Source organism: Sorex araneus, chromosome 6, assembly GCF_027595985.1.
Source record: "Sorex araneus isolate mSorAra2 chromosome 6, mSorAra2.pri, whole genome shotgun sequence".
Taxonomy (NCBI): domain Eukaryota; kingdom Metazoa; phylum Chordata; class Mammalia; order Eulipotyphla; family Soricidae; genus Sorex; species Sorex araneus.
In genome coordinates, this window is record NC_073307.1 from 23,265,820 (window position 1) to 23,554,177 (window position 288,358).

A 288,358-nucleotide genomic window follows, 5' to 3' on the forward strand; every position below is an offset into this window, starting at 1 on the left:
GCCAGTCTCACAATAAACCCTGCTTGCTGTTTGCAGTCTCTGGACTCTTTGTCGGTAAGGGAGATCTCGATCCGCGCCCTAACAATATGACTATAGCACTGTAGTACTGTCATCCCATTGCTCATCAGTTTGCTCAAATGGGCACCAGTAATGTCTCCATTGTGAGATTTGTTGTTACTGTTTTTGGCATATTGAATACACCACAGGTAGCTTGCCAGGCTCTATCATGCAGACAGGATACTCTTGAGAGCTTGTCGGACTCTCCAAGAGGGACAGAGGAATCGAATCCGGGTCGGCTGCATGCAAGGCAAATGCTCTATATATGACTATATATTATATAAATATATAAAAATACATACACACTGCAACTTCTTAATTCACTAATCTGTATTTGGGTTGTTTCATATCTTGGCTATTATACTAAGTGCTATAATGAACATAGGTGTGGAGGTGAGTGGTCTTAACAGGGAAGCAGAACTTGCATGGGAATAGCATGCACAAGAAATTGTCAACTGGATTAGCTGGTGCTAAGGAAGCAGGGGATAAAAATGGAAAAGGAAATTAGTAACCCAGTGGCTCGGTGAGGAAAGGGAACAAAGGTGATTTTTCACTTTTTGGTCTTTTTTCTATATTTACTTGACTTGTTATAGAGCAATACATAAGTTCATAGTAATGTTACCAGATTTAAGTTTCGGTTGCTCACAACTTGAAAGCCAGTACTCAAGAGAGAAGCGCTCAGGGTCAGAGTGTAAGGACCAAAAGGCGGGCCTTTGCCTTGCACGTGGCCCACTCAGGTTTGATCCCTGAATCCCCTAACACCACCAGGAGCGATTCCTGAGTGCAGAGCATGGAGTAACTCCTGAGCATTGCTGGGTGTGGTGAAAAAAATGAGAGAGAGAGAAGAGAGAGTGAGGGAGGGGGAGGGGGAGAGAGAGAGAGAGAGAGAGAGAGAGAGAGAGAGAGAGAGAGAGAGAGAGAGAGAGAGAGAGAGAGAGGTGTTATTGTGAGAAACGCATTTATTCAGATGCTAGCAACCTAATATGGCAGACTATCTTCCAAAACCCTTCCTCTCAGGTTGGGATTTCCTAACAGAGAAAGAAGTAGTGGGAAATGGGGAGCTGGAGCGATAGCACAGCGGGTAGGGCGTTTGCCTTGCATGTGGCCAACCCAGATTTGATCCCAGCATCCCATATGGTCCCCCGAGCATCGCCAGGAGTAATTCCTGAGTGCATGTAACCCCTGTGCATTGCTGGGTATGACCCAAAAACAAACAAACAAAGAAAGAAGTAGTGGGAAATGGGTAGCAAGGAGACGGTCTGATCACGCAGCTCTTCAGCGGGTGTCACTGTTTGGAGGATGATGGTCTGCTTCAGATAAAAGCTTTGAAGAAATAATCCCTGCTTCCAGGAACATACCAATCTCAGGGAACTCATTCAGAGAACCTGGTGCTTGTTCTTTCCCATGCCTGGGTGCCTGGCTCCTAGTTTAACAGTAGACATGCGGTGTGTAGAGCTGGAGCAATAGTAAAGCGGAAGGGGGGTTTGCTTTGCAGGCTGCTGACATGGTTTGATCGCCTGAACCCCATATACCCCCCTTCCTGAGCCTGCTAGGAGTGATCACGGAGCATTGCTAGATATGCCCCCTCACACACAAAAAAATATAAAGATGTACAATGTGTGAAAACACTCCCTTTGTATTATTAAGAAACAGACATCATAAGAAGTTTGTATGTGGAGGGGCTGGAGCGATAGCACAGCAGGTAGACCGTTTGCCTTGCACATGGTCAACCCGGGTTCGATTCCCAGCATCCCATATGGTCTCCCGAGCACCGCCAGGAGTAATTCCTGAGTGCAGAGCCAGGAGTAATCCCTGAACACCACTGGGTGTGACCCAAAATGCCAAAAAAAAGGAAAAAAAAGAAGAAGTTTGTATGTGAAAAACAAGATGGAGGCTCTGGTGCTCACTTAGAGATAGACCCAGAACCCTATGAGTGATCCCTGAGCACCTCTGGGTGGACACCCCCACCAAAGCCAAATAAAACCCCAAAAATTATAGAGTAGGATAAGATCAATTTTAGGAGTCTTGAAATGTGAGATTAAAGAATTGAGATTTTATTCTTCAGGATAGTGTTTTTCTTTAAAAGGAAAAAAAATGGGGCTGGAGCAATAGCACAGGGGTAGGGCGTTTGCCTTGCACGTGGCTGACCTGGGTTCAAATCCCAGCATCCCATATGGTCCCCTGAGCACTGCCAGGAGTAATTCCTGAGTGCAAAGCCAGGAGTAACCCCTGTGCATCGCCAGGTGTGACCCAAAAAGCATAAATAAATAAATAAATAAATGAAAAAAATTGTGTGTGAGGAGAGCACACGTGGAGGTGGACACTCAGGACTTCTGGCTCTGCTCTGGGATCGTGTCTGGAGGCGCTCAGGATACTTCAGGACACCCTATCAAGGACACTGTTTGCGTTTCTTTTTTTTTTTTCCTTTTGGGCCACACCCAGCGATGCTCAGGGGTTACTCCTGGTTCTGCACTCAGGAATTATTCCTGGTGGTGCTTGGGGGGGACCATATGAGATGCCAGGGATCGTACCTGGGTCAGCTGTGTGTGTGCAAGGCAAATGCCCTACCTGCTGTACTATCTCTCCGGCCACTAGGACAGTGTTTTCAACCTGTTTCCAAACCCTTTTGACCTCGTTTCTTTCTTTTATTTTTTCCTTTTTTGGGTCACACCTGGCAATGCACAGAGGCTACCTCCTGGCTTTGCACTCAGGAATTAAGACTCCTGTCGGTGCTAGGGGACCATATGGGATGCTGGGAATCGAACCCGGGTCAACCACATGCAAGGCAAACACCCTACCTGCTGTGCTATCGCTCCAGCCCACCTCTTTCTTTCTTTCTTTCTTTCTTTCTTTCTTTCTTTCTTTCTTTCTTTCTTTCTTTCTTTCTTTCTTTCTTTCTTTCTTTCTTTCTTTCTTTCTTTCTTTCTTTCTTTCCTTCCTTCCTTCTTGTCCCTCTATGCTACTGGTTGAACCCCTAGTCTCTTATTATGGCCCCACAATTATGAGGTTTGCATCTGTGAACCCCCAAAATATCCTGGGCTCTTAGGGATGAGGATGCCATGTAGTCCCCAACTGAGAAATACTGCTTTAGAACGTTATCAGTCTTTCTAAAACTTGATGAATTATTGATGAATTGCTTTCATGGATCAGTGATATAAGTATAGTAACAATATATTGGGCTGGAACGATAGCACAGCAGGTAAGGTTTTCACCTTACACTCGGCCGATCCGGGTTTGATTCCTCCACCCCTCTCAGGGAGCCTGGCAAGCTATGGAGAGTATCTCACCCTCACGGCAGAGCCTGGCAAGCTGCCCAGTGGCATATTCAATATGCCAAAAACCAGTAACAACGAGGGGCTGGAGCAATAGCACAGCGGGTAGGGCGTTTGCCTTGCACGTGGCCAACCCAGATTCGATTCCCAGCATCCCATATGGTCCCCTAGCACTGCCAGGAGTAATTCCTGAGTGCAAAGCCAGGAGTAACCCCTGTGCATCGCTGGGTGTGACCCCCCCAAAAAAAACCCAGTAACAACGAGTCTCACAATGGAGACTCGTTACGGTGCCCGCTCGAGCAAATCGATGAGCAACGGGATGACAGTGATACAGTGAACAATATATTAGATAGGGCATTGAGAGGCAAAATTCACACACACACACACACACACACACACACACACACACACACACACACACACACACACACACACACCCAAAGAGAAGGAAGAGAAAGAAGAGAAAGAAGTACCAGTCATGGAGGGATGGGTGTTGAAATCCTGTATGACTGAATGACTGAAACCTAATTATGAACAGCTTTGTAAGGGTCTATCTCACAATGATTCAATTAAAATATTTTTTTAGTGGCCAGAACCATAGCACAGTGGGTAGGGCATTTGCCTTGCACAAGGCCAACCTGGGTTCGATCCCTGGCTCCCAGCTCGATCCCGGGCACTCCATATGGTCCCCCAGGCACCGCCAGGAGTAATTCCTGAGTGCAGAGCCAGGAGTAACCCCTGAGCATCGCTGAGTATGACCCAAAAAGGAAAAAAAATTAAAAACCCAGTCATTTCAAGTTTCACTGGGCTGATGGAAACAGATTAGAGAAAACTGCCACTCAGAGAAAGTGAGTGGCCAGTAAAATTCTAGAGCCACACACTAGAGCTTGCAGAGAGATGGGGCTTCAGGAATTCTATACAGAGAAATAAAACTGGCATTTCACTTTTTTGTGGGGAGGGTGTGTGCACCCAGCAGGGCTGGGGTCTTTCTGCTGGCTCTGCGCCAGGGATTGAACCTGTGTTGGTCATGTGCAAGGCAAGCGCCTTACCTGCTGCCTTATCTTCCTGACCCAAAACTTGTATCTTAGAAGAGGTGAATTCTCCTCAGGGGAGATGGGAGGAAGAGGCAGCTGGGCTGAGGGAGCAGAGGTTTCTAAGTGAACTGAGGTCCAGCCCCTTGACACTTTAAAAAAATATCATACTGAAAAAAATATATATATATCATACTGTGGAATGATATGTGGAATGATAGCACAGCAGGTAGGGCACTTGCCTTGCACACGGCCAACTGGGGTTCAACCCCTGGTGCCCTATATGGTCCCCTGAGCCTCACCAGGAGTGATCTGTGCAGAGCCCTGAGCACTGTCTGGGATGGGCCCACTCCCCAACCCAAGCCAACCCCCCAAAAAAAGCAGAAATAAAAACTTGATCTCTTATTAAGTAGATGAGCAAAGACTGAATTGGTGTTTTACAGACTGTAAGAAGCTCCTGCTGAAGAAATAACCAGGAACCAAGTCTCATCGTCAGTTTTTCAAGGACTGGGGGGACAGCATCTCATGACTCTAGTTCCTGAAAAGCTGAGTTTGTGGGAGCAAAATTGGACACCTGGTGTACTGTCAGGTCTCTCCCTCCCTCCCACCCCACCCACACCCCCGCATCCCTTCTTGCTTACCCGCTCTGGGGTCTCATTCTCAAGCTTTTCTTTGCCTGCCCTCCCCGCCCCATCCTTTCCCCTTTCCTCTCCTCGGGCGGAGTGTGAGGGCCTGCAGGAGTCGTGCAGTCGCTAAGTCTCCGGCTACCTCACTGGCCCGAGAAACCAGGCTGGAGCCTCAACTCTGAGCTCAGCCCGTGCTCAGCCCGAGCTAGGGAAGGCAGCAGGATTAGGGGATTTGGGCGGCAGCCCTGTCAGAGGTCCTTAACCTCTCTCAAGCCTTTTTTTTTTTTTTCTTTTTGGGTCACACCTGGCGATGCACAGGGGTTACTCCTGGCTCTGCACTCAGGAATTACCCCTGGCCGTGCTCAGGGGACCATATGGGATGCTGGGATTTGAACCCAGGTCAGCCACGTGCAAGGCAAACTCCCTACCCGCTGTGCTATCTCTCCAGCCCCAAGCCTTTTTTTTTTTTTTTGGTGGAGGTGGGAGCACACCAGGCGAGGCTCAGTGCCTATGTACTCAGGAGACCCTTCTTGCAGGCTCAGAAAACCATAAGGACTGAACCAGGTCATCCGGTGCAAGGCAAGCGCTTCTCACAACTGTGCTAGAACTGAAACATCATCTTCTATGATCACGATTCTTTTTTCTTTCTCTTTTCTCGTTTTTTGTTTTTTTTTTTTTCTGACACAGCCACCTGGCTGTGCTCAGGGCTTACTGCTAGGTGTGCATTCAGCATCGCTCCTGGCAGTGCTCACGGGTCCACATGGGGTGCCAGGGACCAAACCCCGTCAGCCAGGTGCAAGGCAGACACACTGCCTGCTGCATTATGGCTCTGGTCCCCTTCACGATGATGATTCTGAGTAGCTAGAAACTTGTCTTTTTCTCCGGCTCTTGTTTCTCCTTCGGTGCTTAAAATAAACACCCCGACTTAACCATTCCCTGTGAAATGTTGACCTCTCAGATAGACCCCAACAGGTAGGACTTTTCTTTGAGTGGCCCCAGGAGAGGCGGGGATCGCCCTCCCTTGCCAGCAGGGGCCGGCTCGCTGCTTTATCATTCTAAGGAAGCCTTTGCAAGTCAAAAGTAGGTTTCTTCCTCCCAGAGGAAAGCTGAGAAATGGGGCTCTCCTCCGGGCAGCAGAGTGAGAAAGAACAAGCCTTGCTCTGCATTTGAATGACCCTCCTTCCACAAAGCAGTCAGCCCCGGGGGATGAATGTCCCCGAGGGAAAAAGGAGTCTTTCCTAGAGCCTCAACCATTTCCCCCCAGCCCCCCAACTTTGAGGAAATATGCGTCTGTCTTGTTAAAGCCGCGCCACCCCCCACCCCGCCCCGGCCCCCAAGAGATGGCCAGACTCCCGGAGTGTAAGTGGTGTGTGAGAAAGTGGCACTCATCTTTTTTTCTTTTTTAGCAGGGGTGGAGTTAGGGGCCACATGCAGTGATGCTCAGGAGTTACTCTGCTCCGCGCTCAAGAAGCATTCCTGGCAGGGCTTGGAAGAACTATTATTGGATGTTCCAGATCAAATATGGGTCAGCAGGGTGCAGCGCAAGTGCTCTACCCAGGGTACTATTGCTTCAGCCCCAGAAAGCGGAATCTGGACGGGAGCAAGCCTGAATTCCAACCTCTTTCTCTCCACTCCACTTAAAGTAGGGGTGTTGGGGCCGGAGCGATAGCACAGCGGGTAGGGCGTTTGCCTTGCACGCAGCCGACCCGGGTTCAAATCCCAGCATCCCATATGGTCCCCTGAGCACCGCCAGGGGTAATTCCTGAGTGCAGAGCCAGGAGTGACCCAAAAAAGCCAAAAAAAAAAAAAAATAAAGTAGGGGTGTTTAGCCTTGTAAGCCACAGTTTCTTCAGTGGGAAAACTGGAAAATTTGTAACACTTAATTGGATTGTTGGATGGGAGGAGTTAATAAGTACCACACACCTGGCCCCAAGGTGAGGTGCGTGAAGTCTTCCTTTCCACTCTGAGTTTGCAGACAAATCTGCAGGCACCTGTCTCTGGTAGGAGCAGAAATGATCCATCAGGAAGAGGCTGAGAACAGGCCTGGGTGCCAGGCGTTTCTTGGGAGTCCCTCATTCTACCCATGGCCAAGGTAACCTGCGGGGGAGAATGAGGTGGAAAACGAGGAGGTTGTTGCGGGAGACTAGAAAGCATGTGTCTAAGTTGAGAAAAGTCTCATCCTGTGGGCCTGGCGAAGCAGTGCCTGGGCCCTGAAAAAATCTGCTGGGGGCTCCTGGGAGAGGAGAGCCCCTCCTTTTCCAGCCGGTTTTCAGGATCCCCAGTCAGATTGTGGCGAGTCTGCCACTGTCTTGGGCCTCTGAACCTGCGGAACACAGGTTTTATTGTTCTGTCACCTTCACGGTAAGCCAGCTTGTTAAGGATGCGCAAAGTCGCCCAAGTCACTCGCATCTGAATGCCTTGTCAGGAATCCCTGACAGGAAGGTGATGGATATTGAAATCCAAATTCCTGAGGTTTCTGGCCCTGGGCCTGGAGGGAAGATGGGGGGTGAGGGTGGGGGGGGGGGAGTGTGATTGATTGCCCCCAGGCTAAGATGAATGATGAATGAGGCTAGAAGCAGCTCTCCAGGAGTGGGACTGGAAGGATTGGGGCAGAGTAGGGAACTATTCCTGACTTCCTCAGCTGTTCTGGGTTTTATTAGTGAAAACCTAAAGCAGAAACCCACAAGAAATTCAAGGTATATTCTCTTTGAACCCAGGGTTCCCAGGCATAGTTTCACTTTTTAAAATTCCCAAGACAGGGATCTGAGCAATAGTACTGCAGGTGAGGCATTTGCCTTGCATGCGGCTGCCCCAGATTTGCTCCCACACACCCCATATGGTGCCCAGAACCCTGTCTGGAGTGACTCCTATATGCAAAGCCAGGAGTAAGCCCTGAGCATTGCTCAGTGTGACCCCTCCAAACAAAAACAACAACAACAACAAAATTCCCAAGATGACTTGGTGATGTCTCCAGCATCAGCAGCTGTGTTTTATTTTGTTCTGAGTGTCAGGGCCAGCCTATTCCCTGGTACATGTACGGCACATCCTCTGCTATCCCACTACATCATCAGCCCCTCATAGATTTTCAGCTAAGGAATTAAAGGAAAGCATTGAGTTAGTTCATTTCCCTAGTACAGTAGTACAAGTTAAGTTTCACGATGATCTTGTCCTTTGGCATCTGTACTTGTTGTTTTGCATTACCCGACAATGCTGAGGAGTTACTCCTGGCTCTGCATTTAGGGATTATTCCTGGTGGTGCTGAGGGGACCATCTGGGATGTGGAGATCAAACCTGGGTGGGCTACATACAGGGCAATTGCCCTACCTGCTATACTATCTCTCTGGCCGCATCCTTTGGCATTTGTATTTACTGGGGGTTTAATTGCAAGTTCAGATCATTGTGTGTGTTTTCTATCTCACCTCTAAGCCTCAGGAAAATAATTTCTTTTGGTTACCTGTTTCATTGAAAAAAAATTTTTGAGGGGCTGGAGCAATAGCACAGCGGGTAGGGCGTTTGCCTTGCATGCGGCTGACCCGGGTTCTAATCCCAGCATCCCATATGGTCCCCTGAGCACCGTCAGGGGTAATTCCTGAGTGAAGAGCCAGGAGTAACTCCTGTGCATCCCCTGGTGTGACCCAAACCGCCCCCCCCAAAAAAAAAAGAAAAAAATTTTGAGAGGGGGGCAGAGGACCCACACCCTCTGTTCTCAGGGATTACTCCTGACTGCTGAGGTATTATTCCTGGTGGGTTTGGGGGAACATATGAGATGCTGAGGATTGAACCCATGTGTGTGCAAGGCAAGCATCTTACTTGCTGTATTATCAATTCAGAATCCCACCCCGCCCCCAACACACACCTTTTTTGCTTTTGGAATGTTTGCCTATTTTTAGAAGCATAATTGGGTTCATCCTGAACATGCTTTCATTACATATCAATATTTCTTTCAAATATACTGTTAATGGTAAGTACTCCACTGTAGGGTCATGGCATGGAATCACAGCTGACCCTGCTGTTGAGCACTTACATTGTTTTCTAACATAAAACATCAAGTGAAGCATGTTTTCTCACTCTTTTTCTCATTCTCACTCACCATCAGGCTTTCTTGTTTGTTTTGGGGCCACACCCAGTGATGCTTAGGGGTTACTCTTGGAACTGCACTCAGGAATCTCTCCTGGTAGTGCTTGGGGACCATAAAGGAAGCCGGGGATCGAACCCAGGTCAACAGCATTCGAGGCAAGCGCCCTACTCACTATCACCCAGGTCCCAGCCTTCAGTCATTTTACTCAACAGTCTTTTACTTCAGTCATTTTTTTTTTTTTTTTTACTTTTCATCTTTGAAATACCTCCCCCCTTGCAGGGGTATGGCCTCCGTATTCAATTTAAACATTTAGAAGTGGAGGGACTGAGCCCAGGACTTTTAATGGCAAACCAGTCTTCCCCCAAAGATTATCACAGAATTCGTAGAAGTGTAAATGAAGCCGGCAGAATCCACAACTTTCCCAGTCACTGCCCGGAGCCCTGGGTCTCTGGCGTCCAGACACCCTGGGAGGCCCAAGTTAAGAGAGCAAATCCCCTTTTAATCTGGTTCAAGTTCAAAGCTTCCTTTCTTCTTCCCCAGTTACTTACCAGCTGCATTAAAATAGCACTAGGCAAATTCAGGAGTCTGCATTGTTTTCCTGTCAGCCAGCTTCTGGGTTTTAACTTTACCTGTCCAATAGTGACATCAAGGGGCTTGTGCATTGGCAGCTGGTCCCTTAACCTTGTGTGAATAAAGCTGAACTATAGAAGTGGGGGTCTCTGGAGCCTTTCCTAGTCCTAATGTTTCCAAACAGAGAAATAAAGCTACACACACACACACACATACATTTTCTCCCCTAAAACATTTATTGCCACATGAAGTGGAGTTCCCAATCTGGGAAAAAAATAACAAGACAGAGTTGCTTTACAGCTCTTTGGAGGGAGTCCCCGCAGGGGTGGTGTCTGCAGAAGCTGTAGTCACCTGCTATCACCTTCCTTTTTCCTTGTCTTCAGTAGAGTTTAAGAGTTGGCAAAGTTCTCAGGTGATGCTGAGTTCCTGTTTCCTCTGCTTTTGGTGGGGCAAACTCTTTTTGTTGTTGGTCTGGGGGCCACACCTGGTGGTGGTCAGGGCTTATCCCTGGCTTTGTGCTTAGGGGTCACTCCTGAAAGTGCTCTGGGGACCGTATGTAGCTCTGGGGATCGAACCAGGGTCAGCTAAATGCAGGGCAAGTGCCTTATTGCTTTACTACCTCTCTGGCCTGTGATTGATACAATTTTTTTAAAGTGCACTATCAGTTGAAAATCACAACACACCTGGGCCAAAGAGAAAGTGCAAAGGGGAAGGTGCTTGCTTTGCCGGTAACCAACCTGGGTTTAATCCCGGCACCCCATATGGTTCCCCAAGTCTTTCCAGGAGTGATCCCTGAGCTCAGAGCCAGGAAGGAGTAAGCCCTGAGCACTACTGGGCATGGACCCAGAATCAAAACAAAAAAAAAGAGGAGAGAGAGAGAGAGAAAGAAAGAGAGAAAGAGAGAGAGGGAAGGAGGAGGGAGGAAGGAAGAAAGGGAGGGAGGGAGGGAGAGAGAGAGGCCAGGGGGAGGGAAAGAAAGAAAGAAAGAAAGAAAGAAAGAAAGAAAGAAAGAAAGAAAGAAAGAAAGAAAGAAAGAAAGAAAGAAAGAAAGAAAGAAAGAAAGAAAGAAAGAAAGAAAGAAAGAAAGAAAGAAAGAAAGAAAGAGAGAAAGAGAGAAAGGGAGGGAGGGAGGGAGGAAGGAAGGAAGGAAGGAAGGAAGGAAGGAAGGAAGGAAGGAAGGAAGGAAGGAAGGAAGGAAGGAAGGAAGGAAGGAAGGAAGGAAGGAAGGAAGGAAGGAAAAGAGAGAGAAAGAAAGAAAAGTAAGGAAAAGAAAAGAGAGACTAGCCAGGGGAGATCAGCATGGGAAGAGATGCTTTCAGTTTTTGCTTCCGTTTCCTGATTCTGACCTTGAACTGGACATGGTCAAAAAAAAAAAAAACCTTACAATTACTTTGAGGTGCCCTCTTCCTAAGCACCCCCAAACCCAACATTAGCAAGCTCAGTACATCCAGGCACAAAGGTTCCCCAGGACCTCCATTCCTCATCGCTGGCTGAAATCAAAAGGTTGACAGAAGGGCCCTGTGATTTTTCCAAGTGTTTTCTGATGGGCTGTCTTCAAGAGGGGAGCTGTGTCCCCTTCCAGGGCACACACTGGAGCGAGGGAATCCTCGGCCGTGTGGGCTCCAGGGCGTTCCCCTGTGCGGGCTGTGGAGGGACGGGGTTGGGGGGGTCTTGTGGGTGTGTGTCAAGCTCTGCGTGGGTGCTCGCAGTTGTACCTGTTCACCACATGCCGGCACTTCTCACACTTGACTGTGCAGCACCACTGGAATTTGCAGTTACAGCTGCTGACAGCCTCGGCTATCCTCTCTTCCACATGCAGGCCACACTCTGTGCACAGGCGCCCGCAGCTGTCCCGGCCCCTCTGCAAGGTGTGGCGGCCGCTCTTCACACACTCTCGGCCCCCTGTGCCAAGGATGCCCAGGCTGGAATTGCGGGTACAGTAATCTGGGGAATCCTCTAGAAAGACCAATTCAGCCTCCGCGCTTGGCAGGAAGGCCTTGGTGGGTGCCCAGTGACCCTCGGCGCTGTTACCGGCCTTTAACCACTGCTTGTCTATCTCGATTTTCAGGGCCTGGTCGTACTTGGTCTTCAGATAGTCGCCCAGCTCCCGGAAGTCAGCCAGCTGGAGCCAGCACGTCTGGATACTGCAGCTCCCAGAGATGCCATGGCACTTGCAGGTCCTTTGCCTGGTGGCTCTCACTGCCTTCAAGAGAGAGAAGGAGTAGGGGAGAGAGAAAAGAAGGGGGTAGGGAAGACCAAAGGCTAGCAATGACATGGAATTGCTTCCTAACTTTAAGGAAATATCAGAATTGCCAGAAGTTTGTCAAAAGGATCTTTCAGGATTTTTTTTTTTTTTGCTTTTTGGGTCACACCCAGTGATGCTCAGGGGTTACTCCTGGCTTTGCACTCAGGAATTACTCCTGGCAGTGCTTGGGGGACCATATGGGATGCCGGGGATCGAACCCGGGTCGGCCACGAGCAAGGCAAACGCCCTACCCGCTGTGCTATCGCTCCGGCCCCAGGATCTTTCAGGATTTATTTATTGGGCCTGACCTCAGATCTTCTCAATTACATGTTCCAGTCCTTAAAGATCTCAGCATTGGGCTGTGTGCATGTAGGTGTATGTGTGTGTATGTTGTTGGTTTGTGCACCAGCTGGAGCTCATGCATGTAAGGAAAGTGTCTACCTCTAAGCCACATCCCCTGTGGAAAGCCAGCTCTTGTGAGAAATGTTCCCAGAGTCAGGAAACTGAAGCACCAGGCCCAGTTCCATTTCCTATGGAGCTTGTCTCTCTGCCTGCCCAGTTGAAATAAGAATGATGAAGGAAAGACTTCGGAAATGATAGAGACAAGTAAGATCTCTGCTGCTGCTGCTGCTGCTGCTGCTGCTGTCCTCTGGGAGTTGGGGGATGGGCCATTTGCAGAGGGAGGGGTCTGTGTCTGAGACCCTCTCCCAGAGGAAAACCCCTTGGGTCTGATTCTCTACCCCAAACAGACTCCCCATGGTTGTGACTGCCTTGAAAGCCCCTTGCCTTGCCTTGGGGATCCAAGACATCTAGGTACAGGCTCAAGGCCCTGAGCTCTGAATTCCAAGAAACGCCCCAGCTGAAGTCTTCTGAAGGCTACACCTTCCAGAGAGGTCTCCAGATGGTCTAAAGCAGGATCTAAGCCAGACAGACATGTGGACACAGGTTGGATGGTAAAGGCCCTGTCAACTTCCTATAACAGGCAGTTCAACCACTTGAGATGTGTAGTCATGAAAGGCAAATCCATCCCTATGAAGTGAGTGTAGGACCACTACACTTGGGGCAGGAGGGAGAACACAGTGGGGAGGGCGCTTGCCTGCACGCAGCCAGGAGCACCGCCAGGACTGAGTACTGAGCACAGAGCCAGGAGTAAGCCCAGAATACTGCCTGGTGTGTCCCAAAGACAAAAGGAAAGCAACCAAACAGGACTGAACTGGAAGGTCTGAGGCCACTGCTGGCTCTTGAGCTCACTGGCTCTGTCCCCCCCGGCCGGGTCACCGGGACTTGGCCTTCCCTGTCTCTTCTGAGCAGAGAATGGGGTAAACTGTCCCCACCCTGCAGGGGGAGAGAGGAGAGTGAAACGGGGTACAGGACAGCTCTGCACAGCCATGAGAATGCTGCACAGACTCAGCCTGATGGCCCGTGGGCCCCCTTTACCCACCAGCCGGCCCGCCCTGTTGTTGTGAAGGTTCATCAGGGCGCGGGCATCCCTCCCCTTCTCCAGGCTGTCCACAAAGAGCTTGGAGATCCTCTCTCCAAAGTCCACGTTGTCGCTGCAGCCTCCCCAGATCCAGCCATGGCCTCCTAGACAGAAGGAGAGAATCAGTGTCCTAGTCTCTGTGGCCAAAGCAGCCCCAAGAGACACGGAGAGGCCCAGACCAGGAGAGATAGGGCCCCGATCACCGAAGGTGGGATGGGCGAGGGGAATGAAGGTGCTGGCACAGGACCTTCAGCAGTTGGCAGTACTGTCCCTCATGCCAAATGCCACCTGTCTGCACTTCACTTCCCAACTCAAGGCTTTTCATCTCTATGCCCACAGGAAGTGTCGAGTGTCTGGTCATGAAGCTCTAACGTCCTGACAAGATGTTCTAAGCCTGAAATCAGATTAACTTGAAACACTCTCTTGGCCTCCCCGTTCCTAGATAACTTTGCACAGTTTCCCTAGCAAGTGGCTGACCGACCCGGGTTCAATCCTTGGCACCCCCCATCCCCGAGCCCACCAGCAGTGATCCCTGAGCACGTTGCCACGGCACTTGCCCTGCACGTAAGACCCAGGTTCCATGCCTGGCATTGCATAAGGTTCTCCTGCATAGAACCAGAAGTGATCCCAGCGCCAGAGCCTAGAGTAAGCCCTGAGCAGAGCTGGGTGTGATCCCACCCCCTGGGGCTCTGCTCCCCCAATATATCGCTGCTGCTCCCTGGAGCCGTGGACCCTGCCCCAGCGTTTAGGACACCTAAGACCAGGGATCGGCCCCAGCGAAGCTGCTATTATAGATGAGGGGTCGGAAAGAACCGTGTCCCTCCTCCTCTCCCTGGGAGACTTCAGTCTGTGCCGTCTCTCCACGCGCTCATTGCCCAGCTTACCTGTCTTTCCCTTCTTTGACTCATCACAGCCGCAGTTTTCAAAGTCACCCATGCTGCAGTTCTTGGTGATGGTGTACATGACTCCGGCAGAGCTGATAGCATGGAGGAAGGACGTCTCCCTGGTGGCTTGGGAGGGAAGGAATGGGCTAGTAACTGGCCTCTGATGACCCAAAGCAGAGGCACCTGACCCCTTTCAGGCTTAGCAGGATGCTCCTCTATTTGAGAGAATACTGGCCCTCTTCCCAGCACCCTTCATCTGGCAGGAATGAGGAGCTGGGAGACAGTGAGGAGATTCAGGCCGCTCGCCGCCCCATCCTGGTGTTGGGACAAGAACCCGGGTTCCCTCATGTCCAGCCTGCACCTGTGTCCTTTAGCCACTCTTTCTGGTCCTTTGGGACTTGGCCCCATGAGCCTGGCTTTGCAACAAGGGGCCCTTTCCTTCTGTCTGACAGGAAGCCAGAGTCGCAGAGTGGTCAGATAGTGGTCACAAATACCGTGAGTGAGCTCACATCTGACCCAGTCAGTCAAAAACCTGTTGTGCTTCATTCCCACATAGTTTCCATTTTTTTTTCTTTATTGTTGCTGTTGTTGCTGTTTCTGGGCCACACCCAGCAATATTCGGTGGGTAACTTTGGCTCTATACTCAGGAACTACTTCTGGTTGTGCTCTGGGGACCATATGGGATGCCACAGATCAAACCCAGGTTGGCCACATGCAAGGCAAGCAGTCTACCCATTATTCTCCATTTTATCACACCCCATGGGAAAACATCTTAATTTTTCCTAATTTTCTTTTTTTTCTTCTTCTTTGGGCCACACCTGGCTCTGTGCTCAGGGATCACTCCTGGAGGTGCTAGAAGGACCATTATGGGATGCTGGGATTGACAGTCAGTCACATGCCAAGCAAGCATGTTATGTCCTGTGCTATCTCTCTAGCCCTTTCCCTAATTTTCTTGAATCCCCTCCCACCCAACTTTCCTTCAGGCAACTCTGTTGTTCCTATGTAAATAATTTTTAGGCAAAGTACTGTGCACAGTTAGATGCATTACATAGATGCATGTGTGTGTACATAAATAAACCCTGCCTGAGCTGACAGTGTTCTCCTCATGTTCCTGTGTTTGGGATTTATGACAGCGGAGCAGAGGGGAAGCTCCCTCCCTCAGCGGATGCACTCAGCGCTTTCCCCGTCTTTACGCCAGGTAAGCCAGAGTAAGTGTGCAACAAACACTCAGAGATAGGCTGCATTTTTTTTATTTAAGTGAAGCGCTTGGGGTCAAAGCGGTGGTGCAATAGGCAGGGTACCAGGGTTCGGTCCTTGGTATTGCATATGGTCCCCCAAACACCGCCAGGAATGTTCTCTGAGCACAGAGTCAGGAATGAGCCCTGAGCACTGCCTGTGTGACTCAAAAACAAGCAAGCAAACAAAAAGGAGTCATTTAGGAAGCTGGGAGGTACAGCACTGGCCCTGCAGGTTTCATCCCTGGCACTGCTCACACTGCTGGGTGCACCCCAGGGACCCTCGTGTTTGTGTCTGGTGAGCACTGTGACCAAAGTGTGCATGTGGCAAGCACCAAAGTGGGCCTGAGCACCACAGCTAAGTGTGTGGCCCTTGGTCACTGCGACAACAGCAACAAGGAGGGAAGGGGAGCATCTTGAAATCACATGCTGAGAAAAAGGAGAACAAAAATAGGCTCATTCATCACATTTGTCCAGAGATAGCTTTGTGTACGCGCCGGTCACCCTTACTCCCGGAGAGATCCACAGAACCAGCTCTACTGACCAGGGTGACAGGACTGGGGTTCCGCGGCAGAACCCCTCTCCCAGAAGGTCTCACAGCAGCGTGAGGTCAGCAGGTTACTGAGAACTCTGTCATTTCACTGCGCACATATCCATTAAATAGACACACCTATTCCTTGGCCAGGGGAACTTGGGGTCTATGCCCACTGATGCTCGGGGTCACTCCCAGCGGTACTTGGGCACCATGTAGTGCTGGGGATGGAACAGAGGTCAGTGGCATGTCAGGCAGGCGCCTCTGCCCCTGAGCTGTCGGAATCTAAGCCCCCCAGGCACCCAGACCCGTCCAGCCGACTTACCGCTTCTCAGCCTGTGAGTGGATAGCTGCAGCGCGTTCTCTGGACAGTTCCAACGCTCCCAAGCGAACTGGAACTTGCACTCCTCAATGCCATTCTGGGCGCCCAGGGCCACGCTGGTTGTGTAGGTCAGATAGGCCTGGCAGAGGGAGCGGGGCAGGGAGCTTCAGCCCCAGGTCCCGGGGAGACTACTCCCCACCGGGACAGTCATGGGGTCACCAGGGTGAGAGACTCCTGGCTCTGTCTCCCCTCCCCCAAAGCATTTCTTTGGGTAAACTGATGGGCCAAACAGGAGCCAGAGACCAGCCTACCTTGGGACCTGTTAGCAGGAAATTGTTCACTGACCTACGGAAAAGGAAAAAGTGAGGCAAGGGTGAACAGGGACCCGCTCATGGGGACTTCTGCTGGGAGCCAGGGAGGGGAGAAGGCTTACCAGGCAGAAGCACTGAGGGTGGCGGAGCATAGGACCACCGTCATCCTAAGCAGATTCAGGCCCCCCATGGCCCTGCCAGGCTCGGCTCCAGGCCAGGGCCAAGTGCAGAGAAGTGGGGAGAGGGGCAGGGTGTTGCTCAGTATTTATGTGGGGGGATTTTGAATGCCCCGAGGGGGCGGGAATCAAAAGCTCCTCTCATTTGTCCCTCAGGGGCAAGACTGCAGGAGCCACTGACCCAATAGGAGACCAGGAGGAGGGCCTCAGCCCAAAGTCTTCAAGAGAGCCCCGCCCCGAGCCCCGCCCTGCCCGTGTGGCCACGCCCACCCGCTGCCGGCCACCCCCCCTCCCTCAGGCGGGATGAGCCTAAAGCCTTTGGCTGTGCAGGGGCTTCGCTGGTTTACAAGCCAGGCTGGAGACTCTGGCCCTGGTTTCATTTGTCAGGGTCTGGTCGCCCCGGAAAGCTAACACCCACGGCCTAAAGAGACTCCCTGGTCCCCGGAGATCTGATGTCCACAGCTGTCGAGAAGCCCCCTCTCTCCTGGCCCTGCCTTCTCCCCAAAGTGTTAACAATCACAGAGAAACTTGATTGGTAGCCCCTCCAGCTGGTTTTTACCCTAGTAAACAAGCATGACACGCGTTCCCACCTCCTCCTACCTCCTCGGTGGCGGGAAAGCCCTGGGCTTGCCTCACTGGGCACCTCTCTGATAGTTCTGCCTACAGCATCCGACCAAAGCAAGTTCTAGTAAATGTACTAGATCTGTCACTGGGGAAGACAGCTCCAAACGCTGGCCCACAAGTCTGCCCTGTGCAGGCCCCCCCATCTGGCACCACTCGCTCCCCCAGCGCTGGTGGAACCCCAACCCCACGCTACTGGGAAGTCTTTGAACAGTCAAAACTCGAAACGAAAGGTTGTTGGTCTATCCTGAAGCTACAGCTCTAATTAGTTAACTGCTTGTACCGCAAGACTCACATAGGGGTTTTAGGAGTTGGAACTCTTTCCAACCCCACCTCATTGCAAGGCCACGTGCTCCTCAGACAGCAGTTTGTCTTTCATATTGACTGTGTATCAAATTGGTGCTTAAGAAGATGCCTGAGTGAATGAACACATCAGTGGATGAAAGATCTTGCAGCCCTTCCTGGGCCTGGAGGCTCCATTTGGTGGAAACTGGGACTCTGGAGAGGTGAGGGGAGGGTGGGGGGTGGGGGGGGTGGAGAGGGTTTCCCAGCCTGGTATAGCTCCGACCTAGGACTGGGGCTGGGCAGAGGAGTCTCCTCTGTACCAACAGGAAGTCTAGACACATTAGCCCTTGACCGTTGGTCACACCACCTCCTGGCACCCTGGACTGGACTTAGAAGAGGACAGGATTCAGTCATTACCCCCACCCCAGCAGGCCAGGGGCAAAGAGCTCCAGACGTTTTTGTTTAGGACAGGGTACCCAAAGGATGGGCTGCTCTTGGCCTATGTTGGTCTGCAAACAGCTCCCTTCCTGCCCTCCTTCCCTGCGATCACTGAGAGTCATACTGTACTGTTTATACTTTTAGTTGTGGTGCTGAGGCGCTGGGGGGGAGGGGGGCTTTGAGGAAGGGGGGTACAGCTTTTATTGCTGGTACCCACAGCCTTGTCCGCCTTAAGCTTGCAAGATTGGCACTTCACCGCATAGCCTGCTACAGGTCCCAACTGTTCTTTTCTTGTGACAGGAATTAATTTTTTTTTCTTTTTGGGTTACACCCGGCAATGCACAGGGGTTATTCCTGGCTCATGCACTCAGGAATCACTCCTGGCAGTGCTCGGGGGACCATATGGGATGCTGGGAATCAAACCCTGGTCGGCCGCATGCAAAGCATGCAAGCCCTACCCGCTGTGCTATTGCTCCAGCTCCCAACAGGAATGAAATTTTGATGGCAATTTGGTAAGAGTCCTTTTTAGGGGCCGGTGAGATGGTACAGCAGGTCAGGTGCTTGCCTTGCATGCGGCTAACCTGGTACCATACGTGGACCTCTGAGCCCTGCCCAGAGTGATCCCTGGGAACAGAGCTAGGAGTAAGCCCTGAGTGCTGCAGGCGTGACTCAAAACCAAACAAACAAAAAAAAGAATCATTGTTCGGTATTTTGAAATCAGAAATTTGGAGCCGGGGCAGATAGTACAGAGCGTTCAGGTGTCGGGGCATATTCCTGAATCCACCTGACCCACGTATCTGCCCAGCACCGAGGTCCCAAGCCTCACCTCTAGCACTGCGGGGCCTGGGCGGCAGAGACAGCAACAGGCCACAGCCTAGCTCGCACCCTGCAGGGAACCAGCCCCGCCGACCTGACGGAGAGGCATGAGAATTACCAGGAGCGGCAGACTGAAGACCCGCCTGGGCTCCAGCAAGCACGGAAGGGGCGAGGCTGCTTGGGAGAGTGTGTTGGGGCAGAGAGAAGGATCCCAGATTTGAGGGATCCCAGACCTAGGGACACTGACAGAGTTTGTCTCTGTGGCCTTTTCTGTTCCCCAGTTAATAATCTCATGTTTGGGGGCTGGAGCAAGAGCACAGCGGGTAGGGCGTTTGCCTTGCACGCAGCCAACCCGGGTTCGATTCCCAGCATCCAATATGGTCCCCTGAGCACCACCAGGGGTAATTCCTGAGTGCATGAGCCAGGAGTGACCCCTGTGCATTGCCTGGTGTGACTCAAAAAGCAAAATCATCATCATCATCATCATCATCATCATCATCATCATCATCATCTCATAATAATCTCATATTTATTTATTTATCTTACAAAGCTGTTCATGATTGGGTTTCAGTCATACAATGTTCCAACACCCACCCCTCCACCAGTGTCATTTCTCAGCACCAGTGTCCCCAGTTTCCTTTCAAGCCCCCACCTGCACCCCCACCTGCCTCTATGGTAGGCATCTCTCCTCTCTCTCCCTCTCTCTCTCTTTCTCTCTCTCTCTCTGTCTCTCTCTCTCATTTTATTTTTATTTTTGAAGTAAGTATTTTATTCAGAGGTTTCTGAGGGAAGGAGGAAGGGATAAGTGGGAGAGAGAAAAAGTGAAAATAACACGCTCAAGAGAGAACGCAGGCTTCTTCAAGGGTGGAGGAAGCCCCTACACATAACCGAGCTTTAGACACAAAAGTGTGAAAGCATGAAAGTACACATCTCAAGAGGGGAGATGCGGGTGACACATGTGCTCGGGCGACACATGTGCTCGGCCACGTGGGCACAAGCAGCACATGGGCTCAGGCAGCATATGCGCCTCTCTCTCTCATTTTAGGCATTATGGTTTGCAATACAGGTACTGAAAGGTTATCATGAATATCTCTTTACCTACTTTCAACACAGTTCTGGTCCAGAGTGTTCATTTTCAACTAATAATAATCTCATGTTTAAGTCTCACTTCAGTCCGAGTTGGATTCCCAGCACCAGCCCAGCCTGGAGGCTGCCCCACTGCCTGGGAAGTTGTAGGAGCTACTCCACTTTTCTCCCCATATCCCTGTAACTGCACGCATGGAGAAGGTGCTCTACCAAAATGAGCCTTCATTTTCCAGGAAGGGGAGAGCACTGAGCTTGTGTGACTGTGTTTTGCGCTTGTTTCTACCCAGATTCTCTAACAACCAAACAGCTTTGCTAAAAGGTGGCCCGGCCAATGTTTCAGGGATTCGAAGCCCTGGGTTTGAGCCGCTAACTTCTGTGGACTTCTGTGGCCGTGGTCAAGTTCTTTTTTTTTTTTTTTTTTTTTTCTTTTTGGGTCACACCCGGCGATGCACAGGGGTCACTCCTGGCTCTGCACTCAGGAATCAGCCCTGGCAGCGCTCAGGGGACCATATGGGATGCTGGGATTCGAACCCAGGTCGGCCGCGTGCAAGGCAAACGCCCTACTCGCTGTGCTATCGCTCCAGCCCCGGTCAAGTTCTTTTCTACCTGCAGAACTCTGTCTCTGGGTCGGGGAAATGGGGGAGCGGGAACATGGTGAAGGACCTCTGCACTACTGTGTTCATGGTTTTTTTGGTTTGTTTTGGTTATTTTTTGCTTTTTGGGTCGCACCCAGCGATGCACAGGGGTTACTCCTGGCTCTGCACTCAGGAATTACCCCAGCGGTGCTCAGGGGACCATATGGGATGCTGGGAATCGAACTGGGGTTGGCCACGTGCAAGGCAAACGCCCTACCGACTGTGCTATTGCTCCAGCCCCTGTGTTCATGTTTTTTAATTTTGGCTAGTGTCCCCTGGCCTAATCAAAGAGTGTCAGTACGTGTCAATCATAGAATCCATATATGTGTTCCTGGTCCATTGTATAATAACTGTTGTAGAATTATCATGATAGATACATTTTACCTATTTGCAATATTTAGAAAAAGAACTTGCAGTTCCATTGTCTTACCAGGAAAAGTTGTTTATGTTCCATTGTATAAGGTAAATTATTTTGCTGGTTTGGAGAAACTAGGATGTGGGGGCAGAGAGATAGTCCGGGGGTTAAGGTGCTTGTCTTGCATGCAGCCACCCCATTTCAATCCCCGGCACCACACGGTCCCCTGAGCAGAGCACTTCTGGGGGTTAAACCCCTGCACCCCTGTGCGAAACAAAGAAAGAGTATGATACATATGGTTTTCTCAGGTTTTTGTTTTATTTCTCTATTTTATAGCATTGCTTTTACTATACTCTTGCAGATTTGAATTTTTGCTAGATTTGAATTTCTTTCTTTCCCTCCTTCATAACATTAGTGGTTTTGTTTTGTTTTAAATTTTTTCCCCTCATGTAACATTGGTGAAGGGTCAGGAATATGACAGAGGTTTGTAGAAAACATTAAATATATGCTGTTGGGCCACAGCAATAGTACAGTGGGTGGGTGTTTGCCTTGCATGCAGCCAACCTGGGCTCCATCCATGTCATGTCATTTGGTCCTCCAACCCCGGCCAGAAGTGACTCCTTTTTATTTATTCATTTCTTTGGCTATCAAAAGCCGAGTTTCATGACCAGATCAGCCCAGAGGCAGGATAAGCTGCAAGTTCGGGTGCCCAGCATCTGCTGTGCGAGTGTGACCGTCTCATGTCAGTGTGGCAGAGCAGGGCCCCCTCCTGCCAGGTGTAAATGGCTTTGATGGGAGGTGCAGCTGAAAAGGAGTTGGGTACGTGACTGCTGCCCCTTCAGGCTCCCCCCCCCCCCCCCCCCCGCCAGTTCCTCTAGGGCCCAGCTGTCAGGTCCAGCTGAGCTGGTCCCTCTGAGGACACCCGGCTCCTTCACAAACTGTTTCTGAAATAAAGCATTCCCTAGAAAAGCATGGCTGGGTGCTGCTGCCACGTGTGGCTGTGTCAGTAGCTCTCAGGGTCAGGTCGACTGGTGCCAACCACAGAGATGCGGACACTGGGAACCATCTTCCGGAGTGTGGGGTGGCCAGGACAGCCCAGCTGTCAGCAGCCTGGGGTTGGAGCCCCCTTGTGGGACCCAGTGGGGCGGGACCTTGGCCTGTTCTACCAGGACACCTGTTTCGAGATGCACGCCCTGGCAATGACGTAGAAGATTCCATGCCAGTTCCAGAATGTTCTTTCCAGGAGTAATTTCTGAGTGCAGAGCCAGGAGTAACCCCTGAGCATCGCTGGATGTGGCCCCCAAACAAACAAAGAAATTATGCTGTCTTTTTTTTTTTTTTTGCTTTTGTATCTCTGTAACCATAACAACTTTGCACATATCTATGCATTTCACTTAAATCACTGATCTATGTTTGTCTAACTTCCTAAACCTAATGGTGGATTACAAAGAAAAACAGAAGCATCATAATTATATTCCCAGTTAGAATGAGCAGTGTTTGTATTTTTATGCTATATTTTACTTACTTATTTATTTTCTAATAATTTGAGGTTCCCAGGAGTGAGAGAAGAGCCAGAGACAGACTCTCCCCCGTTGGCTGCCAGCCTGCGCTCCGGCCCCTGTAGCTGATAGCTGATCATTATTATTATTATTATTTTAAATAGGGCAAAACCGAGTGGTGCTGAGGATCACTTGAGCCATGGCTCCAGGGACCGATTCATTTGTCTTTCTTGGTTGTTGAGTCACTCCTGGCCATGCTTTGGGCTATTCCCAACTTGGTGCTTGGGGAATCCTGCTGCCGTCTGGGAGGAGACGCACAGTAGCGGTCACTAAGCCTCCCATCACAGAGGCCCTGCATGACAGTAGGAGGACAGGTCACAGAAAACAAGAGGAGGCGAGGGCTTGGGTGCTTGTTGTCTCTGTAAAGAGTAGTTACCCTTCCCCCCCTCTTCCTTTTGTTGTGATGAAGCTGCAAATGCTTGGCTGTGGCGCTTGCAAACTTGTCAGTGACGGGTGGGTGCGCGCCAAGGCTTTACTCAAGAACCTTCGTGCAGCTCTCTCTCTCTCTCTCTCTCTCTCTCTCTCTCTCTCTCTCTCTCTCTCTCTCTCTCTCTCTCCCTCTCTCTGCTCTCTCTCCTCTTTCTTCTCTCTCCTCTCCTTCTCTCCTCTCTCTCCTCTACTTTTTCCTCTCTCCTCTCTTCTCTTTCTCTCCCCTCTCTTTCTCTCTCAATTTTTCTTTTCTTTCTCCTATCTCTCTCTCCTTTCTCTCTCTCCTCTCTTCTCTCTCTCCCTCTCTCCTCTCTCTCCTCTTTCTTCTCTCTCCTCTCCTTCTCTCCCCTCTCTCCTCTCCTTTTTTTCCTTTCTCCCCTCTCTCCTCTCTTCTTTCTCTCCTCTTTCTCTCTTTCTCTCCCTCCTCTCTCCCCTCTCTCTCTCAATTTCTCTTTTCTTTCTCCTCTCTCTCTCCTTTCTCTCTCCTCTCTCTTCTCTCTCTCTCCCCTCTCTCTGCTCTCTCTCCTCTTTCTTCTCTCTCCTCTCCTTCTCTCCTCTCTCTCCTCTACTTTTTCCTCTCTCCTCTCTTCTCTTTCTCTCCTCTCCCCTCTCTTTCTCTCTCAATTTTTCTTTTCTTTCTCCTATCTCTCTCTCCTTTCTCTCTCTCCTCTCTTCTCTCTCTCCCTCTCTCCTCTCTCTCCTCTTTCTTCTCTCTCCTCTCCTCTCCCCTCTCTCCTCTCCTTTTTTCCTCTCTCCCCACTCTCCTCTCTTCTTTCTCTCCTCTCTTTCTTTCTTTCTCTCCCTCCTCTCTCCCCTCTCTCTCTCAATTTCTCTTTTCTTTCTCCTCTCTCCTTTCTCTCTCCTCTCCTCTCTTCTCTCTCTCTCTCTCTCTCTCTCTCTCTCTCTCTCTCTCTCTCTCTCTCTCTCTCTCTCTCTCTCTCTTTCATGCATATGTGCCAGAAACAGCCGGCTGTGCTGTGGCAGCCCAGGGAGGGTGGGGAGAGTGGGACACAAGCAGCAGAGCTGGGGGACACCCTCTTAGTACATGTGGGTGCTGCTGGGGATTGATTGAGTTCGAGGTTTCACACTTGCAAGGCAGGTGCGGAGTACTGCTTTTTATTTGTTTTTTATTTGTATTTTACTTGATTCCCCGCCCCCACCCTCACACACACCTGGCTTTGCTCAGGGATCACTCCTGGCCAGGCTCAGGGGACCATGTGGTCCCTGAGATTGAACCCAGGTTAGCCACATCAAGGCCAGCGCCTTACCGGCCGTACCATGGCTCTAACCCTTGTTAACTGTTTCTAATAGGATGAATGGGAAGTGTCTTAGATCTCATCTTCAATCACTGCCTGCATTTAGCTTCCAAGTTTGCTGAAGTTGCTGTAGATTCTTTGAGAACCCAGAACTCAGCTCTCGGGAATGAGGCCCTGGCTGAGCCGCGCCATCGGAGCACCGTGTCCTCGCTGGAGGTCACTGGGAGGGAAAAGGCAAAAGCCTCTCTTGCAGAATTTAGCCCACGAGTGTTTGTTGCGGTTCTGGGCGAAGTTTGGCCTCTTGCTAGGTCTTGCAACCGACTTCACGGAAGTTTAGGATCCCAGAAAAAAGAAACAGCTGTGTTTGTGCAGTGTGGGGCAGGAAGTGCCAGTGGGATGCAAAGAATAAATGCATGGGCCGCAGGACAGGTATTCCCAGAGCCTGCGAGTGCAGAGGGCCAATAATCCTGAAGGATCATTCCTTTCACTTCTGTGGGGGACTTTGGGGGAACACCTGGCGATACTAGGGAGCTATAACCTGCCTCCAACTCTGTGGTCAACTGCATTCAAGGCAAGCGCCTCTACCCCTGCACTGTCTCCCTGGGTCTGGGTCTAGCAGTGAGAGCTCCTAGGAAGAAGTATTGACCCAGGAAGCACGCCATGGGCATCGGGAGGCACGCCATGGGCATTAGGCACAGCCAATTTTGTCTACAACCATCTTACTTTATGCATGCATGGCAAAGTACTATGGCCAGTCCCTGGCTGACCTCAGTTCATTCCTGGGCATGGCATCATGACACAGTCTTCGCTGGGTGCAACCCCTGAGCCCAGAGCCGGGTATGGCCCAAACCCATCCCCAGTCCCCTCAAAACCCCAGGCAGCACCCAAGGCCCAACATCCAACACCCAAGGGTTCTTGCAGTTCTAGCCCAGGCTCCCTCCAGCACTCGGAGCCTCCAGGATGACTTGATTGCTTGACTTCGCTTGACCATAGAGCAAGTTAGGGGGATGATGGGCGGGGGTGGGGTGCTGGTGGGCGGGTGCAGAGGGTGGAGGTGGCTAGAGAGTGTCAGGGGAGAGAGAGGATTTCTGGCTTTTGACACCCCTCTGCTAATGAGATAAAGGGGTGGGGAAGGGGGAGGAGTCCCCATGCATATTCTCTGAGGGTGACACTGAGCAGAGCTCAGGAATTTTTCTAGTTTCCACTCCTCCTCCCTCCTGGGAACCCTGCATCTTGCCACCCCAGGGGTGGGGGTAGGGGGGGGTGGGGGGTGGGGTGGTGGGGGGGTGGGGGGGGCGGAGATGGTACTTGACTGCCAGTCCAAATGCCACCTCTTCATGAGGCCTCTTGTTCCTCTGGTGTTAAGACTCTCAACAATATGCTGTAATAAGAGGGATCACTCTCAGTTTTCCCTCCCAAGGAGGGGGAAAGGGACTAGGAGGCCCTTCCGGCGGCCACTGGAAGTGAGGGGGATCTGTGGAAAAGGGGGGTCCTAGGAGGCTGCAGGACACTGGAGGGCTGCTGGGTGGGGGATGGGCAGGGTGTTGAGACACATTTGACGGTGCTCAGGGGCTATTCCCAGCTCAGTGCTCAGGAGTGACCCTTGGCAGGGCCTGGGGGACCTTATGTGGTGCTGCAGATTCTCACCTGGCATGGTGGGATGCAAGGCAATGCATCCTTGCCCGGTCTGGCCTGTCAGTTGCCACACCTGTGCGCAGCTGCTCTTCCCGCACAGAGAGCACGGTGCCGGGACGGCGGAAGCTTTGGACTTGGAGGGGCTCATTGAAACGGACAGTTTAGCTGTTCACGTTGCTCTTGTTGGGGTTTTCTTTGGTGGGGGGAGGGCAAGGGGATGGTGTCTGGGCTACCCCTGGCTGAACTCAGGGATCACTCTGGGAACTGTTACTGCACTGCCAGGGTTTGAGTCAGGGTCAGGCTACAGGCACGAGCCTTGACCCGTGTACTATTTCTTGGCCCTAAAGTTATACTTTTCATTCTCTTTCTCCGTCTTTGGAGACTGGATAGACACAGAAGTTACAGAAGTTACTAGTCAATATTTGTTTAGGTTTTGATTTGGGAGCTCCACCCAGTGGTATTTAGAGCTTACTTGCTGGCTCTGTGCTCAGGGACCACTCCTGGCGGGCTCAGGGACCATGCGGGGTGCTGGGGATTGAATCCGGATTGGCCGGTTGCAAGGCAAAAGCCCTACCCACTGTACTATCTCTCCAGCCCCAGTCAACAGTTTTTTTTTTCTTTTTGGGTCACACCTGGCGATGCACAGGGGATACTCCTGTCTCTGCACTCAGGAATTACTCCTGGCGGTGCTCAGGGGACCATATGGGATGCTGGGAATTGAACCCAGGTCGCCCGCGTGCAAGGCAAATGCCCTACCCGCTGTGCTATTGCTCCAGCCCCACCAGTGAAGAATATTTTTTGATGGCTGTTGGAGAAGAAAGTATAGAGATGCCTGCAGGATTTTATGTTTTCAGGGAAGTATGCATGTACCCATACTTTCCCTCTAAAAGTATTCACCTATAGGTTTAAGGTCAACTCTTAAAGGCCTAAGATGAATCAGGAAGTTTTTATTCCGGAGGAATTCATTCTGATTTTCATTATGGGTTAAGAGGCTTAAATAGGGCTGGGGAGTTAGCTCAACGGGCTCGAGTACAGGGAGTACATGCTCTGTGTATGGAGGGCACTGTATGGTCCCCTAAGCCCAACTGCCGCACCCCACCCTCCAAAAGAAGAGAATCTTAGAGGCTGGGGATGTATCTCAGTGGTACAACACACCACATATAATACCTGGCATGTCTGGTATGGAGGGAGAGAGATGGGGAGAGAGAGGAGGGAGGAGAGAGAGAGAAAGAGGAGGCCAGAGAGAAGGAAAGTGCCTGCCATAGATATACAGGCTAAGGGAAGGGTGAGGTTGGCCGGAGGGAAACTGGGGACACTGGTGGTAGGAAATGTACACTGGTAGAGGGATGGGTGTTGGAATACTGTCTATGACTGTAACCTGACCATGATCAGCTTTGTAACTCTCTCACGGTGATTCAATTAAAAAAAAAAAAAAGAGCAGGATTGAAGGGGGCATAGAATTTAGGAGGAAATGCTCTATAGGACTTCTGATAGAGTGCTGACACCTAGTGGCTGTGAGTGGCATAAAACATGGGAGTCAGGGGGTCACTTCCCGCAGGGCTGGGGATTGAATCACAGGTAAGGTCAGTCACACAAAAGGCAAAAGCCTGTACTCTCAAGCCCTCAACTTTTTTTTCTTTATTAAATTATTTTATTTCTGGAGTCATACCAGAAGTAAGCCTTGAGCACTACTGGGTGTAATCCAACCGACCCCCATCCCAAGAAAAAGAACAAGGATTGTGTCTTGGTACTTAATTTACCTTCCTCCCTTGCCCCCGCCCCCACCCCAATCCCAGCACCACTGAGCCTGTGAGATTGGGGAGGGAAGGGATGGTGTTATCACTGAAACTGTGAGAGGCATGGGAAGGAGAAGTGGGAGAAAAGAATAGAGGGGAACAGTGAGGCGTCTGGGGATAATACTCCCTAAACACAGCTTTTCCAGAGTGAACAAGGGGGAGGAGAGGGGGTGAAAGAAGGGATAGGACGATACAGTCTTAAACACTTGCTGGGAGGGGATGCAGACATGTAGCATCCAAAAACCAAAAAAGAAAAATGAAATCACTTTTTTGCTACCCCATCTGTTTTTTTGTTTTTTTTTTTTTGCTTTTTGGGTCACACCCAGCGATGCACAGGGTTATTCCTGGCTCATGCACTCAGGAATTACTCCTGGCGGTGCTCGGGGGACCATATGGGATGCTGGGAATCGAACCTAGGTCATCTGCATGCAAGGCAAATGCCCTACACGCTGTGCTATTGCTCCAGCCCCCCCATCTGTTTTTTCTTTTTTTGATTTATTTGGTTTTGGGGCTGTACCTGGCAGTGCTCAGGCTTGACTCCTGGCTCTGTGTTCAGGGATCACTCCTCAGGGGACCATATGTGGTGTTGGGGATTGTACCGAGGCCAGCTGTGTACAAGGCAAGCGCCATGCCTGCTGTACTATCTCTCCGCTCATTCTGGCTATCCTGGATTTTCCCATGCTAACACTAAGTGTCCCAGATCCTGGGACAGTGGATCACACACCAGGAGGCCTTGGCGCTAGCTCTGTACCTGCCATTAACTCTTTCCATCTCAAGGCTTTGGTTCCTTTTCACTTGTCAAGAGCCTCCCAGCCCTTGATGGAATAATGGACGTTTGGGCACTCTGTAGCTTGGGCAGAACTCATCTCACCACCAGAGGGCGCACCGAAAGGTTCTTAGGGCAAGCTGACCTGCTTTGATTTCAGACAGCTAAGCAAGGTTTTGGTTTGTTTGGGGGTCTCAAGTAGCAGTGCACAGATACTCCCTTTGGCTTCATGCTTGGGGGATGCTCTTGGCAGTGCTCAAGGGACCATGCGGTGCTAGGGATTGAACTCAGGCCTGCTGCATGTGAAGGGGCACTCAGTCCATTGAGGTTACTCCTGACCTGTAAGAATTATTATTAGTAGTGTATTGATTATTACTTGTCATCTGCAAAATAAAGTGAAGATCATTATTGCTAGTGGTCAGATTTTTTCCAAGGAATATATAAACCAATAACGAGAAACTTAAGAAATATCTTTTACCAAAAAAGGAAGGAAGGAAGGAAGGAAGGAAATCTCTCAAAGCTCCCAGCTGGGTTATTCATTTTAATCAAAGCCTAAAGCCTCATATTGAGATGGTGTGTGTTTATTTTTCTGTTTAGACCTTGACTTGGCTACTAAAAGGTTGATACATGTCTTTCAATTTTCACATCAAATAGAAAACGTTTCTCTGTTACAAATCTTCCAGCACACGTTGCCCTAAGAGTGCCTTTCATGCCAGCTTGACAAGGTCCTTCTCTTCTGGCAACAGTTTCAAAGCTGATTCGGCAGAGGGCACTTTTCCTCCAGCTTTTTTGTGGAGGAGCTGAGACCCTGAAGGCCGAGGGCTGGGTCCAGTGTCACATGACCACCCGAACCCCCACCCACCTTCGTCCAGAAATTGCACCCTCTGAGACCCCTCTAGGGTCAGGCAGGATGGACATCTGAAGTGCTCACCTCTGCCTGGTGTGAGGGAAGACATGTGGGTGTCCTAAAGGCATGTCATGGCATTTCTGCCGGTTTTGTTCACTTCATTGCACGGAGTGCCTAGAAGAGGGCTCTGCTCATGGCAGCTGTCCAGCACTGGTTTGCTTACCGGAGCTCTAGGACTCGGGAATAGATGTTCACTTTGGTTATCTGCTTATTCCTGAAGGCGATTTTATTTTTGCAGTGCCAGGGATCAAACCCAGGGCCTCAAATATGCAAGGCAAATGCTCTACTATTTCTGTTGTTTTAAGCTCATGGGCTTTCTGGTTTGGGGTGGGGGAGGGGGGCGTGACAGGGCATTCCTGGCTGTACTCAGGGACCAAATGTGGTGCCAGGGGTTCGAATCAGGACACAGTCATTGCCTGCCTCATCCAAGGCAAGTGTCTGATCTCCTGTACTATCTTCCCAGCCATTTTGAGGATTGATTTCTTTTCTTTTTTTGGGGGGGGGGTCACACCCTGCAATGAACAGGGGTTACTCCTGGCTCATGCACTCAGGAATTACTCCTGGCGGTGCTCAGGGGACCATATGGGATGTTGGGAATCGAACCCGGGTTGGCCGCGTGCAAGGCAAACGCCCTACCTGCTGTGCTATTGCTCTAGCCCCCATTTTGAGGACTGATTTCTAATATATAATTCTATTCTGAGCCAAACAACCAAATCAAATATGAGGATTCAATAGTGACATGTTGGGGCCAGAGAGGCAGTTCAGTGAGCTAAGAGCACGCTTTGCATGTGGAGGCCTGGGTTCCATCCCCAGCACCACATGGTCCCCTGAGGACAACAGTGCTCAGAGGCTCGGAGGGGGTGGGGAGGGCGGAATGTCAGATTTCTAGTTCAGCAATGAGATGCCCTGCAACTTGAGCTAGCTTCTCTCTCTGGAGGGTGGGGTGGGGGGTCTGGGTCACTTCTGTCAGTGCTCAGGGACAACGTGGTCCTGGGGATCAAACTTGGCCTCCAGTGTGCAAAGCATGTGCTCAGCCCTTTGAACTCTCCCCCGCAGATGACCAGGCCCTGCAGGGCTGTCGTTTAGTCTGACCCTTTATCCTCATACTCTTTCAGCTACAAGAACTTAGGCTAAATTCTGAGATGAGAAAAGAAGCCAGCCAAGCTTAGGACAAATATACCCTACAAAGCTTGTCACCTGGCCACTACAGGAACTCACCGCGGTTCATTCTTGGCCCTCTTTGGCTGGGAGCAAAAATTGGCTGAGTCCAGCCAAGAGGAAAAATTCTTTTTTTTTTTTTTTTTTTTGGCTTTTCGGGTCACACCTGGTGATCCTCAAGGGTTACTCCTGGCTCTGCACTCAGGAATTACTCCTGGCGGTGCTCAGGTGATCATATGAGATACCAGGATCGAACCTGGGTTGGCTGAATGCAAGGCAAACACCCTACCCTGGTGTGCTATTGCTCCGGCCCTGGGGCTTCTTTTGAGCCATCTCAATTTTTTTTTGTCACTGCCTTTTATTCTGCCTAGCTCTGACCTGGGAATTTTGTTTCCTGCAGAATCATGGCTGGTATTGAGCTTTCTCTGAAAGAACTTAGTGAAATTTGGGCTCTGCTTTTCATAACACTTGAAACTTTCTGGACACTGAAGAGATTGTGCAATGGGCAGCGCACTTGCCCTGTAAGTGGACAACCTGGGTTTCATCGCCAGCACCACATATGGTCTCCTGAGCACCTCCAAGAGTGATTCCTGAGTGCTGAGCCAGAAAAACCACTGGTTTAGCTCAAAAATCCCCAAACAAAATCTAAGCTTCCTGAGAAAAAGGAAAGACACATTTGATGCCAGGCTGTGTGCGAATAGGGCAGCTGAGGCTGGAAGGCTAAAGTAATTGAGGGTGAGATAATCAGGGTAATCCTTCTGAGCAATCTCCCGTCTCTTTTCACACACTTAAGAATTAGAGGAGTGCCAGGGGCCATAGTACACTGGGTAAGGTGTTTGCTTTGCACTCGGCTGACCCAGGTTTGATCCCATATGGTCCCCCAGCACTATAGGGAGCAAAACACCAAGCTACTGAGTTGGGAGTAGCCCCAAAGCACCACTGGATTATGGCATCCCTCCTCACAAGTAAATAAATTCTTTTTTCTTTCTTTTTGGGTCACACCCGGCGATGCACAGGGGTTACTCCTGGCTCATGCACTCAGGAATTACCCCTGGCGGTGATTGGGGGACCATATGAGATGCTGGGAAATGAACCCAGGTTGGCCGCGTGCAAGGCAAATGCCCTACCCACTGTGCTATCACTCCAGCCTCCAAGTAAATAAATTCTTTTAGCAGCATGAGCATCACCATGGGAGACCTTGGAAGGAGGTCTTCAGGGCTAACTTCTTAAGAAGAGAACGTTTGTACAATAAACAGGACTCTACAACCACATGGGGGAAATTACTAGGCAGAATCTCTCAAGGGATGGGGGATATAGCTCAGTGGCAGAACACTTGACTGGCACATGTGAGGCTCTGGGTTTGATCCCCAATACTGAAACAGAAAGAAAAAGCAAAGACTTGGAGCAGGACATGTTCCGTGACTGAGGGAGAACGTGGCAGAGGTCAGGGGGGAGGGGTGCCTCCACAGTGCTCTGGAGCAGGTGATGGTTCTGATTCGGTGGTAAGCCCCAGTCCATTGCCCTTTGTGGCTGAATCTTCAGTAGGAGACCCCAGGAGCTGTAAGGATGAAATTTTACTCCGTTTTTGCCAACTAACCCTGGGAAAGTGGTTCTTTTTCAGTGACCCAGTTTAACTGTCATGAAATAGGAGAACTCCCTTCCCCCCCTTGATTCAAAAGAAGATTTTGTGAGTCAGAGGCTTACCCCAAGTGTTTCAAAGGGTGGAGAGATGGTATTTTAAGATTCTGACACCATTGTCCTAAAACATCCTGAAACCAACCCCACCCGGGTGTCCAGCCATGGGATAAAGGGCTTGTGATTCTGGTTCCGCTCACCCCACCCTCTCTCTGCCAACCTGTGGGAGATTTGACCCTCCCTAGATTATATTTATCACAGAAAACAAAGATCAGCAGAAAAGGAAGAATAAAAAGTGGGAGGCTCCCAGGTTGAATTTTGTAATCCTAATAGGATGAAGCAATAAAGACAGATGAAAGTGCTTTGGAACATGATAACCAAGGGATTATTGCTTCTCAGAAGACAGGAACTAGGATCTGTTCAGGACTGTGCTTCCGGTGCCTGACCCGACACTGGCACATGGGTCTTAACAGAAACTTTATGTTATTGAAAAATTTAGTCACACCACGGTAGCAAGAATAGTTTAAGGCTGGGGATATGGCTTAGTGGTAGAGCACTTGCCTTGGGTATGTGAGGCTCTAGGTTTGATTTCTGGCATTGGCAAAATAGGAAAAAAGAAAAATAAAAAGTTACTGAAACTCACATGCTGGTCCCAGACTACAGAGCTGGGAGTAGCCCTTTGAGCACCACTGGATTGTGACCCTTCTGTAAGTTGATTAACTTTTTTTTTCTTTTTGGGTCACACCTGGCTCTGTACTCAGGAACCACTCCTGGCAGTGCTCAGGGGACTATATGGAATGCTGGGAACCGAACCTGGGTCGGCTGTGTGCAAGGCAAACGCCCTACCCGCTGTGCTATCACTCCAGCCCCCCTTCTGTAGGTTAATTGAGCAGCATGAACATACAGGAATGAAGCTGTTCATTCCAAAGGCATTTCATTACTGTCTTTGGAAGGAAGGAAAGGAGCTTGGCAGCTCCTTAGACTGTTTACCCCATACTCCTTTCTATAGATTATTATCAACAAGAACAATAAAGCCAGAAAACTCTCATTTCCAACCCTCCTAATTAGGCAAACATGCTCAAGAAAAGCCAAAGTGAGACGCCTAGCAACACCTTTTCACTCTGGGTTATCTGGAAGGATTACAAAGTAAACATTCCTACTTCATAACGAGCACAGCCTCAAACTCGCTCTTTGCTGTGCACGCCTGTGATTAATATTTCATCGAGTGTAGTTAAAACAGTGTTTGATCCCGGCCATGGGTGCTGGGTGGTGGCCGGTGAGCGCACGGGTCTCTGGGTGCTGGGGATGCAAAGGGGCCAAGGTCTCCATGTTTCTTGGTGTTTCCATTTTATTTTATCTTCGACCCTTGTCCTGCCAGTTGGTACTTTATCTCTAAAGAAGCAGATAATTGGCAGCTGGTCTGATATGAGCGATCTCTGGTGGCTGCAGCCTTGCCTTCCGGGGAGTCGGGATTGGAGAGCAGCTCAACACTGGCCGATGGAGGCTTGAGTGTCTGGGTGAGTCATTTCCCCCCCGGGTTTGCATATTTGGGTAAGGGAAGGCTTTCTGGGGCCAGAGTGAGACCATAGTGGGTGGGGCGCTTGCCCTGCACATGGCCGGCCTGTGCCCCATACGGTCCCCGGAGCCCACTAGGAGTGATTTTAGAGTGCAGAGCCAGCAATTAGCCCTGAGCACCAATTGGATGTGGCCCTGAAGACAAAACCCAAAACAAAGTTGAGAGAGAGAGAGAGAGAGAGAGAGAGAGAGAGAGAGAGAGAGAGGAGAGGAGAGGAAAGAGAGATAGAGGAGAGGAAAGAGAGAGAGAGAGGGAGGAGAGGAAAGAGAGAGAGAGAGGAGAGGAAAGAGAGAGAGAGGAAAGGAAAGAGAGAGAGAGGAGAGGAAAGAGAAAGAGGGAGGAGAGGAAAGAGAGAGGAGAGGAAAGAGAGAGAGAGAGAGAGAGAGAGAGAGAGAGAGAGAGAGAGAGGAAGGGGGGGACTTTCTGGATAGTGAGAAAGTGGGAAAAGAGCCATTATAGGGTAAGACTGAGACCAGAATCTCAGAAAAATGGGTGGTGTTAAGAAAAAAAAGTGTATTTGGGGCTGGAGCAATAACACAGCGGGTAGGGCGTTTGCCTTGCACGGGGCCAACCCGGGTTCGAGTCCCAGCATCCCATATGGGCCCCCGAGCACCGCCAGGAATAATTCCTGAGTGCAGGAGCCAGGAGTAACCCCTGTGCATCGCTGGGGTGACCCAAAAAGAAAAAAAAAAAGAGTATTTTATGAAACTGAAAGATGCTCAACAGGTGGCGCAAATGCTTTGCTTGCTGGAGGCTGGTTCATTCCTGACACCACAGGCTTCCCCGGCTTCCCCCACACTTCCAGGAGCAACCCCCAAGCAACAAACTGCAGTAGCTCCTGAGCACTGCCGGGTGTGACACTTTCAAGAGCATTTATTTTAAAGCGCCAGTGACTCAGCCAGGTTCTCAATGAACAGCAGCTTACTGATGATCAAATGAGGAAGTTGCGAGTAGAAAAATAGGCAATGGAAAGTGATAGGTAATTTAATGAGAAGGAAAAAGAATCGACCAGGAAGTTTATACTCAATTTGTCTTGTAGTTAGGGAAGTAAGTACAAGTAAGTGCACTGATTGCCACAAAATGGCAAAAATAAATAACACGCACACAATCCATTGTTGGTGAAAGTTTAAGCAAATCTGCACTCCCTATCCTATTTAGCAGCCTCTTCTGAGATAGGTTCAGCAGTATCTATCAAATTGAAAATTATTTGGTTTGTGGTTTGGAGAGATTGTACAAAGAGTAAAGGTGCTTGCTTTACATGTGACTGACCTGGGTTTGAACCCCAGCACCAACAGGAGTGACCCCCAAACTAAGAATGGTAAATAAATAAATTCCCTCCATTTCGTTTTAGCCCCTCTAATAAATAAATTGTGATTTTTTTTGTATTATAGTGATTACAGAAATTTGGACATGCATATTTTTTTTTTAAGTAACCATTTATTCTTTATTTTTTTTGGCTTTTTGGGTCACACCTGGCGATGCACAGGGGTCACTCCTGGCTTTTCACTCAGGAATTACCCCTTGCGGTGCTCAGGGGACCATATGGGATGCTGGGAATCGAACCCGGGTCAGCCATGTGCAAGGCAAACGCCCTACTCGCTGTGCTATCGCTCCAGCCCCAGGACATGCATATTTAACTCAAATTATAAAGTGTAATTAACCTTCTCTCCAATGATACCAAGCCTTGGATCAGGGTATGAGATCTAACAGGCTGAGTGAATGCTTTGCATGCAGGAGGCTGGTTTTGATCTCTGTCATTGCATGGTCCCCTGAGTACAGTCAGGAGTATCCAGAGAGCCATCAACTGTGGCCCTCAGGAATCAAAACCAAAACTAAGTCCACAAACCATACCCAATACAAAGTGTAAACTGTTTTTTATTACATTCACCTGTTACCTATTCCTTACATGAAGGTTAGCGTAGGAATTTAGACATTATTACTATTATTATTATATTGTGTGAGGTTTTTTTTTCTTGCTTTTTGGGTCATACCCGGCAATGCACAGGGGTCACTCCTGGCTTTGCACTCAGGAATTACCCCTGGCGGTGCTCAGGGGACCATATGGGATGCTGGGAATCGAACCCGGGTCAGCCGCGTGCAAGACAAATGCCCTACCTGCTGTGCTATTGCTCCAGCCCCTATGTGTGTTTCTTGGGACCATACCCAGGGCCTCACACACACAAGGCAAGCACTCTGGTGATGAATTACATCCTGGCCCCCACTGATATTATTCTGACAGCGTTTGTTTAGATTTACAGCATGTTTACAGCATGTTGACAGTTTTCTTTGATTATCTTTCGCTTTGAATCTTCCTCTGGCATTACTTTTCTTTTTCCATATGAAAATCCTCTCATGTTTTCTTTAATGAGCTTCTATTAGTAGTAAATTCTCTCTTTTCAAACTCTGAATTTTATCTGATTTTTCAAATCTCATACTCTGGGGGGTTTTATTGTTGTTTTGAGGCCACACCCCAAAACAGTGTTCAGGACTTACTCCTGGCTGTGAACTTAGGGATCACTCCTGGCAGGTTCAGAGGACCATATGGGGTACCAGGGATTGAATCTGGGTCAAATGCATACAAGATAAATGCCCTACCCATTGTACTATGGCCCAAATTTCATATTATTATCTGAAATAATTTGTTTTTTTCTCATTCTTAAAATATAACTTCACTGGAGATAGACTTAGGAGTTGATGGCAATTTTTCAACTTTTTTTTGTGAAGATAAATTTGTGTCTTCTTGTTTCCATTGAAATATAGTTGTCAGTTACACTGCTGATTCTTTGAAAGTTATCTTTTTTTTTTTCTTTTCGGGTCACACCCAGCGATGCACAGGGGATACTCCTGGCTCTACACTCAGGAATTACTCCTGGCGGTGCTGGGGAACCATATGGGATGCTGGGAATCGAACCCGGGTCGGCTGCGTGCAAGGCAAACGCCCTACCCGCTGTGCTATCACTCCAGCCCCAAAAGTTATTATCTTTTCTTTCTGCCTACTTTTGAGATTTCTTTGCCACTGTTTTCTGAATTTTCACTGTAAAATGACTGGATTTCATTTAACTTTTTGACTATGGCAATTTTTGGTGGGTGCAGGTTTGCACCATACCTTGTAGTGCTTGGAGTTTATTCTTGGCTCTGTGCTCAGGGATCAATCCTGGCGGGGCTTAGGGGACCAAGTGGGGTGCCAGGTCCCTCCCTTGGGGGGTTGACTAGGATCGAACCTGGGTTGGCCATGTACAAGGCAAGCAACTAATCTGCTGTACTATCTCTGTGGTCCCAGCATGGCAAGGTTTTTGTCTTCCATAGTTTGAATGTCATCAGTCCTGGAAAATTACTGTTGTTTCTTTGAATATTGCTGTTCATTCATTATCTCTACTATCTCCTTCACTGTATCACTGTCATCCTGTTGTTTGTCGATTTACTTGAGCGGTCTCCAGTAACGTCTCTATTACACTCAGTCCTGAGATTTTTATTTATTATTATTATTTTTTGCTTTTTTTGGGTCACACCTGGCGATGCACAGGGGATACTCCTGTCTCTGCACTCAGGAATTACTCCTGGCGGTGCTCAGGGGACCATATGGGATGCTGAGAATCGAACCCAGGTCGGCCACGTGCAAGGCAAACGCCCTACCCTCTGTGCTATCGCTCCAGCCCCCAGTCTTGAGATTTTTAAATTATCTTCTTAAAAAAATTTTTTTGAGGGGTGTTGGGTTTACACCTGACAGTGCTCTGGGGCTATTCCTGGCTCTGGGCGTAGGAGTGATCCCTGGTGGTACTCAGGAGACCTTATGTGGTGAAGAGGAATTGAATGGGGGTTGGTGGAATGCAAACCGAGCCCTTGACCTCGGTCTATCTCTTTGGCCCTTTATCTCCTTGAATTCTAATACTTGTTGAATGTTTTCCCTTTATCTTCCTTGCATCTCAATCTCATATTTTCAATTTCTGTGTCTATTTAAGAAAACACAGGCTGCTTTCTTTCTCACTGCAAAATGCTAAAATAGGATTGTGAGTCTTCACGCCTTAGTTTTTCTATTGATGACCTTGGAGAGTGGATGAAAAAAATGCTTCTGGGGGCTGGAGCGATAGCACAGCGGGTAGGGCATTTGCCTTGCACTTGGCCGACTCGGGTTCGATTCCCAGCATCCCATATGGTCCCCTGAGCACCACCAGGAGTAATTCCTGAGTGCAGAGCCAGGAGTAACCCCTGTGCATCGCCAGGTGTGACCCCCAAAAAAAAGCAAAACAAAAAAAGCAAAAAATGCTTCTGCAAATCATTATATTCCTGGTTTTGGTGAAAAAAAAAAAGAAGCAGGTATACTAGGCAAAATTTGGGTGCAGTTAAATTGCACTGTAGCACTGTAGCACTGTTGTCCTGTTGTTCATCGATTTGCTCGAGCGGGCAACAGTATCGTCTCCATTGTGAGACTTGTTGTTAACTGTTTTTGGCATATCAAATACGCCATGGGTAGCTTGCCAGGTTCTGCTGTGCGGATGGGATATTCTTGGTAGCTTGCCGGGCTCTCCGAAAGGGACGGAGGAATTAAACCCAGGTCAGCCGCTTGCAAGGCAAATGCCTTACCCGCTGTGCTATTTATCCAGTCTCAGTTAGATTGCATTTTGCAATTATTTTATTTTATTTTATTTTATTTTTTTCTTTTTGGGTCACACCCCGCAATGCTCAGGGGTTACTCCTGGCTCTGCACTCAGGAATTACCCCTGGCGGTGCTCAGGGGACCATATGGGATGCTGGGAATCGAACCTGGGTCAGGCGCGTGCAAGGCAAACGCCCTACCCACTGTGCTATCGCTCCAGCCCCGCATTCTGCAATTATTTTAGATGAGTTTGTCATAGGTGTGGTCCTAAAGAAATGAACTGGGAAAGGAACTTGGCTGGTCAATTGGTAGAAAGGTCCCAAGACTAGTGTCTCTACAAAGGAGGGAAGGTATATGGCTGCATTTCTGGTGAAAGAGGAAACAGCCATGGTTTTGTGGAGGTCACAATTTCACTGAATTTCTAAGCACTCCCATGCTCCCCACCCACCCACCCACACGGATAGGGCACAGATAAGAAAGGGATATTCTTTTATTTTATTATAATTAAAATTTTTTTCCATGACAAGTGTTATTCTTTTAAAACATATTTTAAAGATTTCATTAAACCACCATGATATACAAAGGTTTTCATTGCTGGGTTTTAGACACACTATGTTCCAGCCCCAATCCCACCACCTGTTTTTTCCTTCCCTCCACCGGGGTTCCAGATTCCCAGCCTATCACCTTGACAGGCATTTTTTAAAGTTTTGTTGTTGAAGTTTGGATCCCTTGTCTTCAGTGTTGTTCACTCTGTGGGTAGTTAGCTGTACCACTCCATTACACCACCAATGTACTTGGAAGGGATAGCCTTTTTTTAAAAAAAAGGAAAGAGAAGGAAAGAAATTGATGGGGGAAGTAAAAAGGGACAGATGGGAAGGAACGGGGCTGGGATCAAGGGGCCTTGGGGTACACTGTGAGTATAGAGGAGTGGTGTAGCTATATATCCAAACCACACAGTCAACAACATGAAATCATTAGATTCAAACTTCAACAGTCAGTTTTAAAAATATGCCTGCCGGGGCTGGAGCAATAACACAGCGGGTAGGGCGTTTGCCTTGCACGCAGCTGACCCAGGTTCGATTCCCAGCATCCCATATGGTCCTCTCAGCACCGCCAGGGGTAATTCCTGAGTGCAAAACCAGGAGTAACCCCTGTGCATAGCTGGTGTGACCCCAAAAAGCAAAAGAAAAAAAATGTGCCTGCCAAGGTGGTAGGCTGGGGGTGGGTGGGAGGGAACATGAGCACAATGGTGGAGGAAAATTAACACTGGTGGTGGGATCAGTGCTGTACCATTGTACGCCTGATATTCGACCATGAATACCTCCTTGACAGTGCTTTAGTGAAATAAAAATATGGTAAAAGAAGTTCTTGTTGGGGCTGGAGAGATAGTACAGCGGGTAGGGTGCTTGCTTTGCACTTGGCTGATCTAGGTTTAATCCCTGGTTCCCCATACAGTGCCCCAAGCTCCACCAGGAGTGATCCCTGAGCACAGAATCAGGAGTAAGCCTTGAACACTGCCAATGTGGCCCCCCAAACAAAACAAAACAACAAAAAGTTATTATAAAAAAACAGATCCTAGTTGACCATAGGAATTCAATCAGGAAGCCAAAATAGCTTGGTGTTATAATTGGTGATCTCTCTGACTTTTATTATTGTCATCCATTGAATTGTGAGTTATCAGGCCAAAACTGTGGGATTGGCAGACATAAGAGTTATTGTCAATTGTTCCAGCTCCCCCCAACTGGATATCAGTAGCTGTATGAGTACAGAAACTGAAATCAACATTGTGTTAACTTCAGTTGCTTCAAAAATATTCTATTCCAGATATGCAAAATGAGGGTATTTTTTTGCCCCAAGGTTAGAGATCATGATTCTCTTCTCTAATATAGTGACTGATAATTGCTGAAGAAACATATATCTAGTAAATTAATGGCACAAAGGTTACTTTGGGTTGCTGAGATCAGAACAGTATTTGCCATTATTTTAGATTTTGGCGTGGGCTTTGTACACCCTGGAACAGTTTCTTCTCTCTGCAGCTAGCACTATTTTTTTGTTGGTGAAGAACACACATTCTTGTACATAGGCATCGTGGTCCCGGGAAGAGTGGCACAGGCAGATTTCTGTTGCATTTCTCAGAGGACTCAACAAAACTACTTTCAAATGGTGAGTTGTTTCCTTAAGAGAAGATTTTTAAGTTTTCTAGGTTTTAGTTCTTTCTTTTTTTTCCCCAGAAGAGCCAAATAATTTCAGAAGCAGAAAATCAATTTATTTGCTGAATTTGACAACTTTTTTTTGAGGGGTGGGTACACCAGGTGATGCTAAAGAGACCTGTATATGGTGCCAGGGATTGAACCAGGTTTGCAATCAAAATGGTTGTATGCAAAGCAAATACCTTACCTCCTGTACTCTCTCTCCAGTACCTTGAGAGCATTTTGTAGCTCCATATTAAATTGGTTTTCCTATTCACAAAATTGCATTTATTTTCCCATCTGAAGTACATGTCTTATTGTATGAATGGGTAGTGTATATATGCCTCTAATTAGGGAGGAGATATACTTGCATTTATTATAATTCACAAGGTATAGAATATCTATATAGCACCAGGGTTTGAGATTTCTTGCTTTTCATCTGAAAATAATTGGTCAAGAAGTTAGCAACCGTGGGTCCAAAGTGGGTAGGGTGCTTACCGTGCATGCTCAGTGCCACACGGTCCCCTAAGTCTACCAGGAGTGGTCCAGAACCTTGAATACAGAGTCTGGAGTAAACCCTGAGCGCTGCTGGGTGTGACCCAGAAACAAACAAACAAAAAAATTTAGCAACTTTGACCAACACAGACTTCTACATGGGGCCTCATGCTTTGGAGAAATAAACATTTTTAGAAGCTTCTTTAGGTACCTAAGGACAGTATATGAGAAGAATAAAAAAAACTGTAGTATATAGCTTATAAAGTTGTGTGCATACTAAATTCCCCCCTTGTTTTTTTGGGGGGAATACCCGGTGATGCTCAGGCTCTGCTGAAGAATTACTCCTGGCTCTGTGCTCAGGAATTACTCTTGGTGGTGCTTGGGGAACCAAATGAGATGCTGGGGATCAAACACGGGTTGGTTGCACGGAAGGCAGCATCTTACCTGCTGTACTATCGCTCTGACCTTCTCTTTCTTTCCTTCTCTCTCTTTCCTTCCCTCTTTTATCCTCCCTCCCTCCCACCTTCCTTCCCCCCATTTCTTCCTTCTGATATTGTTAGTGACTACTCTGTTCTTAGAGTTGCTCCCAGTGGTGTTGGGGGGGACCGTGTGATGGTGGGGATCAAATCCAGGTCTCCCTCACTCAAAGCATGTGCTCAGCTCACTGAATTATCTCTCCAGCTCTTCAGTGTTATTTTTCTAATTTTATCAATGGGTGTGCTTGGGGTAACTTGACCAGGCCACTTGGCTAGTAGGTAACAAGACTAGAATTCAAATACAGGTGTGTCTATGAGTTTAATATTATTCCAAATATATAACACTGGAATATTCATAAGTACTGATTATTTTTTTATGCTTTTGTTTTTGGCCACACCCAGTGATGCTCAGGAATAACTCCTGGCTCAGGAATTATTAGGAATAACTCAGGAATAATTTCTGATGGTGCTGGAGGGATTATAGGGATGCAGAGGACCAAACCCAGTTCAGCCGATGCAAGGCAAGTATCCTACCCACTGCAGTATCTGCCCAGTTGCTCTTATTTTAAAATGATAGCCTTGGTGGGAATGGCATATGTCTTTTTTCCTTTTGCTGCCTCCCTGTGTGCTTTAATGTCTTAGGAATATTGAATGAAAAATAAAATCAGGGTTGGAGAGATGGCCCAGCGGGTAAGGCGCTTGCCCTGCATGTGGCTGATACTGGTTCAATCCCTGGCACCATATTTGGTCCCCCCAGCACTTCCAGGAAGAAGTCCTGAGTAGAGTCAGGTGTGTCTCCAAAACAAATATATAATTTGACCTCTCCTTCCCTTCTCATTTTTGCTGTCATTTCTGCAATAATCAGCAGCCACTGAGTTGTGACACTGGGATCCCAAATAGTAGAGCTGATGGGGTCGCCCTGACACACGGAGCAATGCTGGCCACCAAACCTGTGGCCTCACTGACTTCATTCAGGTACTCTGCAGCTGAGCTATGCCTGACCCCCGTCATTGCATTGCTTTTATTTTTTTTAAGAGTAACATCCAGTGATGCTGTGGCCCAGGGGCCACTTCTGGCCATGGTGGCTCAGGATAGGCATTGTAGTGTGAGGGGTCCCACTTAGGGTCTACCACATGCCTGGCCTCTGCTTCCTCCGTGTGCTGTCTCCCCAGCTCCTATAACTCCACTCTTGACTAAACAGAAACAAATCTACCTGCTAGTCCTGAATCTTGGTCAAAGATGCGATAGTGAGAGAAGGAGGAGGACACTTGAATAATGCAAATTCCCTTACTGATAGCTCGAGGTGAGTCCAGCATCCCGTGAGACTGGGAGGCGTGTCCGTGTGTGGTCTCTATGAATGACAAGAGCGTGCTTCGGAAAGCAGCTCCCTGCTCTCACAGACCGTGTGGATGCATCTGTAGCCTGCTCTGGGGCTGCAGCAGAAAGATCATCCTCCCAGGGGGATTTTACTCAGCACTTTTCTCCTGAGAGGCTTAGCGCCTCCACTCAGGGAAATGGGGTACAAATGTCTGTTTCTCTGGCTCATAAAAGCACTCTTGCTGGGACTGGAGAGAGAGTACAGGACTTCAGGGGCATTCCTTGCATACAGCTGACCCTAGTTTGACCCCCAGGTCCACAGGGTGTCTGGGCAGTACCTGGTACAGCCTGGAGGCCCTTGAGTACAGCTGATGTGGTCTGGTTAACTCCCAGCACTACCACCTTGCGCAGAACTGCTGGCCCAGAAGGTTGAGGTTGAGAATCTCAGGGATAGGCACAGGGATACACCCCAGGTCTTCCAAGTAGAGTAACCCACCCCCTGCCCCTGCAATATATAGAGCACAGCGGTAGGGCGTTTGCCTTTCACGCAGCCGACCCATGTTCGATTCCTCCGCCCCTCTCAGAGAGCCCAGCAAGCTACCGAGAGTATCACGCCCGCACGGCAGAGTCTGGCAAGCTACCTGTGGCGTATTGGATATGCCAAAAACAGTAACAATAAGTCTCACAATGAGAGACGTTACTGGTGCCTGCTTGAACAAATTGATGAGCAACGGGATGACAGTGACAGTGATATATATATATATATATATATATATATATATATATATATGAAATTTTATTATTATTATTATTTTTTTAAGAAATATTTTATTGAACCACCGTGAAAAAAAGAAAAAATATGGAACACTTCACGAATTTGCGTGTCATCCTTGCGCAGGGACCATGCTAATCTTCTCTGTATCGTTCCAATTTTAGTATATGTGCTGCCGAAGCGAGCACTATATAAAATTTTATTATAGAAAATAAATTACTAAAATAACCTTGGGGTGGAGAGATAGCCCAGTGGGCTAAGTCAGTATGCTTTGTATGCAGGAGACCCAGGATTTCGGTTGTACTCAGGTGGTAACTCCTGGCTCAAGGATCACTGCTGGAGGGACTCAGGGAACCATACAGAGTTGCGGGGAGGAAACCCGGGTTGGCCTTGAGCAAGGCAAGTGCCCTACCTCCTGTATTATCGTTTCAGGCCCCAGGAGGCCCAGGTGTGATCCCTGGCACGACACCACAGAGCCAGGAGGGAATGCCAAGCACAGAGTAGCCCCAGCCACACCCAATATGGCTCCCAAACCAAACAAAACCAACCAACCAAACAAAAAAATCTACCTCAAGTAATTATTTAGTTAATAAATAATTTTAATAGAATCACATGAGATACACAGTTACAGAGTTGTTCACGATTGGATTTCATCATTTCATGTTCCAACACCATGCTTGCACCAGTGTATACACCTACCATCAATGTCCCCATTCTCCCTCCCGCCATCCCCGCCCATGGCAGACACTTTTTATTTATTTTTTTTCTTTTTGGGTCACACCCGGCGATGCACAGGGGTTACTCCTGGCTCTGCACTCAGGAATTACTCCTGGCGGTGCTCAGGGGACCATATGGGATGCTGGGATTCGAACCTGGGTCGGCCGCGTGCAAGGTAAACGCCCTACCCGCTGTACTATCACTCCAGCCCCCAGACACTTTTATTTTTGCTTTTTGGGTCACACCCAGCACTGCCTGGCACATGTACTCAGGAATTACTCCTGGCGGTGCTGGGGGGGGGACAATATGGGTGCTGGGAATCGAACCCTCATGCAAGGCAAAGGCCCTACCTACTGTGCTATTGCTCCAGCCCCGCAGGCAGGCAGGCACTTTTCTCTCTCTCCTTCTCCCTCCCTCCTTTCCTCCCTTTCTCTCCCTCTCTCCCTCCTCCCTCCCTCCCTCCAAACCCCAACCCCTCTCTTTCCCCTTTTCTTTCCTTTTAGGCATTACCTCAAGTAATTCTTTTCTTGCCAGGCTGCATCTTAGAAAGGTCATTTCTCATTCTCATTCTGGCAAAACAGCTACTGAAATGCCCCTTTTGACACAAAGTGTATATTAAAGTAGGTTCTCCACATTGACATGTAAAGTATACAGAAAAGGGCTGAAAAAGTGATGCAATCACTTAAAGCCTATCAAGTGAAGACACTGCTACAAGATTTTGCCTTAGAGGTAACACAGGAGATAGTGTGTGTGTGTGTGTGTGTGTGTGTGTGTGTGTGTGTGTGTGTGTGTGTGTGTGTGTAGGAGTTAGCAACCTTGACCTCTACCTACTAGATAACAACAGCACTTCTCCACTTCTGGCAATTAAGAAATGTCTCCAGCGGGTAAGGCGTTTGCCTTGCACGCAGCCGACCCGGGTTTGAATCCCAGCATCCCATATGGTCCCCTGAGCACTGCCAGGGGTAATTCCTGAGTGCATGAGCCAGGAATGACCCCTGTGCATTGCCGGGTGTGACCCAAAAAGCAAAAAAAAAAAAAAAAAGAAAAAAAAGAAATGTCTCCAGAGGCTGGAGCCATAGTTCAGTGGGTAACATGCTTGCCTTGCACAGGGATGAACCAGGTTTGATCCTCAACATCCCTTATGGTCTCCTGAGCACCAGCAGGAGTGATTCCTGGGTGCAGAGCCAGGAGTAACCCCTGAGCATCACTGCATGTGGCCCAGAAATCAAGAAGAAAGAAATGTTCCGAGATATGGCCAAAAAAACTCACTCCCAGTTGAGACTTGCTATTGTAACTAAGCACCAAGATTTAAGAGCCCCAAACTAACCCCCCCCCCAACCTCTCTGCGACATTCTCTCTCCAGAAACACACTTAAGTGAGTTCTAAAATGGGTTCCCAGAAATAAGAGTTTAGATAAAATCAGGTAATTCTAAATACTCACATTAAGTTACAAAAAGTCAAATGAGAATGAGTGAAGTATATTTCTTTGGCGATTGTTGCCGTTATGCTGTCTGTGGTTCTTGTCTTTTTGGGGTTCTATCCGGTGGTGCTCAGGGCTTATGCTGGTTCTCTGTTTGGGGATCACCCCTAGATGTCCTGAGGGACCATATGTGGCATTGGGGATCAAACCTGGGTTAGCTGTGTGCAAGGCAAGCGCCTCACCTCCTGTACTAGCTCTCTGGCCTCAGACTCTGCCTGATCACTGAGAGGGGCATTCCACAGATCTACTCAGAGCCAAATGCCGAGTCTCTTGCAGATGGTGGGTGCACTTGTCTCATGCCTGACTAGAAACAGGCTAAGAAAAGCACTAGCAGAGGCTGAGCTGCCTTGGGAGGGCCTGCATGCCTCAGTTTATCTGAACAAAAAGGGCAATAACTGAGGCAGAGGCTGGAGTAAGCCCTGAGCACCTCTGGGTGTGGCCTCAAAACAAAGACACCACAATCCAAAACAAACAAGCAGCCAGTTGAAACCTCAATACACATACACAAAAAACCAAACACAACAACATAAAAAACAGTGCTTGCAGGAAAATGAGGAACTAACTAGAGTGGTGTACAGTGGGCAGGGCATTTTGCATGTGGCAGATGCGGGTTCAATCCTCAGCATCCCATAAGGTCCCTGAGCAGTGCCAGGATTAGTTCCTGAGTAGAGTGAAGAGTATCTCCTCAGCATCCCTGGGTGTGGCCCAAATACCAAAATCCACCCCTCACCCCTACCCCCCTACCCCCAGGGGCTGGACAGATGGTTTAGCCAGTAGGCACTTGCCTTGCACATGCTGACCCAGGTTTGATCCCTGGCCCCTGAGACTGCCGGGAGGGACCCTTAAGTGCAAAGTCAGGAATAAGCCTAGCACGGTGTCCTGTGTGGCCCCTAAAAACCAGAGAAAAATTCACAACCAAATTAATTGGGATCAGATACTATACTGCCACCTGCTGGCAAACTCTCAAAATAAACATGCCAATCTGCAAGGATGAAGAGAACGGCACTAGGGTGGCACTGGGGCATGGTACCCACCACTTGCACAATATGGGTATCCTTTGGGTGACCTGTAAGCGGGCCAGACTGACAGCTATCTTAGATTTTAGCTGATAGGTCCCTAAAAGATGCTTAGAGAGAGAGGTTTTTGTTTTATTTTTTATTTGGTCATACCCAGGGCATTTCCTTCCACAAGCAAAGCATGTGTTCCAGCCCGTTGAGCTATCTCTCTGGCCCCTAGAGAGAACAGAGACAAAGAGTTGGAGGTGGAGGTGGGCCACTAGATTCCTGGTGGCGGAGAGAGGAATGGACAACTGACTTGAAGTAGACAGACTTGAAGGACAGCTCCGGGGAAGTCTAGGTGGAAAACTAGCTGACAATTGGGGATGGTGGTGGTTTCTGAAATAATTATAACTGTATCCATCATAAAAAGGCAGCTTTAAACACTGACTGATCCCAGAGTGTTAACATCAGAAGTCAAAGAAACTTTTCTGAAAGTTCCCCGATCTCTTTCACTCTTCCTTTGGTCTGGCTGCTGACCTGGGAAGCCCAGATTGTGCCAGAATGATGAGGGCCCCTCTCCACAGGGAGCACTGAGCCCGCTGTCCCCAGGTGGAAATGAGGGCCAGTTTATATTTTGTGACTCAATGATCATAGAACTTCCTATTCCTAAGGGGTACCACAGAACCCATGGAACCTGTCTGAATCAGACATGCAGACTGCATAGGTTTTAAGGGATGGTCACTGTCACTGTCATCCCGTTGCTCACTGATTTGCTCCAGTGGGCACCAGTAACGTCTCCATAGTGAGATTTATTGTTACTGTTTTTGGCATATCGAATACACCACGGGTAGCTTGCCAGGCTCTGCCGTGCAGGGGGGAAACTCTCGGGAGCTTGCCAGGCTCTCCGAGAGGGACAGACACGCGGCTTGTGTTGGCTGTGTGCAAGGCAAATGCCCTACCTGCTGTGCTATCGCTCTAGCTCTTAAGGGATGGTAAAAGATAAAATAAAAATTTTGTTTTGTTTGAAATTATACCCCTGGGCCAAAGAGATTAGACAGAAGGGAAGGACTTGCTTTGCATATGGCTATACCAGCTGAGACTCTGGTTCAAATCCCCAGGACATCTAATCCCCCAACTATCCCCCTGCACAAGTGGGGTCCTTCCCCAATATACCTCTGAAGCCTGCATGTTGAGCTACTGGTTATTTATAAAGTAGGGTCTATAAAAGGATCAAGGACATGCACTTAGTTTTTGGGCTAAACCTGGTGTTGCTCAGGGCTTGCTCCTGGCTCTGTGCTCAGGGATCGCCCTGGCTGGGCTCTCGGGATCAAACCCCAGTCAGCCGCATACAAGGCAAGAGTCCTACCCACGCACCATCGCTCCGGCTTCAGCACTTGAGTTTTACAGAAAAATGGACAAATGGGGACTGAATTCATTTGTCTTCCAAGAGCTCATGCCTGGGGAGTAGCGCACATAAAGGCAAGGAAGCCCAGGTCTTTTGGGAGCTGAGTCTTGGGTATCACAATCAGTGATGTCACCAAGAGCCTGTATTACATAGGCAGGTTGGGTTCAGGGTTCTCAGTGATTTGCTTTCACTTGCTAGTGAAAGAAGCAAGTTTTAGAAGCAATCATGCTGCTCGTGTTCTTCAAGCACAGAATCACAGGTAAAGCTTCCATGTAAGATGTTGATAGAAGGGGGCTGGAGCGACAGCACAGCGGGTAAGGCTGCCTTACACGCAGACGACCCGGGTTCAATTCCCAGAATCCCATATGGTCCCCTGAGCACCACCAGGGGTAATTCCTGAGTGAAGAGCCAGGAGTAACCCCTGTGCAGTGCCGGGTGTGACTCAAAAAGAAAAAAAGAAAAAGATGTTGACAGAAGGACAGGAGGCTGAGTGCAGCAGGAGCTTCTCTTAGGCTGTTAAGAAAACAGAGTTTGTCTGGTCCCTGTTTGGCAGATTCAGAAACTCACTTTACTTCACTTAAGCTTAACCAGGCTTTGAGACAACAATTTGGAGCAAACAACTTTATCATTCAGCTTAAAGAACAAAAGCTGATTTATAAACCATGATGTGAATGTGCTAATTGAGAAAGGCTTTGTAGATGGTATGACTAGTACCAGCCTTGTGCCTTGGACAAGGGCTTCTTAACTGGGTTTGCTTATTCATACCAGCCAGACCCCTTGTGTGATGGGAAGACTACTTCAGAGTCTTTGGATGTTCCTTTTTGTGTGTGTGTGCTTTTTGGGTCACACCTGGTGATGCACAGGGGTCACTCCTTGCTCTACACTTAGGAATTAATTACTCCTGGCAGTGCTCGGGGGACCATACGGGATGCTGGAAACTGAACCTGATTGGCCGTGTGCAAGGCAAACGCCCTACCCACTGTGGTATCAGTCCAGCCCTGCCTTTGGATGTTCTTACAGAGTACCCAGAATTTAAATCTGCATTTAAATTATACTCAATATAATTTTATGCCCAAATTATACCCAATATAAAATTATACCCAGGACTGGAGCAATAGCACAGTGGGTAGGGCGTTTGTCTTGCATGCGGCCGACACGGGTTCGATTCCTCCGCCCCTCTTGGAGAGCCTGGCAAGCTACAGAGAGTATCCCATCCGCATGGCAGAGCCTGGCAAGCTACCTGTGATGTATTTGATATGCCAAAAACAGTAACAACAAATCTCACAATGGAGAAGTTACTGGTGTCCGCTCGAGCAAATCGGTGAGCAACGGGATGACAGTGACAGTGACAACTGATTTTACTGGTCGGTTGTCAGGTATCCTGATTAAGAAGCAATCCTGATTAAGGGTATAAATTCAATAAAGGCGAGATCTTATTTGTTGATGTGGGTAGGACATAGTTAGCACTTGAAGCTGGAGTGATAGTACAGAGAGTACGGTGTTTGCCTTGCATGCTGTGGACTTGGGTTTGATCCCTGGCATCCCATATGGTTCCCTGAGCACCGCCAGGAGTAATTTCTGAGTACAGAGTCAGGAGTAATCCCTGAGCATTTCTGGGAGTGACCCAAAAAGAAAAAAACAAAAGAACAAACAAACAAACACAAAAACACAGTAAACACTTAATAACTGCTTGGTGAGTGAGTGACAATCTCAATAAAAAATCCAAACTATCCTGGTGGACACCGTTTTTTTTTTTTAGAATCTATATTCCCTGTCCTGTAAAGGGTGGGCGCCCATAACATAATCGTGTTCGATGATGTGTGTTCTAGACTCTATGGACCCCTCCCTTCTTCTATGACACCATCAACAGGGCAGGGGACACAGGTTGCAGATGATTTATTTGACTCTCTGATGAAATTTGGGATCCATCCTGGCCTCTGTAACACATTTACAGATCATCTCATAGGGTGACTTTGTTTTTCCTTTTCTTTCCTTTTTTTGCTTGTTTTTAAAATTTGGGGTTACACTGGGTAGTACTCAGGGCTTACTCCTGGTTCTGTGCTCAGGGATTGCTCCTGGCAGTGTTCAGGAGACCATATGCGGTACCCCGGGATCAACTGGCATTGGTCGGTGATGTGCGAGGCAAGCGGCTTAACCCCTGTAATACCCTTCTGACTTTCCTTTCTAAAAATTCTTGTTCTATTTTTCTTTTTTTGGTTTTTGGGCCACACCCAGCGGTGCTCAGGACTTACAGCTGCCTCTGAGCTCAAGAAACTATTCCTGGCGGTACACAGGGGACCGGATGGGACCTGGTTCATCGGCGTGCAAGCCAAGCGCCCTAGTCACTGGACTGTCTCCCTAGCCTCGTCCTGTCCTATTTTTTTTTTTTTTTGAGGGCTTTTATTTGTACATTTTCCTGGTAACTGACCCCAGCGCTGGTAAGGTAGTGGGACACCGAATTGCTTGCTGGCTTATATCTTTACAGCCGCCCAGAGTTCTTTGTGCAGGTGTGGATTTACCTGCTTCGAAGGAGTCCAGAAGCAGGGATATCTCAAATCTAGTTAACAGACTAACAAGCAAGGCGAAGGCTGAATACCGCACCTCTGTGAGCGCAGCTGGGGTGTGGGGGGGAGCTGCAGGGTGGGTCTGGGGGGCTTCGAGAGCAAGTACAAAGTCTCTAGGTTCAGCCAACACCTCCTCCTTTCTGCCTTTAGCTGTGTCTGAAGTGCTAGTTATTATGAAGCTCCCTTGGAGCTTGCATCCCTAGAGGGCTTTTGAGCCCCCTCCTCCCCCGGAGGCTTCCCCTCCCGCCCGTAGTGAGGTCCTCAGGCGAAGAGCAAGGCTGGGGGGCGGGTAGGGTCCACCCAGAAGCTTAATGGGAACCTGAGTCATCCCCTGCTGGATGCCTGTCCAGTGATGGCTTTTTTTTTTGGGGGGGGGGGTTAAGGTTTCTGTGCTCAACTGGATACAAGCACCGCGGGGGTCACCCTGTCCTTCTGCAGAGGGTGGGGGGAGGCGCACGGCCCCCTCCCGGGAGACCGAGGGCGACCTCGATCTTTCAGAATCGCCCTTTCCTAACTCTGTCATCCCCTCGCCCGTTTTCCTCTCGGTCCTTTCCGATTGTGCCGGAGGATCCCTACCCGACACCTCCCTCGCACCCCCAGAGACCCAGGTGTGGGGGCAGAGGGGAGAAGCGCCGCCAATTCTCAACCGCCAATTCCACGGACCCCAGCCAGGCCCGCGGCCGCCAGAGACCGCTGGGGGCGGGGGCTGGGGGCGGGGCGGGGCCCCCGACCCCCAGCCACGCGCAGGCCCCGCCCCCGCCCCAGGGCCTGCCCCGCCCCTCCCACGCGCGTCACGTCCGGCCCCGCCCCCGCCCGCCGCCCTCCGCTCTCCTCCCGCTCGCCGTTAGGGAGGCTCTGCGTCTCCGCCGCCGCCGCCGCCGCCTCGCCAGCCGCCGCCGCCGCCTCGCCCGCCTCCTCTCTCCTCAGCCTCGCCGCCTCCACCACCGGGGGCACCCGGGGGGGGTCGCTTTCCGGGCTGGCCCCGCGCCACAGCCGTCGCTTCAGCCACCCGCCGGCGGCCGCCTCAGGAAGACGCTCGCCCGCCGCGGCGCCACCTGGGGCCTCCGTTCTCGCCCACTCGCCGTCGCTGCGGATCCTGGAGAAGCGGCCGCGGCCGGGGAGCGGGGCGTCGCGGTTCCAACGGTGGGTAAACGGGCGGCCGCCGGCGTCTGCGCATGCGCCGGCCGCCGCGGACCTTCCCGCCCCCCACCCTCCTCCCTCCCCCCCGCCGCCCCCCACCCCCGGGTCCCACCACCCACCCCCGCGTGGGCCTCAAGGGCGTTGTATGTCAGGGCGCTGGGCGGGGGGCGGGGGGAGCGGGGGCGGTGCACTGCAGATGGGGCATTCGTCGGGAGAGCTTCCCCGCCACCCCCTTTAAAAAAATTTTTTTTTTTTCCTCCTATGCTGGAGCCTGAGGAGATGGCAGCCGCAGCCTGGCTGCCGTGGGGGTGTGGGGGTGTGGGGGTGTGGCAGGCTCCGATTTTGCAGGCGCCGATTTTGCCGGCGGTCCAGTGCGCGCGAGCTGCCGCGCCTTCTCGCCGCCGCGCCCCTCCGAAGTGCAGGGCCCGGCCACCCGCGATTGTTCGGCCACCCCGGCCCGCGCCACGGACCCTGCGGCCGCCACCCTGACCCGCTTCCTTCGGGGCTGGGCGGGGAAAGCGGATGGAGGCAAAGAAAAAAGGGGGCGACGATCGCTGCCGGGCTCGGCGGCACCCCCCGGTTTTTTCAGGTCACGTGGGGCGAGTGGTTGCTGACTTCCTCAAATCGCTCCGCGAATATGGCCAAATTGGGCTGTCGTCGCGCAGGGGACTCGGCGAGAAGGCACCCCGCCCAAGGCTGCGGCCGGCCGGCGGGGGCCGCATCAAGTTTCGCTCGGGGCTCCGGGTTTCGGGCATAGGGTGATAGAAGGACTGCGTCTGCACAGCTAGCGAGCGTTTGTGATCAACCAGAAACACACAGAAAACCCGACCCCCTACCCCCCCCTCGACCCCCGACTTTTAAGAAGGCAGTTGCAGAGTTTCACTGGGTTCCGTTATACCTGGGAGATAAAAAGTACGTGGAAAGTTAGCCGTTACCTTCGTAATATCTAAAAATCGAAGAAAAATAAATGCGGTACCCAGGAGCTTCTGTAATGTAACTTAGGACCTTAAGTAGGTGAGGTGCGCTTACTTTCATAGGCAGACAATTTAAATAGCTTTGAATTACTCATTTTCTGGGCTTACCCGAGGCTATGTCTGTCTTTAACTTTCCTTCTTGGTAGCTTGCAGTACCTGGGTACTTGCTGAATGGAATTGAATGAATTGGATGTTACTTTGCACATGCTCTGCAGCCCCTCTGCATTTCTTAAATTGTCCTGCTTGTAAGATTGGGGAAGTACTTTTTCCAATTTAATTGTGCCAGCAGTTAGGGATCTGTGACACAGCTTAAATCCTCACTGAAAGGCCCGCTGCAATGTCACATGACATTGGGTGAAATAGCTGTTACCGTGTTTTTTTTTTTTATTAGATGCCATTGTTTTAGGACAGAAAATGGCTGAAATGAATATAGTATTTTACTTTTTTTTGGGGGGTCACACCCGGCGATGCACAGGGGTTACTCCTGGCTCATGCACTTAGGAATTACTCCTGGCGGTGCTTGGGGAACCATATGGGATGCTGGGAATGGAACCCAGGTCTTCCCGTGCAAGGAAAATGCCCTACCCGCTGTGCTATTGCTCCAGCCCCTGAAATGAATATAGTACATTGTAACCTGTCACCTCCTACCCCCCAGTAAAAAGCTACTTAAAAAAAAAAAATCATGAGCAACATTCTGTGCATGCTTCTATTCACTAATATTGATGTTGGTCAATGTAAGAGTATAAAATATTGTTATGCTTTCAAAAAAATTAAATTGGTAACTTGTGTACAACAAAACTTTAATTGTAGAAGGCCAGATATATGTGGCTCAGCAACAGAGGATGTGCGGTGCATCTGTGAGGGTGGTGGGTTGGATTCCTGGCACCATCACCACCATCACACAGAGTCTGTGGTTTTAAGCCTGTTACAGTGGCATTAAGGTGTATTGGTGGTGCTGTGGACCTATCACTACTATTTCTAGAACTTTGCAAACTCTGTAGACAATAACTCCCATTTCTTTATTTTTGATTTTTGGGCCACACCCCAGGGTGCTTAGGGCAGACTTGTGACTGGGCACTCAGGGATCACTCCTGGTGGTGCTTCAGGACCATGTGGAGTTCCAGGGATTGAACCTGGTCAGCTGTATGTAAGGCTAATTGCTCTACCTGCTTTACTATTTCTCTGGCCCCAATAACTCCCATTTCTTTTCACCCCAGTGACCTCTACTCTATACTTTTTTTTTGTATTTTTGTATTCTGTGCACTTCATATAGGTTGAATCATTCATTTGTCCTTTTGGCTCTGCCTTGTTTCGTTTAGCATGTTTTCAGGGTTCATCCATATTGGACTACAGGCGAACTCCATAAGTACAGTAATCAACCTTAAATTTTTTTTTTTTTTTTTGCTTTTTGGGTCATATCCGGCAATGCACAGGGGTTACTCCTCCTGGTTCTACACTCAGGAATTACTCCTGGCGGTGCTCAGGGGACCATATGGGATGCTGGGATTCGAACCCGGGCCGGCCGCGTGCAAGGCAAACGCCCTACCCGCTGTGCTATCGCTCCAGCCCCTGTTTTTCGTTTTTAAGCCTGATTAATACATTCCATCGTATGTATTTACTTTTTTTTTTTTTCTTTTTTTTGTCACACCTGGCAATACACAGGTGTGACTCCTGCTCTGCACTCAGGAATTACCCCTGGCAGTGCTCAGGGGACCATATGGGATGCTGGGAATCGAACCCGGGTCGGCCGCGAGCAAGGCAAACGCCCTGCCCGCTATGCTATCACTCCAGCCCCATGTGTGTATTTACATTATGCTTGGACATTTCATCTATTGGTAGTCATTGGGACTCTTTCCAGCACCACTAGCTTTGTTTATTTCTGGGCCACACCTAGTGATGCTCAGGGAGTACTCCCTGCTTCAGTGCTGGGGAGTTGCTCCAGGCGGTGTTTGGGGAACATTTAGTGCTGTGGATGGAATTTGGGTTTCCTATATGCAAAACATGTGCTCAACCTGTTGTGTTATCTCCCATTTCCCTGTTTTCACCACCTTTTGGTTTTTTTGTTTTTGTGAATGATACACTGCTATGAACAATAGAGTGCAGATGTCTCACTTGATATGTAGGGGTTATATTCCTAAGAATGGAATTGTTGGATTGTGTACTAAATCTGTAGATTTTTGTTTGCTTATTTTTACTCCACACCCAGTGGTGCTCAGGGTTTATTCCTGGCTCCCTGCTTAGGTATCACTCCTGGCCAGGCCAGGTAATCATATGGAGTGTCTGGGATTGAACCTGGGTTGGCTGTGTGCAAGGCACATGCCCTGGCCTCTATACTAGCACTCTGGCCCCTGCTAGTATTCCTTTTAAAATTGTTTGGAAATTGTAATCTATTTGCGTGAATTGCTATTTCTTTTGTGCTTTTGATTTTCATTTCACTGAGATAGTGGTGTTTGACATGAATTCATTTGCCTTTTTATTTTTGTTTTTTTTTTTTTTTTTTGCTTTTTGGGTCACACCCGGCGATGCACAGGGGTCACTCCTGGCTCATGCACTCAGGAATCACCCCTGGCGGTGCTCAGGGGACCATATGGGATGCTGGGATTCGAACCCGGGTCGGCCGCATGCAAGGCAAACGCCCTACCCGCTGTGCTATCACTCCAGCCCCTCATTTGCCTTTTTAGAGCTTTTTTTTTTTTTTGCTTTTTGGGTCACACCTGGCAATGCACAGGGGTTACTCCTGGCTCTCAGGAATCACCCCTGGTGGTGCTCAGGGGACCATATGGGATGCTAGGAATTGAACCTGGATCAGCCGCAGGCAAGGCAAACGCCCTATCCACTGTGCCGTTGCTCCAGTCCCGGATTTTTTTTGTTTTTGTAAAATCACACTCAGTGGTGATCAAACTTAGTGCCTACTGCATGCAAATCATTTGCTTCAGTCCATGCCATCTCCCTGCCCTGATTATTGGCTTTTAATTTGTTTATCTCTTTGGAAAATTGTTTGCCTGTTTTAGAACTGATTTTTGTTTTTTTGTTATTTTGTTGTAGTTCTTGTTTTGGGGTCACACTCAGTGCTGGTGGTGGTAGAGAGAACATGCAGTGCTCTCTGGAGGATACCTGCACATGTCAGGGGCATGTGTTTTCCACCATGTGAGCCAATTCCAGACCTGGGTTTTTGAGTGGAGGGGTGACAACACCCCGTGGGGTTGCTTCTGATATTGCTCAGTACCAGGTCGTACAGGGCATTAAACCTATACCTCTTCCATGCAGAGTATATGCTTCCTTCAAACTGTTGAAGTATCTTTGGTCCTAGTTTTCTTTCTTTGCCTTTCTTTCTTTCTTTTTTTTTGCTTTTTGGGTCACACCTGGCGATGCACAGGGGTTACTCCTTGCTCATGCACTCAGGAATCTCTCCTGGTGGTGCTTAGGGGACCATGTGGGATGCTGGGAATCGAACCTGGGTCTGCCGTGTGCAAGGCAGATGCCCTACCCGCAAGGCAGATGCCCTACCCGCTTTGCTATCACTCCAGCCCCCTTTCTTTGTCTTTTTTAAATAGAAAAGTTTATTGGAAAGTAGAAGGGAAAGAAACTTCCCATCTGTTGAGAAACTTAGTATGGGGATTTTATTTTTTAGTTTTTGGGTTACACCCAGCGGCGCACAGGGGTTACTCCTGGTTCCTGCACTCAGGAATTACTCCTGGTGGTGCTCGGGGGACCATATGGGATGCTGGGAATCGAACCCGGGTCAGCCACATGCAAAGCAAACGCCCTGCTCGCTGTGCTGTGGCTCCAGCCCCGAGATTACTGCTTCTGAACTTCTTGTCTATAGTGCTTTGTGAATGTGACAAGTAACAGAGGAGGAATTTACTCTTGACAGTCCAGGGAAAGTGTAGGTTGTAGGTTCCATGTGAAATGGACCAAAGTCCCTGTTCAGTGGTATAGAAGAGCCTGTTTTCTCTTTTTTTCTGTGGGGGATCCCCCAGCAGTGCCTCAGGGCCATGTGTCATCCTAATGGTTTGGTGCTCAGACCTGTGAACCACAGGTCATATGGTGCTGAGGATGGAACGCATGGCCTCAAGCATGCTAGGTATGTGTCCACACATTTGAGCCTGTCTCCCTAACCCAAGCTTTACAGTGGTTGGGCGTTTTCTGCTTGTGTGCAGTAGACTAACCTGAGTACTGCACTTTGGGGCTAACTTTGAAATGGGAAATAATGAGGGCTATTTGGAAAGGAATGTAGTAGACCAACTTATGTTAAATCATGTGGTAAACTAAGATATTAATTGTAATGGGATTACAAGAATAACTCAAATTTATTCACTAATCAGATATTTATCTCTTCAATGCAGAGGCATCAAGGAACACAATCTAAACAATCACTTGGTGATAGTGATGTAGCTATACTAAATTATAATAAATTTACTATATATCACTGAGTAATACCCTTGTAACTAGTGTTTATTATGATATGTAAATTATACATAATCAGACTTAAAAACTTGAAATTTATTATTAAAATGTTTTTCTTGAAGCTGGAGTTACAGTATAGAAGGTAGGGCACTTGCCTTGCATGTGGTCAACTTGTGTTCCATCCCTGGAAAATATATGGTCCCTGAGTACTTAAAACTCCCTGAGCATAAAGCCCGGAGTAAGCCCAGAAAGCTGCCTGGTGTGGCTCAAAAACATTAAATGTTTTCCTTTTCTTGTTTGTTTTTTGGCTATACCCAGTGGTGCTGAGGGGCTGCTTGCATGCAGCTCAGTCCCTGGAGGTTTGCTTCCATTTCAGTTTGGGAACTGTGTGGTGCCAGGGATTCAACCAGGGGTCCTGTATGCAAGCATGTGCTGCAGCCCTTTAAGCCATCTCCCAGCTTAAAAAATAATAACTTATCAGCTAACAAACTTTTTTAAAATATTTTTTTTTATTGAGGTCCTGTAGTTTACAAAGTTATTCATAGCACCCAACTTTACAATCTGCCATGATCAAATTCCATGTGTACAGTTTCCAACCTCAACTCTGTCAGGCCAGTATCAGAGATAACTTCTGCCTGGCCTCTGGGGCCACATGGGGTGCCAGGGACCGAACCTGGATCAGCCACATTGCAAGGCTAACGCTGTAACGGCTGTCCTATCACTCTAGCTCCTCAGCTAATTAACTTTAAGGAGCTTATTCTCTCTTGTGAGAAACAAGTTAAACAGAGAGGAATATATTGTAAAACTCATGATGAATGTTTTAGAGTCAAGGAATAATATGTCCTGAGAGAAATTGACAGATTGAATGGGTTGGAGAAGGAGATAACTGAAAATGGAAAGCGAAGTAGGGGAGAGTGTCATGGGTTGATGGACCAGCATGCTAAAAGCATTAGTTAGAAGAAATAAAAAAAATGCATTGGGTTTGAGATATAATGAAATTTAATAGATTTCTACTAAAAAGGAAAAACTCAAAGTATTTTCTATTAGGTTATTACTCAGTTATAGTTAATGTTTTCTTTTAATTGTGTGTATGATGTATAATGATTTTTATCTCTTTGATTTTAAACAGTTTTTATAGGCTAGCTCAAAATTATATTATTGGCGTTTCAGAAATAGAAAGCAGAACAAGTTGTTTACTTATTCACAAAATAATTATTTTTTGTTCTGCATATCAAGCTATTTCATACAATTATAAAGGAAAGGAAAAAGTAAAAACTGAAAACTACTTGTTGATTGATATAGTAAATTCATATTTGGCAAGGAGGGATACTTTGTAGTTCTTACTTGGACCAGACACCAGGTTTTTTCTTTTTTTTTTTGCTTTTTGTGTCACACTCGGCGATGGCATAGGCCATCTGACTTGCATGTGGTCAACTTGTGTTCCATCCTGACTTTGCACTCAGGAATTATTCCTGGCGGTGCTCAGGGGACCATATGGGATGCTGGGAATCAAACCCAGGTTGGCCGCATGCAAGGCAAATACCCTACCTGCTGCGCTGTCGCTCCAGTCCCCCAGACACTAGTCTTAATGGATTAAAAAATTGTAAAGTTTGGGACAAGAGACATAATTCAGGGATTAAGGCACTTACTGATACTGGTAATTCTGAACATTGCTAAGTGTTACCTGAAAACCCAAATATATCCCCAAATTGAACAATACCATGTGGTTGTTTATAGATCACTTTTAAAACTTTTAGCTTTTTTTTTCCCCCAGTGCTGGGGATTGAACCTAGAATATCGGTATGTGAAGCATATGTTGTATCATTGAATTACATCCATGACCCTTGAAACTTAATTTCAAAAGACACTCATTTTTATTTTAAAGGGTTACGATCTTTGAAAAATGACTTCATTTTTTTTTTTTTTTTTTTTTTGCTTTTTGGGTCACACCCGGCGATGCGCAGGGGTTACCTCCTGGCTTTGCACTCAGAAATTACTCCTGGCGGTGCTCAGGGGACCATATGGGATGCTGGGAATCGAACCCAGGTCGGCTGCATGCAAGGCAAACGCCCTACCCGCTGTGCTATTGCTCTAGCCCCTGACAAGCAAATTCTTTTCTTTTTTTCTCCGCTTTTTGGGTCACACCTGGTGATGCTCAGGGCTTACTCCTGGCTCTGCACTCAGGAATCATCTCTGGCGGTACTCAGGGGACCATATGGGATGCTGGGAATTGAACCTGAGTTGGCCGAGTGCAAGGCAAACGCCCTATCCGCTGTGCTATTGCTCCAGCCCCTATGACTTCATTTTTTGATTGGGGCTCTGAAAAGCACTTTTAGCAGTGCTTTACCCTGCAGTGCTGACCTGATAGCCTGATAACTTGGGCACAGTGGTTCGGTGTTGTGCAGAACCAGTGATGCTGGGGCTACCAGTGCCAAAGCTGGCAGAACTTACAGTGCTAGGGATCAAACTTGGGGTTGAGTGTATACATGTATTCCAAACCCTTGACCTACTTTCCCCCTGTCACTAAATATTTTTTGTAACTTACAAGTAAAAATGAGTGTTTTGTGAATTACCTTCTGAATGTCAATGAAAATGTAAAATGTGCTGCATAAAGTCCCACTATGTGCAGCAATGTGAATTGCATATTGAGTTTAATTTAATTGAAAATTGAAATTTTTAATGAAAATTTCAGTGATAATTATCGTTATTGTTGCCTAGAATGTCCTCCAAAAGGTAGGTTAGTATTCTTGTCACTAGTTCAATAACTTTGAAACTTTTTCTTTCTTTTTTTTTTTTTTTGCTTTTTGGGTTACACCTGGCGATGCACAGGGGTTACTCCTGGCTCTGCACTCAGTAATTACTCCTGGCGGTGCTCAGGGGACCATATGGGATGCTGGGATTTGAACCCGGGTCGGCCGCGTACAAGGCAAATGCCCTACCCGCTGTGCTATTACTCCAGCCCCCTGAAACTTTTTCTATTCAAAAAAAATTTTGTGTTTGAAAAGTGGAAAAGTTTATTGGAATGTAGTAAACAAAGGAAAAGGAACTTCCCATGTGAACTAAGTTCTGAACCTTTTTCTTGAATTCTTAGAATTGTTTCTCTTCTGAGAAAGAAAGATTATTTGTCCTATCAAAGGGATGCTTTGAGGATTCAGTTGGGATAGTGGTCTAGAAGTACATTAGAAATGATACCATCAGTTAAGATTTTGGGATTCTGCTCTTTAGTTTTCACATGTGGAGGAACAAAGATGAAGTCATAAATGTACATAAGCATATATATATAATTTCATTGTTGGTTTTTTTTTTTTCTTTTTGGGTCGCACCCCGAGGTGCTCAGGGGTTACTCCTGGCTCTGTACTCAGGAATTAACCCTAGCGGCTCTCAGGGGACCACATGGGATGCTGGGAATCGAACCCGGGTTGGCTGCGTGCAAGGCAAGCACCCTACTCACTGTGCTATTGCTCCAGCCCCTCATTGTTGGTTTTTGAGCCATACCCAGTGATGCTCTGGGTTTGCTCCTGGTTCTGCTCAGGGATCACTCTTGGCAGTGCTCCTGGCAGTGCTCAGGAGGAGACTGACAGTATGTGGTATTGGGGATCCATGTGTGGTGCTGGGAATTAAATCTGAATTGGCTGCATGCAAAGCAAGTGCTTGTACTATTTTTCCATTCTGAAATCACTTTTTTAAAAAAAAAGTGGTAGGGAGGACATATAAACATGGGCCATGCTTGGTGGTACTCAGGGCTTACTTCTGGCTCTGTGCTCATGAATCACTTCTGCAGGACTCTGTGGACTGTCTGTGATGCAAGGGATTGAACCCAGGTTGGCTGTGTGCACAGCAAGCTCTTTGTTGCTGTGCTCTCTGGTTCCTATTAAACATAATAAAAATGAATTTGTATTTCATATATTTTATTTTTTTTCTTTTTGGGTTACACCCAGTGGTGCTCAGGGGTTGCTCCTGGCTCTGTACTCAGGAATTACTCCTGGTGGTGCTCAGGGACTGTATGGGATGCTGGGGATCGAATCCGGGTCAGCCGTGTGCAAGACAAACACATAACCCTCTTTATTATTGCTCCTGCCACTATATTTTAAGTTTTTTTTTTTTTTTTTTGCTTTTATTTGGGTCACACCCAGCAATGCTCAGGGGTTACTCCTGGTTTTGCACTCAGGAATTGCTCCTGGCAGTGCTTGGGGGACCATATGGGACACCGGGGATAGAACCCGGGTCGGCCGCGTGCAAGGCAAATGCCCTACCCGCTGTGCTATCGCTCCGGCCCCTATTTTAAGTTTTAATAATATAGTTAGTAATGTGGCTAACATCACAATATATTGATGTGTCATTACTTAAGTTTATTTTGTAAAAAAGAAAACATGAATTTAAAGTATTAGGGTTGAGCCAGAGCAATAGTACAGCAAATTGGGTTTTTTTTTTTTTTTTTTTGCTTTTTGGGTCACACCTGGCAATGCACAGGGGTTACTCCTGGCTCTGCACTCAGGAATTACCCCTGGCCGTGCTCAGGGGACCATATGGGATGCTGGGATTTGAACCCGGGTCGGCCGCGTGCAAGGCAAACGCCCTACCCGCTGTGCTATCTCTCCAGCCCCGCAAATTGGGTTTTTGCCTGACACTTGGGCAATCTGGGTTTGATCCTTGGCACCACATAAGGTCCCCTGAGCTCAGCCAGGAGTTATGCCTAAGGGCAGAGCCAGGAGTAAATCCTGAAAAACACCAGGTGTGGCACAAAAATGAAAAGAGTTATTAGGCTGGAGCGATAGTGTAGGAATTAAGGTGCTTGCCCGGGTTCAGTCCCCGACAATGCGTATGGCTCTTAAACACTGCCAGGAGTGATCCCGGTGTAGAGTCAGAAATAAGCCCTGAACCTAAGTTGGGTGTGGTCCTCAAAACAACAAAAAAATGTATTGGTACTGTACAGTAAGTGTCTTTTTCTCTTATGATTTGCTTGTTTTTCTTTCCTTTCCTTTTTTTTTTTTTAGCTTTTTGGGTCACACCTGGCAATGCTCAGGGGTTATTCCTGGCTCTGCACTCAGGAATTACTCCTGGCGGTGCTCGGGGGACCATACGGGATGCTGGGAATTGAACCTGGGTCGGCATGTGCAAGGCAAACGCCCTACCTGCTGTGCTATCGCTCCAGCCCGTTTTTCTTTTCTTTTTAAAAATTTAATGTTCAGCAGTTACATCTGGCTTTTTGCTCAGGAATTACTCCTGGTGGTGCTCAGGGATCAAACCCAGGTCGGCTACATGCAAAGCAAGTGCTTTCCCTGTTGTGCTATTGCTCTGGCCTATGTTTTCCTTTATTTGTTTTTATTTTTGGGCCATACCTGGCCATACTCAGAGCTTAGTGTATTGGGGGTTGCTCTGCTTGGTGCTTTGCGGGTTGTTTGAGGGACAGTGGTACAAGGGACTGAACCTGTGCCTCTGCAGAGCATATGCTTAAGCCCTTGAGATACCTCCCCGGGCCTGCTGATTATTTCTTTCTACTTTTACTTTATTGTATGAATGTAGTGTATACTACTTGCATCAGATGTGTTAATTGTTATCACAGGACTTGAAGATCAGTAGTAATTAGAAAATTTTGGAGGGTGCCAGGGAGCTAGTACAGGAGTTAAGGTTTTTGCATGGCGCCATTTTGGTTGACATATTTGGTCCCCTGTGCACTGCTAGGGGTCACTCCTCAGCAGAGAGCCAGGAATCGCCCCCTCTGCACTGCTAGTTATGGTCTGCACTCAAAAAATCCCCCCCCCCCCAAACACTTTGGGGAAGTCAGAAGTTGTGTGGATGACCACAACTCAGTTGTCTAAAGATCATACATAGCATGTGGGGTAGGGGCCAGAGGTGGGTGTGGGACTCGGTTGGGTTCTTCTGAATACAAAGCTGGCAGCATCAAGAGGCTGTCAGGTGTGTGGTCCCTCAAAATAACAGCCACCTGTAATATTTGGTTTTGTTTTGGGGCTGCAGCGGACTTACTCCGGCTTTGCACTCAGGAATCATTTCTGGTGGTGCTAAGGTGACCCTGTGGGGTGGTGGGGATACTTGTGCAAGGCAAGCACCTTACCCTAGTTGCTGTGCTATTTGTGGATTTTTTCCTCTGTGTGTGTGTGTGTGTGTGTGTGTGTGTGTGTGTGTGTGTGTGTGTGTGTGTGTGTGTTTGGTGTAGCGGGGAGGTGTGCAATGCTCATTCATTGTTCAGGGGTCAACTATGATTAAGTACTGCTAAGAGAGTGGGTGAAGATAAGGAGTGGCTCCTTAGGAGACAAGTTTGTGCTTGTCTCCTTAGGAGACAAGTTTGGATCATGTGAAGTTTGAGTTTATCCTGTACGCTGCAGAGACTTAAAACTTGGTATACGTTATAATTGTTTGGAGAGCTTATTAAATTAGATGTCTAGACCTCGTATGTTGAACTGCATCTAGACTCTGTATGTTGAATAAAGCCCCACTTCTAGGATAAAGGTGGAGAACTGAAATTCTAGGTCTCTGCTCTGCAGCTGCATAGTCTGTGAAATGGTGCTGGTCAAACAAACTTCCTTAGTTGTGCAGTAGCTAAGTAGCAGTAGATGTCACACTACCAAAAATTAATTTTATAACATTGGGTTTATAAATAAAATATTATCTTCATTGTTTTTTGTTCTGTCTAAAATGTCAGCTGGTTTGTGAAATCTTTCTCCTATATGTCCTCTGTTCACAGGTGTTAAGAGATTGAAGGAGGGACTGGAGTGATAGCACAGTGGATAGGACGTTTGCCTTGCATGCAGCTGACCCGGGTTCGATTCCCAGCATCCCATGTGGTCCCCCGAGCACTTCCAGGAGTAATTTCTGAGTTATGAGCCAGGAGTAACCCCTGTTAGCAGTGCACAAGGGACCAAATATGTCAACCAAAATGGCGCCATGCAAAAACCTTAATTCCCTGTGCATCGCCGGGTGTGACCCAAAAAGAAAAAAAAAAGAGATTGAAGGACAGGGCCAGAATGGTAGTATAGCAATAGCAGGTAGGCTGCTTACTTTGCATGCAGCCCAGCTGAATTTGATCCCTGGCACTCCATATGGCTTTCTCAGCCCCTCCAGGAATGATCTTTTGAGAGCAGAGCCAAAAGTATTCGTGAGCACCATACCCCACCCTTAACCCTCAACCCCCACCTAAAAAAAATGAGGTTGAAGAAGCCTACTTTAGGTCACTGGTCTGAAAGGTGAACAAAAAAAGGAGTCCAGAGTTCTAGGCAGTGGAAGACAACTGAGATATTTTTTGCAAGTTTGATTTTAGTATTAAGGAGATTGGGGCGAATAGATGATGAGAGGAAATTTGGCCACAGGAGATTTTGTCCTCCCTCTGGCTTTATTACTTTTGTTTTGGTTTGAATAGCTTGAAATCCTGGCTGGAGGTTATAAAGTAATTGACTGTGGACATGCAACCCTTTTGAGAGTTTCTCAAAAATAGCCAGGCTGTTTACTAATAGGTTACTTCTAGGGGCAGCCAGTTTTGCCTATGTATTTTGAATAAGAGGAATAATGAGCTGTCTCAAGGTGAGGTGTTTTGCATTTAGTGGTTTGCAGTCTGTGAGAAATGCTTGTGCTGTATCTGGTATCACAGACTGTCATCCTATGGAATATGCATGTGCTGCCTCTTTGTGGAATCAACAAAGGGTTATCCCCCAAGTAGTGCCTTAGTACCCATAGACGGGCAAACCTCAGATATAAAGGTAATAATTGTTGCAGAAATACTTTTATTTTTTTTCGGGGGTGGGGGTTTAGGGAGGGTTTGGGTCACACCTGGCTGTATTCAGTAACTACTACCACCTATTCCTGGGGATCATGCCATGTGGGGCATTGAACCAGGGACAAAGCATATGCTGCAGCCTTTCAGCTCTTTTCCTGAGCCTCCACTTCTTTTTAAAGGCAAACTTTTGAGATTAGAGTGTTCTTTAATTTACAAAGCTTTGTAGTCTTGAATTCTCTTTTAGTTATGCTTAATTACACTAAATGACTTAACTGCAAAGCCAGTATGAATTTAATAGTAGACTTAAATATGACTTGGTGTTTTCCTGATTTAAGTAGTGCCTATGAACTTTTGACAGGTGAGCTTGTGTTGTAGAGACTTTTGTCTAACCTTTGTGTTGGCTTGGTTGAATACTGCTAAGCATCTTAGTTTAATTCCTTGTCAATCTCTCAGGCTAGAAGGGAACACTTATAGAGCATATTGGCAGCTTTTCCAGTACTTTCATGTTGAACTGGAAGAGAGGTGCCTCTTTTCTTTTGATTTGGTAAATTTAGAGTTTGTGCTAAGGAGGGATACATTTGTTCACCTTAACCTTTCTCTGACTTAGACACCACAGCACTTGTCTGCAGGCTTAAATTTTGTTCCCTTTTTGCTTTTTGGGCCATACTCAGTCATGCTGAGGTAGGAATGGGGTGCTGTGCTCTAAATGGGTACTGAATCTAGGGTTCCCCTGTGCAGAGTATATTTCAAGATTTGAGCCATCTCTCCATTACTGCCTGCTTAAATATTTTGTTTTTGTTTGGGGGCCACAACTGGCAGTGTTTCGGGGCTGCTGCTGGCTCAGTATTTGTGGGTGCTCATGGCTGTGTGGGGGGGATCCATATGGTGCCAGGGATTGAATGCAGGGCCTCACATGGAAGGCAAGTGTACTATTGCTGAGCCACAACCTTGGCTAACTTAATTTTTTTTTCTTTTTGGTTCACACCCGGCGATGCACAGGGGTTACTCCTGGCTCATGCACTCAGGAATTACTCCTGATGGTGCTCAGGGGACCATATGGGATGCTGGGAATCAAATCTGGGTCGGCCATGTGCAAGGCAAATGCCCTACCCGCTGTGCTGTTGCTCCAGCCCCAATTTTTTTTTTTTTTTGCTTTTTGGGTCACACCCAGCGATGCTCAGGGGTTACTCCTGGCTTTGCAAGGCAAACGCCCTACCCGCTGTGCTATCGCTCCGGCCCCCCAATTTTTTTTTTGTTTCCACAGTTTACCATCTGTATTGAGACTCAGCCTCATTGTGGGTACATTTCCTCTTTGTGGGGTAGTGATAGGATTTTTGGTTCTGAGTTTAGTAATTATTGAGATAGTTTTTAAAAAATTTTCTATGTGGGCTGGGGGCACTGTACAGCAGGTAGGAAGCTTGCCTTGCACTTGACTGACGTGGGTTCCACCCCTGGCATCCCATATAGTTTCCCAAGCATGACCAGGAGTAATTCATCAATGCAGGCCCAGGAGAAACCCCTGAGCATTGCCTGGTGTGGCCCAAAAATCAGAAAAAAAAGTTTTCCTCTGTGATTTGTATCCTATTTTGTCAAAAACATTTTCTCATATACTGAATAGTTTGAAGGTAGTTTGAATATCTTCCTCATGAAAATGGCATTTTAGTGGATGGTGTTCTATCTACAGTGTATCTTATTTGTAAAGTCATAAAACTTTTAAATTAGTATATTACCTGCTTTGTTTGCATTTACTGAATCCTATCTGAAGATATTTCTTCAGACCTCTTTGGAAAACATTTTTCTGTTGCACCTCTATTTTTCTTTTAGAATTGTAGTTTAGATTTTATGTTTGTTTCTAGGGTTTCCACGAAAAGTTAGTACAATGAGGAATGAGGTAATCTTTTTTAATTTTTAAAAATTGTTTATGCTTTTTGGGTCACAACCAGTGATGCTCAGGGGTTACTCCTGGCTTTGCACTCAGGAATTACTCCTGGAGGTGCTCAGGGAACCATATGGGATGCTGAGAATTGAACTCGGGTCGGCCACGTGCAAGGCAAATGCCCTCCCCGCTGTGTTATTTATTGCTCCAGCCCTCCAATGAAGTAATCTTAAAACTAAAAATTCCCTCTCACAGATCAAAAGGCCAAAGGTTAACATTAAAGTTCTAGATCTGGAGAGGTACTTCACTGGGCAGGACACTTGCCTTGCCCAAATTCCATCCTGGGCATCCCATATGGTCCTGAGCACCACCAGGAGTAATTCTGGAGTGCAGAGCCAGAAGTAACCCCTTAGCATCACTGGGTGTGGTCAACTCCCTCCCCGACAAATTAAGGGGCAGGTCCCCTCTTCATCCGTAGATCTTGGGAGAGAATTCTTTTTTTTTGTCTCCCAGTTTTTGTTAGTTGCTGATCCTTGTCTTGTGACAGCAAAGCAGAGGTTTCTGCCTCCCTCTTCATGCAACCTTGTTGCTCTGTGCTGCTCTTACAAGGACACCAGAAAATAGACATCACTCCAAGTCTAGGGTGATTTCATCAGATTGTATTATGCAGATACCCTATTTCTGAATAAGTTCACATTTTTGGTGGATATGAATTTGGGGGTAATATTTCAACCCACTACAGGTATAAGGGGAATATTTAAACAACTGAAGACCTGAAAAAGGGCAGGAAACAGTACTAAATGTCAAAAGTTATTTTGCTATTTACAGGAATTTTATTTTAAGCCACTCTCTTCTGAATGCTCTCAGCAGTGTGCTCTAGATAGAGGCCTCCTGTGAATAATTCTTGCTCGTCAGGCCCAAAGCATAGGCTGACCTGACCTCATTAAATATCTCTTAGCAAGTTAGACAAAGTAGCTCCTTAATTTCAAATAACACTGTAACCCAGAGATTTCAAACAATTTGAGTGCTAAAATATAAGATTCTGTGGTACTTTAAATTGTGAGATTTTCACATAGATCAGTAGTATAGTATGGGATTAAGAACAAGGACTTTAGGGGGGCAGAGAGATGTTACAGTGGTAGGGACATTGCTGTGTGCATGGCCAACCCCAGTTCAATCCCTGGCACCCTATAGGGTCCCCTGAGCCTCGCCAGCAGTGATTCCTGAGCACAGAGCCAGAGTAGGCCCTGAGTACACCAGGTATGGGTTCCGTCTCCCCACCCCGAAAATAAAAAAAGAACAACGACATTAGGAGCTACATTCTTCTGAGTCATAGTCTTCAGATTCTGCCTCTGCTTGTGGGACTCTGGGTAAATTGGTGAATCTTAATGCACTTGTGAATCTTTAAAAGTAAGGGTTATAATAATAATAATATCAATACGTATAAAATGTACAGAATGGACTAGCATATAATTACTGTTCACTTAATGTTAGGTGCTAATGATTTCTTCATCATATTTGTCATCATACTCTTTACCCCTTCATCTGTGCTCTTCAGGCGAGAGTGAGACTGAGAGAATGAACCTGAAAGGTTTATTATGTCTTTGTTTTTAGTAGTAAGGATACATTTGTACTTTTAGATTCCTACTGTACATCCTAAGCTTTAGGAAAGAGAAGATTGTTTAGTAGTTGTAGAGATAACTGGTTCCTGGTTTTATTAATGAGATACTTGTTTCTGGGTAGCTAGTGATGTATAGAACTTGCCTCTAAATCTCAGCTAATGATGGAGCTGGGGATGCGACTTAGTGGTAGAGCACATATGTGAGGCCCTGAATTTGATTCCCAGTATCACATGTTCCCCTAAGCAATGCCAGGAGAGACCCCTGAGCACCAGGTCAGGAGGAGTTCCTGAATACCTGTGGGTGTTGCCTTCAGACAAACAAAAAAAGCTTCATTAGAGAATCTTCCTTGTATATCAGCTAGATCTTTCTTTTTGTTATGACATGAAACATCTTCCTGGTTATCCTTGGTAAAGGAAATTTCATAACAATTTTATTTAAAAAATGTTTTGGATTTGGGGACTGGAGCAATAGCACAGCAGGTAGGGCGTTTACCTTGCACACAGTCGACCCGGATTCGATTCCCAGCATCTCATATGGTCCCCTGAGCACTGCCAGGAGTAATTTCTGAGTGCAAAACCAGGAGTAACCCCTGTGCATTGCTGGGTGTGACCCAAAAAGCAACAACAACAAAAAAAACTGGGGGGTCTTACTTTGGCAGTGCTCATGGCTCTTGGGTCTCTGCTCAGGGATAATTTGGATGGTACCTTATGGGATGCTGGGAATTGAGTCTGCTTTGGCTGTGTATATAGCAAGTACCTTACTTGCTATTCTGTCTCTCCAACCTAATGTATAACGTTGAAGTTGTCTTTCAGGTAGGTAACTACATGCTTTAGCAGACATTTCAGGATATTTCACTTGCTAAAGATTGTGGCAATATGTTGTGGGTATATGGCTTTCCTACCCTATGGGTTCTTTTTATTTTTACATTTTTTTTTTTATAAGTTGGCTTAGTGTATTTAGATTTTTTTTGTTTGTTTTGTTTTGTTTTTTGCTTTTTGGGTCACACCCGGCACTGCACAGGGGTCACTCCTGCCTCTGCACTCAGTAATTACTCCTAGTAATGCTCAGGGGACCATATGAGATGCTGGGATTCGAACCCGGGTTGGTCACGTGCAAGGCAAACACTCTACCCGCTGTGCTATCGCTCCAGCCCCTTCTTTTTATTTTTGACCACACCTAGTGATGCTCAGGGCTTACTCCTGGCTCTCCATCTCAGGGATTACTTCTGATAGTGCTTAGGGGACCCCAAATGATGCCAGGGATTGAACGTGGGTTGGCCATGTGCAAGGCAAGCCTCTACTCACTGTTCTGTCTCTCTGGTGTCTGGGTTCTTGTTTTTGGGTCACATTTGCAGGACTTAGATGCTGTTCCTGGCAGTGCTCTGCTTTGTGTCAAACCCTGACCTTCCACATGCAAGTAAGCCTTTTGAACTATCTTCCTAGCTCTGCATGGTTTTTCATGTTCCCCCTGCATGTAGCTAGAAAGATTTCTTTGCAAACCACACTAAATGATAATACTCTCTCAGTTCCCTGCATCCTGTTCAGGAGAATGCTGCAGTGTAGTTTACTGAGCTTACGAAAAGTTAGTGGATAACTAGAATTCCTAGCAGATGATGTTAATAAATACAAACCACTTTGCCAGATTGGTTTTTCCCTCTCTCCCCAGCCTATTTGCTTTTCTTCCTCCCTTCTCCCTTGCTTTCTCTTTATTGTTGCCATGATGGAGGTTTCCGCACACACTCTTGGCCGTGGTGCTTGCACATTTCAGTTGTGCTTACTTGCCCACCATGCTGAGGGTTGCACTCCTTCCACTCTTTTTTGGGCCCGTGCCTGCTGCTGGCAGCTGCACTCTTCAGTTGTGCTTGAGTACATTCTGGTCATGTAGTGTTTGCTGAAGGCTACTGTGGTGCTCACATGCAGGTGCTTGCCAGGGCTTGTACTTCCTGGCTGAGATGCTCATATTTTGTGTGAGTGTGTGTGGGGGGGTTGGGGGGGAATGGGAATGGGTTGCTTACCAGGGGTAGCAGAACAGCCAGATTCATTCTTGGCCATGTGGGGATTGAACTCACCACCTTATGCTTGTAGGGAGATGTTCTAAGTCACCGAGTCCATTTGCTAATCTTTTACCATTCATTAGGCTGGGGAAGGAGACTGATTTTCTTTCTACCACCATCTTGTATTTGTTTAATTTAACAGCTGTATAGGTTTTTATTTTTATATAAGCTATTTCTAGCTCAGAAATATGGAAGTTGTTCAGATAATATCTATAGAAAAGTGGAGGTGATACTGAATGTCAGCCTCTTTTCTTTTCTTTTCTTTTCTTTTCTTTTCTTTTCTTTTCTTTTCTTTTCTTTTCTTTTCTTTTCTTTTCTTTTCTTTTCTTTTCTTTTCTTTTCTTTTGTGACACCCAGTGATGCTGGGTTATTCCCGGCCCTGTACTCAGGAATTACTCCTGGCTCAGGGAGTTGGGGATTGAATCTGGGTCGGCCAGGTGCAAGGCAAAAGCCCTACTTGCTGTACTATCACTCTGGCCCAGTCTTTCTGGTTGTTAACTGCTCTTTTCCAGCACGTGCTCTTACCTGTCCAAATCAGACAACTAACATGACAGAGTAAAGTGCAGTCCTAAGCTCAGAGTATGTGTTTGATATTTTCAGCTGTAAACGGTTTTATGTTTCTGAATATGAGGACGAAATGGAGCTGAGTGTGCTATTTGTGTGCTTGCATACTTGTACAGGAAATCTGTTGAGGAGATTGGGTTGTTTGCATAGCACAATACCTGAAGACCCTTCATTGCTTCCCATGTTAGTAGTCACAGTTCTTTTCCAGGTTAGACTTCATAATTTGAAACCTTGTTCTCTAAGTAGGTCACAGACAGATTTTCTACAGGTACCTTTCAAAATATACTTCAATCTTTAGTCTTCTTTCATGATTAAAGGTGTGGGGAACTAAAATAATTTTCTTTTTCTTTTTGGGTCACACCCAGCGATGCTCAGGGGTTACTCCTGGCTCTGTACTCAGGAATCACCCCTGGCCGCGCTCAGGGGACCATATGGGATGCTGGGAATCGAACCCCTACCCGCTATGCTATCCAGCCCCTAAAATAATTTTTTTGGGGGTGGTTTTGGACCACCCCTGGCTTTGCTCAGGACTTAATATTGGTTATTTTGCTCAGGGCTTGCTACTGGAAGTGCTTGAGGGACCTATTTGTGATCAAACTAGGATTGGCTGTGTGTAAGGCAAGCACTTTAACCCTTGTGCTATCTCTCCATCATTAACATATATATTTTTTTGTCCTAGATTAACTGCTGAAGTACTGATCGAGTTCTGCGTTTCTTCAATGAGGAACTACAGGCTGATCTTCTGCCATAATCTCAAACAGCCATAAATGACAAAAGAATGCTTGCTCAGTGAGGGTAGCTGGTGCACAAGCCGTTTTTTAAACTTAGGTGTTTAAGTACTCAAAGGTAAGTTTTTTTCAAATGGATAATTAACCCTTATTGTATGTATACAGAGATTCTGGGTTTATCTCATTGCTATTTATTGAAGTTTTGTAGTTATTAGCAGGCACATTGTGTGCAGAGTGGATGAAGAATGTCTAAAAATAATGTAAATTTATGAGATTTTGCTGCCCTTAGGTTAATTTCCATTTTTTTTCTTAAGTTAGATGAATTGCTTCTCAGTCATAGCATGACATGCTTTTGATTCAGTGGCTATTATATATGTGGACTTAATTTTTGTAAAGCTTAGAATCTTGAGTAGATTTATCTATTTGCTATTATGTTTCTCTTGAGTAATGTTAAAAAGCCAGTTTTGTTCATTATCATCAGCTCAGTGGCTAATTATAGTACTTTGTTGGGGGTTGTTATTGGTGTGCTCTGGGGATCATTCTGTGCCAGGAGTCAAATCTGGGTCTCCCACATGTACTGTTCTTTTAAAAATACTTTTTATATATATATTTTTTTAAATTTATTTATTTTTAATTAGAGAATCACCGTGAGGGTACAGTTACAGATTTATACACTTTTGTGCTTATACTTCCCTCATACAAAGTTTGGAACCCATCCCTTCACCAGTGCCCATTCTCCACCACCCGTAAACCCAGTGTCCCTCCCACCCTCCCCAATCCCATCTCCCCCCCACCCCACCCTGCCACTGTGGCAAGGCATTCCCTTCTGTTTTCTCTCTCTAATTAGCTATTGTGGTTTGCAATAAAGGTGTTGAGTGGCCGCTGTGCTCAGTCTCTAGCCCTCATTCAGCCCGCAACTCCCTTCCCCCACATGGCCTTCGACTACAATGTAGTTGGTGATCGCTTCTCTGAGTTGACCTTTCCCCGGAACGTGAGGCCAGCCTCGAAGCCATGGAGTCAACCTCCTGGTACTTATTTCTACAGTTCTTGAGTGTTAGTCTCCCACTCTGTTATTCTATATACCATAGATGAGTGCAATCTTTCTATGTCTGTCTCTCTCTTTCTGACTCAAAAAATACTTTTTATATTTTTAAAGAAAGATAGGTTTTGTTTATTTTTAGGGGTACATCTGGGGAAGCTCAGGGGTTACTGATGGCTCTGCATTCAGGAATTACTCCTGGTGGTGCTCCTGGTACCACATGGGATGCTGGGGATTAAACCTGAGTTAGCCATATGCAAGGCAAGCGCTCTACCCACTATAGTATTATTCTAGCTCCAATAAAATAGTTTTTTTTTTTTTTTTCTTTTTGGGTCACACCCAGCGATGCACAGGACTTACTCCTGGCTCTACACTCAGGAATTACTCCTGGTGGTGCTGGGGGACCATATGGGATGCTGGGAATCGAACCCGAGTCGGCCGCTTGCAAGGCAAACGCCCTGCTGGCTGTGCTATCGCTCCAGCCCCCAATAAGATAGTTTTTATTGAACAAAATTAAAGGGAGAACATGGACTTGAGAGAGCAAACCTAAAAACAGTACTTTCTAATATGAATGGGTAGAAAATGAACTTGTTTTAATTTTTTTTGATCACAGTTTCTCAATGACAACTTAATTCTTCTGACTACATTGGAAACTTTTTTGGGAATAATTTTGAAGCACATTAAAAATTCTTATTGAAATTGATACCTAATTTCCTATGTAGATAAGTGTTAAGACTGCTTTGTCATGTAGAAATAAGAACTGGTTCTTTGTATCATTTATGAAAAATGATTATTATTTGCCTCTTTCTTACTTTTTCCCCTCTTGGATACTTAGAAATTGAGGGTTTAGGTGAATTTTATATAGCAGAGTTTATAGATTGGGTTTGGCTTTTTAAATTTCATTAATAAGCCTAATAAAGATCCCGTTGTTTTGGTTTTGGAGCCCACACCTAGTGTTGCTCAGGGGGCTACTCCTAGCTTGGGAGTTGTACTCCTTTGTGGTGTTGGACACTGGACCTGGTCTGCTGTTTGCTGGGCAAGCACATTCAAGTTCTTCTTGGAGCCGTATTTGCTCGGGACATTCATGTCATTTGCTAAGTTTAATAATCAGTTTTGCCATTGGTTGACTGGTTGATAAATATTTAAATACTGGGGGACCACTCAAAAGTAATTACATATTAGAGAAACTAAATTGGTGATGGTATTGAGTGTTATTGGTGGGAAATGCCATGGGCCAGGTAACAGACATATTTACATATTTAATAGATAAAAACATTTAGATGCTAAACATTTTTTTAATGTATTTAGTCTATTGCCACCTGTTAATCATTACAGCATTTTCCTTTTTTTCTTATTTTTTTGTTTATCTTTCATTTGGCAGAAAAGACAGCTTTGATTTCTGGCTGCAAAAAAGATATGAGGAAGAGCTCCTCCCCTTCCTTGAGTAACTGCAACTCCGTTCTTGCTAACAAAATATTTGGAATTCCACTTGATGAGCTGCAGCAGGGAGGACATCCAGACAATGAGGTTCCGTTCATAGTCCGCCACGTCGTGGACTATATTGAGGAACATGGTATACATTTCCTTACTTTCAGTGCTAGCCTTTGTTTTATAAAATCAACTTTTTGTTTCCCCTTTTGCCTTGAATTTTTTTCTCTATGGAAAGTCCAATGTCATGAGGAAAGACTGAAATTATTAACATTTTATTATGTTTTTTATTTTAAAATCATTGGAAACATTCAGACTAGAACATTTTTAAATGGGCACTGGGCGGGCAATAATATTTTTAATGGGTACTATAAAATAGAGTATTCCTCAAGAAGTGCTGCATTTCTAGATGTATGATATGAAGGTATTTAGTGCAGTTGCTAAAGAGTGGCTTTCCAGAAGTATGGCTCTTCCAAGTTAGTTGCGGGATGAGCATATGTGACTAGTTAGAGTTGCAGCTTGTTTAATTTTTGCGTTGAATTAATGCAGGAGGTCTGGAGCAACAAGGACTTTTTCAAGTCAATGGAAATGCTGAGACAGTGGAGTGGCTTCGGCAGAGATACGACAGCGGAGAAGAGGTGGATTTGGTTAAGGAAGCAGATGTTCCCTCAGCTATTAGTCTTCTTAGGTTTTTTCTTCAAGAACTTCCTGAACCTGTTATCCCAGGCAGTTTTCATATTCACTTGATGCAGCTTTCTCAAGGTAACATGATTTGATTCTTATCAGTCTTTTTTTTTTTTTTTTTTGCTTTTTGGGTCACACCTGGCGATGCACAGGGGTTACTCCTGGCTCTGCACTCAGGAATTACCCCTGGCTGTGCTCAGGGGACCATATGGGATGCTGGGATTTGAACCCGGGTCGGCCGCGTGCAAGGCAAACGCCCTACCCGCTGTGCTATCTCTCCAGCCCCAGATTCTTATCAGTCTTTTAACATTAACTTCAAAGCTCTTAATTTTAAGAAACCTGGATGTGTAACTAATAATTACAGAAATTTTATATTCTCATTTGTGGACATAAACTCGGAACTGTATGGTCTGGTTCAATTTCTTGAACTGTGACACTATTTGTTGTTGTTAATGGTCTTAGTCTAAGATATAAGAGGAGAGGACACAAGAGAAAAGAAAAACATGAGTGGAAAGTAAGAAGAAAGAAAAAGATAAAATGACAAATGTGGCAGAGTATTTGTTATAACCAGTGGTGTTGCTTAGGATGTTCTTTTTATTATTTTAAAGGCAGGTGAAAGGGTTGTTTTGTATTAATTATATTTTGATTTGGGGCCATACTGGCAGTGCTCAGGGACAAAGCCATGCTTCCTTCATACAAAGCATGTGCTCCAGTTTGTGCTCTCTCTTCAGCTCATATTTACTTAACTTCTTAGAGAGGCCATACCCAGCACTTCTGGGGGGCGGAATCCTGCAAGATGGGAGAGGTGTGTAGTGAATGCAGGACCCTGTACTTGCTAGGCTGGTACTTTGTACTTGAGCTACCTCCCTAGTCCTGGCTGAGGATTTTATACCTGTTCTGATAGAAATTCTGAGCAGAGGGATTGGAGCAGTAGTACAGTGGATAAGGCATATGCCTTGCACGCCACTGACCCAGGTTCTACTCCTGGCAACCTATACGGTCCCCCAAGCACTGCCATGAGTAATTGCTGAGCATAGAGCCAGGAGTAACACCTGAGTATCGCTAGGTGTGGTCCCCCCCAAAAAAAAACAAACCCAAGTTTTTGTAGAAATCAGAAAAAATTCTATTGAGGTTTGGAATATATCTTGTTTTTGGACATCTGACTGAAGAAAATAAAATATTAAATTTGGCATCAGATTCTAAGTCAAATAAAGGAAAAAATGTTGGTTTGTCCTTTTTAATTTTTTTAGTGGTGACAAAAGATAGAGTTAAGCTGAAATGGAACAGGAAAAATGATGGTAGGCAGAAAAGACTTATGTTCCCAAAACCAAATGGTGTTGATGCCTGTGTAATGGATATACGTTTTATTATATAAGGTTATAAAGTTTAGCATATAATGCTTTAAAAAAAATTATTTCCTTTTTGGGTCACAACCAATGATGCTTAGGAGTTACTTCTGGCTCTGTGCTCAGGAATCACTCCTGACAGTGCTGGGGGACTATATGGGATGCCAGGGATCAAATCCAGGTCAACTGCATACAAGGCAGATGCCCTACTTGCTGTATTACCTCTCTGGTCCCTGATTTTTTTTTTTTTTTAAATTCCTCTGTCCCTCTCGGAGAGCCTGGCAAGTTACTGAGAGTATCGAGCCCGCGCGGCAGAGCCTGGCAAGCTATCCGTGCGTATTGTATATGCCAAAAACAGTAAGAATAAGTCTCTCAATGAGAGACGTTCCTGGTGCCCGCTCGAACAAATCGATGAGCAACGGGATGACAGCGATTTGCTTTTTTGGGTCACACCCAGTGATGCTCAGGGATTACTCCTGGCTCTGCACTCAGAAATTACTCCTGGAGGTGCTTGGGGATCCTATGGGATGCTGATATTGAACTTTGGTCTGCCAAGTGCGTGACAATCACCCTGCCTGCTGTACTGTCGTCGCTCTGGCCCCAGCCTAAATTTTTTTTCACTTGATCACTTGACATCCTGTTACTCATCCATTTGCTCTAGTGGGTGCCAGTAACGTCTCCATTCATCCCTGTTGCGTGCTAGTGTAGCCCAAAGGTATCTGCTCGCTCCAGGAACACGAAAACACGAAGAGCCTCAAACCGTTCGTTTAGGGTCTTTTTTTTTTTTTTTTTTTTTGCTTTTTGGGTCACATCTGGCGATGCACAGGGGTTACTCCTGGCTCTGCACTCAGAAATTACTCCTGGCGGTGCTCAGTGAACCCTATGGGATGCTGGAATTGAACCCGGGTCAGCCGCATGCAAGGCAAATGCCCTACCCGCTGTGCTATTGCTCCAGCACCTCGTTTAGGGTCTTGACGAAGAAGTCTGACCATCTTGTAGGTGGGCGGCCACGTGTTCTTTTGACATCTCATGGAATCCAGTCGGTAACGGCTCTAGTTCAGCGGTCGTCTTCAGATCGCATTACGTGTCCGGCCCATCTGATTTTCAACTCCTTGGCAAATGAGACAGCATCCCTAATTGATTCTAGATTGTCAAAGGAGGTTGGCACTCCTTTTCTCACTTCAGTGAAGTGTAGCATAGCTCTTTCGATTCTTCTTTGGGAGACCCAAATAGCGTTCTCATTTTTTTAACCAACTTTTTTCTCCCCTTCCTTTAAAAAATATTTTAAGAGGGGGCTGGAGTGATAGCACAGTGGGTAGGACGTTTGCCTTGCACGCGGCCGACCTGGGTTCAAATCCCAGCATCCCATATGGTCCCCCGAGCACCGCCAGGGGTGATTCCTGAGTGCATGAGCCAGGAGTGACCCCTGTGCATTGCTGGGTGTGACCCAAAAAGCAAAAAAAAAAAATTTTTTTTAAGAGGGTGAAGTGATAGTACAGTGGATAGGGTGTTTGCCTTGCAAGCTTGCCTAGGCCAACGAGGACTCAATCCCCAGCATCCCATAGGGCTCCCTGAGCACTGCCAGGAGAGATTCCTGAATGCAAAGCAGGAGTAACCCCTGAGCACTGCTGTGTGGAAACACACCCCCCTAAATATTTTAAGCACAGTGTTTTTTTAAAAATTTTTTATTAGTGAGGGCTGGAGCAATAGCACAGCGGGGAGGGCGTTTGCCTTGCACGCGGCCGACCCGGGTTCGATTCCCAGCATCCCATATAGTCCCGAGCACCGCCAGGGGTAATTCCTGAGTGCAAAGCCAGGAGTGACCCCTGTGCATCGCCAGGTGTGACCCAAAAACCAAAAAAAAAAATTTTTTTTTTTATTAGTGAATCACCGTGAGGTACAATTACAGTTACAATTACAACTTTCGTGCTTGCATTCCAGTCACACAATGATCGAGTACCCATCCCTCCACCAGTGCCCATTCTTTACCAATGATCCCAGTATCCCTCTCACTACCCCCACCCCATCCTCCCCACACTGCCCCGCCTCGGTGGCAGGGCATTCCCTTATGTTCTCTCTCTCCTTTTGGAAGGCACAGTGTTTTATAGTACTGTTAATGGTAGGGTCTTGTTTCCAGGACCACACCCTCCACCAGAGTGTCTGCTTCTCTCTACCACTGTTCCACTATCTTCACCCCCACCCCCAACACACCTCCACAACCCCAAGCTTTCTACTGAAGTTTCTGTTGCCTTTGGGTATTCGTTATTCCCTCCCTGGTTTCTTTTTTTTTTTTTGCTTTTTGGGTCACACCTGGCGATGCACAGGGGTTGCTCCTGGCTCTGCACTCAGGAATTACTCCTGGCGGTGCTCAGGGGACCATATGGGATGCTGGGAATCGAACCCAGGTCGACCGTGTGCAAGGCAAACGCCCTCCCCGCTGTGCTATTGCTCCAGCCCCCAGCTCCCTGGTTTCTTTATACCCCACATATGAGAAAGATCATTCCCTATCTGACCCCCTCATTCTGATTAACTTCACTTAGAATGATTCTTTCCAAATTTATCCACTTAGCAAGCAGCAGATTGCATGATTTAGTCTTTTCTTTTGGCAGAGTAGCATTTCATTGTTTCTTTATCCTGTCTGTTCTTGGATACATGATATATATTTTGAAATAAAAAAAATTTTTTTAGCCATGCCTTACACTACTTGGACTCATCCCATCTCAGTGCTTGGGGAACCATCTATTGCTGGAGATCAGCCTGAGCCCTCTTGCATGCAGAGCATGTTCTCTGCTTCTTCGAGCTGTCTCTCTGGCCCAAAATTACTTACTTTTTTGGGGGGGAGTTGGGGTGCACACTCAGCGATGCTGAGGGCTTCTGGCTCTGCCCTCAAGAATAACTCCTGGTGGTGCTCAGATGACCATGTGGGATGCTTGGAATCAGACCTGGGTCGGCCTCATGCAAGGCAAGCTCCCTGCCTGCTGAACTGTCACTCTGGTTCCCCCAAATAACTTTTGTTGTTGTTTTGTTTTGGGGCACACCTAGTGGTGCTTAGGGATCACTCCTGGCAGTGCTCAGCAGACCATAGCAGTGCCAGGGATCAAACTGGGGGTTTGCTATGTGCATGACATGCGCTTTCACCCCTGTTCACTCTCTCTCTGGACCACAAATAAATCTTTTTTGATTATTTTTTGGTTCCATTTTTGAAAAAAAGTTACTTCATCAACTTATTTTGTGGAAATTCAGGAGATGCTCTATTCATTTATATATCTATAGGTTTTACCACTTTTACAAATTTTAAAAATCTGTATTTTTAAATTCTCATATGTAAAATAGAAAATATTAAGGAAACAACAAGTAATTAAAGGAGTTGTCATAGTTGCTCTAGTCACCATATTGATAGCTTTAATTGCTTGTATAAATTGTTTTGCTGATATGTGTGATTTACTTCTCTGAAAAAGAGATAAATTATTAAAATAGCCATCATTTATTGTCATGGTCAATTACTTATTGACAATAGTCCTTTACCTTTAAACTCAAAATTACTGGTTCCTTTGAGTGTACAGTTGGTAGTATTTCAAAATTAAGGACAGTTGTTATTCAGATTTTAAATAATTATTTTGTTTTTTGATCAGGCCAGGCCTCTGAGTGCAATGCATGTGTTTCAGCTCTTTGGGCTCTCATTACATTTTAAATGCTAATGAAGAATCATGACCAGAGCTTACAAATATGTTAGATTTGTATTATTTTGCAGAGATGGTCAAACTCATGACCATAGTCTTATTTATTTTTTTGTTTTTGGGCCATCCCTGGCTGTGCTCAGGGCTCTCTCCTGGCTTTGCACTTAGAGATTACTCTTGGCACATTCGGGGGACCAATGGGGATGGAGGGATAGCGCAGCGGGTAGGGAGTTCGCCTTGCACGCGGCCGACCCGGGTTCGATTCCTCTGCCCCTCTCAGAGAGCCCGGCAAGCTACCGAGAGTATCAGGCCTGCACCGCAGAGCCTGGCAAGCTACCCGTTGCGTATTTGATAAGCCAGAAACAGTAACAAGTCTCACAGCGGAGATGTTACTGGTGCCCACCCGAGCAAATCGATGAGCAATGGGATGACAGTGACAGTGACAGTGATATGAGATAATGGGGGTTGAACCTTGGTTCAGCCGCATGCGAGACAAGTGACTTACCCTCTGCAATGTCTTTCTCTGGCCCCATGACAATAATCCTTTACAAGGATTTTTTTTGTAAATTAATTTTAAAAACTTGAAAAAAAAAGTTGATTTTTCACTTGAGGCAGTAAATTAATTTTGAGGTTGCCTCTGAGAAATTTATCTCATCAGAATGACACCATGAAATCAATGGTCCTGATATATACAGGCCTACTTTGTGTAATGAAAACACTGTAAACATTGGGATTCACCATGTTAAAAAAAAAAAAATCAACTCAGGAGAACCAAATGAGAAGTGGAATTCTTTTTTATTTAGTTGTACTGATTATGCTGAAATTAATTGTTCTTTTCAGGATGTTGGAGGAAGAAGAAAGTCTCTCACTTTGTTCATTCCTTGTTTTCCTTTCATTCAAATGAAAACGTGTCAATGATACTAGTTAATTAAGCTTCTCTTCCTTGCTCATTACTAGTAGTTGTTGACAGGCATCGGCCAGTGAGTGCATTTTTACTTATAATCAGCACTAATTTGGAAACACAGAAACTGTCATGCAATATACTGTGATGAGAATTAAAAAAAATGAGAATTGGGGCCAATGAGAAAAACATCCTCCAGCAATTGAGGGCTTGAGTTCTTCTCTCCAACTTTTCTCTTCCACTTAAGTGAAATGTAAATCCCTAAGGCATTTGGCCTCTGGTAGAGGAAGTGAAGAGGTTTGGAATTGTTACAGTAAAAAAGATAATGTGGGTGGAGTAATGTGAACCTGGCAAAATATCTGAGCTTTGCTTTTACTTCATTAAAAAAAACCCTGTTATTATGTTTTATAGATGATAATAACGAAGATGAATTTGGAAGAAAGTTGAGGTTCCTCTTGCAACAGCTTCCACCTGTTAATTACAGTTTGTTAAAGTTTCTGTGTAGATTTTTAGCCAATGTAGCATCACATCATGAAGAAATTTGGTCTGCAAACTCTTTGGCTGCTGTTTTTGGTCCAGATGTCTTCCAGTAAGATGTTTTCCATAATTTTTTTGTTTACTTAAAAAAATTGAATTTGTGAAGTAGAATCATAGCATTCTCTTGCAGTGGTCATAGGTTGCTTTGTGAGCCATTATTTTTTTATAGTATGATTAATCCCTTCAGCATTTCTTGAACAGGGTACAAATTAGGGATAGGCTTTACAGATGGGAAAACTAAGGCACGGAATGATGACATAAATTGCTCAGGTTTATAAAGTGACTCATTGGTATCCTCTTAAGATTACCATGATTGATTTAAGCACACTGAATTCAATTTAGACCTTTATTCTTAGCATTTACACAGATGTGGAAGATCTGAAAGAACAAGAAATAGTGAGCAGGATCATGGCTGGACTTCTGGAAAATTATTTTGAATTTTTTGAGAATGAAGAGGAAGAGTTTTCATCTAATGATTTGAGTTCAATTACTGAACAGGTGAGAATAAAGTATTCTACTTGGAGGGATTACTTTTTTTAAAAAAATGCACTTTAAAAAGCTTGGCACAAATGTGGAATTCCAAATTGCTGAGTTGGAAGCAGTTCTTTTGGTTTAATTTATGTAGTCAAAAGAGATAGGTAGATACATCTGTATTATTTTTCCTAAATTGTTTTTTGTCTTCAGTTTGAAAATAAGGAAGAGACATTGAAGTTAGAATATATAGTACTATGGTGTCTTTTTTTACCCTGTTAACTCAAGCATTGTTTTATTTGGTAATAATAGTGATTTTTTTATTTTTGCAAAGAAATTGCAATATAAAGTTGACACAAACTTAATGGAAATAATAGGAAATTAGTAGTATAGGTAGTAAATAGTATTTTAACACTGATTCCTGAATATTAAAATCCATTTTTCAGGTTTCATTATATTTTTCTGGTATATGCTTTGAAGTAAGGGATTCAGAAACTTGCTTCTTTTTACAGCATGAGACTGTTGATGTTGAGTGACTATAATTTATTATAAAGCCACATAATCCCTGGTTTCTCAGGCTTAGAATTTGTGATTTTTAGTTTTATGTGGAGGTTTTCCTTTTGTATTTAAGTGCAGTTTTCCAGGCAAATGCTTTCTTGGTTAAAGCTTATGAAATTAGTTATATTTGGGGTGTGGGATACAGCACTACTTTCCTTCTGTTTTTTTTTTTTTAAATAGTAATTCATGTACAAAGGACAACTTTGTCGTACTGTTATCTATACCTGTCCACTTCCATTGGCTTTTTTTAAACCTGTTTTTCCAGGTTTTTTGGTTGATGATGTTGTTGTTATTAGGCAGTGCTTAGGGCTTACTCCTGGCTCTGCCCTCAGGGATCAGTCCTGGCAAGACTCAGGGGACCCTGTGGAATGCCAGGGTTGGCCGTGCGCAAGGCAAGTGCCCTGTTCAGTGTTTTCATTTAAGCAAATGAAAGTAATATTTTCCTTACAGCCTTTTCCTTTTTTTTAGCCACACCTGGCAATGCTCAGGTCTTACTGTTAGCTCTGCACTCAGAGATTACTCCGGGAGAGACTGGGGGGACCATATATGGTACCAGGGATCAAACCCAGGTCAGACATATGCAAGGCAAGCACCATACCCACTCTAAAAGTTTTGAAGACCTAATCTTGCTGAATAATTAGCATAAATAATATATTACAGGGCAAGCTCCCTATCCACTGCTATCTTTCTGGCCCCTCTCACAGCTTTTTTAACAGAAAAGTGGCACACCATACATAGTTTTGCCTCTTATTCTGTGTTTGTCCATATCTGGCAGTTCAGGCTTACTCTTATCTCAGTGCTCAGTGATCACTCCTGGCAGGGCTTTGGGAACCATAAAGGGTGCTGGGGATTGAATCTGAATTGGCTGTGCAAGGTAAACACGTTACCTGCTGTATTATCTCTCCGGCTCTTTCCCCCGCCCTCTTTTTTTCTTTTTAATAAATTAACAATATTTCTTGGAGTTCTTTTCTTACTGAAATATAGAGTATACTCTCTCTTTTTTTTTAATCTTCTTAATTCCCCATTGTATGGTTGTAATCTTCTAATATGATTCATAATGCAGTCTCCACTTGAAAAGTGATAGAATCCATCCAGTTTTTTTCAGTCTTGTCCTTTTTAGTGCCATGGTTAGGATTCAGGGCCTCAATCATAGTTAATCCCTAATCTTGTTCAGTTCTATTTTCCTCTCTGATTTCTGGTATAATTAGTAACTCCCCTTTTCACTCTTAAATATATCTAGGTATAAATAGGTTTAGGTAAATTTTATTATATTATTTTTTGGTTAACATCTGTTTTGTTTTTTTTTTTTTTGCTTTTTGGGTCACACCCAGCAATGCACAGGGGTTACTCCTGGCTTTGCACTCAGGAATTGCTCCTGGCAGTGCTGGGGGGACCAAATGGGATGCCGGGGATCGAACCCGTGTCAGCCACGTGCAAGGCAAATGCCCTACCCGCTGTGCTATTGCTCCGGCCCCGACATCTGTTTCTTTTTGTTATTATAAATAGCATCTCATGAAAAGTGGTTTGTCATAGAAATTTTTTTATCCTTAAGATTTGACAAGTACTATATAAATAGGATTTTAATTTTCTATGTAGCTTAACTTTTTTTTCTTTTTATTTTTTATGTTGCTAGGGATCAAATTCAGGGCTCATACATGCAAGGCAAGAGCTTTGCCAATGGATAGCTTAACCTTGATGTAAAAGAATTTCTGTATTGCTGTGAACTTTATGAGTATATGTGTGTATGTATATATGTGTATAAATTGCATATAAAATGTATGTGTGTATATATATACATATATATATAAAAGTGTGTAATATAGTTTGTTTTGGGGCCATATCAGACAGTGCTTAGGGCTGGCTTTCTCATGGCATTGTGCTCAAGGATCGCTCCTGGCAGGGCTTAGTGGACAGTATGCTGTGCCGTCTGTGGAACCTGGTCAGTAGTTAAGCACCTTACTTGCTGTAGGTCCCTATGAATACATGTTTTTTAAAATGTGGAGTTAAGGGCCACAGAGATAATAAAGCAGGTTGGGCACTTCCCTTAGACATGGGTGATGTGGGTTCCATCTCCGGCACTCCACAGTCACTTAATCCCTGAAGGAATGATCCCTGAACATCACTGGGTATGGCACAAAAACAAAAAATGGGCTGGAGAGGTAATTCAGCGGGTAATTATTATTGCCTTGAATGCAACCACCTGGGTTTGATACCCCCACACCCCACATGGTCCCATGAACACCGTCAGGAGTAATTTCTCAGTGCAGAGCCAGGAGTGTGGCTTGGGTGTGACCAAAAACAAAAAATAAAAACAAAAAAACCCCAAATACTTCCCCAAATAAAGTGTGGTTGATACAAAGTAGTTAAATTTTTTTTTTTTTCATGTAAGCTTTTTGCTTTTTGGATGACACCCAGCGATGCACAGGGTTTAATCCTGGCTCTACACTCAGGCAGTGCTTGGGGACCCAGTATGGAATGCTGGGAATCAAACCCAGGTTGGCCTTATGCAAGGCAAATGCCCTACCTGCTGTGCTGTCACTCCAGCCCCTTCATGTAAACATTTTTGTCTTTTTTTTTTTTTTTTTTAAAGTGGTGGTGGTGGTGTGGCACACTCAGCATTGCTCAAGGATATCCTGGCTCTGCACTCAGGAATTTTTTTTTTTTTTCCTTCTTGGGTCATACCCAGCAATGCTCAGGGGTTACTCCTGGCTCTGCACTCAGGAATTACTCCTGGAGGTGCTTGGGGGAAACTCCTGGAGGTGCTTGGGGAACCATACGGGATTCCAGGAATCAAATGTGGGTCAGCTGCATGCAAGGCAAATGGCCTTCTCTCTGTGCCTTCACTCCGGTCCCTCAGGAATTATTCTTGGTGGTATTCGGGGGACCATATGGGATGCTGGGCTGAAAAATCCAGGTTGACTATGTGCAAGGTCAAAGCCCTATCATCTATACTCTCTGCCCTAAGATTTTTTATCTGTCTCATTTCCCCCTACTTTCCTTCCATTATTTTTCAAGTGTCTGGAACTTTAAGAAAATAATCAGATTGCAGTTCATAATAGTAAACTCAGGATGGAGATAGAGGGGGAAGTTATAGGAGGAGGATTTGTGGATGTCTTTGATTATAGCCTGAACTGGTAATCTCTGGAACTTACAGTGTATTGTTTTTTAAATTTTCCAACTCTCTTAACATTGTACCTGGCTTAAAGACTTGGTTAAAATAGTGACCTGTGATGTAGCTCAGTGGTAGAATATATGCTTTGCGGATGTGAAGCCCTGGGTTTGATTGCCAACACAAAAGAAACAAAAACTTGATTAAAGTGAAAAATTGGCACATCTCTTTAAAATTACTCTTTTGTTTTTTTTTGCTTTTGGGTCACACCTGGTGGCACTCAGGAGCTACTCCCTGTTCTGTGCGGGGGTGGGGCGGGTTGCTCCTGGCATTGGTTGGGAGATTGTATGCTGAGGATTGAACCCAGGTGTCTCACAAGAAGATGGCAAGTAGATGACAGCTATTCCTTAAATATTTAGTGACTTTTTTTTGTTTGTTTTTATGTTGAAACTATACTTGGCTGTGCTCAGGACTTTCTCCTGGTTCTATGCTCAGTGTTCATTCTTGGTGGTGCTTAGCAGGGGACCATATGTGGTTCTTTGGGTTGAACTCCGGTCAGCCACATGCAAGGCTTTACCTACTGTACTATTTCTCCAGCCCTTTACTGACATTTTTGTTTGTTTTTTTGTTTTTGGGCCACACTCAGTGATGCTCAGGACTTACTCCTGGCTCTGCACTCAGAAATTACTCCTGGCAGTGCTCATGGAACCATATGGGATGCGGGGGATCGAACCCGGGTCAGCCACGTGCAACGCAAGAGCCCTACCCACTGTATTATCACTCCTTTAGTGACTTTGATGCTTGTAAGCAATCTTATCTTTTGAAAATTTTTTGTGCCACCTTTCTCAAGTTATGATTGGTGTTTTTGTTTTTGGGCTGCACCTGACTGTGCTGAGGGATCACTCCTAGCGGAGCATGGGAGGACCATTTGTGGTGCTGGGATTGAACCTGGGTTGGCTGTGTGAAAGACAAGGACCTTACCTGCTGTACTACCTCTTCAGCCCCCAGTTGGTTATTTTTAAAATTAACAAAGGACTAGGGAGACCAGAGATTGAGTTTATGCTTTGTATGTGGCTGCCCCATGTACATTCCTGGCACCACATGGTCCTCTGAGCACTGAGCCAGCTCAGTTTTTGGTCCCCACCTACCCAAAACAAGACCCGAGGAGTAATGCAAGAGCTTCTAGCACCTGATATACAAACGTAATGGACACACGTTCAAATCCCTGGTGTCCTGAGCAGTCTGGCCCACCCCATAGTATTAGGTGTGGGCTCCCCACTGTGATTACTCAATAATACACATTTTACTTATTTTCCATGTTTCAAGATAATTTTAACATAACAGATGGTGCCAGTTTGCTCTGATAAATTATTCCTTTAAAGTCTGTACGATTGACCTTGACCCTTGTGGTTTGTTTTGCCTTTTTTTTTAACCATACCCACTTGTGCTCATGGATTACTCCTGGTCTATGCTCAGTGAACACTCCTGACTTGCTTGGGAGACTATAGGGGTTCCGGGGATTGAACCTAGGTCTGCCTCGTGCAAGGCAAATGCCCTACCAGCTGTACTACTCTCTCTCTCTCTCTCTCTCTCTCTCTCTCTCTCTCTCTCTCTCTCTCTCACACTCTCTCATCCTAATGTGTATTGTTTTGTTTGTTTGTTTTTGGGCCACACCCTGCTATGCTCAGGGGTTACTTCTGAATGCACTCAGAAATACTTCTGACAGTGCTTGGGGGACCATATGGGAGGCTGGATTGAACCTGGCTTGGGCGCTGGCCGCATGCAAGGCAAGTGTCCTACCTGCTGTGCTATCTCTCTAGTCCCTCTTACGTACTTATTTGTAGTTTTGTAAACAGTAGAAAATAGAATCTTAGGTTCTATAGTATGGTGGATAAATAATAGCAGGAGATAATGTTAAATTCTAAAGATTTGCCTTTGGATAGAAAGGAGACTTATAGCGTATTTAACAGAGTGCTTATTAAATGGGGTACTGAACAAGTCTTGAGAGTAACGTATATTTTATTGTCTTGGCCCATATTGCTAATTGTTAGAATCCTTTTCTCTCAACCCTTTTATTATGTTTCTGAATTTATAAGTAACAGTGGAGCAGATTTCTAAATGTGTTTTCAGAATTTATTTGATCATTTCCATTTGACTTGTGAGGTTTAATCAATAAGGTATTGAGTGAATATAAAAAAATCCTGGTGTTACACTCTTTGGTTGTATTTTTAAATTGGCTTGGCTTAAATCTGCTAATTTCTTACCTAGACATTCACAGATGTGAGTAGACCTACCTACTTACTCTGACTATGTTTTAATTTTTCTCATGAATTTGGTATTTGAAGGAAGAAATGTTTCCATAACACTTGTTTTCTACTTTGTTTCATCCCAATAATCTTTGACTTGAGAATCTTTTTTATGTAGTAGAGGTTTTTATTGATAAGCATGTGAGAGATAGCTGTTGATGGTGATGAAGGGAGTGTTTGAGAAATGCCTAGTCAGTGGCCATGTTCTTTGTATGGTATCCTTAAATGAATGGAATCCAGTAGAGTGGTTTGAAGATGTAGGTGATAATTATGTTTCTTTATACGTTTGAGAAGGCAGGTAGCAGCGTTCTCCACAAGCTGGAGTCTGGAGAGCAGGCATTTCACGAGGCCCTAGAGAAGGGAATTACAGCAGTCAAAGAAAGAAGAGATGTAAGTATGGATGAGGGTTTATAATAAGTGGAGTTGAAGCGGCTGCTGCGTACACAGGGCAGGTTCATAGTAATTGATGAACCAGAATCTTGTGTTGATAGGTAGATGGTCTAGTCATGAAAGAGAGAATTTAGTAGTTTTCCCGCTCAATTCTTTGGGGGCCACCTCTGGTGGTGCTGGGAGGTTGGGGTGGGGTGGGGGCTATGTCATGCCATGCCAGGGATCTAACCCAGGGACCTTGCATATTTAAAGCACATGATCTACCACTTGAGCCGCATGCCCAGTCAAGGACTTTTGAGAACATCTGTGGGGTGATCTAAGTTTTTAATGTGTCATTCTTCCTGACTTAATTCAGTCTTTTTTTACTATTGGAAGTTATAATAGGAAACCTTGGAGTGGTATGTGGAAGGAAAAAAATGCAGACATTATATTGTGCATACCATATTTTTGTTGATGATTATTGTTGAAAATACCAAAGAATATCAGTTAATTTACATGAGGCATTCTGGATTTTATATGTATATGTGTATATATATGTGTGTGTGTATAAATGTAATATTAAATGTAATTATATCGATTATAATATATTGTATGTATATATTATATATATTGTATGTATATATATTATGTTGTATAATATATGTATTATAGTTAATATAATTACATTTAAGTTTCGTAGTTTCTAAGAACTTTTGACCATAGTTAAAACTGATTTTTAAATGCATTGTGAAATGCACAATACAATGGCACCTCTGTACCAAAAATTTGTTGATTGTAAATACTCCCATTTTCTTCTTAAGGACTTTTTTTAAAAAAATTGTTTTTTGTTTCTGTTTTTGGACACACACATATTGCATTTGGGACTCTCGCCTGGAAAGCATGCTGTAATCTCCAGCACTTTGAAGCCATTTTCCGGGCCCTTCCACTTTAAGGATTTTTGTGTTTTGTTTTTATTTTTAGTCCACATTCAGGAATACATAGAGATTATCTTAACTCTGGGCTCGGTTTGCTCCTGACAGTGTTTGGGTCCATATGGTACTGAGTACTGACCCAGGAATTTCTGCATGCAAGGCATGTGCTCAGCCTATTGATTTGCTTACTGGCCTTAAAAGAGTTTTTTTCCCTGTTTCATTTGGTTTTGTCCAAGGGTGACTACTCTCTCTGAGTTTGAGGTTGCTCCTGGCAGTGCTTGGGGCCCAGGCTGTGCTAGGGATAAACCTGTGTCTCCTGCATTGGAAAGCATACGATCAGCCCACTGAGCAATTTCTCTGACCCAAGATTTTTTAAAAAATTCCTATAGTTGTGTCCAAATCTCTCTGACTCAGCCATAGCATTTTTTGGCCATTTTTTTTTTCTTGCTTGAGTTACTGTTTATTGAAAGTTTGTTGATCCAGTTGTGACTTGAAAGTGCGTGCTTTAGGTAGTTATGGATGACAGACTCCTCATTCTTGAAAAAGTGATACTATGTATTGAAAATGAGGCCTACACTATATTGAAATGAGATCGGAATTCTGGTTATAATGTCACTGTCACCCTGTTGCTCATTGATTTGTTCGAGTGGGCACCAGTAACGTCTCTCATTGTGAGACTTATTGTTACTGTTTTTGGCATATCCAATACGCCACGGGTAGCTTGCCAGGCTCTGCCATGCGGGCACGATACTCTCGGTAGCTTGCCGGGCTCTCCGAGAGGGGCGGAGGAATTGAACACGGGTCGGCCGCGTGAAAGGCGAATGCCCTACCACTGTGCTATCGCTCCAGCCCCTGCTTATAATGATAGCTGTTATTTTATGTAGATGCTCAATCAAAAGGTTCAGTATTTTATTTAATCTTTTCAGTTAACTTTGTGAGGTAGGTAGTACAGGATGTCCATTAACAGTTTAGAACTGGAGAAGTTAAGTTGCTTGCGGTAGTTAAGGGCATAGTAGGAATGTGAATAGATCTTTCTGCATTGAGTACTTATTTTTTTCCAGAGCACTTACTTAAGTACTTAATGTGTTATATTTGAAGGCAGGCATTCTGTACTTGTTGTTTAGGAATGTGGTAAAATACCGCAATGTGATTTTCGTTCTTTCATTGAAGTTTTACTTTCTGAAACTATTGTAGCCAACTATATTTGTCCATCATGAAAAACACCACTTTTACATATAGAGGTAAATTGATTCATGTTGCTGCTCTTGTAATGATTGCAAAATTTAAAAAGATGTTAAGACCATTTATGGCTTATTCTTTGATAACTTAAAAGTATTTCTTAAAAACACTTTATCAGTTTCCTTCTCTAATATTTCATTGACTTTGTACTGGAGGGATTATCTCCTTATGTAGCCAAATTGATAATGGAAAACATACATAGCCTCTGCCAAAAAAAGAGAATTATTATCTTGAGTTGTGCATGAAGGTCAGAACGAGTTCTTTATTTTTTTTTTTCTTTAATTAAGGTACCATGTCTTCTTCAGAAATTCAGCCTGACTCATTTAGAAGTTAACATTTTCTAATACATAGTTAACACCTCATGACAAAACTTGTATACCCTTCTTTTTTCGCAACTGCTCTATTAAAAGCACTTGTTTTTAAAAACACCTGGAAATTAAAGTGATTAACTGGAAGTCTTTAACTATTAGATGTTCAAAATGGTTTGGAAACAATGCTGTTTAATGTGCAGATTCCTGCATAATTTATAGTCCTACTCATGCGTTTCTAATGGTAAAATAATTACTGCCTTAAAATGTTATCATTTTCTACTTCCTAAGAGAATCTAGGGCCAGGGATGTGGCTCAGTGGTAGAGCACTTGCTTAGCATGTATGAGACCCTGAGTTTGATTCCCAGTGCTGCCAAAAAGAGGAGCGGGGGATGAGGAGTGAAGAAGACTGATTTTAAGAAATGAAGAAGTAAAATCAGTTGTTTCTGTTTAAAAGTTTTAGAATAGTATCTCTCACAACTATGTTTTATCAATCTTAATTTTTATTTACTTTCATTATATAGCTTAATGAAATTTCGGAGGAGGAAGAGGAAGATGAAAAGCTGGAACATATAGAAGAACTTCCGGAAGAAGGTGCGGAGAAATCAAAATCAAATGACATGCCAGAGGTGGTACAATTGAGGATGACAGAAAAAATCTTGGAACCAAATAGTGTTACAGCATCAACAAGGTAGTATTTTCATTTGAAAGAACTTTTCTTAATATTTCTTTTAGGTATAGATTCACAAACACTTTAAAATTGTCATGAGTGGCAAATTTGTATTTGTATTTGTATTTGCCACTCATGACTATGCTCAGGACTGACTCTCTGCTCAGGAATCATTCCTGGTAGTGCTTCAGGGACTGTATGCAGTGTCAAGGATTGAACCCAGGATGGCCATGTGAAAAGACAAGCACCGTACCTGCTTTAAAAACAAGATCCATTTTAAAACCCATTCTTGCTAAGGAATTTTCACTTATTAGTGTAAATATGCCTTCTTGGAAAAGTTTGGGGCTGGAGAACTAGTATTAGGGGTTAGGTACTTGTCTTACATGCAGCCAATCCTGTTTTGATCCCCAGAGCCATGTACAGTCTCAGCTCATAGAGCCAAGACCCGACCTGAACATAGCCAGATGCTATTCAAAACAGCATTTTACGTATGATTCTTCTTAAAATTAATTTTTTTATTATTAGCGTGTTATGTTTGGGTAAAATTTTGGAGCCTTGGACTAGGGAGTCTGACCCCAATTTTATGCCTTTGCTTAGCTAGCCCTCTCAGTATTGCTGGATGTATAGCTCTGGCGGTCCCTGGGATCTGTTAGGTGCGGCCCTGATGGTCCCTGCCACTCAGGGCCCAAGCGAGAACACATACTTGGTCCTCACAATGAACCGTAGGATAGGTATCCCTGAAAGTGATCCCTTGACCCCTTAAACATTTCTAAAGAGTCCTGCTTCGCAAATATTTTTTTGGGGGGGACTTTTGAAGGTAATATTGATAAGTGGTTCAAGTGATACAATTGATTTCTATTCCCAGTTTCTACGCTAGAACTTGTTTGCAGTTTGTAAGTGGGCCTCCATGACCCATTTTAAGATAGGGTTTTGCAGTTCTTTTTTTGTATAAAGTTATTTATATAGCTTACTGGGTTAATTCAGTGACGGTGCTAGTTTGGAGGCTCTGTCCCAGCTCGTAGTTGGGACTATTAGTGTAGAAATTTATTGAATAGAAGTTCCCATATTAAGTTCTAGGATTGTTAAATTCTGTGTTAGTAAAACTCCATGATTCACTAACCTTTCCTTTCTTTCTTTTTTTTTTTTACTTTTTGGGGTTACACTTGGCAATGCACAGGGGTTACTCCTGGCTCTGCACTCAGAAATCACCCCTGGCGGTGCTCTGGGGACCATATGGGATGCTGGGAATCGAACCTAGGTCGGATACATGCAAGGCAAATGCCCAACCCGCTGTACTATCACTCCAGCCCTCACTAACCTTTTCTAATTAGAGAATTTAGCTACATACTTAATCTATCCAGCATTTTTTTTTTTTTTTTTTTTACTTTTTGGGGTCACACCTGGCAATGCACAGGATTACTCCTGGCTCATGCACTCAGGAATTACTCCTGGCAGTGCTTGAGGAACCATATGGAATGCTGGGAATTGAATCCGGGTCGGCTGTGTGCAAGGCAAACACCCTACCCAATGTGCTATCGCTTCAGCCCCTATCCAGGTATTTTTTAATTAAAGTTGTGTTCAGTAGAATGGTTACAAAAGAAGAGGAAATAATAGTTTAAGGATCAGAAAAGAGAATGCCATTTAAGAATAATTGGTAGGATCAGAGAGAGTACAAAGATAATAAGGCTCGTACTGGTCTGAATCCTGACATCTCATATGGTCCCATGAGCACAGAACCAGGTGGCTCTTGAGCACTGTCAGGTGTGGCCCTAAAACAAATATTGGTAATATGTCAGGAGCTATCAGGTATCATCTAGAAAAATTTACACAGTAGTTTAAAATTATAATATAAAATGATTACATTTCTGGGCATTAGATCTTTGAGTTTTGTGAAGTTTATTAAATAAAGTATTTCAATTACGGGCTGGAGCTATAGTACAGCAGGTAGGGCATTTGCCTTCTACGAGGCTGACCCGGTTTTGATTCTCAGCATCCCATATGGTCCCTCGAGTACTGCCAGGAGTAATTTCTGAGTGCAGAGCCAGGAGTAATCCCCGTGCATCACCGGGTGTGACCCAAAAAGCAAAGAAAAAAGTATTTCAGTTATTTTTGCGTTTTGGGCCATACCTGATAGTACTCAGGCCTGAATGCTAAGCCCCACCAGGAGTGTTCCTGTGATTCCTGAGTGCTGTTAGGTGTGGCCTAAATCCTCCCAATACCCATAATGGGTCACTTAGCCAAAGTAAGGGTTAGGGTTTTCAGGAAGAAAAAACACCTGTATCTGTAGAAGTGGTTTTACATATTTAGCAGTGATATTTGTAAATTTCAATTAATATTTATCCTTTTACTTAACTTGGATTGCATAAATGTAGCACTGTAGCACTGTCATCCTGTTCATAGATTTGCTCCAGCAGGCACCAGTAACGTCTCCATTGTGAGACTTGTTACTGTTTTTGCATATTGAACACGCCACGGGTACCTTGCCAGGCTTTGCTGTGCGGGCGGGATACTCTCAGTAGCTTGCCGGGCTCTCCGAGAGGGGCGGAGGAATCAAACCCGGGTCAGCCACATGCAAGGCAAATGCCCTGCCCGCTGTACTATTGCTCTAGCCCGAATAAATATAAAAAACTTTTTTTTTTCTTGGTCACACCCAGTGATGCTCAGGGGTTACTCCTGGCTCTGCACTCAGGAATTACTCCTGGTAGTGCTCGGGGTATCATGGGATGCTGGGGATTGAACCTGGGTCAACCATGTACAAGGCAAACCCCTACCCTCTGTACTTTGCTCCAGCCCAAAATCAGATCTTTCTTTAGAAGTTTTAGAACTTTTGCTCTTTCTAGTTCCTTTGAATAACTGGAAAATGTAATCAAGATTTGTTTTTTTGTGGGGCTAGATAGTGCTTCTTAACTTACTTAACCCGTAAATTGGGAGTGTGGGTGTAATAATATCTAACATTATAGTATGTTAACAGTAAAATATACGTATTAATTTTTCTGTTAACCTTGTTGTGGCTTGAGAATGTCAAGCTTGGTAGGAGTAGCCGTGGACCATTAAAGTTGGGCAGTGTTCAGTTGCTTTCTCTTCAGTCTAATAAGTCTGTATTTTTTCGTGTGAGTACCAGCAAAAATAGTTGTACACTGTATATGTATACGTCTTTGTGTGGGGAATATTTTTAGAATCTTAGGCACATACTCTACTAGAGCCAAATATATTATTTTATACTTTTCGTGGATGTGTCAAATTAGTGGTGCAAATGTGGCAGTTTTCAGCACATTTGATAGTCATTTAGTATTGAAATATTTTATAGCTAATTTCTTTTCTCTGATTACAGTGCCCACATATCTGCCATCAACATCTTACCAGCCTCTGCAGAGTAAGTGTGTACTGATAGAAGCCTTTTATGAAGAGGGTTGGAGAGGGGAAGGAATATGGTATCACCTGATGGTTCTGATTTTGTGCTAAGGAGTAACCCTTGGTGGTACTCAGGAAACCCTTTGTGGTTCTGGGGATTCAAACCACAGTCAAAGGAATCGTTGCATGCAACGTAGATACCTTCCCTCTTGTGCTGTATCTTTAGACCAGAAGTCGTGTTTAAAAAAATTTAAAAATATCCCTTAACTGTTCTTGGAGAAATTAAAATCATTTTACTACTTTTGCTTACTTTAGAGGAAGGATTATACTGAAGGCAGTAAACCTAGTTAGAACATGTACTGCAGAAGGAACAAATAAAGAATCACGTTACATAATACAAAATAAGATATCCTTGGGGCTGGAGGGATAGCACAGCGGGTAGGGCGTTTGCCTTGCACGAGGCCGACCCGGGTTCTAATCCCAGCATCCCATATGGTCCCCTGAGCACCACCAGGGGTAATTCCTGAGTGAAGAGCCAGGAGTAACCCCTGTGCATCGCCGGTTGTGACCCCCCCCCCCAAAAAAAATCCTTTTTTGAAGGGTGGTTGGACCACCCCTGGCTGTGCTCAGAGATCACTCCCGGCAGTGCTCGGGATTGTATGCAGTGCTGGGGAATGCCCCTGGACTGGCCTTGTGCAAGGCAGGTGCTTTACCCCTGTACTATTTTTCCAGCCCCCTGAGCATATACTTTAATTAGATGAATTTTAATTGTTTTTGATCCACAACCAGTAGTTCTTGGGGCTACTTCTAGTTTGGTGCTCAGGGATATGCTCAGTGATGTTTGGGAAACCAGGTGGTGCCAGGGATTGTAAGCAAAGGCATAGTACTCCAGCTTTTTTTTTTTTTTTTCTTTTTTGGGTCATACCTGGCGATGCACAGGGGTTACTCCTGGCTCTGCACTCAGGAATTACTCCTGGTGGTGCTCAGGGGACCATATGGGATGCTGAGAATCGAACCGGGGTCGGCCGCAAGCAAGGCAAACGCCCTACCCACTGTGCTGTCATTCCAGCCCCAGTACTGCAGCTTTTTGAATTATTGCCCTAGCCAAGATGAATTTTCTGAAGAAATTATACTCCTGACTTTGTGCAGAGATCACTCTTAGCAAGGTTCAGAACCCTGTATGGTTCTGGAGATTGAACCCGGGTCAGCCACATGCCAGGCAAAGGCTCTACTTACCATACTATCTCTCTGTCCTCTGGTTTTCATTTTCTCTAAATGTAGGAACACTATTTTTAATCTTCTTTTATTTAACTGAATGATGGTAAATTTTTGTGGGTGTGTATGATGTCAGAGCCTCACAGTCATGAGGCATGCTCTCTACTTTGGAGCCACTTATCTGGCTCCAGTAATTGTTATTTTATCGATATAGCTTTGAAGTCTGTTTACGTGGGTGTCTATATAGTAGCAAGAAATTATTTAGTCAGATTATCCTTCACATCTCAGTAACAGTGACATTGATTTTTGTAATACTGTGAGCAATTTTTCTTAATTTTAAATTATCAATAATTCATGTTTTTTATATATACATATTTTTTTTGTTGGGGCCAGGGCCACACCGAGCTGTGTCTCAAAGCTTACTCCTGGTTCTATGCTTAGGGAATCATTCATGATGGTGCATCCCCGTATATGTTGCTGGGGATTGAACTGGGTTGGCCACATGCAAAGCAAACATCTTAACTGCTCTATTATCTCTCTGGCCCAGTATTATTATTTTTTTTAATATACACCAGCTCACTCATTTAATTGCTTTTATTTGGGGGTTGGGAGCTTAGTGGTGCTCAAAGTTGGTGCTCAGGGGGGCATACTGTTCCACGGATCAAACTTGGAGCTCCTGCATGGAAAGCATGTTTTTTGAGCCTTCCTCTCCTCCTGTCTAATTTAGCTATTTAAAAAACAATACTATATGTCTTTGGGTTTTTCGTTTTGTTTTTTTCTTTAATTTGGGCTACACTGGGCAGTGCTATAGTGTAGAGGCATGTGATGACAGGGCTCTGGTTCAGGGCCTCCACATGTTGGACAAATGTTCTGTATCACTTAAGATACCTCCCCAAAGACTGTGGTCCTAATTTTTTTTTTTTTCTTTTTGGGTCACACCTAGCGATGCTCGGGTTACTCCTGGCGGTGCTCAGGAATTACCCCCTGGTGTTGCTCAGGGGACCATATGGGATGCTGGGAATCGTTCGGCTGTGTACAAGGCAAACACCCTACCCCCTGTGCTATTGCTCCAGCCCTCTGGTCCTAATTTTTAACACTCATGTTTATGTGGCCAAGTAGCAAGTTAGGGTATCTGAGTGCTTCTCACTAAAATATGTTCTATTTTGTAGCGTTTTAGAAAGAACAATTAGAGGAGCTGTGGAACAGTACCTTTTTGATCTGCAGAGCAGCATAGATCATGATCTTAAGAATTTACAACAGGAAAGTCTGGTGTGTGATAATGAAGCAGGAAGTATTAATTGTGATGGGGAACGATCTAAGAACCAGTAAGAAATTTTTAAAACTCTTCAGTGTTACTTACTAAAAGTTACTGTTTCATTATAAAGACCCTTAAGAAAACACACACAGACACAAAAAAATCTTAGGTTCTGAAGGTCACTGTGAAAGCTGTGTGTATTTATACATACATTTCCTATACTTAACGTTGAAAATTTCATAAGTCTTCTATTTAGCTTGTATATATTAAGTGGAACAAAGTCGAGCTTTCTTCCCAGAACGCTATGGAGTAGCCTACTTAGGAACTGTGTTGTTTGAAAAGTAACTTTAAAAACTAAATCCAGTGGCTGGAATGATAGTACAACAGGTAGGGCACTTGCCTTGCAGGCAGGACCTGGGTTTGATTCCCAGCATTACATATGGTCCCCCAAACCCTGCTACAAATGATTTCTGAATGCAGAGTCAGGAATAAGCCCTGAGCACCGGCAGGTGGGGTTCTAATACAAAAAGCAAACCCCAAACTTAGACCTATACTCTTTGCAAAAGTGGACTGTACCGTGAGAATTAGGCAGTGATCCATACAGAGATACCAGATTGACCTGTAGATACTGAATGGTGGGCAGAAGCAGCCTTTCTGTTTAAATTGTTATCTTCTGCCCTCCCCACAGACTTTAGATGCCCCATTGATAATTAAATTTGATAGCATAGCGGGTAGGGGCAAACTTTTGCCTTGCACGTGGCCGATCCGGGTTCGATTGCTCCGCCCCTCTCGGAGAGCCCAGCAAGCTACCGAGAGTATCCTGCCCGCACGGCAAAGCCTGGCAAGCTACCCGTGGCATATTTGATATGTCAAAAACAGTAACAACAGCTCTCACAGTGGAGTGGTGCCCTCTCGAGCAAATTAATTAGCAACGGGATGACAGTGATACAGTGATACATATAATTGAAAGTACCTTTTGTGTATTTTGATGTGTAATATTATTCTGTACTTCATCTTTTTTAAATTTTGTTTTGTGCCATACTCAACAGTGCTCAGGAGTTACTCAGAGTGTATTGCTCAGGGATTGATAGGGTGCTGGGATTGTACTTGGGGTATGCAAAGCTTGCACTCCAGCTCTGAGCTATTCCCTCGTCCCTTACCTTTAAATCCTGAATATTACCCCAGCCACTGTACCCAACATCATATAGATGTCTTCCTTTGGGATCACAATACAAAGATTTCATAGTTTGCTTTCATTAGTTTTCATTTTTTGGGCAGATAAAAATGTGCTAAAATTTGAGAATTCCTAGGAGGGTAAAAGGATGATTGGTAGGGGCCAGGAGATGATTGTACAGCAGACTGACCTGGATTTGATCCTTGGTACCTCATGGTTCCTCAAACATCATGGGGTGCAGTTCCCCTGGAGTGGTTTGCATAATTCTCAGTACCACAGGGTCTGAGCAGCATTGAGATCTCAGACCCTTGTGTTGAACCACCTGTCCAGTTGGTTGAGAGTCACTAGTGCGGTCCCATGTGTCTCTTGAACACTGCTTGGGAGGCCCCCCATACTCCTTAAAAAAGATGACTGGGTAGAGTGTCTTTTTTTTTTTTAAGAGATCAAAGTATGTCTAGTCCACTAAAATAGCTAATAAATATAAAAGGAAACTTAAAAATGAAGGGATGTGAAAACCAATGGTGGGAATATATTAATTGAATAATTGTGAGATACACAGTTATAAAGTTTTCATGATTTGGTTTCAGCCAAACAATATTCCAACAGCCAGCCCTTCACTAGTGTACATTTCCACCACCAATGTCCCCAGGGTACCTCCTCCCTCTCCCCTCCCCCACTCCCCCTCCTCTCTTTTTCTCTCTCTGCTCTGCATTAATAGTAGAACAGACTCTGTAGTTTGCAATACAGGTACTGAAAGGTTATCATGTATATCACTCAGTTCCTATGCAGAGTGATCATTTCCAATATCATTGTCATAGTGGTTTCTTCTCTATCCTAGCTACCCTCCCCGCTACTTGTGGAAAACTTAAAAGGACATGGACCTGTCCTTCTGGCCCTTGGCCCCTCTACTGTCCTTGGTGTTAGTCTCATACTATATGTATGAGATATGTATTTTTATATCCACAAATGAGTGCCGTCATTCTATTTGTTCCTCTCCCTCTGGCTCATTTCACTCAGCATCACATCATACTCTCCATGTCCATCCGTATATAAGAAAATTTCATGACTTCATTTTTCCTGGTGATTGTGTAGATGTACCATGGTTTCTTTGTCCAGTCTTTTCTTGAGCACTTGGGTTGTTTCCAGATTCTGGCTGTTGTGAATAGTGCCACAATTAACTTAAGTGCAGATGGCTTTTCTGTGTGTTTTTGCACCCCTAAGAAATATTCCCAGAAGTTTTATTTCTGGGTCATATGGAAGCTCAGTTTCTGTTTTTTTGAGGAATGCTCATCTTGTTTTCTAAAAAGACTGGACCAGTCGGCATTCTGGAAATATTTTTAGCAGTAGGATATTTTAGAACCATAGTTGGGCCACATGAAGTGCATGGACATGGCCATTAGCCTGTGCATCTCTGTGTGATGATTGTTTACTTTGAATAATTAGTACTGACATGCTTGAATCTAAAGGTTCAATGGAACTGAATTTGAATTCAAAGAGATAAAAGCAGTATCAGGAAGTTAGGAAACAGCTGGGAAATGTTTCAAAAGATAAAATATCAGTAGATTCTTTGTGATTTGTCCTTTTCTCTTTTTTGGGGGGAGGGGGGTTGTGGTGGAGCACACCTGGCAGTGCTCAGGGCTTACTCCTGGCTCTTTGCTCAGGCATCATTTCTGGAAGTGCTTGGGGGACTATATATGATGCAAGGCCTTACCCACTGTACTATCTCACCAGCCCCATGTCTGTTTCTCTCAAAAATTTTCTTATTATACGTTAGGAAATGGGGTTATAGTAGTGTTTTTAGTATTGATGTACAAACTTAACAGCACACACATTACCCCCGCACCTGTCCCTATGTAATCTCTGGTCTGATCTTTCTTCCCTTATCCAGTCTCGAATTATTTGCTGATCAACATTCATAGTTTTTTTTTTTTTGGTCACCTGGTGATATACAGGGGTTACTCCTGGCTCTGCACTCAGGAATTACTCTTGGTGGTGTTCAGGGGACCATATGGGATGCTAGGAATTGAACCTGGGTGCAAGGCAAACGCCCTACCCACTGTACTATTGCTCCAGCCCCAACATTCATAGTCTTCATGCACACTGTTACCTCTCTCTGCACAACCCATGTGCTCCAGACCATTTACCTCATCTTCCTATGTTAATTCCAGTCATTGTAACCCCCACTTTCTCCCTGGGATTTTTCCTTTTCTTAACCAAAGATTATGGAAACGTTTGCCCAGGCTCAAACAGTACTATTTTTCCACTCAAATAATCTTACCAGTATAACCTGTAGGAAGGATTTTGCTTATTTAAGTTACCTATATGTAAACTTTGTATGGAAGCTATTCCTGTTGTTCTTAATAATTTTTTGAAATATCTAACTAGTTTTATATTTTCATTAGAACAAATAAATTATTGTTGTAGTTGAAGTATGCTTTTATAAGGAAAATCATGTTGTTATATTGAATTATTTAAGCAATTATGTAAATTTTAAAAACATTTGCTTATGAAAATACTCAATAAGATAGCAAAAAATCACTTTTATAGCATCTTGTGGAGACAGAAATGAACTTAAATTTAATATTTAACTTGGCAAGATAAAATGTGGATTCTATGAAAAAATATTTTCTTAAGTAAATAAAAATTTCAATTTGTAATTTTTTTTGAAAGACATTAAATAGTCAACATATTTGTCCTGATTTGATATTTTAAATGTTTATTACTAGGGTTGATATTGCTGATATTAATGCCAGTGAAAGGAACAGAGATTGTTCAGAACCTGTGGCTGGCACCAATTTAGGAACTGAAGTTATGCAACAAGATTTTGTATTTGAGGATGAAGAAAATAACCAGGTAAGAAATGCAAAGACAAAAAAAGTAACTGGCACTGTCAGAGATGCTTTATGACAGTGATAGTTTTATGTATTCTTTTGATACCTGAAGTCATGGTTTAGTATCTTTGCTGATGTACCTATTTGCTTAATTAAAATTCCAAGGGGCCAGAGAGATTGTACAATGTGTTGAGAGCATCCATTTTACCCAGCATAGCTGAGTGTGATTCTGATCTTTTCCTCACAAACCTCCCCTCAACTGTTGACGTGGTTCGTAGTATTATAACTTAGTTGTACCCCTTTTTAAAGCTTTCCTGTATTTCCTGTTGAAAATTTTTTAGGGGAGGATCCCTCCTGATGGGGCTCAGGGGACCATAAGCAGTGCTGGGGATTGATCCAGGCGTGGGTGCATGCGCAGCAATAGCCTTATTTCTGGCCCTGGTAATGTTTTGAAAGAATTATTAAGAGGCATTTCCACCTCTAGTTGTCCACACCCTTTTAATATTTTCCCATCGGATTATTTTTCTTTCCTTTGACTTTGTAGTCAGTTGTAATTTACTGAATAGGGGCCCCGTTCAGTGCGGTGTTTGGGGGCCATGGTGGTGCTGATGGTACTGGGGGCCACCACGGAGATACCTGGCAGTGCTCAGAGGGCTGTTTAGTCTAAAGATTGCCTCCTGTGTGCTAAGCATGTGCTCTATAATTTGTCTGTCTTTCCAGCCCAGTAATTTCTTTTTTATTAAAAGCTCCTCACTTTTGTGAACAGTTGCAAATATTTTTTTCTAATCTAGTAGTAATTTTTCTCTTTTAATACTAGCATCTTCACTGGGTTGGAAAAGTCATATGGGGGTTGCTTTGCGTGTGGTAAATGATGGGGGTCGCTCCTGAGCACAGAGCCAGGAATAGTGTGGCACAAAACAGCTCGACCTCTCAAACCCATAGCGGTCATCTTCAGCAGCGCTCAGAGAGCCTGAGGACTCAGCCACTTCTAGTGATGCTTGGTCTGTGGATGTTAACTGAGTGTTAGGTGCTTGAATCTGGTGGTATAGGTTGGGCAGAGGGCACCAGGACTAATGTGACAGTGAATCGAGTGGGGGCGTGGTGTGTAGAATATAGAACTTGGGGCTTTGCGCCTGGTAAGTATGTCTTCCATCACTTCATATTTAAGTACTCAGTTCATATTTAAATACCAGTGTAGGGGCTAGAGCAATAGCACAGCGGGTAGGGCATTTGCTTTGCATGTGGCCATGCAAAATGTTTGAATCCCAGTATCCCATATGGTCCCCCAAGCACTGCCAGGAGTAATTCCTGAGTGCAGAGCCAGGAATAACCCCAGTGCATCGCTGGGTGTGACCCAAAAAGGAAAAAAAAAATACCAGTGTGTAAAAGTTATGAAGACTTTTACTAGCTTTTCCCTTAGATGTTTGCATAATTATTTCAACATAGGAATTAGTTGAATAATCTGTTTCTTCATTGATTTGAAATGCCATCTTTATGATAAAATGCCTACATAAATTTTGATGATATTCTCATTAATTTACCAGCATTGAATGAAAATTTCTGTTCCACACTCTTAGCAATTGGTGTCATTGGTGTTTTGGATTTTTAGTGTGAAGAGGAGATACCTCATTGCTTAAATTGCTGATTTTTGTTTATTTTGTTTTGGGGACATCCCTGGCGGTACTCAGTGTTTATGCTTGGTTCTGTGCTTAAAGATCACTCCTGGTGATACTTGGAACTGTATGGGATTCTGGGGATCGAACCCAGGTTGGCTATTTGCAAGGCAAGCACCTTATCTGCTGTACTAACCCTCTAGGTCAGAATTTATTGGTTTTTAGTGATAATTGTAATGTGTAGGTATTTGATTGGAATTCAAGTCTCTGGTTCATGTTCTTTTATTTTATTTTTTGCTATTTGGATCACACCCGGCAATGCACAGGGGTTACTCCTGGCTCTGCACTCAAGAATTACCCTTGGCATTGCTCAGGGGACCATATGGGATGCTGGGATTCGAACCTGGGTTGGCTGCGTGCAAGGCAAACTCCCTACCCGCTGTGCTATCGCTCCAGCCCCTCTGGTTCATGTTCTGTCACTACCTTGCTTAGACTTTGTCTAGAGTTTAATGTTGACATCATGCAAATAAAAAATTACAGGGAGCTCTTCATTTTTGAATGATGTGATTTTATACAAAATTGTGTTCCAGAAATCAAGGGAATAAGTACCAGAAAAGAACTAAAAGCAAAATACTTTTTATAATCTATGTTAAATATATACTTTTCAATTAATTCAGAGTGGAGTAGGAATAAGAAGCTAGAGAGAAGGCAGGAGGGATTAGGACAGTGGCTCAGGCTCTTGCCCTGCACACTGCTGATACCAGTTTGAATACCCTGCTCTGCTTATGGTTCCCCAGCACCTCCAGAAATGACTCCTGAGCACACTTGGTATTTTCCAAACCCTGGCAACCCCTCACCCCCCAATTTTTTTTTAAGATAAACTGCTTAAGCAAGTGGGTGGAGCTATGAAGATACAAAACTAAGCAGTTGGGAAGTTCTAATTATGGATGGCTAAAGAAAGGGCAGAGACCTGAGAAATTCCTGAATACAATGCTGGTCAGGTTTTAATTTGCTCCTAGTCGCCCAGCCCCTACATACTATGGCAATATGGTTGTGCTATAGGGGGATGGAGAGCTAATATAGCAGGTAGGGCACTTGTCTTGCACCTGGCCAACCTGGCTTTAATCCCTAGCACCCATAAGGGCCCTGATCTCTGCTAGGAGTGATCCCTCAGCACAGAGCTTCCACCAAGTTTTGCCCAAAAAGCATATTAACAAAATATTATGCCATAGCTGCTGTACCTTCTGCTGTTGTAACTAACTTCAATCATTACCACCAAAGTTCTCCAGTTACCTGAATTAAGGTTGTAGTACCACAGAAGACCTTTAGAGGGCCCTGTTGTTTGTGGAGAAGGGAGAAAGTGTGGTACTCAGATGCTTTGAAAAATCAAGGTTGCGGGCTGCAGTGATAGCACAGTGGGTAGGGCTTTTGCCTTACACACGGCCGACCCAGGTTCGATTCCCAGCATCCCGTATGGTCCCCTGAGCACTGTCAGGAGTAATTTCTGAGTGCATGAGCCAGGAGTAATCCCTGTGCATCGCTGAGTGTGACCCCCCAAAAAAAAAGAAAAATCAAGGTTGCCTCTGCACAGGTACAAAGAAATGAATATTTTATCTAGAGTGAATTCTGAGGAAGTGAATTTTTTTTTAAATGATGGAAAGTAGATTTTGGTTAAAGTATTTCGCTTTACGTTAAATTGAACGAGCCTCATGCATGGGGGAACCGGCGGAGGAACCCAGGTGTGCGGGACTCGGGGCTGAGATCTCCAAGGCTGCTGGGATCAGGACTGGGCCTCTTCCACCCAGATCTCCCATTTTCCAGTAGCTAGGCAGTCACACCTAGAGATTGCCCCCAGTGCCTCGTAATCCCATCAACGGCCCACATTCAGAGACTATAAGACCAAGCTCCCAGAAGTGCATGGCCACAAAGTGGCCGAGAGGCATCTAATAACCTAGTTTTCCCTCTTGGAGAACCTGACAAGCTGCCAAGAGTCTGTTGCCCGCTTGGGAGAGCCCGGCAAACTCCCAGTGGCATATTCATATCCAAAATACAGTAACAGATATATACATACTGCTTGGAGAGCCCAGCAAGCTACCCGTGGCGTATTTGATATGCCAAAAAAAGTAACAATAGGGCTCATTCCCTTGACCCTGAAAGAGCCTCCAATTGTTCGGAAAGATGAGTAAGGAGAGGCTGCTAAAATCTCAGGGCTGAGTGTAATAGAGACGTTACAGGTGCCTGCTTGAGTAAATCAGTGAACAATGGGATGACAGTGATATGTTAAATTGGATTCTGGCCATGTTCTAGCCTATCTGCCCTAGGGCATAATATAGCACCAAGCATCATAAATTGAGTTTTAGCCTCACAGGTGGTTGTGTAACTGATGGGGTCACAATTAAAATAAATTTATAAATTTTAAGTAAATGTAGAAATATTAGTCTTTACATATTTTAATTATTACGTATTTGGGTCACATCCCAAGATGCTTCAGGGATTACTCTTGGCTCTGCATTCAGGAATCACTCCTGGCCATTCTGAGGATCATATGGGATGCCAGGCTTGAACCAAGGTTGGGTGAGTGCAAAGCAAGCACTCTGTACTACTGTTTCAGCCCCTTTATATTTTATTTAAACCATTTTATAGTTAAGTGTAGGTTGAGTAAGGATTGCAGAGAAATGTTTAAGCTTCTTTCTCAGACACACAGTTCAAATTTTTTATTTTTTCAGGCCTCACAAAAAAATTAAGTTTAAAATGGGTTAAGGACTTTGTATGTCCCGAAGCCATAAAATATATAGAAGAAACCATGTAGTTCAAATTTTGAGGAAGACAAATTAATACCCATAGCCACTAAAATGATAGAGGGCCATATGAGTAATCTGATACCCTAATTTAGATCGGAAACTTTGCTGCTTTTGTTTTCCCCAGATTTTATTTTTTTAATTTTTTAATTTTTTTTTGCTTTTTTCGGTCACACCTGGCGATGCACAGGGGTTACTCCTGGCTCTGCACTCAGGAATCACTCTTGTCAGTGCTCAGGGGACCATATGGGATGCTGGGAATTGAACCCGGGTCGACCGCGTGCAAGGCAAACGCTCTACCTGCTGTGCTATCGCTCTAGCCCCTTCCCCAGATTAAAAAAAAAAATTATTTTATTGAATCACCATGAGATACAGTTACAAAGCTTTTTCATGTTTGAGTTTCAGTCATACAGTAGTCAAATACTCATCCCTCCCACCAGTGCATATTTTCCACCACCAATTTCCCCAAGTGTCCTCCCAAACCCACCCTTCCCCTTATCTCTATGGCAGACAGTTTCCCCCATACTCTCTCTTACTTTTGGGCATTATGGTTTACAGTACAGATATTGAGAAACTATTGTGTTTGGTCCTTTATCTACTTTCAGCACAAATCTCCCATCTGGAACTATCCCTCCAACCATCATTGAGTTATTGATCCCTTCTCTAGTCCAGCTGCTTCTCCCCCAGCTCATTAGGCAGGCTTCGAAACATGGAGCAATATTCCTGGCCCTGTCTCTACTGTTTTTGGGTGTCAGTTTCATATTATGTTATTTTATATTCTACAAATGAGTGGGGTCATTCTATGTCTGTCCCTCTCTTTCTGACTCATTTTACTTAGTTTGATACTCTCCATGACTATCCACTTAGAAGCAAATTTCATGACTCCATCTTTCCTAACAGCTGCATAGTATTCCATTGTGTAGATGTACCAAAGTTTTTTTAACCAGTTGTCTGTTCTCGGGTACTCAGGTTATTTCCAGATTCTGGCTATTGTGGAAAACTTCGCCTTAAGGAAGTTTAAGAGGACTGCATTAATGTGTTGTGCTCTTTTTATCAGTCCTTAGGTATATTGTTAGAGCCATGCAGTGCCCATGGAACTAATGAAGATGGCTGTCTTGAGAGGTAAGTATTTACTCTTGTTTGATAAATTATTTTAAGAGTTGAAGCTCTTCATACATTTTTGGGTAAAATCTTAAGATGTGTTTATCTAGTATACATTTAATAGCATATACTTTGTACTCTAAGACAAGTTTTTATTATAATGGTAGGCATAAAAGATAACAGATGTCCACATATTTATAGTGTGGACAGTAGTAATAATAACTTAGAAAACTTGCAATTAGAACTTGGAAAGCATTGAATTGGAAGAATACAGCCTCCTTAGATATACAACTTATAATTGATTCATTGAACAACTGGGAAGTGAGTAGGTTATCTTTCAGAGTGTATCTTTCACCACTTCATAATCCTAGAGCTATGGGTAGCTAACTAAAAGAGGATATTCACTTTTTAAAATGTGCAGAATATTTCTGTTCCCTTTTGAACTCTTAATTGGTGTGTCCCAAACAGTATAATACAGGTTGATGCTTATTTTTCTCCTTGATCTCCTTGGTTAGTGTGGAGCAGGAGTAATTACCTGAGGCTGTGAATAGTACAGCCATATTAAATCTCCACTATGAGAATCCCTTTGAACCAGAGCTTTCCAACATATTTTGAGTCACAGGGTAGATTTTTGGGTCTTATTACCATTTTCGTAGTTCTTTCAATATGTTGCCAAGAAGTAGTATAACATAGGAAAATGATAATTCTGAAAAAGAACCAGCATGAAGTTGCAGAGTAGATGGCAAATACTGAGAAATGCTAAGTTTAGCATTACTAATTTAGTGACAGCCTGTTGTCAGCAAGGGTAAATTTTTGTTATTGCCATTGTCTTTTTTTAACTGAGAGTAGGAAAAACGCGATCTTTGAGGGTAAGTAGATTCTTTGGAGCCATGTCTCTGGAGTGTCCCCATACTCTGAAGGTCCACAGATTTCCTGCTTACAGCAGTTCCTTGTGCTTCCTTTCAGGAGGCAGGAATGATCCTCTTCCAGCCCAGGGAGTATTGGAGCTATGGGCTGAAGATATAAGATTAACAGGCATCCCCAGAATGATGACATCTGGATTTGATAGAACAATAAGGATCCATTTAGTGAGGACTGAATCTTTTTGGAAAAAGTTCTTTCCTGTTCAACTTGTGTATAGGTTAGCAAACTTGTTTTTTAGATCCAAAAAGTTCCTTACTTAGGTGGATTGCATTTTGCATGTTTAACACTCATATTTCTTGGATGTAGATTATTTATGTCTTTTACTCTCTTAGGGAAGAATATAGTTCATTCTATCATTTGCTCCAACCCTAAACCAAAGAAGGTCTTTGAGCTTACTAGGGAATTTAGTTCATTTCTCTTGCTCAGCAAGAATAGGATAATTACAAGATGATTTGCCATATTGGGATCAGTACCTTTCTTCTTCTTCTTTTTTTTTTTTTTTAAATTTTATTGAGTCACCGTGAGATAGTTACAAGCTTTCATGAGTACCTTTCTTCTGAGTACACAATCTGTTGTGACCAGCTAGAGTAGCACGAGTGTATCATTATTTTAAATGGCCACAATGTCTTTTAGAACTCTGTCACAGCAGGCTTACTTATATAAGCTGCTCTCTTGACTCGTGAGATAAGCAGAGATAATTTTATTTATTTACTTATTTATTGGTTTTTGGGCCGCACCTGGTGATGCTCAGGGGTAACTCCTAGCTCTGCTTCAGAAATTAACTCCTGGCAGTGCTTGGGGGACCATATGTGATGCTGGAAGTTGGGTAGGCTGCTTGTAGGGCAAGTGCCCTGCCCACTGTACTCTCTCTCCAGCCTCAAGCAGAAATAATTTGTGACAGCTTTTACTTGAACCCTTGTCCTACATAGGACGAAGATAAGGGAAATGAAATTTGTAAACATTTATCTTTTTACATGTTATTATGTTTTGAGGAAGGAGAGGTTTAGAAGTAGCAACTCAGTTTTAATTGTAATAGAACACAGATATGAAACATAAAAGATAAACTTCCCTGAGTGGGAAGAATAAAACTAGTTAAAATAAGTACTCATTTTATGAAATATTTCTGTTCAGTCCTTTCAGTGTCTCTGTTGTAGATTTAAATTTTCCTTTAAAAATGTTTTTCTTTAGGGAGGGTGGATGTTTATATGGGAGGTTGGTGGATGTTATTTTTCTGAACCTGAAGTGATTCTGTGGATCTTTTCAGTAGTGTGTGATTTTCAGATATAGGGCTCCAAAGAATGGACATAGATCCTAGTTGTCAATTTTCTTTACATTTTAAATGCTAACTTTTATGGGAAAGAGAAAAATTATAGTTAAGAAATATTCAGTGATAGGAACCTCTTTATTCTTAAAAGACTAATAAATTTATTTGTATTTTTAGGAAAGAATATTTATCATTTGACAGTGATAAATTGTCTAACTTGATGCTGGTAAGAATTATTTTTTTCTTATAGTTCTTAAAATTGCTTTTTGGTCCACACCAGGTGATACTTAGGGCTTACTCCCATCTCTGTACTCAGGGTCACTCCTGACAAAGATGGGGATTGAACTGGGATTGGCTACATGCAAGGCAAGCATCTTAACATCTATCTTATTCTTCTGGCCCTGGTTCTTGAAATCTTTACTAGATTCATTCTGCCTGTTACTATAATACTTGGGTCAAAGAGAGTTAAGCATGAATTTGATTTGATGCATTAGAACAAAAGACTTGCTTTTGAAAATATTATATTATGAAATTTACATATCTGCGTGTCATAAAAGTAGAAATTCACTTGTATCACTTGTCATCCCGTTGATTTTTGATTTGTTCGAGCGGGTGCCAGTAACGTCTCCATTCGTCCCTGTCGAGTGCTAGTGTAGCCCAATGGTATCTGCTTGCTCCAGGAACACGAAGAGCCTCAAACCGTTTGTTCAGGGTTTTGACGGAGAAGTCTGACCATCTCGTAGGTGGGGGGGCTACGTGGTCTTTTGACATCCCGTGGAATCCAGTCAGTAACAGCTCTAATCCAGCAGTCGTCTCTAAATTGAATTGTGTCCAGCCCATCTGATTTTTGACGCCGTGGCAAACGAGACAGCGTCCCTGATTCTTTTTTTTTGCTTTTTGGGTCACACCCAGCGATGCTCAGGGGTTACTCCTGGCTTTGCACTCAGGAATTGCTCCTGGCAGTGCTTGGGGGACCATATGGGATGCTGGGGATCGAACCCAGGTCGGCCGCGTGCAAGGCAAACGCCCTACCCGCTGTGCTATCGCTCCGGCCCCCATCCCTGATTCTTGATTGTTGACAGATGTCGGAAATCCAGATTCCTTCTCTCACTTGAGTGAAATGTGATACTCCAAAAAGTAGTAAAGTAGCCATTTCGTTGGTAAAGACTCGTACAGCACCTGGTCCAGACAAGGTCAGACCCAAACACCTGAAAAATCTGCCCCCAGAACTCATCAATACACTGGCTTGGCTCTCCACACGCTACCTGTCTGTATGCAAGGTTCTGTCCCAATGGAAAACCAGCAGGACCCTTCTGTTGTACAAGAAGGGAGACATCCACGACATCAGCAACTATCGCCCAATCTGCATGTTGTCTGTCGTCTACAAGTTGTTTACTTGAGTCATCCTGAATAGAATAAGCAGAACACTAGACGAAGGACAACCATGTGAGCAAGCTGGGTTCCAAAAAAGGATTCAGCATGATTGACCATATCCACACAGTGACCAAGCTCATTGAAGTTTCATGAGAGTTCAAGATGCCGCTCTGTCTAACGTTCATTGATATAAAGAAGGCCTTTGATTCTGTTGAGACTGAAGCGGTCCTCGAAGCCCTAGCCAAACAGGGCGTTCAAACTCAGTACATCAAGATCCTCCGAGAGCTGTATTTTGGATTCACCACCAGGTTCTCACAAGGTGATCTCACAATTCTACAAGGAAGTGATCATTGACATAAAGAGAGGGGTTTGGCAGGGTGATACCATTTCACTGAAACTCTTCAGTGCCACCATTGAGAACGTAATGTGACGACTAGAATGGGAAGGAATGGGGGTGAAGATAGACGGTCAGCAACTACACCACCTCTGCTTCGCTGATGACATCATTCTAATAACACCAAACAATAGCCAAGCGGCATAAATGGCTGGCCGACATCAACCGAGAATGTGGAAAGGTCAGACTGCAACTGAATCTCACCAAAACAGTGTTCATGAAAAACTAACTAGTCCCTGATGTTCCATTTGCTCTCAATGGGACATCTCCAAATGCAATAGCTTTGTGTACCTGGGTGGAGAACTCAACATGAGGAATGACTTGGCGCCAGAACTGCGCAGGAGGAAGAGAGCAGCATGGAACACCTTCAGAAGAGAATCGAAGAAGTGGTTAAGAGGACGAAGAACCTCCGGCTCCAGGCACATTTTTTTTTAAAGTAGAAATTAGTACTTAAAAATAATTTGGATGGTGAAATAGGGCAGTTGACTATATAGGCACAGTAAAAACCATGACAGCTATATAAGGATATATGCTTTTTTTTGAAATGCTTCATGATTGTGAAATTTATTTTTTATTTTAAAATACAGGATTCTAGTAGCAAGATCTGTGATTTGAATGCCAACACTGATTCAGAAGTGCCAGGAGGTTTAAGTGTTGGCTTTCAAGGGGAAGCAGCATGTGTCCACATCCCACTTTTAGATCTGAAGAATGTTTCTGATGGTGATAAATGGGAAGGTAATTTTACCCACACACATTGTTTTCCTAATAATGTTATTTGTAACTTAAATTACCCAGAGTGGTACTGAGATCATTGCCCTTTTCTGGACAACCTTATTCACTTTGATTTTTCTGTCCTTTCTTTCATATGAGATTAGTACTTTTTCTGAAATGTTCTAAGGAGATTATGGTACAACTGCCTTGTATGGAGTTCTTCTGATCCATTAACTTTGAAGAAAGATGTTATAATTTATTAAAAGATAAGATCACCCAGGATAGGTTTTGTTAATTGTTACACCGTAGGTGCTTTTTACAGCCAGTCTTTAGAAGTCTATAGTATCCCAGGTTTTGGAGATCTTAATGGCTTTAAACAGAGGAATTATAGGGAGATAATTTTTTTTTATGATAATCAGTAGTTTTTACTTTTTTAAAATGATCTTCAAGGGCATTTCTGAGTTAAAAAATGTACTATATTCAGGTATCCCTATATTATGAAGGTATAGGAGCAGAGTTTTAACAGTTTTTACAAAGAGATTTAAATGTAAAAAGCAAAGAGTCTGGTTGCATGTATTTACCAAAATTCAGCATATATATATATATATATATATATGTGCTTAAGACTTGCATTGTGCAGAAGGTCTTTTTTAAGAAGCAAAGCAACTGTATTCTAGTCAATGATTTACATGCTACTGTATTTGTGGGGCAATGTAATTGCTTTTTACTTTGATATTCCTGAAAAAAATTAAAATGTTTAATCATATGGATAAGTGTTATAAAGCAAGTTTAGGAGAAGATTAATGGGAGAATTCAGGTAATTGGTAAATGGATGTTCATCGAAAGAGTCAACTTTCTGGTATATTTGTGAACTTTGAAATGAAAGTGTTGGGGATAGGAGAGTTGGGAATAGTTATATACCTTTCTAATTAGAGAGGCAGTGAGGCAATACAGGAATCAGAAACAGAATTATTCATTTGTTCTCTTGAAAGATTATCCCTTAGTTATCTCACTGTTGGTGCATTAGCTGATGACACAGTGACAGTAACAAGAGGAATTACATAGTCAGTGCCACAAACTTCTTTTGCCACCTCTGATTTTTGTCTCTAGCGATACTTAAAATCAGATATATATGAAACAAGTCATTGTCTGTGCCAAACTTTATTACCTCCCCCACTTTTAACAATCAGGATGTTTGGCATACCCAGTGGCATATTGTATGTTTGGATTAAACAAGACGTTTATTTGTTTTGAGTTATTCAGAATGTTTGCAACTTACAGAGATGCTCCCAGAGTTGCAGGATATGCTAGCATCTGGGCGGCAGGGAAGATAAATACCCATTTTAGATAATTCATCTTTAGTCACTTAAAGGTAGCAGTGATAATCAGCAGAGCATCCCTGGAGCCTCAGTAGGAATAGTCTAAAAGAATGGCTGTGATTGTGACAAGATACTTACTTTTCTTCCTATTGGAGAATAAATAGCCTATTACAGTCTTTGGCCTGAAGTTCCTGATCTTAAATTGTGTGTGTAATTTTCCCTCCCTCCCTCCCTCCCTCCCTCCCCCCCGCCTCCCTACCTCCCTTAATTTTAATAACTAAAAAAAAACTTTATGGGGGCCACATTAATAATGCTGTACCAATCAGTGGTGTGTGCCCCAACAATTTGGGATCTGTCAGTGCAGTCCCCAGTAGTGCTATAGCATACTCAGTAGCACCCAGTTAGTGCTTGTGCGGCTATGTTCTACCAGGGATTGGACTCAGGATCTCACACACACTAGACCTCTTTTTTCACTTCAGCCATATCCTTGTCTCCTGATCCTTAGTTTTAAGTATAGAGGGGACTTTAATCTTCGTCTAGTTTCAGTGATCTGATAGCTTTCACAAGAAGACTGGATTCCGGGCTGTTTCGTTTTCATGTTAGAATCTGCTTCTACCAGCACGGGTAGGGGGGTTTAAGGTAACTGATTTTCAGTTTTTCCTGATTTTCAGTAGCTGAGTTGCCCTGTCACTTTCCCGACTCAGATAGCCTGCCTAGCTTCCTGCTGGCTCCTCCAGGATTAGGTGTTAGTTTAGAAGAGCCAGAGTTGCCTGGGGTGGGGTTGGGGCATTGGTGAGGGCTAACCGGAAAGATAGTAAAGGTAGCATGTTGCCTTGCATGTGCCTGGTTTGATCCCTGGCACCATGTATAGTGTCCTAAGCACCTCCAGGAGTCACTCTGAGCACCACTGGGTCTGATCCCCAAATCTTCATCCCCCACTCCAAGAGTAGACATCAGGGTGAACCTCTCAGTTGTGACCTTGGACAATGGCTCTTAGCAGACCATGTGAATCCTTTTCACTTTGCACTAATACGAAGATTGGTTTTCTACAGTTAAGAGATAGAATAATCTAAGAAAGTCGTCTTTAATAGGCCAACTAATTTCAGAACCCAAGAAATCTTAGAATCTGGGAAACCTTGTTCAGTGCAATTCTTTTTAGTTTTAATTTTCTTTTTTCCTTTTTGGTCCACACCTGGTATTGCTCAGGGGACTGGCAGAGCTTGGGGACTGTAAGCGGTGCCGGGGTTTGAATCTGGGTTGACCTTGTGCAAGGCCAAGTGCCCTACTTGTTCTAGTACTCCGGCCCATCAGTGCAACTCTTAAGAGAGAAGTGGTGTGACTTCAAATACAGGCCCATCTCACTTCCCTGAGGATGTGGGTGTTTTTGTTTTCTTTTGTTTTTGTATTGCTTAAATAATAGGCAGCAGAATTCAGTTAGCAAGCTGGTTGTATGTGGCTACCACCATCATAAATTGGAAACTCCTGGTTCAAAGGCTTTGGCTTTTAATGAAAGTGAACATCTTTTCTGCTAATCCTTGAACACAGTAGGTGTTTTAAAGAATCAACTAAACGAGATATTTTTATATCATACCAAATTTATAAAGTTTCAAACAGTACCTGTTTAAGAATTTCCATTTCTTTAATTTTATGTTTGAGTTCTAATAAACAGCTCTACTTTTGATTTTTTTTTTTTTTTGCCTTGCTTGTTGAAATGGAAATGTATGTTTGTGTTTGTTTTTAAAGTTTGGTCATTAGTAATTTCTTCGTATAAAGTTTTGAGCAGAATGCCTAACTGGTTTTAGGGAAATGTTTTTGGTATCTTTGGCTTTTGTGTTAGTTATGTGTATGGTTTGTTCTGACTGTGCTGTGTGTTCACTTTAGTATTTTTTGCCATTTTTTCCATTTTATTAGCGTCATGCCCTATCACTTTTCCCCTCATTGATTTCAAAACAATGCATCTGCAGAGAGATGGGGAGGGTAAGTATGGTTCACCATAGTTTAGTTATTTTGCCTTTCAATGGTTCACTTTGTTTGCCTTCTTAATAGCCCTTCTCCTGCTGTCCCCATATCTCGGGAAAAATATTCTGGGTTAAAACTGATACCCAGAAGAAATTGTTTTTGTTATTTCCTTCTTTTCTTAAGACAGGAGATTTCTCATTAAATGTTTGAGTTATTTGTTGGGAAGCAGGTACAAGGGTTGCTTTGATAATAATCACTTTATTGCTGGGTTTATTGTGGGATTGCACGCTTTGTACCTTTTTAGTTATCAGATTTCTCTGGACTTTTAAACTAACTAAATTATGTCCTTAATACCCTGAAAAACGAAGTAATGCTTTAAATTGCTAATACATAAAGTTACACTAAATTACTAAAGTAGACGTTTGTAGCTGTTGTGTGAAAAACAATATAACATTCTAGAATTTTGACACTGTCAAGCCATTAAAAAGTACATAGAATTTATATTTTTACTGTTAATAAAATCAAAGCATAATAGTTTTGAATTAAAGTTATATAGTCTGTGTAGCTGAAAAAGTTTTTTCTCCCACTCCTGATCTCCAGTGATACATGAAGTTAATATTGTATTTTGAATATATTGTGGATTGTGTGTTTATATATATATTCTATATATAATCAAACCTTTGTATATTAAGGCATCAGCCAGATCCATCTGGTTTTATTTGCAAACATAATTAAAATATGCTTGAGAAGAATTAATGATATTAAATTTTGTAGATAATATTATTATGTTTATTTAAATATGCATTTTAAGTTGAATATAACAAAATAACTACCACAGATTAATGTTGGAGACCATATGCTGTCAGATGAGTTAATGTTTTTTTGAGAATTAAAAATATATATGTTTATTTTTTATGGTGCTGGGGAATGAACCTGGAGTCTGTTTTTGAGCCCATGTTCTTACCAGTGTGCCATATCCCTGGCCTCCAAAATGTTACAGTTTTTTTAGAGTTAAAGAGCTCCATTTGATAGTATTCTGTATAGTGTGGGGAATGGCTTCTATTTCTTCACATAGCCACTTAACAGAGGCATTATTTCGTGTTGCATTATCAAACTAAGCTAAATCTCACTGAGGACTAGTGTTTATTGTTTCTAAATGAATACTTCCTCTGACATAGAAATTATTTAATATAATTTTAAAGTGCTTGACAGTGTTCTTTCTTGCTTTACAACTGAGTTCAGAAATTTTTATGATCTAACATTTTCTGTGAAAATAGAACTCTGAACTGAAAAAAATCAAGTTCAGATAACATTACCCTATAGTAGGCGATGAAGATACCCTATTTTTCAAAAACCTATATACAGACATACACACACATACATATATGTGTGTGTGTGTATATATATATGTACATATACATACACACATATAGAATAAATTTTAATAAACCACTGTGTAATTGACATAATGTAAAGAATTATAGCTGATTTCCCCCCCTCTTGTAAAATTGAGACCCATGGTATTACTCTTTGTTTTGCAGAGCCATTTCCTGCTTTTAAGTCTTGGCAGGAAGATTCAGAGTCTGGAGAAGCTCAGCTGTCTCCACAGGCTGGAAGGATGAATCATCACCCCCTGGAAGAAGACTATCCTCCAGTATTATCACACCGTAGTTTAGATTTTGGGCAAAGCCAGCGTTTCCTCCATGACCCAGAAACAATGGAATCCTCATCTAAAGCACTTTCTTTTGCTCGGTATATGATTTTATATACTTAAGTGAAAATACTTAGGGTTTGTGGGAGAACTAGTCTTCTGTACCTGAAGTCCAAAGCTCTGCTCCTCTTCCATGAACATATATTTGTGGTCTGTAACTACTTTGGCCCTTAATTCTGAGTTCTTCAAGGTAGTGTAGTATTTGAGATTGGTTCTCAGGTAGAAATTTCCTGATGATGTATTTATTTATTAACGATTTAAAACATAGAATTGTAGAAGGGAGTTAATAAGTGGTGCTTACTAGTCTTTAATGTTTTTGGTTTTTTTTTTTTTTTTTCTTTTTGGGTCACACCCAGCAATGCTCAGGGGTTACTCCTGGCTTTGCACTCAGTAATCACTCCTGGTGGTACTCAGGGGACCACGTGGGATGCTGGAAATCGAACTCGGGTCAGCCATGTGCAAGGCAAACGCCCTAACCGCTGTGCTATTGCTCCAGCCCCATAGTCTTTTAAAGTTTTTATTGTAGAAAATATAAATTGAATCTAAATTTAAAAAACATTTCCTTTCACTTGAATAAGTGAATTATTTGCTCTCAGCTATGTTTCTTTTCTCTCTCTGCCCAAACCACTTTCAAACGACTTCCAATCCTTTTCATCACTACCTATATTAGATTACATTACAATATGTAACAATTCCTTTTACTGTTTGCCCTTTAATATTAAAGCCTTATCTTCACTTTATTTTTTATTGCCCTAGTTGTGCCCTAGGGCAGGGGGTGGTGTCCCATGGCTGCAACTCAGCAGTGCTTGGACACAACTTGGATCATACTGGCAGTGCTGTAGGAACCATGTGTACCAGAAAATCAAGCCTAGGGCATTGGACATGGTTACCACTTGAGCCAAATCCCTATCCTTCACATTAAAAAAATATACTTCTTGGTAATTGTTCTGTATCAGAGCAATAAGAGTTGAGTGAAGAGAATATGATACTAATGTACAGTCTTTACATTTTTTTGAATTCAGAATTCGAAGATCATCCTTTAGTTCAAAAGATGAAAAAAGAGAAGATAGAACACCATATCAATTGGTTAAGAAACTTCAGAAAAAAATCAGACAATTTGAGGAACAGTTTGAAAGGGAAAGGAAAAGCAAGGTAAGTTTGTAGTATAGTCCAGTATATGTACTAAAACAGAGAGGTTCTTGAGAGAACATGAGTTCATTGTTTCCCCAAAAATAATCTGCACAGTTGCATCTTTGTATTTCCGTTGGCTAAAGAACAGTTTTAGAATTGCAGAAGCAAGTACTTTAGGCTTCCAATTTATTTTAATGTTATTTCTGCTCCCTCAAAAGCCATAATTATTGGACCGGAGAGTTAGTATGGTAGAGAAATGCACTTGTCTTGCGTGGTGGGCGATGACACTAGTACTGCATCTGGCCCCCTGAATACTGCCAGGGGTCACTCCTAATCATGGAGTCAGTAATATCCTCCCTCCTCCGCAATAAAACAAAGCAAAAGCACAAGTACCAAAGAGGAAAGAAGGTCAGTAATTAGAACCTGTGATGTGAAAAATGTGCTATACTTGAATATGATGACCCATATTCAAATCTGGCTTCTACCAGTGGCTAAATTCTGACATGGAAGAACTTCTGTTTTACATAGTTAAAAATCCTGCCATACATAGTTGCGGTAAGATTAAAGTAAGAATTGGGTGAAATCTCTGTACTATAGAATAGTGTGGGCATTGCACATTTCTGACCACAAAGGTCTTGGTGATTCTGTTTAATTTTTCAGCCCTCCTACAGTGACATTGCAGCTAATCCAAAGGTATTAAAATGGATGACAGAGCTTACTAAACTCCGGAAGCAAATTAAAGGTATAAAATGTGCTATTTTGGTGATGTATTTTTAAAATTTTATATTAGTCATGTAATTTTGAGGTATACCTTGATTCATATAAATTTATATAAAGGTGATGGTATATTTTAAAGTCTATCTGAAATAATTCAAGTAAACAGTGTGGACTTTTGGTACTTAATCTTGGTGGGTATTTCATCTAAGACTGATTACTCATAAGAACCTGTTTATGCTACAAAATCTAATTTCTTTTTTCTTTTTGGGTCACTCCCAGTGATGCTCAGGGGTTACCCCTGGTCCTGCATTCAGGAATTATTCCTGGTAGTGCTTGGGGGACCTATGGGATGCCGGAGATTAAACCCAGCTTGGCTGAATGCAAGGCAAACGCCCTACCCACTGTACTAATCAATCACTCCAGCCCAACAAAACTAAATTTGAACTTCTCGGATCAAAACTAGTTAGTGGTTTATGTGTATTAGCTCAGTACAGCAACTGCTAAGATATGTTTACAGTACGTGGTGTTTAATAACTATGCTTTTAAGTAATTGTTAATACCTAAAAATTAGGAGTGTGGGGTAACATACATTAGATATCAAGTACGAGTTTATAACTTGGTGCATAACCATTCTTTTGAATTATTCAAAAGCCTTTGTATCAAGGTGAAAGAGGAAGGGGAGGAAGGAATGGAGAGAGAGAGGATAGAGGAGGGAGGGGAGGGAGGGAAGAGGGAAAGGAGAGAAAAAAAGAAAAAAAAACAGCAGGTAGGGTGCTTGCCTTGCACACAACTAACCTAGGTTCTATCCCCAGTGCCCCAAATGGTCCCCCATTTCTGCCGGGAGTGATCCCTGAGTATTGCCTAATGCTGTTCAAAAATCAAAATAAAAAAGTCTTAAAAAAGTTTATCTTTTCATACTAAATACTTGTAGGATGTCTAAAACTATAGCAGTAAAAAATACTTGTTTGTTTTGGGGCCATACCCAGCAGTGTTCAGGGCTTACTCGTGGCTCTGTGCTCAGATATTCCTCCTGGCAGGTTCAGGGTACTGTAATCTGGGGTGCTAGGGATCAAACTTGGGTCAGCCGTGTGCGAGGCAAGTTCCCTATCTGCTGTACCATCTTTCAACCACATATAGCAGTGAAAAAGTTGGACTTTAGCCTTAAAGTCATTGCGTTTGTAGTTCTGTGGTTAAAATAGTTTCTCTTAACTTTTTTAGAATTCTCTTATGGTTTATGCATTTTCACGATTAATGCCAGTTTCTAACCATCAGTAACTATCGTTACTTTGAATGTATGCATTACCAATGAATGCTGTTAATCAGCACTATCCTCCTAGTTAATTTTCCAGTTTTATTTCATTTTTATTGTCTTACATTTCATTCTCTATACAACAACCAGAATTACTGTTCCCCTACATGTACTTTTTTTTTTTTTTATAATTTATTTTTTTATTGGATCACCCCAAGATACTCAGTTACAAAGTTGTTCATAATTGGGTTTTAGTTATACAATGTTCTGACACCTGTCCCTTCACCAGTGTACATTTCCCACCACCAATGTCCCACAACTCCTCTCCATCCTGCCACTTCCGCAAACTTTTCTACTCTCTCTCCCCTCCCTTCTCTCTCTTTCTTTTGTTTGGGCATTATGCTCTTGCCTTTGCTCTGAAGTTCTAGCTTTTTAACTGCAGTTTCTACCCATCTGCAGGCATGTAACTGAACGTGAAATCACAAAAAGAATGTTTTTTTTTTTTTAATTTATTTATTTTTAATTAGAGAATCACCGTGAGGGTACAGTTACAGATTTATACACTTTTGTGCTTATACTTCCCTCATACAAAGTTCGGGAACCCATCCCTTCACCAGTGCCCATTCTCCACCACCCGTAAACCCGGCGTCCCTCCCACCCTCCCCACTCCCATCTCCCCCCCACCCCACCCTGCCACTGTGGCAGGGCATTCCCTTCTGTTCTCTCTCTCTAATTAGCTGTTGTGGTTTGCAATAAAGGTGTTGAGTGGCCGCTGTGCTCAGTCTCTAGCCCTCATTCAGCCCGCAACTCCCTTCCCCCACATGGCCTTCAACTACAGTGTAGTTGGTGATCGCTTCTCTGAGTTGCCCTTTCCCCGGAACGTGAGGCCAGCCGCGAAGCCATGGGGTCAACCTCCTGGTACTTATTTCTACGGTTCTTGGGTATTAGTCTCCCACTCTGATATTCTATATACCATAGATGAGTGCAGTCTTTCTATGTCTGTCTCTCTCTTTCTGACTCATTTCACTCAGCATGAAACTTTTCATGCCCATCCACTTAACTACAAAATTCTTGACTTCCTTTTTTCTAACAGCTGCATAGTAGTCCATTGTATAGATGTACCAAAGTTTCCTCAACCAGTCATCCGTTTTGGGGCATTCGGGTTTTTTCCAGATTCTGGCTATTGTAAACAGTGCTGCGATGAACATACATGTGCAGATGTTGTTTCGATTGTACTTTTTTGATTCTCTGGGATATATTCCCAGCAGTGGTATTGCTGGGTCAAATGGGAGCTCAACCTCTAGTTTTCTGAGAATCGTCCATACTGTTTTCCAAAAGGGCTGAACTAGCCGGCATTCCCACCAGCAGTCCCTACATGTACTTTTTAGCCACACTCAGCAATGTGTGGGAATTACTGCTGGTTCTGTGCTTAAGGGCTGTTCCCTAGTGGTTGGATGACTATGCAGTGCCATGAACTGAATTCAGGTCTCCTGCTTCCAAAGCATGTATATGCTTAGTCCTTTAACAAACTCTCTGGCCCCTGTAATTATCTTTTTTAAAAACTCAGATTTTTATCTTATTCAAACCATTCAGTGGGCTTTCCTTTCATCTGAAATTAAGTTCAGATTCCTTGTCATGTCTTTGAAGACCTTGCACACACTACCCATTTCATCCTTTATCTTTTAAAATGTCAATCTTTAGTCCTTAGCATAGGTTATTCCTCAGTTGTATTGAAAACTTTCACTCAAATCTTGTGTTTTAGGATAGCATCTCCTCATCCATAACAATGCCACCAGTTCAGAAGCCCCTCCTTTGTCATTTCCACCTAGAGCAGTTGTCTTCATAAAGTACATAGCAGTCTTAATGGTTTTTTTTTTTTTTTTTTTGGGCAGGGAAGGCAGAATGGTTGGGTGACCCCTGACAGTGATTGGGCTACTCCCAACTCTTGAGGGCGTGGGGTGTGTAGCACTCCTGGCAGTTCCAGGAAATCATATGGTACAAACCCACGTCTTCCATGTACAAGGAGCCCATATTTGATCTTTCCTCTCTCTCTCTCTTTTTTTTTTTTTTTAAATCGACACCTTTCGGTGCTCAGGAATTATTCCTGACTTTGCACCAAGTGATCGCTCCTGGTGGGGCTCTAGGCACCATCTATGGCACCAGGGATAAAAACCAGGTTCGCCCTGTGCAAGGCAAACACCCTACCCCCACTGTACTATCACTTTGGTGCTCATATTTTCTTTTTCTTTACAGTGCTTAGTATTTTGAGACATTTATGAATTGGATTACTTGGTTTTTCTTTTTCTTTTTTTTTTTTTTTTTTTTTTTTTTGCTTTTTGGGTCACACCCAGCGATGCTCAGGGGTTACTCCTGGCTTTGCACTCAGGAACTACTCCTGGCGGTGCTTGGGGGACCATATGGGATGCCGGGGATCGAACCCGGGTCAGCCGCGTGCAAGGCAAACGCCCTACCCGCTGTGCTATCGCTCCGGCCCCTTGGTTTTTCTTTTTCCTTGTCTTTCTATATATTAGAAATTAGGATCATGCTGATTGTGTTTACTGTTGTATCTTAGTACACGTCAAAGCATTTTTCTGTGTTTATTGGATAAAAGAGGGACTTATGTGCCAGAAAGCTAGCATAGCAGGAAAGGCACTTACCTTGCACATTGCCAACCTGAGCTCAATCCTTTGCACCACATATTGTCCCCTGAGCATTACAGGAAGTGTTTCCTGAGTACAGAGCCGAGAATAAGCCCTGAGTACTACTTGGCATAGTCCTTTCAAAAAAAAAAAAAGTGAATTATTCTTCTCATTACCTTAGCTCTCTTATTATATAACATACTATATAGTAGTATATGTTAACTTTAATATATAGCTATAACATATCATACTATAACTCATACCATAATTTAAATATTTCATACAGTGTTGAAATACCAGAGCCAGTATTCTGTTAATGTATTATTTTCCTATCTGCTATTTCACTTACTTGAACTTACTTCATTTTAGCTAAAATACTATTGCTCTAACCTCTTGGTTCTGGAATGTAGATGCAAAACACAAAAGCTCTGATGGCGAATTTGTACCTCAGACACGTCCACGTAGCAACACTCTTCCAAAAAGCTTTGGCTCTTCCCTAGACCATGAAGATGAAGAAAATGAAGATGAATCCAGGATCATGCAGAAGGAGAAGAAGCCGTCTAAAGAAGCAACTCTTGAACTTATTCTGAAAAGACTGAAGGAAAAACGTGTGGAGAGGTGTCTTCCAGAAGATATCAAGGTAATCTTTTAGCTATTTTTTTTACTTGCCTGTAAAATTTCTCATACAAAATAAGTCTGACACTTGCTTAGAGATATCTAGATAGTCTGATTGGCTAAGTATATTCCACAAGTTTGTAGATACAGAAACATTTCCTCAGCCACCAGAAGTGCTCAGACCACTCAGGGACTGTGTCACAATAATAAAACAAAAAATCTAGAATGCTAATAATTTGTATTGGAGGTGGCTGGTAAGGTAAGTATGTAAAGAGCATGAAACATACCTTAATTGAATTCTGACTTCGTATCTTTGTGCGTAATCATTGTGGGGACCATACTCATCTACGTACATGGAAACTTGGACCACTCTTGGCAGTGTGGGGGCGGCGAGAGGTGAGCGTAGGCCACTAAAAGCACATCTGTTGGTGCTGAAAGTCAGTGAGGTTATGATATACTGGAGATCACTTAGGGTCTCATTCATGTAAGCCATGCACTCTGGCCATTTGAACTAACTTCCTCGTTCTGCCCTTGTAATATTTTTTGAGTTCTCAATACAAGCTCGACCTGATAGGTCATATTTTATGATTCTGCTGGGTCACTTCAACAGCTTTGTGACTTGCATGGGCATGAATGTGTCTGTCAGTAAAATACTAAAGAGATGTTTATTATGAACATAATTTTTTATCTTTTAATAATCATTGCTCAGTAAAGACTCTAAGCAATGCTTAGAGGAGTGTCATGGTTGTCATCCCTCCAACCCCCACCTCTGATGCTCAGGGCTTCAGGAATCCTGGCAGGGCTCAGGGGAATAATGTGGGGTGTCAGGGATGAGCCCAGGTTGGTCATGTGCAAGGCAAAACCCCCTGCCTGCTGTACTATCTCTGGCCCTGAAATGTGTCATGATTTTGTTTTTTGGGCCATACCTGGTATGGGCTCATAGAACTAACTTAGGCCTGAGTTAAGGCCATTTCAGGTCATCTGAGTGCAAAGCAGACATCTTATTTAGAGTACTGACTATCCAGCCCGTGGGCAGTCTTAGTTAATCGAAATCATTTTGACAACAGTGTGCCTCTCTCATGTTCTAATGCTAGAATCTTTATTTATTTATTTATTTATTGGGTCACCGTGAGGGTACAGTTACAAATTTACCCATTTTCGTACTTGTGTTTCCCTCATACAATGTTCGAGAACCCATCCCTCCACCAGTGTTCATTCTCCACCACGAATGAACCCAGTATCCCTCCCACCCTCCAATCCCGAAACCCCCCCCCCCACTTCTGTGGCAGGGTATTCCATTTTGGTCTCTCTCTCCTTTTGGGTGTTGTGGATTGCGATAGGGGTATTGAGTGGCCATTATGTTCAGTCTCTAGTCTGCTTTCAGCACGTATCTCCCTTCCTGAGCAGGATCTCCAACCACATTTTACTTGGTGTTCCCTTCTCTATCTGGGCTGCCTTTCCCCCAGCATGTGAGGCCAGTTTCCGAGCCATGGAGCCAACCTCCTGGTATTATATACTACTATTCTTGGGTGTTAGTCTCCTACTCTGTTATTTTATATTCCACAGATGAGTGCAATCTTTCTATGTCTGACTCATTTCACTTAGCATGATACTTTCCATGTTGATCCAGTTATGTGCACAGTTCATGACTTCATCTTTTCTAACAGCTGCATAGTATTCCATTGTATAGATGTACCAAACTTTCTTTAACCAGTCATCTGTTCTCGGCCACTCGGGTTTTTTTCAGATTCTTGCTATTGTATAGAACCTAACCTTTCCTGTCCTGTCCTGTAGATTTATTTATTGAATCACCTTGAGAGCCGTTACAGAGCTTTCGGGTTTAAGTCTCGGTCAAACAATGACGAAACACCTGTCCCTTCACCAGTGCACATCTTCCATCACCAAAAACCCAGTATACCCCCATCCCACACCCTCTTCCTGCCTGTGTGGCAGATCATTTCCACATTACTCTCTACTTGGTTTTTTTTTTTTTTTTTTTGCTTTTTGGGTCACACCGGTGATGCACAGGGGTTACTCCTGGCTCATACACTCAGAAATTACTCCTGGCGGTGCTGGGGGACCATATGGGATGCTGGGAATCGAACCCGGGTCGGCCGCATGCAAGGCAAACGCCCTACCCACTGTGCTCCACTGTGCTCCAACCCTACTCTCTACTTTGATTACATTCAATAATTCAACACCGTACCTACCATTATTGTTTGAGATTTCCCCCCAACATTCAGACCTGCTGAAAAGTCGACATTAGACAATTTGTTTTCTATTGCTGATTCTGAATAGCATATTGCGGCTGTGCAATTTTGGAATTCTGAAATTTTAATAAATAAATCTGGAGGGATTTCTGCCAAAAGCCGCTGGGTTCCAAGATTCGCTTGTAAGTCTCTGGGATCATGGCCATTAAGTAGCCAGAAGGGCCGTTTGTGGGCAACGACTCGGGTTCTTGTTGGGGCGGGGGAGGACAAGGGCCAGCTCCACCCCCATCCCGTGAGGCCCTGGGTGTGTCCTCACTGCTGGCCCATACCTGACTCTCCAATGGCCTCTGGAAGATGGTGGCCACCGAGCTGCCAGGGGGAATAGGTGGAGGGACGACACCTTTTCCCACCTGGGGTGGCCCGTTGCCTGTAACTTAATGCGTAGCCGGGATGCATTTTAGAGTCTTTCTTTCAGCAGAGTTGCTTTAGAAATTCTGTTTACTTCCCTTCCCTCTACTTGTTTCCAGTTTCATTTTAAACTAAATTCTCTTCTCTGTTTCCAGCAAATACTTTTCTTGGGTCATTTGTGTTTATATCTGTTATCCTATGTTTAAGGTTCAAGCTTGAGGTTGAAATTACAATGTTTTTTGGAAAAAACTTAAAAAAAATTATTTTGACCACAACAGAGCTCGGCGTGTTTCTGGCTTGGTGTTCAGTGATTGCTCCTGTTGGTGCTCAGGAAACCATGTGCCAGGGATGGAACCTGCCCTTCTCTATGCAAAGATGTAGTTACAATATTTTACAAAGTCTGCACCCGTTTCCTCTGAACATACATCATCTAAAATTATATTGGTTGCATTGGATAGATAAAACAGAGGTTAAGGTATTCACCTTGCCCATGGCCTACACTGTTTCAAGCCCTGGTTCTGCATTGGTACCCTAAGAACAGAGCTAGGAGTAGCCCCTAAATACTAAGCCCTCCTCTTCTTTTTCCTAAATACTTCTTTTAGGAAAATAATTATCCAGTGAATTTTTATTTAATTTTATTCTGGTAAGAAGTAATTACTATAATAACTGGTAATAAGTAGAGAGGCTTTTTGTTCTAGTGTTAAAGGATACTCAGCACAATATTTAATATTGCAGTGTTAAGAGGTGTTCCTAGGACTTGCATGTAGCTTGGTGGTAGAGCAGTTGCCTTACATGTATGATGCACTAGGTTGATCCCTAGTACTAGGCAGGTGGGAAATGTCCTATGGAACAAATGGAGAAGATCTGAGAACAAAGAAATTTGGGATATCCTGCCTGTTGTACTATTCTGAGTACTAAAAGATAGGAGAAGAGTATTGCAGTGTAAAGAAAGTGCTAGATGAAGGGAAACAGGTTACAGGCTAAGACTAAGGTTACATATTGACATTATTGAGTTTTTTTAGGATCTTTCCATTGTTCTATGCCAGTGTATATTGACAGTTTAGTAGAAATACTGGATCAAAGATGTAAGCTGGGGACTGGAGCGGTAGTATAGCGGGTAGGATTTTTGTCTTGGGAATGGCCGACCTGGGTTCAGTCCCCAGCAACCCACATGGTTCCCTGAGCATAGCCAGGAGTAATTTTAATTTCTGAGTGCAGAGCCAGGAGTAACCCCTGAGTATTGCCAGGTTTGACCCAAAAAGAAAAAAAAAATTAAGCTTCAAAGATGTAAGCTGGATCCAGAGAAATAGAGGTAGGGTGCTTGCCTTACATGTGACCATCCTGGGGTTGATTCCTGGCACTCTATATGGTTCCCTGAGCACCTCCAGGACTGATCCCTGAGTGCAGAGTCAGGACGAGGCCCTGAGCACCACGGGTGATGCCTGAAAAAAACCCACCAAAGCTCTCTGTGGTTGGGGTCTGGGTGTGTGTATGTGTGTGGTTTCCCTAGTTGTAATAGAAGACTAAAATTATAATAATGTGCAAGTTTAATACTATTGTAAATGCTTATCTAACCTATTAACTTGTTCAGTCTTTATCAGATCTTAATTAAATGAATACCCGATTAGGATGCTGAACAGAAAAGGGATAAAGTACCTTACCCAAATTCAATCAGTTGCAGTAATCCCATAAGGCTAGCTGAGTATATTGGCATCTGTTTATTATGGATTAGATTGCATACACGCTTGGAAAATGTTGCTTACAAAACCATTAACAAACGGCACATTCTTTTTGGGGAGACCACACCTGCATTGACCACCTGGCATTGTTAAGCAGCCTCTCCCTGTGTAGAACTCAGGACCATCTGGTGCTAGGGATTGAGCCTGGGACTCCTACATACTGTGTGCATCTGGCCTTTGAACCACCTACCCAGCCCAGAGAGCCGCCTTCTGTATATTGTGGAATGAGAATAATGATGGTGCCAATGGAGTTTTGTTTCTTTTTACTTTTAGAAAATGACTAAAGATCATTTGGTGGAAGAGAAAACTTCTCTCCAGAAAAGTCTTCTTTTCTATGAAAGTCAACATGGAAGGCCGGTAATGTGTCTATTGCTAAAAAGATTTAAATCTTTTCTTAAGAAAGGCCACGAATCATTTCTGTCACTTATTTTTATTTTTTAAAAATAGATTTTTTTAAATTTAGGAAATTGACTACTTATTTTAAATAGCTTATTAAAAATTGGCGGGGTGGGGGGTGGTGAGGAGAAAGTCATTATTAAAGTTTTAGACATTTTATGCCCAGCTAGCTCAGTTGGTAGAGCATGAGACTCTAGATTTCTGTGACTAGTTATTATTTTTTTTTCTTTAGGTTACCAGGGAAGAAAGGCATATTGTTAAACCTCTTTATGATAGATACAGACTTGTAAAACAGATGCTGACAAGAGCTAGCATCACCCCTGTTCTTGTAAGTTTTACTGAGACTTGCTCTTTAAAAAAAACTGGTGATTGTGGTATATTGGAGAAGTACAGACCAGGTGGCTAGAATTGTATGTATGTAAAATAAGGTTACTGATTTGAAAAGAATAGCACTGTAGCATTGTCATAGCACTGTTGGCCGGTTGTTCATTGATTTGCTCGAGCGGGCACCAGTAACGTCTCCATTTTGAGACTTGTTACTGTTTTTGGTATATCGAATATGCTACGGGTAGCTTGCCAGCCTCTGTCATGGATACTCTTGGTAGCTTTCCGTGTTCTCCAAGTGGGACGGAGGAATCCAACCTGGGTGGGCCGCATACAAGGCAAATACCGTACCCGCTGTGCTGTCGATCCAGTCAGAAACTATCAATAAGTGGCTACTATTTACTGGGCACTTGTAGAAGCTTTTCTTTTTCTTTCTCTTTTTGGTCTTTTAGGGTCATTCCTGGCTCTGCACTCAGGAATTACTCCTGAAGGTGCTCAAGGGACCTTATGGGATGCCCGAGATCGAACCCAGGTTGGCCACAAGCAAGGCAAACGCCATACTCACTGTACTCTCACTCCAGCCCTCTAGAAGAATTTCATGTGTGATTTTTGTCCTAAGTCCTAACAGATAGAATCTGATATAGCATTGTTTCATAGGCATTGATATAGAGACTAATTAAAACACCTCCTCCCCTGTTTTGAAATCTTGGCTAAGTTTTTCTGTTTATTTCATTGAAAAGACACCTGTTACAGGGGCTGAAGAGAGACTTCAGTGGGTATGGCTCTTATACGAGATTGACCTGGGCTCAATTTTGGGAATGGCATTTGGTACCCTGAGCCCCTTGAGTACAAAAGCTCTGAGCACCTCCAGGTGTGACCCAAAACACTAAAAAAAGGGTGTTTTGATAAGGGTGTTTTGTGATGATTGTCACGATGGTGTGCACTCAATTGCACAATAAATAGAAATATTTTTTTCAAGTTCAGATTTTTGAATAAAAGAGTGTGTGCTTTAATGACATTATAATGCTTAATATGTTATAGTGTACTTTTCTCCTCTCCCTCCATATCTCAACTTCATACTCATATTTATGTGCATTTTGAAAGAAAAATTAAAACTAATATTTAGGTGCAAATTAGTTTTTTCAAATTAATGTTACGCCATTAGGGGCCAGAAAATAGTACAGGGGTGAAGGCATTTTGCTTGCATGTGGCTTACCCTGGTTTGATCCCTAATACCACACAGTCCCTCTAACCACCAGGAGTGATGGATGTCTGAGCAGAGTAGGAGTAAGACCTGATTACAGCTGGGTGTGCCCCTGCGAAGCAAAACAAAACAGAATAGGCCTGGAGGAGAGCACAGCAGGTACAGCACTTAACACGCACCACATGTGGTCCAAGGAGTCCTTGGTCCTTGGAGTTATCCCTTAACAGAACCAGAAATAAGCTCTGAGCAAATTTGGAAATGGCTATAAAACCCAAAACAAACCAAATAAAATTATGCTATTAGATAAATGGCTGTAGATTTGTCTCAGCTCAAATAGAAAAATCTCAGCTTGTGTCTCGTTTTGCATGATTTCCTAGTAGTTCACTTGAGCTAAATTTTACAGGCTTTTTGTCTCAAATAGGTACTTCTGTGTGAGTTTCCTTAATGCTTTCACTGCCTGCTGCTAATCACTATTTGAAGGTTCTTGTTATTTGACCTTTTTACTGAGCAGTTTTATTTATTCCTCATAAAAGCTGGTATTTTAAAATTTGTGTCTGCTTTTTGTTCTGGCAGTGCTGATGGGTCACTCATGGTAGTGGTTAGGTAGCCATGTGGTATCCAGGCTTCCTGCATGCAAAACATGTCGTCCAGTTTGTTGAGCTGTCTATCTTTCTAGGCCCTGTTTGGGTCTTTTTGAAATTGACTATCTCAGCATTGTTTTATTTATATATAATTAGCTTTTGTTATGTATTTTTAATATAACTAGCGAGGCTGTGTGTTCTACTTAGTTTATGATGTACAAATTTTATACTTTGACTCTAAAGTGCATTGTGTGTTACTAATATTTTCATAATTTTTTAAGAGTAAAGTCTTTGGATTTTCTTTATAAAAAACATTTTAGATTTCCACGGGTTTTACTTTTTTGTGTATGTAATTTGGGGGCCACACTTGGATTTTTTTTAGGGCTACTCCCAGTACTGTTCTCAGGACCACTTCTGGTGATGCTCAGGGGACCACGTGGTATTGGGGTGGGTTCAAACCAGCCTTCTATAATCAAAATATGTTCCCAGTTTCTTTTGCACTCTTGTTCGCCCTAATTTCACAGGTTTGAAAAAAAAAAAAGACTATAAAAACTACTTATAAATATTCAGTACTTATATCATTTTTCATAAAAAGAAAATTATAGTCTAAAGGTTTATGGTAAGAATTCTATTGTAAAGAAAAATTTCTTGCTCTTTTTTTTTTTTTTGGCCATACCCGGCTGCTCAGGGCTTATTCCTGGCTTATTCCTGGCTCTGCACTTAGGGATCACTCCTAGGATACTGGGGATTGAACTTGGGTCATCTGTGTGCAAGGCAAAACCTGGCCTGCAGTACCATCTCTCCAGCTTGTAGAAAGAATAGTTTTTCAACAAATAGTGTTAAGGCAACCTAGCTGCTCTTAATGCAAAAAAAAAAAAAATAAGTTGTGTGATTGCCTCACACAGGTACAAAAAGTAATTCAAGGTGGATCCTAGACTTAAAATGTAAAAGCTGAAATTGTTTAAGACTATATACATGTAACTTAGAAGGATTGCACTCGTCTGTGGAATATTAAGTAACAGAATGGGAGACTAACACCCCAGAGTAGTAGAGATAAGGACCAGGAGGTTTGCCCCACAGCTTGGAAACTGGCCATGTTCACATGCCGGGGGAAAAGGCAGCTGAGACAGAGAAGGGAACACCAAGTAGAAGATGTTGGGAGGACCCACTCGGGTTGAAAACTGCGTGCCAAAAATAGACTATAGACCGAGCATGATGGCCACTCAATACCTCTACTGCAAACTACAACACCCTACAGGAGAGAGAACAAAAGGGAAAGCCCTGCCGCAGAGGCAGGGTGGGGTGGTGGGGGATGGGGTGGGGGTGGAGGGATACTGGGAACATTGGTGGAAGAGAATGGGCACTGGTGGAGGGATGGGTAAATGATCATGTATGACTGAAATGCAAACACGAAAATCCATAAGTTTGTAACTATACCTCACGGTGATTCACTAATAATTAAAAAAAGATAATATACATGTAACTACATACATATATATGTGTGTGTATATATATTATATATACATAAAATGGTATATTTGGGCTGGAGTGATAGCACAGCGGGTAGGGCGTTTGCCTTGCACGCGGCCGACCCAGGTTCGAATCCCAGCATCCCATATGGTCCCCTGAGCACCGCCAGGAGTAATTCCTGAGTGTAGAACCAGGAGTAACCCCTGTGCATCGCCGGGTGTGACCCAAAAAGCAAAAAAAAAAAAAAAAAAAAAAAATGGTATATTTAGGAAATAAAGGAATAAACCTATGTGATCATGGATTTGGGTGATATTTTCCTAAGTACAACACTAAAAACACAGTGACAACAGAAAAAATTAAAATGGACTTCACTTTTTTTTAAAAGCAACTTTTGGTGCATCAAAGGACACTTGAAAAATTGAAAAGAGATTTTTTCCAGAGTGGCAGAAAATGTTAGCAAATTATATGTCTGATAAGGAACCTGTGTGCAGAATATATAAAGGACTCATAAAATTCAGCAATAAAATGATGACCAATTCAGCTTAATATATGGGCAAAGGATTGCAATAAACAGTCCTTTGGAGAAGATACAGTTATGTTTGTTAATCATATAAAAGAATGTTCAGCGTTGTTAATTAGGAAATGTATGCTCAGGGTTGGGGATACAACCTAAGGGCTCAGAGGCCTTGACTGGTCCTGGCTCTGCAATACCCTCACATGTCACCATCAGGCAGGCCCTGCTAGTTCCCAGCACACCTTTTGCCCAAGTAGTACTTCTCACTGGACCTAATATCATAGGGCCCACACAGCTGGGCCAAAGTTTGCTGGGAATGGCCTGAGAAATCCCCCACCCTAACACGGGCTCCCCCTTACTAAGAAGAAAGGAGCATACACCCCCTCCCCACAGCTCCCCTCACCCTTTTCCCCCCACCCCCCAAAAAAAAAACCCTCCCAGTAGCACATTCAGATACCACTTATTATACTGATAGTATGTAATTTAAAAAAATGTAATAACCTTGTTGTTGGTGCGGGATGGAGAAAGCAGAGCCCTCCAGCACTGCCTGGGCAGTTGGGAGTGAAGTGATGGAGCCATTGAAGATGCTTGGCAGTTCTCTCAAAAGGTTAATCATAGAGTAATATAGGACTTGGCATTTCTCCTTTTTAATATATGCCCACCAGAATGGAATACATATCCTCTCAAAAACCTATACTGTCCATACCCGCATTTATCATACCTAAAATACAGAAACATCCCAAATGTCTGTGAAGAATAAGTAAATTGAGTATAGCCTTATAATGGAATATTATTTGATATTAAAAGAAAATACTGAAACATATGTTTCAACTTAGATGAAAAATTTTTTACTCAGTGAAAAAATTTAAATACAAAAGGCTGTTTTTTCTGTGATTCTATATGAATTACCTAGAAAAGGCCAGGCCCTAGAGACCCAAACTTAGTTTTATGTTTGCCAAGGGCAGGGTTCCAAACAAGTACAGGTTTTCTTTTAGTGAATAAATATCCTGAAATTGGATAGTACTACTAAATTGAAATTAATTACAAATACCAAATTGAAAACTTTCACAGATGAGTTTAATGGTAATGTTAACTTATGTATATGTGAATTCTGTCTCCATGAAGTTATTACTTTTTAAAAAGTATAGAGAATGAAAATATTAGATCAATGAAAGCTGGTGGCTGCAGTTAAAGGAGAAGTGTTGGGCCAGAGAGATAGTGTAGCAGGTAGGACCCTGGCCTGGTGTGTGTCTGACCCAGGGTCCATCCCTGATACCACATGTGGTCCCAGGATTGATCCCTGAGCACAGGGCTGAGTGTAAACTCCGAGCTCTGTTGGATGTGGCTCAGAGCAAAAAAATAATTTTTCAAAAATGGTTTGGAGCTATTCCTCTACCTCTGCAATAAAGCACTTCACCCGTCTGTCAGGACCTGATTTGATCCCTAAAACCACAGAAGGAAAATCTATGTGAATTATTTCATTTGGAATTTTTAAAATAACTACTGAACTCTTTGAGAGAGTTCTGTAAATAGAAGTAAAAACATTTCTTGGGAAATTATTTTAAAAATTAAAAAGCACTGTTAGGATTTTTAAAATAAACTGATTCATCATAAAATGAAGGGATAAAGAGTCATCTCACAATTCACTTTCTAAGTGAACTTATAAACCAAACTACTTGTATGTTATAGGGTTCTCCATCTACCAAACGAAGGGGTCAGATGTTGCAGCCAATCATAGAAGGAGAAACTGCACATTTTTTTGAAGAAATTAAGGTAATTCTTGGAGGAATTACTGTTTCATTTATTCTTTAATGAAAAGTGGAAAGCCGTGACCTATATTGTTGGGTACTTTTCTATTTTAGGAAGAAGAAGAAGATGGTGTTAGTCTGACCTCTGAGTTAACTGATATCTTAAAAACTGCTGTCCAGGCACAGTCTTCCTTTGAAAACTCAGAATCTGATGTTGAGGAAAATCAAGAAAAACTGGCTCTGGATCTCCGATTGTCAAGTACTCGAGCTGCTTCTATGTATGTGTGTTAGCTTGTATTTTTTCAGTTAAATATATGTGTGAGCTGGGAAGAAAGCTCAAAGGACTGAAGTGTGTGCCTTGCATGTGGGAATCTGGGTTTGATCCTGGCACTGCACTGTCCTCCAGGCACTGCTGGAAAACCCCCCTAAGCACTGCCAGGTGTGAACTTGGGATCCCCCATTCCATCCATGAATATACTAAGATGCCCCTAGTGGGCCAGAAATACAACTCAAGTGGTAGAATGGGCTCTGGGTTCTTTCCAAGGTACCGCATGATTTCAGTTACCACAGGGTGTGGCCCCCACAAAGAAAAGGAAACTCTGTTAAATTACCTAGTACTTGAAGAGAATAAACACAGTGTTGAATATAAAAAAGTACATCCTTTTTTTTTTTTAAAAAAAGTGGGATTTACAAATATCTTTCATGTCTTTTTTTCCCCCTTTATTTTTTAAAGTTTTGGGACTACATCTAGTGATTCTCAGTGTCAGGATCACTCCTGGTGGGATTCAGAAGACTGTATGGGGTGCCAGGGATCAAACCTAGAGCAGCCACACACAAGGGCAGAATCCTACCAGCTGTACTAACTCTCCAGCCCATTCATATTTTTGGTTTTTTGTTTTGCTTTTAGACCACATGCAGTGCTGCTGGGGCTGCTCAGTAGATCAGGAGACTAGACAGTGCTGGGGCTTGAACCCAGGGCATGTAAAGCTATCTCCCTGGTCCCATTATGTTTTCTTTATTAAACTAGTATTTAAAAATTTTGCAATGTCCTAATGCTTAATAAAGACTCATGTCCTACATTTGCTGTGTAACAATAGGGAAACAATATGAGAATTATATGGACTGGGGAGATAGTACAATGGGAGAGACTTTGCCTTATGTGCTACTGACTCTGGGTTCGATTTCTGGTGCTGGATATGGTCCCTTAAGCCCTACCAAGCGTGTTGCACTCCTCAAAAAGAATGTTCCCTATCAGCTTCTTTATCTTTGAACTCTGTGATAGATGTAATTGCTTTCCTTTGTTGTGCCTTTGTTTTTTCTTCCTGTAGTTACTTTTGCTACTGTGATAAGTAGATGTAAGACATACCACACTACTGTTTCTGTGCTTGGGGGATATCATTTCATGTCAGGGATCAAACCAGGGGTCAGCTGCCAGCAAAGCAAGTGCTTTAACATCTGTACTATCTATCTTGCTGGCCCCCGAGTCATTAGTATATTCTCAGAGCTTACTCAGCTGACTTTAGTTTGTACTCAAGCTTAGAACCACTTTTAAAAACAAATCAAATGTGGTTCAGTGGCATATACCGTAGAGGTATGAGGTTCAGTCCCCGACACTGGGGGCAAAAAATAATCATCAATGTTCTTTCATTAATGTTTTTTTCCCATGTTAATTTTAGGCCTGAATTACTGGAACAACTTTGGAAAGCCAGAGCTGAAAAAAAGAAATTACGTAAAACATTACGGGAATTTGAAGAAGCATTTTATCAACAAAATGGAAGGTTTGTTGAATGTCACAAAGTTGCTTAAACTTATAGTGCCCTATGTTAAAATATAGGAGTAGAAATAAATTGTCAGATAAGGATGTTGACATTAGGTGTATCTATGATGTAAAGCAATATTATTTCAATAAGAGTATTTTTTTATGGGCTGGAGAGAGAGTACAGCAGGTAGGTACTTGCCTTGCACACAGCTGACCTGGGTTTAATTTCCAACAAACCATGTGGTCCCTTGAGTCCACCAGAAGTGATTCCTGAGTTCAGAGCCCAAAAACAAGAAAAAATTGAAAGGATATTAATATTGAAAAAATACAGATGTGTTATTTATTTATTTTCTTTTTGGGTCACACCTGGCAATGCACAGGGGTTACTCCTGGCTCTGCACTCAGGAATCACCCCTGGCAGTGCTTAGAGGACCATATGGAATGCTGGGAATCTAACTCGGGTCAGCTGCATGCAAGGCAAACGCCCTACCTGCTGTACTATTGCTTCAGCCCCCAGATGTATTTTTTAATCCTTTTACACTATTAAAATTTCATAAAGGACTGGAAATGTAACAGTGGTAGAATACATGCTTTGCACAAATGACACCCTGGGTAATTTGATATCTAGCATCAATTTTTTTGAGGGGGGGTACCTACTTAAGTTTTATCTCCGCTTGTTATTGTGTTATGACACGTATTATGTATGTGGGGGGTTATAGATTGAGAACTATTACCAAGGTGCACGCAGTGGTCCTGGGGATGAGGCCATGAAGCTCATGTCTTCCAAAAATCGTTCTTTATACTCTGAAGCTCTGCTATTCATGGCAAGAAAAAGAGCTAAATGGTAGCTGATGAAAAAAAATTTTTTTTCTTTTTGGGTCACACCCCGCTTTGTTTGGGGGTTATTTCTGGCTCTGTACTCAGGAATTATTCCTGGCGGTGCTTGGGTGACCATATGGGATGCCTGGGATTGAACCCAAGGTTGGCCGCGTGCAAGGCAAATGCCCTACCCGCTGTACTATTACGCCGGTCCCTGGTGAAAATATTTTAAGGTTGTCCTCTGAAGGCTTGGTTGAGTGGAGATATTTTTGGGGGCAGTGGTGTGCGTGGGCAAATCCAGAGATGAGCAGGGGCCACACCTGAACGTAGCCTGGAGGAGCAAATGCTGCTCCAAGATTTGAAACATTATTGATTCCAAACATTGTTAACACCATAGCATGCTAGGCAAGTGTCTTAACTTGTGTACTATTTCTCTGGTTCACTGAGTGAAAAAAAATTTTTTTAAGTGTTCTTCAATTCTGTATCTTTTTTTTTTTTTTTTTTTTTTTTTTTGCTTTTTGGGTCACACCTGGTGATGCACAGGGGTTATTCCTGGCTCTGCACTCAGGAATTACTCCTGGCGGTGCTCAGGGGACCATATGGGATGCTGGGAATCGAACCCGGGTCGGTTGTGTACAAGGCAAATGCCCTAACCGCTGTGCTATCACTCCAGCCCCTCAATTCTGTATCTTTTACATTTTGGAAATGTTTAAGAACTGCTGTATTTCTTCCTTTAGAAAAAGTCCCATAACAGGATTGATATCTCAGCTAGTTTGGATTCCTCTACTGAGATATTGCTGCTTAGGCTTTCTGTTGGGTAACTTCAGGGTTCTTATTTCCAAGCTGTGGATCAGTTTGGCACTCTTCATTTGTAACAAAAGTGTTCAGGTGCCTTTAACTGGATGCACAGTTGACTCAGTGGGGCCCTATTAAAAGTAAGGAAAGTAGACTGAAAGTTAGATGGTGGCCAGAAACGGCTTATATTTTCTCAGACCTCAGAAAATTTTTTTCAAATGACTGGGTGGCCGTACCAAACCAGTAGCTATCTTGCAAGTTTCAAGCTATTTAATTTGAGAATCTTCTATGTAGATTGGTACACATGGTTAAAGAAAGCTCGATTGCAGGAATGCATTTTCCAGTTACTTACTGACTTTTTTGGTCTTATTGAAGAAATATTTCTAATAATCATACCTACTCAATGAAGTTTTCATTGGGTATTCCGTTGTGAGAAAGCTGTATTTTTTGGTACAGGTATATTTCATATCATTTTTTTTTTTTCCTTTTTGGGTCACACCTGGCGATGCACAGGGGTTACTCCTGGCTCTGCACTCAGGAATTACCCCTGGCCGTGATCAGGGGACCATATGGGATGCTGGGATTTGAACCCGGGTCGGCCGCGTGCAAGGCAAACGCCCTACCCGCTGTGCTATCTCTCCAGCCCCTATTTCATATCATTTTTGAATTACAGTTAAGTGAATATTTGAAATGACTACATCTTACTAAACTATTTGCTTACCCCTAGTCACCTATAGTTATTGATTAGCATAGCTTCATGTAATCTATTATTAGAGAAATCTATAAAAATTATAAGTATTTTAGTTACATTTTTGAGGGAATTGGTTCAAATTTTTCAATAACAGAACTGCTTTTTATTTTATCTTTATTTAGTAACAGTGTATCTTTTCATAGTACAACTTCTGTTTTCTTCCCTTAGGAATGCTCAGAAAGAGGATCGAGGTCCAGTGCTTGAGGAGTACAGGGAATACAAGAAAATTAAAGCCAAGCTTAGACTTCTTGAAGTTCTTATCAGCAAACAAGATTCTTCAAAATCCATATAAAATATGCTCCTTGAAAACATCCTAAAATCAGTTGTATTCCCTGAAGCTATCATCATGTGTACTTGGCTGATACTTGAGGTCATTTTGTCAGGCACTCAGTCTCATTTTGTACTTGGTTATGGTGCCACTAGAGAAATGATGGGAGGGTAAGTAGACCCTCTCTGGGGAGTGTGTTGTTCCATGTTAACCAGACTGTATTCTCCACCTTAGGAAACATGCAGGTTTCTTCATTGTTTTGTACTACAGATACATCCTGTTAGCAGAAGACTAGTACTTTATCCTTTCAACTTCAAGAACTTTGGAAAAACAAGCTTTTTGTTAATACCAACTTTATTTTTTGTTGTTCATTACTGAAGAAAATTGAGAGGAAGATCTTCACATTGACTTCTTCAGTTGCCTTTTTCTTACAGAATGACTGAAATTGAAAGAAAAGCCTATAAGTGTGCACATATGCAATTGTGTTTGTTTTCCTAGAAAACCAAAATCAACTCAAATTCAAGTCCTACTGTGGAACACCTTTCTATTTAATTTCCAAAGTAACACATTTTCACCAATAGTATGTTTGCAGTTCAGTGGTCTCACCTCTCCTGGATGAAGCTAACAGTGGGTAGACCAAAAGTGACCTTGCTTATTATTAGTCTAGTGAAAACACATACCATCACACACAGGACTGAATCATACCACATGCTGCCTCTGGGACTTCAGTTACTGTTTGCTTCCTCAGTTACTGTTTATCTGCAGGTGGTGTGTGATTTGTCTAGATCAGATCCTGCATCCCCCGCCTCCCCCCCCCCAACCCATCTCCAGATAATGTGAGAAAATAGCCATGTCAGTATGTAGGAATTCTGATGGTGCTCAGATTTTGTGTATTCAATTAAATGGATTTGAATTGGCAAAAGAATTACTATGCCTGAAGTAAATCTCTTAACAAGGGCTATACCACTGCATTTTTACTTGTAGCTTCAGGGGATTGCATTATTTTTCTCATTCAATCAACAGAATCCATACAGAAAACATCCTCTAAAAAGGGATCACCTTTTGCAAAGTCACATGCTGTTTAAAGCAGGAGATTTGAATATAATATGTGTAGTGGTATGCCCTTTTCATTGCCTTGAAACACATTCTTTTCCCTCTGGCTTTGCACGGCTTTTCTACAGACATTCTTCTAATATTCTGCTGATATTTTCACAGAATGGTGACTTTCTTTATGCTAACAATATAACAGTTATTAATAGCATATTCCCTTCAGGCTAATCTGTAAGTGTTAATATTTTTTTCCTGGTGCTTTTCTGGATCAATAAGTGTGTCTCAACTTTGACTGTGCCCATGATTTGCATGCAATGACTCATGCATGGTTTTCTTAACTAGCTAATATTAGCAGTTTGTTCCATACAAATGAACTACTGCGGCATCCTTTAGTAAGGTGAGGGAAGCATGAACCTCAGACTTCTGGCACTATTACATAGTAAGCACATGAAGTAGCTTGATAATAAACAAATAGCATTTCTAGTACTTCACATTTCACCTCTGTGTGCAATGCCTATTTTGAGGGGAGGGAATATTCTTTGGTATGAACTATGTAGTTGGGGAATTAAAAAAAAATAGTACTAAACACAGTTGTTTTCATGTGGTTTCCTTTTAATGTAGCTAAGTTACTCATAATGTGTACACCTACAAAAATGAAATTGAAAATGCCAAAAGATGTGTAATTTTGATCTGAATCCATCATGCAGTGTACATTTGATTTTAGTCTCCAGATCGGTGTATATCTAAACATCTAACTTAATGTGCACTGTATATTGTTTTATATGAATGTTTTATTTTATATACCACATGCAAAAATGTCCATATGCACTATTTAAATGTTTTAAATAATATATTCCTTCTTTATAATCCTAAATCTATATGAGTACCATATTTTTATAAGTCACTGGCCTGTCTGGTATCATTTTAGAATTAACAGCTGCTTCATGATGTTGTTTATTCACTGTTAATGTTTGGCTGCAAGTAGAGTAGATAAAAGTGGCATGGCAGCACTTAATGCTATGTGACAGTATTTGTGTCATAGTTCAGGTGGTAGAATTAGGCAGTTTGTGATAGATTTACTTTGGTACAATTTAAAACGCTATATCTATATACGAATAATATATAGATATATATCACCACCATATGATTGCATTGTCTTGCACTTGATTGTATAGACTTTTGTAATAAAAGAACTTTAATGTTCTAAGTCACTGTAAATGTTTTTGTTTTCACTAGATGTTTTAAAATACAGACTTTTTCAGTTATCCCCTTGTTTTAATGTTCTTAGACTTTGTTTAAATTACCCCACTGGAACCATGCTGTGGGGATAACAAGTTGCTAAGCCACATGGGTGGTTAGGTAAGAGCTGCCATATTGTGCATTCCCTTGTGAATTGTACTTGGGAAGTATAAGGAGAAGATGCAAAGACAGGAGCCCGAATTTTTTTTTTGCTTTTTGGGTCACACCCGGCTATACACAGGGGTTACTCCTAGCTCTGCACTCAGGAATTACTCCTGGCGATGCTCGGGGGACCATATGGGATGCTGGCAATCGAACCCAGATCGGCTGCATGCAAGGCAAACACCCTACTTATTGTATTATTGCTCCAGCCCCAACCCGAATTTCTTTAATGCTGTGAATTATTCTATTAAGAAAATTTGGCAGCCAGACTGAGAGAAGAACTTGAACTGAGGAAGGTGGGTAGATGTTTTTATTCTTTTACTCAAAATCCAGAGACTGTTGAGCATTAGTGTAGAAACTTGAGTTTGTGGCCAAAAGATGTTACTTGGGTTAAGCTCTTCTAGGAGGGTTTATATAACCAAAAAAAGAAAAAAATGGAAGAGCTTTCAAAATGCTGCTTTGAACCATCTAAACAGGACCTTCATAGCACCCTCACCTACACTTTCCAAATATAATAGGACTTCTCATAACTCTGGTACTCCTACCTTACTCTCATTTTACAACATGTTTTGCTTTTAAAGTAGTCATGGAAGCACTTTTTGAAAACTTAAAATGTATCTTTTTAGAAACTGTCTTGAATTTAGTTTGAAGATATTAGTGAATTTTCTATAGATGATTGGGGATTTTGTTCACTTTTTCTCAGGAAACTTCAAATTGGTAAGAATGGAATTGAGAATATTATTTCATTTGATATTGTATAGTGGTTTTCCCCAGAATCCTGTGCATTTATTAATATATTTATGGCCAGAGGAAGTTGGGACATGGTAAAATAATGAGAAGAGCACCGACATTCCTTCCCCTCTGTGGAGCACTGAGAAATCTGTCTTTCTCTACTGCTACCCTGACTATTAATTAGATATCTGCCCCATGAAAAATAAGCAGCATATTTTTGTACTTTCCCCTTTACATTCCTAGAATTGAATAATAAATCTTGTTATACAATCCCTTGTGTGTACCAGTGTGTGTATACTATAGAGGCATGGATTGTTTAGTGGGGCTCATTCAGGAGCACTAAATCCTGGAAATCATTTGGTGATTATTGACGTCAACTATAGTTTTTTTGGTTTAGTTTTGATGGTGTTGGAGCCTCACACCATGGTGCCTATGGGTTACTACTGCAGTGCATGGGGGAGGACTGTTTGTGCCAGATGAAACTGGGGTAAGTCATATTCAGGGCAAGCACTGTAACCCTGAAGAGTGGCCCCCTTAGAGTTTGAAGATAGGTTTTGTGCTTTTCAAATTTACGTGAAGTCAGGAAATGGAAGTCATTGTTAGACATGTTCAACAATTGCATCCTAGACTCTTACCTCCGTTTGTCTCAGTTATGTACGTGAAATCTTTCTCATCACTCGGTTCAGTTTTAAACTGATATAGTGTAATTCTTTCTCCAGTTCCACAGCATATAAAAAAAGTCTAGAGGATTATTTAGGAAGAAGTAAAGAATAACACTTTAATTCATAATAAGAACACATCTACTGTGAAAAGTTTTGAGGCTACATATATGAATGTTGGGGATTGAACTCTGAACTTTGTCTCATGCCGGTCATGTGCACTAACATTTGAGCTTTCCTCCCTGATGCTGGAAAGTAAAATTTCAAGCCTACTCTAGACAGTTATATATCTCATACAAAATCCGTGTGGTGAATAATACCTGCTCTGAATATCAATTTTAGAGATGGAAGAATTAAAGAAAATTGGTTTCTCATCTTAATGTAAATAGTGTAATACTTAGATGACATAACAGTCAAGTTACGGATTTGCGGAAGCAATATATGTAACTCATCCCATGCCCACTCATGATATTCCCTGATTAGAACAAATACTTACTCTCGAAATTCTTGTTGAGTGACAGGTTGATATTCATCTTCAGTGTCTTCAGAGTAATACTTTTTCTCAAGCCTATCTTTCCACTTTTTCATCCGCTCTGCCCTTTGAATCTCCTGTCAAATGAAAGGAAAAGTATAGACTACAACCTTTCAACTTGTCTCTGTTTTAGGCTTTGGCACACAAGCATCCCAAGCCTGAGAATCTCCTACATTGTGCTTTGTGCATCCTGACTTTTTGCCCAGCCTCAAATTTTGGTTTGTGTATCAACAGAGCTACTTCATAGGTCTCCCAGTTAAAACTGCTTAGCAAAATCGGGGCTGGAGCAATAGCACAGCTGGTAGGGCATTTAACTTGCATGTGGCTGACCTGGGTTCGATTTCCAGCATCCTATATGGTCCCCCGAGCACTGCCAGGGGTGATTCCTGAGTGCAGAGCCAGGAGTAGTAACCCCTGTGCATCGCCAGGTGTGACCCAAAAAGAAAAAAAAAAATACTGCTTAGCAAAATCAGGGCTGGTTTTTTGGTTTTAGAACCATCATTTCATTCACATTTCAGGTTAAGTGTTCTCCTAAGTTCTTCATTGACCAAAACAAAGCTAAGGGTCCATTCCACCCCCATCCCCCCTTCTCTTGCTGGGCCCTTAAAGATGCAATTGTACTCCAAAGTGCATCTCTGGGTGCTCTTTGCACTCTCTGTTACTTCTCTCTCTGACTTCTGTCATTGTGTTTTGTGGCTACACCTGCTAATGCTCAGGGGTTACTCCTTGGGCTCTGAACTCAGGAGACCAAATGGGATTCTGGGTATTGGCTGCGTGCAGGGCAAGCACCTATTCACTGTATTATGTCTAGCCTAGACTTCTTTGGTCTTACTTATTTTTTAAACCTGAATATGTTGCCTGTTTTGGAGCATCTTCATTCAGACCAGTTGGATGTTATAAGCCATGGAGTTCAGCCAAACTGTGGTTATCACCAGGGGATTTTTCATTCCCATAAAATATTTTCAGAAAACCCATGAACAAGGGCAGAGTGCTATATCATAATATTGCAGAGTTATCTGAGATTTATATACTGGTGGGTTTAGTGTCTCTTTAGCCTAATTAGCAGCCCCCTCATTTTCATAATGACTGCATCATCCCTCCACATACCCCAAGATTTCCTCAGACCAGAAAAATTTTTACTGCATCCACCTCTCTTTTTGAGAGATTCCTTCCTGTGCTTTGTCCTCCCATACCCACTTCTTTACAGTGTCCAAGTAGCTTACTAAATTTAGACAAAAATCTTCATACAGGAGAGAAAACTGCCCAGGTCCAAGTCAGACTTCTGGGTAAACTAGGCTTAGCCTCCCTCCAGCAGCAATACAGAGTTGTTCTTCACTCAGAGAGGTGACTGATCCTAGTTACCAAGGGAGAATTAGTTGTTGCTACAAAATGGATGCAGAGAGGGCTAGGGAGTTCTCTTGGGGGTTATTAGTTTTTGGTTAATACTTTTTTAATGCCTTTAACCTTTATTTAGGTAGGACTGGAGCAATAGCACAGTGGGTAGGGCATTTGCCTTGCACGCAGCCGACCCGGGTTCAATTCCTTCGTCCCTTTTGGAGAGCCTGGCAAGCTACCCGTGGCGTATTTGATATGCCAAAAACAGTAACAAGTCTCACAATGGAGACGTTAACTGGTGCCCGCTCGAGCAAATCGATGAACCATTAATGGGACAACAGTGCTACAGTGCTACTTAATAAAGGGGGCCAGAGAGATAGTACATCTGGTAAAGTCTTGCATGCGGCCAACCTTTGTTCAGTTCCCTGCACTGTATATGTTCCCCTCAGCACTGCCCAAAGTGATCCCTGAGCAGAGCGCCATGGGTAAGACCTAATACTGCAAATTTGGGCACCAAGATAAAATAGATTCCTTTTTAATAAAAATGCTTTATCTCAAAATGAACTATTCAATATGATAATCTCAAGGAATTGTGATTGCAATGAAGAGGTGATTATGGTTGGGACATCTTCTTTTCAAGGAAAGGATACAAGTGCCTTTTTGGATAAAGGATAGTTTCAATTTATTGGGTAATATCTTTAAATAGTAACTCATTTTATGGAAGTTCAAATGGCTAAAAATGGTGAACTGGGCTGACCATTTCAATAGTCTTAGCTCAAAGGTTGCCCTCTTATCAGCATTGCTGCGAAATGGTGGATACTTCAGGAGCAGTGACTTCTTGGGACCACAGTGTCACCTTTTTGAACCAAACTATAGCACACCCCACAGAGGTCCAGCAGTGGTGGTGGGTGGGGGTGTGCCCTCAGACGTCTGAGCAGTATCCCAGGCCTTTCAGGATACTAGTTTCCAACCATCCCACCTTTTGTAATCTCCCTTGTCAGTGGTACTATTTGAGTTGCCTGGTCTTTATCCATTGTCATCCAAGCAAGTAAATTTTCTTTCCATAATAAATTTTCTCTGCCATCTATGGTAGTATATGGTTCTGGCTTTCCTGCTTTAGGTCCTGACGCCCTGACTGACACATACAGAAAATAGGTCTTAGTCAAGACTTTTTTTGAATACGTCTTAAAAGAACGTCTTAAAATGTTTTCTTATCTTGATATTTTCAGATGTTATTAATCCTGGGCTTTTTCTACTTTGATGCTGTTATAAATAGAAGCATATATGCTAATGAACTGGCTGATGTTTACATGTTTGGATTTTTTTTCCTCCTACTACTTTTGAAATATCTAGTGAAAATCCTTTATTGTATACCTAGAAAGCAGAAACATAGAGGTGATTTTTACCTCTTCACTTTAATTTTTATTTATTTATTCATTTGCTTTTTGGGTCACACCTGGTGATGCACAGAGATCACTCCTCGCTCTGCACTCAGGAATTACCCCTGGTGGTGCTCAGGGGACCATATGGGATGCCAGGAATCGAACCCAGGTCGGCCGTGTGCAAGGCAAGCACCCTACCCGCTGTATTATAGCTCCAGCCCCCCCTCTTCACTTTTAATTACACTCCCAGTTTCTTCCAATTGTTTTGGCTGGCCCCTCTGGTCCTGGGTGTTGTGCTCCTTGTTCCCCTGGTAGGGTAAGGTAAATACGCTGGTAACAGGGATGCTACATCCACTGATCACTGTTTTTCCCCTCAAGAGAGCATGTTAAATCTTACCAGCTACTTGGTATCTGTGGGAAATTATCATGTACTCTTATCTTTGGATTTTTAAATAGAATTAGAGAATATTGATGAGCTGATACTGGCTCAAACATAAATTTGAACCATCATTTCCAGAATAAACCTATCTGAATCATGCATAGTTAGATTGTAATTTTGTTCTGCTAGGTTGTATTTAGGATTTTACTTAAAGACAGTATATGACCATTGATTTGCCCTTCCTGCCTTTATCTCTCCTCACCCCCCCTGCCCCGCCCTCTTCCCTTTCTCTCTACAGTATTTCAGAATCATTAATTTCATAAAAATTGGAAATTTTCTATTTCCTCTTTGCTCTAAACATCTTTGTAAATTATTATTATTTTGGAGGGCCACACTTGGCAATGCTCAAGGGTTCTTGTGGCTCCTTGCTCAGGAATGACTCCTGGTGGTGCTTGGGGAACCATATGTGGTGCCAGGTATCGAACCCAGGTCAGCCAAGTGCAAAGCCAACATCCTGTCTACTGAACTATCTCTCCATCCCCACAGAATTCCCTTGTCAAGCTATCTGGGCTTTAATTCTTTTGGGGTTAATGTTTTGATGACTTTCTCCACAAATTAGATCTTTTAGGCTAATTTTTGGCAGAAGGGGTAGGGGTATCACTCCTGGTTCTAGGCTTAGGGATTACTCCTGGCAGCTCTGGGGGACCTTTTGCAGTGGCACGATTGGAACTGAGATCTGCTGTGTGTTCAAGACAAACTCCTTAACCTTTGTTAATCTCTCCAACCCTGAGTTTGTTTAGGCATTAAAAAAATCTCTTATGGTTAGTTTTGATAAATTTAATTTTCATAGTAAAATTAAACCCATAGTGCATGTGGGTTTTTAGATTTCACCTGTGTGAAATAAGGTATTTCTCTTTCTTTGACATATTTTCTTTAATGTTATGCCTTCTTCAACCTACTGTTGCAAGTGGCACAATTTCCCATTTTATGATTGACTCCATGTGTGTATATGTTTATGTATCTCACATTTCAGTAGTCCATCATTGGACACTTGTGTTGTTATCATGTTTTGGCTTCTATGTATAAAGCTGTAGTTAATGGGCAAATAACATTAGCCTTTCTCCCTCCCCCTTTTTTTTTTTTTGGGCCACACCTGGCGATGCACAGGAGTTAACTCCTGGCTCTGCACTCAGGAATAACTCCTAGTGGTACTCGGGGGACCATGTGGAATGCTGGGAATCGAACCTGGGTCACCTGCGTGCAAGGCAAACGCCCTACCCGCTATGCTCTCACTTCAGTCCCCCTCTCGCTCCCTTTTCTAAGTTTTCTTTAATTGTCTCTTGGTTGGTGAAGCCAATCTTGTGGAATCCTCAGAAATATAACATACACATGCAGTATCCCCAAGTTCTTGGGTGATTGAAAAGCTATGAACCTTTTTTTTTTTCTTTTTGGGTTACACCTGGCAATGCTTAGGGGTTACTCCTGGATCTGCACTCAGGAATTATTCCTGGCGGTACTCAGGTGACCATATGGGATGCTGGAATCGAACCCGGGTTGGCTGTGTGCAAGGCAAACTCCCTACCTGTTGTACTACCACTCCAGCCTCTGAACTTTTATTCTTGAAGCAGTTTTAATGGATATAAAAATAACTGGCTTTTTTCCCCCTTGACTATATTATTATAGATTCTTTGTTGACTTATGTTGTTGAATGTTGTCATGCTAGCTTAATTTTCAAGTAAAATCAGATTTATTTGGTTGTCTGATGATGTAAGTCATTTCCCCCAGGTGCATAGTCGCCATTTTAAAATTCAGGCGTGGTTTTTTGACCTAGGTTTTCCTTTTATGTTTGTGTTTTGGGCCATACATCATGGTACTTGGGGAACCATGTAGTCCCTGGGCTTGAAGCTGGACTTCCTTCCTTGCAAAGCATATGCCAGGTAGTTGAGCTATCTCTCTGGCTTTGACTTTTATTTTGACTTTTAAAAGAATATCAATTTATGGAAAAGTTGCAATACAAATACTCTTCCCTCCTTGAAGTATTTGAAGTTACCAACATCTGTGCCTCATTTTATACTTGTGCATGCTTCCTGCATTCTCCTTTACAGTTCACATAGACCAGTCATAGTCAGAGCGTGAGTGTTGAGGGAGGATCAATCATATGCTCAGGTCATCCATTAACATTCACTCTTGTTCAGTGATGTCCATTATAGTAAAAGAGTCTAGTTCAACATTGTGCATTATGAACTAATCATTCAGATCTTCTTTAACCTGGTGAAGTTGCTCAGCTTCACTTGACTTTATCCAGATTGATATTTGGAGGATTTTGTTGAATATCCTCAGTTTAGTTCTCTTCATCCTGTTATGCCTCTTTGTCAGCATTGTCACTGAAAGAATGATTTGTTCTCTAAGTATCTTCTCTCTGGGTGTCTGGTTTTAGTTTGCTCCTGATTTCTATTGATCACTGTATTGTGGTAACAGACCTCTTAAAATGATACTATCTTTTATTTTTAATTTAATTAATTTTTTTGTAGTTTGGGCTTCCCCAGCATTTCTGGGAGCCACCAGGGCAGTTCTAGGATGCCATGCATTGCTGCAGATAAACCCAGAGTCCTGTACATGCTATTTACAGTTGAGCTCTTTATCTGTCATTTGTATTTTGTGGAGGAAATGTTACATTTTTCCTCAGACTTCAGTTCTTTTTATATATTTAGATAAGTGTAGAGTCAGGGAATCCTGTTTTTTTTTTCTTCTTTGAATTCTGTTTTTTATTTAGTGGGTTATTACTATTCATTATGGTGCATAAGTATTCCCCGATGTGGCCAAATGCAGCCTCTTCACGCTGACTTTGATTCCTTTTTAGCAGGTTTCCATCATTCTTGAGCATTTCTACTTTGTGGTTCAGTAAATATTTTAAGACTCTAACACTTTCTGTCCACGGAATTAGCTGTGTCCCCAAGGAACCTGCTGCCTTTCAGAGTAGAATATATGGAAAGCAAGCTGTGATATTACTACTGTTGCGTGTAGGCTTCTTGGTGAACAGAGCTAGAAAGTACATCTGTTCACACAAAAGCATACATCTACAGTTCTTTTCCCATGTAAGGTTCATTTTAACTGGCAACCTTTCCTTTTTTAATAACTTCCCTTATCTAGTAATGAGAAAACTCCCAGTAATGTGATGCCTGCTTATTCCAGTTCCCTGACCCTCTTTCTCAGCATATTGGGGGATGAAGAGAAGTCTAATTCTGACACTTTTATTTTCTTCTACTTGTATGGTAGTGGAGAGGGCATTGTTTTATAATCATTTTTTAAAGTACAATTTTTGAAATATGAAAAATCATCTAAGTACTATCTCAAATCAACAGCTAGGAACCACATATCTGGCTGAGAGTGTTAATGAGAAAGATAGAACTTACGGAATCAAAGTTCTTATTTTGGTTTACAGAACTGGGATCGAGGGTCTGTTACACGGTGGTGTGGATCTGCTACAGAGTTTCTAGCTCATAGTCCAGCAAATGTTTTGTCCTTAACAAGAAGGGATCTAGATTCTGGGAGGTGGCAGCTGCTGACCCAAAAGATGCACATTATTTCCAATCTCAAAAATTTTTGGAGGGGAGCCACACCTGGTAGTGCTCAGCGCTACTCCTGGTTTGATGCTCAGGTGTCATTCCTGGAGATGCTTGGGAGATCAAAGCACGGACTGTAGCCTGTTGAGCATGCTCTCTAGCCAGCCGATCAGGGCTTACTCCTGGCTCTGTGCTCAGGGCTTACTCCTGGCTCTGTGCTCAGGGATCACTCCCGGTGGGGCTCGGGACCGTATTGGGTGCTGGGAATGAAACCAGATGCATGTAAGACTAGTCCATACCTGCTGTACTATATCTCTGATCCCTTATTCCCATTTTAACCAGAGTGTTTTTTAAAGCATATTTCTCATAAATATGCTTTTTAAAGTATATTTCTCGTAAGTATCACTCTTACGAAAAAAATTAGTCTTACCTGTTCACCAAAGCCTTCTCTTCTGGCTTTTTTGGCCAAATCACCAGTTTCCATACTGAGAATTATAAAATAAAAATTAGAGGCACAGGGCAGTTAAAAAAGGTAAATGTTGCTATAAAATACTATCAGATCTACAGTAAAGATCTAAATTGCATTTCTGTTCTTGTTGCTATTTGGAAAATGCCTGTAGTAAGTTCTGAGTGTCACATCTCTTACTACAGAAAAATATTTATTTTACAGTTCACTACCAGAAGTCTGAGTTGGGGTTGTATTTTAACATTACAGTCAACAAATGTATATGTGTACATATATGTTGTATGTAAAATATTTTTGACAGCTAAATAAATACACTTGAAGTAGACAAATTGCTTCCTAAGTTTGTAAAGGGACTTTTCTGTTCAGGTTTCTTTTGTTAACGCTCTGAGTGGCCTGGCTGGCCTTAATTTTAAATTAGCTTAGGTTTCATACCACTTAGAAATTAAAAGGCACGAGGGCATGTATTGAGAATATATGGAATCGGCATGTTGGTGGTAGTTTTGTAGTCAAAACCATACTTGTAAATTTCCTTAAACTTTAGAACTTAGAAATGGTAAGCGAAAAATTGAAGTCATCTTACCTTTTTTCTTTATGTTCAGGTTTCTTTAACTTGAGTTTTTCAAGAATATTGTTGTAAGTCTGGGGATAATTTAAGATAGTTTAAAAGTTATAAAGTGCATTGTGTTTTACTTATTTTTGATCAAGCAGAAGTTCTGGGACCCATTGGTCTACTGCCCCCTTATTAGAGGGGGAATAACCCTTAGAGCCCCCCAGGTGCACTTGAGGCTCCTTCTGGCCTGAAGTGGTCCAGCACCCCCTCGGTGGCAGTATCACCTACTTTAGGGAACACTGACAAGGAAATAGCTTGTCTTTTGGAACTATGTCCCTGACAAATGTGGATGCTGAGGTCACCAAGTAAAGTTTGTATCTTCTGGGGAAAAGGAAAAAGACTACTACATTCAAACTTGAAAAAATATATCTGGGAAAATGAACACTTTAACGCTTATAACAAACATCACTTGGCTCATTGGGGGGACATCTTACTAGTTTTCTTGACAATTAAGTTAGAGTAAATCCTACTAACCCCATAGCTGGGAACCTTTTCTGGGTGAAGCTCAACTGGGCAGTTGGTAAGCAGAGTTGGGCAGGATGGTGCACATGTGATGTCCATGGCTCTGAGTGAGGTAGGAACCAAAGGACAGGACAATTCAGAATGCTGGGGTCACAGTGACTTGAACAGAAGCCCAGAGATCATGAAAGCAGCTTGGCAAAAGCAAGCAGCATCGTGCTCAGACGCCTAGCTAGGACACTGCTTGTAAATGGAGGCCAAGAAAGTAGAACTTCTACAGTTAAGTGACCATTTAAAGATAGGCTTGGATTATGAGATCTGAGAAGGGCCTTGAATGTTTGAATAAAGATTTCGATTGTATTTCAAATGGGCCAGGGAGAAGTAAGAATTTTAAGCAGGAAAGTGATTTAATCAGCTGGACAGGCACAGAAGCTAAAATAAGTAACACATCACAGAAATCTGCATGAAAAGTACTCGGGTCTCAAATTCAGTGGCACAAGTCAAAGTGTCTTAAGTTCTGGAAATCTAATAAGCAAAGTCTATGGAGCTTATAGACAAGCTTTGACAGCAGCTCATATATAGGACAAAGGGATAAAAATGAAAATCCAAGGACGGTGGATAATAGTTCACAAGTGTGAGGCCCCACACTGCTCCATAGTACTGCCAGAGTTTTTGTAAAGTTTTGAGTTAAAAGTTTACCAGAATCTACATGAAAACTTAGAGTAAACTTTGTTACTTTCAACAGAAAGTAACATTTGCATTTAAAAAGTCATTGGTGTGGGGCCCAGAGCAATAGCACAGCGGGTAGGGCGTTTGCCTTGCACGCTGTTTGATCCCGGCATCCCATATGGTCCCCCAAGCGCGGCCAGGAGTAATTCCTGAGTGCAAAGCCAGGAGTAACCCCTGAGCATCGCTGGGTGTGACCCAAAAAAAAGCAAAAAAAAAAAAAGTCATTGGTATGGGGGCAGAAGAGAGAGTATAGCTGGTAAGACTGACCAAGATGATCTCTTGGCAAGTGATTCCTGGCTGCAGAGCTAGGAGTAAGCCCTGAGCATTGCCAGGTATAGCCTCAAAACCTAAAAATAAATACATTTTTAAAAGTCAGAGCAGATGTCATTTCCCTGATAGTAAAATGATACAAATTTAAGTCACACTGAACCAAAAAACCAGAGCAAACCAAAAATTTATTCCACACGGGGTGTAAGTTGTTACTTAAACTATCAAGACTATAAGTGGAAGATTTTTCTTAGAAAACTTAATTAGGGGAAAAAAATTGGCATACCTCTTTGATCATTTTACCAAGGTCAGAATCTGGCCTTCTGCCTATTGAAAAATCAGCTTTCACTTCAGAATAGGTATCGTTAATAATTGCCAAGAACATGTTCTGAGGAGAAATATTCAGCAAAATGTTAGTGATTTTGAAAGGTACTTGCATTTATAAAGTTTATATTTTCAAAGTAACATGCTCAATAAGTGGCTTATGCATCCTACAATATAGTGATGGAAAACATCTGGTTATCATAAAGTCTATGTAAATATAGAGTCCTGACAGTTCAAGCACTCAGTAATTTTTCTAAATTGGCAGGTTTTATTTTTTATTCTAAAGAGGTGAAACAAAAATGGAAACTGATCCTTCTTACCAGCAAGATAAAGAACACAAAAAAGATGAAAGTGATGAAGTAAATGGGTCCCAAGACACGACTGGCTTGCTGAATGCCAGCAAAATTAAAATCTCCGAGAACAAGTCGAAATTGTGCAAATCTTTGATGGGAAGGAAAAAAAAAAAGAAAACAATTATTTTATACATACAAAGGACAATTGGTGGGGTTATCAGTATATCTGGGGAAATAGTTGGTAGTCTCTGACCATAGCATAGAGATGTGTAAAAACGTAGAAAAATTTCTAAAATGCAAGACTTGAAGTACCTCATTAACTTAAGGTAATTCTGAACTACCGGTAGTTCAGAAAAATCATGGACTTCATTTAAACTTAGAGCCCATGGTGCCTCCAAGAGTTGAACCTTCAATTATGTGCTTATTAGCTGGTCTTGCTACTGGCCTCCTGAGCCATAGTTCTGTCCTAAGCTTTTAATATTTGAGCTTTCTATAGTAAGTAATTTTCAATATACTAGACCCACAAGGGCCTGAATACTTCCAATACAAATGGTGTTTAACTTCTATACCTCTTGCTAAAATAAGGGTGCCAAACAGTTTGCTAAGTCTGAGTACGGGTTATGATCCCCAAACATAATCCCAAAGTTTATTTTCGTTAACTATGAGAGGTTAGTTTTGATGTGAAATAGAATTTAATATAATTTTTATTTCAAATGTGGAAAATCAAGAATTGTTTAATTTTTAATAAGTAAGTAGTAGCAAAGAGGAGAATTAAAAAATTTTAACCTAGGGCTGGAGAGTGCAATGAGTACGGCACTTGCCTTGTAAGCTGCCAACTTGGTTCATTCCCTAGCACCACATATAGTTCCTCGGCCACTGCCCTGAGAGTGCAGAGTGTCACTGAGTGCAGAGCAGGAGTAAGACCTGAGCACTGCTAGTTGTGACCTCAAAATAAAAATGTCTTGCAGTCTTAATTTGTCGTGTTAATACTTTCAATGGTATTGTCTGGCAAACCAAGATTTGTTATAAATTATGTATATGTGATTATTTTAAGGGGAAACAAAATTGTACGTGGGATACATTGCCTGATTGATCAGTCCGCAAGAAGGGAGAGCCTTCCTGATCCTTGTTGCTTTCTGTTCCCTTTGGAATCTGGTGAACTACAATGAAGGAAGAAACATCAAAGGAAGGACTGTATCACTGTATCACTGTCATTCCTTGATCAACGATTTGCTCTGAGCAGGCCCAGTAACATCTCCATTTGTCCTAGCCCTGAGATTTTAGCAGCCTCTCTCTACTCGCCCTTTCCAACGGTGCCACATTAGAGGCTCTTCAGGGTCAGGGGAATGAGGCCCATCATTGTTACAGTATTTGGCTTATGAATACGCTCCCGTGCTGGCAGAACTCGCGGTAGCTTGCCAGGTTCTCCAAGAAGGAGAACTAGGCTATCAATTGTTGCTTCTGGGAGCTTGATTTTGTAGTCTCTGGATGTTGGCCGTTGATTGGATTACACGGCACCGGGATCATACCAGAGAAATTGGGTATTTGGTGTCCCAGAACTCGGGATTATCTAGAATTTAATCTATGTATCTAAGAGCTGGCATATTAAGTGTTAAATTATTAGGTTTTTATTTATTTCCTTTTTTTTTTGCTTTTTGGGTCACACCCAGCTATGCACAAGGGTTACTCCTGGCTCATGCATTCAGGAATTACTCCTGGCGGTGCACAGTGGACCATATGGGATGTTGGGAATCGAACCTGGGTCGGCCGTGTGAAAGGCAAATGCCCTACCCGCTGTGCATTACTCCACCCCCTAAAGTATTAGGTTCTTAAATGCTGATTTATAAAGCTCTTTGTACTAAACAAATGTTGATTTGGAAGGAAACCAAGGTCAACACATTACATATTTTCCCTTGCTGGCACTGGACAGTAAGAGGTTCTGTTTTAGTATGTCTAATGTTTGATATTTTGTCCTTGATTTGTACTTGTGCAAGAAAAGAGGCACTATTTCCAGAAATTAGCTCTACTAAAACTTCAGCCTTTTTTTTCTTCTACAATGGAAGTGCAAATGATATTGAGAGTAAAACATACATCTAAGCTGTTTACTGCATGGTTATAATCACACAGTAACTGGAGACCTCAAATGCAGTGTACTGAACTCTTAATTGGAACTTAGTTTATCCTCTTTTATTTTTAAAAGCTCTTTAGCATAAAGGTTATATTGAACAAGAATACTACAACTTTTTGCTTCCACATGCTAACTTTTTCTATTAAAAGCAAACATTCTAGAAAGAAAGAGACAGATATAGAAAGATTGCACTCATGTGGAATATAAAGTAGCAGAATGGGACACTAACACCCAAGAGTCGTAGAGATAAGGACCAGGAGGTCTGCCCCACAGCTTGGAAGCTGGCCTCACATGCTGGGGGAAAAGGCAGCTGAGACAGAGAAGGGAACACCTAGTAGAGAATGTTGGGAGGACCCACTCGGGTTGAAAGCTGTGTACCAAAAATAGACTATAGACCGAGCATGATGGCCACTCAATACCTCTATTGCAAACTACAACACCCTACAGGAGAGAGAACAAAAGGGAATGCCCTGCCACAGAGGCAGGGTGAGGTGATGGAGGTTGGGGTGGTGGTGGTTGGAGGGATACTGGGAACATTGGTGGAGGAGAATGGGCACCGGTGGAGGGATGTAAATCAAATGCAAACATGAAAGTTCATAAGTTTGTAACTGTACCTCATGGTGATTCACTAACAAAAATTTTAAAAAAAAAGCAAACATTCTTCCATAATAATGTACTATTTGTGGTTAGTTAATAAGATCCAGTTTCTCACTTGGAGGTGTGATTGGCTGGCAACTATTCCTAAAGATTCTTCAAATACTTTTTCTGTTTTTCAGTTTAAACATATTAGGTGTTTCTAGTCTGTCTCATAACCCAACTTTTTGTCTCCGTGCCAAAGATAATTTTATTTCATTTTCACTTTACAAATAAATCTGTTTTATTTGTGGTCAAATCCAGTTCATTGGATTTAAAGGAGGGGGGCTAGGCCCCATCTGTTTGTGCTCAAGGGACCATGAGTTGAACCTGGGACTTCAGCATGTGAATCACGTTCCTTCCTACTGAGTGATTTTTGCTGCCCTGGTCAACTGGATTGTTTTGTGGGAATAGACCTCCCAACCTTTGCTCAGGAGGTACTGATGCTATTCCACCTGGTCGGGTAGCCAGACTGGAAGATTCACCGCTAGAGCCAGAGGAAGCTGCTGTGATGCTCAGTCTTCCAGTGCCAAACCTGATGGTGCTCAGGCATTTTCTGGATTCCACCTGTCAGTGCTCTGGGAACCCTGTGGTGCCAGGGATCAAACCAGGGTCACGTGCATGCAAGGTATACAACTGAATTCCTGTTCTTGCTATCCAGCCCCTCAACTAGAAAATTTTTTTGAGGCTCCGCCCAGCAATACTCAGGGTATAATTACTCCCTGATCTGTGCTTTGGGGTTGCTTCCATGTTGCTTGGGGGACCATGTGGTCCTGGGGATCAGACTGAACCCAAGCCTACTGTAGGCAAGGCATCCACTCAGCTCACTGACACTCAACAGATTTTAAATCACAGTTTATGTAATTGTTCTAAAGTTGTTTGAGACTTTTCATAAATGTCACTTTTCTTTGAAGATATTTCCTAACTTGCATTTTATTTCTCTAAGTCTGTTCCTAATGTTCTGCTTTAGCTGCTGGATTTTGCTTATAATTTTACCCTTTACAAAATAGTTTTTGAATAACTTTCAATATTTGACAATTTACTTGTAGAGTTTATTTGAAACAGAATGAAGATGACTTTTGTCTATAGGGGATTTTTGTGTCTGCAGGTATATACAGGCACTCTAACCTAAGTCTACCTTTTAAAAAAAAATAAAAGAAGGCACTATGATAAGAATCAAATCAGAGGTGTCACTAAGATGATGGAGGGTCTTGGGCACTGTAGTGATGATGGGGGTGCAGTAACTTTGTACATCAACATGCTAAAACTTTAACTATTAGAACTATATCACCTAAACTATCGTTAATTTTATTTTTTCTTTTTGGGTCACACCTGGCGATGCACAGGGGTTACTCCTGGCTCTGCACTCAGGAATTACTCCTGGCGGTGCTCAGGGGACCATATGGGATGCTGGGAATCGAACCCAGGTCGGCCACAAGCAAGGCAAACGCCCTACCCGCTGTGCTATCGTTCCAGCCCCCCTGTCGTTAAATTTTTTAAAAATTTTTTTATTAGTGAATCACCGTGATGTACAGTTACAAACTTAGGAACTTTCGTGTTTGCATTTCAGTCATACAGTTATTGTTTACCCATCCCTCCACCAGAGTATCATGTTAAGTGAAATGAGTCAGAGAGAGACAGAAAGATTGCACTCATCTGTGGAATATAAAGTAACAGAGTGGGAGACTAACACCCAAGAGTAGTAGAGATGAGGACCAGGAGGTTTGCCCCACAGCTTGGAAACTGGCCTCACATGCTGGGAGGAAAGGCAGCTGAGATAGAGAAGGGAACACCAAGTAGAGGTTGTTGGGAGGACCCATTCGGGTCGAAAGATGTGTGCCGAAAGCAGACTATATCTTAATCTGAGTTCAAGACATGACTGCCCTGAACTACATAGGGTCGAAGTCCCAAGCAAAGACTGAGCTTTCACACAGAGACAGACATACACACACATGCAGGCCTGGGCTTTGTCTTCTGTCTTCTCCTGGAAGAGTGAACATTTCTCAGCTGTTCTTGGATTGTCAATATTATCTTCAAGATGGGGGATCTGAGAAAGATGGGGTAAAACAGCACCATCTTCTGAAGGAATCTATATCCCCACCCAGACAGCAGTCATTGTGGCAGAGTCTGATGTCACTGTTTTGGAACCTGAACCTATTGAAGTACTGCATCTTTTGGAGGGAAGCTTGGGCAGTTCAGATCAATTTAGCCCTGCCTGCATTCCTAGGGCAGCTGGCTTGTGTGTTGGACCCTGGATGGACAACAAGGACTCTGTTCTCCAAAGATCGGGGCTATATTCTAACTGCTTCTGACAACAGATGGGTGTGTGTCAGACTTTGTTTCGAGCCTATCCCTTCTAGCTGAATCAGTGCCTTTGGAATTTAAAAGGACCAGTGCTTGCCCACGGCTCTTGTGCCACATTTGGCAATACTCAGGGCTTACTCCTGGCTCTGTGCTCAAGGATCATTCCTGGCAGGGCTCGGGACCATATATGATGCTGGCAGTCGAACCTGGGTCAGCCAGGTGTATGACAAGTGCCCTACCCAGTTGTACTATCTCTTCAGCCCCTTCCTTTGCTCTAAATTCTTCTTTTTCCCTTTCGGGAGCCGGACATCAAAGACTGGGATATTAAAGAGCAACTGCATAGGAGGTAATCTGAATGTCACTGGGCAGGCCCACAGTGCTGACTCAGAACGGCCTTTGAAGACCCTACATTTCACCTCAGGCTGACCCTTAGTCTGGGAGCAGCCCACAGTTAAAACAAAATGAAAAGCAGTAAACTCAGAGAAAGGGAAAGACTAAACTCTAGAGTTACTACAGTATGGCAATGTTTACAAAAGAAGACACTTAAGAGGAATAAACCAACTATGAAAAAGACCTGATGGTGGATTATACAAGGTGTTTTGGAGAAGATGGTGTGGAGAGGAACAATGTGAAAACAAAATGAAAATGAAAACAATGAAACTTTTCATTTTTTAAAGTTTTAAAAGTCTAGAACTAAAAAGTACAAATAGCTGGCAGAAGAAATGCGCTAATCCAAACTACAGCTAAGGTCCAGGAGATGGCTCAAGGGACTGGAGCCTCGGATTCCCATATGGGAGCTCCAGGTCCATTCTGATCAACACATAAGCACATGGGTCAGCCACTGAGCACTAAGCTGGGAGTAGCCTCTTGCACTGCTGCATGTGGCTCCAAAACCAAACCAAAATACTAGGAGATATGACCCACTAGAATGACCTTCACTAAAAAGTAAGATGTCAAAAATAGCAAGTGTTGGTGAGGAGGTGCAGGAATTGGAGCCCTCTGTGGTAATTCTATGAATATAAAATGGTACAGGAAAAAGTAAGGAAGTTTCTCAAAAAATTCAAAGGAAAATGATTCTGCAATAGTATTACCTGGTATACAGAAAATAACTGAAAACAGGGCCTTGAAGATATCTGAACACCTGTGTTCCTATTTTTTCATCACTGTATCACTGTCATCCTGTTGATCAATGATTTGCTTGAGCGGGCCCAGTAATGTCTACATTCATCCTAGCCCTGAGATTTTAGTAGCCTCTCTTTACTTGTCCTTCCTAATGGTGCCTCAGTGGAGGCTCTTTCAGGGTAAGGGGAATGAGACTCATCATTGTTACTGTTTTGGGCATATCGAATACAACATGGGGAGCTTGCCAGGCTCTGCCGTGCATATTTTTTAATAATAACTAAAATATGGAAGCAGTCCCAAGAGTCCTGCAGATGGGAATCAAAGTGGTTTCTACATACAGTAGAATATTATTAAGCCTTTAAAAGAAAGGAGATTCTGGGGTTTGGGATGTGGTGCATGCCATAACCCTCCCCCTTTTACCCCCACCAGCACTGCTGTGTATGTCCCCACAATAACTTTTTCATTTAAAAAATGAAGGAAATTCTGACATGGATGAATTGTGATATTATGCTAAGTAAAAGAAACCAGTCACAGAATGATAAATGTGATTCCACGAGGTACCAGTAATCGACAAGAGAAAACAGAAGGATGGTTGGTGGGGATGATGAGGGAGAGGGCAAGAGAGAGGTAGGTGTGTTGTTTAGTGGGGACATTTCTGTCAGATGAAAAAGAATTCTGGAAATGGACGGTGATGATGGTTTTAAAGTGTGAATATGCTTAATATCACTGAATAGCATACTTTAAAAGTGATTAAGATGGTAAATTTTGACATGTTTAATTTTACCACATAAGATATACCAGTTAAAACCGGGTAAAAGGAGCTTTGGATGCTGGGCTTAACCTCTGGATTTCTGCTTTCTGATTTTGGGCCAGTTATTACTCACTTTTTTTGTCATTCAATGTTTCTTATATTTCATCCAGTTTTAAAAATTGTTCTGAAGAGGCTGATCTGAATAACCTAGCACATCATTGGCTAAAACATAAGTTCTCTCATTAATTAATTTCACATTCCTCCACCTGTTTTTCGATGATTTAAACTCTTCCCCTCCCTATTTTTCAAAGAAAACTCTAAAATTTTATAATTTGCTACATTTTTATAAATGCAATGCCTAGTAATACTTTTGTTATTAACTCCTTATGGTTCTAGGAAAAGACCCATTTGATGGAACTACAGACTTATCCACTAAGAAGCAGCTAATTAAACTTCTCAAAGTTTGTTTGTAGTTGGAAGGAAAATATCAGTGATCTAGACCAGTCTCTTTACTTAAAAAAAAAAGCTAAGGGCAGAATTGGAAAGTAAATGATACTTCTTTGTTTCTAGTTCATTCTTTCCATTACTGGCCTAGTAAAGGGTTATGTCAGAAAACATTAATTTCATAAATTGGTACTTTGATTACTTATGTGTCAATGAAAAAGAGAGGATAAACTAAGACTTTCTAAGACCAGAGTCTCAAAAATTGAAAGGATCATGGATAAATTCGGTGGATTCTATAATTAAAATTATTTCAGTTTTGGGGCTGGAGCAATAGCACAGCGGGTGGGGCATTTGCCTTGGACGCGGCCGACCCGGGTTCGATTCCCAGCATCCCATATGGTCCCCTGAGCACCACCAGGGGTGATTCCTGAGTGCAGAGCCAGGAGTAACCTCTGTGCATCGCCGGGTGTGACCCAAAAAGCAAAAAAAAATAAATAAATAAAATAAAATTATTTCAGTTTTTCCTCTAGACATGTTAAACAAGCACTGCAAATTTCAAAGTGAGTGATGAAAAATCCCCCAAACTTACATAAATATGATGCCACTTCTCCCTAGACAACTTTAGTTTAACTTTCCTCCCGTTGTTCATTGATTTGCTCGAGCGGGCACCAGTAACGTCTCCATTGTGAGACTTGTTGTTACTGTTTTTGGCATATCGAGTACGCCACGGGTAGCTTGCCAGGCTCTGCCATCTGGGTGGGATACTCTTGGTAGCTTGCCGGGCTCTCCCAGAGGGACAGAGGAATGGAGTCTGGGTCGGCCGAGTGCAAGGCAAATGCCCTACCCACTGTGCTAGCGCTCCAGGCCAGTTTAACTTTCACAGAATAAATTTTGAGAACTGACATTTTAGATTGTCACAGTTCTTAGACAACTTGTTTTACCTATCCCAAAAGGAGAGTACACTTATTACAATTATTTGTCTCAGGGGCATGGTAAAAGCAAAGTTTTACATTCATTAGACCTAAGTTAAAACCCCTGAAATACATACACATACATCACTTTTTAATTTTATTCATTTTTGGTTTGGGGGCCATGACTAGAAGTGCTTAGGAGGTCACTCCTGGTGGTGTTCAGTGGACCATATGTTTGCCAGAGATTGCTACATGCGAGGCAGGCACCTTAATCCCTGATCTCTCCAGCCACAAATCACTTCTGTAAAGCCCGAATACTTTCCCAAGGATTCTAACTAATCTATATTTGTTGCCTGCAGATGTGTTCTAAATACCACAACTTTACCAGTCAACAAAGGACTGTAGGGTCAATTTTTTTTTTTGCCTTTTTGGGTCACACCCAGCGATGCTCAGGGGTTACTCCTGGCTTTGCACTCAGGAATTACTCCTGGCAGTGCGTGGGGGACCATATGGGATGCCGGGGATCGAACCTGGGTCGGCTGCATGCAAGGCGAACACCCTACCCGCTGTGCTATCGCTCCGGCCCCTATAGGGTCAATTTTAATAAAAAGGATTTTAAAGTTGGAGGAAACATTTAAGATTTCCTTTTTAAAATTTTTTCTTTTTGGGTCCACCTGGTGATACTCAGGAGTTACTCCTGGCTCTGCACTCAGGAATTACCTCTGACAGTACTCGGGAGACCATATGGGATGGTGGGGATTGAACCCAGGTCAGCGGTGTGCAAGGCAAACTCCCTACTCGCTTGTACAATCGGTCTAGCCCCTGAAGATTTCTTTTGCCCAGAGATTGAATGTAGAGATAGAGCATTTCTGTTATCTTGGGTAAAAGTTTCATCTCCATTGGAAAATGAAAAAGAATTTTTCTAATCACTCTATAGATGAACATCAACATCCATTGGAATGTAACAGATATTTAACTCGGTGAAAATATTAAACCAGGTTTAAATTTGTCAAATCAATGTTACTGTTTTTTGTTGTTGTTGTTGTTTTTTTGTTTTGGGACTTCACCCTATGGAGTTTTGTTGTTGTTTTTTGTTTTGGGACTTCACCCTATGGAGGTGGTGGGGGACTGTGTGATGCCAGGTGTCAAATGCCTGGGGCTCCCTCATGCAAAGCCATTCATGCAAAGCCTAAGCCCAGAGTTTGTTACTCTTGTCATAGACCTTACTGTGACTTTTTGTTAAAACTAGAACATAAATTTTTATATGGAATGCTTACATGGAATTTTGCAAGGTGGAAAAGTCATCAACTTGTGATCCAAAAACAAGAAATCCTAATAGAGCATAAGCGAAGAATATTATAAAAAACATGATGGCAAATCCTGCTATGTCTTTGATGCACCGGGACAAAGTTGATGACAGCTGAGACATTGTTTCATTAAGGTTTATGAATTTGAATATCTGAAAAAGAACAAAGTTAATTAAAATAGGGAAATGAGGGTTTTTTGGGGGGTTGGTTGGTTTTTGTTTGGGGGCTACATCTGGCGGTGCTCTGGGCTTACTCCTGTCTTGGCACTCCTAGAACCATTACTGGCAAGCTTGGGGGACTTATACGGGACTCCGGGGATTAAATCCAGCTTGGCCACATGCAAGGCACCTGCTCTTATATCGTTCTGGCCCCAGGAAATAGTATTGAGTATAATTACTTAATTTTCTGAAGAAATCTGTTTCAAATGAAACGAAGTATGTAATGATGGTGGTGTTTAGGGATTTAAGGAATTTGCCAGCAATCATTACCAAACAAAACTAGTTTTACATGACTTTAGTTAAGAAATCTTTTTGTTTAGCATGACTTTTCTGTTCTGTGTTCCCATTATGCCATCTACTATAACAAAAGAGCTTATTGAATCTGTTGTATCGAGCATAGTAAAACATAAATACCTTTATCCATGCAAAGAAGATGGTAATAGCAATGGTATTGTTGTAATGGATGTAGCAGTATGCAAGAAAATAAAAGTCTGAATATTTTTCTGTATTTTGTAACAACAGATCAAGTAGGAGAAAAATCTGTATAATATAGTATAAGTTGGAGATTATGGTCATGGAACACAACTAGATGGGGAAATAAAAAGGGTTAAATTAGAGACTATTTCTACTTCTACATATCCATAGTCTATGAACACATGAAAATAAGACCCAGATTTTTGCACATAAAGTAGGAAGCCTTAATGTATAAAAGCTTAGACATACTGATCATAAAAGTAGAAAAGTAAATTGCCTGACTGTCCTAATCAAGTGGTTTTTAATCAATATTTCAATAGGAGAAATATTTAGTATTTACAAATATTAAAGTAAGAAAAAGCCTTATTTAAAATATAAATATTTATATAACAGTATTGGGCCAGGAATAGCTCAACAGGCCAAATACATGCTTTGAATGCAGAAGGTCCAGGTTTGATCCTTGTACCACAGCGTCACCTGGAATCCTACTGGGAGTGATTCCTGAGCATGGAGCCAGGAGCAGCCCTGAGCATCATTGGGTGTAGCCCAGAATCCAAAAATGAAGTAAAAATTACACAGAAAAGTTTATAATAGTACTGCTTCATGATCCAATGAGAAGCAGTAGGAAACTTTTGTGACCAGCACTGATCCACAGACTGGTGACTGAAAGCAGTCTTAATCTATTTGCATTTGTTTCAGTTTTGGGGGTTGGTGGGGCACACCCTGTGGTGCTCAGGGCTTAATCTGGCTCACTGATCAGGGATCAATCCTAGCAGTGCTTGGGTGACCCTATGTGATGCTGGGGATTAAATCAGGATTGACTATGTGCAAGACAAGCATCTTCACTCCTACACTATTTCTCTGGCCCCTCTTTCACAACATTTTTTAGAAGAGGATTTCAGAATTAGGCAGTCTTAGAAAAAACACAGCTTATACCTGTCATGAAGAATTTTTTGCTCCTCCCTTGCCTGAAATACTCAGATAGGCAATGAATGCTGTGGCCTACATGAAATATTCTTGGGAATGACAAGAGAGACAGAGAGACAGATGGCAGCTTTTGATATTTTAAATGTTTTTTTTTAATTTTTGAAACAAAACATATCCTGGATTGACTTTAACTAAGGGCGAAAGGCTTATAAATTAAATTGTGTAAATCAGAAATGTTTGCTCATTATTCCTAAGACTTAGTTTTTGAATTATTTCCCTAATTCTGGTGCACTCTATGCCTAAGGACCTTCCGTTTTAGCATTCAATCACTTTCATTCATTTATTCATTCATTCTGCCAGCTTTGCAGCATTTTCTTTCCAACTTCAGTATTGAGTGTGGGGCTGGTGAGATAGTACAGCTGGTAAGGTGCTTTGCCTTGCATGCAGCTGATCTGGCTTCAAACCCTTGATCCCATACGGTTGCCCAAGCCTGCCAGAAGTAATCCCTAAATGCAGAGCCAGGCTGACCCAGGTAAATACAAAATCTTTCTTTTTACACCTTCCTAATGGATGGGTTTTGATGTGAGCCTCTTCAGGATTTAAATATATACTTACCACCAAAAGTAGTAATTCTAGCCAGCTCCATATACTTCTGAAATAGGCCCATTTAAATTCTTTTATTTTTTTAATTTCTTCTATTGTGAAGACAATAAAAAAGATACAAAATATGATTTCACAGGAAGCAATAAAATAATCGTAGTAGCTGACATATTTGAGGAGCTTCACAGAGTAGAACTGCCATGAAGTAAGTATTCCTCCAGTTACAGGAAATTCTGCCACCAATCTGTACAATTAAATTTGTGAATATATTTCAAGCACATTTATTTCAGTACTTTACTAAATTGAAGCTTCTAATCAGTAATTATGTGTACCTTGTACCTTAGTGATGTTCACTTTTTTGTATAAAATGTGTTATTTTATTTTTTGGGGAGGGGACACACTCAGCAATGCTCAGGGATTACTCCTGGTTCTGTACTCAAGAATCACTTCCTGGTGGGGCTTGGGGAACCATGGGAGGTGCTGTGGATCAAACCCATGTTTGGCCGTGTGCAAGGCAAATGTCCTATCTGTTATACTATTATTTCATCCCTGTATAAAAGTTTTTTACTGTATTTGGGATATGAATACACCACGGGGAGCTTAAAAAGATATATACATACCTCTCAGAAAGCCCAATAAGCTACCCAGAGTATCCTGCCCGCACGGGCAGAGCCTGGCAAGCTACCCATGGCGTATCCAATATGCCAAAAACAGTAACGATAAGTCTCATTCCCCTGACCCTGAAAGTGCCTCCAATCGTTGGGAAAGATGAGTAAGGAGAGGCTGCTAAAATCTCAAGGCTAAGTGTAATAGAGACGTTACTGGTGCCTGCTTGAGTAAATTGACCTACAACGGGATGACAGTGACAGTGATAAAAGTTTTTTAAGGCAATGGGTTCAATTAAAAAAGTTCTGTTTGAGGACTGCCGGTTTTTAGATCACAGAATGCAGGTACCCGTGGGAAGCCTGGGAGATCCCAGGGGGCGGGATGGCTGGATCTGCCCTTTGCCGATATTTAAGCACAGTGCCACGCGGGTACGTTCCTTTCTGCTGCTTCACGAGCTCGACCCCGGAGGCAACTGAACTACTTTGGACACGAGCAGCGCCCCCAAAATGCCTCCAGACTCTGTGATCGGAGCCACTGGCCCATGCGCCACCAGCGGGGCAGGGTTTTTTTTCTCTCCAGGCTTCTTCATCATATGAGCACCACAAAAGGGAACTAAAAGCTTGCAGTGATGCAATTACTGGCAGAATTTTCCATGGACTTCATATAAAAATCCAAAATTGCTGGTCGTGGCCGCACGACCTAATATCTCTTAATTGTCAGCAATGTGAAACGGTTCCTTTTTAGCAGGTCTGACTGTGGGGGAAACTCCAAACAATAATGCTGAGTTTTTTGTTGAAATATTGAAGGTAATCAAAGTAGCAGCCATTTCTCTAGACTGTGAACTAAGCCAAAGCCCCATTTCCGAGGTGAGGAAATGTCCTCCTTTCTCAGTTCTTTTCCCCTTTCTGGGAAAAACGCGGTGTGGCATCCACCATATTATGAGGTCTATTAAGCAGGCACGAACTTAGAGGAGCAGGGATGGGAGGGGGAAAAAAATTATGTACTTGGAACAGTGGTCCAGTATTGGGCAGTCTCCGGCCAATACCAACGCATGCTCCACCGAGATTCGACCTGGGTGGCCACACTTTTGTGCAGCCATGATGTTGCTGATCAACCAGAATCCAGAGCCCAACTAGACTACTTTTGGTTCCAGAAACTACTTTCAGCCATGTCTCTAGACTGAACTAAGCCATAGCCCCACGCCAGCCGAGAATGGGAAATATTCTTTTTTCTCGTCGGGCAGCATGGTGTCAGCCATAATATGAGGGCTATTCATTCAGCAGGCATGAACTTGGCGGTGCGGGAAGGAGGGGGGAAAAATTCTATGTACTTGAAACAGCAGGACTTCATATCTCTCCAGTCTCAGCAATGGAAAACAAATTATCAAATGCTTCATTGGCAGTAGGGCTGTCTTTCTTGGGGGAAAACTCCAACAATAGTGAATTTTGTGTTGAAATATGGAAAGTAATCAAGGTAAAGTGAAAATGAAATGAAATTTATCATCTAAGCAGGTGGGGATGGGGGGTGAGGCGGGGGTTGGGAGGTATACTGGGGTCTTTGGTGGTGGAATATGGGCACGGGTGAAGGGATGGGTGTTTGAGTATTGTATAACTGAGACATAAGCCTGAGAACTTTGTAACTTTCCACATGGTGATTCAATAAATAAAATTTTAAAAAAGTTCTGCTTGAGGGGCTGGAGCGATAGCACAATGGGCAGGGCGTTTGCCTTGCACACAGCCAACCCGGGTTCGATTTCCAGCATCCCATATGGTCCCCTGAGCACCACCAGGAGTTAATTTCTGAGTTCATGAGTCAGGAGTAACCCCTGTGCATTGCCAGGTGTGACCCAAAAAGAAAAAAAAGAAGTTCTGCTTGTTTTTGGATTACACGTGGCATTACTAAGAGGTAGCTAGCCCCTGGCAGTTCTCAGAGGACCATGGCTGCCAAGGATTGAGCCTGGGGCTCCAACATGCAAGGAAGAGGCTCTAGCTTGTTAAGCTATCTCCTGACCCTTAAACATTTTCTCTTTTATTTAAAAATAGAATTATTTTTAAATTAGACCCTCTTTTTTAGTATATATATTATATATACACATATGTATATAAACATACATATATATATACACACAAACATACATGTGTATATATATATATCCATGGTAGTCACATACCAATATAAATGGGAAAATAAGATGTGATTTCATCTAGCTCTTCACTCTATGTTTAAATTCCTTGTTTATAACTGGGAATACTTTCTACCCACAGGAGAATGAGATGATGTTTAGGAAGATGCTGTCCTGTTTTACTGTTATTCATCAGACTTTCCCCTAAATATATAATTTTTGATATTTTAGAAGAGGGAAGTATACTCTTTCATTTAGAGATTTCTTTTTGTTTCTAAATGAGTTTTTATATTCTGCTGAAGCAATGCTTTTTGTTTACTCAATGGGTAGTGGATATAAAGAGCAGCATGCAAATAGAATTCTAAATATTGATTACAAGACCAAAAGTAAAAATATTTTTGAGGTTGTTCACCATACTTCTAGCATTTATTTTTAAATAAGAATCACTACATTATTATTAGTATTTTGGTTTTGGGGTCACAACTGGAAATGCTCAGGGATTGCTCCTGGCTCTGCACTCAGAAATCACTCCTGGCAGTGCTCTCAGTGGACCATATGGGATGCAGGGGATCGAACCTGGGTTGGTTGCATGCAGGGCTAAAGAACCTTACCTGCTATAATATTTCTCCAGCCCCTTTGTTTGTTTTTGTTTTGGGCTCAGGACCAGCTGTGGTCAGGGCTTACTCCTGGATCTACACTCTGGTATGTCTTGAGGTGCAGGGGATCAAACCTGGGTTGGTTTTGTGCAAGGCAAGTGCCCTACCTGCTGTACTATCTCTCTGGCTCCTATATTTCCAGTGTTTTCCACAACTCCAGATAATCCAGAATTTGCAGTAATCTAATGACCAGTAGCTCTATTGCAAAGGTGACAATATAATTATTCATACCTAAAGTATTAGCAAAATTTATTGGTACAGAAGTACCAAAACAAAACCAATCTGTTATCCAATAGATCCCAGATCTGATTTCTCCATGCACATGGTTTATGCAGAAGGTTGGATAAGTGAGTAAAATGGAAGCTCAAATGGGTTGGCAGTCCGCACAACACATATCTTAACTCTTGTACTGTTTCTCCAGCCCTAAGAGAGACCATGTTTTAAAGTGCAAACTCATTTCAAGCTTTTACAATGTCTGCTGACACTTTACTGGCTAGAGTAAGCCCAACATCAAGGACTGTGCAAAGTTAATACGGCAAAGAAGGGGCAGGAATATTTTGTCCAATCATTAAGGCACTCATGGTATCTAGGGTGGGGCTTTTAGATATTGTTTGAATTTAAATTGTTAACAAGACAAAAATTAACATGGTAAAAACCTCCATTCTAAAAGGAAATCTATACTTTAATAATCTTAACTGGAATAATAAATATCAAAAATATTAGAACTGTAGAACTGCAGATTGATCAGCACTAACCAGGTTCGATCCCCAGCACCCCATCTGGTCCCCAGGAGTAACTCCTGAGTGAAGCCAGGATTAGATTCTGAGCAAAGCTGGGTGTGGCTCAAAATATTTACAAGAAATTTAAAAATAAAAATTCTTAATATTAAACTAACAGTTTGTCTAATTCACCATTTTCTCTAGTAATTAATGAAATATTTTCTAACAAAGGATCAATAAATTTGGTTGTATATGACCTTTTTTCACTACTGGCAGGTGTACATTATTTAAAAGTTTATGATCTTAATCTCAGTACACACATGCACAAACTGTAAACTAATTAGGTCTTTGGATGCTTCTTAAATTTAGTATACTACTAAGTTTTGGGTTACTCACCTGATGATACAGAACAGATTAATGTTAGCATTGTATAAAGAAAAATCAATAAAAATAACTCGAGTTCCTCTTGTGATCCAGCTATTTGTTCGAAGGTGGCCAAACTTGTTTCTGGTTTCAGATTTTGATTTTGATAAAGTGAAAATAAATCCCCCATTTCTGTAAACACCAACAAATCCCCAGTGCCAAGGGGAGTCGGAACTAGGAGCAGAGTACTTCCATCTGTTAGACACAAACAGAATAATGGAGAGATGAGAAAGCTTTACTGAGCATTTAAGAATTTAAGCAATATTTGGTTCAAAAGCAGTAGTGAGGGGTGAGAGAGATAGTACAGCAGGTAAGGCACTTGTCATGCATGTGGCTGACTGGCGTTTGATTAATGTTACCTCATATGGTCTCCTAAGCCCCACCGGGAATGAGCCTTGAGCACAGCTAGGTGTGGTCTCAAAACAAAACCAAAACAAAAAACCTCCTCAAAACAAAAGTGGTATTAAATTAATAATTATTTTCAAGCAAGATGAGTTAAGGATTAAATTAGAAGGATTAATATTTAGTGTTTTCATTTTTAGATGCTTATTGTGAGCTGCACACTGGACAAAATTAAACCCTTCTGTTACCTCAGGAAACTTAGCATCTTGAAAATTATGTTTTCCTTTAACATTTTGTCTGTTGTTTTATGAGATGGTCAATCTTTAAAAACTCCAGGTTGGGGGGCTGGAGCACAGCGGGTAGGGCATTTGCCTTGCACGTGGCTGACCCGGGTTCAATTCCCAGCATCCCATATGGTCCCCTGAGAACCTCCAGGGGTAATTCCTGACTGCATGAGCCAGGAAGGAGTAACCCCTGTGCATCACCAGGTGTGACCCAAAAAGTAAAAAAACCAGAAAAACAAAAACCTCCAGATTTAATTTTTTTTTTAAATTTTTGGGCCACTCAGCAATGCTCAGGATTCTGTGCCAGGGACCACTCCTGGTGACACTTGAAGGACCATATGTGGTGCCACAATTTTTTTGCTTATTTTGTTTTGGGGTCACACCTGACCATACCTGGCTATGCTCAAGCTTACTCTTGGCTTTGTGTTCGGGGTTGCTCCTGGAGGGCTCAGAGGACTATTTGAGGTAATGGGGATCAAACCCAGGTCAGCCAGAAAGTGCCTTACCAGCTATACTATCTATTTAACCCTTGGGGCAGTGGCAGGAATTGAAGTGGGGTTGGAAGCATGCAAAGCAAGTGCCATAATCCTTGTACTCTCTCTGGCTCTGATAATCCATGTTTGATCCCAGGTAACATAAGGTCCCTTGAGCACTACCAGGTGTGACCCAAAGAAGTAAACAAAAGGTGTTGGCTTAATTTCATATACCATTAATTAATGCCCAGTAAACTAAAACTTTGTTATAATATCTTTTTTGTTACATAGGTATCTTATTTTAATGAAAGTAGATAAATCAAAGTAGAATATATATATATATATATATCGCCAAATTAAGTTTTCCATTTTTTGTAGTTTTAACTTTATGGGATTAAAAAAACAATGTCTTGATTCTGTATTTCACTTCTATTCAGCATCCCCAAAAGAGATTTCAACAGTTACTTGACTTTCAAAAAGCCATTTGAAGCTTTTTCCACTCAGAAGTTTGTATTTTCTCTTGAACGTGTATTCCTCTTTCTCTCCTCTCTCACACACTTACTTAGGCAAATTTCAATAAAAATTACTTTGCTTCACTAAAAAAAAAAAAGTTATCCAAAGAAGCCCTAATCCAATTCATTTTTCTATTCAGTCCTACATGTATTTTGTGTGTCTGTGTCTCAGAGAAGTGAAACCACCTAAGATACATATTCTTATTTAAGAAAAGTTGTTACATTTTTTAGTATTTTCCATAATTAAAAAACTGAATGTTACAAAATGTGCATATCAATCTTCTTCTGGCTGCCACTTTTATTATTTATTTTGGTTCGGGGCCACACTTAGCAGTACTCAGGAGTTACTCCTGGCTCTGTTCTCAGGGACTATTCCTGGCAGGGCTCAGGGGACTATATGGGGTGCTGGGGATTGAACCTGGGTTGGCTGTATGCAAGGCAAGCACTTTACCGGCTGTACTATTGTTCTGGCCCCCTGGATTCCAATTTTTAAAAAACTGTTTTCTCTTTGAATTTTTGGGCCGTACTGGACAGTGCTCAGGGCTTACTCCTGACTCTCTCGGTGGTACTCAGACGACAAAAAGTGGTGCTGGGGATCAAACTGGAGTTGGTGGCATGTACAATAAGTGCCTTAACATCTGTACTATCGCTTTAGACTCAAGCAAGTTTAAAAAAAAATTTAAATGAATATTACCTTATAGATAGCACAAACTGATTATTTTAGTTGTTAAGGATGATAGGTATTACATTTCTCAAACCATGGTGTTTTGGCATTTAATTTTTTGTAGTTGTTGAGACTTTGGAGAATTAGATACAAAGCACTTAGCCTTATGATTTCAATGTACTTTTAATCACACCCAGTTCTCAGTGCTTATTCTTGGCTCTGTGCTCAGGATTCACCCTGGCAATGCTCAGGAACCATATGAGATGCTGAGGATCAAATCCGGGTGAGCTGTATACAAGGCAAGCACTCTACCCACTGAACTGTATCTGGTCCTTAAGATTCCACTTAAGGAAATGTATTGTTTAAAATAACAAAATATTTAAAATATATTGTTAAATAATTGATTTCTCTTATAACTTTTGGAGGGGGTTTTGGGCCATACATAGTGGAGTTTAGGGCTTAGTTCTGACTCTCAGGTCAGGGATCACTCCTGGTGGGGTTCAGGGTACCATCTGTAGAACCAAAGTTGGCCTTGTACAAAGCAAACACCTAAGTCCCTCTATTTAGGGGAATGTGTCACCTTAAGTATGAATTTATTCACTGTAGCACTATTGTAGCACTTTCATCCGTTGTTCATCCATTTGCCCGAGCGGGCACCAGTAACATCTCCATTGTGAGACTTGTTACTGGTTTTTTTTTTCTTTTTGGGTCACACCTGGCAATGCACAGGGGTTACTCCTGGCTTATGCACTCAGGAATTACTCCTGGCAGTGCTCGGGGGACCATATAGGATGCTGGGATTCAAACCTGGGTCGGCCAATGTGCTATTGCTCCAGCCCCGTTGTTACTCTTTTTGGCATATCAAATACACCACGGGTAGCTTGCCAGGCTCTGTAGTGTGGGCGGGATACTCTCAGTAGCTTGCCGGGCTCTCCGAGAGGGATGGAGGAATTGAACCCGGGTTGGCCACATGCCAAGGCAAATGCCCTACCTGCCAGATTATAGAAATTACACAAACACTTTTTTACTTCAAGAATACCCAAAAACTAATACCAAGAAAAGATAAAATAACAAAACCTATAAAGCAAGGATTATATACTGGGAGTATAGGGAAGGTTAATCAACAAAGGAAACACTGAGCTGGAGACCATGAACGCTGGGGATCCATGTACAAGGCAAGCATCTTACCCACTGTATTGTCTCTCCATCCCCCTTTATCATTTAATGATACATTTTGGGAAAGATTTGTTCTTTTCTTAGTAGCTTCCAAAAAGTAATGATACCAACTGTTTCCGTGTTTGTGCTTTGGGCTCTCACATTTTCAAATGTTAAGTGTAGATATGAGCTTGATAATAATAATCTCCTGGGGGAACAGTGGCCAAGATAGCTCTGGTGAGGTACAGCCAGATGCAGTACCTGTATAGCATAACTTTCCCCTTTTCGCTATTAGCAGCAATAATAAAATATGAGCGAAGTAAGCCAGTGACACTTCTTGGGATCTCAAGAAGTATATAGGATGCGTTGGAATCTGGCCAGAGGTAGAAACATGTATTTATTGAATATTGTAAAACCAAAAATGAAAGTGTTGCTTTGTCTTTAGCACTCTATATACCACAAACAAAAACGGGGAGGAAAACACTTTCCGTTTTTAGGTAAGCAAAATAAGTTCATGAATTTTCTTTTTTGTGTGTGTGGGGAGAAAGGGGGCCCATACTTGGCAGTGCTCAAGGCTTAATCTTGGCTCTGCACTCAGGGATCACTTCTAGTGGGGTTTGGGGGCCATATGAGGTGAGGGGGATCAAACCCTGGTCAGTCATGTGCAAGGCAAATGTCCTACCCTTTGTTCTATTGCTCTGACATGCTTGTATTTTAAACACCATCACTCATTTGTGCAAATTTAAAAGAAGCTGCTAGAAAAAGTGGCGTATAATTTTATACTACTTACTCTGGCTCAAGTTTAAGGCCAAATTCAGTTACGTCTTCGTTATAAGAAGTGTATCTGTCATAACATTCATTCATCAAAGACTGAAAGGCTGGATGGACCAAGCATGTGTTGTTACGGACTTTTAGTTGACGTACTCTGGGGACTCCTAAAAGTATGTTTTCATAGTAGATACGACTGCTGTTCTTTAAGTCATACAACTTCTGGCTATTGTACCATGCATCCCAGTACAGACCTTCCAAAAGGGGTCCTTCCATAAACTTTGCATAGAAAGATACATGTTAAAGAAAAAAATATTTTCATGTCAGTTGTCTGTCAGAATCTATATTTATGTTTATCTATAAAAGCGTAAGTCTGATTTTGAGTATGAAAATTAAATTGTTGATGAGAGCACCATTATGATGATGATACTGATGTCTTGGGGAATATTTTTCTGGGCAGTTTGAGCCAGCAATGCTCAGGTGCCCCTCCTGGCTCTGTACTCAGGAGTCACTCCTGATATGCTGAGGGGACCATGTGGTGCCAGAGATGGAACCCAGTGTTAAGATATTTCTTTTGCCTCAAATTTAATGTTAATTAGATGGTTAGCATTTACTATTTACTGGGTACTCATGATGTACTAGGTCTTGCTCATTACAAGTATGAATTTAATTTCATTACCTGTTTTATCCTCCTCTTGTGAGGGGTACATTGAAAACTGTGTTCCAAAACATGAGTATCAGAGCTAGTCAAAGCCACAAATCATGATTTAAGGCAAATCACAAATTTACCTTAAAATTGGTTGTGTTTCTCACCCCTTCAGTTCTTGCAATAGTGACTACAATTCCTGGTTTTGCCCCCTTCCCCATTTCCTCTTAGAAAGCCCAAGTCCAGGGTTCATTCCCTGTTTTGTTTTCTGACTTATTAGCTATTAACAAAGATGGCACAGTTTTAAAAAAATAATCAGGGAAAGATCTTCCTACCTTGCACATGTGGCCCTTGATAGAGTCTCTAGCCACACACACACACACACACACACACACACAAGCTTCAACTATCTCATGACATTCATTCTCTTTCCAATTCAGTTTCACCTTTTCTTCTTCCTCTTCTTTAAGTCTATAATGCCAAACACAGTTCCCTTATAGCTTACAGCTATAAGTGCAATGTTAAAAATGTTAACATTAAAATATTATTAAAATGTTAAAAATATAATTAATACAAAGAGTCCACTAAGAACATAGGTTCTCAGTAAACTCACTGGTTGGCTAATACTAATATTTTTTAAGAAATTTTATTTATTTATTTATTTATTTATTTATTTATTTTTTTCTTTTTCGGTCACACCCGGCAATGCACAGGGGTTCCTCCTGGCTTTGCACTCAGGAATTACTCCTGGCGGTGCTCAGGGGACCATATGGGATGCTGGGATTTGAACCTGGGTTGGCTGCATGCAAGGCAAACGCACTACCCGCTATGCTATGGCTTCAGCCCCAAGAAATTATATTTATTTCTTTTTACTTAAAACACCAAAACAAGCCATATTCAACAGAGAAACATCCAGGCATTCTGGTGAGCAAAGCAGCCCGGAAAATGCTCTGGACCCGAATTGGGGCCAGCAACACCAGGGAGCCGGACGGAGGAGGTGCAGCCTGCACACCTTCTCCAGATGGAGCCCTGGCGACACTGAGCAGCAACTAACACGGCTCTGGGATTCGGGACTGGGACACATTCAAGCCGCGAGGCTGCTAATGCGGCCGCACAACCTTTTCTAAAACCTGAAAACATACAATCTTTTAACGGAAAACTAATTATCAAGTGCTTCCTTAGTAGGGCTATCTTGTTTGGGGGTATAACTCCCACAACAATAGTGAGTTTTGTGTTGAAATATGGAACGTAATCAAGGTAAAGAGAAAATGAAGTGAAATTCATCAGTTATACAGTTGGGGTGGGGGTTGGGGGTGGGGGTATACTGGGGATTTTGGTGGTGGAATATGGGCACTGGTGAAGGGATGGTGTTTGAATACGGTATAACTGAGACATAAACCTGAGAACTTTGTAACTTTCCACATGGTGATAAAATAAAAAATAAATAAATAAAATTAAAAAAAACACCAAAACAAGAAAACACATTTTGCATGCCTGCTATGTGTGCCAAGGCTTTTAAAATATAAAACCCAAAGCTATTTTATGGAAAACAGCCATATAATACCTTACCTTCCAAAAATCAGTTATGCTGCGAATAGACTTAAAGCTGGTTCTTTCTTCACCAGGCACAGAAGTGTCCAAAAATAGAGATGACATAACTTTGTTTAAGTAATACTTATGTGGGTTTACCATTCCAAAAGTTACTAAGGAGAAGAATTATAGTTTTAAAATTTAAACCCTGTTTATAAGGATTAAGATTGTATTAATTTGTTCCCAACTGTTTTCAATATCCAACTTTGTTTATCTAATAAAAAGTAATAACAGTAATTATTAAAATAGAAATATACAAACCAGGAAGTTTCCTAAAATTCTTTTGAGTTAGGCTGGCATACATTATAGCCTTAGTTTTACAAAAATTATGTAAGCAATATACATAATACCCCCACTGTTTCCTGTAGGTTTTTTTCTCTGTTGAGAGTAGCAAAATTTGAATAGTTGAGGCTAATAATTTTTTGTGGGGTGGTAGGACCACATCCAGCCCTGCTCAGGAGTTGTTCCTGGCTCTGTGCTGAGGATCACTACTGGTGATGCATGGGATAAAACTGGGTCGACTGCATACAAGGCAAATACCTATTCCTCTCCTGTCCAAGGCTATTAATATATAATGGTCTGAATCTCAACCCATAAAGCTATCATTTTTCCCTTCATAGCTTTTTTCAATGAAAAGTGAGAGAATGCATGTGGAACATTAAAATCTGCATTTTGGGCCGAAGAGATAGTACATGCTTCACATGTCGAAGGTCCAGGTTCAAATCCTGGTATCCACAGTTCACTGAGTTCTGCCAAGGGCTATCTACAAGCACTACTGAGCATGGCCACCCAGATGAAAGCAAACAAAACCTATTTAGGCACATGGTAAGATCTAAAACAATTTTATTTTATTTTATTTTTTATTTTTATTTTTTGCTTTTTGGGTCACACCTGGCGATGCACAGGGTTTACTCCTGGTTCTGCACTCAGGAACAACCCCTGGCGGTGCTTAGGGGACCATATGGGATGCTGGGAATCGAACCCGGGTCGGCCTCGTGCAAGGCAAACGCCCTACCCACTGTGCTATCGCTCCAGCCCCTCTAAAACAATTTTAACTAAAATTATTCTTTATTCTCTTCAGGAGTGAAATGGTGAGTTTTGTTGGGAGAAGTAACAGACTAAATTTACCTTTATTTTTCTACTAAAAGCTCATTAGCTTTTTTAAAAAAAAAAACAACTATTATCACCATTCTATGACAGACATTAAAAAACTATGCCTTTTTTTTTTTTTGCATGTGATGAGGGTGCTCCTAAGTAGTACACAGGAACCACGTGGCTCCTCCAGGCAATTCTCAGACAACTAGTCTGCTGGCTTAATGTGAGGGTGAGGCCCCAGGATGTGGTACTGCTCTGGCCTTGTGGTCCTGGGGACTACTGAATTACCCTGGCAGTGCTTGTGGACCTCTAGGGCTGCACCCAGTGATACTCAGACGGGAATGTGGTGCTGGGGACAGAACTGGATGCAAGATATGGGTCTTAACCCCTGTACTATCTCTCTCCCTGGCCCATGCCATTTTTTCAATGGTGCATATTACTTCACTGTACATGTTTAAGTATTACATTCTTGATTGATGGAATTGTTTTCAATTCTTCCTAATTACAGAAAAACTTTTGTTTTGGGACACACTTGGCTGTGCTTGGGGTCTACTTCCAGCTCTCTGTTGGCAGGTTACTTCTAGCAGTGCTTGTGCAACCATGTGGTGCTAGGAATAGAACTTGGGCCTGTTGCATACAAAACATGAAACCAATCTATTGAGTGCTCTCTCTGGCTCCAAAAGGCTTTATTTGGTGTGTGTGTGGGTTGGGCAACACTGGGTAGTGCTCAGGGCTTATTCCTGGCAGGACTCAGTTGACCATATGTGGTGCCAGGAATTGAATTGATATTGTCTGCATGCAAGGCAAATGCTTTAACTCTTGCAACATTTCTGTGTCCCCAAAAGACACTTAAAAATCCTTGAAAATTTTATGATCTTTTACTATTTTTATTCCCTAAACAATCTTTATAATTTATAAACCAGTCAAAGGTTTATAAATTTACTATTCATCTATATGAGTGTCTTTAGTTTTTTCAGTGAAGATCTGACTGAAACCCATTCATACAATACCAGTTAATTAGTTAACTGATGACATCCAATGGTAAGTAGTACATACCATATGTTAGGATAGTGAGTTTATATATACTGCATTTAAAGCTCTCTAGAGATAAAAATACTCTTTAATGAATGTTGTTCTCAACACATAGATAGGAAGAATGTAGGTGGAGATGTTTTCTGGGTCTTCCTTAAACACCTGAAATAATATATACCTTTCTATACCTTTTATGACTTGGTGTTAGCATATCTTAGTATTAACTCAGTGCAACAGTCAGGGGAAGAGAACAAGGCAGACACCAAGACTAGCTTGTTGGCTTCTTTTGTAGTTTGACCTATAAAACTGCCTTATAATACATTTACTTGGCTCTAAACAAAATCAAGTTAGAATACTCAAGGAAATGATTATATTCAAAGATAGAACTACCAAGTCAGAGAATTCCATCAGGCTTTGTTTGGGGGACAGCATTGATCATGGAGGGTGGAGGCAGGTGTGCTCAGAGGACAAAGTATGAACTCTAAGTCCTTTAAGCCATCATGCTGGACTCCTTTTTGTTGTTACAGTGCTGGGAACGGAACCTACGACCTCATATGTGCAAGGCACGGATAATCTCCCCACCTCATCACCATTGTTGTTAAAACTTTTCATTATATCTATGACCTAAAGTTTTGTTCCTTAAGAATTATCAATAATGAAAAAAAAAAGAATTAGCAATAGCGTCAACCTAAACAAACTTAAGATATTTATGATGTGGGGACAGACAGAGAGATACACAGGTAAGGTGTGTTCACCTTGCACTCAGTGGGCTTTGGTTCAATCCCCCATACCCCATATAGTCCTCCAGCCACCATTGAGCACAGAGCCAGGAGTAATCCCTGAGCACATGGGGACAGACATGCGAGCCAAAAACAGTCTAAGATGTGACAAAAAATGTTTGGGAATTTTAAGTCTTTAAAACTATAGTCTTTAAAACTATGAAGGCATTTTTCATCTCCCCATACTTTTATCTCTATGTCCTAGTTCCAGCAGCATCTCCATCTACATCTGGATACTTACAGATACATAAATTTATTAAAAAAATTAAGTAGAGTAATAACTCCCGAAGTGTGGTTCTAATTTCTTCTTCTTTTCTGTAATGCAGACTATGTGGAGGTCCTGTTAGATATAAAACAGTAGTTTTCCTTACATTATGCAGTACATATTGTAAATAAGCAACGGTGGAAAAACAGCAACATTTAGCTGTTACATTGATAGAAGCTCCAATACCTTCTGATGACTGTTTCTAATCTTTTGTTTGTTTGTCTTGGGGCCACACCTGTAAATGCTCTGAGATTATTCTTAGCTTTTGTGTTCAGGGGGTGATGCTGGGGGCTCCAACAGGGGCTTTCTGCGTGCAAAGCACATGCTTAGTCTACGAACTTTTTCTGGCCCTTAAGTCGAATTTTTATGAAGAAGGAAAAAATCTCTGCATTTTGCGGGGGGTGGGGGGGAACAGGTTAAGTCATTTTATGGCCGTATATCAATGAATAAACAGGGATGAACTTCCTAACACGGCGCCAGCCCCTGTCTGAGCATGAAAGAGCAAGACACAAAGCAAATCACCCCTCCCCCCCACTTCCCCTCGTGTCTGTCCTCGCTTTTCCCACTGGTCAAAACTGCAGTCTGGGATTCTGCAGGAGGGGAAAACAGCAATCTGTCAAGGTCAAGGCTCTTCACATTGACAAGGGGCTCCTGAAGTGGACCATTTGTCTAGCAGGTCACGGGAATCTCAGGCGAAGGGGACAGTGTCAGGTCCTCCCAAGGCTTCAGTTTTCCCATCTGTGAACCGGGCACCCGGAGGGCCTGTCTGACCCAGATTCCAGGGAATCTCGCCTTGCTAGACCCGCCCCGCCCTGTCCTCACCGCCGACGCGCCAACGGGATGCTTCAGACATGGTGGACCCCGACGACCACGACGCGCTTTTCCGCAGCCGTGCCTGCGCCTGCGCCGTCGCCCTGCAGCATGGGCGTGCTCCATTCCGCGCCTGCGCAAGTCCGCCTCCTGAGTGCGCGTGCGCAAGGAGAACCTTCTGGAAGGACTTCGGACTTCTTCGAGGCTGGCTCAGCTGCCCCAGGAGAGGCCGACTTCTTCAGGACTGCTTACTCTCGGGCACGTGGTCAGTCACAAGAAAATGTCCCCCAAAACCGTCTTCGCTGATAAACTTTGCTACAATTATTGGTTTATTTTGTGTCCTCACACCCTTGAAAGGTAAGTGTTTTCACCTCGTTTTATGTTTTTTAAAAGAGACGTGAATGTCTTGAAAAGACATTTAATTTTGTAAACTTTGGGGTTTCTGTTGTTGTTGTTTGGTTGGTTGCTTTTTGGCCACAGCCAGCAGTGCTCAGGAGCTCCTCGTGGCTCTGTACCCAGGGATCACAGCTGGTGGAGGGTGGAGCACCAGGTGGGGTGCCGTGGCTCGAGCCCGGGTCTGCCGCGTGCAAGGCAGGTGCCCTAGCCCCTGTGCTCTCTCTCTGGGCATTAAAAAGACGTTGTAAGAAACCAGGAAGACCTTTCACTTGCTCAAGCTCCAAGACTTTTGGGGCGACATTGCTGGGTGCTCAAGTGAGCCCTCCCACCCCGCCCCGCCCCCATGCTGCGGCAGAAATTGGTGGTTGTGATTATTCTGTTTGGGGGGTGGTGGCGAGGGCTGTTTCACTGCTGGAGCCACATCCCCACCGCTGAAATTGGTTGTTGAGGGGCACTCCTGCTGGAAAAAATCCAGTCCTCTTTCCACTATATAGACGTGACTAAAGGTTAAGAGGCTTAAAGAAAAAAAAAAAAACAAACCACAAACAAACAAACAAACTCAACCTTGGACATTATGCAGAAAGGGGAGGCCAGCCTTTGTCCTTGAATCCAGAGCTCTAGGTGACCCAGAAGCTTTGCGAAGTCTAGAAGACTTTAAAACCAGGTAAAGAAAAGACCAAACGAATTTATCTCTAAATTAAAGTGATGGAAAGCTTGTAGGACAGGACAGTCATTCTGTTGTGAAGAGGGGAAATTATAGAATCCAGTTCTGAATCTCCTCGCAGCCCACAAAGAAAACCATCAAGCTGTTTTAGATTAAAAAAAAAAAGTAGGGGCTGGAGTGATAGCACAGCGGGTAGGGCGTTTGCCTTGCACGCAGCCAACCAGGGTTCAATTCCTAGCATCCCACATGGTCCCCTGAGTATCGCCAGGAGTAATTCCTGAGTGCAGAGCTGGGTGTGATGCAAACAAAAAAATAAATAAATAAAATTAAAAAATAAAGTCACTTTTGTCATTTCCCAGAGTGAAGTTGATAAACAGTGTCTTATGAGCAGATAAGTAGCAAAACGAGGCTGTATATAGCAGTGACAATCAAAGGCCACCAAAGAAAAAAGGAGTAAGAAAGGACCTGGCAACTTTTTAGCTAAAGAGTAGTTTCAAAAAGGCAGCTCAGATAGAGAAAGGAACACCAACTAGAGGATGTTGGGAGGACCCATTCAAGTTGGAAGACAGGAGCTGAAAGTAGACTGTAGACCTATAGACCGAACACGAAGGCCACTCAATACTTCTATTGCAGGCTGCAACACCCAAAAGGAGAGAACAAAAGGGAATGCCCTGCTGCAGGGTGGGGTGGTGGGGGATGGGGTGGGGGTGGTGAGAGGGATACTGGGATCATTGGTGGAGGAGAATGGGCACTGGTGGAGGAATGGGTAAACGATCACTGTATGAGTGAAGTGCAAACACAGAAGTTCATAAGTTTGTATACCACAGTGATTCCCTCATTAAAATAAAAATAGTGGTTTCACAAAGGGATTTGCTTTTCCCTTGTATTTGGATTCCTAGGTTTTTCCAAATTATGCTTTCTTATGTAATAGGTTATCTCAATGTGGAATGTAGGAGGAAGAGACTCCCAAAATATGAGTAACTAAAATTTATGTTAAATCTGAAAAATTCCTCGGATGACTCCATGGACCTTAACGAAATCTTGAAGAACTAGAGACCCATTTGGCTAAAACCAAGTCACAATTTCAGGAGAGATAGTCATGATTAACATTACTGTTGTTAAAAAACAATTGCAGCTTTGAAGATCTTGCTGACTTTATCCAAGTAAGCATCCGAGGCATGCAGGCTAGCAGGGGGAAGTTCCAGAAGGTGAACAGAATGAGAGCCTATTTATATAAGCACATGGAAGGAAAAAGTGGATTGTTTATACAAAGCTACTTTCCTTTAGAGGATGGTGGAAGACTATCAAGCATCTTGCTGAACTAAGCAGATCAAGTGATTCCCGATTTACTGGCTTATGATTCTGTTTCTTTCTGGGCGAGAGGTCAAGTCTGTAATTAAATTAAGTCTGGGATGGTAATGTGGGGGTTAGCATAAGTGACTCCATTTTTGGCCATTTGCTTATTTTCTAGAACTGTTATTCATCGTTTTTGATGAATATTATTTCTGTATCACTATCACTGTCATCCTGTTGATTATCGATTTGCTTGAGTGGGCACCAGTAATGTCTCCATTCGTCCTAGCCCTGAGATTTTAGCAGTCTCTCTTTACTCGTTCTTCCCAGTGTTGCTGCATTGGAAGCTCTTTCAGGGTAAGGGGAATGAGACCTATCATTGTTACTGTATTTGGCATATCAAATATGCCACGGATGTAAAATATAGAAGTTTTATTTAATTTTGTTTTGTTTTTTTGGGGGGAACATACCTGGCCATGCTCAGGGGTAACTCCTGACTCTGTACTTAGGGATCACTTCTGCATGGATTGTGCGTGTCCAATGCAAATGCCATACCATACCTACAGTGTTATCTTTCTGGTCCCAGAAGTTTTATTTGAAAGATTCAGACTTGTGAACACAATTTCTTGTAAATATTTCAAATTTTATTTTAACACAAAACTATGGAGCACTCAGATAACATATACATGTTAGTATTCTATGAAGAAATAGGTATACAGTATTTAGAAAGCAGTATTAATAAAACTTTTGAGCATTACATATATTTAAAAAGTTGATATTCATAATCTAATTTTTAAGTGCATTTGACTTTACTGTTAAAAATCCCACATTTCACTATAGTTTTTTACAGTTACAAATCCAGATATCCAGATTTTTGGTGGGTTTAACAAACTAGAGAAGTAGATGTCTTAGAAGTGCAAGAGTCAAAGGATAAGTAATATTAAAAATATGTATCAGTTTATATTACCTAATTAAAGCTATAGCCTTTTAATACAGCCATGAACTTATTTCAAAAACTTTAATTGGATATATATTAATAGTGTAGTTGTTGTGTTTTCCTATGTTGATAAACTTAAAGTTCTTCACTTTCATAGAGTCCAGATTGAGCTGCCAGACGCTGAAATTCTCCTTCAGGATTAAAAGCTTGTTTTACGTCCAAACCTTTCCCATTTAGTGCTAAGTATTTGCTGAATGTTGGTCGAACACGTAACTGCTTAGGAGCTGGAAGATTCTGGTTTGGACGTTCTGAAATAGAGAAAATAAAAATTAATTGGGGGGCTGGAGAGATAGTATAGTGGATAGAACATTTGCCTTGCATGGAGCTGACCTGGGTTTGATCCCTGCTGGGTTTGATCCCTGAACCCCACCAAGAGTGCCCCCCTGTGCACAGAGCTAAGTGTAAGCCCTGAGCACTTCCAGGTGTGGCTTAAACATCAAAAAAGAGGAAAAAAAAAACCTGAGAAAACATACTCTTTTTTTTTTTTTTGAGGCTACTCAAATTTGAGTGGTACTCCCAAGCAGTGTTTGGGGGTTCAGAGACTCTGGGCTTCTCTGGTGATAATTACTAACCCATGCAGTGGGCAGTGCTAGGGCCTGAGGATGCAGTGCTGCTTAGATACCGTGGTGCCAGGGACCACTAGGGATGGGTCTCCAAGACTAAATGTAGCAATGCTTGATGGCCTCCAGGATGACACCTGGTGATGCTTGGGAGGTCAACTGGTGCCAGGGATCAGATACATGCACCCAACCCTTGAACTATTTCCTCAGCACTCAGAAAATCCGTTTTAGTTCATTAGTAGGGAAATAAAAATTTTAAAGCTGATAATCCATGTGTAAAGTTCTTTCCATTCTATAGTGTGCAGGGATTTGTTTCTTTTTTTATTTTTGGGTTAAGCCTGGCATTTGTGTTGCCAGAGATCAAATCCCAGCCTTCTACATATAAAGCATGTGATCTAATTGGGATTTGTGTTTCTTTTTTCCTTTTTAAGTTTTTTTGAGGGAGGGGTGTGTGTGTATCTTAACAAATCTTCTTGTTAGGCCCTTCATAACATTTGGCTTCATAGTGTGACAATACCTGTAACATCTAATCTTGTGTTACATGTGATCACTCCAGCTTCATTAACTGCAGACACAGTATACCAACCAGCATCTTTCTTGGTTACATCATTTATCAGCAGAGTAATTCTTCCTGTGTTATCATGATATAAGCTGAAAAAAAAAACCGCAATGAAAATGAAAGTACAGGGTTTAAATCTTTTTCTGTGTAAATGTACTTACTTTGCTTCTGACTTATAGACTTAGACAAATAGGAAGGAAAAGAAGCATTTGGAAATTCTGAATCTGCAGCTAGTCATTGACAAATGGGGGGGGGGAAAGCTCCTTAATCTTGTTTATGCCATCTGTTTTTTTGTTTTGTTTTGTTTTTGCTTTTTGGGTCACACCTGGCGATGCACAGGGGTTACTCCTGGCTCTGCACTCAGGAATTACCCCTGGCGGTGCTCAGGGGACCATATGGGATGCTGGGATTTGAACCCGGGTTGGCCGCGTGAAAGGCAAAGCCCTACCCGCTGTGCTATTGCTCCAGCCCCTATGCCATCTGTTTTTTGAGCCATTTTTTTTAATTGTAAGTAAAACGATAAATTCTAACTTTATGACTTAAATCTTAATTTGTGGAATCCGGCTTAACTAGGCTTATTTTATTTCTGTATATATTTAAAAACTAGGCACATTGATATCATAAATACATTTCAAAATATAACAGTATTCATTCAATTAAATTGGTTTAGAGATATTTATTATTATTTTTGGTGAAGCAAGATAGAGTTTATTGAAACATATTTAGAAAGATTTAGAGAGAACTACGTAGTTGAGAGAGAACACGGACTTCTCCAGAGTAGAAATAAGCAAGCAAAGACACAGACAGGCAAGCAAGATACGTGTTCAAAGGAGAACACAGGCTTTAAATGCAAGCCTTGAAATACTTATCTTACCTTATTCGATCAGTGTTGAAGCGTACCATTTCATTATTTCTTTTCCAGAAAATCTTTGGTGGCGGTATAGCTGAAACTTGGCATTCTAGCTTTGCCGATTCTCCCTCAAAAACTTTTTTGCTCTGTGGTTTATAGATAAACATTGGTGCTCTTCTGTGTTCTTTTGCTACATATGAATAAAAATGCAAGTATTTGAACTATTAAAAATATTAAGTTAAATAAAATTAATATGAAATTTATATATTTATATAAAAGTTTTAATGGACTGAACTGATGACTGAAAGGGCCAGAGTATATGCTTTGAATGAAAAAGACCCAGGTTTGGTCTCTGGCATAATGAGAATTATTGAGTGACTGTTAGCATCCTCCCTTTCCCCCAACCCCCCAATCTTAAATATTAACAGAATTAGAAGCTTTAGGTTTTTAGACTTAGTTTTAATAATTTATAATACCATTGCTTTAGAGAAATAGAAATAATCATTTTCTTCAAATAATTGGTCATAACTACATTTATCATTTTAACTATAGGCAGGCATCATGAATGATAGAAAGAATACCATACAAATGTAGGTTCAAATATTCTTGTTCCTGCTATCCAAACCATACTGAATAATTTGTTTAGATTATTGGAAGCTCGATTTTATATAACGTAAAGTAATATTTAGGTAACAGTGATTGCTATCCCTAATATACAGTATTATTCTATGGATCAACTGAGATAGTGAAAAAGTACTTTATATTCACAGTAAAATAATATACAGATATCAAAAATCATTATGTTTTTACTTATTTTCAAATGTCTGAGAGAAAAGAAAAAAAGGATTTGAATAACAGAATTTCTGAAAGAAACAAGCAGATTGGACAATGTCTTTTTTTTTTTTCTTTTTGGGTCACACCTGGCGATGCAAAGTTATTACTCCTGGCTCTGCACTCAGGAATTACTCCTGGTGGTGCTCAGGGGACCATATGGGATGCTGGGAATTGAACCCAGGTCAGCCGTGTGCCAGGCAAATGCCCTACCCGCTGTGCTATTGCTCCAGCCCCGGACAATGTCTTCTATTGTTTTTTTGAGCTTTATATCATTCTGTTTCAGGAGCTTTGGGTACAAAAATGATTTGATCAGAGTATAATCACTTGAATTAAAAATTCTCGGTCACTAGTTTTCCTCTTGGAATAAGATCCTTTTTTGTTTGTTTGCTTTTCGGGTCACACCCAGCGATGCACAGGGGTTACTCCTGTCTCTGCATTCAGGAATTACTCCTGGTGGTGCTGGGGGACCTTATGGGATGTTGGGAATTAAACCCAGGTCGGCCTCGTGCAAGGCAAATGCCCTACCCACTGTGCTATCCCTCCAGCCCCTTAGAATGAGATCCTTTATTACAAAGAATAATCTTAGGAGAGGCTGGAAAGCTTATGCAGCAGGACAGGGGCTTGTCTTGCACGTGGCCACCTTGGGTTCAGTCTCTGGAACCTCCTATGATCCCCTGAGCTGCACAGAGCCAGGAGTAGGCCCTGGACATTTCTGGGTGTGACTCAAAAAAAACAACCAAACAAACAAAAAAGAAAACAAAAAGAATTCTCCTAAAGATTTTTCACTGATGTAGGTAGAATACGAACTCAAGAAAATTATTCATATTTTAACGTAATTTACCAGTAAATTATAGCAAATTATAGCAAAATATCTGTTATGTAGTATATAATTACAAATTGAAAAGTTTTTATTTGTTTCTGAGCAATTTCTCAGTGATGCTCTGGTGCTACACCCAGCTGAGTGCTCAGGGGTCATTCCCTGCAGTCCCTGGGGAACCATGTAGTGCAGGGACCAAGCTTGGGGTTCCCGCATGCAAAGTAGTAGCCCTTTGAGCATCTCCCCAATCTTATGTTGTAATTTTTTCCCTTTGAGCTACAACCAGCATTGCTCAGGGGTTACTCCTGGCTCTGCACCCAGGAATTACTCCTGGTGGGCTTGGGGGACTATATGATACAAGATGCTGGGGATTGAACCTAGGTAAGCCATGTGTAAGGCAGACACCTTACCTGCTGTACTGTCTTCCCAGTTCTGACTTTTAATTTTTTAGTTTTTGTATATTGGGCCATATCTGGCAGTGCTCACGGCTTATGCCCTATAAAATATTTTAAAATATTTAAAAATAGTACATTGACAATTCTTTCTTTTGGGCCAAATGTGGCACTGCTCCAGCGCTGCTTCTGGTAGCTAGTTATTCAGATCCGTTCTTGGCTGGGTTCAGGGGATCATGTGGTGCTGGGTATTGAACTGGGCCTCCTGCATGTAAAGTGTGCTTAACCCATGCAGCGAGCTATCTGGCCAGAAATCTTTTTTTTTTTTTTTTAAGTTTTGGACCACTCTAAGTAGTGCCAGAGGCTATTCCTTTCTCTGTGCACAGACTGACCCCTGGTGGTGCTCAGGGAACCACTAAATTGATTACATGTTTGAACCCTGTACTATTTCTCTGGCCTCTCCCAAGAATGATTTTTGGTTTTTGCTTTTTGAGCCACACCTGATAGTGCTAAGAGGCTGCTCCTGGTTAAGTGCTTGGGAATTGCTTTTGGCAGTGCTTGGGGGGCCATGAGGTGCTGGGGATCTAGCCAGGGCCTCTGGCATGCTAGGCTCTACAGCAGCTCTTTGAGCTGTCTCCCCAGCTCACCAACAGTTCAACAGTTCTGCCCATCCCATCCAACCTTTTGGTGCCATACCCAGTGGTGCTCAGAAACCACTTATTTCTCTCCCCTTAAAAAAATAGAATGACTATGAAATATAAAGTTACGAAGTTTTTCAACTTCACATTTCCTGCCACTAATGTCCTCAGTTTCCCTCCTGCCCACCTTCCTTGCCTTGCACCTGCAGCCTACCTCTATGGCAGACAGTTTTCTTCTTTCTCTTTCTCTCTCTCTGTCTCTCTCTCACTCACCTTCTCTCCCTCCCTCCTCCCCCTCTACCATTTTCCTTTCAGGCACTGTGGTTTGCAATACTGTTACTGAAAGGGTTTCGTGCATGTCACTTTGCCTTCTTTCAGCACTCAGTTTTTGTTCAGAGTGATCATTTCCAACTATGGTTGACAGAGACCACTTCTGAGCCTGATGGTGCTTAGGGACCATAAGGTACTGGGGATTGAACCTTGGGATCATGCATGTAAAGCATATGCTCTGTTTAATCCTTTGAGCCATCTTCCCTGAGTTTTGGCAAACTTTGAGACAAGAGTTTTTCGGTATCTGTTTTTTAAAGCAAGAAGGCATGTTTTGTTATCATAATTAGAGACTATTTTCAAGTAAAGACAATATAGTCTAAGGCTGAAATTCGACATACACTGTTTTACTTTAAACCATGTATGATTATGATAATTTGGTGAAAATAAGAGTCATGTCGATTGTTTTAGAATATATACTGATAAATGATCAGACAGAAACATTTCATCTTAATACCCTCTAGTTATCTAGAAATACTTATACTAACTTATATAATTTAAAAATTGTTTTTTCAGAAAAATCCCTGGTGATAGGACTATCATTCTAGTTTCACAGAGTTTACCTAAGGCCAGAACTATAGTACAGCTGAGTAGGATGCTTGTCTTGCACATGGCCAACCTGGGTTTGATCCCCGGTCCCTCCTAGGCTTCCCTCAACCCTGCCAGGAGTGAACCCTGAGGGCAGAGCCAGGAGTAATTACACTGCATCGTGTAGACACTGTAGGTGTTAGCTTTGAATATGAAGTCCTCTGGGCTTTTCTTTTCTCATTTCACTATTGTAGCTGTTCAGGGTGGTGATCAGGGCTGAGGCTACTCCTGGCGATGCTAGGGTTGGGGGAATGAGGTTCCTTGGAATAGACACCACACTGAGCCTCACCCTTGACCCTAGACTTTTCATTTTTAACAATTTGCTTTTTGAATATGGCTAGATTTTAAAGATCTTGCAATAGTTTCTTTGAGGGCTTACCTGGGACTTCCAGCTGCACAGTGAAGTTAGCCTCTCCTGCTCTGTTCTTGGCGACACATGTATACGTCCCTGCATCTGAAACTCTGACTACTTCAAAGATGAGTGAATGGAAGCCCTTCTCAGACACTATCATTTTGTGAAATTCATCTGAGTAAACTGGTCTTCCATTTAGATACCATGACACATCAGGAACAGGCAGTCCACTCACCTAGAAACAAAAGAGATGACATAATTTTAAATTATTGCATAAATGGAACCCATGATTTATTTATGATTCTTAACAATTTTAACAACTGAATGGGTTTGTAATTGAAAATGCAAAGAAGAGCTTATAAAGGCATTTTCATTATTTACAACAAAACAGTGGAAGGATCAGGAGGTAGCTCAAGTAGTAGAACACATACCTGGTGTTTGCAAAGCCCTGCGTTCAGCCCCTGGCATCACATACCCTCTGAGCACTGCTAGATGTGGCTCACAAGTACTACTGACCCACGCCTGGCTGAGCTTCCTAAGTACTGTTTGGTTGTTGCCTTTACATTTTTTTAATTGAAAAAAGCTTAAAACTGAACTGTGGAAATTAAAACCCTTGATATAAATACAATATTTCAGGCTATCTCAGACCACTCGTAGCACTTTCATGCAGTTTTAGGCTCCTAAGATTTAAACAAGTTGAACATTTTTTTGGTCTGTTTTTGGTCCACACTTGGCGATGCTCAGGGCTTATTTCTGGCTTTGTATTCAGGAATCACTCCTGGTGGTGCTTGGGGAACCATATGGGATGCTGGGGATTGAACCTGGTTGGCACACCCTCTTCCTGCCTCACTATCTTTCCAAACCCCCAAATGGAACTATGAAAAACATTTGGGGGGCCTCACCTGGTGGTGCTCAGGGGCAGCTCCTGGCTCTGTGCTCAGGAGTGACACCAGTAGTACTTGGGGAATCATACATAGTGTCAGGGATTTGACCAATGCAGTCACCTTAACCCTTGCACCATCTTTCTGGCTGCTGTCTTGGGTTTTTTGCTGGAGAAGAACTAAGGTTGCAGTTTACTTTAGAAATTCTATTGTTATGATAGTTTCACTTGCATACATAAGTGATAGGCACTATTGAGAGCACCATATAATTGTTTATTCAGTTTTTCCTCTTAATAAATTCATGAGCTAAGTACATTTATTAGTTCCCATTTTATGCATGAGACATAAGCAGAGACATTAAGTAACTTGTCTAAGATTTTGCAACTGGAAAGCAAGCAGAGCCAGAATTCATACCCAGGATAAGTTGGCTCTAGATTATATATATATATATAAATATATACACATATATATATTTTAATTTTGCTTTTTTGGGTCACACCCAGCAATGCACAGGGGTTACTCCTGGCTTATGAACTCAGGAATTACTCCTGGCGGTGCTCGGGGGACCATATGGGATGCTGGGAATTGAATGCAGGTCGGGCGTGTGTAAGGCAGATGCACTACCCGCTGTGCTATTGCTCCGGCCCTTCTAGATTTTATATTTTTATCCACTCTTCTACTTGCATTTCAAGCTATGTAGCAAACTATAGAGAGGAAAAAAGCAGTTTTGAAATTCAGTATCCGATCGTTAATTTTCTCTCTTGTTTTGAAAACTCTTACTTTGAAGTCCATTCTGCAGAATCTTCCTTCTTCAATTGACATGTTCTCTGGCACTTGAATGAAACGAGGAGGGTAAAATTTCTCTTGAATTGCGTCTTGATCATTCACATCTCCCCTTGAAGATGGTCTACTTCTAAAAAATATTTTAATAATCACCATGCAGAAAAGTTGTTAATGTTCTTTTTTTTCACTCAAACAAAGCTTAACTATCATATTTGAAGCCTCATAGTCTCTTTGACCTGATGTGTAGTAACAATGGAGGGATCTTGGGGACTTAGTGTAGTGTGGTAGCATGGGCTTGCAGACCCAGATTAATCCCCATATACACACCCCAGCCCCACTCCCAGCCCACCAGGAATGATTCCTGACTGCTGAGTCAGGAGTAATCCCTGAACCCTGCTGCTGGGTGTGATTCAAAAACCCAAAGAAGAAAAAAAAGAGAAAGAAAAGAAATGGTAGCAATTTAGAAGCATTGCTAGAAATTATACATCTTTGTTTCTTATATATATATATATAGTATCATGAATTGATGAAACAACTATTTTTTTTTTTTTTGCTTTTTGGGTCACACCTGGCAATGCACAGGGGTCACTCCTGGCTCTGCACTCAGGAATTACCCTGGCCGTGCTCAGGGGACCATATGGGATGCTGGGATTTGAACCCGGGTCGGCCGCGTGCAAGGCAAACGCCCTACCCGCTGTGCTATATCTCCAGCCCGATGAAACAGCTATTAAAATGCAGAGTAGTACTTCATGGACATTGCTTATCAAGTACTAAGATTGTGTAACTAGAATTGAACTTATTTTATTTTAGTTTTTGGGCCACATCTGGCAATGCTCAGGGATTACTCCTTGCTCTGCATTTAGGAATCCCTCCTGGGAGACCATATGGAATGCTCGGGTTGAACCTGGGTTGGCCACTTGCAAGGCAAATGCCCTACCCGCTGTGCTATCATCCCAGCACCTAAAATTGAGTTTAGATTGCCATAAGAAAGTTGTTAGTAGAAATGTGGTCCTGGCTAATTAGACCAAAATATTAAAAGAGTTCCATTTAAGTTGAATCTTTGATCATCATATTGGACATTAGAAAATTCACACTGATTTTTGTAAAAGGTGTGTATGAAAGAGCTTTTATAAATACTATATTTTTAGGTTTACAGCATTTTAGGTTGCAAAATACATCTTTAAAAATAAAAGAAAATTTACCTTACTTGTGACATAGGAACTTGCAGTCGTGCATGTTCTGCATTGTGCTGCTTGAAATAAAAGCAAAGTTGGAATATTAAGTTGCAGTTGTTAGCATTAAATAAGGGAGGATTAAGTAATTGCAGTTGAAAGAACACTTCTGCTTTTGCTAGATTTTTGCAGTCATTCTATATACTTAGCTTGTGAGCATTTAAAATATAGTGAGTACACTAGGGCCAGAGAGGAGTACAGTGGGTAGTTTACCTTACAAACGGGTAGCCTGGGTTTGGTCTCTGGCATCACACATGATCCCCAGATTGTGTCATCAGGAGTGATACCTGAGCACAGTGCCATACATGTGTGTGTGTGTATGTGTATGTGTGTATATATAATATATACATATATATATACACACACACACATATATATATATATATATGTAACATTGTCTGTCGTCCCATTGTTCATCAATTTGCTTGAGCGGGCACCAGTAACATCGCCATTGTGAGACTTGTTATTGTTTTTGGCATATCGAATACGCCATGGGTAGCTTGCTAGGCTCTGCTGTGCGGGCGGGATACTCTCAGTAGCTTGCTGGGCTCTCTGAGAGGGACGGAGGGATCGAACCCGTGTTGGCTGCATGCAAGACAAATGCCCTACCTGCTGTGCTATCGCTCCAGTCCACATATATATGTATTGCACTACTATAATAGCCTAGCAGGAAACCCTTGAATTAATTGGACTATGTAACAAGTATTACTTAGGAAAATTAGAGTTTGAATTGATAGTAGTTTTCAGATGACCATTTTACAACAAAGTATGATGTGTCCCTAGTGTATTTGAAATGGGACAGTACAGATTGTCCCTTAGTAAAACAGGAATAGACATGAAGTCACTTGTGTTGGCAGTAGATACATGGTATTATGCCTACGTCTCAAAACCAACAGCAGTAAACACGTGTTACTTGGAAAATACTTCTCTTTTTAGCTCTTGGAATTCAATCCTGGTGAATACCATGGAAAATATGTGTGGCTCTAGAAAAGTTTTAAAAACAACATTAATTACTTCCTGATTAATAACAATATGTTTAAGCAGGTTTTTTTTAAGGATTCAAACTGAGCATCAGAAAATTAGTTTTATTATAGTATGAAATTAGGAGTTGAGGAAAATAAAATAGAATTAATTGAGTATATATTTAGTGCCTATTTTGAATAATTCACCCTGACACAGTAGGAAACAAATGAAAAATACAGTTCCTACCTACATATCTGAAAAACAGTATAGTAGCATAGAAAATTTTATTACAAATTATTTTGGATGAATATGTTAACAGATTTTGTCATTTAAAAAACTTCCCACAATTGGCAGCTGGAGCGATAGCACAGCTGGTAGGGCGCAACCCGGGTTCGAATCCCAGCGTCCCATATGGTCCCCTGAGCACCGCCAGGAGTAATTCCTGAGTGCAGAGGCAGGAGTAACCCCTGTGCATTGCCGGGTGTGACCCAAAAAGCAAAAAAAAAAAAAACCCAAAACTTTTCACAATTCTGTAATACACTTAGCTCATGGAACTCAGGCCTCTCATTTAAGTTTTTGAAGAATCAGAAACATAATACATTATTGACTTTAAATTAATATGTTGTGAATATTTCAAATTATTATTATATCTCCAGCCCCTACTTTGAGTCATTTAATACAGTAGGGAATGACTGGTGTCTTATTCGTGGTAGTACATAGTGTAGGGCATTTCCCTTGCATGTGGCCGACCCCGGTTCAATACCTCTGTCCCTCTCAGAGAACCCGGCAAGCTACTGAGAGTATCCTGCCCGCACAGCAGAGCCTGGCAAGCTCCAAGTGGCGTATTCGATATGCCAAAAACAGTAACAAGTCTCACATTGGAGACATTACTGATACCCACTCGAGCAAATCGATGAACAATGGGACGACAGTGCTACAGTGCTTATTCTTGGTGTAATTGGTACCAAATTCAGAATCCAGGTCATGGTAGGTATTCCATACTTAGTTGAACATGTGAACTCATGAACTGTTCCATAGTTCTTTTTAGTAATTTAAAGTGTTTTAATCTCTATTTTGTTATTCATTTGTAAGAGTCTGCTTTCTGTGAGTAGATCTGCTTGTATTTAACAAAAGCAAAAATCTAAAAACCAAAACAAAACAAAAAACAAAAGCAAAAATCTTTTTGTGATGCTTCCTCTTCAACAGGTCCGACTTTGGGGGGAGAAACTCCAAACAATAATAGTGAGTTTTTTTGTTGAAATATTGAATGTAATAAAAGTAAAGTGAAAGTAAAGTGAAATTTATCAGTTACACAGGCAAGGTGGGGGGCTGGGGAGGTGGGGGGTTGGGGGGAGGTATACTGTGATTCTTGGTGGTGGAATATGTGCACTGGTGAAGGGATGGGTGTGCGAGCATTGTACAACTGAGACTTAAATCTTTGTAACTTTACACATGGTCTTCCCTGGAGTTAATCCTTACTTGTATAGAATGCTTTTGTTCATCTTAGAATATACTAAATAGGTCTGTCATTTTGTAATTTAGCAGCTTGCTTTAATTACAAATTAAGTAGCGTTCTGCCTTCTCTCTCTTACCCTTCCTTCCCCTCTTCTCTGTTCCCTTCCTTTCTTCTCACTCTTTCTTGTTCTTGGGTAACATCTGGATTTACTAAAGACTTACTCTTGCCTTGCTTTTAGGGGAATCTGTGTTTTGGTTTTTCTTCTGATAGAGTTCATAGGAAGGTATGCTCTTCTAGGAATTGAACTAGGGTCAGTTACATGCCAGGAAGTGCCTTACCCCCTGTACTAGTTCTCCATTTCCAAGAGCATTTTTATTTATTTTATTTTTTATTTTTATGTTTTTGCTTTTTGGGTCACACCTGGCAATGCACAGGGGTTATTCCTGGCTCTGCACTCAGGAATTACCCCTGGCCATGCTCAGGGGACCATATGGGATGCTGGGATTTGAACCCGGGTCGGCCGCGTGCAAGGCAAACGCCCTATCTCTCCAGCCCCTCCAAGAGCATTTTTAATATAGGAATTTCAAAAGAGAATGTAATGTTTCATTAGTACCATGAGTATATTTTAAAACACTGAAAACATCACTCACAGATAAAAATAAATAGCTTTTGAGAGAAGGCTATAATTTGTTTCAGAGTTTCAACTATATATTTGTTAAAGATTTTCAATTGTTAATTTTCTGTCCATGCAGACATTGTAGAAAAACATTCTAAAAAACCCATGATGTTCAGATGAAAAGTAATACCATTAGCTTTCTAATGGTGTTTTTTGACTATGTGACTTTTGATAAACAGATGTCAGGACTGTCAGAAACTTACAAAAATAAAACACTTATAGGGATGAGAGTGATAGTACAGTGGGTAGGGCACTTGCCTTAGAGCAAGATAGAGCCCACGTGGGTTCTATCCCCGGCATCTCATTTGGCCACCCAGCCTGCCAGGAGTGATCCCTGAGCACATTAGGGTGTGGCCCAAAAGCCACACACACAAATATTTATATATATTTATATATATACTTATTCTATTCATCATGACCTCTCTTTGATATATAATGAAATATAGAAATTAGTGGTTTTCCTTTCAGAATGATTTCCTATTTATAAGCCTTTAGTTGAGCAGATACTAAAAATAACACAAAGGAAAAGTTCTTCAAGTAGATAAATCATTCTAACTTACCTGTGGTGAATCTTGGGCTTCACCGTCATTTTGAGCTTGAAAAACAGCAGCTGCATTCTGTGGTCCTAGTAATCTTCGAGCCATCTTCTCCTCGTATGTTAATCTCTTTAAAGAAATAAATCATTAAGGATTTAGTCATATGATTTACTAAAAGTTATTTGTACAGTTACTCCTTAAAACTGTAAGGAAAATACCAAGGAGAACTGTTGGATCTGTTGAATTATACATACTACTTTGCTTTAAAAATAGCTTTATTGGGCTGGAGCGATAGCACAGAGGGTAGGGCATTTGCCTTGCACACGGCTGACCCGGGTTCAATTCCCAGCATCCCATATGGTCCCCTGAGCACTGCCAGGAGTGGTTCCTGAGTGCAGAGCTAGGAGTAACCCCTGTGCATCGCCAGGTGTGACCCAAAAAGCCAAAAAAAAAAATAGCTTTTTCTTCACTTGGAGAAATTTTTCAGAGTATTTTACAGAATTTTTCAAAATTTTTACAGAAATCTTTACATTCCAGTTAGTTTGGTCTTTGAATGTAGTACTGATTGTTTCACTTTTTTTTGGCAGGGGAGACACACCCATCAATGTTCAGGGGTTACTCCTGGCTGTAGTTGGAGGGATCATATTGTGCCAGGGATTGAACCCAGGCAGATTGCGTGCAAGGCAGGTACCCCACCTCCTGTACTATCTTTCCAGCCTCATGTTTAGAGAGAACTTTCAGTTGAACACTGAATACTTACTAACTAATGGTTGAAAGCAGTGCAACTAACATGTTAAGTGTATTTGGACTAAAGGCCTATAATACTGTTTCAAAGATGAGCAGCAGTGTACATAGTATGTTACATAATGAGAGTTATAGCTATTTGTTTATTAATAACTTGCACTGGAGGCTATCAAGGTTATTCTTTCATTAGTTACTTGGTTATCAGACATGTTATGGAGAGGGTGGTGCTTAAAACAAAAATTTCATAAAATCATTTAGATTGATTTTTCTTTTTGTTTTAGGCATTCTGTTTTCATGGTAGGTTTTCAGGCATAACACACCTTCCTGAGAGTGACCAAGTCCCTATACTAATATACAAGTGTCCCCCCTTCATACTTGTCCTCTGACCAATCTTTTAGTACTGAAAACCAGAGATGATTTCATTGCAGAGAAATATGGAAATCTTTTATGAGATAAGAGAAATATGGACATAATTCTCATTTTAGATAATTCTATTCCTTACTGATAATATGGGTGTAGATCTATGAAACAAAAATAACTTTCTTACTGAGATTAGATTATACAGCTTAATTAGCTTTTATACAAAATAATCTCTCTTACTTGATTTCCATTGTGAAGAAGACTATCCTTGCATTTTAGTTTTCTCTCTAAATCTTGAATTAGAGCTTCTTTTGATCCTTGTATTTCATGGTCAGGAGTCCTTGGTGCAGGCTTAGCATTTGCACTTTGTGATGGTGTAGCATTTACAGACTGGCGAAATGAAGGTTGTTGATAGCTTTAAAAAGAAAAAGAATTTTAGGTAATTATGTACACCAAAACTATAAATGTTAAAACTTTTTAAAAAATGTGACTTAAACTATAATAAATTAAGAAAAAAAGTTAAAAAATTTTCATGAAAATAGTATGTACCTAAAATAGAATTGATATCTTTCGGGCACATTGTGCCACTCAGCATTGCTAGTATTATTAAAAACACCAATCATTGTATAAAATGATTATCAAAATTTTTTCCTTTTTAGTCTTGGCAAGTGAAAATAAGTGGCAGGAGTTATTATTTAGATTAGACTTAAAGAGAATAGCCTCAGAGAATTTTCTTCAAAGAAGTGACAGTAAGTAGCAGCTTTGAAAGTCCTTTCAATCTTAAAACTGAATTTCCCGGGGCTGGAGTGATAGCACAGCGGGTAGGGCGTTTGCCTTGCACGCGGCCAACCCAGGTTCGAATCCCAGCATCCCATATGGTCCCCTGAGCACTGCCAGGAGTAATTCCTGAGTGCAGAGCCAGGAGTAACCCCTGTGCATTGCCGGGTGTGACCCAAAAAGCAAAAAAAAATTAAATAAATAAATAAAAAAAACTGAATTTCTCAAGTTTGATTTGTGACTGACTGATACGGGATTGAGAGAACTGATATTTAGCATCTTTTGAGCTCCCAGTGATCTCATGTTGATAGTTTGAAATTGGTAGTGGTCAGAGAAATGCATAAATAGTACAAATAATTCTCTTTCTCACAGAGATGGTTGTTTAACTATTCACTAGAATAACCATTGATATTTAGTGGATATTCTGTTGCTTTGAGTAGAATCTGTAGCCCATGGTCTCTGACTTTATTATAGAATAAACTATTATTTCCAGTTTCTATTTATTTTGAATTCCAGAAAATCCAAGTATGGCATTATATAAAAAATAAATGTTCTGGGGCTGAAGCGATAGCACAGCGGGTAGAGCATTTGCCTTGCACGCGGCCGACCCAGGTTTGATCCCCGGCATCCCATATAGTCCCCCAAGCACTGCCAGGAGTAATTCCTGAGCTGGGTGTGACCCAAAAAGCAAAAAAACAAACAAACAAACCAAAAACCAAAAAATAAGTGTTCTGTAATAACAGTTTTATTAATGTTGCTAAAGTAATTTTTAGAGAAAGAATGGGGAAATTAGAGGAAGAATAATAAACTGAATAAAATTTGTGAAAAAGAAAGCAAATTTGAATAGCAGTTGAGGAATTTGGTGTATACTCTTATTATTATTATTATTATTATTAGGCTTTTTGGGTCACACCCAGCTGTGCACAGGGGTTACTCCTGGCTCTGCACTCAGGAATCACTCCTGGCAGTGCTGGGGGACCATATGGGATGCTGGGAATCGAACCCGGGTCGGCTGCGTGCAAGGCAAACGCCCTACCCGCTGTGCTATCACTCCAGCCCCAGTTTTTTTAAAATAGGGAAAATGTTTATTCAACACGTGTTTACTTACTGGAAGTGATCAAAGTCAGAAAGGCAGTAATGCAGTTAAAAAATAAAAAATATATAGACTATTACTTATAAGGTTTATAGTGTGTTTATATCAAAGGAACAAAGTGAGTTTAATATTTCATTATGAGAATTCAGAAGTATCAACTTTTAAAGTAACAAACACTTTAGGAACAATTAAATCTTTAGAAAATGACAATTATACTAACAAAATTAATCTTCCTTAATGGTTACAATGAGAAATATGGACCGATTGAAGAGTTTGTATTGTCATGCTTATTTCATGTAATAATCTTCAATTTTCTTTTAAAAATTCTTGCCTTCCCAGAGCTTTCCTATTAGTTGTACTACAGGATTGAGTAGTTAGATAGTACTGCATTTTTAGATATATTAATAAATCATACTTTTCACAGTGTTTTGTGCAGCTTTTACCAATTTATAGGGCCCTATGGGTGCTAGCTAATATGGGAAAACTAGCCACTACTCTCAATTACTGGTTTACCATCATTTTAAACATGCTTGATTACCCAGAAGAGGCAGCCTTCCTATTGATATATTCACGAAGTTAAATAGAAGAACTTGTAAGACTTGAGAGATTACATAGGGGTTAGGGTTAAGGTGCTTGCCTTCACGCAGCTGATCTCAGCTTGGACCTCAACATTGCATATGGCTCCCCAAGCACCAACAGGAATGATCTCTGGGCACCTAATCCAGAGAATCCTGACCACTGCTGAGTGTGACCCCACACAAAAATAAATACGTATATTTAAAATTTTTTGGATCATACCCTTTGTTGTTCAGGGCTTACTCCTGGCACTTAGGGATCACTTCTGGTGTTACTTGGGGGACCATATGCAGTACTTGGGATCAAACCTAGGTCAGCTGCATTCAAGAGAAAAGTGTCTTACCCACTGTCTATCTAGCCTCAGTAAAAAAATTATTATGGTGGTGGGGCTCACATCCGGTGGTGTTCAGGGCTTACTTCTGACTCTGCACTCAGGTATCACTCTTGGTGGGACTCTGGGAATCATATGGGATTTCTTGAATCAAACCTGGGTCGGCCACATGCAAGGAAAACACCCTCCCTGCTGTATTATCACTCTGGCCCCAATAAAAGAATTTTTTTTTTAGTTTTTTGTTTTTGCTTTTTGGGTCACACTTGGCAATGCACAGGGGTTACTCCTGGCTCTGCACTTACTCAGGAATCACCCCTGGCGGTGCTCAGAGGACCATATAAAATGCTGGGAATTGAACCCGGGTCAGCCGCGTGCAAGGCAAATGCCCTACCTGCTGTACTATTGCTCCAGCCCCAGAATTTTTAAGCTAAGTGTAAGTATGACTTATAGGTAGAGTTTTAAGTTTTGCAGGGTTAATAATGCAATTGTGGTTATTAACCACCAGATTATAATCATACGAAGGAAAAAAGATACCTTACTCTTCATCATTGGCATCCTCAACACAAAGTCTTGATATTAGAGATACTATCTGTTGAATTGTTGAGTGTTTTTTTGTATTTAATATGCATTGTTTTAAAAATTGACAGCATATTTCTCCTTATACTTTTAGATCTTCAGGTTTTTCTGTGTTAATTTTTAAAGTCTGATTTGTTTTGATGAATAGTCAATCACATATTTCAATAAACAGTGAGTTTCTTTTCTTTCTCTCTTTTTTTTAAAGATTGAATTCTCAGGTCAAAGTGGTAAAAATTCTGTCTTAACCTCATAGATACCCTGTCTCTCTATATGAAGTTATAGTACCTTATTTTTTAATGCCCTCTGCCTTTGTAACATTTTGTTGTCCTTTTAACATAAAACATGTTAAATTTTAAAAAAGATTTAGTATTATATAATTTTGTTTCTGTTTTGCTTGTTATGTTTTTGGGTCACACCTAGAAGTGCTCAGGTCTTTGCAATCAGGGATCATTCCTGGTTGGTTCAAGGGATCATATGGGGGTGCCAGAGATTGAATCCAGATCAGCCATATGCAAGGTAAGCACCTTATCTACTGTACTATTGCTCCGGCCCCAAATAATTCTGTTTTTAACTGCCATAAGATAATGTAGTATATTAAAGAAATCTAAAAGATGAGAACCAAGCCTGAGAATTACTGATATATATGTAGTGTCAGTAACTTTATACATTGGATATCCCTGTTTTTACCGGTGTAGGGACAGATGACTTAAGTGTTAGGGCCTGGCATCTACTCATATTTATAAGCTATCGTTATACTTTCACATTGACTCATAATTTTTAAAAATTTTATCACCTAAATCTTAGTTTTGTTAAGGTTCAGAAAACAACATCAGTAAGAAGTGACTGCCTAAGGTTTGATGAAAAGCTAATAAAGCCTTTAAACTTTTCTAGATCAGAACCCAAAGATTATTTTAGGAGATGGGGAGACATAAGTTCTTCCTAACAATGAGGGAGTTGTGCAGAAATGTTCAAAGGGCCAGAGCTTTCCACCCTGTGCAGTTGGACATGGGTGGGTATCAAGTGGCTATGGGAAGATTAAAAGAATTATCTCTGGTTGCTGAAAATGGAACAGCTAAAGCTGGAGCTTTGATCTTTGGTTTGGGCACCTCTTATGCCTTAATTTTTTATCCTTTCCATTTTTGCCTTTCTTCCTGTCTTATTTCTCCATATAGAGCTAGGTACATAGCTGAGGTCCAGAAACATTTATTTGATAGCTTTCCTTTTTTTGGACAGAAACTTGAAACAGGATCGAACGATTAAGAAAAGTATTATAGTCAAAAAATTGTTTTAGATTTAAAACTATATGGGAAATTTAGAAATAATTGAAAACTAAATGAAAAAGCTTTCTGGATAGGTTTCATAAAAATTTACATTGAGTGATAATGGGTATGTAGAAATTTGGGAGGACTTTCAATTCTTGAAGGTATCATTGTTTCATCAAATCTATGGCAATACCATTTTTGTAGGCTAAATAGTTAACTATTAGCCATTTCAAATGGTTCGACTTAGTATACATTCTAACAACTGTTTTTATCTTTGGTTTTTATTTTAAAAAATACTGAAAAGGTTTCTTTGCAAGGTGAATTGCTGTGCTCAGATGCTTCAGAGTTGTCACCAACATTAAGACTCCCTAGAAAGACCGGCCCCTAGAGAAGACTGAGGGAAATTAGCAAGACTATCAACAAATCTGTTGATAAGCCTACAATAAAACATATTCCATCAGAGTTTTCCAGATGCCACTGATTTAATTCTTTGATATTCTAGCTAGCCAAGAAACAGGATAACTGATAGCCCTAAGTTTGCATAAGCACAAAGTATTTAGTTCATGTTTTAAATAAGCACAACCACTATGCCCTTCTTCATATCAGGTTCTCCTAGGACAGTTTTAGGACTACGGAAATAGTTCATGCTTGCATAAGACTGCAGGTAATCTTTGTATTTAGATCAACCCAACCAGTTTGAACAAAGTGATTTTCAGCACCAAGAAAATCTTAAGGTCACAGACCTTTATTTATTCAAGCCTTTCTTATGTTAGTTAGGAAAGTTCATACCCTGTAGTGTTTGCATTCCAGATTTTCTTTTTAGCTAATTGAGTATTTGGATTCAGAGAGGAAAATAGTACGAACAGACTAAGACACTTTTCAGTGTCTTTTCATCTTTTGCTTAGGGAGAGGAAGCCCTAGCTTACGAGAACGGGCAGGTGTTCTTCATCTTAGTGATCAGATTTACAGAATGAAGAACTTTTCGGAACTACTTGGGTAGTTCACTGAACTTGAAGTTAGAAGTCTTATTTTGGGTTCAGCTTTTCATGGGCACTGGGGAATGGGTGAGATGACTCTTAACTGTCAGGTCCATGATTCACTGTGTTCCAGGAGAATTGTGGAACGAGACTTTGAAGTTATAATGCCTTTTCAGTTGTGGAAGAATAAACCAAAGCATACCTCCTTCCCTCAATATTCCCCTTCCACGCCTATTTTTATTAAAAAAAATTCATTTAGGGACAGGTAGATGGCTCAGAGAACTATACCACATTCTTTGTACCCTGGAACCACACGGTTCCCTGAGGGAGTGATCCCTGAACTCCTTTGCACGTGTCCTCCCCATCCCCACCCTGCCTTGTCCTCCCCCGCCCCCCCCAAAAAAACCCCAACCAAAACAAAAAAATAATCCTCACTTACTTGTAATCCACAGTGGAAGGGGTTTTACTGCTACTGTAATCGGGCTGTGATGGTAATATGGAGCTGAGGAAGCTGGCTGGGGATTGGTTGTAAGTCGCTGTTACCCTCTGGCCAGGGTTGGGGCCTGCAGGCTGCTGAGGAGATGCAGGGAAAGCAGAGGAGGACATAGTGATATGAGAGCTCACTGTTGAGGAGGCAGAAAACCTTTGCTCTGTGCCCTGGCTTGGCTGGATGATGATAGAAGACTGTTTGGTCTGGCTGGAAAAGCTGGAAGTTTCAGGTCCAGGAGTCTGCACTCTGGAGCCACACAGGTTTTGGGATTGGATGAAGTGTTTTGGACGTTCGTAGTTAAACATGCTTGGCTGGAGTACAGAAGAAGCCACTTTATAACTATGGTGATTTGCTTCCAGAGGGATAGGGTTCCAGATTTGAGACTGCACGCGTGGGATTACAGAAAGTTGCGAGGAATCAGAGACCTTGATCTGCCGCTCCTCGTTGAGTTCCTGGGAATCACGTGCTCCAGGCTCTGATGGGATGACTTTCTCTTGAAGAATATCGTTCCTTGTAAAGGAAAAAATAACTTAGTTACGTTTGCGTAGATATCAATATTGTTGGATGTCTCTAAGATGTTACATTTCCCTCCCATTTTGGAGCTGTGTGTTTCTAAGTTTATTTCAAGATAGGACTTTACTGCTCTTATCTTCCCCTTCTTTATTTCTCTCTTTGCATAAAACTCTTTTAAAAATATTTATTAGTGTATCTTTGTTCAAGTGATTCTCTGTTCTTTTGGGTGCTGCTAAGTTTCCTCCCAAGCAGTTAGGTGGTCTGGAGGCTGCCCCTGTTGATTCTTGCCCTACCTAGCTGGATGATTTAATGCTTGGGCCCAAGATGGTACAGAAGTATTGAGGGCCTCAGAGGCTACACCTGATAGTGCTTGGGGGCCACGTGGTTCTAGGGTTTGAACTTGGATTCTTGTGCTTGCCTGTGATCAGTGAATGTGAAACTGTTTCACTGGTCCCATCACAGTGAAACACAGTGAAACATCTTAAAGCATGTCCATGGACTTCAAGATATAGAGGCACAAAGGTTGAGTTTGCCAAATAGTTAGATAGGAGATGAATTTCTGTGATGTCACTCAATATATTAGCTTTTGCTGAGACGGTACATAGAGTTTCATTAGCCACAAAGATCAAATTATTTAAAATCAATGGCAGTTAAATATGTGATAAATCTTCCCTTAAAATTTTTGGTACATTAATGGAAATGTTAAAAAATGTAGTTTTATGGAAACGGGGTCCTTGAATAACATCTCATTTAATTTAGTTCAATGTTTCTTTATTTTTAATCAGCATTATGATGAAATGATGTTGACTAAAATAAGGTTATTCAAGGACTTGCTGAAAACATCAGCTTCTATTCAGTTAGAATTCTTTCCATTTCTCAGCACAATCAATGAAAAAACTTCTGGTATACCAGATACTTCATATCCTGATGATATGTAATAAATACGGTTTTGTAAATCAATGGAAGTGACGTGCTTCTTTTGTTAAAAATGTCAGTATTTTGCTCCTTTACCGTTAACAATTTCATAAAGTAGAGTTATAGAACATCTGTAGTTCACTGTTGTCAACTTTGAGTATATCTTTACTATTTATTTCCCGGTTTTTCCTTTCTTGATTCCAAATTGGCCATTATTCCAAAGTAGATACTAAATCAGAACTTTTATTGATTATGCTCCCTGCTTATGGGTTTTTATATTCTCTTAGTTATTTATAGTTTTTCTTATATTACTTTTACCTGTTAACTATGTATTTTACACTAATTTGGAAGTTGTTTTCTCTTCTGAAGTTCAAACAAGAAGTACGGAAGGAAGTGAGGCAACTGTGAAGTTAGTCCATGTCTCACCAGGAAAAGATAGGTGCCATTTCTCTTAGCTCTGCATTTCTCTTCTAACTTCTAGGGTATACTCCTCTTTTTTTCTTGGGTTAATAATCTGCCATTGCACTCAGGCTCAAAAGATTATACTTGCCTCAATTTCCTCCACTAGTATCTAAATCTAAGCAGGGTAATGTTTGGGCTTTATGTAGAGTATATAAAATGTAAATTATAATACTGATTTTGCCTTTATTCAGAAGACAAGGTAGGATGGGAGAATTAGTTTGGTATTAGAGTGCATGCTTTGAAGCCTTCAACTCTGGTTTCATCCCTAGCACCACATGATCTCTTGAACATAGTCGGATATAACCCTGGAGGTCCCCAAACACTTCCAGTTATACCCCTAAGGACCTAGGCACTGCCAGGCTATCCCAGATGGTCCCTGGAACCACATGACCCGACTAGCATCGCATCTTTGTATCCTTGAGCTCTTGCATTGAGTTGCCTGACTGGCTGAGAATTGGGTGTGCCCCTGTCTCCCAAAAGAGAGCACTGTTTGGGAGTTCCTCCGAACAAGAAAGATTCTTTTGTAAAAGAGCACTTAAAAAGCTAGAATTTTTACTTTCAGCCTCATAAAGGCAAGCACTTTAATTTGCAGTATATTTTATTTCATTAAAATATGCCTTTTTGGACTCTCCTACACTGCTGGGAGGAATGCCGACTGGTTCAACCCTTTTGCAAAACACTATGGACGCTCTCAAAAACTTAGAAATTGAGCTCCCGTTCCACCCAGCAATACCACTCCTGGGAATATATCCCGGAGAGGCAAAAAAATATAGTCGAAATGACATCTGCACTCATATGTTCATTGTAGCACTACTTACAATAGCCAGAATCTGGAAAAAACCCAAGTGCCCAAGAACAGATGACTAGTTAAAGAAACTTTCGTACATCTACACAATGGAATACTATGAAGCTGTTAGAAATGATGAAGTCATGACCTTTGCATATAAGTGGTTTAATCATGCTAAGTGAAATGAGTCAAAAAGAGAAAGACAGACATAGAAAGATTGCAGTTATTCGTGGAATATAAAGTAACAGAATGAGAGACTAGCACCTAACAATAGTAGAGATAAGTACCAGAAGATTTGCTCCACGGCTTGGAAGCTGACCTCACATTCTGGAGGAAAAGGCAGCTTAGATAGAGACGGGAACACCAGGTAAAGTGTGGTTGGAGGACCCGCTTGGGATGGGAGATGCGCGCTGAAAGTACACTGTATATCAAACACGATGGCCACTCAACACCTCTATTGCAAACCCAAAAGGAGAGAGAGAACAAAAGGGAATGCCCTGCCACAAAGGTGGGATGGGGTGGGGGGATGGGATAGGGGGTGGGAGGGAGGGATACTGGGATCATCGGTGGTGGAGAATGGACACTGGTGGAGGGATGGGTACTTGAGCATTGTATGACTGAAACACAAGCACGAAAGTTTGTAAGTCTGTAACTGTACCTCATGGTGATTCACTAATAAAAAATTTTTAAAAAAGTAATTGGAATTCAGGAAAACAGAATTTAGTAACATTTTTCATATACACAAAATATTATAGTTTTCAAGGAAACAAGATCTAAATAATTTGTATTGGTCAAGAATAGTTGAATAAATCATTTACAAAGTTTGAAATAGTTAAAAAAATAAAAATATGCCTTTTTTTGGACCCACTTTCAGTGTGCTTGAGATCATGTAGTACCAGGGATCAGACTGGCTCTCTAGTATGCAGAGTATGTATGTCATCTCTATGAGCCATTTTTTCTTTCTTGAGTGAATTCTATTGGTTTTTTTTTTTTTGGTTTTTATTATATTGGTGTGGAGACCACACCTGGCAGTGCTCAGGTCTTATTCCTGGCTTTGTGCTCAAGGGATGATATGTGGTGCTGTGTATCTGTTGTGTGCAATGCAGTGACTTAACACTTGTACTATCTCTCCAATCCCCTCTGGAGTGTATTTTAGAAATGGGAAATAATTAGGTCTTTCTCTAGAGAAACTTTAATTAGATTCTCTCTCAAAAAAAACCCTAAATGCCCCAAAACCAAAAAAACCAAACCCCCAAAAATCTAAAACACTAGTTCTAGTATTTTTAGGCAAGTGGTTTTGTAGTTAAGGATTTATTATATTCCATTTTTGAATCCAGAGTTTGATTCCTAAATTATTTTTTGAGCAGGCGAATTTATTTACTTATTGTTTTGTTTTTTGGGTCACTCTTGGCTGTTTTCAGGGCTTATTCCTGGTTCTGAGCTTATGCTTCACTCCTGGCAGGGCTTTTGGGCACCATAATGAGGTGCCAGGGATTGAACCCTGGTTGGTCGGTTGCAAGGTAGAATAGTACCAGGAGAGAATTGTACCAGCTGTACTGTTCTCTACAGTCTGAGTAGGCAAATTTTTCAGATACATTTCAATCACCAAGAAATACAATGAAACAAATAACCAGTAAATACTTTTCAAAAAGTTTCCTATTTTTCCTTACACTTTTATGAATTTTAACTCTCCTGTATATTTTTTATGCGCCTGCATGATTAGCAATTACCGAGCTTTTTAAAAGCTCAATTTAAAATACATTCTGTTGAAAGTTTAATTTTTTCATGACTTAGTAAAATTCTATTGATACTCAAAAATTTTTGTTATGATTATAGTTTTGTTCAACACTTTGATTCTACACTAGATTGTATTTTACTATCATTTTATTTAAATACTGTTATGTTTTAAAAATTTAAAAAATAAAATAGCTCCCTATTGAAAATTACAGCATTTTCCCCATTACAGCCCAGACTTGCACAAAAAATTGAGAGGATATTAGAGGATATTTGGAAACGATAGGACATCACCACAATAATAGTCAGACCAAGTAGCCTTTTCAAGGAAAAATGATGACTTAAAAATAATGACACATAACTCTCTTTACCATTTCTTAAGTTCTTTTAGCTTCAATGAAATGAATAGATCACTTTCTTCTCTAACATTTATATAATACCATTGCCATGTTGTGGCTTTCAAACTTCATCTGAAGATCACCTTTGTATTAATTCCTTTAATTTGAACAAAATATAAGAACAAAACCCTAAATTGTAACAGGAATAAAGAAGGGACTTACCTGCGGTTTCAGAGTGCCAGCTGGGTTTAACCAGCTAGAGAAGGGAAGGAAGAGCCATCCTCTTCCCTCACAGACTAATCTAGTGGCTCTGTGCTAAGGGTTATAGCGCCAGTGACTTTTATCAGCTGCCAAACAGTGACATCTGATGTGCTTGCCTGTCCTTCTACCTATGCTGGCATGTCAAAGTAAGAGTCCACAATCTAAACAATATCTCAGATGTCTTAATGATATTTAAGAAGTGGGATTATACATGCTTCTCTTGCAGCCTCTATTTTAGATCTGAATTTTGACTATAAGTTTTAGCAACAGAAAAAGGAATGAATTGGAAAATGGGGAAAATAAAAAAAAAACCCAGAAACAACCCTCATTTTCTTTTTTGTGGTGGAGACAATTCTTAGATTCTTCTACTAAGAGGGAAATAGCATTCTATGACTGGTATTCTGTATTGTAATATTTCTCCAGAAGTATAAGACCAGTGAGGGATGACCTTCAAATTGGCTTGCATTTTATAGGATAGTTCTTCACTTAAAGTCTTCTCCAAAAATAAAATAAAATAAAATAAAATAAAATAAAATAAAACGAAGGCTTCTCCTCTTCCCTACTCTTGTAAAATGGGCCTGGGAGTCGAAGTGTGTTTTAAGGAAAAGGAGAAAGTGACTACAGTGTGGTCAAAGGCAGGAAAGGGTCATGGTGATGTGTCACGAGGAAGCTGGAAAGTCATAAGTTAATCTCAGCAAATTTTCTCATTCTGTATGGCATGTCTCCTTGACCTTGTACTTTGTTGCTGTTTTGCTACACCTGACTGTGCGCAGGGCTTACTCCTGGCTCTGTTCTTAGGGATCACTCCTGCTGGGAGTGACCACATGGTGGGGTGCTAGGGATTGAACCCAAGTTGCCTGGCCCACTGTGCTATCTCTCCAGTCCCTGGCCTTGCACCTGTATTCTAAAAGAATTTTAAGATGGGAAACAAATGAAATGAGTAATCTAAACAACTGGGGCTCTTTTCTGTAAGTTCTTTCTTTGATCTCCGCTCGCTCCTAATATTCACTCTTTTTCCTTTCTCTTTTTATCAAGGAAGCCATCTTTGTATTTATGTTGCATTTTTGTATAGGCAAATAAATGCTGAGAAAGAAGGCTGCAGGTCGGCAGATGTGATGGAGCAGGTTAAGGTGGCTTGAGAATTAGGCCAGTCAGAGGAAATTATCACCACTTGCTGACTTTAGTTTTGGTATGCTTTTGTTGTTTAAAGCAGGGTTTCTCACCCCAGGGTATTTCAGGGAACTCTCGACCTGGGTGAAAATCATGTCAGTGTGTTGGCTACTGCATGAGACTAGGGGGTCACAGAAGGAAGTGGGACGTGAAGGAAACAGAGGTGACAGGAAAAAAAAACAGTTGGAAAAGGTTGAGAAACACTGATTTAAAGCATATCTCTTTATTCCCTTTCCTCATGTGTACTTCAGTCTTGATTTATCATGTACATTAGGTTGCAGCAAATAGATATTTGAGCACTTCTGACCATATAAAAATCTTCACAGCTGACCAGATTAACATTTGGTGTTCAGAAAGACTGATAATTGCTGTGTGGGTACCCAGTCTTAGTGGAATAAGCATACTAGTCTTGAGGAGTAGTTGTTTGTCTACAAAGTCATATTTTAGAAATCATCCAGAGTATTTCTCAGTGGTTTTCAAATTCCACTTATAGGAATAGAGCCTTTCAATGAAATTAGGCATAAAATGTAAATGCAAGTGACATAATAAAATCACATGTATAACCAATATATTGGGCATTTACTTTGAGTAATGCACTATTCGAAGCACTTTAAGTGTGATCTATGTGACTGATACTTGGTTTTTCTGGAAGGGAATAGAATTTATTTAGGACAAAGAAGAGGAGATACTAGATGTGAGGTCTTTTAATTCCTAAAACTTTGACATATACCCTTCTACCCAAGTAGAGAAGAGTTCTAAGACAAATGGTTAAATCCACACCCCTCATTTGAAAGACAAGTTCTAAATGTATTACATTTGAGGAAGAATTTTAGTTCCATTTACTCCCTGCAACCCCCCTCACCCCCATTGTGGAGCTTTTGGTGCTAAGGGCTGAAGGGGACTCATACAGTGCTTGGGACTGAAACCAGAACCTCAAAGATGCAAGGCTTTTACTCTACACCACTTGCTCTACCTCCTCAGCCTTGTATTTACTTTCCTTTTTAAAAATTACCATCACACTGGGGGCTGGAGCACAAATTAACCAAATTAATTTAATTAACAAATAACATTTTTACTATTTGACTGCACTGTTGTTTCTTACTTCAGAAGAATATTAAGATTGAGTCAAATGCAAAAATGGTTACTTCAAATCACAAGTGCTGTAGTGGGGTTTTCATATGATATGTAAAACTTCAGTAATCAACACATACTGACCTGAAATAAATAAAATGTTCCCCATTCATTAGTCCTATAATCTTCAAAGTGGTATTCTTTCACTCAATAGACATAAACACAACTCAAGAAACCTCAAATATCAATATCTTTTTAGTTGTGCTAAGTGAATGTTCAAGAATGCCAGTTTGGGGCTGGAGAGAGAATAGAGTGGGTAAGGCACTTGCTTTTCGTGCAGCTGACTCGGGTACAATACTGGCACAATACACGCCTCCCAAACCCCACTAGGGGGATACCTGAGCACAGAACTAGGAATAAGTCCTGATCGTAGCTGAATGTTCCCTCCCCCCATGCTGATTTATTAATTATTATTATAGATATTTAATCTAAAATTTACCTGAAGGTAAAATTAGGATGGTAAAGTGTGTACTGGATTGTCTTAGATACTGTTAGAATAATTTGGCTTTTTTTTTTTTTTTTTTTTTTGCTTTTTTTGGGCCACACCTGGCATTGCACAGGGGTTACTTCTGACTTATGCACTCAGGAATTACTCCTGGCGGTGCTCGGGGGACCATAAGGGATGCTGGGAATCGAACCTGGGTCGGCCTCATGCAAGGAAAACACCCTACCTGCTGTGCTATCACTCCAGCCCCTAGAATAATTTTTTAAAATAACCTTTATCCGGGGGCTGGAGTGATAGCACAGCGGGTAGAGCGTTTGCCTTGCACGCAGCCGACCCGGGTTCGAATCCCAGCATCCCATATGGTCCCCTGAGCACCGCCAGGGGTGATTCCTGAGTGCATGAGCCAGGAGTGACCCCTGTGCATCGCTGGGTGTGACCCAAAAAGCAAAAAAACAAAACAAAACAAAAAAAAACCCTTTATCTACTTTAGATCTTTGTGTTGGGGAGAAAGGACTGTGGTATATTTTTTTGATTTAAATATTATCTGTTTGGCAAATTCACTTGCTGGGTTATCTTCCTATTTAAACATTTGTTCTCTAAATGCAAGGATTTTATCTGTATCCTAACTAAGACTGACCATGAGGAAAACCTGTGTCACAAAATACTTTACTTATTTGTACTGAAATAGGGCTCTAAATCCTTTTGGGAAAGGATTTCACTTATTCAAAACCAGGTGCCATTTTGGCATTAATGATTCTTTTCCTTCACTAAGTGTCTGTAACAAACCCTTATGTAGATCTACTCACATGACTTACTATTTTAGTCATGATGAAATACCTGATGGGGAGGGTATGAGAGAAAAGACAGTGAAAGTGATTCATCTGAGTACACGCTGTCAAAGGGCAGACGCTTAATCGCAGTCACTGTTCTAGTTACAGAACCAGGAATATTTTTTTAAAAAAAAGAATTATTCTGTCCTTACCGTTGTGCTTGTATCTTGCAAAAATTTTCATTGGTGGTGCAGTGAAACTGGATCGTATGTTCAGTGTACCTAATTAGTGTAGGAGTAGTTGGTGTAAGGTTTCTTGGACTGTCATTTGGATTTTTATCCATTGAGTAGTCGTCATTCCTCCCGGGAACGGAGGCTGGTTTTGGAGTAAATTTCTTCATGAGGAGAAATTTCTTCTGGGAGGCCCTCTGATTTCTCTAGTTCTTTTCCTTCTGAAAAATGGAATGAAATGATAAATAAAATTCCTATTAAAAATAGAATGGTTTTCACTATACTTTCTCTTTACTTTGATTACATGCAGACCCAGCCTCATTTCTTGCAGTGCATTTGAACTCCCCAGAATCTTCTGTGATAATCAAAGTAGAGATTTCCTTTGGAAAGGGAAGAAGTTTTCTTCTTTATCTTGTGGGTGAAGTAAAATCAAATGCAGACCAGTGAAAGAAATATCAGATGTGATTTTGATCACATATCTACATATTTAAATACAGCATGTTTTTACCTATAATACTCATCTTTTTCTTGATTTGCATAATAGTGTTTTTCCTTTCACCAACTATTAATGGATTGTGGCTCCTAATTTCACTTTAAATTTTCTAGTCTTAGCCTGGTGATTAGGCTGTTGGTAAACAACTAAATTATCATGACAAGATACTTTGTAAAGCTTGGGGTTGGGGAGATGGCACAAAGGATTGAAGCACATGCTTTAGTGTGCTGCAGTGTGTCCTGAGTTTGATCCACAGCATCACATGCTATCCCCCAACACCAGGCTGGGTGTGGGCCACCCCTACCCCACCTCCTTCAAAAAGAGAAAGAATTTATAAAGCAAATAACCACATGAAACCTTGTTTGGGAAATTTTAGAGGATTTTTGGTCTGTATATTTAAATCAGAATCACATGGAACCTATAATCATATGCAGCAAATGCACAAGCACATTATGTACTTACCCTGATATTTCTATAACATATTTCAAGGGCAGTGTCAGAGAGACATTTTCTAATCTGGATACCTAAAAGAATGAGAGAGAGAAAGAAATTCTGTCTAAATCTCATTGGGATTTAATAAAATTTAGTTCATGTGTATCATATTTGCATTAAGATCAGCAAGTTGGTTAGTTACAGATAGCAGGTCAATCCAGAATGTCTGAGTTCTTGACTGTGGATACTTTCATATTCTCAATTTAAAAAATACTTATATTTACCTCTCCAGAAGAGGTGCTGATTTATTTCCCAAAACAATTATTCACAGTTCATACACTAGTGTCTTGATACTGCTAAGACATACCTTTTTTTTAAAGACATACTTTTTATAATAAGAAATCAGGGACTACAGAGATAATACAATGGGTAGGGCATTTACTTTGCACATAGCCAACTGAGCCTGCCAGGAGTGATCCTTGAACTCAGAGCCAGAAGTAAACCCTGAGCACTGCTGGGTATGCCCCCCAAACAAACAAGCAAACAAAGAGAAATCTATCAAAACATCTTTCTTTCTTTAAGGAGAATAATGTCAATATTTATAATATTTTTGGGTGAATTTATGAGAGATATATATCAGTTCTGAGTATGAGGAATAATAGTGTTGCTATGTTTACCTAACTGCCTTTTTTTTTCCTTTTTGGGTCATACCCGGCGATGCACAGGGGTTATTCCTGGCTTTGCACTCAGGAATCACTCCTGGCGGTGCTCAGGGGACCATATGGGATGCTGGGAATCGAACCCGGGTCGGCCGCGTGCAAGGCAAACGCCCTACCCGCTGTGCTATCACTCCAGCCCCTTACCTAACTGCTTTATGTTACTTCTGGGATCTTGGTATAGGAGGCATCAAAAAATAATTAAAAATTTAAGTTTTGGGGACATGGTGCTCCCAACAGGTCAGTCTATACCTGCGAGGCGAGTGCATCAGCAGCCTAATTGTGCCTTCAAGCTTCCTGTATCCGCTTGCTTCCACAATCCAAAATTGCCGCCATAACCCTGGCCTGACTCCACCGTCTCAGGACAGACCTTACCAAGATATAATCTGCTGAAAATTTGGGTATGAGGGTTTTGTGACTGAAATCTCCAGGCTTTCATGGAGTTGGGGTAGGCTACTCCCCCCACCTCCACCCTCCCCCACATTTCCCAATACACATGGAAGCCACTGGTAGTTATTGTCACGAACCAACTCCAGTGCCACCCTGTAACCCCCATTACTGGCCTTGCTTCAGAGACCCATAAATAAATCTCGAAAGAGATCAAAAGCCAGAGACACAGCAGCGAGTCCCAGAAGACACCACAGGGCCGGAGATCTCTCCGGACCCCATACCAAGCCAGTTTCACCAGGGCACCCCAGAAGGAGCAGGTGCACTCTCCCAGCCTACTCCAAATGGAATCCCTGTGACCAAGAGCTTCCACAAACAAGGTCCAGGTATGCGGGTTCCAGGACTAAATCTCCATACTGCATGGTGGCAGAGGTGCCGGGCTGTCCCTCCCTGGCTCCCTACCTGCTCGTGGACCTGGCTGTCATGCCCACAATGTGCCTCTGGGTGCCATCTTAGTGCACCAACAGCCCTGGTCCAGAGACGCCCAGTTGAATCCCAAAATGGATTAGTGCCCTACAGAAATGTCTCTGGTACCCAACTATCTGCAATCTAAGATTCCAGAAGCACTCAGCTGCGGCACCCATGATATTCAAAATAAGCAAGGGACAATAAATGATCTAGCATCTGCCTCTGGCAGGCCGGCTTGAATGGTGATGGGAAAATTTGAGCAAAATATAATGCCCAAAATTAGAGAGAGAGTATTGGGGAGATTGTCTGCCATAGAGACAGGGTAGGACTGGGATGGGGAGAGGGGGATATACCAGGGACACTGTTGGTGAGAAGTGTGCACTGGTGGAGGGATGGGTGTTCCATCACTGTATGATGAATCTCTAACATGAAAGCTTTGTAATTGTATCTCACGGTGATTCAATTTTTTAAAAAAAAGTATTGTGGAGTTCATGCCCAATTAAGTCAGCTGAATCAATGACTGAGTAAATAGCAGTACTCCTGTATTTAAAAAAAAATTCAAGTTTGAGTGTTTGTGAAATTCTCATTTATTAGGAAAAAAACTAAGTCAAGTAAATACAGTCAACATTTCAGGGCTTGATACTACCCAGTTTAGAGGTTTTTTTTTCTTTTTGGGTCACACCTGGCTATGCACAGGGGTTACTCCTGGCTTTGCACTCAGGAATTACTCCTGGCTGTGCTCAGGGGACCATATGGGATGGTGGGAATTGAACCCAGGTTGGCCATAAGCAAGGCAAACGCCCTGCCCACTGTGCTATTGCTCCAGCCCCTCAGTTTAGAGTTTTTAGGCATATACTCTGTGACCTGTTTTGGACATAAGGATAACCTTTACATGTTTGCAGTCTCTTTAGAGTATAGAAATCAGAAAAAATCCTATATTCTTCTGAACTACTAAAGAAATTCTACCCTTTAAAAATTAAAAAAAATCCTTAAAAAGGATAGTTTCAGTTAGGATTTATTTTAATGTTAAAAAGTATTACAGTGTTGGAGGGATAGTACCAGGAAGTAAGGCACTTGCCTTCCATGTGGCCATATAGGCACAGAGACCCTGGTTCAAATCCCCAGCACTCCATATGGTGCCCTGAACATTGCCAGGGGTTACTTCTGAGCACAGAGTCAGGAATAAATCCTGAGCACCACCAGGTATGGTCCCCAAACAAAAAAGTATTACAAAATATTACATATATTTTGTAACCACTGTACACCTTAAGGATATGAAATAAATCTTTCACATCACCTTCATTTTAGTTAAAAATCCTACATGTTTATAAAACTTTAAGATGATAAAGGTTTTTGAAGACTGGAAAAAACCACTGTACACCTTAAGGATATGAAATAAATCTTTCACATCACCTTCATTTTAGTTAAAAATCCTACATGTTTATAAAACTTTAAGATGATAAAGGTTTTTGAAGACTGGAAAAAAGCCGTTGACTATTAGAGGGATCATATTGAGATTAGAAGGAGATAAATAAATCTAGTTTTAATGATGCTGTGATATTCTACAAATGAAAGGCTTTTTCGGAGGGCCCCCAAGCAGTGCTTAAGAGGCTTGGCAGCCATTCCTGGTAGTGTTGGCTAACTAGGCCGGTGGTTTAATGCTCAGGCCCTGCTGTGCCAGAGATTAATGGGACCTTTCAGGTTGTGTTCAGAAGCCACCAGAGCTACAGGGCTACAGACAGTGCTTGGAGGGCCATATGGTGCTGGGGATTGAATTGGGGCTTACCTCTGATCCCTGGCCACGTAGAAGATATTTTTAGAAGACTTTTAAGTGGGAATTAATATAAGTACATTTTTAAATTCAAGCATTGTATAAAGTGACCTTCTGTCTTGGATTTTCTGAAATAGTTACAAGTTTAGGTATCTTATTTTCATATATCAGTGGCTTTCTGGGAAACTTCATGACCAGGGTGGGCCTTTTTTTTTTTTTTGGTGGGAAAGCAGAAAATTTTCTTGTGATACTTGGCCTATTGGTGCTTGAATTGCAGGGGGTAGGCATTGTCAGAAGTCAAACTCAGGACCTCACACGTGTCAGACTTGTATTCTACCACTTGAACCGATCTTTTCCCCTAGAATGGACCTCTAATTGAACTTTGAGGAATATTAAGTTGGAAAAGATGAAGTATGTATGTTGAGGATGAGGATTGGGAAGTAAATGGTGTTGGTAAATTGATAGAAAAAGGAAATAATATTTATGAAATGAAAACTTGTGTGTTAATTTCATGCTCATTCATTTATCTCATATATAGTGGAAGCATTCCATAACCTTTTGGCCATCAGGAACCATTCCACAACCATGGGATGCTCTATGTCAGAATGCCTGGATTTAGCATTTATTTGCTATGTTAATTGCCTTCTAAGTCACAGTTTCCTGATCTGCAAAACAGACACAGTGTTTATTTTCTAGTGGTGTTTTGAGGATTAAATAAGATAACTTATAAAACACCTAACACTGGAATATGGGCACTGGTGAAGGGATGGGTGTTTGAGCATTGTGTAACTGAGACATAAGCCTGAGAACTTTGTAACTTTCCACTTGGTGATTCAATAAAATAAATTTAAAAAAAACACCTAACACATACATACTAAATATCTAGCATTCAGTAAGTCTTATCTGATATTATTATTGTGATAATTGTATGTGGATTCAGATAAACTTTAACCTTTCTCATCTAGCTTTCCTTGGTTTTCTTTTATCAGCTTACATGATGTCATTGTAACTTTATTTTTAAAGTTTTGATTCTGGTGTACATTGATTTGGAAGGTCCTTAGAAACAATATCTGTAGGCTCTGGGGATATGGCTCTGCATAGAACACTGGGATGTGGCTCAGTGTGAGGCCATTAGTTTGGTCCTCAGCAACCCCATGTCACTGAGTGTGATTCCTGTATTCCTGGTATCACAGCCCATTGTGTAACTCCCCCAGTACACTACAAGCAAGAGTGTGAACACCACAACCAAGAATGTGACCTCTGGAAACTGAAGCAAGTAAAATTCTGGACATCACCATCACAATAAAATTATTAAATACTTTTAAAAACGCTTTAAGAACCATGTATAAGGACTACATGTTTTCTGTGCCCTTTGTCAAACACATAGTAGGTATTCAATTGATTGCTTTCATAGATTGTTAAGTAGGAAGAGGAGATTAATAGTTATCCTAGGAGGCATATATATTTCTTTGTGCTTTTCCTTTTCTTATTCCTGTTTTGGGGGGTGCCACACCCCATTGTGCTCAGGTCTTACTCCTGGTTCTGTATTCAGAGATCACTCCTGGTGGGCTTTGGGGGGACCATATGTGGTGCTGAGGCTCTAACCAGGGTCCACTGCATGCAAGGCAGACACCCATATCTTCTGGAATATCTCTCTGGGCACACTGTGATTTTTTTTTCCGACCCCATCCTACACTATGTAAAAGCAATTGATCTAGTAAGATTCTCTTTCTACCTTGTCTGTAAATTCTCACAATTCAGTCTTATGAAGTTAAACAACCATAGAGCGGCAGATTAAGAGAGGACATGGGAAATTTTCTTGTCTAATATCTTCACAGAACAAAACAAAGGGTCCTAGTGGTTCTGTTTTTGCTCAAGGTCATGTAGTCTGTTGCTAGAAGTATTATGATTAGAATCTAAATGCCTTACCTTCTGGTGAAATCTGTATAGGCTTTTAGAAAATGTTGTCTTATCAGATACATTTGAAACCATGGCTGTAAGTCTTCTTAGTTGAGATTATAATTATTTTATGTTTTGTTTTGTCTTTATCAGGATAGAATGTATTTAGGGTTTTGGCTTGATAGATAATGAAGCAGTTATTTTACTTTGTATGCAAATTCTGTGAGGGTACACCCAGTCTCTTTTGTTCACTCTTGTATCCCTAAAGCTTAGAATAGTTTTGGGCACATAGGAGAGCTGCTCAATAAATATTTGTTGAGTGAACAAATTTGCTTTGCTAGTAATATTAAAACTAGGATGTCTTTGAGTTATATGAGGATTCTGGAGATTCTGATCTTTAAATATGAGATCCTGGAGAAAAACCCTATAAACAGCAGAGAAACTGGCTATTACAAGAAGATAAAAATGAAATGATTCCTCCATGAGAAGAGAAAGAGTAAGTGTGTGAAACTTTTGAAACTTATTGGAGAAAAGTCTTAAAAATAAATATCAGGTTGGTTGGTTCAGGAAGTACAAATTTTCTGTAACCCCCTTGGAATGTCTCAGAAAAGAAGCTAGAAAGTACCTGCAGAAAAATTTTGGTGGTGCCTGGGGCTTAGTTTTTCATCTACCTTGAAACTGTCCTGTATCCTTAAGGTTAATGAGAACAGAAAAAAGAAAAAATTATTCATTATGAAAGGAAGTTCATATTGGACCTCCTGTCCTTCTGGATGTTTCCTGCCCTGAGCATGAATAGACTTCATGGGCAAAGCACCAGGAAGTCCGTGTCATTTCATCTACAGGTTGTGGGGCCAGGCAGGACTTCATATCATCTCCCAGATTTCTCAGCCAATAAGAAGAAGTAGAGATAACTAATGTAACTGAAAAATACCCAGAATATTCTTTGGGATATGACACTGGTTAGCATGAGTTAAACATGGATGTTTGAAGATCTTCAAATACTGATAAAAAATAGGGATTGTCCTGGTAATGTGGATGAGAGAACTCTAAATCAGTGTTAAGGAAAAAAGGGATTCTGGTTCTAGAGCTGTCATTCATTAGAGGATTTTGAGCAAGGCTTTTTGGAGTCTTGTTTTTATCTCGAGTGAAAAGTAAGAGTGTCTGTGATGTTTCTTCATGGTCTATTTGCTCTTTGTAAACATTGAAAAAATTGGGGTCTTAATACTTTAAGATATCAAATTTTCATAATTACAAGAGTAGATGAAATTCCATCGTAGAGAAAAGAAAGATGGACACTGGCATAAAAGCAAAAGCAGTCAGTACTTAGGACTGGAGTGTAGCCTGCAGCTCTGAATGCAGTGGTCTGAAAGATGGACTAAGCATTAAAAATTAAACAGAACAGCATACTGTTTTATTAGTGAAAACCTTTCTTTCAGAACTTGTGTGGGTAGGTAATAAAACGAAACTAAGAGCCAGGGTGATAGTTCAGTTGGTGTGTAACAGGAGTCTGCGTGTGGCAGACCCTGAGTTCAGTTCCCAGAATTGTATGCAGCCTTCCACGAGCCCTGCATCACCCAGTTCCTGAACAATTAGCTGTAAGGCCCAATGTCCTCAGCACCACTGGGTGTTGCTGTTGAAAATACACATGAGAACTAACTCTTCCTCTTCCAGAAAAGGAATAATTTCTGAAAGAAAGCTTACCCTTTAGTATTGGATTCTCCAATAAAGCTACTGAGTCTTTACGTTTGATTCTTCTGAATATATATTAGGGCAGTCTTTCCAAAGTAGGGAATATTGCCCTTGTAGGGGGAGGGGTGGTTCTGGAACAGTCCAGGGGGCACAGTAATTTTCTGAAAACAGGAAGTAGGTCAGATAAGTTTATACCCTCTGGAGGACAAAAAAGTAAGTTTTCAAAAGAAAAAGAAACTTGCTGTCTGCTATAAATATCATTGTTCTTAGTATCAGGATAAAAATGTGGTGGATTTAGAGTAGTTTAGGCCCTACAATGTGATATATCCTGAAGTGTTTCTTCTTGATTCTAATATCAGGGATGTCCTTGAGAGAAAAAATAGCTAGGGATCTTGCTTTGGTGATGTGTTGTGCTAGCAGGCTTCATGTCTCACGTAAATGGTAACCTTTGCCGAATGTAATTCTAGCTCTTTGTAATGAGAACAGAATTAGACTCCACCAAATGAAGAGTCCAAGACCTTGGAAATACTACCCTTGGAAGGATGGCAGGATACATAGAGATCATATAAGCGAACAATGACACTGCCTTTATAATATTGCTTGACTATCGCTGCAGGAGTGTGTTAGCTTCATAAGTATAAAGTTAAAATATTAAATTTATTTAAATTTTAACAACTGAAAAACTTGATTGAACTGCTATATTAGGGAGAAATGGGGAAGAAAAAGTGAAGTGAGGAATGTTGAACAGTATGTAACATTTTAGCTATCTTAAATGTCTGCATTATTGAGAATACTTAGTGAAAATTAACACAATAAGCTATGTTATAGTGTATTCTTTTTAAATTTAATACTGCAGTTATTTGACTTTGGACTGGAGCGATAACACAGTGGGTGTTTGCTTTGCCCGGGTTCGATTCTTCCGTCCCTGTCGGAGAGCCCGGCAAGCTACCCGAGAGTATCCCATCGCACGGCAGAGCCTGGCAAACTACCCGTGGCATATTCGATATTCCAAAAACGGTAACAAGTCTCACAATGAGACGTTACTGGTGCCTGCTCGAGCAAATCGATGAACAACCAGACAACAGTGCTACAGTTACAGTGCTACAATGCTACAGCTATTCTTCCAGTTAAATTTTATTTGCTTATTTTGACTTACACCATAAAAATTATTATAATACTACTATTTTTTTTTTTTTTGCTTTTTGGGTCACACCAGGCGATGTTCAGGGGTAACTCCTGACTTTGCACTCAGGAATTACTCCTGGCGGTGCTTGGGGGCCATATGGGATGCTGGGAATCGAACCTGGGTCGGCTGTGTGCAAGGCAAGTGCCCTACCTGCTGTGCTATTGCTCCAGCCCCTATAATACTACTATTAATAGAAGATAATTAATTTGAAGTGCCCACACAGTAATAGATATTAAGAAAGACAGTTTTTAATTTTATTTTACATTTTACCTAACAGTGTCGGAGGGAGGAAAAAAGTTGAGAAAAGAACTACGTGCTATTGTCAGATATGTAGATATGACGATTCCTATCACTTTTAAAACAAGTTCTGTTCTCTGTTCAATGTATTAAACTAATGTGTCAGGCTGCCTCACCCTGGGGTTACCCGTTTTATTTGTTGATACCTTAGCTGAGTTTTTGCCTCTTGCCAGTGATTTTCAGTTTTTTTAATTTTACACAAAGTAAGAAGGTGACTTTGTCAGAGATTGTCCATCATATTTCTCCTTGCTAGAGTAAAATGTTTAATGTATGAATTCTCATTGTTCTTTCAAGTGCTAAATTATGTTTTGATTTAAAACTAATTACTCTGTGATTCTCTTTTCAAAGATGACTACTGCAGGCATGGCTCAGTGGTAGAGTTTCTGCTTTGCAGATGCGAGACCGCTAGTTCAATCCCTGCATGCCCATGTGATTTCAGGGGCTCTTCTCTTTGCAATTCCCCAACCCCACAACAGGTGTGATCTCTGGCACACTGAAACACTGATATGCATGTGTGAATACCAGAACCATGTGTGTGACCCCAAGAATGACAGAAGCAATAAAGAGGAAAAATAATAAATAAGCAAGATAATTGTACTGTACTTAGCTTGCAGATTTGTTTAGATGTCTGTCTGGCTCAACTTTCCCTGCTCAATGTACACTCTACAGGGTATATATTATGTTGCTCAGGGCCTTTCTCATACTGTGCTTTTTTATGTTTTGGTATTGGTCAGGGGGTGGGGGGATATCCAGTGGTGCTCAGGGATCACCCCTGGTAGGGCTCAGGGGACATTATGGGGTGCCTGGGATCAAACCTGGATCAGCAAGGAAAATGCTACCCTCTCTCCTACTGTTCCAGCCCCATACATTGTTTATTGACAAGTAGGTTGTAGGACTGTCATTTCTTGTGAGTTCACAAAGAAAATCTCGGCTGCTGCTGCTTCGATGTGTGTGTGTTCAGTAGCCCAGAGCCGCCTCCCTGCCTCCCCACCTCCCCAGGCCTCCCCAACAGAGAGACAGAGAGATGGGGAGACTGGGACCACAGCCTGATGGTGAAAATGGCCTGTTTAATGCAGAGCTGCCAGCATACTTATAGAAAATCTGAAAGGAGGGTTGAGGTAAGGACATAGGTATGATTGATCATTTACATAGATAAACATTTGGCAGAGGAAATTCTCTTGGGGAGATCAACTCAAGAAGACACTGTCTCCCTGGGACCTCTCCATTGCTTTTATCTTTCTCTCTAGTTGTGTAAGTTATCAATACTTGCAGTTGTTTGGATAAACATAATAAGAGACAAAGATTGCAAGACTTAGTTCTCTGGGCTGAGAGCAAACAAGGATTTTAACACTTAGTTCTCTGGGTTCTGAGAGCAAGCAAGACTTTTACCATAAATCTCAGACTAAGTCCTCAGGACAGTTCAGCTAGTCCTCCCCCATGAGAGTCTTGTCTCTGAAGTTGTAATAGCTTGCATCAAGATCATGCATTTATGCTTTCTAGAATGTCCCATTTTGGTGCTTTGCCACTCGCCTCAGGTCCATCCCAGTCCCACGGCAGGACCTCACTTTTAGGGTGTTAGGAACTACAGCAACTGAAGCCTGAGTTAAGTAATTATGAACAAGTAATTATGCCCATGAGCAGCTATATTTCAGAGTCAATCAACCCTCAAATATTAGGATTATAGCTTTAATGGTCTTTCTGTGTTTAACCGAAGAACATTGCTCTATAGTAATATATAAAAAAGGTTATATGGGAAATAGAAAAGCGGGTACAAATATATAGCACTTCAAATACAAAGCAGTACAAATACAAAGTTCAGAATTACCAGAAAGTTTTGGCTTATAAGTAATCAAGACTGACTTGGGGAACTGTGACAATGAGAGGTAAAATACAAGGGAAAGGTTAAAGGTAAACTTTAACTAAATTAGGAATTTTAGCAAGGGTATGGTAAGCTTCTCTGGGAGGAGGAAAGGGACAGTTCACCAGTGAAGGCTAAAACACTTAGGGTTGATATTCAGCAATTTGTGTTGGTGCTGAGATTCTTATGAACTTGGAAACAGCTGGGACGTCTCTTGAGATTCTTGTTTATTAAGGCTCTTTTGGGGTTTGCAATGTTTCACTGTGACTTGATCTTTTGATTTTAAATTTTGGGGCTGTATCTTGGGCCTCTCCCCACAGTGCTCTGGGGACGCTGCAATGTCAGGGATGGAAGCCAGTACTCCAGCATGCAAAGAGTGTGACTTAGCTTATCCCTGTCCCTGAGACTTAATGTCCTAAGTCAAATATTTGATGAGTGTTTTTTTTTTTTTAAATTCTTATTCTTTAAATTGGGCAGTTCATTTCTGATCTATGTATTGCCAACTGGGGGAACTGGGTGGGGCTGAGTGCCTTTTTTCTAGATATTTTTTTCAGTTTTATATCCTGCCCTTTGCTGTTACTTGGTCTTTTTTCCACTCCCAATATCAAACCCTCTCTTCCTCTTGTGGTGTCTCATTCTCCAGGACCTCTCCATATGGCTTAGTTTTTCATGACATGATGATCTTAGAGTAGTAGAATTTCTCGTAAGAAGACTTAGAAGTCTTAGAGCAAGTGTTCGAAGAAATCATGCCTTTATTCATTTAGCCACACCCAGAAGTACTGGGGACTACACTGGGTTCCTTGACACTCCCTCCCTCCCTCCCTCCCCTTCCTTCCTCCCTCCCTCCTTCCCTTCCTCCATCCCTCCTTCTCTTCCTCCCTCCCTCCTTCCTTCCTTCCTTCCTTCCTTCCTTCCTTCCTTCCTTCCTTCCTTCCTTCCTTCCTTCCTTCCTTCCTTCCTTTTCCTTCCTTCCTTCCTTCCTTCCTTCCTTCCTTCCTTCCTTCCTTCCTTCCTTCCTTCCTTCCTTCCTTCCTTCTTTTCTTCCTTCCTTCCTTCTTCCCTCCCTCCCTCAGTTCCTCCCTCCCTCTCACAAGGAGGCTTGGGGATCTAAGAGCAAGTGTTCAAAGGAATCATACCTTTATTTATTTGACTACACCCATAAGTACTGGGTGCTGCACTGGAGTCCCTGATTCTCATCTTTTTCTTTTTCCCGAAGTTTCTTTTAAAGAAAAATTTTCCTCTTTTTTTTGTGTGTTTTCTAAAACTCTTAATTTTTTTTAGTGATCCATTTATTTACTTTTAATTTTTTAATTGAATCACTGTGAGATAAGTCCTTACAAAGTTGTTCATGATTAGGTTTCAGTCACACAGTGTTCCAACACCCATCTCTCCACCAGTGTGTTTCCCAGCACTAGTGTCTCCAGTTTTCCTCCCATCATCCCCATCCTCCACCCCCAGCCTACCTTTATGGCAGGTGTTCTCTCTCTCTCTCTCTCTCTCTCTCTCTCTCTCCCTCTCTGTGTCTCCCTCTCCCTCTCTCTCTCCCTCTCTCTCTCCCAGCTCCTCCTCCCTACCTCCCTCCCTCTTCTTTTGAGTATTGTGTAGAACCACCAATTATGGCAGTATAGGAATGTATTTTTAAAGACCCAGCTTGAAGAAGGCTTCTATTAAAAAAGTCTTAAATTAAATACTGAGATAAACAGATGTTTGGTTTGTATTATATACAACAGAATACTGTTGTACACAGACAACTGTGCCTTTCCTTTGTTTCATTAGAAAAAGTTTTCATTTAAGCAGATTGAGTTAGAATTTTTGTTTTTATTTAAGAATAGTATTTAAATTTGACCTAGTCTTAGAGAAAAAGAAGTGATGGTAGAAACCTAGATTCCAAGAGAGTAATCTGCAATTCTCCCTGGCCATACTCTTAAATACCTGCAGTGATTGCTAATGAGAGATGTCAGGAGTAAAGTTATCCTGAGTTAAGATTAAAAGTCTTGGAAGCAGTCAGCAACTTCCAGTCCAACTTGTGGCAGAATTGCCAAATCATGAGTTTGTATTTTGCAAGCTTTCCCCATCTTTCTTGTTTGCTACATCACCGCAATCCTTCCCCTCACCTGTATTTTGTGGTGTTTGCCTTTAGACTTAGCCCTTTAGAACTATTGCTTCCTCAAGTTCATATACAGAAGGACCTATTTTATACTGATATGCTGATAGACCCAGGTTCAGCTAAAACACAGATTTCTCTGTGTACACTCTTTACCCGTACTCCATTTGTCTTTAAACAGGAAGATTTATCACTTTATTCAAATAGCATCCTCTCTGTAATAGGCAGGCAGTTAGTGGATTATCTTGGAGCATAGGTTCCTTTTAATGTCTTTCACATTCTGCTAAATTCAGAAGGACATATACTTAACACTAAAACTTTAATTTACTTTGATATTTAAAATAGAAAGAGATTCCCCCCCCCCTTTTTGATGCCTCTAGCTTGAGTACATAAGTTTTTATAGATCATGCCTGATTTTTAAAGTGGTTGCTCTATTTCTTTTTGTTCTTCACACATGCATGAGTTACTGCAGAGAATACTGTTGTACACAGACAACTGTGACCGCACACTGTTGTTAGCTGGGAGTTAAGTTGCCACCACATGGACAGTGGCATGCTAGAGCAGTGAGTACTCAGAAGAATCTAGAGAGGAAAGTCTGTAGCTGACTGCAAATTTAAAGAAAAGAAAGGAAAAGGAAAAAATCTACCTTGTTCTCTGAGTTGGGATTTTTGTTTTGGGTGCTCAAATCTTTCTCCTGGCTCTGTGCTCAGAGATCACTCCTGGCAGTGCTCGGGCACCATATGTGGTGCCAGGGATACAATTGGAATTGTTCAGTTGCAAGGCAAGAGCTTTAACCTCTCAACTATCTTTCCAGCCCTGACTTTGATTTCTAACAACTGTAGAATAAGTGTAAAATAATCACACAAGAATGACACTAACCACTATGCATTTTCTTGCTCAGTTTTTACAGAACCTCCAAGATGTAGAGATGTTATTACTATTTTCATAGACAAGAAGACATAAGATCAAAGAAGTTGGTAGACAAATTTACCAAAGTGAAAAATCCAATAAATTGTGGAACAAAATCTGCATAATTCATCTCTGGAGCAGAGAATTCATTTTAAGGGAAGAAGCCCAGTAGTACTGCTTAGGAATTATTCCTTACTAGTGGCACTTAGGGGACATATTGGATGCTAGGGATCAAACCCAGGTTGGCTGTGTGCAAGGCAAGTGCCTTATTATTTCTCTAACGCCTTGATGGCTCTTTGTGACGTGAAATGGGTTTCTTTGCATAAAAGCTCTAAAGGCCCACATTGGAGGTAGAATTGAAAGTATGTTGAGCAAGTATGAATATTTAAGAGAGCCAGAGAGTTAAATCAACAATCTGGAGCACATACTTTGTATGCAGAAAGCCCAGGTTCAGTCCCCAACACTGCATAGTACCCTCAGCACAAAGCCTGGCACCACATGGTCTCCCAAGCATGGCCAGGAAAGTCTCCTGAGCACTTCTGGGTGCTGTCCCAAAACAAACAGACAAACAAAATTTAAGAGATCTATAGGGTAAATTCTTAATAGATTCAATCGTATCCCTACAGGATATGATAGAATGATACCTGACTTTAATTCTTTCAAGGATATGACAGAATGATAACCTGACTTTAATTATTTTAATTTCTTACCCTTATGTAATTACTAGGAATTATACAAGGCTAAGAAATGAGGATGATTAGAACAGTTTCACAGGATATCTTTCATCTTTCACTTTCTTCTTTTAGCAGTTTAATTTAGCTCATTGTCACGTTGGCAATGTTGAACTGTGAGATTGAGAAGTGAAGTACGGAGCGGGGAAACAGTGTGACTCTGACAAGTTCATGGAAGGGAGGGGCTTTTGGCAGTGCCAGGAGAGAGGAGACTCATGATAGTGACACATTAGCAAAGTAGGAGCTTTTCAGGAAGGCTGTAAAGAGGCTGGGGTTTAGTGGAAACTGAGAAAGTGAGGCTTTCACAGCTTCAGACTTAATCTTAGGATTGTTCTGGTCCCTATTACTACTTCTGTGATAGTGCAGAAGTGAAGTCCCTTAGATTTTTAAATACTGAATATTGAATAGATCAAATTCACCCTGAAGCCATCAAGTAAATCTAGCCCTCAGTTTTAGTTGTTTCTGTTTGGGATTTTGGATTACACCTAGTAGTGCTCAGGGACTACTTCCAGCTTGGTGCTCTTAGGTTAGTCCTGGCAGTATTCAGGGGACCATATGGTATCAGGGATGGGACCTCTTACACCAAGTGCTCAGTCCATTGAGCTGTCTCTTTAGCTCTTCAGTTTTAGTTTTAAAGGGAACTTAGAGTGATTATTTAGATCTGAGAACAGTTTTTGTCTATGGCTAAAAATTCTGTCCTTAAAAAACCCTTTGTCTTTGTATGTTTTTGTGGGTATGGTGTGTATATTGGGCCTGGTTTGAGTGAAGGATGGTGATTTTAATTTCCTTTTTAATGAGGTAATCTTGACTAAAGGCTATTTCAATTACCTTTTTGACTAACATTCAGTTTGCAGATGATTATTGAGTACTCCGTGTATTCCTTTGTTTCTGAGCATTTCTGAACAACATATTTTAGGAACATAAGATAACCCTTCGCTTTCTAGGTCCTCACACGTTCTTTAAGGCTACAAATGATAACAACTGTGACTTAGGCTCAAGGGAAGTGCTTAAAACTTTTCCACGTCAAACATGCCTTTACACAGCCGACCCGGATATGATGCCCCGTATTACATTATGGTTCCCTGAGCTGATGTTAGAGGTTCCCTTTGGAATGTCTTGGAGGCATTTGTCATACTTAATGTTTTCCTGAGAGTAGATTGTATGGTATTAAATCTTCATACTCACTGAATTGGCATCAAGAATATAAATAAATATTGTTAAAAACTTTTGGGGAGGGTCTGAGAATGTAGTTCAGTTGCAAAGCACTTGCTTTGCATGGCTTAGACTTGGGTTCAGTTGCTAACATTGCGGAACAACAACAAAACCCAAAACAAAATTTTAAAAACTCAACATTTTCAAGCTTATAGTAATAAATTAAAACTTACCCTATCTTTCCTACTAAGGGAAGTGGAATTCTTGCCACCTTTACTGAATTATAGAAGTTATGAATACTTAGAGAATTAAAATATAGTAAAGCACAATAGTACTAACATTATTCTGAATATAATTTCTTTTGAGTCACAGTTACTTTTGGGTGCCAAAGAGATAATATAAGAGTTAGTGATTGTCTTGCATCCAGCTCTCCCAGATTTGAATCCGTAACAGCAATATGGCTCCCAAGCGCTGCCAGAGCTCACTCTATGCTCAGAGATCACTCCTGATTCTGTGCTCAGGAATCACTCTTGGCGGGACAGGGGCCCATATGTGGCTCCAGGGATGAAACCCAGGTCTGCAGAGCAAGGCAAACATAGTACCTTCTGTACTATTGCGCTGGTCTTTGTTTTTTATTTTTTTACACAATACAGTGTCACACCAAATATACCAAGATTGTCATATTTTGTAAATAATTAATGAATAGTTGCACCTTACTCAGTCTAATATGAATCTCATGAAAGTTGGGGAAATTTTAAGTTAGGAAGCTTAAAATATAATGTGCAGGGTGGATTGTGATGACTGACATTACTCACTCATTGCTCTGTCAAAGCATTACTTTGCATAGTTTTCAAAGCATTACATCCTTTCACTTTGGTGAGAAATAACCTTGAAAATAAGTTACACCCGTGGATACAATTCTGTGAGTTTAGAGCTGTTTCATCTAAGCAGTTTCTGTCACATAGTGGCTACTTAGGGAATGTCCAGTAAAAACAACAATAATACTAGGACTTGGTTTGTCAGTTGTGCTCAGCGCACATCAGTGGGACAGAGAGCAGAATTCTTGCCGAGGAATATGATCCTCACTTGATTCTAATTTTATCTTTGTAGTGTAGCTTTTAAAGATGAGGACAGCTGGTGTTGGATAAATCTGTCCTCACAAACTGTAGGACACTGAAATAAAATTAAATATTTGGGGCTAAATCCAAATGTAAAAATACGGAAATGACAGCTTAATCTTTTGATTTCACTTTCTGCATCTGTGAAAGGGCACTCAGTTATTCATTGTGAATTCTTAGTATGTTCAACTTGAAGCTTAATGTAAATTAGGTGAAACTAATTTAGGCATGCACCAAATTTAAGATATAATTTTCATAAAAGGTGAAGCAGTCCATTCTCTGCCCTGCTCTGAAAGTGATACTGTGAACCTGTTTGTGTTAGCAACCACTTTTCTCTTTCTCCCTTGTGTAGAAGCTTGCTTGCAAGAGCATTGGATCACACTTCCGTTTGGGCCTGATTAATAATCCTGCATGGCCTGCTTCTGAAAGTTTGCAAATGAAAGGACCTCAAACTTCTAGACGATTCTCCTCGAGGTGACTACATATCTTTCTCATTGCTAAGGGATAAATAAGAGTGGTGAGCTCAGAGAACAGCCAGGTTCCCGGCTTTTCTTCAGCTGACTGAATTGCTAAGGTAGAAAACTACTAAAAATAAATGAGAGCACAAATTCTCCTGCCAGAAGTAGAGTACTGAGATAACTTTACTTCTCAGCTGGTGTTGACATCATTTATTCTCCCAGTGCACAGTACAGTAAATGGGAGCCAGAATGAGAAGTAGATTTGGCAATGACCTCATGTCACTGCAAGTCCTTAGCTCCATTCTACTAGTGTTGCTTCTTTTTGTGCTCATTTAATTAGTGCCTCCAACTCCTGAAGGAAATTGCTAAATGCATCAGAGAGAAAAGTCAAGACTAAACTCAGAGCTAATCTTATGAATATCAGTTAATTGCTTCTAGTCTCAAATACATCTTTGCTAAATCTCTTCCATATCAGTTGGGTTTCACTATTTCACCCAAGGGGGAAGATCCTAATCCAGGTCATCTGCCTTGGGGTAAAAAATTTATTGCTGTTGCAATTTCACATGTCCTAATTTGAAAGCCTTCTCCAGTTAGAATTAATCTGTGAATCTATTTGAATAAAAATGGAGAGGAAATTTATGTTAGTTTCTCCCTTTTAAAAAAATAATAGTTTTTATTCTTGGAGAGATAGTAAGGTATCTTATTATAGTAAGGCATTTTCCTTGCATGTGTCCAACCCAAGTTTGATTCCCCAGCATCCTATATGGTCCCCTGGGCACTTCCAGGAGTGATCCCTGAGGGCAGAGCCAGTGTATGGCCAAGTATCTCTGGGTATTGCCATATGTGACCCCAAAACAAAACAAAACAAGTTTCTACTCTCTTTTTTAGTATTATAGAAGGAAAGTTGCCGCTAACTGGAATTATTACCACCTCACACTGATTTAAGCTATTGATACTCTCCAAAATGTGCATTTACACATTTGTCCTATGGCCTTCAGAGGAGGCTGTATAGAAGACAGGTATTAGATTGGAGTGATAGTACAGCAGGTAGGGCTCAAAAGCTTTGCATGCGGCCAACTCAGGTTCAGTCCTCAGCATCATATTATGGTTCCCTGAGTCCAACCAGGAGTGGTCCCTGAACACAGAGCCAGACTTGCAAAACAAAATAAATAAAAACAGATATACTATAATCCTTTTATTAGCTGCTGATCAGAAAAGCCGACAGATTCAGATGTAGCAGCTAATGTTAAGACCTGGACCTCTGGGATTTCTTGATTCATTCAGCAGTGAGAGTCTCTGTAAATTTGGAGGTTTGTTCTGATTTATTAATTTATGCACATGTTCCCATAACAGATTATTACTATAGAAAATATGGAAACATGATAGAGAAGTAAGAGTCACAAGGGCCAGGGAGATTGCTTCAGGAGCTGGATGGAGCATTTTGAGTGAGCCCAGTTTGGATCGCTGGTATCACATAGTCCCCTGAATGCTGCCAGTACAACCCCTGAGTACTACTGGATGTACCCTCGAAGCAAAAGAATGCAGAACAGTTACGAAGAAGTTCCTTGGGTTTCCTTACATTTTTGATTAATCTATAAGTTGGAAGGAAATATGACATAGGTCTTATTTTAGTACTGTTTCTTCAGTCTCCATCCATTTCCCTGGATTTAACATATTACACACACCAGACATTTTAATCCAGCTATCTCCTTTAATCCAGGGTTGAAGTAAATATTAACGCTAGACTTCGAATGTTCAGCTCTGAAAAGTGAGCCAAAATCCTCTTTCTGTCCCTCCAAGGATTAGCTACTTATATATCTCCTTTCTTTATTTCTCTTTTTTCCCCACATATTTTTATGTGTATCTTGTGGGTATATAAATATTTTTTTTCTTCATTTTTCCCCTGCTATTTGACTTTTCCAGTCTTAAGAGTCAAGAACTGTGCTTTTGCTGATCTTTCTTCAGTTCTACCATATGGAGTTGATTGCGATAACGTTGAAAACAATGAATAAACTGCTTTTTCACTAGCCTCTCATCTACCCAACTGGTACTGGCCCTCAAAAAGTACATCTGACCAAAGAGAACAACTTTGGCAAGTATAGGAACTTTAGAATTTCCAGGTGTTTGGAGTGAGGGATTTCTGAGTTCCAGTAGATCTTTGAATCTTCTTAGTATTTTTTTTAGTATATTAAATGATAGACGTGAGGTTAGTGTTTATTGTTGAATGAGATGGGAAGCCAGTGTACTGCCGTCCTATAAACTAACAATACCAGGATTTCTTTCCCCTCCCTCTCCCTGTTTCCAAGGAATTAGGAATATCTTTTTTCCTCAACTGCAGGATTAATATATAAGAAACCCCGGTCTTGATCGCAAAGGTACTTACAGTCTCTGAGTTGTCTGGTTTTCTGCTTCTGTTGTCACCGCAGAGAGATCTTCTCCGAGCTGGGTTTGTCTGAGGTAGGTAGATCCTGCTGTCTGGCAAAACTTGAATGACAGCTGTATGCAAAGGGGTTAGGGCATCAGTTGGGAGGGATGGGGTAGGGTCTTTCCGCTGTATTTTGCAATGCAGTCCCAGCTCTTAGTTGACTTCACATGGGAAGTGTGGGAAGTGCATCCTTCCAACAGAAAGATGCAGCATAAATAACCCTGTGCTTATCACTGATGCAATCAAATCTACATGAAAACAAGAAGATAAAAGTCAGGGCAGAAGCCAAAGTCTTCTGATAAACAGAGCATTTTAAGATGGAATGTTAAGAATTTTGGTATAGACATTTTAAGGAAATTCAAGCTGTGCTTCCTCTAAATTCAGAAGACAGAAGATAGCTCACAGTTGCTTGGGTCACGATCCCAGTTCCACAAATTTTATATTAATATTAGCATTGGCTTTAGTGGAGGATGTCTGCAAGACTTTTCACCTCCTCTACCCCAAGGAGATCTTTATGTACATGAAGCAGCACATTACATTTTGTTTTTGAAAACCACTTTACTCAACATTCTGGGTATGCTTTTTATTGTGCTGGATTGACCAATACACTCAAAATGTAATACAAGGAATTCATATGAGAAAAAGAGGTTAAGGTTGTAATTCAGCAGAGGGCACTTACCTTATCTGTGTCAGGCCTATAAAAAAAGAGAAAAAAATCAAAACAAGATCGAAAAATTTAATGTCATGAATAAGCTGAAACTTTTTGTGATAGTATAAACTTTTATTGTACGCAATTATGTGATTAAGTAGTAATTTTTTTTTTTTTTGCTTTTTGGGTCACACCCAGCGATGCTCAGGGGTTACTCCTGGCTTTGCACTCAGGAATTACCCCCTGGCGGTGCTTGGGGGACCATATGCGATGCCGGGGATCGAACCCGGGTCGGCCGCGTGCAAGGCAAACGCCCTACCCGCTGTGCTATCGCTCTGGCCCAAGTAGTAATTTTTGATTGTGGGTCTACTACGTGTTTATAGTGAGCAGCTAATGAGTGCTATAGTAAGTTTATCGTATGGCAGAGCACCACATATAGTAAGTTTATCTTAAACACAATCCTCAGTAGTCAGTCTTCAGTAGCTCTGAGTAAGTAATTTGAAGTAATACAGGATTATTACAGGATAGTAAACTATTTTAGTAGTGAAGGGAAAGAACCCAGGACCTCACATGCTAGGCAGGCACTCTACCACTGAGTCACAGTTCTGGTCCAAAAATTGACTCTTTTTTCAGTGCTCAGGATTGATCCCAATTTTTTGTCAGTGTTTTTTTTATTTTTATTTTTTTGCTGTTTATTGGTCACACCTGGTAGAACTCAGGGGTTACTCCTAGCTCTGTGCTCAGGTTGTGCACTGCTCTATGAGCAATATGGGTTGCCGGGGATTGAAACCAGGTAAATTGCATGCAAGGCAGTTCTACACTTTGTGCTATCTCTCTAGTTTTGTTTTGTTTTATACCTCCAAGCTCTGTATTTTTTTTTTTAAATTCTGATACTCTGGGTTTTGTCAGTTGTTAAAAAATTAAATAATGTTTATCTAGACGGGGTAATTAGGACTTTCATTATAGTCTTATTTTCAACTAATAGTGCAGAAAGGGAAATTGTCCTGGAATGATTCATTAGAAATATGGTCTTCCACATCAAAAGTTGGCATGTCCCATCAGAAGTAATTTATATGATGCAATGCACAAGTGCTGATAGTTTAGAGGTAGGAATCTGTGACTCAGCATCTGGGCCACGGAAGCTTACCAGGCTGCCAGATCTTACCAGGCTGCCAGATCTCAAGACATGCTTCAGGTCATCCAAACCAACTTCTCCTTGAAAAAAAAATTTTTAAGCAGATGAGGACCTGGATTCCAGAGTAGAGAAACCACTTGCTAAAATAGTAAATTACTCTGACTGCCAAATTAGTATTACAAACTGTGAGATTTGAAAAAAATAAATGACTGGCTATCCTTTAGAATCCTTGACACTAACTTGTATATACTTTGAAGTTATCTAATTCTGTTGTGATTTGTACTTTTAATTGATCACCAACTTCCATCCAGTTCTCCAGTTCCCATCTCTCCCTGTTCCACAAGTTTTATAATAATTTCATAATTGTTCTTAAAACATTATGGGTCTATATTTTATAGAGCTTATTTCTAGTTTTGGCCCGATTTTATCTTTAATGATTTAAATAAAACTTTGCCTTGTATTTATTCATAATTTTACCTTAAAAATGTATCCTAGAGGGGCTGGAGCGATAGCACAGCAGGTAGGGCATTTGCCTTGCATGCGGCCAACCCGGGTTCGATTCCCAACATTCCATATGGTCCCCTGAGCACTGCCAGGAGTTAATTCCTGAGTGCATGAGCCAGGAGTAATCCCTGTGCATCGCCAGGTGTGACCCAAAAAGAAAAGGAAAAAATGTATCCTAGATTGGAGGGAGAAGGTAAGGTTTTATATGAGACAGACCTGGGTTCAAATTTTTCAGTACATTTGGTCCTCTGAGCTCCACCAGGGGTCACTCTTGAGCACAGAACCAAGACTAGTCCCTGAGCACTGCATGGTGTGCCTCTCCCAACTGTTCCTTCCCCCCTCCTACCAAGTGCATCCTTTGGTTCTGGAGTATAGCGTATAGCTCAGCAGTACAGTTTAACTTGCATGAATAAGGTTCTGGATTTGATCCTCAACACCCCCGCCCAAATTAGCCTGCCTTTATTTATTTATTTAAAAAAAATTTTTTATTAGTGAATCACCGTGAGGTACAGTTATAGACTTACAAACTTTCGTGCTTGCATTTCAGTCATACAGTGGTTTAGTACCCATCCCTCCACCACCAATGGTCCCAGCATCCCTCCCACCATGCCCACTCTTCCCCTCCAAAATAGCCTTTAACGTAGGCTAATAAGGCTAATCAGCCTTAACATAAGGCTAATAAATTCTAGAAGAATATAGAATTTAGTAAGTGTTCTCTGTTCCTTTTTTCAGAGTGAATGGCTAGAGGCCCCATTACATGAGATTCTGAAGTGACAAAGGAATTGATTATAAACCATGGTGGTTACTAGAGAGAAAGAGATATTGGTGAAGTGTGAGGATGGATAGAGAAGGTCTTTGGATGCCACCAGACTTTTGTTGGTGGACACATAATGAAATGTATATACATAGAGAGGTGGAAACTATAATTGCAAAATTTCACGGTACTGAAATCACTGGTGAATTAATAAAATTGAATTTAAATAAAAAATGAATCATTTAAATTTTCTCAGGTTTTCATGCCTATAGCCACATGTATGATAACATTATTTATTTAAAAAGTTAACAAAAGGGGCCATAAAGATAGTACAGCGGATATGTCACTTGCCTTGAACGTGGCTGATCTGGGTTCAACCCTCAGTACTACATATGGTCCCCTGAGCTGCCAGGAATAATCCCTGAGCTCAGAGTCAGGAGTAAGCCCTGAGCACCATGGGGTGTGGCCAAAAATTCAAACCTAACTAAAACCAAAAAACAATAAAAAACCAATCAGCCCATCAAAAATGGGAAAAAAAGATGAACAGACACTTCCTCCAATAGGTATATGAAAAACTGCTTTACATTTTTTACTATAATACCACGATTTACCAAGTTGTTCATAATACCATTGTTTCAGGAATTCAATGTTTCAACACCAGTCCTTCTGCCAGTGTGACCTTCCTTCGCCAATGTCCCCAGTTTTCCACTCACCATCTTAGCCTGCCTGCTTACTCATAAATTTACTTCATATATTTGTTACAACACAAAGGCAAATGGAATTATAAAAGGTTAGATCAATAAAAGTCAATTTGTGATAATTTTTATATCTCACAGTGGTGTTACTGAAGTCATTTTCTAAGGATTTTCTGGGTTTGTTGGTGCTAGTTGAGCCTTTTGTGTTACTGCTTTTATTCATTGAGCTTGGTGGTTTTATATGCAACTTTCCCATAAGATTTGCTGTGATTATACTGGGTTAAGAGTACTATGAAATTGGGCGGTATTACATGGCCATTTGTGCAACTGCATGGTCCAGGAGCTATGAAGCTCAATTTGGTGTCTGGACAGCTTGATGAGGTTTAGTTGTGGAGCTGGCTGTTACTGTGTTGGAGGGTGTCAGGGTGTCAGAAGTAAGCCCTGACTCTGAGCTTCAGGCAGAAAAGGAAATCTGCCTATCCCCCTTCCAGGGTTGTCAACCCAGACCTGGCTACCTGGGAAGATTCAGGGGCATCATATTCTTTTCAAGATTAGTTGTGAAGCTGAGCCTTTCCATTCTGCGTTTCTGTCATTAGGGAAATGCAGATCAAAGCAACAGTGAGCTATCACCTCACAGCAATGAGATTGGCACATAGCATAAAGAACAACATGTGGGGCTAGAGCGATAGCACAGCAGGTAGGGCGTTTGCCTTGCACGTGGCCGAGCTGGGTTTGATTCCCAGCATCCCATATGGTCCCCTGAGCACTGCCAGGAGTTAATTCCTGAGTGCATGAGCCAGGAGTAACCCATGAGCATCGCCAGGTATGACCCCAAAAAGCAAGGAAAAAAATGTATAAAATCTTGCTAAAAACAGTTTGTAAGCCATGGTTCCCAAATTTTAAAATATTCTTTAAAAAAAAAATTCAGTGTTGTCATGATGTGGGGAAAAGGGAACATTTATCCACACTTGGTGGAAAGGTCAACTAGTTCAACCTTTTGGGAAAACAGTATGTACACTCCAAAAAAAAAAAAAGAAGAAGAATTGAGTTTTCATATGACCCAGCAATTCTACCTCTTTGCCTCTATCCCAAGGGCCCAAAAACTGTATTCAGAAAAGACAATGCTTCATTTTTTTTTTTATGTAGGAGCACTGCTATTTATTCAGCCATTGATTAAGCTGACTGAATTGGGCATGAACTCCACATTACTTTTTTAAAAAGTTTTTTAATTTTATAAGTTATTTCACAATGCTTGATTACATTCAATATTCAAACACCAATCCCACCACCATTATACCTTCCCACCACCAAATACAGGATGTTTCCATCCCAAGCCCTAATCTCTGTTCCCAGACACAACCGAAACAGTATATTTTGTATTGTCTGTTATGAAGAACTGCTGAACATGCTTACAAAAAAGTGTTCATATTGGAAACAGTGTGAAGATTGTTCTGTTTTGGTGGGAGCCATTAAGACATTCTGTTGGATATCACTAACATGTTGTTAAAGTTTGGTTGTTGTGAGCTTTGATATATATATCTGAAAATATTTGTATATGTATATATATTTTTTCCTCTATGATTTGTTGCTTACTATCTGAACCCCATCAAATGTGGTGTGGTAATTATGGAGAATGGGTAGGGAGTGTTTCATGATGTGTTGCAAAGCAGCCATGCGGTCCAGGAATATGCTTACTCATATGTGAGACTTGGCCCGAGAGTGTGGGGAGCGGCCTTGAGTTTGGCAGTGGTTGGGTTGTGGAGGTTCTTGGCTGCCGGAGCTGGGTCCCTTGGGGTGGGGAGGGCTCTCACCCGTCCCCCTCTGGGGAGCCCCAGTGAAGAAAACCTGGCGCGGGGTCAGGACATTCTGCGGCGCTCTCTTTTGGGGGTTTTAGTTTATAGTCCCTGGATCTTGGCTGTTGATGAGATTGCATGGTGCAGGGGGGCAGTACAAACAAAAGGGTGTGACTGCCAAGCTACTGGAAAACTGGGGAGAGGAGGCCCTGTCCCGATCCAAGCAGGCCTGGAGCTCTCAGTCACGGGTTCCCGCCTACCTCTGTGCTACAGGCCCTAACTCGCCATTGATCTCTTTTGAGATTTATGGGTCTCTGAAATAAGGCCAACAAATGAGCTTCTATAGCTGAGCCAGAGGTGGTTTGTGGGTGCATCACCTACATACCTAACTTTTGGCTGTTTAATTTCTTGGTAAACTTGGCCCCAAGTTGTTGGGGTCTGGCCAAAGGCACAGCAGCAATTTGGGGGTATTTGGAAGTCTGAAGGCATCATCAGGCTGCTGATGCACTCGCCCCCACAATAAAACAATAATGCTTTATTGTTCATTGAAGCACTGTTCATATTAGCCAAAATATGGAAAAAATCCAAGTGTCTAAGAACAGATGACTGGAAAAATAAACTCTGGTGTATATACAAATGGAATACTTCTCAGCTATAAGCAAAGTCAAAATTATGCAAGTTGCTGCTACATGAATGGGTCTGAAATGTATCATGCTGAGTGAGTCAGAAGGAGAGAGACAGATATGAAATGACTTTTTTTTCATATGTGGATTAGAAAGAAACATAGTAGGAGAATAATAGATATCCATAGATGACAGAATTTAAGAGCTCATCTATAGGAGCCTGAGAACTCATGTATAGAACTGAATATACCAAAGGGGAGGAGGGATGCATGAGAAAGATAGGAGTTAGACTGGGTGGGGGCAGTGTGCTGGCAAACAGTGCATGAAACCCTATTATTAACAATGTTGTAAACAGTGTTACAAAGTTTAGGCAGTGATGCCTAAACAAAAAGTGTTGTGTGTTTTGGGTCACAACCCGCAGTGTTCCCAGTAGCTACTCCTACCTTTGTGCTCAGGAGATCTATCAAGGGAGTGCTTGGAAGACCACAGAGGCCAAGGACTCCTGCATGCACATCAGTAGTTGGTGGAGCTATCTCTCAAGCCCAAAATATCATTAAAAACAATCTATTAAGATAAATTTATTGTGACATAACTGTAAAGACAAACCATGGAAACATTCAGTGGACATTTGTAGTGTTACACAACCACATTTCTATTTAGTTCTAGAACATTTTCATTGTTCCAAAATTCAACCCTTTATCTGTTAAACATTTTCTTTCCATTCCTTTCTTCCCTTTACTCCAGAAAATAATCAATTGCATTTTGCATCTATATATTTATCTGTTCTGGGTATTTTATATAAATGTAATGTTATAATGTTTACCTTTTGTGTCTGGTTTCTTTCACTTGGTGTGTATATGAGATGTCCCGATTTGTAGAATAAGTGTCAGCACTTTTTTGTTGTTGGCACTGGGACTTGAACCCTGTGCCTCATACAAAGCATGCACTCTGCCACTGAGTCACATTCCCAGTACCCGAGTGTTTCATTCCTTCTTATGGCTGAACAATACTTATATAGGATATATTTCATATATACTTAAAAAATTTCACTTTAGGCACTGTGATTTACAATATTGATACTGGCAAGCTTTTGTACAAAAAAACATTCCAGCAGCCCAGAGTGTAGCCTTCCCTCCACCAGGTTCCAGTGCCCTTTCCAGCCCCATTCCAAACCTCCAGTCTCCCTGCAGTGTTGTGCTTCCTATTAAAGACCAGTTCTCAGTTTCTGTTGCCTTCAAGAATTTGTTGTTTCTTCACTGTGTTTTTTAATATCCTACATAGAGTGAGATTATTCTGTATCTCTTCCTCTCCTTCTGACTAGCTTCACTCAGCATGTACACTCTAAATCTCACATGGTGTCAAATCACATGATTTCATATTTTCTTATGGCCAAGTAGTATTCCATTGTGTGTGTATTACAGCTTCTTTTTTAAAAAAATATTTAAAATTTTTTTATTTTATTGAATCACCGTGTGGAAAATTACAATGCTTTCAGGTTTAAGTCTCAGTTATACAATGCTGAAACAACCATCCCTTCACCAGTGCCCATATTCCACCACCAAAAAAAAAAAAAAACAAAAACACCAAAAACCCAGTATACCTCCCATCCCAGCCTTCCCCCCCCCCCCGTACTGATAAATTTCACTTTACTTTCTCTTTACTTTGGTTACATTCAATATTTCAACAAAAACCTCACGATTATTGTTAGGAGTTCCCCACTAGAGACAGATCTGTTGTGAAGAGATATGAGGTTGCGTGGCCGCAATAGTGGCCACACAGTTTTGGATTTCTGTATTTTAGCAACTAAGTCCAGGGAAATTTCTTCCAGATATTGCAAGCTTGTAACTCTCATCTGTGGTCGTCATAATATGGCGGTTGCCACACCCTTCACCCCCGGCAAGGAAAAGGGCAAGAGAGAGAAATACCTTTCCCCTCCTGGGCAGGCATGGGGCCAAGGCTTAGTTCTCAGTCTGGAGACATTCTGCAAGGAGCTGCCCGTTTCAGAAGTAGTTTAGCTGGCCTCTAGAGTCATGTCGTGCAGCTTCGGAGAGGCCGCACATGTGTGACCCCCAGGATCACATCGCGGCGGCCTATTACAGCTTCTTTACCCAGTAATGTGTTGTTGGACACTTGGGTTGTTTCCAGACTTCACTTTTGTGAAGTGCTTCAATTAACATGAGAGTATGGATGTCTGTTAAGAAGAGGACTTTTGGGCCCTTGTGGGTAAATCCCAAGAAGGGAAATTGCTGGATCACATGGGAAATCAGTTCCTAGTTTTTTGAGAAGTATCCAAACTGTTTATCTTTTCTTGGCAAGTTGGATTCTCTCTTTTGACTTATTGAGACCAGTAGTCACAATATATATGCTATAAACTTGCATATAAATGTATTTACTTAAGTACTTATTTTCAGATTCTTTTACATATGTATCCAGAAGTGGAATTGCAGTATCATATAGTAATTTCATATTTACTATTTTGAGGAAAAATCAGACTATTTCTTAAGAGATTGAATTATTTTATTTTGCATCCTTACCAGCAGTTTATTGAAGATTCCATTTTCTCTAAATCATTGACAGTCATGGGGCTGGAGTGATAGCACAGCGGGTAGGGCATTTCCCTTGCACATGGCCGACCCAGGTTTGATTCCCACTCTCCATATAGTCCCCCGAGCACTGCCAGGAGTGATTCCTGAGTGCAGAGCCAGGAGTAACCCCTGAGCATTTCTGGGTATAACCCAAAAAGCAAAAAACAAAAACAAAAACATGATTGCCAGTCATAACTTTCCATTAGAAGAATAATAACCACCTTCATGGTGTGAGGTACCACATTGTGGCATTCGTTTGTATTTTTCTAATGATGATTATTTTTTTCATGTGTTTGCTAATCATGTGGGATTTTGAATCATGCTCTAGTTTTTGCTGGGGAAACTGGTTGTTGAAGAGAAATATTTAATGATTCCCATAGTAATATGTTTAATAGTCCCCAAATTTACGTTTCTTAACTTAAGATTTAATACATTAATTTTTCTTAAGTGTTATGTAGAAGCATGTCGCTCTTTACCAGGTTTTTATAGACCAGAACTGAATCTTCCACAGTGTCAAGCACGAGTTTTTGAGGGACTCAGGAAAGTGTTGCCATGGCAATATCATTCTGGAACAGTGCAATACGAGCTGTTTCATACCCCCAAATCTTATTTGGAGCTCTTTTTGTAAAATTTTCTGGCTGATGTCCTATTTTTTAATGCTAATATATAGTTTATTTTTAATAACAATAACTAATTCTTGAAAATTATTAGGTACTGATTCTCTATTGGGCTTTTTAAGATATATTATCTCCTTTAGTTCAGTAGAGCATTAGCTCATAATGGCAGGATCTTGTTTTTCTTATTTATTGTTGTATCCCAGTACCTAACACAATATTTGCTATTGTGTTCAACAGGTTGTTTTTTTTTTTTCACTTTTTAGGTCACACCCAGTGATGCTCAGGGGTTACTCCTGACTCTGCACTCAGGAGTTACTCCTGGCAGAGAGCTTGGGAAACCATATGGGATGCCAGGGGTCAAACCAAGGTTGGCCTGTCGGCCATGTACAAGGCAAACACCCTACCTGCTGTGCTATTGCTCTGGCACACCAGCAAATGTTTTTAAAACAATAAATAACCCTTTGAAACAGGATGTATTTCAGTGGTAAAGTGCTTTTCTTGTATATGTGAGCCCGAGTTTGATCCCTGATTACTGTATGTATGTGTACACACACACACACATATACATAAAATAAAAATAGAATCCAAAAATAGGGCCAGAGGACCCCAAGAAGTTTGCATGCATACTTTGCATGCAGGGGCCACAGGTTTGATTCCCATATCACCTCATCATGCCTTGAACTCCATGCCTGGAGCAGCCCTCACCCACCTACCCCCCCCCCACACACACATCAGAACCAGGTATAACTCCCCCGCTCCCCAATTAAACCAAAAGAAATGTAGGGGGCTGGAGAAATAGTACACCAGTAGGATACATGCCTTGCATATGGCCAACCTGGGTTTGACCGCAGCACCACTAATGGGTCCCAAAGCACTTCCAGGAGTTATCCGAGTGTAGAGCAGGAGTAAGGCCTGAGCACTACTGCATGTGGTCCCCCCAAATTTGCAAAACAGGATCGGAGTAATAATACTGCCAGTAGGGTACTTGCCTTGCATGTGGTGGACCTGATTCAGTTTCTGACACCCTATTTGGTCCCCTGAGCATAGCCAGGAGTTATTCCTGAGGGTAGAGACACAGGAATAAGCCCTGAGCACTGCTGGGTATGGCCAAAAAAGAAAAAAAGACAAAAGACAAAAATGTAAAACAGTTTTCCCAAGATCATGCAGTTTTGCATTGGTGAAGCCCAAATCAGAACCCAAGCAGCCTGCTCCAGAGTCTGTACCAATTAGCCTTTTAACTCGCAGTATTTGGCTTTTCTTTTTTTTGCCACACCAGTGGTGCTCAGGGCTTACTCTTGACTCTGCTCAAGGCTTACTCCTGGTGGTGCTCGGAACCATGTGCAGTGCTGGGCATCAAATGAGTGTCAACTGCATGCTAAGCAAGTACCTTAACCCCTGTATTATCGCTCTGACTCTACTTCTAGTATTCAGAACAGATAACACTTTCACCTCTTACACTACACTATGGCCAGACCAGGTATTTTTTTTTGTCAGAAGCGATGAAATGAAATTAATTTTGCTACAATAAAATATTTATTAATAACAATATGTGTATCCAGATATTTGTAACTGGGAAACAGTAGGGTATGACGCTAGCTGAGTAACCCTAAGTAAATTGTATAACCCTTTAGATATGTAGTTATCGCTCCCCTCCCCGTGTTTTGGGGCCACACCCAGTACTGCTCAGAAGCTAATCCTGGCTCAGTGTTTGCAGTGACTTCTGCAAGTGTGCAGTGCCATGCAGTGGCAGGGAGTAAATCCAGGACTACCTTGGGCATAATATTCTCTCTAACTCTTTGAGCTATCTCTCTGGTCTTATTCATATATATGTATATTTTTTTCTACTGCTGGACTAGCACTAGTCCTGATTGATAGGTGCAAATCACCAGACTTTACACTTCTCATGAATAATATGGAAAATAGAACTAGGCAATCAGTGTCTATTCTAGCAACTGAATATGGTAATTTTAAAAGTAACATCGAATTTGGGCATGTAGCTCAGTGGACTTGATTTGCACATATGAATTTTGACTCCTGGCACCAAAATGAATAGCAAAGGTAAGAGACAGTGGACTTGCTTAGAATAAAGATGGTGGGGTGTGCCATTGGTGTATGTATCTGAATCTGGAAAGAATGAAGAAAGAGTAATGGACAATGAGTGCTAAATATATGGTGGCAGTGATAGAATGGATCATCTGGAAATGAAAACAAGCTGTTATCCAAGATACAAGGAAGCCTCAGTTCACTTTTCACTTTAAGAAATAGAAAAGTATAATAGCCTATAGTTACTACTCAGTGTTTTTTCTTTTACTTTTAAATTTTATTTTAGACTCAATGATTTACAACACTGTTAATGGTAGAGTTTCGTGCATAAAACATTCCATGAGAATGTCCACTTTACTTCATTGTCTCAGAGTTCCCTTCTCCCCCCACAATGGTAAGCTTCCTACTAAAGACCAGTTCTCAGTTTCTATTACCTTTGGGCACTTGTGATTTATTTCTTATGTTTTTTCATGTCCCACACCTGAGAGAGATCATTTTGTTTATGTGCCTCCTTCTGACTGACTTCATTCAGCATGATACTCTAGATCTATCCACATAGCCACAAATTGCATGTTTTTGTTTTTTATAGCAGGGAAATATTCCATTGTATGTATGTGTATAGGACAGTAGGGAATTATTTGTTAATGTAAATTTTGCTTTTAATTTGCTTGGTTAAAAGTATGTGTTGTCAGAGTTTTCCCCTTAGGTTTCCTTTGGTTAGGAGTAGAGGATATTACCTAATGAAACAGGGTAGCAAAACTTCTAAAACAGTACGTTCACTTGTTAAGGAAGAACATGTTAAGATGAAGTTGTTTGACTTGCATGCAGTCAATCCTGGTTCAGTTCCTAGCACCACATATGGTCCCCCAAACACTACCAGGGAGTAGTAGCCCTGAGCACTGCTGCCTGTTGGCATCTCTGAAGAGTTTAGTTCTGAAGCACTGAAGTTAGGCTGTTTGCATGGCAGCAGCTGTGGGGTGTGTGTACAACTGCCCGGGTTTCAGCAGGATGGGGACTCAGCCATTCCACCTCCTGAGAGTGCCCCAGAGTTTTCACTCTGAAGACCCATGAGTTTTAGCTGCTTGGCTTACATCTGAGTGTAGTGTTGAAACTGTGCAGCTGAGCTCTTTTTGCTTACAAGGTGGCAGCTTGGTTTCTGTAATTGGTTTTACAAAGCATATTTCTCCCCTTTCCTTCCTTCTGTTTTTAATGTGATGACTGCTGTTGTACATACTTGGTTGTGGTGCTTGCACACTTCAGTTGCCATGCACACAGGGTTTCAGAGTTTAGTTGTAGTGCTTATACACAGGTGATCTCGGTGTGCCGGAAATGGCACACTTTGTTGTGGAATCAAGAATCCCAATTGGCAGCATTGCCAGGATTGCTCTTGGCATGTGTGAATATGCTTGGGATCAGAATCACTGCTCTGTCTTTCAGTCACATGCTGGGGCCCCCAATAATGAGCTTTATATGTGCCAGTTGTCCTTTTCACTCCTGTCGTACTCCAAATAAAACAAAACCCCATCCTTGCAAACCTAAGTTCCCTGAGTCCATGTCACATGCTCAAGTGTGATCCCAGGAGCTCTGCTCTTGGGGTCCCCCAAACCACAGACACATGTGTGGTTTCCAACACTTGGGACCAGCTGTGTGCAAGCACCACGACCACAGTGTACAGCCAAACCCAGTGAGTACATGTGGCAGGACTAGAGCCAGGTGGGTGCAGTCCCCTGTCATCACCAAAAAAGGAAAAGGAGGATATAGCTAAGTGGTAGAGCACAAACCAGAGATGTACATGACTCTGAGTTTGATCCCTGGCATTATATGATTCCTGAGTAATGCAGAATGTGGTCCCCATTTTAAAAAAGGGCAGGAGGGGAACAATTTAAAATAAAAGAATAGAAGACTCTGGGGGTGGGGAGATAGAGATCGCACAGGCTTAATTAGGCACTTAACTAGCACGTAGCTGACTCCTGTTAAATACTGGCCACTGTATATAGTCCCCTTAAGTGCTGAGTCAGAGTAGACTCTGACCATTGCTGGGTTTTCTGCCCAAACTGAAACTGAACAAAAATATTAAACAATTCCTTTTTCAGCAAACACTGACATCTGTTCTGTCAGATTTGCTTTACAGGGTGTTTCTGTTAGGATCACAGTAATAAAGACAAACTATAGTCTTTACCTTCATGGTGTTTACAGTCTGATGAAAGACCAGCTCTTGGGTAGAGGTGTATAGGTACCATTCATTTTATTTGAAATGTTTTTCTTTTAAAAAAACACTTTGAAAGAGATTGATGTTGACTTCTCCGAGCAGAGTGCCTGTACTCTGTTTTTAGCCCTTGGGAACAACCTCAGGATGTGTGACATACCAGAAGAACAGCTGCATACTATATTCTGAAAATCTCAGACTTGGCGCCTTCGTTTTTTCCAGACCTTCATTCAGCACAGGAAAGAGAGCCAAGCTTTCTTTCCTGGCTTGTGTTATTAGTCATGGTGTTCTGTCGAATTTTTGAGTGGTGGAAGTTTCTGATTTTCCTGCCTTTGAGATATGGGAGAAGGGAGAAATGAGAGAATAATGAATTATAAAATTATTTATTTTTAGAGTATAGAATTAAAAATTAATATTTCTTAGATTCAGCAAGAGATAACAGTAATGATGTTAGTAATGTTTATTGATATAATAGTTATAGTGTGATGATAGTAATAGTTATTGAGTAATTACTTTGTGCTAGGCACTGTCATGAGGGCTTTAACATACTATACCTAGTTTAACAAACAATATTCCTCAAAATGATCTTTTTCCATACATTTCCATAAATAAGCAAAGAATGATTAAAATGACTAGTTAGGGCCGAAGGGCTAGCAGAACAGCCTGAAGAGACCCAGATTTGATTGTTGGCACATGGCATGGTCATCCCTCAAGTACTACTAGGAGTTATTCCTGAGCACAGAACTGGGAGTAGCCCTTGAGTACCACCAGGTATTTCCCCCACTCAAAAGATGAACTTTTCCATATCACATAGCTCCTAAGTAGATCTAATGAAAAATGTGTTGGAGTGGGTTTTATATTTCATATATTATAGAGCTCTGAAATCTATAGAGAAGTGAGTATTGAGCAGAATGATGTCAGAACCATATATAGACATATGCTTCAATTTTATAACTTAATTTTTTAATTAAGAAAATGACAACCATTTATTACCCAGCTTCTCCAGTTACCTGTTCTGGACCAGTCTCATTATCTGTGCCTCCATTTACCAGACTCCTAACATTGTTTTTAAGTAAATAGCAAACATTGCGTTATCTTGTTTATAAAAGTCCCCAAATGTTCCTTCAGAATATTTCTTTTTGAGAAAGGGGGCTTTGGGTCACATTCAGTGTTTACTTGAGGACTACTCCTGGCTTAGTGCTCACAGTCACTGCCCAGCCATCCTGCACGGACCATGAAGGGCCAGGGATTGAACAGGGGCCTCCTGCTTGTAAAGCATTATATTTAGCCCTTTGAACCTATTCCTGTTCGTGAAAAATGAGTTTTTTAAAAAACCATAATTATAATGCTGTTATATCTGAAAATTAATAAATACAGTGATCTCGTCTGAGTTTAAATTTTCAGTTTTCTCTTAAATGTCATAACTTTTTAAAGAAGCTTATAGCACCAGGTCCAGACAAGGTGAGACCTGAACACCCTGAAGAATCTGCTGCCAGTACATGTCAATACATTAACTCAGCTCTTCACACGCTACCTGCCTGAATGCAAGGTTCCGTCCCAATGGAAAACCAGCAGGATTGTCCTGTTGTACAAGAAGGGAGACATCCACAACATCGGCAACTATCGCCTGATCTGCCTATTGTCCATCATCTACAAGTTGTTCACTGAGTCATCCTCAATAGGATTGGCAGAATACTAGATGAAGGACAACTGTGAGAGCCAGCGGGGTTCTGAAAAGGATTTAGTATGATCGACCATATCCACAAGTGCTCATTGAGGTTTTGCAAGAGTTCAAGATGCCGCTCTAGATTTAAAGAAGGCCTTTGATTCTGGTAAGACTGAAGTGGTCATCGAAGCCCTAACCAAACAGAGCATTCAAACTCAGTACATCAGGGTCCTCTATGAGCTATATTATGGATTCACCACCAGGATCTCACCATTCTACAAAGAAGTGATTATTGACGTAAAGAGAGGGGTTCGGCAGGGCAACACCAATTCACCGTGCCATTCTCAAGAATGTCATGCAACAACGGGAATAGGAAGGAATTGGAAGTGAAGATAGATGGTCCGCAACTACACCATCTCCACTTTGCTGATGACAATCGTTCTAATAACACCAAGCATTAGCCAAACAGTACGAATGCTAGCCAACCTCGACTGTGAGTGTGGAAAGGTTGGACTACAACTGAATCTCACGAAAACAATGTTCATGAAACAATGTCCAACAAAACTGACTAGTTCCTGGCCTTCCATTTGCTTTCAATGGAATGAACATCTCCGAATGCAGCAGTTATGTGTAACTAGGTTGAGAACTCAACATGACAAACGACCTGGCACCTGAACTACACAGGAGGAAGAGAGCGGCACGGAACACCTTCAAGAGTGTCGAAGAAGTCATTAAGAGGAAGAAGAACCTCCGGCTCTGGGCACATCTTTCCGACTCCACCGTTCTTCCTGCACTAACACATGCCTCAGAGACCTAGCCCTACAAAAACAGGATAAGAACAATATTTGGGTCTCCCAAAGAGGAATTGAAAGAGATGTGCTTGGAATATCATGCTTCACTCAAGTGAGAGAAGGAATCCAGAATTCAACGATTGAGAATCAGGGACGCTGTCTTGTTTGCCAAGAAATCAGATGGGCCAAACATGTGATGTGATTTAGAGACAACCGCTGAATTAGAGCTCTTACCGACTGGATTCCACGGGACGTCAAAAGAACGCCTGGCTGCCCACCTGTGAGATGGTCAAACTTCTTTGTCAAGACCCTGAATGAACGGTTTGAGGCTATTCATGTTCGTGGAGCGAGCAGACGCCATTGGGCTACGCTAGCACTCGACAGGGATGGATGGCGATGTTATTGGCACCCACTCCAGCAAATCGATGAACAATAGGATGACAAGTGATACAAGTGAAGTGATCATAACTTTTTCTTACTGTGTATGTGCTTGAATCAGGGTCCAAATAAAGTTCACAAATTATAGATGAGTTTTGAAGTCTCTCTTTTCTTTTATTGTTTTTTGGGTCACAACCAGTGATGCGTAGGGGTTACTCCTGGCTCATGCACTCAGGAATCACTCCTGGCAGTGCTTGGGGGACCAAAAGGAATGCTGGGAATTGAACCTGGGTTGCCCATATGCAAGGCAAACATCCTACCCATGTGCTATCACTCTAGCCCACAGTCTCTCTCTTTTTTTATGTTGGTTTATGATATTATATGAATTTCAGGTGTTGTACATTATTATTTGATATTGTTGTATACTGTCATGTGCTTACCACAGTGATTTTTATCCCCCGTTATGCTTTGAGCCCTTTATACATTTCACTTCCTCCTGCTCTACCAATCTTTTTCTGTATCATTGAGATTTATTTTGGCCCATCCCTGTTTTGTTTTTAAGTATTGTACAAATCAGTTGGACTGGAGCAATAGCACAGTGGGCAGGGCATTTTCCTTGCATGCAGTCGACCCGGGTTCAATTCCTCTGTCCCTCTCGGAGAGCCCAGCAAGCTACCAAGAGTATCCCACCCACACAACAGAGCCTGGCAAGTCACCAAGGCTTGAAACATGTAACAACAAGTTTCACAGTGGAGACGTTACTGGTGCCCACTCGAGAAAATCGATGAACAGTGGGATGATAGTGTGACAGATAGACAGTGCTACAAATCAGTGAAATCATACAGTCTTTATATTTATTATTTCATTCACCAGTTCTAGATGTATTACTTTTTGTTTGTTTGGTTTTTAGGCAGTACCTGGAGGTGTTCAGAGGATGTTTCTGTCTTTGTGTTTGGGTAGGATGCAGTGCTGGGGATTGAACCCGGGTCTCCTGTATGCAAAGTATGTAGTTCAGTGTATTGAGTTCTCGCTCTGGACCCTCTAGCTGTATAACTGTAAGTTGCAAGATTTTGCTTTTTGTAGTCGAATAGTACTCTATTGTGTATACATGCTACATCTTTTTTGATTTTATTTCGTTTTGGGGACAAACCTGATGGTGCACTATGCTTAACTCAGTGCTTGGGAGTTGTTCCCAGTGGTGCTCGGGGCCATGTGCTGCCGGGGATGGAACCTGGGCTTCCTGCATGCAAAAAATGCACACTAGTATGTTTTGAGCTATCTTCCTGTCTCAATGTTTACCCATCTTTTTTTTTTTTTGCTTTTTGGGTCACACCTGGCGATGCACAGGGGTTACTCCTGGCTCTGCACTCAGGAATCACCCCTGGCCATGCTCAGGGGACCATATGGGATGCTGGGATTCGAACCCGGGTCGGCCGCGTGCAAGGCAAACGCCCTACCCGCTGTGCTATCGCTCCAGCCCCCCATCTTTTATTTTTAAAATTTCTTTTAGTTTTTTTCAGTTTTCTTTTCTGGGGGGTCACGTCTGGGTTTACTCCTGGCTCTGTGCCCAGGAATCACTGCTATTGAGGTTTGGGGGACCATATGGGGTACTGGGGAGATAATTAGGCTCAGCTTCGTGCAGGTAAAGTGCCTTACCTGCTGTACTATCTTATAAACCCCTCAGTGTTCATCTAATTTGGCTTGGCTTTGTGCTAGTAAAGTTCCTTACTTGCTGTACTATCTTACAAGCTCCTTAATGTGTGTCTTTTAAATTTATACATCTATTAATGAGCACTTAGGTTGATCCCACATCTTTTCCACTGTTAATTGCTTTGCAGTAATCATAAGGGTATCTGTAAATATTTTCAAATTAATGTTTTAATGTTTGTTTCTGCTCTTTTTTGTTTGTTTTTGGGCTATACTCAGCGATGCTCAGTGTTTATTCCTGGCTGTTTACTCAGGGATCACTCCTGGTAGGGCTCAAGAGGACTGTGTGCGTCTCTGGTTCTTTTTTTAAAAAAAATTTTATTGAATCACCGTGAAATAGTTACAAGTTTTCATGTTTGGGTTACAATCACACAGTGATCAAACACCCATCCCTCTACCAGTGCACATTCCCCACCACCAATATCCCCGGTATACCCCCCTTTCCCACCCTTCCCCTGCCTCTATGGCAGACAATATTCCCCATACTCTCTCTCTACTTTTGGACATTATGGCTTGCAGCACAGACACTGAGAGGTCATCATGTTTGGTTCGTTATCTACTTTGGGCACACATCTCCCATCCCGACTGATTCCTCCAGCCATCATTTTCTTAGTGATCCCTTCTCTATTCCATCTGCCTTCTCCCCTATGCTCATGAAGCAGGCTTCCAGCTATGGGGCAATCCTCCTGGCCCTTGTATCTACTGTCCTTGGGTGTCAGCCTCATGTGATGTTATTCTATACTCCACAAATGAGTGCAGTCCTTCTGTATCTGTCCCTCCCTTTCTGACTCATTTCTCTTAGCATGCTACTCTCCATGTCTATCCATTTATAAGCAAATTTCATGACTTTATCTCTCCTAACAGCTGCATAATATTCCATTGTATAGATGTAGCAGAGTTTCTTTAACCAGTCATCTGTTCTTGGGTACTTAGGTTGTTTCCATATTTTTGCTATTGTGAGCAGTGTGCAATGAACATACAGGTACAGATGTCATTTCTTCTGTGACTTTTTGCATCATCGGGATATATTTTCAGAAGTGGTATTGCGGGGTCATATGGAAGCTCAATTTCTAGTTTTTGAAGGACTGTCCATATTGTTTTCCAGAAAGGCTGGACCAGTCGGCATTCCCACCAGCAGTGAAAGAGCATCTGTCCTTTTTTCCCCACAACCATGCCAGCACTGATTGCTTTTGTTCTTTTGAATGTGTGTTAGTCTCTGTAGTGTGAGATGGTATCTCATTTTTGTTTTGATTTGAATCTCCCTGATGACTAGCGATGTGGAGCATTTTTTCATGTGCCTTTTGGCCATTTGTATTTCTTTTTTGAGGAAACTTCTGTTCATTTCTTCTCCCCATTTTGTGATGGGGTTGGAGGTTTTTATCTTGTACAATTCTACTAGTGTCTTGTATGTCCTGAATATTAATCCCTTATCAGATGGGTATTGGGTAAATATTCTTTCCCATTCTGTGGGCTCTTTCTGTATTTTGCTCACTGTTTCTTTTGAAGTGCAGAAGCTTCTTAGTTTGATGTAGTTCCATTTGTTTATGTTTGCTTCCACTTGCATGATTAGTGCTATCTCATCCTTAAAGAAGCTTTTAGCTTCAATGTCATGAAGAGTTCTGCCTACATTTTCTTCTATGAACCTTATAGATTCATGTCTGATATTGAGGTCTTTAATCCACTTTGATCTGACTTTGTGCCTGGCATTAGACAGAGGTCAGTGTTCATTTTTTTGCATGTAGCTATCCAGTTTTCCCAGCACTACCTGTTGAAGAGGCTTTCCTTGTTCCACTTCACATTTCTTTCATCCTTTTTCAAAGATTAAGTGGCCATATATTTGTGGGGTGTGTCCTTGATTCTTGATCGTTGACAGAGGTCGGAACTCCGGATTCCTTCTCTCACTTGAGTGAAACGTGATACTCAAAGCATAGCTCTTTCGATTCCTATTTGGAATACCCGAATAACGTTCTCATCCTGTTTTTGTAGGGCCCAGGTCTCTTAGGTGTATGTTGGTACAAGAGGAATGGTGGAGTCGAAAAGAGGTGCCCGGAGCTGGATGTTCTTTGTCCTCTTTTTTTTTTTTTTTTTTGCTTTTTGGGTCACACCCAGCAATGCACAGGGGTCACTCCTGGCTCATGTACTCAGGAATCACCCCTGGCGGTGCTCAGGGGACCATATGGGATGCTGGGATTTGAACCCGGGTCGGCCGCGTGCAAGGCAAACGCCCTACCCGCTATGCTATCACTCCAGCCCCGTTCTTTGTCCTCTTAACAACTTCTTCGACGCTCTTGAAGGCGTTCCATGCTGCTCTCTTCCTCCTGTGCAGTTCAGGTGCCAGGTCATTTGTCATGTTGAGTTCTCAACCTAGATACACATAACTGCTGTATTCAGAGGTGTTCATTCCATTGAGGGTAAATGGAAAATCAGGAACTAGTCCATTTCTTATGAACATTGTTTTCATGAGATTCAGCTGCAGTCCGACCTTTTCACACTCACGGTTGAAGTCGGCCAGTATTTGTGCCGCTTGGCTGATAGTTGGTGTTATGATAACGATGTCATCAGTGAAGTGGAGGTGGTGTAGTTGCTGACTGTCTATCTTCACTCCTGTTCCTCCTCATTCCATTGTCGCATGATGCTCTTGAGGGTGGCACTGAAGAGTTTAGGTGAAATGGTGTCGCTCTGCCGAACCCCTCTCTTTACATCAGTGATCACTTCCTTGTAGAATGGTGAGATCCTGGTGGTGAATCCGTAATACAGCTCACACAGGATCCTGATGTATTGAGTTTGAATGCCCTGTTTAGCTAGGGCTTCGATGACCACTTCAGTCTCAACAGAATCAAAGGCCTTCTTTAAATCAATGAACGTTAGACAGAGTGGCATCTTGAACTCTAGAGAAACCTCAGTGAGATTGGTCACCATGTGGATATGTTTGATCATGCTGAATCCTTTTCGGTGCCTGGCTTGCTTGCATGGTTGTCCTTCATTTAGTGTTCTGCCAATCCTAGTCAGGATGACTCGAGTGAATAACTTGTAGACAACGGACAACAGGCAGATCAGGCGACAGTTGCCGATGTCGTGGATGTCTCCCTTCATGTACAACTGGACGGTCGAGTTGGTTTTCCATTGGGACGGAACCTTGCATTCAGACAGGTAGCGTGTAAAGAGCTGAGTCAATGTATTGACATGTACTGACGGCAGATTCTTCAGGGTGTTTGGGTCTGATCTTGTCTGGACCGGGTGCTGTACTCTTCTTTACCAATGAAATGGTGTGTCTGATTTTGGAAGGAAGAATTCTGGGAACGACATATCCATCCTGCAGAATTTGGTATGTGGGCATGTGGATGTGGCTATCAAAGAGATCTGAGTAGAAATTGTGGATAACCTTTTCCACGATTTCCCGATGGATCTATCACATCTTCCAGAAGGGCAATGGAAAAGGTTATCCATTGTGTTTATTACTATTAATTTTTTTATGGATATCTTTAAGTCTCTTTTGGGAGCGGAGGCAGGTGCATGCTGAGGTCTAATTCCTGGCTCTGAGCTCAGGAATCACTCCTGGTGGACTCAGGATCATCTGGTTTGCTGGGGACTGAGCTTGGTAGGTCGAATGAAAGGCAAGAGCCTGACCTGCTAAACCATTGCTCTAGTCCTGTGAATATTTTGAGTCTCTTTAAACCTATAACTTTCTCTCTGTGGTATTAGTTTCTTATAATATGAATAGTTGAAATACTAGTTTTTCCTCACCTTTGGAGTTTCCTCCAATTTCAGTTTTGTTGATTGTAACCTTGTGGTGGTGTTTAAGTTGTCCTGTCTTTCATCACTATCACTGTCACTGCCACCCCGTTGCTCATCGATTTGCTTGAGCGGGCACCAATAACGTCTCCATTTTGAGACTTGTTACTGTTTTTGGCATATTGAATACTCCACGGGTACCTTGCCAGGCTCTGCCGTGTGGGCGGGATACTCTTGGTAGCTTGCCGGGCTCTTGGAGAGGGGTGGAGGAATCGAACCCATTGTTTGCATGCCAGGCAAACACCCTACCACTGTGCTATCACTCCAGTCCATCTTCCATATCTTTTGTAAATTCATAGTTGGATCTAGAGGATTGAATAGATTCAGGTTTTTTGTGCTTCTTTGTAGGGCTAATTCATAAGTGATACTATGTTTCCCATCAGAAGCTTCATAATGTCTATTTATCTCTTTTGTAATGTTAGACATCTTTGATGCTTAATGCCCTGGAACATTAATTTACTAGGGGTTTCAGAGCCTTCAAAATAAGAGAAATTATCCTCTGACTTTAAACAACTAAAAAAATCAGCAAAAATATATAATGCATTTTTGTTATTGGACAACAAATATCATAGTATTGAAATCCCAAAGGAAAGGAAATAATCTCTGGCATCTATTGAATTATTGGACATGCAAAATATATAGTACCATACAATTAGAACAGAGAAAATTAATCAAAACAATCTGGAAATGACAATAATCATAGAATTAGTTGACAAATTAAAAGAATTGTTATACTTGTAGCTTTCTAGTTGGGGGAAATGGTAGTATTAACGGGAAGATAAACATAAAATGTAAAAAACCAGGGCTTGAGTGATAGCACAGCGGGGAGGGCGTTTGCCTTGCACGAGGTTCAAGTCCCAGCATCCCATATGGTCCCCTGAGCACTGCCAGGGGTAATTCCTGAATGCATGAGCCAGGAGTGACCCCTGTGCATTGCCAGGTGTGACCCAGAAAGCAAAAAAAAAAAAAAAAAGTGAAAAACCCAAATTACTTATAACATATATTTGTGCAAAAATATGTAATTTTTGAGGTGGAAACTATCTACAGGATAATGTACTAGACACACAATATAAAAAGTACAGACATGACATGAAACATAATGACAAGAACTATGCAAAATATCACACAGAAGGAAAATGAAGAAAAATTAATACTGTCTGTGAACTGTGAGACAAGTGGTCTAATAGCTATTATTGGATTTGAAGAAAAATGAGCCTAAGAAATATTTGAAGGAATAATGACTGAAAAATTCCAAGCAGTTGAGAGGACCTGGAAGCCTCTTTTTTTTTCTGTTGTAATGGAAGATAAGATTGCCTCTCTGCAGATTTCATGAGAAGGCAGAAGCTGTAATTTATAGATACACACAATTTCAGACTTCATGGTGACTTTAAAATCATCCTGGAAAACTTTTTAAAAAATATTTTTACTTTTTGGGTCACACCTGGTGAATCTCAGGGGTTTTCCCTGGCTCTGCACTTGAGAATTATTGTTGGTGGTGTCCAGAGACCATATGAGATGCTGGGAATTGAATCCAGTTTGGCCACATGCAAGGCAAGTGCCCTATCTGTGTACTATCTCTCAGGCCCCCTCTGGGGAGAACTTTTGATGTTTGTATTTTTCTTTCTTTTTTTTTTTTTTTTGGACCACACCAAGGGCCACACCTTTCTCTGTAATCAGAGGCCACACCTGGCTGTGTGCTCAGGGCCATGACTGACAGTGTTTGGGGACCATATGCAGTGCTGGGATTTGAACAGAATTGAGACTGTAGAGACCAGCACCTTAATCTTTGTACTCTCCAGTCAGCCCCATGTTTGTCTTTTTGTCTGCCTCTTAAAAATGTTTTTTCATTTAATCATTGTGAAATACAGAGTTACAAAGCTGTTTATGGTTGGGCTGTTTATAGTCATATAGTGAGTGTACATTTCCACCACTAATGTCCCCAGTTTCCCCTCCTCTTATCTCCCCTCAGCACTCTCTCTCTCTCTCTCTCTCTCTCTCTCTCTCTCTCTCTCGCTTGCTCTTGCTCTCTCCCTCTCCCATTTTCTCTCTTTCCTTTTGGGCATTATGGTTTGCAATACAGATACTGAGAGTTTATCATGTTTATTCCTTTACCCATTTTCAGCATGCAGTTCTTTTTTTCCCATTTTTTTTTATTGAATCACACTGACATACACATTTTTTTTTTTGCTTTTTTGGTCACACCTGGCGATGCACAGGGGTTATTCCTGGCTCTGCACTCAGGAGTTACTCCTGGCGGTGCTCAGGGGACCATATGGGATGCTGGGAATCGAACCCGGGTGGGCCACATGCAAGGCAAAAACCTACCCGCTGTGCTATTGCTCCAGCCCCTGACATACACATTTTCAAAGTTGTTCATGATTGGATTTCAGTCATATAATGTTCTAACACCCGTCTCTTCACCAGTGTCCTTTTCCCATCAACAGTGGTCTCAGTTTCCCTCTCGTTCCCCCACCCCCACCTTATCCCACTGACTTCCACTATGGCAGGCACTTTTCTTCTCTCTTTCTCTCTCTCTCTCTCTCTCTCTCTCTCTGTCCTCTCTCTCTCTGTCCTCTCTCTCTCTTTCCTTTTGGGCCTTATGGTTTGCAATACAAATAAGGAAAGGTTATTAGGTATATTCCCTTTACCTGTGCCTTTAGTCCCCCCTGTATATATAATATATATATATTCCAAAAATGAATGCAGTCATACTATACCTGTTCCTCTGCTTCTGACTCATTTCACTCAACATGATAATCTCCATATAGATCCATTTATAGGTAAATTTCATGACTTCATTCTTTCTAACAGCTATAGAATATTCCACTGTGTAGACGTACTATAGTTTTTTTATACAGTCATCTGTGCTTGGGCACTCAGGTTTTTTCCAGACTCTAGATATTCTGAATAGTGCTGCAATGAACATCAAAGTCAGCACGCAGTTCTTATCTAGAGGGACCATTTCCAATTATCTTTGTCATAATGGCCCCTTCTCTATCCCAACTGCCTTCTGCTCCAGCACTTGAGGCAGGCTTCCAACCATGGACCAATTCTCCAGGCCCTTGTTTCAACTGTCCTTGGGTATTAGTCTCACATTATGTATTTTTTTATATCCCACAAATGAGTCCAGTCATTCTATGTCTGTCCTCTTCTTCTGAATCATTTGACTCAGCATGATACTCTCCATGTCCATTGATTTATAAGCGAATTTCATAACTTTGTTTTTCCCAACAGCTGCATAGTACTCCATTGTGTAGATGTACCATAGTTTCTTTAACCTTGTCTGCCTCTTTTTCTGTTCTTGAATCTGTTAACCACTCTTCTAGGGAGTACTAGCAGTGCTGCCTCGTGCCATCCCCTGCCCCAACTCCCCTAGCCTTCTTGTTGAAAACTAGGCCTGCATTAGTTTTATCAGCATGTTTTATTTTATTTTATTATTTTTTAATTCTTTTATTAATTCACCATGTGGAAAGTTACAAAGCATTCAGGTTAAAGTCTCAGTTATACAATGCTCAAACACCCATCCCTTCACCAGTGCACCTATTCCACCACCAAGAATCATGATATACCTCCCCCCTTCCCCCCACCTCCCCAGCCCCCCATCCCGCATGTGTAATTGGTAAATTTCACTTTACTTTCACTTTACTTTGATTACATTCAATATTTAAACAAAAAAAATTCACTATTATTGATTTGGAGTTTCTCCCCCCTAAAGTCGATCTGCTGAAAAGAAAGCATTTGGTAATTTGTTTTCCATTGCTGAGAATGAAGAGATATGAGGTCAGGAGGCCGCACTAGCAGCAGCATAGTTTTGGATTTCTGTATTTTAGTATTTTAGTAGCTAAGTCCAGAGAAATGTCTGCCAGGAATCGCAACATTGTAAGCTTGTACCTCTCAGCTACTTTATATTCCACATATGAGTGCAATCTTTCTATGTCTGTCTCTTTCTTTCTGACTCATTTCACTCAGCATGATACTTTCCATGTTGATCCACTTATATGCAAATTTCATGACTTCATGTTTTCTGACAGCTACGTAGTATTCCATTGTGTAAATATACCAGAGTTTCTTTAGCCAATCATCTGTTTTCGGGCACTCTGGTTTTTTCCATATTGTGGCTATTGTAAACAGAGCGGCAATGAGCATGGAAATGCAGATGTCATCTCTACTATACCTTTTTGCCTCTCTGGGATATATTCCCAGGAGTGGTATTGCTGGGTCAAATGGGAGCTCAATTTCTAACTTTTTGAGAATCGTCCATATTGTTTTCCAAAAGGGCTGAACCAGTCGGCATTCCCACCAGCAGTGAAGGAGAGTCCCTTTCTTCCCACATCCACGCCAACACTGGTTGCTTTTGTTTTTTGGGATGTGGGCCAGTCTCTGTGGTGTGAGATGATATCTCATTGTTGTTTTGGTCTGCATCTCCCTGATAATTAGTGATGTTGAACATTTTCTCATGTGCCTCTCAGCCATTTGGATTTCTTCTTTGGAAAAGTTTCTGTTCATTTCATCACCCCATTTTTTTATTGCATTGGCAGTTTTCTTCTTGTGGAGTTCAACCAATGCATTGTATACCCTTGTTATCAACCCTTTATCGGATGGGTACTGCATAAATATCCTTTCCCATTCTGTAGATTGTCTTTGTATTTTGGTCACTGTTTCTTTTGAGTTGCAGAAGCTTCTTAGTTTGAGATAGTCCCATTTATTTATCTTTGTTTTCACTTGCTTGGCCAGTGGCGTGTCAGCTTTGAAGATACCTTTGGCTTCAATGTCGTGGAGGGTTTTGCCGACCTTATCTTCAATGTACCTTAGGGATTCTGGTCTGATGGTGAGGTCTTTAATCCATTTTGATCTGATTTTTGTACATGGTGATAGATGGAGGTCTAAGCCCATTTTTTTGCATGTAGCTGTCCAGTTTTGCCAGCACAATTTGTTAAACATGCTTTCCTTGCTCCACTTCACATTTCTTGCTCCCTTATCAAAGATTAGATGATCATATATTTGGGGGTGTATGTAAGAGTATTCAACCCTATTCCATTGGTCTGCAGCTCTGCCTTTGTTCCAATACCATGCTGTTTTAATGACTACCGCTTTGTAGTAGAGTTGGAAGTTGGGGAGGTTGATTCCTCCCATTTTCTTTTTCCCAAGGATTGCTTTAGCTATTCGTGGGGGCTTATTGTTCCATATGAATTTCAGGAGCGCTTGCTCCATATCTTTGAAGAATGTCAAGGGTATCCCTATAGGGATCGCATTGAATTTGTACAATGCTTTGGGGAGAATTGCCATTTTGACAATATTAATTCTTCCAATCCATGAGCAGGGGATGTCTTTCCATTTCCTTGTGTCCTCTTTTATTTCCTGAAGTAGTATTTTATAGTTTTCATTATACAAGTCCTTTACCTCCTTTGTTAAGCTGATTCCGAGGTACTTGATTTTTTGAGGCGCAATTGTGAACGGGATTGCTTTTCTCAGGTCACTTTCTTCTCTCTCATTATTTGCATATAGGAAAGCAATGGACTTTTGGGTATTGATTCTATAGCCTTTATCAGCATATTTTAAAGGCGAAGTCTTGAAAATAAATTCTAGTGGGTTCCCACAGCTTAGTGTACATGTACGTTAACATTCACATTTAAAACATCATCCAAACTGTACTTTAGTTCTCACTTATTTAAGACCCAGCTGAAGTTCATCTTATATTTGATAATAAGTTATTATTTGATAATAGGTTTTTAAAGAGGTGCCATGAGTATATACGCTAGTGAATGCTGAAGCAGAGTAAGTTAAGCCCGACTTCCCCCCTCAACCTGAAAGATTCGTAAATACAAACTGACATCATCTAAGTAGAGTCAAAGGAGTGAGGAATGGTTGCTTACTCAAGGGACGACAGCTTGCAGGCACTCAAAGTAAAGAGACTTTTGGCACTTGAGTGGGGGTCACCTCCACCCCACCCTTACACACACACACACACACACACACACACACACACACACACACCTGTGTGACTGATCTCTTTTACTTTATGGCACACTACTCTCTTCTTCACTATATCCTGGGATGTTTCATCTTCTTTAGGGAAAGAATTTACTTACTTTTGGCCCTTCCCTCTTTTCCTTTCCTTCTTCTACCCTCTCTCTTTCTCCTTCCCCTCACTTGTCTCTCCTCTTTCCCTCCATTTCCTCTCTCTCCCCTCCTCTTTCTCTCCCCTTATTTTTTGTACTATCTCAGCCCCTCCTCTCCTGTCCCCTCTTCTTTCTGTTGTCTCTTCTCTTGCTTCTCTCATTCCTCTCCTCTCCCTTTCTCCACAGCCTCTTCCCTCAATAAAACGAATTTAGTTCAGCCTTTCTGCCGCCGCAGGAGCTTGACCCCGGAGGCAACTGAACTACTTTGGACACAAGCAGCTCCCCAAAAATGCCTCCAGACTGTGTGATCGGAGGTACTGGCCAGCGGGGCAGGGTCTTTTCTCTCTCAACTCTTTCTCATTGAACGCAGCGAGGCGACTGCTGGTTTTTAGAGAATGCAGGTACCCGTGGGAAGCCCCGGAGAGCCCAGGGGGTGGGATTTTCGGATCCGCCCTGTGCCCATATTTAAGCACAGCGCCATGTGGGTACGTTCCTTTCTGCCGCCGCACAAGCTCGACCCTGGAGGCAACTGAACTACTTTGGACACGAGCAGCTCCCCCAAAATGCCTCCAGACTGTGTGATTGGAGCTACTGGCCAATGGGCCACCAGCGGGGCAGGGTTTTTCTCTCCAGGCTTTCCCATCATATGAGCACCATAAAAGGGAAATAAAAGATCGCAGTGATGCAATTGCCAGCAGAATTTTTCCTGGACTTCATATAGAAATCCAAAACCGCGCGGCTGCTGTTGCATCCGCACGACATAATATCTCTTGATTGTCAGCAACGTGAAAAGGTTCCTTTTTAGCAGGTCTTACTGTGGGGGGAAACTCCAAACAATAGTACTGAGTTTTTTGTTGAAATGTTGAAGGTAATCAAAGTAGCAGCTATTTCTTTAGACTGTGAACTAAGCCAAAGCCCCATGCCGGCCGAGGTAAGGAAATATCCTTCTTTCTCAGTTCTTTTCCCTTTTCTGGGAGAAACGTGGTGTGGTGTCCACCATATTATGAGGTCTGTTAAGCAGGCACAAACTTAGAGGTGAGGGAATGGGAGGGGGAAAAGAAAATTATGTACTTGTAACAGCGGGACGCTTGGGAAATCTCGGGACGATACCATTGCATGCTCCTCCGAGACTCAACCCGGGTGGCCACACTTTTGTGTGGCCGAGATGCTGCTGATCAACCAGAATCCGGAGCCTAACTAGACTACTTCCGGCTCCAGAAACTACTTGCAACCATGTCTCTAGACTGAACTAAGCCATAGCCCCATGCCGGCCGAGGACGGGAAATATCCTTTTTTCTGGTCGGGCAGCGTGGTGTCAGCCATAATATGAGGACTATTCATTAAGCAGGCATGAACTTGGTGGTGCGGGAAGGAGGGGGGGGAATTCTATGTACTTGAAACAATGGGACTTCATATCTCTCCAGTCTCAGCAATGGAAAACTAATTTTCAAATGCTGCATTGGCAGTAGGGCTGTCTTTCTTGGGGTAAAACTCCAATATTAGTGAATGTTGTGTTGAAATATGGAATGTAATCAAGGTAAAGTGAAAATGAAGTGAAATTTATCAACTAAGCAGGCGGGGATGGGGGGTGGGGGGCGGGGGGTGGTAGGTATACTGGGGTTTTTGGTGGTGGAATGTGGGCACTGGTGAAGGGATGGGTGTTTTAGTATTGTATAACTGAGACATAAACCTGAGAACTTTGTAACTTTCCATATGGTGATTCAATAAAATAAAATAAAATAAACATACAAGTAATTGAAAAAAAACTAATTTAGTTCACACACACACAAGAAAGAAAAGGAAAAAGAAAAGAAGAATTGAAAGGAAACTTTTGTGATGACTTTAAAGGATAAATAGAGGTGAAACAGTTTGAGAAGATTAAGGGAATCTTAGGCAAAGCAAACAGTATAGCTAGAGGCACAGAGATAACTAACAGAATCGTTTACTAGTTCTTAAATAGGTACTTGTCAGACACAAAGCTTGGTGTTTTGCATACATTATCTTAGTTTACTCTGATATCACTGGAGATAGCACAGAGGGTAGGGCAGGGCGTTAGCCTTGCACGCTGCTGACCCAGATTGATTTCTCCGTCCCTCTCAGAGAGCCCAGAAAGCTACCGAGAGTATCCCACCTGCACAGCAGAGCCTGGCAAGCTACCCATCGCGTATTCAATATGCCCAAAACAGTAAAAACAAGACTCATAATGGAGACGTTACTGGTGCCTGCTTGAGCTAATCGATGAGCAACAGGATGACAGTGATACAGTGATTGTAATTTCAGCTTTACAGGAATCTGCACGTGAGCAGTTTCCATGAACTGACCTAGTTTTGTTGAATCTGTTATAGTTGGAATTCAAATTAAGACAAAGCCTGTATCTTTAATTCTAAATTTATTGAAGAAACTTAGGTTTAAGATGTGATATCATGGGAGGAGAGTAGTGGTGAGAGAAGAGATAGGGAAGGTAAAGGCCAGAAATGAAGGGTTTTATTTTATATATCCATGAAATTCTTAAAAAAATTTTTTTGTACACTTATAGTGGTGTTTAGGGAAGTTTTTCGTGGCTAATTCTTGGGGTTCATTGGTGACTCCTGGAGGTACAGAAGGAACCATGTGGTGTTGGGGACTGAACCTGGGGCTGTTGAATGTGAAGCATCTGCTCAGCGTTAAAAAAACTTTCCTTGGAGAGAGACAGACATAGAAAGACTGCACTCATCTATGGTATATAGAATATCAGAGTGGGAGACTAATACCCAAGAACTGTAGAAATAAGTACCAGGAGGTTGACCCCATGGCTTCGCGGCTGGCCTCACGTTCCGGGGAAAGGGCAACTCAGAGAAGCGATCACCAACTACTTTGTAGTTGAAGGCCATGTGGGGGAAGGGAGTTGCGGGCTGAATGAGGGCTAGAGACTGAGCACAGCGGCCACTCAACACCTTTATTGCAAACCACAACAGCTAATTAGAGAGAGAGAACAGAAGGGAATGCCCTGCCACAGTGGCAGGGTGGGGTGGGGGGGAGATGGGATTGGGAAGGGTGGGAGGGACGCCGGGTTTACGGGTGGTGGAGAATGGGCACTGGTGAAGGGATGGGTTCCCGAACTTTGTATGAGGGAAGTATAAGCACAAAAGTGTATAAATCTGTAACTGTACCCTCACGGTGATTCTCTAATTAAAAATAAATAAATTATAAAAAAAAATAAAAAAAATAAAAAAACTGAGAAATTACAAAAAAATAAACTTTCCTTGGTTAAAAAAAAAAACTTTCTTTGGTTGCTCACAATAATTTATTACATCCAATATTCCAACACCAATCCCAACTCTATTACACCTTTTTACTACCATTATTTCAAATTTTCCCACCACCTCCAAGCCTGCCCACAAAGCAGGTCCTAAGATAATTTATTTTGTATTGCTTGTTATGAATAGTGTGTTAAAAATGATCCAAAAAAGTTTTCTTAGAGGAAAATGTGTGAAGATTGTTGTATCTCACCCTAGAGCCAGAAAGCCCTTGTATAAGAGATTACTAATATGTTGCATGTTGAGCCTTGTGTGCTAATATTTATTTATGTTTGGATTTAGATCCATTGCTTTCTACCTTAACCCCATTAAATGCGGTGTGCTACTCTTGGTACATCAGTGGAGTAGAGTATGAAATCTCGTGTGGCTGCATATGCAGCCGTGTGCTCCAGGGGTTCTAAGATTTTAAATAGGGTGATACAACTGGAGATGACTTTGGGATCCAGAAGCATCTCTGCAGCTTGTGGCGCTCTTCTGAGATTTATTTGTGAATCTCTGGATCATGGCTGTTAGTGAGACATGTTGCCAGAGACAGTTCTCGGGAGAGACCACCAGGCTCCAGGAAAGACAGGAAAATGAGGAGAGGTCGCTCATTCCTAACTCCATGAGGGCCTGGAGATTTTGGTCACAAAAACCACATACCAAAGTTTTTCAGGAGATTCATTCTCATGTGTGAGGGGCTTGTGTGGTGCCTGTGGAGATCGGTTGTGACCATGGCGACCAATGGGTTCTGGAGGTTTTCGGCTGCTAGGGCTGTGTTGGGGCTGGGCTCACCTGTCCTACTCTGGGTGCCCCAGAAATAAGGTTCAGCCTGGTGCAATGTCTGGAGATATCCCTTGCGCTCAGCCTTTTGAACTGTCTCCATAAACCCATGCATGAGATCATTATTTACCTACTTCTTGTTTCCAGGCTTCTAACTCCCAAGTCAGAAGGAATCTCATTTTCCTCTTCTGAGTCCTTAATATTTATACCTCAGGTACATTTATAATTATGTACTTTCCTTATTTTCTTCTGCTCATCAGTAGGTAGCAAAGTCTTAAGGGGATTATCACAGTGTCTTACTCATTTAATGATTGTGCTCTACTTAGTGAATAAAACTAAAGAATTGCACTTATGGTAATAAGTACTCATCTTGAAAATTCTTTAATAATTTATGACTGTATAGAACCATTGTACTTGTTTGTGGAATATAAAATAACATAATATGAGACTAACACCTAAGAATGGTAAAGGCAAGAGTCAGGAAGATTGCTTCAGGCTTGGAAGCCTGCCTCATGAGCTGGAGGAGAAGGCAACTGGGATAGAGAAGGGATCACTAAGTCAATGATGATTGGAGGGATCGCTCAGGATGGGAGATGTATGCTGAAAGTAGATAAAGGACCAAACACGATGGCCTCTTAGTATTTGTATTGCAAACCATTATGTCCCAAAGTAGAGAGAGATTAAGAAGGAAATTGTTTGCCATAGAGGCAGGGAGCAGGGTGGGATGAGGCAGGGGGAGGGGTGGGAGGGATATTGGGTACATTGATGCTGGAAAATGTACACTGGTGGAGGGATGGGTGTTTGATCATTGTATGATTGAAACCAAACATGAAAGCTTTGTAACTATCTCACAGCTATTCAATAAAAAATAAATAAAATTTAAAAAATTTTAAATTTTATTTAAAATTTTAGAGTCCAGAGAGATAGTACAGCAGGTTAGGTGCTTGACTTTTATGCAGCTGATCCAGGTTCAGTCCCTGGCACTGGGTATGGTTTCCTGACCATTGTCAAGAGTGATCATTGAGAGAAAAACCAGGAGTCAGCTCTGAGCACCTCTGGGTTTGCCCCTCCCCCCCAATTATTTTTAATTGCCTTGGAGAAATTGGAAACTCTTCAGAATTTTAGGTCATGCTGAGGAAGTGGTGCAGTTGCTATAATGCAGGCTTTGTATGCAGGATCTGAGGGTTCTATTCTTGGCACCATACAGTCCTTTAAGCATCTTGGGGAACAACCCCCATGCTCTGAGTCAGAATAGCTCCCCTTACCAAGCACTGCAGGATATGGCCTCAAATAAAAGAAAAACAAAACCAAAAAACAACCCCACCAAAGTTTGTTTAAGTCATTCCTTGACGCCTATTGGCAAATAATCTAAGACCAGTATCATCTTTGAGTTTCAATAAGCATGACATCATTTTGGGACAATGATGGACTTATCCCAAAACTTGTAAGAAAATTTGGGCTGAGTCACAAATGTGGCTGTCTTTCTTGGGATCTACTTGGTCTTCAGACTTAGCTGTAAGTGTTGAGCCCCATGTTTAGGTTGGAGTTTCAGAGTAGGAAGAAAGGAGGACAGCTGGAGTGAAGCATGTCGTTGTTACCCAGAAATGTGCAAACCAGGAAGGAAGACAGGAATCCAGGCTTATCTGGATGCCTTTTTCTGTAGACTCACAGCCTGATTATACTCACATCCTGATTATGTGGCAAGTTTGCAAAAGAAATTGAACTTCCGTCTTCCTGAGTCCTCGTTCTCAAATATCTAAGCCTTGAGCATACCTAAACCTGTTTCATCGCTTTTCCTACAAATAGTGAAGGTATCACCTGATTTAGAGACAGGAGATATGGACTTAAAGTCCTCACTGTAATTCTTGTGTGGCTTGAGGCAAGTCACGTAGTCTCTCTGAGCTTTGGTTATTCCATAGTAAACAATTGTATTTCCTTCTTCCCATTTGTGTAGTTGTTAGAGAATAAGATGAGACAGTAGGGTCAAAAGTGATTTGTGAATTATAATGTTCTGTGTAGTTGTAAGGGAGAAAGTGTGTAGTAAGGGAGAAAGTGTGGCTTCCTGAGGGTGATTTAGACTTGGAACCCAGATTAATAGAACCTTTCTTTCTGAAATACTCAGTATGTCACAAGGTGGCAGTATGGTCCTGCTTTGCTCTTGTCTTTTGCATGAATCAAAAAAATAGGAAAGGGATTTGGATACTGCTTTGCTGTTTTACCACTGCCTACATTTCTTCTTCCACCCATTTCTTCAACTCCATATTAATTTCTTAAAATGTTCATCTCATTTAATTTTTTCACTTACTACCCCCTTCCCACCACACCACACTCCCCTTTTTGTTGTTTGTTGGTGTGTTTTGGTTTGGGTTATTTTGGGCCACACCCAGCCGTGCTCAGGGCTTCCACCTGGCTCTGTACTCAGGGATCACTACTCCTAGTGTTGTTCTGAGGACAGTATGTGGTGCCAAGGATCGAGCCTGGGTCAGCTGCGTGCAAGGCAAGCACCTTACCCCTCTGTTGCTGTTTTTGATAATGTGATAACCCGTTAGGGTTGCATACACTTAGGTTGTGACGTTGAGGCATGCTTGCTGAGCAGTGCCAGGGGTCAAGTGAAAGCTTCTACTTGCAAGGCAGGCACTCTTCCAGGGCCACACGATTAAATTTTTACATCAGAATTAGATCAGAGTTCCAGGGTGTTCTTGTCACTGTTGAAGTTAAACCAGCCCTTGTAAGTTTTGGTTACTGGTTGCTAACTGGCCTTATGCTTTTGGGCTTACATGTAATTTTTGCTATCCTGGGAGCTCACTGCTATAGACTCCAAACTCACATACATTTTCATCTTTCAATTTGAGCTCTACTGACCCGGGCAAACCATTTAACTTCTCATCAAATAGAAGAGAAAACTGAGAAACAAGGAAGGGAAGTAATTTATGTAAGGTTAAACAGTCAATTAAAGAGTTAAGACTTTTTATTTTGGTGAACAGCAAGTGTAATATAATAATTACAATGTAAGTTACATGTTGTAAATGTGCAGTGGAAAATGAAATATATATGATGAATATTTTTTAAATTTATTTTTTAATAGTGAATCACCAGGAGGTACAGTCACATACTTAAAAACTTTCATGTTTGCATTTCAGTCATACAATGATCGAGTACCCATCCCTCCACCAGTGCCCATTCTCCACCACCAATGGTCCCAGTATCCCTCCCACCACCCCCACCCCACCCCACCACCCCACCCTGCCTCTGTGGCAGGGCATTCCCTTTTGTTCTCTCTCTCCTTTTGGGTGTTGTGGTTTGCAATAGAGGCATTGAGTGGCCATTGTGTTCGATCTATATTCTACATTTGGCATGCAAAAAATGAATTTTTATTTCTTTTTGGGTCACACCCGGCGATGCACAGGGGTTATTCATGGCTCATGCACTCAGGAATTACTCCTGGCAGTGCTCAGGTGACCATATGGGATGCTGGGAATCAAACCCGGGTCGGCCGCGTGCAAGGCAAACGCCCTACCCGCTATGCTATTGCTTCAGCCCCAAGATGAATATTTTTAAAAGGTAATGGGTTCCAAACACCACAAAATAAATTAATATAATAAAATAAAAATTAAGACTGTAGGGCTGGAGTGATAGCACATCGGGTAGGGCGTTTGCCTTGCACACGGCCGACCCGGGTTCCATTCCCAGCATTCCATATGGTCCCCTGAGCACCGCCAGGAGTAATTCCTGAGTGCAAAGCCAGGAGTAACCCCTGTGCATCTCCAGGCAGGTGTGACCCAAAAAGAAAAAAAAATTTAAGTGTAATTCATGCTTCGCATATTTTAGTCTTATAAGTGTGAATATTTCAAGGTGTTTTGGGAGGCAGGGAACAACTTTGCTTTCAGTGAGTGATGTGAATTTTGAGGGCTTTCTAAAGCAGAAGGAAATAGGAAACCTGTTTTAAGCATTCATTTAAAAAAATCTCTTAGAGTGTTGCCAGAAGTGCCTAACTACTAGGAGTCCCTGAGTAAGCCCTGGAGACTCTCCGTCTTGCATGCTAAAAAGAAAAGAACAGGACATGCCTGGAAGAAATTGGAAGGTATCATCTGTCGAGTCAGAGGGACTTATTTTATTTAACTGAATGATCTAATTCATCTGTGGTAGGGAGAGAAATAAAACAGAGGGGGAAATGGTGACAAACGTGACAAATCTTTGGCCTTGGATTACAAACTGAGATTACCAAGCAGAGCGGGGAGAGACTTGGAAAGGAAGAGATGGACTGGATGGAAGGACAAAGGACAGCAGTGGGGTTCTGAGCACTTTGGTGGTGCTGAAGGTGCAGTCAGTTCGCACATATAAACCATGGATATTAACATTGTTGTAATCATGTTATCTGAAAAACAAGAATTTTAAAAATTTTAAATGGACATTATAATATTTGCCTTATTAGGTATATAAGCCTTTTACCCTGATATTATCTTTAAGGACAATATAACAAATAGTCTTACTGATAGGTTTTATAATGATGAATCTGTTATTACTTAGACCGTTCATGACAAATAACATGCTACTTTTAAGTATGAGCTGTGTTATTACTACCACCCTAGAGTTGTTAGGAGCATTAAATGAGAGTATATGTAAAATTTTTAATGAGAATGGGCAAGAATGAATATTATTTATGTCATTGTGATTATTGCTTATAAAGAAAAGTAGCACTGTAGCACTGTCGTCCCCTTGTTCATCGATTTATTCGAGCAGACACCAGTAATGTCTCCATTGTGAGACTTGTTATTGCTGTTTTTGGCATATTGAGTATGCCACGGGTAGCTTGCCAGGTTCTGCATGTGGACGGGATACTCTCGGTAGCTTGCCAGGCTCTTTGAGAGGGACAGAGGAATCGAACCTGGGCTGGCCAACGTGCAAAGCAAACGCCCTACCTACTGTGCTATTGCTCCAGTCTAAAGAAAAGTATTCATAGTAAATGAGCCTGCTTGCTGCTTGATCTAGGGTCAGAGATATTATTTTTTATTTTATTTTATTTTTGGTTTTGGGGGCATACCTGGCGCTGCTCAAGAGTTGGTCTTGGAATTTTACTCAGGAATCACTCCTGGTGGTGCTCAGGAGATCATATGGGATGCCAGAAATTGATCCTGAGTCTGCCATGTGGTGCAAGGCAAGCACTATACCCACTGTACTCTCTCCTGACCTCAGGAGTATTATTTTAACATTCATTTTCTGGTTTTTATTAGACTATCACCTGAAGGTATTTTTAGCTCTTCAAACTTTTGGTAATCTAGAAATAGTAATGACTAACATTTATTGATATTCAGGTAGAGCACATGTCTTGCCTGTACAGTCCCTATACCACACGACCTCCCCCTTACCCCCTGCCAGTCCTTCTAGGAGTGTTCTTTGTGGTCCCCACGACTAATAGCCACAATGTAAAACACTCCTTGAGCCCTTCTGTGTTTCAAACTGTGCCTTTTCTGAAGCCAAAATGTAGTCAAGGTGAAAAACTCCATGTAGGAAGATATTTATTACAGTGCCATTTGTTACACTGAAAAATTTGAAAGTAATCTAAACACCTAACCACAGTAATTATTAGTAAAATGAGTAGCTATTTGTAAAGTTGAATCTTCTTTTATGGTACCTAGTTTTCAGGCAATTTTCACTCAGCATGTAAAACTGGCCCTACTGCTGAACTCTAAAAGTTGAAAAATATCAAGACCTGAATTTGTGGGTGGGTGCTCAGTTGTATTAGGGCCAGATAGTAGCTGGAAGCAGAGTGTTATGTGTAGAATTAGAGAAGGGGTAGGCAACGGGAACTGATGCTGTTTGTATCTGTGTGGATGGGACCCAAGGATTTGAGACACAATATGTCCTGAGCCAGAATTGTCTTGAATTTAACCTTAGAGGAAATTATTGATCAAATGGTACTTTTTTGATCAGTTGCTTTCTAGACCAGAGGAAGAGTAGTAGGCAGAGGACCAGAGACTGTATATTTTACACAAAATAATTGACAATCTAACTGGGGTGGAAAGGCTACCTTGGGAAGGTGAAAGGGGTGCTCAGCTCCACATTCAAGAGGTACAAAGTCATTAAAACACAGTAGGGATCATGGGATTTGCTCAGTGGCTCTGAGCTCCAGCTTTTCCAGTATGAGGCCATCTGATTGATACTCAGTGCCTCATACTTGCACTGAGTGAGGTTTTGGCTTCAGTGTTATTTGGGACCCCCAGCATCAAAGTGGACCATATGGACCAATTAAGTATGTGACCTCCAATGAGTGCCACATATAGAAAATGTGGAAGCAGTACAGCCAGGAGTGCAGCAGTAATACCTTGTGAGCACTACAGATTGTATGTGAGCACCAGACCAATGAGTGAATATAACACCCAGTAAGCTAGAGTAAGCAATAGTCAGTGAATATCATAAAGTAGTGGATGAACATCACAGCCAAGGGTGTACAGCCCCTGGTCATGACAGCAACAGCAGCAGAGGGAATAGAAAAAAAGGAAATAGATGCTGGGGATCTCTCAAAGGGCCCAGGTGTATGTTTGAGGTCCTAGCATGAATAGTCTCTGTTCTCACTGATCATGTCCAGTGGGGTTGTGTTTAGGGTTCTGTCCCACTGTGACCCTGATAACCTGAGCCAGAAACTCTGGGCTTGACCAACAGCACCTCATTACCCAGCCCTGAGCAAATACTTGACACAGCCAGGCTATGTATTTGTTGCCAGGACTGACCCCAGTCTCACATAGCCACTGCTTTGGAGATCCTCCTGCAAAATAAAAACTTGTTATCCTGTTGCTCATTGATTTGCTCCAGCGGGCTCCAGTAACGTCTCCATTCATCCCTGTCCCATGCTAGTGTAGCCCAATGGCATCTGCTCGCTCCAGGAACATGAATAGCCTCAAACTGTTCATTCAGGGTCTTGACAAAGAAGTCTGACCATCTCGTAGGTGGGCGGCTAGGCATTCTTTTGATGTCCTGTGGAATCCAGTCGGTAACAGCTCTAATCCAGCGGTCATCTCCAAATCGCATTACATGTCCAGTCCATCTGATTTTGGACGCCTTGGCAAATGAGGCAGGGTCCCTGATTCTCGATCTTCAATGGAGGTCGGAACTCCATATTCCTTTTTTCACTTGAGTAAGCATGATATTCCAAGCATAGCACTTTCGATGCCTCTTTGGGATACCTGAATAACGTTTGACCCTGTTTTCGTAGGGCCCAGGTCTCTGAGGCGTGGTTAGTGCAGGAAGAACAGTGGAGTTGAAAAGATGTGCCTGGAGCTGGAGGCTCTCTGTCCTCTTAACAACTTCTTCAATGCTCGTAAAGGTGTTCCACACTGCTCTCTTCCTCCTGCGCAGCTCAGGTGCCAGGTCATTCGTCATGTTGAGTTCTCGACTAGGTACACATAGCTGCTGCATTAGGAGATGTTCCATTGAGAGCAAATGGAACGTCAGGAAGTAGTCAGTTTCTCATGAACATTGTCTTTGTGAGATTCAGCTGCAGTCTGACCTTTTTACACTCACGGTCGAAGTCAGCCAGCATTCGTGCCGCTTCTCTAATGTTTGGTGTTATCATCATCGAAGCAGAGGTGGTGTAGTTGCCAACCGTCTTATCTTCACTCCCATTCTTTCCCATTCCAGTCGTTGGATGAGATTCTCATGGGTGGCACTGAAGAACTTTGTTGAAATGGTGTTGCCCTGCCGAACCCCTCTCTTTACCTTGATGATCACTTCCTTGTAGAATGGTGAGGTCCTGGTGGTGAATCTGTAATACAGCTTATGGAGGATTCTGATGCACTGTGTTTGAATGCCCTGTTTCACTAGGGCTTCAATGACTGCTTCAGTCTCAACAGAATCAAAGGCCTCATTAAATCAATGAATGTTAGACAGGGCGGCATCTTTTTTTTTCTTAATTTTATTGATTCACCGTGAGATATAGTTACCACAATGATCAAACACCCATTACTCCACTAGTGCACATCCCCACCACCAATATTTCCAGTATACCGCTACCTTTCCCACCCTCCCACTGCATCCATGGCAGACAATATTTCCCATACTCTCTACTTTTGGGCATTATGGTTTGCAACGCAGATACTGAGAGATTATCATGTTTGGTCCTTTACCTACTTTTGGCACACATCTCCCATCCCGACCAATCCCTCCAACCATCATTTTCTTAGTGATCTCTTATCTATTCCAGCTGTCCTCTCCCCACCTGCTCATGAGGCAGACTTCCAACTATGGAGCACTCTTCCTGACCCTTCTATCTACTGTCCTTGGGTGGCGGTCTTGTGTTATGTTATTTTATACTACACAAATGAGTGCAGTCCTTCTATATCTGTCCCTCTCTTTCTTTTTCTCTCTTTTTTTTTTTTGCTTTTTTTGGGTCACACCCGGCGTTGTACAGGGGTTACTCCTGGCTCTGCACTCAGGAATTACTCCTGGCGGTGCTCAGGGGATCATATGGGATGCTGGGAATCGAACCCGGGTTGGCCGTGTGCAAGGCAAACGCCCTACCCGCTGTGCTATCGCTCCAGCCCCTGTCCCTCTTCTTTCTGACTCATTTCACACAGCATGATACTCTCCATGTCTATCCATTTAAAAACAAATTTTATTACTTCATCTCTCCTAACAGCTGTATAGTATTCCATTGTGTAGATGTACCAAAGTTTCTTTAACCAATTGTCTGTTCTCAGGCACTTGGGTTGTTTCCAGATTTTTGCTATTGTGAACAGTGCTGCAGTGAACATATAGGTACAGATGTCATTTCTACAGTGCTTTTTTTGCAGCCTTGGGTTATATTGCCAGAAGTGGTATTGTGGGGTCATATGGAAGCTCAATTTCTAGTTTTTGAAGGACTGACCACATTGTTTTCCAGAAAGATTGGACCAGTCAGCATTCCCACCAATAGTGAAAGAGCGTTTCTTTTCCCCCACAGCGATGCCAGCACTGGTTGCTTTTGTACTTTTGAATGTGTGCCAGTTGACAGAGCGGCATCTTGAACTCGCACGAAATCTCAGTGAGCTTGGTCACCATGTGGATATGGTCGATCTTGCTGAATCCTTTTTGGAATCTGGCTTGCTCACATGGTTGTCCTTCATCTAGTGTTCTGCCAATCCTATTCAGCATGACTTGAGTGAATAACTTGTAGACTATGGACAACAGGCAGATCGGGTGATAGTTGCCAATGTTGTGGATATCTCCCTTCTTGTGCAACAAAACGGTCCTGCTGGTTTTCCATTGCATTGACGGAACCTTGCATTCAGATAGGTAGCATGTGAAGAGCTGAGCCAGTGTATTGACGAGTACTGGCAGCAGATTCTTTGGGTGTTCAGATCTGACCTTGTCTGGACCGGGTGCTGTATTCTTTTTTACCCACGAAATGGCGTGTTGGATTTCAGAAGGGAGAACCCTGAGAATGACATATCCATCCTGCGGAATTTGGTATGTGGGCAGGTGGACATGGCTATCAAAGAGATAATATCTTCGATATTCTTTTGAAAAATTGAAAATCCAAGTAGAAGTCGTGGATAACCTTTCTCATTGCCCTTCTGGAAGATGTGATAGGTCCATCAGGATGTCGGAGGATAGTCATCTTGGTCTTATAGTTGGTGAAGGACAGGCAGGCGTTGAGAATACTTTTCCTGGATTCTGCTGCATTGGCCAACACTGCCGCTCTTCTCTCTTTGAGGTCTTCCTTTATTGCTTCTCTGCACAGCTTTGCGAGCTTGGATGTTAGCCTGTGATTGCCTGAGGCTCACGCCAAACCACCTTGGCGAATGAGCTCGAGAGTTTCTGAAGACAGGCATCTTTTTGTGATTTTCTCTCTCTTGACATTCCTCACACAGTCATGGAGATGTGCAAACCCTGCAGAGCACTATAGCTAAAAGTGTCCAGGAGCCACAGCCAAGCAAATCTGCAACTCCCAATGATCACTGCATCAGTAACAACAAGGAAAGAAGTACAAGGGGAGGGGGAATGATCAAAAGAAGCAATACAAAACCACATACTGGCTTTTCATCTGTTGGCTCTGTAGCCCGTACTCTTGTAAATTTTATGTATTTGGTGAGTGTGTGTTTTGTATAGGTGCTATGCTAGGAAGGTAAGAGTCAGGACAAAAAAGAAATGAGTCAAGATGAGAGCCTTCCTGTTGACATGAGAAGGGCTGTAATGGATTGCTTTTTATAATTTTGTATTGCTCTTCCCACTGAAGTGGAAGTCACTTGTAGGAAATAGATTTTATGAGAAGCGTCAGAGCTTAAGGGCCAACTTCTGAATCTCACATCCGGAGAATTTTAATAAATATTATCAGACAGTAATCTGATAATGATACAATGGTAATATTTTATTTAGAAAATAATGATAATTAGGAGATGGTGGGCTGGAGTGAAAGCACAGCGGTTGGGCTTTTGCCTTTCACGCGGCTGATCCAAGTTCGATTCCTCTCTCCCTCTCAGAGAGCCCGGCAAGCTACCGAGAGTATTGAGCCCAAGCGGCAGAGCCTGGCAAGCTACCCGTGCGTATTGGATATGCCAAAAACAGTAACAATAAGTCTCTCAATGAGGGGCTGGAGTGATAGCACAGTGGGTAGGGCGTTTGCCTTGCACGCGGCCGACCCGGGTTCAAATCCCAGCATCCCATATGGTCCCCTGAGCACCGCCAAGGGTGATTCCTGAGTGCATAAGCCAGGAGTGACCCCTGTGCATTGCTGAGTGTGACCCAAAAAGCAAACAAAAAAAAAAATAAGTCTCTCAATGAGAGACGTTACTGGTGCCGCTCAAACAAATCGATGAGCAACGGGATGACAGTGACAGTGAGGAGATGGTACTAGGTAGCCATTTAAGATCCTCAGTGGGCTGACACATCTGCATCAAGATTTTGTTGTCTCTGCCGCAGAGGCAGGGTGGGGTGGTGGGGAGTGGGGTGGGGGTGGTGAGAGGGATACTGGGATCATTGGTGGAGGTGAATGGGCACTGGTGGAGGGATGGGTAAACTATCACTGTATGAGTGAAATGCAAACACAGAAGTTCGTAAGTTTGTAACTACATCACATAGTTTCCCTTCCCTGGATCCCTATTCTTACTTACAGAGGAGAAAGAAAGGTATGATAATTCTAAGGCCAGTACCTTAACCCTTATGCTATCTTTCTTGCTCTAAAATACTTAGACTGCTCTAAGTATTTTTTGAATAAAGTTGTTTTTTTCTTAGTTTTAATATAAGCTAAATGTTTGTTTTCAGTTTCTTTTAAATTAATTTTGATTAAAAAAGTTTTTGTCTTTTGGTCCACACCTGGCTGTGCGCAGGGCCTATTCCTGACTCTGTGCTCAGGAGTGAGCTGAGATAGTGCTTATAGGACCATATCTGGTGCTGGGGATTCAAACCTGAGTCAACCACAAACAAGTATCTTACCACCTGCACTCTCTCTCCACACTGTATCTCTACCAGGATCCTGGTAGAGATTGCTCTCCTTTCTTCTGCTGATAGTAGCAAAGTGTGAATTAATGTTTCAGTCTGAATTCCTTTAGAGGCTTGTCCAGAAAAAACGAAAAGATCAAATGGACTTCATCTGTGAGGGATTCAAAAGGTAGTTGTGGGATTATATTATCCAGTATTCTTTACACAGTATGGTGAGGAGTAACAGGAAAATACCTGATGTTGGATTTTAATTGCAATGTGGAATTTATGTAATTGGTAACTGTTAGTAGACATATTTAAGTCTGGTATATCTCAAAACAAATGATACTAAGCCTTATTTAATGAAAAAATTATTGGCTTACATCTTTATTTTAGAAAAATTCACCTTTAGCTTGTTTTGGTTGGGAAGGAATCAGGAGTCTCAAAACTTCCCAAAATAAAAGCAGCATATGGCAGAAGTGGGTATTCTTCAGCCTTCAAACTGAATTATATCAGTTTATGTCTTGCTCTGGCATATGTGCTTTTTAATTGTAAAGTTCAATTTTATACTTTTTTATAGTTTAAAAAGTTTAAAAATGAACAAAATTATCATTATTCCACCAAAGTGTCTGTAAATATTTATTTCCATATCTTAATGTCTCTTTATTAGTGTGACTATTCATTCAGCAGTTTTGGGGGGTGAAGTTGGAGTAGAATATGCTCCTTAGTCTCTGTACTTCTCATTGTTTTCTCTTTCTCCCCAACTCTTTATTTGTTCATTGCCTTTTTCACTTCATTTTCTAAAACATACAGTATATTATCAGTGGTTGTATTTCATTTGGTGGCATGGTATTTTGAACCTGGAAAAGACTGTGGAGATCTTGTAATATAGTTCTCTCATTGACAAATGTTGAGGCATTACAGTTAGAGTTCCATGATTATGCACTTATTTTATACTGCTACTTTTGTGGGCACTTTGAGGGTGTTTGGGCCGCATGCAGTGGTGCTTGGGAGCTGCTCTTGGCTCTGTGCTTGGGAGTCAATCCTGGCAGTGTGCAGGAGACCCTGTAGTGTTGGGTATTAAACTAGGGTTGGTAGCATGCAAGGCCAGTGCCTTGACCCCTGTGCTATCTCTCTTGCTCTTCTCCTGCTCTGAGTATTTTTCAAATAAAGTTCTATGTTTCTTTTAAATCTGAATATAAGCCAAATAGACTGTTTCCAGTTTCTTTAAATTAATTTTAACTTTTAAAAATTTTGCTTTTTGGTCCCTCCCTGTCTGTTTGCAGGGCCTATTCCTGATTCTGTGCTCAGGAGTGAGCCCAGACAGTGTTTATAGTGTTTAATATCTGGTGCTGGGATTCAAATCTTAGTCAGCCACAAGCAAATACCTTACTACCAGTACCCTCTCTCCAGACTGTATCACATAAACCCCTTACTCTATTCAACCATCGACCCATTTAAAAACCAGATTTTTTGCCTGTTGCAGAAATGCATGCTATCTTTTAAGATTGGCAATCACATCTGAGCCATCCATTCTTTTATTTTATGTAGTTAATGTATTCCACTGTGGGTGGGTTTATCTATTTTCCCTCCAACTTAAAAATTGCTGAGTCAGTATAAAATCTTATTGGAAAGTGTACACATTTCATTTCCAATTACTTTAAAAAATTATCAACACAGATTATCTAAAATGACTTTAATTTTCTGTGAAGGTTAATGTCTGAACTTGTCATTGTAGGATGTTATGTTTTTAATTCTCTAAAATAGCAATATATTAGCATGTTACAAAAAGAGAGTTAAACTCTGTTAAAGAAAACTCAGTATGCTAGGGTTTTTTTTTAAATTATTTACAGGCAGTTTTGGGGATCAGATTGAAATCCCACTGTGCCAGTACTAGAATTTGGTGATTTCTTTTGATAGTTTTTTTTACAGTAGAACATTCTAAAGCTGTGAGATTATTTTTCAGGTCACATAAGCAAGAAAACATTTGTAATAAGTATATTTGAAAACATGGAAGTTATTATTTTAAAAGATCTTCACGTATTTAAAAACGGCATTATTTCTACATAAAATTAATATTTGAAAAACACCTTTGCAAGAATTTTCTTTAGGATTTTAGTTTTTTCAAATTTATTAACTGCTGAAAATTTATAGTTTATTGGACTGGAGTGGGTAGGGCGTTTGCCTTGCACGAGGACAACCCGGGTTCGATTCTTCCATCCCTCTCAGAGAGCCCGGCAAGCTACCGAGAGTATCCCGCCTGCAAGGCAGAGCCTGGCAAGCTACCCGTGGCATATTCGATATGCCAAGTCTCACAATAGACACGTTACTGGTGCCCCGTTTGAGCTAATCTATGAGCAATGGGATGACAGTGATACAGTGACAGTGATACAGTGATTAAAAAAAAACCTGAAATATCAGATGCATATTAAAAGTAAAAAAATATTTACTTATGTGGCTGAGAATGTGTCTTGGTGGTAAAATACACATTTGCATGCAACATGCATGAGACTTTGGTTTGACTGGCAGAACCACATATGTAAGAATTTCCTTATAAGTTATGGTGTTTAAGGGCATTAAGAAACTAGATAATAGGGGCTGGAGCAATAGCACAGCAGGTAGGGCATTTGACTTGCACGAAGCCGACCCAAGTTTCCCAGCATCACATTCCCAGCATCACATATGGTCCCCTGAGCACCGCCAGGGGTAATTCCTGAGTGCAGAGCCAGGAGTAACACCTGAGCATCGCCAGGTGTGACCCAAAAAGAAAAAAAAAGAAAATAGATTATAGACTGTCAGATGTGGTTGAAAATATTTCTGATATGATGGAATTGACTAGAAATATTTAAAAATTTATCATTGGTTTGCCATAGTATTGCATTTTAGTAGTTTAACTTTACATACCTATATACCTATATGTAATACATATATGCATACATACACACATATACATACACTAATACACATATATGTATTATGACTCCCACCACCAGAATTCCAGTGCCATACCATCCCAAAGGTCCCTGTGTTCATTTCCTACCATCATCCCCTCCCATATGAATGAAAACATCTAATAGTCCAGTACTTATCCAATAAGTGTCTTTTGCTTCCTTATTCCACATAGCATAGTTGCTTCAAGATCTGTTTATTTTGTTCCCCAAAGCACAGTTTAATCTTTTCTTAAACCCCAGGTAATATTTTCTTTAATATTTAATATTTACCACAATTTCTTTATTATTTATCTGTTGCTGGAGCGATAGCGCAGCGGGTAGGGCGTTCGCCTTGCACATGGTCGACCCAAGTTCGATTCCTCTGCCCCTCTCAGAGAGCCCAACAGGCTACCGAGAGTATCCCGCCCGCACAGCAGAGCCTGGCAAGCTACCGTGGCGTATTCGATATGCCAAAAACAGTAACAAGTCTTACAATGGAGACGTTACTAGTGCCCATTCGAGCAAATCGGTGAGCAACGGGATGACAGTGATACAGTGATACAGTGATTTAATTATTACTGAGCGTTTGGGCTGATCCCATATTTTGACTATTGTGAATAATGCTGCTATGAACAGAGAATTGCAAATATACTTTCAAATTAGTGTCTTCATATCATTCAAATAAATGCCTAGGAGTCATATTGCTAGGTCTTAGGAAATTTCAACCTTCTTGTTTTTTTGAAATATGGGCCCCACCAAGCTGTGCTGATTATCCTAGCAGTGAGGTGCTCAGTGTTCGGGAGCCACCTGGGTGGTGTCCACCTGTGCTGAGTGGGCCAGGTGGTGCTACTTGAGCTATCTTCCCAACCCCCATTTTTTTGGTTTAATATTTAAATTTTTATTTAGGCTAAGTATTGCTGTGTCACTGTCATCACTGTCATCCTGTTCTTCGTTGTTCATCGATTTGCTTGAGCGGGCACCAATAATGTCTCCATTGTGAGACTTGTTGTTACTGTTTTTTTTTTTTTAATTTTTATTGAATCACCATGTGGAAAGTTACAAAGTTCTCAGGTTTATGTCTCAGTTATACAATATTCAAACACCCATCCCTTCACCAGTGCCCATATTCCACCACCAAAAACCCCAGTATAACCCCCTCCCCGCCCCCGCCCCCAACTGTATAACTGATGAATTTCACTTCATTTTCTCTTTACCTTGATTACTTTCCATATTTCAACACAAAACTCACTATTGTTGTTGGAATTTCCCACCAAGAAAGACAGTCCTACTACCAAGGAAGCATTTGATAATTAGTTTTCTATTAAAAGATTGTATGTTTTCAGTTTTTGGAAAAGGTCACGCGACTCTCGGTTCGGAGTTGTCCCAGTCCCGCGTCCCAGAGCCGTGTTAGTTGCTGCTCAGTGTCGCCGGGGCTCCATCTGGAGAAGGTGTGCTGGCTGCACCTCCTCCGTCTGGATCCCCGGTGTTGCTGGCCCCGTCTCAGGTCCGGAGCATTCTCCGGCCGCGTTGCTCATCAGAAGGCCTGGCTTCTCTGTTGAATGTGGGTCGAGGCCAACCCCCATTTTTACTTTGTTTTGTTTGGGGAGACACAACTAAGCAGTACCTGAGAAGGAGCCTGGGGGCCAAAGTCAGCTGAGGCCAAGGGCGTTCAATACCAGCACCTGAGGATTTGGTTCTGCTCAACCCTGCAGTTCTTAGGGGTCAGTAGGGTACCACCCAGCAGAGCCAGGGGCTTCCAGCATTGTAACTGGCTGTGTGGTACTGGAAATTGAATTGAAATCTCATGCATGCTCTCTCCTTAGGCCTTCATTTTAGTTTTTAATTTGGGGAATGTGGGGGTGGAGATAATACAGTGGGTAAGGTACTTGCCTTGCATGTGGCCTGCACAGCTTTGATCCCCAGAATTCCATTTGGTTCCCCGAGCATTGCCAAGAATGACCCCTATGCGCAAAGTCAGGAATAACCCCTGAGCACTGCTGGGTGTGACCCAAAGACCAAAAAAAGTTAAAAAACTGGGGTTTGGGCCCACACCTATTTGGGCCCACACCTATCAGGTACTATTCCCAGTAGTGCTCTGGGCCTCCTTCCACTTTGTGTTCAGAAAGTAACTTTCCTGTTACTTTTTTTCTATCACTTTTCTACTTGGGAGACCACGTGCTGGGAATTGAACCCAGGGATCCCATATACCAAACATGTGCTCCCACCCTTTAAAAAGCTGTTTCCTAACTGAAATGGAAGCACGAAAGTTTGTAAGTCTATAACTGTACCACATGGTGTTTCACTAATAGAAATTTTAAAAAAAAATAAAGCTGTTTCCTGACCCATTTTAACCCATTTTGAATTATTTTTGTGTATGGAGTAAATAATGATCAATTTTCTTTCGTCTTTTGTTTTTCACCTTTTGCATATATCAATCCAGTTTTCTCAACACCATTTGTTGGAGAGATTTTTCTTTTTCCATCCTACGATCTTGGCATTATTATCACAGATTAGATTAGATTGGCAATATTTTGAAATATTTCCTTACCCAAGGATTCAGTGATCAAGTCCCAAAATTTAGAACCCAGCCAAATTAATTTTGTTCCCAATTCTGTTATACCAAAGTAACAGATAAAATTTCAACATTCCTAGACTTTCAGCTACATTAAAATTCTGTATCAGGGTCCAGAGAGATGATTTAATGGACTGGATAGCATACTTTACATTCTGGAGGCATGGGTTCATCCCTGGTACTATTTGGTACCTAAAATTAGGTAATGAGCTTCTAGCCAGAAGTCAGCCCTGAGCACCACTGGGTATGACTCAAAAACCAAAAGGAGAGAAAAAAAGAAATGAGCCTGTGTTTTATAGAACCCTGCCAGGTCACTATCAGAGTGGAGAAGCTGACAGGGACATGGAATATGGTCTACTAGAATGAAGTTCACCCTACTCTATTCATGAACTTGAAGAGTAGTTGTGGTCAAAGTAGTTCACTGTATCTCATTGTATCTCACCTGTCGCCTTTCAATGGGTTCCCTTCTTTATCAGTTTGAACTTGAATTTTAGATATCTTGAAAATGTTGGAAGAGTGCAGTGTTTATTAAAAAAATGTTTTGAATATAGAATATTGGTTAAAAACTAGAAGTAGAAATAGATATGGTGGCTACAAGGACATCCTCTTTGCCATCTGTGGTATTGGTGAAGATTTTGAGAGGCAGCTAGTGTGTAACAGAGCTGACTCAGAACCAGATTGTCCCAGTTGCCTAGCTGGGTCACTTAAGTTTTGTTCTGTGTATGTTATTTCTTTTTGGGTCACACCTGGCAATGCTCAGTTATTACTCCTGGATCCTCTGCACTCAGAATTACTCTGGCGTTGCTCCAGGGACCATATGTGATGCCAGGGATTAAATCCAGGTCTGCCTCATGCAAGGCAAATGCCCTCCCCGTTGTACTATTGCTTCAGTCCTGCTCTGTGTTTTTAATTTAAGTTTTATTTGGCAAATATCAATATCTCTCTGGTAAGATTATAGTATAGGCTTATGCAGCATGGAGATATTCAATGAGTGATGGTTATAATTATTGACTATTAGAATTTCTCACTTAGAATTAGTAGAAGGTTTAAAGAAATTAGTTGTTTTCTATTCCCATCTCTTGGGGCGGGAGCAATAGCACAGTGGGTAGGGCGTTTGCCTTGCATGCGGCCGACCTGGGTTCGATTCTCAGCATCCCATATGGTCCCCCAAGCACCGCCAGGAGTAATTCCTGAGTGCAGAGCCAGGAGTAACCCCTGAGCATCGCTGGGTGTGACCCCCCCAAAAAAATCTATTCCCATCTCTCTTTCAGAGAAAGGGGTAAAAAAGCACTGAGAAACAGTGAAAGCAGTCATTTAAAAAGATTCTTAAAGCAAAAAAGTATAGTCGAAATGACTTCTACACTTATATGTTCATCGCAGCACTGTTTACAATAGCCAGAATCTGGAAAAAACCTGAGTGCCCTAGAACAGATGACTGGTTGAAGAAACTTTGGTACATCTATACAATGGAATACTATGCAGCTGTTAGAAAAAATGAGGTCATGAAGTTTGCATGTAAGTGGATCAACATGGAAAGTATCATGCTAAGTGAAATGAGTCAGAAAGAAAGAGACAGACATAGAAAGATTGCACTCATCTGTGGAATATAGAATAGTAGACTAGAAGACTAACACCCAAGAATAGTAGAAATAAGTACCAGGAGGTTGACTCCATGGCTTGGAGGCTGGTCTCTCATTCTGGGCAACTCAGAGAAGGGAACACCAAGTAAAATGTGGTCGGAAGTCATGAGGGGGTAGGGTGATGCGTGCCGAATGTAGACTAGAGACTGAACACAATTGCCACTCAACACCTCTATTGCAAACCACAACACCTTATCAGAGAGAGAGAACAAAAGGGAATACCCTGCCATAGTGGCAGTGTGGGGTGTGGGGGGGAGACGGGACTGGGGAGGGTGGGAGAGATGCTGGGTTTACTGGTGGTAGAGGATGGGCACTGGTGAAGGGATGGGTTCTCGAACTTTGTATGGGGGAAACATGAGCACAATAATGTATAATTCATTTCAATTATTAATGTAATTTTATTAGATCAATAAAGTCCAGATTGAAAAAATAAATAAATAAATAAAAAGATTCTTAAGGGAATATCTGGTATTACATTAGGCTAACAACATTTTGAAATTTTTTAATGCTCTTGTGTATCTTAAAATGTGGAAAGAAGGCACCTGCCCTATTTTGCTTGTATTTAGAGGTCTCACATTTTCACAAATGATCAAAAGTATTGCTCCCAAAAGGCTGGGCCAGTCAGCACTTCCACCAACAGTAAAGGAGAGTTCCTTTCTCCCCACATCTGCAATAAAACTAGAAATTGAGTTCCCATTTGACTAGCAGTACCACTCCTGGGAATATACCCGGGGGCAGGAATACCCAAAAACAAACAGTAGAAACACGATCTGCCCTCCTATGTTTGTTGCAGAACTATTTACAGTAGGCAGAATCTGGAAACAACCAGAGTGTTTGTTTGTTTGGCACATCTACACAATGGAATACTACTCATTCTACTCATAGAAAGAATGAAGTTATGAAATTTGCCTATAAATGGATGGACTTGGAAAGTATCATGCTGAGTGAAATGAGTCAGAAAGAGAGGGACAGATAATGACTGCATTCATTTGTGGTATATAAGATAACAGAGTAGGAGACACCCACCATATGCAAAGCACTGTTAGAACTTTACAAGAAAAAAAAATCCAACTTCGTCCAAAAATGGGAGATGAACAGAAACTTTCTCAAAGAAGAAATACAAATGGCCAAAAAGCATGTGAAAAAAATGCTCTGCATCACTAATCATCAGGAAAATGCAAATCAAAACAACACTAAGATACCATCTCACACCACAGAGACTGGCTCACATCAAAAGGAACAAGAACGGGCTGGAGCGGTAGCACAGCGTGTAGGGCATTTGTTTTGCACGCGGCTGACCTGGGTTCAATTCCCAGCATCCCTGTGTATCGACAGGTATGACCCAAAAAGAGAAAAAAAAAAAGAACAAGAACAATCTGTGCTCATGTGGATGTGAAGGGAAAATGACCCTCATTCAGCGCTATTGGGAATGCCAGCTGGTTCAGTCTTTTTTTGTTTGTTTGTTTGTTTTTTTGTTTTTGGGTCACACCTGGCGATGCACAGGGGTCACTCCTGGCTCTTCACTCAGGAATCACCCCTGGCAGTGCTCAGGGGACCATATGGGATGCTGGGATTCGAACCCGGGTCGGCCATGTGCAAGGCAAACGCCCTACCCGCTGTGATATCGCTCCAGCCCCTGGTTCAGTCTTTTTGGAAAACAATATGGACATTCCTCAAAAATCTAATTTAGGATGGGAGCTTCCGTATGACCTGTCAGTTTCACTTCTGGGAACACACCAGCAAAGGATCAAAATCACAAAGCAGAAAAGATGTCTGCACTTCTGTGTTCATTGCATCACTGTTCACTGTAGCTACAATCTGAAAACAACTTATGTGCCCAAGAACAGATGACTAGATAGAAAGAGAGAAAGAAGAAAAGTGCCTGCCATAGAGGCAGTCTGGGGTGGCGGATGGGGTGGGAGGGTAATTGGAAACTTTGTTGGTAGGAAATGTACATTGGGGAAGGGACAATGATGGAAAATTGTATGACTGAAACCCAATCATGAACAACTTTGTAACAATAAAAAAAGAAAGAAAGAAATGAAACTATATTACTACACAACAGAGTATTACTGAGCCATAGAAAAAGATTAAATCATGCCATTTCCTGCTATGTGGATGGATCTGCTGAGTGAAGTTAGTCTGAGGGAAAGGGACAGACACAGAATGCTCTCCTATGTGGGATACAAAGAAATATATTAGGGGAATAACATGCCTAAAGGCAATTAGAAACAATGAACATGAGAACTGGTCTTTAGTAGGAAGCATGCTACTGGGCTGGGAAGTTGGGAAGGGAAAACAAAGGAAGTGGTCACTGGAAGAGGAGGGGGTCGAGTGTTGTGCAAAACCATATCATTAACAGTAATGTAATATTTTAAAAAAGGTGTCTAAAAGAGTGAAAAGGATGCCTGCTATAGAGGCAGGTTGGGGGTGGGGTGGAAAGAAAACTAGGGACGTTAGATATTGGTGGTGGGAAGTGGGCGCATTGTATACCAGATAATCATAACTATGGAAGTCATGCTGCCTCAACTGAAAAAAAAAAAGGAAAATATGTGAAAACCAAGCCAAAACCAACCAACAATGAATAAACTCAAGCTAATTGGTAAGATAACAGATTGGTGGTTGCTTGAGGAGGTGATAGTGGGTAGCCAAAATGGTTAATGAAGGATGCTCAGAAGCCCAAATCCCAAATTCCAAGTCATGAAATCCCTTGGGCAGACCAGAATATAGTAGAGCAGTCAGCATGTGCCTAGCATGTACCTGTCCTGGGTTTATTCCCTGCCACAACATGGTACCCTGAGTAGGTGGGATAATTGGGCCTGTTAAACACCATTTAGGAAGACCCCCTAAAACAAAAAAAAAAAAGAAAACTAAATGCTTTGGGGACAATATGGTATTATGGATATGAAAGCTATTAGAAGAATAAATCTTTAAAGTTCTCATCATAAAAATTTCTAATTATATAATGTGATAGGTCTTAACTAGACTTTTTGGTGAGGAATCATTTTTTGCAATGCAGTTTTGTTGTTTAGTTGAAACATAAAGTGTTATATATCAGTTTTTTCTTTCCTTTTTCTTTGGCCACCCAGGCAATGCTCAGGGGTTTCTCCTGGTTCCGTGGGGATTACTTCCAGTAGTACTTGGCGACTGCATGGAGCCAAGAATCAGTGTTCTGGCCTGTGAAACTCTCTTCTTGGCTCCTTTATGTATTAATTTTATATTGTCAGAAAGTTTTAAAAAGGAAAAATAATATGTTTCAGGATGTGTTTATATGTATCATATATATACATATATATGCATACATACATATTTATATATGCACATATATTTATATCTGCATTGCTTTCTTCTAGGAGCTTTGTTTTATAGTCTCTGGATCTTGGCTGTTGATGAAATTACATGGTGCCAGGAGGCAGTTTGTGGGTGTGACTGCCAAGCTACTGGAAAACTGGGGATCTGGGTGGAGGAGGCCCAGTCTCAATCTGAGAAGGCTTGGCATTCTCAGCCACGGGTCCCGCATACCTGGGTTCCTCTGCTGGTTCCTTCATGGGTAAGGCTTGTCCGACCGTGTGGAGAGTGGTCTTGAGCATGGCTTCGGCTGGGTTCTGGAGGTTTTCGGCTGCCGGGGCTCTGCTTGGGGTGGAGAGGGAGACTCAACCCACACCTTCTGAGGGGCCCTGGTGAAGATAGCCTAGCACCCTGGCACGGGGCCAGGAGATTCTGCAGTGCTCTCTTCCGGGAGCTTTGTTTTATAGTCTCTGGATCTTGGCCATTGATGAAATTACATGACACCAGGGGGCAGCTTGTGGGTGTGACTGCCTAGTTACTGGAAAATGGGGGATCTGGATGGAGAAGGCCAAGTCCTGATCCAAGCAGGCTAGGAGATCTCAGCCACGGGTTCTGCATACCTGGGTTCCTCTGTCGGTTCCTTCATGCATGAGGCTCATCTGAGTGTGTGGAGAGTGGCCTTGAGCATGGCTGCGGCGGGGTTCTTGAGGTTTTCGGCTTCTGGGGCTCTGCTTGGGGCAGGGAGGAAAACTCAACCTGCCCCCCTCCTAGGGCCCCCGTCCTTCCCCTGCCCTTCCCCCCTCCCCGTGAAGACAGCCTGGCGTGGGGGCAGGAGATTCTGGCAAAAACAGTAACAATAATGGGCTTCATTCCCCTGACCCTGAACGCGACAGAGACGAATGGAAATGTTACTGGTGCCCGCTCGAGCAAATCGATGAGCAACAGGATGACAAGTGATACAAGTGATGTATAAATATATCACTGTATCACTGTCGTTCTGTTGTTCATCGATTTGCTCGAGTGGCCACCAGTAACATCTCCATTCATCCCTGTTGTGTGCTAGTGTAGCCCAGTGGCGTTTGCTTGCTCCAGGAACACGAAGAGCATCAAACTGTTTGTTCAGACTTGACGAAGAAGTCTGACCATCTCGTAGGTGGGCAGCCAGGCATTTTTTTGGCATCCCTCAAGGCATCGAAAATCATATTTACACATATGTATAAAAAACTTTGTGTTTATTCTTTGCTCTTTTCTGCCATCTTGTGGCGTGTGAATGGATGATTGCACATGGAAGGAAAATGAAAATTTGACATTAAAAAAAATAAGTTGCTCTCTGAAAAGCAGGCAGTATATGGTGGTATAAGCTTGTGATTCCAAACTTTGAAACAACAAACATGGTAATATTCTTTGGACACAGAAATTTGGCTTTCTGCGGTATTTTCTGAATTATTTACCTACTCTTTTTTTACATAATTTTTTTTTACCATGCTTTGTTTGTTTTTTTGAATTTTTTGCATCATATATAGTGTTAAGTAAACTGAGAGATCAATGTTAAAAAGTTTCTTCAGGACTTCTTCCCACTGTCTCAGTGTTGATATTATGACGTATCAATATGTGTTCTCCTTGAACTCCTTCCTGAACAGATGAACATATAAAATTAACAAAGAACCAATAATCTTATAGGCAGGAGAAATAGTACAGCTGGTAAGTAACTTTCTTTGCATTCCCCATACCCCATTCCCAGGTTCAATCCCTGACACCCTATACCGTCCCCTGAGCCCTGCCAGGTGAGATTCCTGAGTGCAGAGCCAGGAGTGATCTCTGAGCACAGAGCTAGGAGTAAGCCCTGAACACTACTAGGTATGGCCCCAAAATTTAAAAAAATAAAAAGAAATGGTCATCCTTAAGGCATCAGATTACAAGGGCCTAAGAGACTTTGCAAGGCATTTCAGCCCCTAGAGACTAAGCACATATTCTTCTCAAGTGCGTTTGGTACATATTTAAGGATAGACCATATTTGGGATATAAAACCAGTTTCAATAAACGGATTAATAGAAATCAGTGCATTGGTGCAGTAATGGAGATCAGCTGCAAAAAAGAAAGCTGGATAACCTCAGTTGTATACAAAGTAAAAACATGCCATGCACACCTATGTTCATTGCATTACAACTCAAATATTCAACAACAGATGAATAAAGAAGCTGTGGTCTATATGCTCAGTGGAACACTGCAGCTATAAGAAAAGATGAGATCACGTAATTTGTGGATGCACTGGAAGCATGTTAAATGAAATAAGTCAGATAGACAGGGACAAATACTGGATGGTCTTATTCATCTGTAGTATAGAGAAAAAACAGGGAATAGAAAATATTGAATGAACACAGACTCGGTTTTTGATTGTGAAACAGATCAAGATGCAGCTAGGGGGGTAGGAGAGGAAGAAAGAGGTAGACTAGAGACATAGGGACAGTTGTGGAGGGGCCTAGGCGCTTTGGTAATAGTGGGGTGCTGTAACATTAAATATCAATATCAAAAATTTTAACACTATTAGAACCACGTTATCTAAAATATAATAAAATAATAAATTAAAAACAAAATATTCTGCAGAATATTTAATTACTGGATTAGTAAGTAAATTGTGAGGGGAATTAAAAATACCTAGAAAAAATAATGTGAATTTATTAGCTATCCGAAACCTTTGAGAGGCAGCCAAAGTAGTACCAAGAGAGGAGGGCCTTATAACAATGTACAATATATAGAAGGCTTATATTGTACAATAAGAAAAATCTCAATTTAAACTTATGCCTAAAGAAACTTGAAAAATAAGAACAAGTAAAAAACAGAAGGAAGAAAATGATAAATATTAGAACAGAAATTTAAGAATTAGAGCAGTGCAAAAGATAAGTGAAACAGAGAGGGCTCTTTAAAGATTGGAAATTTGAGAGCCTTTACCTAGGTATTGTTTTCCCATTGACTCATTTCCCTCAGCATGATGCCCTCCAGTTCTATCCAGGTTGCAGCCAACAGCAGAATTTCATCTTTCATTATTGCTTAATAGTATTTCATTGTACACATAATCACACTTATTGAGTGGCTATTTTAAAACTGGCTTCTAACAATATCAGGAAATGATAAGATAGCTTATAAATTAATTATTGCTTGATGTGTCACGATTGTTTCTTAAGAAGTATCATTAGGATGGAGGTGCTCAGGGAGCCATATGCAGAACTGAACCTCCTGCATGTCATCATTTCTTACCTTTCAAATATTTATTATGCTGATTATTGGAAATTTGGTGCAAACATTAGATTAAGCTGATTATCTGATGGCTGAAGATGATGGATTATTTTCTTGTTGTATTATATTTTCTTATGCATTTAGCATTTGTTGTTATTTAATTATTTGTTGGTATTGGCCAATACATGAAATAAAAAGAAGGAACCAATAAAAGAAAAGAAGGTGGGGCCAGAGTGATAGTACGGTGGGTAGGGCGTTTGCCTTCCACGTGGCTGACCCGGTTCCATCCTTGGCATCTCATATGGTTCCCCAAGCACCACCAGGAATAATTCCAGAGTAAGGAGCCAAGAGTAACCCCTGAGCATCGCTGGATTTGACCCAAAAAGACCAAACCAAAAAAAAAAAAAAGGAAAGAAATAAAGAAAAGAAGGAATAGGGAGATTGTACAAGTGTCAAAGTGTAGTGTATGTCTTTCATGTTACAGACCTCATTCCAATCTGCAAAACTGCATATGGTCCCATGAGTACTATCAGGTAGTGACCCATGGGCACAGAGCAAGAAGTAAACCCTGCATACCACTAGGTGTGGCCCCTCAAAACCAGGGCATGGGGAGACAATGGTCTAATAAATAGGACCAGAAG

The 288,358-nt window shown here is 42.2% G+C and overlaps 4 protein-coding genes and 1 non-coding gene across 24 annotated transcripts; 1 reads left to right on the forward strand and 4 right to left on the reverse strand.

The window, feature by feature from the left end:
• Positions 1-10,889: 10,889 nt before the first annotated feature.
• WNT8A (Wnt family member 8A) lies at positions 10,890-16,795 on the reverse strand. Its single transcript, XM_055143421.1, is given in 6 exon segments — positions 10,890-11,837; positions 13,321-13,463; positions 14,244-14,369; positions 16,336-16,471; positions 16,644-16,690; positions 16,693-16,795. Coding segments are annotated over 6 exon segments (1,074 nt in total). The 3' UTR covers positions 10,890-11,318.
• Positions 16,796-40,438: 23,643 nt separating this feature from the next.
• On the forward strand, positions 40,439-141,232 carry FAM13B (family with sequence similarity 13 member B). Of its 15 annotated transcripts, none has more exons than XM_055144087.1 (25): positions 40,439-40,529; positions 71,824-71,990; positions 74,293-74,484; positions 74,889-75,101; positions 81,359-81,536; positions 81,841-81,982; positions 88,223-88,318; positions 91,301-91,467; positions 94,778-94,819; positions 97,182-97,337; positions 101,168-101,294; positions 106,741-106,805; positions 109,150-109,198; positions 111,328-111,475; positions 114,682-114,747; positions 116,271-116,481; positions 117,463-117,592; positions 118,232-118,313; positions 122,587-122,816; positions 127,422-127,505; positions 127,777-127,872; positions 133,327-133,410; positions 133,500-133,663; positions 135,062-135,163; positions 137,678-141,232. In XM_055144087.1, exons 3-25 carry the CDS (start codon positions 74,328-74,330, stop codon positions 137,799-137,801), a joined length of 2,913 nt encoding a protein of 970 aa, XP_055000062.1. In that variant the 5' UTR covers positions 40,439-40,529; positions 71,824-71,990; positions 74,293-74,327; the 3' UTR covers positions 137,802-141,232. The 15 variants fall into 15 exon arrangements, with proteins under 15 accessions (XP_055000062.1, XP_055000061.1, XP_055000064.1 ...); XM_055144086.1 differs by lacking the exon at positions 40,439-40,529 and adding an exon at positions 51,594-51,922; XM_055144089.1 differs by lacking the exon at positions 40,439-40,529 and adding an exon at positions 51,594-51,922 and having other exon boundaries at positions 122,677-122,816.
• Positions 43,697-43,803, reverse strand: LOC129406172 (U6 spliceosomal RNA). Its single transcript, XR_008630835.1, has one exon. It is a non-coding gene; the product is annotated as a U6 spliceosomal RNA (small nuclear RNA).
• On the reverse strand, positions 137,889-178,761 carry PKD2L2 (polycystin 2 like 2, transient receptor potential cation channel). 4 transcript variants are annotated; one of them, XM_004609892.1, is made up of 14 exons: positions 178,731-178,761; positions 177,885-177,983; positions 174,717-174,850; positions 172,524-172,780; positions 168,277-168,498; positions 163,793-164,021; positions 162,191-162,361; positions 161,529-161,710; positions 151,986-152,106; positions 151,628-151,729; positions 149,857-149,915; positions 149,241-149,295; positions 142,116-142,228; positions 137,889-137,928 (listed from the first exon to the last, which is right to left on the reverse strand). In XM_004609892.1, exons 1-14 carry the CDS (start codon positions 178,759-178,761, stop codon positions 137,889-137,891), a joined length of 1,815 nt encoding a protein of 604 aa, XP_004609949.1. The 4 variants fall into 4 exon arrangements, with proteins under 4 accessions (XP_004609949.1, XP_055000078.1, XP_055000077.1 ...); XM_055144103.1 differs by lacking the exon at positions 137,889-137,928 and adding an exon at positions 141,367-141,701 and having other exon boundaries at positions 162,191-162,316; positions 163,796-164,021; XM_055144102.1 differs by lacking the exon at positions 137,889-137,928 and adding an exon at positions 141,367-141,701.
• Positions 178,762-181,747: 2,986 nt separating this feature from the next.
• Positions 181,748-210,553, reverse strand: MYOT (myotilin). Of its 3 annotated transcripts, none has more exons than XM_055142827.1 (10): positions 210,437-210,553; positions 201,648-202,208; positions 195,857-196,031; positions 194,537-194,641; positions 190,852-190,901; positions 189,647-189,779; positions 188,013-188,220; positions 184,062-184,227; positions 183,146-183,279; positions 181,748-182,316 (listed from the first exon to the last, which is right to left on the reverse strand). In XM_055142827.1, exons 2-10 carry the CDS (start codon positions 202,001-202,003, stop codon positions 182,144-182,146), a joined length of 1,500 nt encoding a protein of 499 aa, XP_054998802.1. In that variant the 5' UTR covers positions 202,004-202,208; positions 210,437-210,553; the 3' UTR covers positions 181,748-182,143. The 3 variants fall into 3 exon arrangements, with proteins under 3 accessions (XP_054998802.1, XP_004609945.1, XP_054998801.1); XM_004609888.2 differs by lacking the exon at positions 210,437-210,553 and adding an exon at positions 206,670-206,726 and having other exon boundaries at positions 190,852-190,898; XM_055142826.1 differs by lacking the exon at positions 210,437-210,553 and adding an exon at positions 206,670-206,726.
• Between the last annotated feature and the right edge of the window lie 77,805 nt (positions 210,554-288,358).

Bases quoted from the DNA above. Each gene is read 5' to 3' on its own strand.
- FAM13B (XM_055144087.1), top strand. From the start codon at position 74,328: ATGAGGAAGAGCTCCTCCCCTTCCTTGAGTAACTGCAACTCCGTTCTT. The intron at 97,338-101,167 runs GTAAGAAATTTT...GTTTATTACTAG, and splicing joins GGGGAACGATCTAAGAACCA to GGTTGATATTGCTGATATTA. The intron at 114,748-116,270 runs GTAAGTATGGTT...TTTGTTTTGCAG, and splicing joins TCTGCAGAGAGATGGGGAGG to AGCCATTTCCTGCTTTTAAG.
- PKD2L2 (XM_055144102.1), bottom strand. From the start codon at position 178,761: ATGTCTGAAGCATCCCGTTGGCGCGTCGGCG. The intron at 177,984-178,730 runs GTGAGGACAGGG...TATATCTAACAG, and splicing joins ATCCCGTTGGCGCGTCGGCG to GACCTCCACATAGTCTGCAT. The intron at 149,296-149,856 runs GTAAGATGACTT...TATAATTCTCAG, and splicing joins CCTGAACATAAAGAAAAAAG to TATGGAAACTGGTGATTTGG.
- MYOT (XM_055142827.1), bottom strand. From the start codon at position 202,003: ATGTTTAACTACGAACGTCCAAAACACTTCATCCAATCCCAAAACCTG. The intron at 190,902-194,536 runs GTAAGTTAGAAT...TTTTATTTCAAG, and splicing joins AAGCCCAAGATTCACCACAG to CAGCACAATGCAGAACATGC. The intron at 184,228-188,012 runs GTAAGCCCTCAA...ATTCATATGTAG, and splicing joins TGTGCAGCTGGAAGTCCCAG to CAAAAGAACACAGAAGAGCA.